The sequence below is a fragment of the Heloderma suspectum genome, chromosome 4 (genome assembly GCF_057233095.1).
Source record: "Heloderma suspectum isolate Gila_16-S chromosome 4, 16-S_ref, whole genome shotgun sequence".
Taxonomy (NCBI): domain Eukaryota; kingdom Metazoa; phylum Chordata; class Lepidosauria; order Squamata; family Helodermatidae; genus Heloderma; species Heloderma suspectum.
The window spans coordinates 187,500,019-187,788,376 of record NC_139461.1 but is presented as its reverse complement, the minus strand read 5'-3'; the positions used below and the strand labels follow the sequence as shown (position 1 = coordinate 187,788,376).

At 43.9% G+C, this 288,358-nt stretch overlaps 1 protein-coding gene and 1 long non-coding RNA gene across 7 annotated transcripts; both read right to left on the bottom strand.

Annotated features, from left to right (window-relative positions):
• Positions 1-78,823: 78,823 nt before the first annotated feature.
• NR5A2 (nuclear receptor subfamily 5 group A member 2) lies at positions 78,824-241,705 on the bottom strand. 6 transcript variants are annotated; one of them, XM_084851537.1, is made up of 7 exons: positions 241,452-241,705; positions 217,150-217,268; positions 215,107-215,248; positions 208,773-209,422; positions 134,907-135,026; positions 120,856-121,003; positions 78,824-84,669 (listed from the first exon to the last, which is right to left on the bottom strand). In XM_084851537.1, exons 1-7 carry the CDS (start codon positions 241,513-241,515, stop codon positions 84,422-84,424), a joined length of 1,491 nt encoding a protein of 496 aa, XP_084707663.1. In that variant the 5' UTR covers positions 241,516-241,705; the 3' UTR covers positions 78,824-84,421. The 6 variants fall into 6 exon arrangements, with proteins under 6 accessions (XP_084707663.1, XP_084707667.1, XP_084707662.1 ...); XM_084851541.1 differs by lacking the exon at positions 241,452-241,705 and adding an exon at positions 225,857-226,211; XM_084851536.1 differs by lacking the exon at positions 241,452-241,705 and adding an exon at positions 223,963-224,519.
• A 27,108-nt stretch (positions 241,706-268,813) lies between these two features.
• On the bottom strand, positions 268,814-278,625 carry LOC146347854 (uncharacterized). Its single transcript, XR_014789903.1, has 4 exons — positions 278,552-278,625; positions 275,314-275,495; positions 273,225-273,390; positions 268,814-272,087 (listed from the first exon to the last, which is right to left on the bottom strand). It is a non-coding gene; the product is annotated as an uncharacterized LOC146347854 (long non-coding RNA).
• Between the last annotated feature and the right edge of the window lie 9,733 nt (positions 278,626-288,358).

The following is a 288,358-nucleotide window of genomic DNA, read 5'->3' as shown; positions in this document are numbered from 1 at the left end:
CTGTCAGTATGGATTGTTCTGAGGCATTACCTGTACTTGAAAAAAGGGTGTCAATAACTCCATGATGTGTCACCACGGAAACTAAATAGTTAGACAATCAATCATTTCAGGAAAGTTCTGAATAGGAAAGACTGACCAGAGAAGGGGTCAGCAAAGGATTGTGATTTAGATGTCTGTGGGCCCATTTGCATGTAACAGCAGCTAATCATGGGGTTTAACCCACAAGTCACCCTTGGTGCCTCGTTTGCACGTCATGGAGAAATCCACGATTGGGCCGATTGGAAGTTGCATATTTAAAGAGACAGAGGCACCTGCTTGGCATGGGACCTGGCTGGCAAATCATGGTTTAATTAATCATGGTTTAATTAACCCATGATTTGCCACAGTTACATGCAAACTAGGTCTGTGTGTAAGGAGAAAACCTGAGAGAAGATGGCAATTCTGAGTCAGAGGGAAAGAGCTGAATTTTTGGACTGTGTAAGCTAAAGAACTGAGTTTTTAAACTCTAAGATAGCAGCATTTTGGGGGAGCTGGCTGTCTCCCTGGAGATCTTATGCGGGAGTCTGTTGGAGTATTTAGACTGTGTGTCCACCTATATATTCAACCTGCATATTTGTAAATAAACCAAATACCATATAGTGAAAATAAGTCTCCAGTGGCCTCCTTCCAAAAGGAAACCAAATCTGGGTAAGCACTGCTACATCCCGGAATTTCTCCCTGGAGAAGTGGAGTGCTCATAACACATGTTTAAACTGGTCAAATATATGCAATACAGACTAACTACATCTTCCTCTCTCCCTTGCTCTAGGAATAAATATGTATTTGTATATTTATTTAAAATATTATACACTACCGTAATATGGACAAGTAGCATAATCACGATGCAAGTAAGGCATGTGTCTCAAATGCCAGGCCTGCCTTTGTTAAGAATGGATGTAGTTGGTGCTCCAGTCTAAAGTGAGCAAGGGCAATGCCTGCTGCTACTGTTGCCTGAATATCCAGAACCAAAGTTGGGTCCACGACGACTTGCCAGACTATGATCCTGCGTTCTCAAGGGACAGCACAGCCGGAACCCCTTTTTCTAAACTGGCTGTTCTGCCATCCAAGAGCACCTCTGTCTAGTTTAAGTTTAAATGTTAGCCCTCATCCAGCCCATCACTTGAGGACTGTATGAGGCCTGGCATCAGCATCTAGCCTGCCACAGCTGGGTCTGATTGCCAGCAGGCCTTGTTTTTAAATTACAAAGGTTCTCAGATGCATTCTGGGGAAATGAAGGTGGCTGCAGCTGTGGCAGCCACTTTACCCAGGGCTTCTCTTCTCGACACTGGGCTGAATGCCACTGCTCATCCCTGCTGTGGTTCGCCACCTGGTAAGTGTGCCTGAGGGGGGCCAGCAGGGTGGTATGGAGTGGGTGGGTAGCAGGATACCTTACCCAGGGCTCCTTCGTACCAGCACTGGCCCTGTGTGTAAATGCTTTGCATGTTACCGCGGCTCTTTAATGTCCTGCATGTGAAGAACAGATCAGGAGGCACAGCAGCAATTGCTTCGTTTCTCACAGAAGGGACAGGCAAAGTCTTCGGGTTGCAAGGCCAGCACTAGTCAGCCAAAAAAGTGACATATGTCATCAGCAGCTCTTGACTAACTGCAGTAAGTGTGATCATTCTTAGCATGAGCACAGCATTGTTCAGATCACTTCACATGCGCCATCTTCAAGTCAGATGCACCAAGGTAGGTCATCATCACCTTAGTTGTTTCACGTCTAGACTATTGTAATAGTCTTCTAGCAGGCTTCTTCTTCCTCTTTCCTCACTCTGTCCTTTAATCCTGGCTCAGAACAATGCTGATAGGACTGTTCTGGACCTTCCCTGTTATGTTCGTATCACCTGTTATCGTAGCGCCTTGCTACTAGCTTCCATTGAAGGCCAGGGCCTTTTATAAGATTTTGGTCTTGGCCTTTAAGGCCCTAAGGTTGCATTACCCAGTCTATCTTTCCTCTCTTCTGTCCTGGTATGTTCCAGGTCAGGCCACTAGATCCATGGGCCAGGCTCTTCTGACCTGCTGTACTTCATGGATTGTGGTGTCTTGTTACTGCGCATTCTAGGACCTTGTTCCGCAGCTGTGGAACTCCCTTTCCCTACCATTACGGTTAACTGAGAGTTTGGAGGTGTTTAAGCAAGGTTTGAAAACTCATCTTTTTGAGTAGGAGGGGGAGTGGTTGGTTGTCTCTGAGGTAAAGTAGGTGGATGGCTTTTATCTGGGTTATTAAGACTATTGCTATAGTCTTGTATTTTGAATTAAGTTTTACTAGAATTATTGTAATTATACATTTTGAATTGTTGAGTTATTTCTTTTATGTACAGCACTTTGGAACAAAGCGCTATATTCATCATCGTCGTCAACATCATCATCCCTATTTTGGGGATTGAAGGCTGAGGCATAGCAGCTTGCCTAAAGTCAAGAGTCTGGCAGAGGTGATAATTTAACCAGGGGCTTCCTCGTTCACACAGCTCAGCCTCTGTGATGACACCAGTGGTGTAGTGTATCCAAGGCTCACAGGGTGGAAGACATTTTGATTAGCAGGGCTGGTGATGTCACATGCCACCTCTCTTAGGCTTCCCCAGTCCTTCTGAGCTTACCTGCAATCTTCACAGTAGTTGGTGGGAAAATGGATTTTCCCAGCACCAATATATTGTTGTGAGCTATCGCTGTTGTAATGCAAAGTATTTTGTGGTGGCTTGATCTTGAATGGGCAATTGAGACACATTAGTTTTACAAAAGACATATACAATACACACACACACACACAGAGGGAGAGAAAGAGAGAGAGATCAACATGGATGCCTGTCTTCCCACCCCCCTCTCCTTGGAGGTGTGGCTATGGGGATTGTCATGATAAGCTCTTGCACTTCAAAATTTACCCACTACACCACTGGATGACACTAGTGCTAATTTAGAATGGTAAAATACTGTATGAGTAAAAAAGCTCAGTGGTGATGTGTGAGCATTAAATGCAGTATGTCTGTTGCTTTTAAGAGAATTTAATTGACTTCCTACTGTGGTTAGCAAGGTTGGGAAGGAACTGTAATTGGGGGTCTCTATAGTAGCTCATTTCTGGATCTTGTCATGCCAGGAAAGTAGACTGATTTTATAGCATACAGAGTATTCCCAAGGGGAGCAAAACCTGAAGGAAAGGGTTCCAGATGACTGAGCATGGTCCATTTGGTTCACTTTGTGGGAATTACTGTGAACCGGTAACTGAAATCTGCTCTAATGAAAAAGCTTTAGGGGCAGATTTTGTGGCTACCAGAACAAAGGGAGCTGTAGAGAATAGAAGATGGAGTCAGAAAATCCAAAACAGCTTTCCTTAAGACAAGGTCCTCTTTTGAACTTGTCAAAATAAGCAACGTGTTTGCTTATTTTTCTGTTCTAATGCATTTCTGATGTGGATGTGTTTGTAAAATCATAGGGTAGGTAACTTAAAAATAATGGATTTTCTGGAGGGATACTCATCATAAGCCTGAGGGAAGAATATGGTATTGTTAAAGCCTGTGCTGTCATTGTATCAGTCAGAGAGAGCAAATGTTGTTAAGAGAATGAGTGCCGAGAAAGGAAATCCCCCATTAAAAGTCTTGCCTCAATGACAAACTTTCTGGGTGGCCCTAGGTAAGCCATTATCATTTAATCTCGGCCTACCATATGTAATTTTGGGAACTCTAGCCTATTGTTGCAAGGGTTATTGATATATATGTGAGGTATAGGGAGGGGGGGCCTTAAGGAGAAGTTCACTATAAACACATTATTTTCATGTCACCAAAGTTAGGGAGGTACCAGGAGCTTTTAAATGCATTATTGATATTTCAGTTCCTGGTTCTTCTGCTTTTACATCTTTGATGCAGGAGATGGTGAGGAGGAGTACAAATGGTCATGTATTCTCCACCTGAGAACTCCTCTATTAATAGAGTAAAAAGGAAACTGCAGAGCGGTTTTGTGCATCTTCCCAGGGCCCCAGAAAAGTGAAATGCTTCTCTCTAAATAAAGTGCTCCCTGCATTTTTCTCAGGCTGTTTGAATATAGAATCTGATCAAGGGAAAAATGGAATGTAATAGAAATCAGTTCTCATTGCTGCTTTATTCATTTAATAAAATGGAATGTTTGTGAATGGACTTCCATTGGAATGAACTATTTTCATGGCGAATGGGTGAGCATTTGAATAGACTGGAGTATGGAGAGATAGATAATGCTACTTGTAATGATGCCCGTGACAGATGATGGCACATGCCAAGTTTTAAATATATTTAGTGCTCTTGAAATGTGCTAGATTGCCTGCACCCGAAATTGCCTTATTTACCAAGCAGGAACAACACAACTGCAGCAGTGCCTGGTTTTTTCCACTGACTCGCTTGCTTTTGTTGAATAAGGCAGTGTGCAATGCACAAGTGAAAGTCAACTCATGTAACAGGAACATAGGAAGCTGCCTTGTATCGAGTCAGACTATTGGTCCATCTAGCTTGGTAGATTTGCCACCAGGTACCAACGCACCCCCTGACAATTTTCCTGGCTCCCACCAAAGTGATCTATGCATTCCATTTTGTAAAAAAAAAGCAGCTGGGATTCCTGTGAACTAGGTTATTGTTGGTGCTGTAAACTGTGGGTTCAAAGGAATAGTTTAGAGCATTAGGGCTCAGACCCAATCTCTGCTTTGTATGCAGTATTTGGGCAGGTTCCTTGTCCTTTGCCACGCCTCCCATGGCAGTCATTTTGTGGTGGTGCCCAGGACAGTTTCTCAAATTGCCAAATATGCCCACGGCCCCAAAAGGTTGTCTACTGCTGGTCTACACTGACTGGCAGTGGCTCTCCAGGGTTTTAGGGCTTGAACCTGGAACCTTTGCCATGCAAAGCATGTGGTCTACCACTGAGGTATAGCTCCCTCCCTGCATTCTAGGGAGCGTGATTCCACTTGGGAATAAAGTTCACTGAGCTCAGTGGTATTGACTTAGTTGAAAGTCAGGTGTTCACAAACTTGTGAGCTAAATGTAGGCCACCAGTCATCCCTAGCAGTCTTGAATGGGGCCAATGCCAGGCATGAGAGTGCTCTGGGCAAGGTGCCCCACCTCCTCAATGCCATCCTGGTACACCCCAAGTAAGCTTACCAGTTGACACTGGTGATAGCTCTCAGTCTGGCTTTGAGATGAGAAGCATTAGGTGAAGGGGCTGCAGTGGCCCCCACCATTTCCTCAGAATGCTTTTGGGCTGCGACATAGTGGAGCCCAGAGGCATGAAGATGGTAGCAACTGCAGCCTTGCTTAGAATCATAGAATCATAGGGTTGGAAGGGGCCTACAAGACCATCGAGTCCAACCCCCTGCTCAATGCCGGAAGCCTGATTGACAGGCAGTCTCCCATCCAAGTACTAATCAGGTCTGATCCTGCTTAGCTTCCGAGATCAGACAAGATCATGCGCATCCAGCCCTTTGCTCCATAGTGGTTCTCTACTCAGCACCAGGCTGAGAGCCCCCGCCCAGCCCCACTGCTGCCCTCTATTGAGCTGAGAACCATTCCCTTAATTTTATGGAGGGGATGCTGGCAACTGGTATAAGCTTTGGTGGATGTTCTGGGGCCCAAAGAACCTGACATTTTGCCCATCATTCTGGCTACTGATACCAGGCCTGGTCCTGAAGGAGCTTGATAATTTTTTTGCCACTTGCTTTGGAGGGGTTGTCAGGTATGTATTTGGCATGTATTTGGCTGGTAGGTAGCGTTCAGCTTGGTGGGTTATAAGTTGTGTGGGCCTACTCTGAGATTGATTTTGGATATGTATTTATTTCGGTAATGATGCTATTTCTTTTTCTTTCTTTCTTTTTTAGTAATCATGCTATTAACATCACATCAAGTTTGGCCCCCAGAAGTAGGGCAGAAAACCTGTAAATCCTTCTTACTATTTGATAGTATATGCACTGTATATCCAGGTGGAAAGTTATCTTAGAATTGTACATTACATTTCGGGGGGCATTATCTGGGCCTGTTGTAGACATTTGACAACTTAAGTAGGTCATGAAATACTCTTGCCTCCAAGATACTGAGAAAAAAAACACACACAAGGCAATGGAGTGAGTGGTAGAGGAAGGGACTGTATCCTCACCCCCCTGAAACTTTATTTTATTTTGAAATACAGTTAAAAAAAAGAAAAGGAATAATATGTAATAATATAACAAAATCACTAAAGAAATAAAGAAAGCCATTAATTATAATTCTTAGTCTATCAATGATATGGCTGTGGAACAGCTAGAGTAAAACAGTGTTAGCAGAAGCTCACTCTATAATGAAAGAATTAAAATACAAGTTATATAGCACATTATAAGCCGTGTGTGTGTGTCAGAAAAAAATATATGCAAAAGTACTTGGTTGGCATTTGATCAAAAGTGAAGGAATCTTCCTGTGAAGTACTTCTATGTAGAATTTGAAGGTCAAATCAGATATATTTTATATAGAGTCACATGTACCTGTATATATCCATAAAGAAGTATTCAACCTGGGGTCTAAAGGGGCTTTTAGAGAACATGTGGGTGAGATCTGTGTTTTATTCCTTTTCTGTAATGTTTCTTCCAGATACGGCGATATGTGAGTTGCACAGCAGTATGTCTTATGTAAAAACATGTGTTTGTATAATTGGTCCTTAAACTTTGTGCAGGTTAGTATATTGACAAATTCCGTAAAGTGATTACGTGTGTTTGTTAACAATGCATACTTTAAAATAAATCTAGGAAATGAGGGAGCAATTAACATGTTAAGTAAGAGTGTGGATATTATACTGTGTATATTTGTTTATTAGGGATCAAATTGAAATTAAAAATATATAAAATCTTCGGTTTGCAAATCTGTTTTTGTAGCCTTCTCTTGAGCAGCAGCTATTTACAGAAAGCCCTTCTGCCCATTCAGAGTCAAGGTAGCTTTATTTATGCTGCTATTACTTCACTAGAATCAATTGCTTGCTTCAGTTAAAGACTCTTGGTGTCAGTCATGCATGTTTTGGTTATTCTGCATTATGGTTTTTATAGTCTTACGAGTGTGTAGTGTAAAGAGGTGTTTTGCTGAATGCACAAAAGGGTCCCTTAGAAGTAAATCCCACTGAGGTCAATGGGGCTAACTCCCAGGTAAGTGTGTATAGGTTTGCAGACTCAAGCACTTAAATGCAGCCTTGCATTCTCCCTTTGGGCATGTGTGTTTGTTGCAGTCTTGCTACATCATGAGTTTTGTAGTCTTGCTACATAAACATGACCTCACCCCGACTCCCACACTATTGCAAGGATTAAAAAAACAAAAGTATTTTCACAATCAATGTGTCTGTAACAGGTTTGACCCCCCAAAATGTGGATTTCAAAACCACACAGCTGTTTTGGCACGCTATTCCATGTTAATAAAACGGCAGGTTTTGAGTCGGATTCTGCTTTTAAATGACTTCTGCAGCAACTCTTATTGGAACTACCAATTTGTTTCCTCATAGGACATTTGAAGTCCATCAGGTGCTAATGGTGTTCAGTCACTGCTGAGGCTGGCTGGCTGTGAACCAGTGAGCCAGAGGCAAACAGCTTTCATAGCCCATCACCAATCCGCATGAGCCACCCAGTCTCCTGCCGTTCACTCATCTTTCTGCTCTCTTAGCTCTCATAAGTTAATCTTTCTTCTCCTATGTCTAATGTGATAATTTTTCTTCTCCTACATATCTGCCTTTGACTTCCTTGACAGTAAGGCTGACAAACACCCTCAGCTGTTTTCTCTCCCTTCATTGCACAGAATACGGTTTAGTCAGGAATATTGTTTGAGGTAAAGTTGATATATAAAAAATAAAATGACAGTGGCCGGGAAACTCCTTTATATTAACCTTTTGCACCAGCGAGTAGTTCTCTGAGTGTTTCTAAACCACTTGTTCTAATAATGAGAAGGTTGCAGGCAAGCAGTATGACAAATATTGTAGCCATGGTACAGGCACAGGGAGGGGAATGCTTTGTAATGCTGGACAAACCGGACAAAAATAGGCTGAATCTTTCCAGTGGGTCTGTAGTAAAGAGTAAGCAATGCTTTTTCCATAGTACTATGATAAATCTGTTGGTTTTGCTCAGTCTTTTTTATGTTTCTGTTTTTTCTTTCTGTTACCTTGTGAAAGGGTAGAACAAAGTTTCTCAGACTTTGGATAGGTTAGGCAGGCTTTTTTTCTAGATTAAAATTGAAGACACACTTTTCAAAAATTATACCTGAAAAAAGTTTAGTGTATCTAATAGCAAGAGGTGCCACAAGTTTTACTTAATATTGGGGCAGGATTTTCTCAATGGGTCAGATAGCTCCTTGTCACTCCTCCGTACTCCAAGCAGGAACCGCTGGAGGGCAGCAATCGTGTTAAGTAAAAGGCTTAATTTTTCCTCTTTCCTCCACATTCCTTTCTCCTTGTGTGTCATATCGTTTTAGATTGTAAGCCTGCGGGCAGGGACTGTCTTGTTTCACTGATTATATGTAAGCCTCTCTGGGAGGCTTTTTGGCTGAAGAGTGGGATAAAAATACTATAAACAAACAAACAAACGTTATTCTGCAGCCTTCTACTGTTCTGGCTACTAGTGCTGTTCTTAGCTTGCTTTCTGACGACTCTTGCACATGCCTCCCCTCTGCAGGCATTCACTCCCAACAAGTGAATGATAGGGGGCAGGCCAGTGGGTGCAACCGCGTCCTTTCCCCCATGTGTGTTAAGTGGGTGTAGTAAATAGGGACGGCGGGAAAACACTGCATGCCCACCACCACCATGTTGCATGTCATCCCCTCCCTTCTCTTCCCTCCCCCTCCACGTGCTCTGTCAGGTACATCACACGTTGCCCCCTCCTCCCCTCCTAATGTATCCTCTGTCCGCCACCGTGTTCTGTCACTCCTGGCCTCATCACACATTGCTTCTATTCCCGTTGCCTTGTCTTCTGTCTGCCCCCATCAGCTGCCTTCTGGATCGTGTTGGCCAGAAAAAGCCTGTACAGGCAAACTCTTGGGACACCCCTCCCTCAATGCCTGGCTCTGAAGAAGGACCCTACTCATAGCCAGGCATTTGTACTTGGCCAGAGCTTTGAGGAGCTGCGTCGGCCACTTTTTCTGGTCAACATGGCTCTTCGGAGAACCCGCCTGTCCTCTGGATTGCCCCAAGGGCAAGTACAGGCGGTTGCTCCGGAGAGCCCCACTGGCTGCAGGGGCAGAGTGGGGGTGGTGTGGCTCTCTGGAGCATCCGCTGTGTGTTGCTAGCTGGGTGGCAGCTCCAGAGAGCCCCACTGGCCCGCTGCAGCAAATGCCATAGGGAGAGAGTGGCTAGCGGGGCTCTCTGGAGCACCTAGTGCTGTCCTGCCTCGCTTGAGTAGGAGGCTGCTGGGGGCCCTTTCAGGGAGGAGGAGGGGGTACATAATTCGTTGCTTCTGCTGCCTGAAGTGGGGGATTCACCCTGCCTCATGGAAGGGCTGGCCCTGGTAATGAATGCCCAAATGGAGCTACAGTCATTCTTTAAAGTCTGAAGATGGGACAATTTTACATCTGTCAAAACTCAAGACATGAAGCCTTCCTCCTAATTGAGGACCTGCACTCAAGCATACAGCAAAAAGGAACTGTACAAATATCCCCTGTTGTATTTTTCTTGTAATCAGGGTGCCTTGGACTGTGTGTGTACCAAATTTCCGGTGTTTAATGTGGGATAACGACTGTGGGAGGCATGACGTTCTAGTCAATTAGCTGATGCAAATCTGATATTCCATTTTTTTCTGTCTTCTCTGTTGCATTACATGATTTATCTCTTCAAGAACAGTTACCACTTATCTTTACAGTTTTTAATACTGCCCTGGAGAATAAACATTTTATTTCTGCAAACAATCTCCAGAAATAGATTTTTGTTGTTACTGAAAGCCGTTTGTTTTTAATAATACACATTGACTTTTAGTGCCTGATTCCTTATGGAATCATAAAACGCAAGCCAATCCCAGCATCTGACTTCCTCTCTTTGTCAACTTTTTACCAGATGTGCTGGGCTGTCTGTATGTAACTGAGCAGCTTCGGAAACAAAGTGCTAAGCACATAAAAATTGCCTTTCTAGTGCATTTTGTCCAGTACCCTGTGGCTATTTGGATGCTCTTGGAAGTTCACAAGAAGGATATGTAGCCATCCCCTACTACTTATCTCCAGCGTGTGGTAATTCAAGGTATACTGCTTTTGAACATGGAGTTTCCATTTTTGGCTATCACTTTATGCTCTTGTAGAACTGCATTGGAAATTCTGATCCAAAGTCATATTTAATTTGTAAAGAGACTAGAGGCAGATGTGCTCAATATCTGTCATCATTAGTACCAGGTAGAAGGAGGTGACAACCACAGGTAGGATCAGAATTCGAACTCGGATTACCCAGTTCGGCATTGCCATCCATCAGTAGTTGCATCAATTTGGAAGTTGTTTCCTTTGATGTTGCTGTGGTGGACATCTGCTAGTCAGTTTTTAAGAACACTGCCCTCCATACACTTTACTGTCCTCTCCCACTGTCCTGTCTGAGCCCCAGTACAGGAAGTGGAATAGCCGTGCTGTCCAACAGATAGGCTTGCTGTGTAACTTGTGTTGGGGAGAAGGCGGTGGCCTGTTTGTAGGACTTGTGTTCTCCTGTGCTGGAGAAGGGCAGTACCACCCAAGTACTTAGGGGAGAAAGGAATCAAGAAAACGTATTTCAGAAATGGTAGGGCATTGCTGGAGGGGAACTTTTGCCAAGTTTGGTCCTTTCCATTTGCATAAATGGCTGCATGAGTGCTTTGTGCTACAGTAGGACAAATTCAGACTCTAAAGAAAGTTTTTAAAATTAAAAATCTTAATAACAAGAGTACACCATCTGCCTTGGACAAAATTCTGTGCCTTTCGAGTTCAATACCGATAACCAATATAATCAGAGTAATATGCTCTGTGGTGCCAAAGTAATCCAAATACTGCTCCAAGAAAAGCTGGACTATGCAACTGGTATAAATTATGAAAATTAAGAAAATTAAGCTACTTTCCATAATTTTACTTTGCTTCTGAGTCAGTGGGAGGGGAATAGGCTTATATAGAGCACTGAAGTCCAATCCTTGATCACAGGAAATTTTATCCTTACCAGGCTTCTGAGATTTCACCAGGTATTGATCACCACTTTCAATGCTATATTTGCAGCATCAGGACTAGGAACGTGTTATTTAAAGAAAGCTGAGATAATCAGGATTATGCACCCAGTGCTGTTTTGCACGTTTCTGGTATGATTGTGAAATGGCAGAATGTACACAGCTTTGCCTATTCCTCTCTAAACTAAGGATGTTTCCAGATGCATGACTCCTAGTAATACCAGTCAAAAGACACTGCAGCTATTTCGTCTTTCCCGTTTAACAGATTTTCTGTGGAAAGCAAAAAGGTGGTGGGAAAATATGGGAGGGTTACACATGAAAAATGATGTCTGTATCCCTTGTAAAGTTCTATGAATGCAGGATAATTGCACAATTAAAGCCTTGTCTGGAAGCACCTGGAGGGAGCAATCCTATGGCCGCTAGTCAGCGGCTAGACGACCATAGGATATCTTGTTTTCGGGGAACCGACCTCAGAGCCTGCGCTCTGACCTTCCCCCCCTTCCATGCTGCCTCGCATGAGGAGCGCAGAACGGCCAAAACGGGGCGTTCCGGGGCAGGGAAGGTGGAAATGCTGATCCGACACATCCAATGTGTCGTCTGGCAGCCCCCTCCCCCACTCTGCCGTCCTGTGGCTAGACAGCCGAAATTGGCTGTCGAGCCATAAATGCAGGGCGGGAGAAGAGTGGAGGGAACGATCCCCTCCGTGCTTCTCCAGCCCTGCATTGGATACACGGTTGCCTCTGAGTTTGGAGGCGGCTGCCTATCTGCATGGGATTGTGCCCTAAATGTTTGTACAAGATTGTGTACATTTACTGCTGCTAAACTGTGGGGATTTTAAAAAATGAACACTGAAGTGTGGCACCATTATATTCTGTGATCCAGTGGGATTCCAGACTAATTTCTAATTCTGAGAAAATGTGTTGGCACTGATCAGTCTAAACAGTTGAATACATTTCAAGTTTGGGTTTGTTGCGCACAGGAAAAGAAAATTAATTTTACACGAATGTCTAATTATTTCCCATAGATTCAAAAATCCAGTTTCCTTTGCCGATTTGAGCTCAAAGGTGCTTCCAGACAGATGGCTCATAGGGCTTCCAATAAAAAATAAAAAATTGTGCAACTATTCTGTCTTTTTCTCCTAACTTAACAGATGTTTTGTGGAAAGAAAAAAGATGGAAGAAGTAGTGGGAAAACACAGGAGGGTTACAAGTGGAACACTTCATCAGCTGGACTCCCCATAAATACCTTGAATGAGGAAGGGTGATTGCATGATAAAAGCCTCATCTGGAAGAACCCCATAACTTGGTGAATAAATTCATCTCCCCAAAGTTCTTTCCAATGGCAGACAGTGGTGTATAGTGGAACGAAGGAAGGCAAAAGAGGACCATCATGGAAATATCCTGAAATGTGTTGGAAGAGTGCAGCTCATTTGTATGTTGCATGTATCTGCAATTACATATTAAATGTTGCACTCATGGTGTGACTACCATCACCAGCCCATAGTTTTCTGCCTGAATTAATAGGCTGCCACTTGGCTGGAGCCTAAAGGAAAGCCACTGGTTTCAAGAGATTTCCTGCAAGTGGTATGCTCCCATATGTTCCTCTCCATTCCTTTAGATGGTCAGGTGAGGCTCTGAATCCTGCTCTTCACCCAGGTGAGGTTCATGATAAAATGTGGTCAGGCATCCTTGGTGGTGTGGAACCACCTGGCTCCCCACTTAACATTATTCCAGCAGCTAGTAGAAACTTTTCTCTTTTTAAAGGCACGTACTTCTGGCTGCCAATATCATGGACAATGTTTTGTTTTCAACTATTTCTGTTTTAGGTTTTGTACAGACGGACTTGCACAGAAGAGTGGTTGTGGGCGTTCTGCTATAGCGCAAACTATGTGCTCTCCTCCCCCAAGTTTTGCACCACTACTGACACATGCACCCGATTCCAGATTGAAAGCTGATTGTCACTCTTCCAAAACAGGCTGCCCTTTTTTTGTACTTCAGGCACCTGCCTGATTCTCTGCTTAAAGATTTCTTAGGCAGGCATTCTGTTTCTTTCTTGAAAACTGTACCAGGAGTGGGTAAAGGTGGCTTTGAGACTAACAGGAGAGCACGCCAGTCAGCATTGTCCACAGCCCTGCTCTGAGAAGGGAGGAAGTGACTTCATGATTAACCCAAAAGCTGGCCAGTCTGCACTGTGCAAATTGGGCTTCTGCTCCAAGCCAGAATTAACAGGTTTCTCCTGAGCTTTGTACAGAACTTAATAATGTATGTGTCAGAAAATGCAGAGTGCAATTCCACAGCAGGCCTACTGCTGGCCCTACCGTTAGGCAGTATGAGACAGCCACCTCCGACAGCCATTGCTGGGGCAGCAGTGCCTCTCCTGGCTGTCCCCTTCCAGCCTCATGGCTGTTCACATCCTCCTGTTCTAGTGGCCCGACAGTGGCGATGCTTGCTCGCTCTCCTGGGCTGGCTGTCTGCCTCACACAGTAGCCTTTCCCCAATGTGGCACAGACAGCACTGTTAGGAAGGCCCCTGACTGAGGGAAAAGGCAGCCCTGGCTACGCACCTCAGCAGGCACATGCGGAGTCTACACCTGCAGTGGAGGACATGGTCCTGTTGCCAGTATTGGAGTAAGATTCAACCGCCAGTCTGGTTTGTTTCTGTACACGGGAGGTGGGGTGGGACGCCATCTTGTCCTTGGCCTCTGGCAGCCAAATGTATTGGGCTAGCCCACACCCTTAGTTTATGTGGCTTTTACATTGTTTTAGGGTTTTAATCAGTTTTAATTTGTGGTGTTATTTTATGCTGTTTTGTTGTATTTTTGTATGTTGCTTTGAATGCAATTTTGGCAGAAAATGTGGCCTATGTACGCTTGAAAAGAGTGAACAAATGATTACTAATCAGCCCAGACTGATTGATTATGGTCAGCTAGTATCAGAGAGGAACCGATGTGGTTTGGCACTGGGCAGTGGCCATGCCATCAGCATTGTGTAAGGCTTGTGTCCCACAATGCACCACCTTTGCATGGGCGTGGTGGATGTGAGGTCCCCTGTGCTAATAGATTGGTTTTGCTTGGTGTTTGTTACCATGTAGCCCATCAGTCTTTTAAACAGTGGAGGCCGGTGGGCCCTATTTCAGTGGGGCTGTGAATCTTCTCTGGGTTTCAGTCAGAAGCAGTCAGAACTCTAAAGGAGCTATCCAAAGTGCTAGGATTCAGCCCATTGGATAGCTCCTTTAGAGTTCTGACTGGTTCTGACTGAAACCCAGAGAAGATTCACAGCCCCACTGAAACAGGACCCACCAGCCTCCATTGCTTTTAAGCTGCTAGGTCTTTTATGGTACTTCACTTTCAGGAAGCAATTCTAGTCATTTAGTGAAGTGTGGTGAGCCCTCCATCACCAGCTGGCACTCACTGCTAGCTAGGAGCCCCAGCATTAGCAATCCTCAAAATATGTAATTATTAGATGGAAAGCTGGCATAATGTAGTGGCTACACATGTGAGCTGTGAGCCGGGAAGTTTCTGGTTTAGTTCTCGTGCCAATCACAAAATCACCACGTAGGCTTAGGCAATCTATTTCTAGCTGCAGTATTGGGCTAATACTACTGGTCTACCTTACAGGTCTGTTGTAAGGATTACTGGGATAATGTAGAAGAAGCAATCCAGTCACTTGAAATGTTAAATATATTAAGGTTAGGTAGCATTAGGCTTATTAAGGTAAGACAGCTGGTTCAAATCCTGAGATAACTTAAGCATACTTTGGGAATTGTCTTTTCACTTCCAAGTCTTTCTGAAATTATGTTCTTTAGAATCAAGAGGGCTAGAACCTTTTCCGTTTCCCTCCTTCTCTTCCCTTCCCAACTTTCCAGGAATCCCATTATGCCAGCTAACGCTATTGATGTTACAATAGTGGTCCCTTATGCTAGTGCAATGTCATTTAAATTAGTGCTTGTATCACTTGGGATGCTGCACCTGATGTTTAAAAGCTTCCTGTTCTGGTTTTTCAAAGGGTAGAAGGGAACTTCTAAAAAGCAGGAGTGGTATAGTGTAGGAGATAGCTGACATTGGTCAGGCAGTATGCACTTCCCCTCCATTTACCCTGCTATGCCCTTGTCTGTAATCCAGATTGACTGTACACCAGCCAGGCCTCAACAAGAATCAATGACTGGTGCCGCAGATTCTCCTAGTTTAATGCTACAGCATCAGGAAGCACAAAAGGCTGCAGTGTAGATTTGCACTGTATGCTTTCCATTCTGCGATAGAGGGGAAAGTCTGAATTCCTGAATATATGTGTTTGCGTGTGTGTGTGTGAGAGAGAGAGGGTTCCACCATTGACTTGGTGGACCCCCTGGGCAACTCCTTAAGGATCTCCGGCCTCCTTGAGAGTCCCATCTTCCTTCTTTTCCTTCCCCTTCCCAATAACATGGGGTTGAGGCTGTAGGCGTGGGGTGATTGACACACTAGACACAGGGTTTAACCACAACAGTTTCCTGGTAAATTAAAGCAAGCAAATCACAACTAAAGGTAATTATGCAATACAGCTGAGTGATAAAAAAAGGCATTAAGAGAAAATAAAAGTTGCAAAATGCAAGTTCCTTTATCCTACCTGTACTTAGACTTCTCTAGGTTGCTTCTTCCTGCTCCCTCTTCAAGCTCTGGTCTCTCCAACTCTGCTCTTATTGGGTCTCTCAGTCTCTTTATATACCCTCCTCCCTCAAAACTGAAAATACTGTTTCAAACCTGAAGAAATGAAACTTAGCTGGGGAAATGAAACTGAAACTTAACCAGGGAAATGAAACCACTCCTCTCAGGGATACCCCCTCCCAGCAAAAAAAACCTCCAAGCCTTTAGGCCTGACCTTCCTCCCCCCTCCTTTGCCTCTGTAGGCCTCAAACCTTCACAGCATGTTTACTTGGAAGTAAACTCATTGACTTCCATTGGGCTCACTTCCCAGTACATGTGTAGAAGCATGCGGCCTTAAAGTGATAAGGTTCCAGCAGCTGCTGCTGAATTCTATAGCTTCTGAATTGCAATGGCTTTCTGACATCTCTAACTCCTGCAACACTTTTTCCCTTTGTCTGCATTTTTCATTTCAGCTGCTGATGCGTCTCCTCTCCACCCTTTCATCCACAGTTTTGCTGAAAGCACTCTTGCTGCCATCAGAATTGCTGCTTCTATGGCCCAAACTGGATGCAAGTTACTGATGTAAAAATCCAAACTTTGCTCCTGCTTTGTTGGCATCCTTCTGAACAAATTGATGCCATCTTCTCGGACATTGTATGCATGCCCTTTGTTCTCCTTGCCTCCTGTGTTTTCATATGACTGCTTCTACTTTGATCACCCCACATACCTTTTTCCAATTGTTCACTAATATCGTTTCTGTCTCTGCCTTAACCCTTGATTCTTATTACTTTCACTTTTTAAGGCTTTGTAGAACTGATTGCTGCCCACTGTTGCTCTTGTTCCTAGTTCCTTGACATGCTGTTGCTCCTAGTTCCTTGACATGGTTCTCTCCCATTCTTTTCAGAATAACATTTCCTTTGTTTCTACCTCCTTCCTTTCTCTGGATGGGGGGGGGGAGAGCGGGGGTGTCGTCCTTCAGTTTTCTTCCAGCCCAACCTTTCTGCTTGCCTTGTGGGAGGCTAGATGGAAAGCTTTGAACAATCTTGTTCTAATATAGATGCCTTAATGGACCAACGAAGGAGATGTTCTGGTTGTGGATAGACTTGATAATTTAGCAATCAGAAGCATTGTATTTAAGACTTGCAGCCAGATACTGTAGATGAGAAGTGAAGGATGGTGCGGAGGCATGTAAATGAATAGTAATTTTACAGTTCAGAGTATTATAAACTCTGGCTGTTTAACTATTATCATTCTAGATTTATATAACATGATCAATTGGTACCAATTAGAATATGTAATGACCTTGCTGGAGGGGTTTACTGCTGGGGCCTAGGTTTCAGAATGCATTTTAGGTTCCTTTCCAAGGTTTAAAGGGCCTCACGTGCTTCTCTTGGAATTAATAGCATTTGTGTTTCTTCTTGCTCCCCATACTTTCCAGCTGTAATCATGTTATCTTTGCATGTACTAAAAATATTATTTCGCAACATTTGGCTGTAAGGACCTTTGTGATTTCCTGGAGGGTTCCACTCATTCATTTGCATAGAATATTAGATCATTTCTTTTTGCATTTCAATGTCTTTATTTTTAAACAGTTGTTACTATTACTTTGTGCTATGCTTATGAAAAGAAGAAAACCTGGTACTAGGGATGTCAGAGAATTCCGCCACGGATCTCGGTGAGGCCGAATGCCAGTGCATGCGGCCCCCCTGAAATCTGTGGCGGAACGGCCTGCCCCCCCGCCCCCCTGCGGATCCCCCCTGGGACGAGACTTAAATATTTACATAGGCTAAAACGGGGAATCAAAAAGGGACGCAAATAGCGCCCGCTACGCTATTTGCGTTCCCCTTTATTTTCGTCGTCATAGTCTACGTAAATATTTATGTAGATTAAGACGGCCAAAAAGAAGGAATGCAAATGGCGGTGGCCGTAGCCGCCACCATTTGCGTACGCGTTTGTTTTTTTTTAACCCAGCCATGATAGGCTACGTAAATCTTTACGTAGCCTATCACGTCTTTTTTGTTTTTTGTTTTAATGGCGAAAATAAAGGGGAACGCAAATAGTGTAGCGGGTGCTATTTGCATCCCTTTTTGATTTGCCATTTTAGCCTACGTAAAGGTTTACATAGGCTGAAACGGTGAATCAAAAAGGGACGCAAATAGCGCCCATTACGCTATTTGTGTTCCCCTTTATTTTCGCCGTCATAGTCTACGTACATATTTACGTAGATTAAGACAGCCAAAAAGAAGGAACGCAAATGGCGGCGGCCATAGCCGCCGCCATTTGCGTACGTGGGTTTTTGTTTTTTTTTTACTCAGAGCCCTCCGCGGCCGGAAATCCGGCTGCGGACGGCTCTGGCCTGGCTGGGCCTGGCTGGCTGCTCCGTGGAGCCGCTGTGGAGCACAGCCGGCCATCGAGGATTCCAGGGGGAGGAACAGAGCGCCTCCTCCCGTCGAGGATTCTGGGGGGAGGGACAGAACGCCTCCCTCCCCCATAAACATAATCCGCGGAAAGGTAAGTACATTTCGTACATCCCTAACTGGGACTGACTGAAAGACAGCAATGTCTGGATCCTGAACTGGTCTTTACGTTGAGAAAGACTGCCATTTTTCATTAGGTTTGCAGGATCTATTTTATTTGAAGGGCTGGTGGGAGAGATGTTTTTTGTTTTTACTAAAATGCTGATTTTTTACCAACCAGTTGTTCAGTCGTTCAGTCGTGTCCGACTCTTCGTGACCCCATGGACCATAGCACATCAGGCCTTCCTGTCCTGCGCTCTCTCCTGGAGTGTGCTCAAGTTCATATTCATTGCATCGGTGATGCTATCTAGCCATCTCATCCTCTGTCGTCCCCTTCTCCTTTTGCCTTCAGTCTTTCCCAGCATCAGGGTCTTTTCCAGAGAGTTTTCTCTTCGCATTAGGTGGCCAAAATATTGGAGCTTCAGCTTCAGTATCTGTCCTTCCAATGAGCACTCAGGGTTGATTTCCTTTAGGATGGACTGATTTGACCTCCTTGCAGTCCAGGGGACTCGTAAGAGTCTTCTCCAGCACCACAGTTCAAAAGCATCAATTCTTCGGCGCTCAGCCTTCCTTATAGTCCAGCTCTCACAGCCATACATTACTACTGGGAAAACCATAGCTTTGATTAGACGGACCTTTGTCGGCAAGGTGATGTCTCTGCTTCTTACTATGCTGTCTAGGTTTGCCATAGCTTTCCTCCCAAGGAGCAAGCGTCTTTTAATTTCATGGCTACAGTCACCATCTGCGGTGATCTTGGAGCCCAAGAAAGTAAAATCTGTCACTGCTTCCATTTCTTCCCCTTCTATATGCTAGGAAGTGATGGGGCCAGATGCCATGATCTTAGTTTTGTTAATGTTGAGTTTCAAACCAGCTTTTGCACTCTCCTCTTTCACCCTCAACAAGAGGCTCTTGAGATCCTCTTCGCTTTCTGCCATTAGGGTGGTATCGTCTGCATATCGGAGGTTGTTGATAATTCTCCCGGCAATCTTAATTCTGACCTGTGATTCATCCAACCCGGCGTTTCTTATGATGTACTCTGCATATAAGTTAAATAAGCAGGGTGACAATATGCAGCCTTGTCGTACTCCTTTCCCAATTTTGAACCACTCGGTTGTTCCATGTCTGGTTCTTACTGTTGCTTCTTGACCCCCGTACAGGTTTCTCAGGAGACAGGTAAGGTGGTCTGGTACTCCCACCACTTTAAGAATTTGCCACAGTTTGTTGTGATCCACACAAACAAAGGCTTTAGCGTAGTCAGTGAAGCAGAAATAGACGTTTTTCTGGAATTCTCTTGCTTTCTCCATGATCCAGCGAACGTTGGCGATTTGATCTCTAGTTCCTCTGCCTCTTCGAAACCCAGCTTGTACTTCCAGTAGTTCTCGATTCGCATACTGCTGAAGCCTAGCTTGTATGATTTTGAGCATCACCTTGCTGGCATGTGAAATGAGCGCAATTGTGCGGTAGTTTGAACACTCTTTGGCGTTGCCCTTCTTTGGAATTGGAATGTAAACTGACCTTTTCCAGTCTTGTGGCCACTGTTGAGTGTTCCAGATTTGTTGGCATATTGAGTGCAGCACTTGAACAGCATCATCTTTTAGGATTTTAAATAGCTCAGCTGGAATGCTGTCATCTCCGCTAGCTTTGTTGTTACTAATGCTTCCTAAGGCCCACTTGACTTCACTCTCGAGGATGTCCGGCTCAAGTTAAGTGACCGCACTATCATGGCTATCAGGGACATTAAGATCTTTCCCATATAGTTCTTCTGTGTACTCTTGCCACCTCTTCTTAATCTCATCTGCTTCTGTTAGGTCCCTGCCTTCTTTGTCCTTTATCATGCCCGTCTTTGCACAAAACGTTCCCTTGAGATCTCCGATTTTCTTGAAGAGATCTCTAGTCTTTCCCATTCTGTTGTTTTGTTCGATTTCTTTACATTGTTCATTTAAGAAGGCCTTCTTGTCTCTCCTTGCTATTCTCTGGAACTCTGCATTCAGTTGGATATATCGTCCCCTTTCTCCCTTGCTTTTCGCTTCCCTTCTTTCTTCAGCTACTTGTAAAGCCTCATCAGACAGCCACTTGGCTTTCTTGCATTTCTTTTTCTTTGGGATGGATGGAGTTGCTGCCTCCTGAACAATGTTACGGACCTCCATCCATAGTTCCTCAGGCACTCTGTCTATCAGGTCTAATCCCTGAAATCTATTCCTCACCTCCACTGTATATTCATAAGGGATATGATTTAGGTCATACCTGAATGGTTTAGTGGTTTTCCCGACGTTCTTCAATTTAAGCTGAAATTTTGCAACAAGAAGCTCATGATCTGAGCCACAGTCAGCTCCAGGTCTTGTTTTTACTGACTGTATAGAGCTTCTCCATCTTTGACTGCAAAGGACATAATCAATCTGATTTCGATATTGACCATCTGGTGATGTCCATGTGTAGAGCTGTCTCTTGTGCTGTTGGAAAAGAGTGTTTGCTATGATCAGCGTGTTCTCTTGGCAAAACTCTATTAGCTTTTGTCCTGCTTCATTTTGTACACCCAGGCCATGCCTGCCTGTTATCCCGGTGATTTCGTGATTTCCTACTTTAGCATTCCAATCCCCTATGATGAAGAGGACATCTTTTTTTGGTGTTAGTTCTAGAAGGTGTTGTAGGTCTTCATAGAACCGATCAACCTCAGCTTCTTCGGCATCAGTGGTTGGGGCATAGACTTGAATTACTGTGATGTTGAATGGTTTGCCTTGGATTCGTACTGAGATCATTCTATCGTTTTTAAGATTGTACCCCAGTACTGCTTTTCCCACCCTTTTGTTGACTATGAGTGTTACTCCATTTCTTCTAAGGGATTCTTGCCCACAGTAGTAGATATGATGGTCACCTGAATTAAATTCGCCCATGCCTGTCCATTTTAGTTCGCTGATTCCCAAGATGTCGATGTTCAATCTTGCCATCTCATGTTTGACCACCTCCAGCTTACCTTGATTCATTGATCTGACATTCCAGGTTTCTAAACAAGATTGTTCTTTACAGCATCGGATTTTCTTTTCACCACCAGACACATCCACAGCTGAGTGTCCTTTCGGCTTTGGCCCAGCCACTTCACTCTTTCTGGCACTACTTGGAAATACCCTCTGCTCTTCCCCAGTAGTATATTGGACACCTTCCGACTTGAGGGTCTCATCTTCTGGCTTCATATCTTTTAGCCTTGTGATACGTTCCATGGGGTTTTCTTGGTAAGAATACTGGAGTGGGTTGCCATTTCCTTCTCTAGTGGACCACAATTTGTCAGAACTCTCTGCCATGACCTGTCCATCTTGGGTGGCCCTGCACAGCATAGCTTATGGCTTCACTGAGTTACACAAGCCTCTTCGCCACAACAAGGCAGTGATTCATGATTACCAACCAGAGGCAGACACAAATGGTGGAGGTGGCTCAGCAGGTAGTCAATTATCTACTGCACCTAATAAACCAAATCCTGGGATATATAAAAAATCTACCTGTGAGTTACCCAGAGATCAGGGATTCTAAAACAACAGCTTAAAACTGGCCAGCAGAGTTGAACAAAGAAATGGTAAAAACCAACCAATTACTACTCCCATTTTACAGATGAAGAACACTGAGGCTGAGAAATAAGCAATTAGCACAAGGCCAGCTATGGCAGAGGGTCCCCCCCCCCCTGCAGTTTTGTGAACTCTTGGAGATCTACTGCAAATCACCTGGAGATCTACCAGCAGATCCCAGTCTACTTCTGTCTGTCCCTGGGCTAGAGTCCTAGGAAGAGGTTGGACAACCTCCTTACCCAGTTCCACTCCCCTATGCATGGTGGTGATCCTACCCCTTCCCTTCCCATGTACCCAGTTTGTCTGTTTGGCCTCCAACACTACAAGATGTCCAGGCATGGGCATAACATTTTTAAAGGTGTACATGCATAAAATCCAATGTGCACAGCAGACTCAGATAAAGTGGTCAATATCCCAGATAAAACTTAGGAATCAGCTGCATGATCTGGACCTATACACGTTGGATTTTATGCACAAATGCCTTTAAGATCATTATACCCACACATGTACCTCCAGTGATGATGGCGGCAGGACAGGTGTGTCAGGAGGGCAAGGGAGAGAGGTACCCCCTTGCTTCCCACCATATGCAGGTGAGTGGAACTAAATAAGGGGTAGGATCTGATCCAGCCCATAAACAGCATATACATGTTGGTGAGCGAGAAGCACACATACAGACAGAGGTGGTATGAGAAGATTTTACTGTGGCCAATTCACTTGGCAAAACAGGGAAGCTTTTCCCATTCAAAACCTGTTCAGCCAGGATCAGATGCTGTAAAAATGTCCAAAATACTGTGGTTGTTTAAAAAAGAAAAAAGACCTCTCTGTATATGATTTCAGTCACATTAAAAGGAAAGTATTACAAAATGGGTTACAGGTTATTTTCAGTGCCAGTAAGATTGAAATGAGTGTACCCTAGACTGGTTAATTGGTGTTGGGAATGTGGCAGGTGCTGAATTTCCTTTATTGTTATAGCTGAAGCTCTCTTGTGAACAGCAATAACTGTTCACACAGTTATTGCTAGTAGGTAAGTAAAAGGGTTTAATTCTTGGGGGGAATCAGTTTTGTTATTCAAGATTTTACTTATCATTGGATCAGCTACTATTTCACTTGGCTATATAAAATATATTTTGGATAAGGACCTCATGGAACTATTTGTATTCACTTTCAGTTGCTGTGATCTGCTTTGGAAAACAGTATCTTTGGCTGAAAAGCTGGATAAAAATTTAATAAATAACAAGTGAAATTGTTAACCACAGCAAGAATTAAAATGTAAAGTTGAAGTCCCCTGAGGCCTAGTCAATGCCATTGAAAGATGGATTTTAAGAGTATATTATGTCTTTGACATAGTTAAATTGACAAATATAAGTGAAACTTTGAGATGGAAAGAAGAAAGAGACTTCATAATTTCCCAATAAAAATGGCCTGTATTCAGTACAAATAGTCAGTGTGGTAGCAGCGTACCCCATCCTGGTGACCTCCAGATGTGTTGGGCTACCATCGTTATCACCAGCATGACCAATGGCCTACTAGTTTGGGATGATGGGAGTTTTAGTCTAACACATCTGGATGACATCAGTTCAGGAAAAGGGTGGATTAGAGTGTTGGGATTTAATTGGGAAACAGGCGCAAGGCCCCCTCTTGCAAGTTGCCATGAACCACTCCCTGAGTGCTTTTGAATAAGTCACTCTCAGCTCATAGGGCTGTTGGGAAGATTGTTGCTGTTCAGTCGTTCAGTCGTGTCCTACTCTTCGTGACCCCATGGACCATAGCACGCCAGGCCTTCCTGTCCTCCGCTGTCTCCCGGAGTTGGGAAGATAAGACTGCATAACTTCATGTAAACCGCCCTGAGCTTCTTGGAGGAAGGATGATATGCAACTCTAATATTCTGGTCAAACCTGATAATCTCTTGTAATTCCTATAAATTCTACATTAATTCTTAAAAAGAAAAAGAAAAAAGAGAAAAAAAATGAAAGAAATGATTACTTGTTGATGCAGTTCTGTTTGCCATTATACAGTGCTTCTAAAAGTGAATGGCAAAGCAAATACTCCATTTAGCAAGCTATTCACTTGAACACTTCCAAATATTTTCCTATCAAAAACATTTCTTCCTGAAACTTTGAAGCTGAGCAATATCTAAAGCGACTTAAGTAAGTGCATTAAATATTATAGATATTATAAGCGTATCCCATAATAAATGGGTTAGTCTTTAAGGTGCCTCAAGACTCTTGGTTGCTTTCGCTTTAAATATTGTTGATGTGTTATAAAGATAACTGATGATGTGATGACACTTTGGATAAGGAGACGATCCAGTTTAAAAGCTGAAGCTGTAAATATCTTTATCTTGGATATAAATGTACTTTTCTGCCTTCTTAGTCCCTTGTTTTATTCACTTTGAACCGTGATGGTTTTTATGTTGTTAAAGATCTTAATGAATGACATTATTCTTGCATTAATTTTATTATACATTTACAGGTTCCTGTGAAAAAGACATATTTGTGAAAAGATACTGGGCATTTGTGGTTTAAATAAATACATTTCTGATCTGGCACCAGTTTCTGGTTCAACTCTCTTTATAGAGATGGTGATGCACAATGGGGCAAATGTCCCAACTTCACATATATGGTTAATGGGTTCTGAACTGGCTGTGATAATTTAGCAAAGGTACTGTGGAAAGGTGAAAAGGTACTGGGGCTGTGGTGGATAGTTCAGTTAAAATATCAGCTCAGCACTGTGCAGTGGAAGAGAGAAAGGTAAATTCTATGATAGAGGTTGAAAATAAAATAGCTATATCATAATGGGTTGGATCCAAGATCTGCCTTCCATTGATGGAAGGGCTCTGCTCATGGAAGCTTCCTCTGCCTGATTTTGGGGGATTCCCTCTCCCCACACACACCATTCAGCAGAGTCCCTGACCCTCCATATAGCATTTTCAGAGGGCTGGAGAGGCTTTTCATAGCCTGTTCACTGTAAGGAATTTCCAAATTAAAAACACAGTGCAATCCTATACATGTCTACTGAGAAGTAAAGCTTATTATTGGGCAGATTAAAAATATAAAGAAAGAATATACACATACATACAGGGTTGTTGTTGTTTTTTTTGCTTCTTAAGACTGCAATTCTATACCCACTTACCCGGGTATAGGAACCCAGGTAAGTGTGTATATGATTGCATTTTTAAGAAACAAAAAGTAGTCATAAGGTCTAGAAACATGCTTTTTAAAAACATGAACCCTGAGATCTTCAGGATCCTGAAATCTCTGCCCATTGCTAATTTCTACACTTATCCAGGGCTGGCATGGTATATGCACTTAGTCAAGCCAATTAAGGAAGTCTTTGCAGCACAGCTCTTCATCAAATATTATCTCTGAAACATTAAATATGAGCAAATGCTTCTAATCTTTCTCATGGGTTGTAGAGAAGATATGTTTGCTTCAGGAATTAAAATGAATCTATTCCCAATTTGTGTGTGCGTGTGTGTGTATCAGGGATAGCACAAATATTGATTTCAACACGATATTGACCTTCCTTCTCCCCCCGCCCTCAGCTATCACTGTAATGATCCAAGTGGCATGGCTGGCAGACAAAATGATGTAAGCAATTCAGAGAATATGAAGAACAAACTTGGCAATTTTACTTAAAACAGAGAGAGTATTTTCAGTATGTGGGGAATTTGGCACATGAGAGGTTATGTATACTTTTGTAGTTGCTCCTTAGTAGGGGAACTCCCTCCCTCTAGGCCCATCACAGTCCAAGCATCTATGTTTCCAGAGGTTATGTAAAATTCCTAATTTGGGCCAGAATTCGGCAGGTATAGCAGGGTAATTTTTAATTCTGTATGTTCTATATATTGCAATTAATGTCCACATTCAATACACATGTTCACATGTGAATATTGACAATCCAAGCTGAATTGTGCAAGTCTCTGAAAACTCAGATACTCTGATGAATGCTGACTGTCACCTATATGTGAACATCAGCATTAACTTCCTAATGCCTAAAAACTGGGGAAATATATATCTTGTTTGGGGGGAGTCTCATGAAATTCAACAGAAATTATCATATTCATATGTGAATATTGACATTCTCCAAATTTTTGACATTAATATTATTATTATTAGACTTTTTGTCTTAAACTGTTGCTATCTGCCTTGAACTTTGGGAAGAAGTAGGATAGAAACTGGACATAAATTGTTAAAAAATAGCTTTGAAAATTGCGTCTTAAATGAAACAGTTTCCCAGCTGCCCAGGAATTCGTTTCAAAGAGTGTTTTGCTGAATTTACATACGTTGTATGTGTTTTTCACTGCTGATTTTTACTGCTGTGTTGCGCAACTGACATTCTACTTACTACTAAAAAGTGTTCCGTGTGGAGTTTTCTTTCTGAAATCCTTTGGTCTGACTCCTGTGAGTCTTCTTGAGTGTCATTCCAGCTCCAGTAAGTAATGCCGGTAGCACAGGTAGATGGATCTGACAGGGCTGAGAACTAACAGCGTGTCAGACGCTTTTCTCCAATGAAGGCTATAGATCAGGGCTAGGAATCTGCTGGAGCTGAAGAAGGTGACAAGGGAATAACATCCCTTTCTCTTCCATCGACAGGGGTAATAACTCCTGGCTCTCTAGGGACAGATTGTAAAAGCCAATAGCTAGGAGCTATGAAGCAGGGAGGGCAGAAGAATTGAAAATTAAAGAGGGAGTGAAAATTTGGTGTAAGGCTTTACTGAGAGGCTGGAATAAAACATCAAATGTCACTTGTTTAATTGCCTTATTGTTGATGTAGGGGGGGTCTTGAAATTTTAATTTTTACGACTTTAAACAGCCTAGTTAAAATGATTAAATAACACAAACTCTATTGTGGTAGGTAATATATATAGATTCATGTATTTTATATCTGTGCCTTGCTTTAATGTAGTCTCTTCTATTACTTGTTGAAATAGGAAAAAATGGATAACTAACCATTTTCAGAGTGATTGCAAATGTTAATGCAAGTTCATAAAACTGTAATTTCTGTGTCTGAGTGTACATTTGAGCAATGCTGCATAGCATATTCTGTGAATACAAAATATAGTGTGCCAAATGTATTTAAAATATAGTCCCATATTTATATTAGTAAAAGTATATATTAGTATATTTTACTTTGATTTCAAGGAAGCTAGATAGTTTTAAAACCATTAAACTTCAAGCCTTGAACATTTTTAATATTTAGAGTTAAATGTTAATATGCACTAATTTTATGTGTTTAAACTACAGCCTGAAGTGAGTTATTTAAATCATTTCAAAATTTTCTACACCAGTGTATGTAATCAAAATCTAGCTACCATACAGCCTCGAATCACTAATTTCTGAAGTAGTCCTATAGGTTTAAATAGGGTTAATCCAAAGCAGGTAGTTTGAGATTTTCAGTTTAACTCCTTTTAGGCACTCATTCTAATGCTGCAGTGCTGCAATTCTGAACTTATTAACCTGATGTTATGCACATCTCCAACAATGAAGGTAAGATTTTTACCATTAGATTTCCATCCTGGGTCTTGAGGTAGGTTTATTTTCAAAACAACTATAGAATAGTATCCCCAGCAAAGGAAACACTTTAAGCAAACTAAATATAAAGCTTTTTGGCTTTACCCTAGCCAGTAAGAGCCAGAAAAGTCTTTATTGTGTATGAGTATTAAAATGTACTGAAAGAATCTTAAATTCCACATGCAGGAGCTTACAGATTCAGACGGCAGCTCCCATTTCCTTCAGAACAATTACTCTAGAGTAAATGATTGCCACACATGTACAGAAAGGCAGAACAAAGCAATAATAATAGGTCTGGTGTTGCCAACACCGGGAGCTACAAAGTGGCTTTTAAGAAGTGATGTGCTCAAAGGTTATCTTTGTTATATGAGATGTACTTACTTAGTTTTTAAAGTGCGACTGGTGTTTAGTTAAATCTTTTACAGACTCAGTTCACTGAAGGTGACAGAAGTACTCACTTGAGCTCAATGAGAAGTAGACATGACAGTAAATTTTTCAGTCCCAGACAGGGGATCTTGTTATAGGAGTCAGTATGGGGGTCAGGGCAGAGTCTGTTGATGATTGAGGAAAAGAGAAGTAAATTCATTCTGCTCCAGGCACTTTGTCAAGTCGTGCCAGTAGCTTACCATTGAGAACTAGTCACCCGTTCGAGTCTTACAGCCCTAGAGGTCACTCATTTGATATAAATCATAGCACTGCATAGGCTCAGCAACCCATTGCCATTCGGGATGAAAATAAAAAAGAGGAATGCAGCCTCCTGAATGGAAATGACTGCGAACGTCCCACCACATGTTGCTGTTTAATGCAATATGCAGCTTGATATTGATCTCCAGAATCAAGTCATTAAAATGTGCAGGGTTTTTTTGTTTATTGGAATGAAGCAATTAAATGGTTCAGTTATGCCAGACCTTACCTTTTCTGATGAAAACTATTGATTTCTTGCCACAGCTTTATAAGCGACAATGTTTTTGATTACTCTTGACAAACCTCCTTGGAGTGTTAATTAAAATTGTACCAGATGAGCAGGTGTGGGAGATCATTAGATTGCCCGGATCACACACCACACTTCATATTCTGCAGCCTTGCATAATGAATAGGGCACAAGAGGGGAAAAACAATATCTTAATCAGCAGAATTAGCATCTTTCTTTTAAAAAAAGCCCCCACACCCCACAACCAACTAGGTGGCATTCAGTTTTACAGTACCGACATCTATCAGCTGTTGGGGAACTTCAGTGTCATTGAATACACGTCCTCTTTTATAATAGTAATTTCTTCCAAATGGCAAGTCTAGTCATTTTTATTTTTAAAATAATTTTAATTTTTAAAACATAAAATGTTACTGTATACCAGAAAGGCAAGAGACTGACATGAAAATAAACTTGGTTCAGATAAAGCCAAAAATCCAATAATCTTTTGAATGCAAAAATGCAATGCATTTCAACAGTTGAAATATTTTAACATGTATCTCATAGATTTTCTTCTGTTCTTCAGTTGCTTAACCACGTGTTTTGGTAACTATGTCAAGAAAGACATTGATTTGGATGGCTTTTGAACTCAAGTCAATTAAGGGGGTGCACCTTAATTCTCTTTAGATATTTTATCGTGTATATTTGTTACACTTGACTTTAAAAAAAAGTATTATTATAACTGCAGTCCTATGCTCATTTTATATATACATCCTTATCTTGTGCATGGATTCAGCAGGGCTTACTCACAGTAAGCTGTGCTGAACACATGCATAAGATCAGGCTTTATCACAAGGTAAAGTGAGTATCACAATACTCAATGTTGTTTTTTTAAATAGCATTTGGTGTTAAATGTCTAACACAATTTCATGGTTGGCATTAAAGCACCAGTGACAGTGGAAATTTGCTGTGATAGAGCTGTGATAGAGCTTCACACACATAGTCATGCACACAAGATTAACTGGGGAAGGAATTAGAGCACTATTGGGCATTTTGTCTGGGCATTATGGGAGCTGTAGTCCAAGACATCTGGAGTGCACCAGGTTGGGGGAGGCTGAATTAGAGGAAGTGAAAGAAAGTACAAAGCACTTGAGGTTGAGGAGAAATGTGTAGGTAGAACCTGCCTTGTAAGTAAATGGAAAGCTTCAGCTTCCATTAATTTGACTGGTGTACTCGAGTCAGCAGTAACTAAAATCCTGTGTGATGTGATGGCAGTGCAGCCTGTGCTCCATTTGAATAGACAATTTGGGACTTGGCTGCTTTAAAAAATTCTTTTTTGTCAGCACTAATTTACACTGTGAGCAGCCCAGATATGAAACAAAGAAGCATGAGATTTTGCACCTGAATATTAGTATGACTCTTCAGAGCAAATATAGGCAATTCTACCTTAAAATTGCAAGCAGAGAGGTGCATCCTACATTCTTTTACAATGCACAGTCCACATATATAGAAGGGGGTGGGGAGGTAGACTTTCATTTAGATAGGTAATTTAATTGGCCATTTCTTTGGACTTTTGTTAAAATGTGATAGAGATTTTAGTAGTTTAACAATTGCAGTGGTATGTTGTATTTTTATATATTACCGTATACTTGTTGAATGACTGAGCAATATGCATTTTCTCAGGATCTTAAATAACATAAATTAAGCACATGAATCCTTTGCTAAATTAATGAACAGAAGAAAGGAAGACAGACAGACAGACAGACAGACAAGAGGGGAAGGAAGTGAATATGTGCAGCAAGGGGAATTGTAATCCTAACATGGAAGATCTCATAAAATTGTTGAAGTATACTTGTTACGATTCCTTGACTACCTTAACAATTATTCTGTGGTGTAGTGGATATGATATTGGACTGGGGCCGAGGGGAACTGGGTTCAAAATCCTGTCCAGCCACAAAGTTCACTTGTGGTGGCTTTGGGCAAGTCACTGTCTAAGCCTAAAAGACATCACATAGTTGTGAAGAAAACATAGGATGGATCCATATATACCACCCTGACTTGAGGTCCTTGGAGGAAAGACAGGATACATATTAAAAAAAAGAAAGAACAATGAAGATCCAAGTGCTGGCAAACTTTAAAAGGAGGCTTGATGAATTGCTTCATCTGAAGCTTATTCAAAGGTATCTCTGTGGAAACATGTTTAGTTTAGAGGGCAAGTAAAGGGATGTTTCTTAGCTTACTTTATTAATCATGGTAGTTCATTACATGCCATTGGGAAAACTAGTGAGAGGAGAATAACTAAGTGCTTAGGGTGGCCATTTATGCACTGCCCCCAAAGAGGACATGCATCACCCCACCAAAGCCCACAAATTTGCATATGCTAATTTATGTCTGCAGATGCAAAGTTAGATATAATGACTGTAATTTAAATAGAAATATAATACATCTTACCCTAGTGGGGAAGACTGTGACAAGGTGACCTGGGTATCTGCAGATTGTGGTGTCCAGGTGCTAGTGGTTGATGGGAAAATTCAAGGTCCCTGTCTCCCTTTTTATAGTTCTTTATCTTTAAACTTGATTTGGACTGGAGGGCCTTCAAACACAGGACACCTTCAGATAGAAGACTGTCCTCTGATACCTCTTCAAACTGTCCTCTGTACATTGAGACGCATGGCCACACTAATTGTGGGTCCCTACTGATTGTCTTATGCCCTGCCAATTCCATTGCACAAGCAACTTAGTTCTTCCGGGGCAACCTGAAATGAACGGAAGCATTCATTTCTGGAAGAGGGTATGTCAGCAGAGCTTGCATTAGGGGACACTGCCAACCAGCTCTATAAGTGCCCAATTGGATTCTGCCCAAAGTATGCCCCTACATGCTTGCAACAGGATACTGACCCTGAAAGAGATAATTTGGCATAGATTGGCTCCAGAGGCTAAATAACAGATGGTATAGGACTATGCAGGACTTTAAGTTACTCAGGCCTAGTTCACTCATGTACATACACCCCTTGATTTCTCTGTTCTTGATGTGTATACATTTGAACCCTATTTATACCTTTGAAGTGTGCAGGCTGTATACACATGGGGAGGAGAAGCAGCATTCATGGGCACATATGAAGCTGTGAATACAGCCACAACTGCACATGTCTGTACAAATATGAGGTATTTTACGAACAATCGGGAAACCTGAAAAAGCAGAAGAGCCCCCTATGTGTGTACACCTCTTCACATGTGTGTGCTTAGGTTGCACCAAAAGCTTGTTACCATGATCCATTCCTGTGTGTTCAACTCAATGTCTGAAAAGGGCTTTGATGACTTGCAGTTGAAAGTGTGAACTAACTTCATTGAGAACTGTTGGATCTGAGATGATGTGGAAAAATGAATGTGCCATGATGGTGTAATATTTGTGGTGACCCAGTCAGGATTTTTATCTGTTGTTTATCTTACTATATGTATATTATGAGACAGTTTGGTTATTCACCATCCTTAAATGCTAAATAGAATGAAGGATGGCATATACATATTTTAAATCTATAATAATAAAATAGTTTGTGTGTCTGTCTGTCTGTCAGCACTGTAGTGCCAGGACCGTAAAACCTAGTCACCTAAAACTTGGAATGCATACTAAAGGGACACTAGGAGTGTGCACCTTAGGGCTATTTTGTTTTTCGAATGCGTTAATTATTTGTAATTAATTTAAATGTGTCCATGTGGTTGAAGACTGCAGTAACATGTTTAACCACTAGGGGCAGATTTCCTTCACTAGCACATAGCTTTGCAGTCCATGTTTAGAGTCAGGGTAGATAAGTAGGCCAAGGGACAGATTTATATACCTGCTGCGGGACACCCCACCCTCAGGGGGATGAAGTGGACTGACCCCCCCTCTCAGGGGCTATAGGGGTGCACCCTCTCAGGGGCTGTGCCTAAGGGTGCCAGTGGGCATGGTGTCACTCAGACAAGGTCACCCAATGTTTCTAACTTTGACAACTGTGTATGTTTGCCTGAAGGCTTCACTGTATCGAACTATGGGTTATTTCAACCCATATGTAGCTGGGTCCATTTGCTAGTAAAGAAATAAAACATGTGTGACCCAATCTCAGGAATTTTCAGAGCCAAAAATGAGCTGGTGAAGATTTTTGTAGAAGGGGAGGAGACTTCTCTAACATTCTACATTCTACCCTCTACTTCTCTAACATTCTTCGATAGGATTACTCCAGTTATACTTTCTCAGAAAGATGGGAATGATTGGCAGTTATTTTCAATTGCATTGTACAGTGCTGGCCCCAGCTTTTTGAAGGCCCTTGGTCAAGGTACCCTCAGTGGGTCCCTCCCTCAGTGAGTCTGCCTTCTCACCACCATTGCTGGCAGCTGCTATTGCTCCTCATCGTCTTTGTAATCATTGCTACCACTTGCTTGCTTGACAGGTAGAGAGCCAGTGAGCAGTGGCATCTTCTGCTTCTCCTTCTCACTCTGTTGTCTAGGCCAGAGCAAGAGGCAGGTGAACATAGTAGGCTGCAGTGGTGAGGAGGAGGAGGAGGAGCAACTGAGCTGTTGTCAGTGGGCCCCTGCTGGAGTGTGGGCCCTTGGCAGGTGCCCAGGCATGCCGATCCTTGATGCTGGGCCTGGCATTGTAAAGTGTGTGTGTGTGTGTGTGTAGCCTTGTACTCCTGAGCTGCTTGTAGGAAGGGCAAAATATAAAAGTAGTACATGCATAATATAATAATAGTTGTAACAGTAATTTCTTTCTGTTGAACTCTTTTTTTTGTGTGTGTGTAAAGAATCATGGAACACTACATCATTCTTAAACTCCTAGTACTTCTGTGAAGTAGATATGTATACAGTAACTGGAGGCTGCTGGGCCCAAACTGGCCCCACATATTTCAGCATATATATTTCAGCATATATTTCAGCACATATATGAGGTAAAACAGAGGTATAAAGAAAGTGATAGTTGCACTACCTTTGCAGGGATTGAAATTAAGGTGTCAGTCCACCGCTTCCTTACTTAAAGCGGCTTTCCTGAAAAACGAATTGTTGATCAGGGCTACTGGGGCTTGCATAAGGTACCGTGATACTGCTGTAAAAATTCCATGCAGCACATTGTTTCATGCAGATGGAACAGTGCACAACTTTTAAAATATTAATTTCCTCCTTTCTTTCAATATATTACTGCTTTATTTATTACTAAATTGTTCTTTTGTTGCCTTCTGACAGCTTGATTTGTTGGGCCGTTACATATCAAGTGAGCCAAAGTCTCTCAGAATGAGTGACTTTCTTTATTCTTTGATCCATACTGAAAATCATTCCCATCAGCTGATACTCTCCAAGTTACTTGGAAGAACTTTGGCACAGTTTGCCTAATCCTACAAACAGTAAAAGCTAAACTCTCCTTTGATTAAAAATAATAATAATAATAATAATAATAATAATGCCAGAAGACTTTGGCACAGAGCCATTAAGGATGCAGGCGACGCTGTAGCAGGCTGACAGAATATTTCACAAAACAGTAAATGTTCTCCTGAGGGTCCCTCAAATGGGCTGCGGCACTTTGCTTGTACTTAACATATATCAACTGTCACCCGACGGCAGTCAGCGTCGAACGGAGCACAATGGAACATCCAGATGGGCTAAACAAAGTGAACAAATGTTCAATGCTATTAAAAGCTGTTTACATCAACTTCCAGTATTTCATGTGGTGAAGGTTTATATTGTGTCACCTCTGAGCTGCTCAGCTCCATCCTCTGCCTACAGAATGCCTTTGTAAACTATTGTTGCTTATGTGTTAAAATAGTGGTATGAAAATGCTTTCACTGTACGTGCTATAGAACATTAGAACAGCAGGAAATGGGTCATTGTATGCTAATTGCTTACTCTCCAATATTTTCAACACTTCTCTTCAGGTTTCCACTTAACAGATCCCCTTTACAAACTTTGCTTCTGGGCCCACCATTCTCACAACATTCTCACAAGCAGCAGTGTGTGTATTGCTGAGGTGTTTTATCTGATGGCAAAGGTTCTCGAAGCTGGGCTGCCCAACTGAGGCATGATGTTAGGGAGGGCCTACAGCTGGGGGAAAAATAGTAGGAAAGCAAATAGTGCAAGAGCGAGGCCCAAAGAGCATTATGATAGTATGTTGTGTGTGTGTGTGTGTGTGTGTGTGTGTAAGGAGGTAGGACAATTTACAATCGCTGTTAGCATTTCCTAGTTTATCTTATTTATTTATTTATTTACAATATTTGTATACCATTCCATATCTAAAACAGATTTCAGAGCGGTGAACATAAAGGTAAAATAGTAAAAGAATAAAAAGATTAAAACACCATATTAAAATTATGTTTTTAAAAAACAGAATGCCAATACAAACCGTGGCTGGTCAGTTAAGGAATGCCTCCTGGAACAGTGCTGTTTTCAGGAGGTGCTGGAAACAACCCAGTGTTGGTGCCTGCCTGACCAGTAGGGGCAGGGAGTTCCAAAGAAAGGGAGCCACCACACTGAAGGCTCTTCTCCTGATGGACTCTAATCAGGCCATAGGTCCACGTGGAACCAACAGGAGCATTCCCTTTGATGATCTCAGTGACTGGGCAGGTTGGTAAGGGAGAAGTTGCTTTCTCAGGTATCCTGGTCCCAAGTTGTTTTGGGCTTTGTACACTAGTACTAAAACCTTAAACCTGGCCCACTAGCAAATCAGCAGCCAGTGCAGTTCTCTCAGCAAAGTAGAGATGTCAGAGAATTCCGCCACGGATTCCAGTGAGGCCGGATTCTTTAGAATCCGGCCCCCCAGAATCCGTGGCGGAATGGCCTCCCGCCTCCCCGCGAAATTCCCCTGCGATGGAACTTACCTGGGGTGGATGCGGCGGCTCCGGTGGCGGCGGCTGATCTCCTGGCTGGCTGCAGCGGGGCTGCTGTGGCCGCCATTTGCATCCTTGCAAGCAGCCGTGATAGGCTACGTAAGTATTCACATAGCCTATCACGGCAAAGAGCAGGGACGCAAATGGCGGCCGCTATGCCATTTGCGCCGCTGCCTTTACCGTTATAGGCTACATAAATAGTTACGTAGCCTATCACGGAAAAGAGCAGGGGCACAAATGGCGTAGCGGCCGCCATTTGCGTCCCTGCTCTTTGCCGTGATAGGCTACATAAATACTTACATAGCCTATCACGACTGCTTGCAAAGACGCAAATGGCGGCCGCTATGACAGCCGCCATTTGCGGCCGTAGCAGCCCAGTCACGGCCGGAACTCCGGCTACGGACGCCCTGGCCGACGGCTCTGTGGAGCTGCTGTGGAGCGAAGCTGGCCAGGGAGGATTCCGGGGGGAGGGATGGAGCGCCTCCCCCCCACCGCAGATGCCCCTGTGTGGAGCCAGGTAAGGGATTCGTACATCCCTACAGCAAAGGAGTTCCATTTTAATATGTATTAGGAACAACCTGTGGTTGTTGCCGTCTGTGGTAAGCAACCAGGGATATAGGTCAGAGGGTTTTCTGGGCTGTGATACGTTGTTAGGATCTGGGATGACTCCACCCACCCGGGCCGATCATTAGTCTTCCTGTGACATGGATAGAATACAAAGGTTTCCAAGTCAGGTTGGGATTTTGCCTTGGCAACAACAGGCAACAACAGGTTCTGCAGCTAGCTACCCAAAGTCCAGCACTAAGAATATGAACACTAGTACCTCAAGCACTCCTATAATTTATGTGGACAACTGTCTCTTGCTGTTCCTCTTGCTGCCCTTTCTCCTTGTGGAAGGGCCACACTAGAGCACAAGCTCTGATGCAGAAGGTCCCAGGTTCAACCCCTGGCATCTGCAGGTAAGACTGGGAAAGGCTTCTGTCTATAACCCTGGAGAGTCACTGCCAGTCATTGTGGACAATGCAGAGGAAGAAGGACCAGTGGTCTCACTCTTGGTATAAGGCAGCTTCCTATGTTCTTTCATTATAAGAGCCTTTTCCTTTAATTTTTTAAAATTCTGATTTTGTTTTTATCACCATTTACACCCGTTCACCAAATTTCTTTTAGCAGACCTGGCTACGTTATGATTCCAGAACACAGCTGCCTCATGTTTCCACCTCGGGTTCCCCTGCCCCCAGTCTGCTGCATCCAATTGAGTGCATGTGTGTACGGGCGCTATTTCACGAAGGACGCAATCCTATACTCGTTTAGACAGAAAAAACCCCTACAACTCCCAGCATTCACCGATTTTAATTTTGTGGCAGAACATGCATAGGATTGCACCCTAAGTTATTGAAGAAGACCAGGGTAGGAATGTGTTTGAGACAGTGTGAAGATTAAAAGAAGGACAGCAACTGGGCTGAAACCAAAATGAATGGAAATGGGACAGGAGTGCTTGTCTGGAGGCACCGTACGATGTGACTTTGTTTATTCTTGTCCATTAATAAATACAACAGATTCACTCTGAAGTAAGCAAGCTCTCTGTGCTTAGCCAGTTCTGCTTGCTGCCATTTGTTTTACATAAGGCCTGCACCTTCAAGGTGTCAGCATATCACACTCCTGCAAAGCCCCCGTATTCATGCTTGACAGAGGTCAAACTGTATGCCTTTAGATGAGCCCTTGGAGCCAGATTGTCAATCCAAATGCAAGCTGCTCCACTTCCTGTTTATGCCTGTGCCGAGTTACATATCCGGACTTGCTTGCCTTCAGCTGCAGGTTTTTCCGTACTCCCTAGGAGATCCCTTCCTTAAAATGGTTTCTTATCATTTAAACAAGCTGCTGGAATTTTGCTAATTCCTGTTTTACTTAACTCACGCTAAATGCTGTATTTGCTAAAGGGATATAACGTTACAAAAGGGCGATTTAAATCACATGTATTATGTATGATCAAAGAGGGCATTAAAGGTAGCATTTTGATTCCAACTTTACTACCTGTCAGAGAGATACTTCCTGTAAACAGACCTGAAGTTGCAGACAATTAAAATGTGGTCTTGTAACTGAAGATGAGTGGCTCAGCTAGGGCTGGATCTTGGGGCCAAAGTCCAGGCCCCCTAGCCCCAACCCCCATGGCCACCCAGAGAGCAGCAGGTCATGGGGTAGCAGAAGCAATGTTTTTCAGATGTTATATTATATAAGAAAACATATTTTAGTTGTTTTAGCTACCTGTGTTCTGGCATGGGTGGATTCTAAGGTTGGCACATCTCACCCTACTCAGCCAAGTCTATAAAAGAGACAGTCCTACTGCACTTTGTAAATATGTAGGTGGTAGCAGCAGGTTATTATGGAGAAGACTGAATTCAGTGGACCAGCTGAGTGACTTTCCCAATGACCTCTAGAGGGGGGCCTCTAGAGAATGACCTAGTTCACACTTAACAACAAACCATGGTTTAATTAAACATGGTTTGTTGAATTGTGTATTGTCATTATGTGTGAACCCAGAACTATGGTTTAACTATGGATTGTTAACCATGAACAACCCACGAAGAGGCTTGTTGTTGGGTTGTGAATTGTGGGTTGTTTAAACCATGGGTTGTCGTTACATGGTTTCTTGTTGAATTGTTCATAGGTTGTTTTGCCAGGCTACAGAAGCAGCAGGCAAAAGCAGTAAAAAGAACCAGCCTCTATACATGCCAGTACTGCAGTGCTGCAAAAGCATTTGGGATACAGAGAGGGAGTGAGCAAAAGAGGAGAGAAACAAACAACCCAGGGACTGAGAAAACAAACCATGGTTTGTTTGATGTCTGCCAGACAAACCCTAGGCAGGGCAACAAACCTAGGAGGGTTTAGCATTCTGTGCGAGCCAGTTCTCAACCACAGTATCTCTATAAAAATATTGGAACAACCACAAAAAGATGTTAAAAATTCACATTGTCATTAAGTATTATATGTAAGACCAAATAGTTACATAGCATATATTAAATATGAGCGGAATCTACCACTGAGCAGAGGTGTAACACTTGAAGCCCTGACCCTTTAGATAGAGTAAATAGCCTCTGGCAAAGGTACAAGAAGTGATTTTTAATAAATAATTCAGCTGCCTGCTGTGGAAATGCCAAATGAAGCATTGTATACGGAAGAGAATTGGTCAAAGTAGCTCAGTCAAACGTAGAGGGGTTGAGTTTTTCTTTTTTGTCCTCATGTCATCTGGACAGAACAATATCTTGACATGTCTTTGTTGACTGCAGAGAAACCCCTAATGACTCATCTGAAAAGACATAGTGTAGTTCCACCTTTGTAGCTAAGCAGGTCTGGAGATGGCTGGCATCTAGATGGGAGTCTGACACACACACACACACCCCTCCCCAAGTATGCTGCTCCATGCTCCTTGGAGGAAAAATAGAGTACAAAATGTACACATTTTAAACAGGAAGTGACCTTGGTTTAACTGAGAACATATGTGTAAAGTGTCATCTTGAAGAATCCGTGTTCGTTTTAACAGACATATTTAATGCCATGCTGGCTTGGTTTTGCATAACGATTTTGTGAAAATTTGCTCTGAAGTAGACTTGATGGTGGTGGTGGTGGGGACAAGCCCTCCTCGCCGAGGCTACTAGTCATCATGATGACCGTGTCTTGCCTTTGTTATCAGAGGCAGTATGTATACCAGCATGAACAGAGGCTGCTATTTCACTCATGTCCTGCTTATGGGCTTCCCATGGGTACCTGGGCGGGCACTGTGCGAACAGAATGCTGGACTAGATGGGCCTTTGGTCTGATCCAGCTATGTTCTTATGTCGTTTTTACATATCAAAGTTGGGTAGGTGACGGATTGTACTTGAACACTGAAGGGTGATGCAGTAAAAAGGCTCTGAACCCTCCCCCTTAACATCCCCTCAGATAATTAATTGCTCAGTCTAGGTACTTTTCTCTCCCAGCATCAGAGCAGCTGGAACAACCGACTGCATGGAGGTAAGATGTGCGTGTGTCAGGGGGAGTGTTTAGTTTCCTTCCCCCTTTTGCTCCTTTTAATAAAATGAGATATGCTCCATCCCACTTTATATGTGAATGGGACAGACATGTGAATGATGGGGGCTAACTATAGTTAATATGCAACTTGAGGAGTGACTGGCACATTCCTGTGTCATTTTGAGGATGGAACTATGTAAAGAAAAATTGGACTTCTGCTTGCATGATATTCCCACCATACAGGCAGGTGAAATGTACCTATAGGATGGTCATGAAAAGCAAGACCGTAGTTGTTTTTCTTTGGTCTGGTACTTTTACAGCATAACCCAGTGCATGCCACAAATACATTCCACCTAGTACAATGGAACTTACTCCCATGTAAGTGTATATAGGAGTGCTCAGTGCAGCCTTCGGTGTATTGTTGGAAACAGGCACTTTTAACCCCATTCAGATTGCTTCATGTGTGGGTGACAGAACATTCCATGTGGGAAGAAGCAAACTCTGCCCTGAATTGTGATTTCATACATCACCATGCAACCCATTAAATTGGTTGGAGAAATGGACTGATTCACTGAAAGGATTTTTAGGCCACCTGACAGGACAATGCCCTCTTTAGGTGGCTTACGAACGTAAGAACTAAAATCTCAATTCCAGTACTAGAACATATCTAGATATAGGGCATCTCTACACCAGCCTAAAATCCTGCCTTTAAAATGGGGCTTTCTGCTTCCGCTTTAAATGCAGGATCACAATGACTCCCTTTTTCACCCCCTTCCTTTCCCCCTCCCCCTCCCCTTCCCCCTCCTTCTCCCTGTATCTGAGTCTTCCATTATCTTTCCTTGATCTTGCTCCTCTTCTTGCTGCTTTAACTCTTTTGACGGAGGAAACAGAAGTGGAACACAATGAGGTAATATGATAGCTCATTATCTGCGATCTATTTAAAAGCGGAACAAAGGGCAGGAGACGCCCTGGAGGGATGCAGCATCACATGAAGAGCCCGCAAACTTCCGCAAAGGAGCAATGTCAATCGCAGGATAAAAGCTCCTTGTGAAGAAAGCCATAATCTTGAAATAATTTAGCTGACATATATTTCAGCTTAACTGTAAACATTTTAATGGTGGTTGTTTTTTGTTCAGATAAATGTTTGTTATTACCTCAGATTAATTAGTTATAATTGAGGATAAATGGTCACTTTTTAATATAACTTTTATAGTTATATAAAAAAGGTGCTTTCTGCTGGTGCATCATATTAGAATTTGTGCTTAGGGTAAACAGTTCAGACAACACTTTAATCGCAAATACAACACAGTCCAGGCTAAAAATACATTGCGTAACATATCCAGAGTAAATGTGTGAGTTGATTGATTGATTGATTGATTGATTACATTTATATCCCGCCTTTTTTCCTCCTCAAGGAATCCAAGGCAGCGTACATAATCCTCCTCCTCTCCATTTTATCCTCATAACAACCACCCTGTGAGGTAGGTTGGGCTGAGAGTCTGTGACTGGCCCAGAGTCACCCAGTGAGCTTCCATGGTTGAATGAGGACTAGAACCCAGATCTCCTGACTCCCAGTCCAACACTCTAGCCACTACATCACACTGGCCCCCACAGTTGGTGCTATGTTGAAGTCAATGGGCGTTCTATGTGATGTTCACAATCCAGAGCCCCTTTCTTATATGCACTGCTTCTTTAAAAGCAGAAGATTTTGTGTGTATCGTGGGAAATATGTGACTGCACGATGAAGATTCCATCATATTGAAGAGAACACAAGGGCTGTGTGTGCCCAGGACTCATGGGGCTGTTCTGATTGCGACCCTCATGTTTAGGATTGCACACTGGAAAGAATAATGATTGAACTTAATGACTGTAATGTTATCTTAAAAGATGCTCCTAATGAATATAGAGTAGCGTTCAAATATGAATGTGAGGGCTGTCCACTATTTAAATAATCTTTGATTGATCACCTGAGATTTAACTGATTAAAACATTATGTAGAAATTACATTTAAATAATTTTGCATATTGCCTAACCCTTAATATAGATGCCTTTCGAGATATTGGAAGCGAAGTGGCACAGCATACAATTTAATAGCCTTCACTGTGATCTTTTCGGTGCCAGGCGAAGACCTTTTTATTTTCCCAGGCTTTTTAGTTCTTCGGTTTTGTTTTTAAATGTTTATTATAGTGTTTTTAGATCTTTACACTGCTGCTGGCTTTTACTCTAGTTTTACTTTGGTTTTATTCTGTTTTAAACATGTAAAGGTTTTATATTACGTTTTCATCATGCTGTATTTTAGGGTTTTAATGTTTGTGAACTGCCCAGACAGCTTTGGCTATTGGGTTGTATAGACATGTAATAAATGAATAAAATAAATAATAAATTAATTAAAAAGTACTACCGAATGGATGGAAATGCTAGTTTTAATATTTTATTTCTCATTCCCTATTACAGCAACATACCTGAACCTTTAAAAACCCCAGACAACAAAATAAGTGTGATCTTAACTCACAGCCCCTATAGTTTAATATTTTCTCCACTACTTAATTAACTACAGCTTTAGTTGATTACTGTTCTCATTAATTTGCTTACATCGGGACACTATAATAAATGTGGGATTTCTTCATTGGTATTTTTTTTAATGATAAAACTATAACTTTTCTTGTGTGACTACAATTAAGGTTGAAATTTCTCCAAAACGGCACTTTGATTTATATCAAAAAGAGAAGATTAAAGTCTGAAGGATTTTATTAGTCCAACACCGGTATCCCACATATTGTAATTGACATATGGTATCTGCCAGAAACTAATATGTAATAAAAAGAGCAAGAGGATCTCAAGAGCCTCTTGTTGAGGGTGAAAGAGGAGAGTGCAAAAGCTGGTTTGAAACTCAACATTAACAAAACTAAGATCATGGCATCTGGCCCCATCACTTCCTGGCATATAGAAGGGGAAGAAATGGAAGCAGTGACAGATTTTACTTTCTTGGGCTCCAAGATCACCGCAGACGGTGGCTGTAGCCATGAAATTAAAAGACGCTTGCTCCTTGGGAGGAAAGCTATGGCCAACCTAGACAGCATAGTAAGAAGCAGAGACATCACCTTGCCGACAAAGGTCCGTCTAATCAAAGCTATGGTTTTCCCAGTAGTAATGTATGGCTGTGAGAGCTGGACTACAAGGAAGGCTGAGCGCCGAAGAATTGATGCTTTCGAACTGTGGTGCTGGAGAAGACTCTTACGAGTCCCCTGGACTGCAAGGAGGTCAAATCAGTCCATCCTAAAGGAAATCAACCCTGAGTGCTCATTGGAAGGACAGATACTGAAGGTGAAGCTCCAATATTTTGGCCACCTAATGCGAAGAGAAAACTCCCTGGAAAAGACCCTGATGCTGGGAAAGACTGAAGGCCAAAGGAGAAGGGGACGGCAGAGGATGAGATGGCTAGATAGCATCACGGATGCAATGAATATGAACTTGAGCACGCTCCGGGAGAGAGCGCAGGACAGGAAGGCCTGGCGTGCTATGGTCCATGGGGTCACGAAGAGTCGGACACGACTGAACGACTGAACAACAACAAGGTGGACAAGCAGAGATTGAAAAAGTAAAAAGCTTCATTCCGTTATCAGTTGTGACCACAATCTTCATTCCTATTATTTAGAAAAAGCCAAAAGAGAAAAGAACTTCATTCCATTATCAGTTGTGACTGCAAGCTACATATTTATTTATTTATTTGAGAGATTACTTATTATTACTTATTATTATGAAATTATTTTATATTTATTTATAATAGTTGCATACCGCTCCATATCTAAAACAGATTTTGGAGTGGTTAACATAAAAGATAAAATAATTAAAGAATAAAAAGATTAAAATGCCATATTAAAATTATGCTTAAAAAAAAACAGAATACCAATAAAAACTGTGGTTGGTCAGTTAAGGAATGCCTCCTGGAACAGTGCTGTTTTTAAGAGGTGCTGAGAACAACACAGTGTTTGACCTCCAGCAGCACAGAGGTCCTAAGGAAGGGTGCCGCCACACTGAAGGTGCTTCTCTTGATGGACTCCAATTGGGCCATAGGTTCATGTGGAACCAACAGGAGCATGCAATTTCATTTCTATACTGCCCAATAGCTGAAGCACTCTGGGCATTTCACAAAAATTACACACTGTAATGCAAGATAATAAAAACATAAAATCTCTAACACAGAAAACCAAAAAGAATTTAAATGGCTAACAGAGTTACAACAAAATTCTGGACCAGATAAAAACAGGGTATGTATTCCTGTTCAATTAAAACATATTCTCAGGGTGGGTTACAACACTGTCAGTAAAATGCAGTAACAATGAACAGTGTAAAATAACCTTCCCCAGCCTGGTGCCCTCCAGATGTGTTGGACTACAACTCCTAGCATTCCCCTACTTTTAACAATAGATAAAGGCAACATTAAAAACAATCAAGACCTTACAGTAGCAATTAAAAAATGGGGGGGGGAGGTGTTCACCTGGCACCCAAAAGATAAACACAACGTACAGGTCTAGTGTCAGCTCACAGCATTAATGGCCAGTTGCTGGTGTGTCAGTGCCTGAGCTGTGCCCGGCCTTCATTCCCTCCTTATGTTTTTTCCTCCAGTGTTCCAATCAGAACTGGACTGTGAAGAGCCACCATTTTAATTTCCCATCAGTCTGGGGGGCACTGTGGGAAATGAAAGTGGTCTATCCATTTGGAGCATGGTGGGAAATGAAACCTCTCCTATACCCAGCGATCCAATGATGTTTGGAGTTGTGCTGCATACTGCCACCACCAGGGGTGCCTGCCAAGGCTCATCCACATAAGTCTGATTGACTGCAACGGGCCTACTCTAAAGCCCTGTTCCGGTGTTCTAATCAGTAGGGCTGTGCAGGACCCCCCGATCCGACTTGGAAGCCGCTTTGTGGCTTCGGAGACTGGTCCGATTCTAGGGATGTCAGAGAATTCCGCCATGGGTCATGGTGAGGCCGAATGCCAGTGCATTTGGGCCCCCGAAATCCATGGCAGAACGAAGCCCTGCCCCCCCAACCCACGAAAGGCGTGCGAAACGGAGCACTTACCTGCTGCCGTCCGCGCTGACTTGTGAATGGTGGCCGCCCTGCGGCCGCCATTCACTTCCTCATCATAGCCATGATAGGCTACATAAGTATTTACGTAGCCTATCATGGCAAGCAAAAACCCCCACAGCGTACACAAATCGTGGCGGCTACGGCGGCGGCCATTTGCGTTCCCTATTTTTAGCCGTTTTAGCTTACGTAAATATTTATGTAGGCTATTACGGCAAAAAAAGGGGAACGCAAATAGCGTAGTGGGCGCTATTTGCATTCCTTTTTTTTTGCTGTAATTGCCTACGTAAATATTTACATAGGCTGAAATGGGGGGGGGGAAGGAACGCAAATGGCGCCCACTACGCTATTTGCGTTCCCCCTTTTTTTGCCGTAATAGCCTACGCAAATATTTACGTAGGCTAAAACGGCTAAAAATAGGGAACGCAAATGGCGGCCGCCATAGCCGCCACCATTTGCGTACACTGTTTGTTTGTTTTTTTGGCTTGCCGTGATAGGCTACGTAAATACTTATGTAGCCTATCACGGCAGCTTCGCAGGATGCAAATGGCGGCCGCAGCAGCCCGTCCGCGGCCGGAACTCCGGCTGCGGACGGCCCTGGCCGGCGGGTCTGCGGAGCCGCCGCAGAGCAGAGCCAGCCAGGGAGGATTCCAGGGGGAGGGACGGAGCACCTCCCCTCCACCGCGAATCACATCTGCGAAAAGGTAAGTGACTTTCGGACATCCCTACCCGATTCGGCTCGGGCAGATTCGGGGGCCCCCAACCCAACTCGGCCCTGAACCCGAAGTAGGATTCAGATGCTGAACCCCACTTCAGGTCCCCCTCGGTGCCCCCAGCAAACTCCCTTACCTTGCCACTGCCTCCGCCGCCTCCACCTCCTCCCCCACCGTCCTCGCTGCCACCTCCGCTGCCACCTCCATTGTCCTCACCGCCACCATCCTTGCTGCCTCCAGCACCACCGTCTGTTACTGTATACATATCTACGGAAGTACTAGGAGTTTAAGAATGATGCAGTGTTCCACTTTACAAAAAAAGAGTTTGACAGAAAGAAATTACTGTTACAACTATTATTATATTATGCATGTACTACTTTTATATTTTGCCCTTCCTACAAGCAGCTCAGGAGTACATGGCTATACACACACACACACACACACACACAAACACACACACTTTACAATGCCAGGGCCAGCATCAAGGATTGGCATGCCTGGGCACCTGCCAAGGGCCCATACTCCAGCACGGGCGGTGGAGGCGGTGAGGATGGCGGTGAGGATGGCGGTGGAGGCGGGGACAGAGATGATGTTGGCGGCGGAGGCAGCAGAGGAGATGGCAACCTGATGTGGCTGGGCTGGGGGTGCCAAAGCTCCAAAGCACACCAATTGCATTGGAGAGCCCCCAACCCACTCTGGGTCGCTTCATGCCCCATCCGCTTTGTCTCAGAAGGGGCTCAAAGTGACCCGAAACAGCCCACTTTGACTTGGGGTTTGGGCCTCGGGCCGAAGTGCTGCACAGCCCTACGAATCAGCATCTTGTTTGAACCCGCGAGGAGGGGAGTTTGCCAGCCCTTGCCCCCCCTGTTGTTGCACTGAAGGCATGCAGGGTGACTTTGTGAAGGGCTCTCCATGCAATCCTATCCAGCATTCTGGAACTTGTGGAGAACCCCCCTCCCCCATGGATAGAAGAGGCTTTCCTCCTCACAAAGTCGCCCTGCAGGCATTCAACATGCCGAGAGCAACAACGGAAGGGGCGGGGTTAGTTTGCTTCCCTCTTCACGTTTTTAAACAACATGCTGATTAGAACATCTGAATAGGGCTTAAGTATGGCTAAGTCTGGATCCAGCCCATTGACACTGGCAAAGCTGTGCTGTGGTGTGTCAAAGTGTTCATATGAAACATCACTCTACTTTTAAAAAATTGCCCTGTAATGGCTTCATTACCTCTGTCACCACTTCAGCAATTTGTCTGAATCCACCTGTATCTTCCTTTTATCACTTTGTATTCTGAAATATTTGTCTGTGCTATTATGCTGCAAAATAGAATTTCTGGTTTTAAAAAAGTTTGGGACTAGATATGATCTTAACAATTAGTGCTGATGATTCCACACACCCCTTTCATCTCCTGTCCATTTATTTCTGCTATAATGAGGATGTATGATGCCTCTCTAAAAGCAGCTAGAATGAAAACAAACACATCTACCAAGTTTGGCAAGCAAGCGAACAGAGACAGATTAATTTTGTTGTGAGCTTCAAAGGGTTCCTGAAAGAAGCTCTTTCACTGATGGTAAAGTGGCACACTATGCCTGTAGCATGGAAAGTCTGAGTTGCATTCTTAACTTAGTACAGTGTGGGAAAGTTGATGGACAATAGCAATAATGTTGGTTCCATTTCTAATTTCAGGATATTTCAAAGAAACAAATCCCAGTCATTAATTTGCAACACTCTAATTTTTGTGGATTAATTATGGTTAATTAATAATTCTATTATTATTAATAAATAATTTATTTATTTGGATTTATTTTTTGGATTGCGTTTTTTATGGTCTGATTTTTATGTATCTTTTCTCATTGCAGGTCTAGACAATCTAGTGACAGTCAAGACCAGTAGTGCAGTGGCAAATTCAGAAGTGCAGGGTTCCTTCCTGACAGTCACAGCCACGCCCCCTCACAGCCACGCCCCCTTCTAAGATTGTACAACCTTGTAAGATATACAACCTTCAACTGTGATCCAAAAACAGTGCAGCCGAGAGTAAGGCAGTGGTATTTCCGTTGGACATCTGAGAAAAAATGCAGGGGTGTTAAAATCTTTTTCACTCACTCACTCATACACATTTTAGGTTTGATGCTAAATATGATACTAAATATGATACCAAAATATGATACTCTATGGAAGCATCACCCTCAACTCAGCCCTCATGGACAGATCCCTTCTCATTTAAACAACCCATTTGCACACTCCCTTAGCGCCCCAACATTACCCATTAGCTTTCCCTAAGCTCCTTCATTATATCTCTTCCCTCCTCCAACTGAAATGTCCACACACCTAGCTAGATTGAAACACACATAGACACACACACACACACACACACACACACACCTTCTTTCTCCCCTCCCCCAACTGATTTTTTTCTGTTTCCCTTCCCTCCACCAGGGTTTGTTTGCCCAGGTACATGCCAACCTCGTACCAAAAATTATAGCTGATAGAGCAGGTTGCATTTGGATTCTGCTTACTGTAGAAATTAATGTTCAAGAATTAACAGTGCGATCCAATTTGTGTATTTCGAATTAAATTTACAGAGATCTTGGGAGGCTGCAATCCTAGGCACACTTAACTCGGAAAAGCCCAATTGGCAATTGAACATAGTGGGACTGACTTCTGAGTAAACATGCATAGGATTGTGTGATAAATCCTAAAAATTGGCACAAACCAACTCTTACAATGAATATTATTAATAATTCAGTAGCTGAATAAGACATCATCTTGCTTCTCATTTGCACCACCCATCTGCCCCCATCTTTTTCATGTTCATCAAAATGTGAAAGAAACTTTTCCATAAGATTTCTCCAGCCCCCGCCCCTCCCGTAAAGGACCAAAAGGCACCAGTCCTAAACACACTTAACTGAGGGAGCTGGTGTGTTGCTGTGGCCCTGTTCTCCTTTCCTGCCCTGGAATTGTGGGAGTGGGATAGGATGATGCTCTAGCCGGCTCTGGCTGGGGTACTGGGGTATAGTCTGGAGAACTGCGAAGAACAAGCTTAAGCATCAGGAGTTTTAAGGGTGATGCAGCAATGAGCCCCCCCGCCCAAACCAACCTCAGTTACGGGTATGTAAATCAGCTTTATGTGTGTTTTTAAATAAAAGGTACAAAACAATGGGAGCATATTTTCAAGAGGAGGACAAGGGCCTAGGCCATTCACATCTCCACACCCTTACTTCCTAAAGGCACATTATATGTAAGGGGTCCTTCACACGGAGCTTTTCTCCTGCGATTGAGATTGCTCCTTCAGGGAAGTTTGTGGGCTCTTTATATGATGCCGCCGTGATCATTCAAGCACGTCCTGCACTAAATGCCCTTTGTTCTGCTTTTAAATAGATCGCAGATAATGAGCTATCAAATGACCTCGTTGTCTTCCGCTTTAGTTTCCTCTGTGAAAAGAGTAAAAGCGGCAAGAAGAGGAGTGAGAGCAATGAAAGACATGGAAGACTTGGGTACGGGGAGATGGAGGGGGAAGGTGGTGGTGGGAAAGGAAACACATGAAAAAGGGAGTCATTGTGATCCTGCATTTAAAACGGAAGCAGAAAGCCCCGTTTTAAATGCAGGATTTTAGGCTGGTGTAGAGATGCCCTAAATGGTGAGGAAAAAGGAGAACCTAATGATGATGACGATGACGATGATGATGATAATAATAATAATAATAATAATAATAATAGCTAGTATAATCAAAGATTAAGTTTCAAATAGCTATATAACTTTAGATTACAAATTAAATTTAAATGTAGATGGTAAGCTTCTAGGAGCAGAGACCTGACTTTATTTTTGCTTATGATTCTCTGAAAAGTACCACATATCTTGTAAAAACCAAAGTCTGTGCATCTTCTGGAAGCAGCTGAAGACATGTTTTATTCAAACTGTTTTTGGTGACCAGAAACAGGGAAAGATAAAGTAGATTGGTTAGCATATTATTACCAGCCCTGAGCCTTTGGGATGAAGTAGACTATACATCCAACCAATTCATTAAATAAATAGTACATCAGATACGGACAGCAATGATGATGTATTTTTTTCTTCCTCAGATAAAATAGTAACCCAATCGTATGGATAGAATAACGCCTCATGGCCATGGGGTTTACTCTCAGGTATGGGGACTTACTCCCAAGTAAGCGCAAAGCAAATATATGGAGAAAATGAGTGTGTGTGTGTGTGTGTGTGTGTGAAGAGGGAGAACAAGAGAAACGCTGCTTTTCTTAACAAATGTATTTAAAGACCATCAGGACTAGCTGCTGCAAGCAAGCAGCAGCAGCGACTGCTGTAGGGCTCTTCCAGCCGCCTGCCCTGCCCCACAAGTAAACAATGGCGGCAGTGCCCCCCCCACGCTCGTGCTGCTGCCATGGACAGCAGCAGCAGCAGCAGGCCTGAATGGGTGGCCGGTAGGATGACGAGGGCGGCACTGGTTGCGCAGGCACAGAGCGGGAACAGGTGGAGAAGCTGAGAGCTGAGGAGGAGAATAGGGGGTGCTGAGAGGAGACTGCAGAGCTCCCTCAGGCTCCCTCTCTCGTCCCCTTTGCCTGGCTGGCTCTGCATGGTAGGCAGCCACCCACCACCCGCACTCCCTTCCTCTGCTCCCTCCTCCTCCCCCAGCAGACTGCGACCCAGCTGGGGGCTGGCCTCAGTAAAAATGCAGGAGCGAAGCCCCGGTGCAACCTGCCACCACTACACCCCGGTCAAGTCCACAGTTTTTAAAACTGTAGTTCTTAAGATAAGGTCTACTATGCTGTTTCAATTTGTTGGTCAATTTGCTATAGCTTTTGCTATATAACAATTTGCTATATAAAATTTGATAATGTTATCTATTTAGTTGTTCTCTGTCAGTTGTATTTTGTATATTAATTGCAGTGGTTAGTGGCTGATGCAAATATCTATATCATCTATCTATCTATCTATCTATCTATCTATCTATCTATCTATCTATCTATCTGACTATCATCTATCTTCTATCTATCTTTTTCAATTGCTTTGCTAAAATGTACTTCTTTAGAGACGCTGTGCAATTATATAAACCATATTGATACAGTTGTGTATGTATATAGTTGTGTATATCTGAAGTTGTTTCATTTTTAAATGAGCGACAAAGATGCTTAGCCATTAAGAAGATTCTATTTCCAACAGACTTCTTGAAGTTCAGTAAATTTTCCAAATAGCTGGAATATAATCTAAAATTATTCAAACAGACTTAAACTGCAATCCTGTACCTGCTTACCTGGTAATAAACCCCACTGAGCTCAATGGGACGTACTTCTAAGCACATATGTATATGATTGTGCCATTAGAAGAGGGATTTGTCCCAGGCATGCTGTTGTGATTTCCACTCCAGTTTATTATTTTATGTCATGACTTAGTGCTAAGTTCATAGGCATCACAAAACATGTAGCTACAAGCAGGGCCCTTCATCAGTTGTAACATCTTCCCTTCAGACTTTGGGATAAATAGACTTCTCCATTTACCACTGACACGTGTGTGAGGAACAGCCCATAACATGATTGAACTCCATTGATTTTTCATAAAAGTTTAATAAGACGATACAGGTCAAAAGCTTTGCAAAATTTGCAATAAATTTTGGCAGCTATCTGCACTAGATTTGCTGGGAAAGCTGACATCTGAGGAGCGAAAGTACTGGCTAAGAATATGAAAGGTGATGAGCACTGTGAAACTTTTGATTGGGTCTTTGCATTAAGTGCTGTTCCTCACCTCATCAAATTAAATCTTCATGTCCAGAGATTTCATTTGTTAGATAATATGTGCTCTTCACCAACAACATGCAATATAAAAGCACCTTTCTAAGGGGTTCATCATACAGGAGGAGAAATCTGCATCAATACCGGGGCTTTCTCCATCTGGTTTCATCACGGGATTAGCTCCTTTACACGTTTGTTTCTATCTCATTATATTCCATTCCTTACCTTTTCACAGGGTGGCTACTTCTCAGTGAAAAGCCATGACATGCATGGGGAGGGGGCATCATGAATTTTCCTCCCTGGTTCCTGCTCCTTTCCCTCTCCTTGCAGATTAGTGGTGGCTTGCTTGTGATTGACACACAATGTGGGTGGACAGCAACCTCCACTGAACTGCCCGAACCCCACCCCTGCAGGCACCAGCTTCCCAGTGAACTGCTGGAATGCTGGTTTGCTGGACGTTCTGTGCTGTGCAGTAAGCAGACGAAGTTGGAAGCAAAAGTTGATGCCTTGCATTTAGTCACAGCATGGTGGCAAGCTGGCATAGAATCATAGAATAGCAGGGTTGGAAGGGGCCTACAAGACCATCGAATTCAACACCCGGCTCAATGCAGGAATGCAAGTCAAAGCATCCCTGACAGATGGCTGTCCAGCCTCGTCTTGAATGCCTCCAGTGTGGGAGAGCCCACCACCTCCCTAGGTCATTGGTTCCATTGTCGCATTGCTCTAACAGTCAGGAAGTTTTTCCTGATGTTCAGCTGGAATCTGGCTTCCTGTAATGAGCCCATTATTCTGTGTCCTGCATTCTGGGATGATCGAGAAGAGGTCCTGGCCTTCCTCTCTGTGACAACCTTTCAAGTATTTGAAGAGCGCTATCCTATCTCCCCTCAGTCTTCTCTTCTCAAGGCTAAACATGCCCAGTTGTTTCAGTCTCTCTTCACAGGCCTTTGTTTCCAGTCCCCTGATCATCTTTGTTGTCCTCCTCTGAACCTTTTCCAGTTTGTCTGCATCCTTCTTAATACACTTCAATGTATTAAATTATCAAACAGGCTTATTCTTTTAAGTGTGCCTAAATACACCTTTGAAGTTGGAAATTCAACAGTCTTTGAACACTCTTAGGTGGGTGGGTGAGTTGGTAGGGAGGTGGCGGTTAACCTCAGAGAGTTTTCGTCTTCAGAGGACAGGGAAGAGTGTACAAGGGGTGGCGTTGCTTTGTATGTCAAAAAGGTCCTATTGTCAAACAAACTAGAAACCTCAAAAGAGGCAGACTTCTCCACATAAACACCATCAGTAACAATACCAGGTCTCAAAGGTAATTTGTCCTGGGGACTTGTTATCATCCTGACCAGAATGCTCAGGGTGATCTTGAGATGGAGAATGAAATCATGGAGGCATCTGATGGAGAAAGTGTTGTAGTAATGGGTGGTTTCAATTAGCATGGCGGCAAGCCAGCAAGTCAGTATACTAAGTCAGTATACTATATGCTCACCACCCCGAAGTCACTGCCATCGTCATCGTGACCATGCCTCCAACAACTGCCCACAGCCGCACACACAGAGCGGTTTCTCTGTGCTATGGGAGAAATACACGGGGTGGTCATGATGTCTGAAGACACTTTGGTACCCAAGAGAGGCAATTCCAAAGGTAAAGCATTATAAGATACTTAAGAATTGACCTTTGCTGTCTTTCATCAGGCCACCTGAGAGACCCCGTAGGGCCAGATTAGGACCCCAGGAGGGTCTGACTGGTCCCCAGGCCTGTGCTTCTGCATCCTTGCTTTCAATAGTACCCTAAAATTTGCTGCCTGAGTTGGGTTGGTTCATCCTGGCTAATCACAGGGCTGGTCCTGCTGCCCCCTAACAAATTTGCAACTAGCTTGAAGTACATCCAAAGTAAAGCACAGAAGAAAGCTGTACCCATTATGGCTGCCACCTGGCACCTGTTAAAAAAATGGCCCCTTCTGGAGGGTGATTCTCCATGATGACCTATTTGATTGTGTTTCATCTTGGGTCTAGCACACTTCATTCATGAGGTGGGCCTTCATGCGTCCCAGTGAGTCCAGCCCAACTTACTCATACATCCACTTGTATTTAACCTGAAAATGACTCAGATCTACTAAAGACTGTTGAATTAAGTGATGTTAACCTGCTCTGGAGTGCTGTGTTTACCCTTAGTATGAGGGGGCTATTGTCCTGGAATAGCCCAGCCAGAATCAAACAATGATGCTTGCATGAAATCTGTTTTGAATTGGAACTCTTTTGGATCAGTGGAATTTTCCGGACCATTTTTGAAGTAAAATGCATTGCAGTAATCCAAACAAGAGGCAAAGGATCAGGTAGCAACTGCACATCCATGGTATAAACTTAAGTTTGAAATTGGTTTAAACAGTCTCTTCTCAGAAGGCAGGCATGTGGGGCAGGGGGGATTATTTGTCAAGAGCCCAGACTCCTTAACAGAAGTCCAAAATACACAAGCCCCCTTCTCATGATGACCAGTGTAAAGTGCTGGGCCCACTCCTGAAGTCAAATAGCTTTCCCACCCCACCTCTGATGTCCATGCATTATGCATGGACACTGTAGGGGGAACGCTGATGAGGACAGGTTTCCCTGGGACCCAGAGCCCTGATGACATAGGGTTCCAAATCCCAAGGATTTCCCCTGCAGACATCCCTGCTTAATGTGTAGACTTTGGGAACAAGGCTAGGGAAAGCCACGTGACCATCGTTGGGCATGACCCCATTCCGCAGTCAACATTCAGTCAGTCTCTGCATATATCCATTACATCTGGGGTAGGCAACATGGTGCCCGTGGGCACCAAGGTGCCCCCATACACTTTCCTTGGTGCTCACCCAGACCACTCATCCCAATGTTTTTATTTTATTTTAATTTTTATATTTTCTTACTGGCATCTGGGTTTGCCACAAAGCAAAGTGGGAGCCTCTATCTACTGCCCTCTTAATTTCTCATGAATCCCTCTGGGCAGGTTACTTGTCGTTCTTTGTGACTAGCCATGCCCACCCATGGCGGCCATTTTATGGATGTGTCCAGGACACTTTCTCAAATTTCCAAATGTGGCCATGGGTTGAGAAGGTTGCCTACCCTTGCATTAAATGCAGGGGGGGGGCACTCAGGACCATGCCCGTTGTCCCTGCCTATGCTGACCCCACCCCCAGAGCTCTGTGCATTTGTTCTGAAAGGGGCATCCACACATACTGTACGCACATAGGTGCTCCACCCAATTTGGAACTGCAAGGCTGCAGTGTTCCGAATCACGTGGAACAGTTACACATGTACAGCTGCATGCACAGACCACAGATAGGTCCAAGTTTCAGACCTTTTGACTAACACAGAGAGGTCTAGGGATGGGGCCAGCAGAGTGCAGTGGCAATGGGTGTGCGGCCAGCAACTTCAGTCCCACTCCCACCTCCATGGATTTAATGTACACAGAGGAGCCTTCCCCAATCTGGTGCCCCCCAGATAGGTTGGACTACAATCCCATCATTCCAGCCAGCTCAGCCTGGCTGGGGATGATGGGCTCTGCAGTCCAACCCATATGGAGAGCACCAGGTTGGAGAAGATTCACCAAGGCTGAATCTACACATAGCAGTTATACCGTTATCATAACTATTGGTACACATGACACCAATGGGTACCAACAGTTTTGATAATGGTATGATAACGGTATAACTGCTATGTGTAGATTCAGCCCAAGGGTGAGCTTGATAATGGGTTCAATGTCTAATGTAAACTTATCCCAAGCACTATTTTCAGACTTAAATGGCTATCAATGGCTTTATGGCATAGCATTTTCTTTAGGACAGCTTGAGTGTGAATGCTATCTCTTACCCCTTGTTTTTTTCTTCCTGTCCTTTTAGTAATCCCTCCCCGCTTTCTTTCAAAGCATGTTGTTTATCTTCTAAAAATATCCGTGGAATGGATACAGTTAGCAGGGTTAAGGCTCGGGGCTTTCTCAAAGAGATTATTGTTTGCCAAGCACTCGCTTTAAGGTACACAGCATCAGAATTGGTCCCTAGCTGTTCTGACCAGCATATTATACTAACTTTCAGTTTCCTGAAAGATCTGCCAAACAAGCAGAGATAGGGATAGTAGGAACTTTTGGCTTGCTGATAACAGGGATACTGGAATGATGTCCCTTTCTGACTTCTACACAGAAAGCATGTCGGTCTTTGCAGAAACCAGCATGTCACAGAAACAACCCATAAACAAGCAGAGGATACAGCACCAGCAGGAAGGAAGGCCATGAGCAGACAAAAAGGAAACAATTTTGTGGGTAGATGTTGATGATGTTTTTGAGAGTCCGAACATGTTTTGCAAAAAGTGAAAAAAAGATATGGCCTTGAAAACAGCATGCTATCTCAAGTTTATAGAGGTAGTTTTATGTGGTGCCCTATTGTAAGTTTGCTCTCTGAGTACTGTGAATGGGTCTGTCATTATGGTTTTGCCTAATTATTGGTTAGACAGGTAATTATTGGTGCTTAACTATTAAGAGTCTGGGATTTTACATAAGAATTTTATGTTTTTTAGAAGTTGTGGACGGTGTCTTTAATGGGCAGTTTGCCTACGGGGGTAAAGTCTGAGATGAGGGCTTGGCACCCAAGGGGCTGGTAAGTTATTGGTTGGTTGAGGTCAACCCAACTTTTGGTCCAGCCCACCAGCCATGTACGGTGGCCCACAAGAGGCATGATAAGCCTCCTGTTTTCTAGATGTCTCATGACTTCAAAAAGAGAGGGGTTGGTAAGCACCTAGCAAACTCAGGCTGCAGCCTGGGAACTTGCTTTGGACCTTTAAAATGACTCCTCAGCTAGGAACCAAGCAGCAGTGGCTTCACCCAGTTGTTCTTTCCTTGACCCTTGTGTCCACCTCCAAGCCCATCTGCTGTGTGGCACACCTGGGGTCCTGCTCACTATAGCGGATGGGGATGGGGCAGAGCAGGTGGGGAGAACAAAAGGATCAAGGAAGAATGGATGGGCCAGGCTATGGCTGCTTTGTCTCTGGCTTTATAAATATTCGTAAATGTTAAAAAAAAATGAAAAATGTATTTATTCACTGATTTCCTGCTCTTCCATGCAAGGAGCCCAAGTGGCAAAACATGTACAGAGCAAGGGTAAAACTAAATGTGACATGGCAGCTTAAGCATTTAAGCCCATGCATCTTCCCCTCTGTAGCATATTGTTGTTGTTACTGTTTTGTTATTGTTATTATAATTATTTAGATGATGAAAATTTATAATATTTAAAACAACTCTAAGCGTTTATAGCAGCTTTATAGAGGAGTGTGGGGTTAGGCTGGGGCTGCAACATTGGAATAAAGAGTTGGATGCCCGCTACTCCCGACAGCACACAGCCCGGATCCAAATTGGCACCCTGTTGGGAGTTCCCAAACACAGAGTTCCCACCTCACATCTGCTTTGACCCTCAACTATCTGTGTTGTAACATTGCTTTGGCTGTTTTTTCTATATAGAGGAGTGACTCCTAGTTTTTACATCTATAAACAAGCAAACAAACAACCTGTAAGCAGGACACTGTACCTGGCAGGTAACCTGCATTCAATTTGCAGCGTCACAGGCCTGGACCAGTTAAAATTAACTGTTAAATGAATAAATTAATACTTCCAGCAAAATTGTGTTTTACTCTACCCTGTTCTGTCCCCACTCCTTTTGGTTTGTTTGTTTAGTCTTCCGTGGTTTTAATGTGTGTTTTTTGGCATTTCTCCCTGTAGATTTCTTTCCTTTCTTGCTCCGACTTGCTAATATATGCACACACACACACACACACACACACACACAATCCCAGGCTTCAGATAGGCTTGCATATAACACATCAGCTAACTTCCTATCCTTGTAACCATCAGGCTGTTGATTGCTCTGCCATTGAGAACAATGCAAGGAAGCATCTTGGAGAGGCCTACATAGCTCACATGGGTTGTCAAATGTGTTTGTATAATAAGAGAAACTGGCCAGTGATTTATTTAGAGAATCACTTTTACCTTCTTACCTGGTAAGCACTGATACTCAGTCCTACTGCTATACTCCACATGGAGGACCGAACAGGTCTAGGGGTGGTTCCTGATGAGGCTTTTCTTGTACAATCACAGTGCCTCATTCACAGAATTCTACCGGTGTGCGTATGTGTGGTGTCCAGATGTTGTCATCTACAATATGTGGCCCTCCTGTGTTTTCCCACCACTTCTTGTTTTTTTTTAACCAGAAAACATAAATTAAGGCAGAAAAAACGAGATAGCTGCACAATGTCTTTTGATCATTAGCAATAGGAGCCCTCTGTCTGGCGCCCTAAATCAGACTGATTTACACTAAACCTAACCAAAATTAATTCCGTAAGCTACGGAACTCGGAGCTGGGCTTCATTGCTGCCTATGGTACGCCTGACTTGGTTCTCCTGTGATTAATATTCCAATCACACACAGTTGGTTGTCTTGGCGAAAGCACATTCTCACTCCTCCAACTTTGAATCTAGTCATTTCCCAATCATCTGGGGTGAAGGACATCATCTTAGTTGACTGCATTGTCCTAACATGCTCATTTGTTCATAGAAGAGGCTTATGCATTGTTGTAACACATTCATTTTCACACTGAAATAGCTTATCACATCTCCTAAGCCACTTCGCTTAGGAAACAGCAAAGCAGTTTTAGGGAGTGGGAGAGACCATTGCAAGAATGGTGCAGAGAATGGGCACATAGTACAGCTCTTAGTGCTGAAGCTAACCTAGTCCTCTAAGAACTTTTCATAGGTGGCTATGAACTGTTTTCAAGAAGAGTGAGGTACAATATAGCATAATATAAAGAGAGAATGTATTTGTGAATATGTAGTTGGGACCTGGACTGAAGAAACGAACCTGACTTTAGAATAGCAATGCTTTAATATATGATGTAATCCCCATTGTAATACAGTGATAACTGTATTACTCCAAAGCACTTCCAAGCAAGCTGACTTATTTGAATATGGCAGGGACTTACGGTGTGGCTGTGTGAAAATAATTCTCTCTCATTATGCAGGTTTTTTTAAGATAGCCTCAGAGGGCACCAATGTCGGGAACACATTTCAGACACTGAAAAATGACATCAGTACATGTTATTGGTGTCAAGGTATTTTTCACAACTACTGTTGCTAAGAAGTCTTTAAGTTTAAGTGTTAGTTGTGAATGTTGCTATGTGGTACAGAAAGCAGAATAGAGCCATTTTGAAAATGGAATGAGCATTGTTATCAATGTAGACTTTTCATTGGATTTACAGACATGAGAAAAGCAAGACTCAGTTGAAACTACACTTGAGAAAACATCCTATTTGCAAGAATACAACTGGTTGCAAATATAGTGTAGAATCTGATTCCCAAAAGATATGCTTCTGGTACACTATCAGAACCATTTTGTAAGCAGCTGGTGATATCCTTGCTAGTTCGCTTAGTAAAGGTGAATTATTTTTTTTAAAAAATTGTTGTTGTAAAAGATGTACGAGGTCATTTACAGTGCAGTCCTATACATGTCCCATTGACTTCAATGGGGCTTATTCCCAGATAGGTGTATATAAGATTGCAGCCTAAAATAATGAAATCTTTTCCCCCCTGTGAACAACTGTTTTATTTATAAATGTTAAAAGAAGACACACCAAAATTTAAGTTGGAAAAAACCCATACAAAACTTATCTTGATCTTTCTAGATGTTGCTATGTATTTGAGTAATATGTTGTCAAACCTGCGGCATTCCTAAGATGTATTAAACTAATATTTCATAAGAATGCCACAGCCCTGATGATGTATTAATGTAATACATCGTTAAGGCACCATTGCTCTTATGACATATGGCTCAAAATATTCCCATATTATTCCCACTCCCTAGGGCATCTAGATTTGCTAGACCTGGGAAGGCAGAAAATGTTTCCGAGAGCAAAGGTGTTGAATGTTTGCAAAGGGGATATAGACACAAATACAATTAAACTAAATTTGGATGGAGGAACCAGTGGCATGCATGGCTTTAATGAAATAAAAATAAAAAGGGCTTGATCTAAGTTGTAAAATGCCTGCATGCAAAAATATGAACACCAATGAAAAATATTAACCTCCTTTATGTAAGACAGCTTTTTGATGCACTTCTTGTGTAATGTGCAAAGGACAACTGATATATCTTATCTACAGTAGATGAGTGAGGCCCTAAGGCTTCAGGAATTTGCACATCTCACACAGATTTCAATAAGGGTACCTTTGAATTTTCTCCTACATGTCTAATAGTAGCTTCGTGTGTGTGGAGGGATTTGAACTAGTAAATCAGAACATGGAAAAGCATTAACCCCTGTGCCCAGATCTGATTTGTCTCTCACTGTGAGTTGCTGTGGTTTTTGTAATGGTAAGAGATCGCAATCTTCTATCTCTTGTATCAGATATCTTTGTGTCCTCATTTTGTTTGGGAACTGTGCAAGAGCCTCTTCTCCTGGTACACAAGAAGTATAAACAGAATGCAGGGAGTCTCTTCCAAACTGCATCAGCAATCCAGTGTAAAAGTCTGAAGCCACTCTCAGTACCATGGAAATACATTGTACTTTCTTCTGGGTAATGAGCACTAGAGTTATTAGTATTGCTGCATTATTTGCAGTGTAGATGTAATAATCAGACAAGTCTAAATACACTGACATAGACAAGTCTAACTATCCAGTGACAGATGCCTTGGCTGCATCAAGACTGGACTACTGTAATGCACTCTGTGTGGGGCTGACTTTGAAGAGTCTTCGGAAGCGTCCGTTGGTCCTGAATGCAGCAGCTAGGATGCTAACTGAAAATGGCTGTGTGAGCATATTACAGCCATTTTAGAAAATCTGCACTGGTTACGAATATACCTGGGTACAATTCAAAGTGCCAGTAATTACCCATAAAGCCCTAAATAGTTTGGGCCCAGGGTATCTAAGGGACCACTCTAAGGTCTGATAGGCCCTTATCTGCATCTCAACATGGATGGATGCTAGGTTAGGGATATGTGAGAGGGCCCTTTCTGTAGTCACCCCTCCACCCACTTGTGGAACTGTCTTGCCTGGGAAATTTCTGTGGCTCCCCTCCTCACTTTTAAGCTTCCATTGCCATGTGAAGACTTTTTTTCAGATGGGCTTTGCATTCATTATGGTATTTTATGCTGACTCTGTTTAAGTTACATGCTATGCTGCTTCTGGGTTGATTTGTTTTTGCTTCTAATCATTGATTGTTTTTATTGCATTTTGAATGTTCTCAACTGCCGGAGTGCTACTTTGGTAAGTGGGAAGTTGGGATATAAAGAAATGAAATAGACTTCCAACTATGGATTGCTCTGAAATCTGTAGAGCTGTTGTGCATCTGGTGGTGATCTTCCTGAACCCGTGGCCTGGCTGCACATTTGATGTGTGCTGCTAATCCACGTACAGCAGGTGAATGGCATTGCCACTGTGGCAGTCTCTGTCATGTCTGTACTAGATCTGAAGCAATAACAGCCCAGGCTCCAGTCATTCCTGTGACATCTCTGCACACATTAGACTCATGAGAACGGAAAAGTGCATATGTGGCGCTCTGATTCTTCAAAGATGCCCTTTTTGCCCACTGTGTGCAAAAGTAAGATTATAACCTAGTTTTATAAATCAGTGTATATAATACCCAGCTAGTCATACCTAAGATACTTCCTTCTGGAATATTTAGAAATAAGGAAGAAGAAGAAGAAGAAAAATGTTTAGTTAGCTTTCTGACCACTAGAACCATGTCAGGTAGCTCTACCTTGAATGTGCGTTATTCCCTCAATTCCAAGGGTTTGGCTGCTATAGCTTTGTTTCTACTTAGCCTGAGAGACAGGTACAATCCTTTACTGACTTCTTTTAATCACCAAGAAAAACAAAAACTCTGCTGTTCAGAAAATGAAGAGGAAAAGAAAGATATGTCTTTGCTTTTCAGTTACTTAGATTTTCAGTTTTTCTTAAATATCCTACAAGGCACATCTTTACAGATAACAGAGCAGTTCAGAAAAGTCTTTCTGCCAATAACGTGTGTGTGTGTGTGTGTGTGTGATGGTTCCTGAGAGCCTTGTTTGGTTTTGACAGCAACTCGAGTAGGGTGGCGGTGTTACAAGTAGCTGTGATAGGTCACAGACAGCTTTGACAGCTTGGCACATTTAGTGACGAGAAGCAGTTCTCCAAGCGAACAGATGCTACTCCGCCATTCTCTTTGATCACTACATGGCTGCTTAAGAGGTACCGTTGCTGAAAGTGTGTCGTTTTCATTCCAGAGGCGGACTACTTCTGATATCAAGTGACTGCCACTGGGACTGAAACAGCGGTCTGCATTACATGGGAATGAGGAGACTCCTTAGGGCATCTGCTAGACATAATAAAAAGTTCCCTCTATCCAATGATCCAGTTTCTTTTCGGATGTTTCTGTTAAAAAGGGAGCAAAAAAGATCCTGTTTAGGAATGCATATAAGATCCCCTGAAGTTAAACAAACAAACAAATAAACATGCTGCTCTCAATATCATAGAATCATAGAATAGTAGGGTTGGAAGGGGCCTACAAGGCCATCAAGTCCAACCCCCTGCTCAGTGCAGGAATCCAAGTCAGAGCACCCCTGACAGATGGCTGTCTAGCCTCATCTTGAATGCCTCCAGTGTGGGAGAGCCCACCACCTCCCTAGGTCATTGGTTCCATTGTCGTATTGCTCTAACAGTCAGGACGTTTTTCCTGATGTTCAGTCGGAAACTGGCTTCCTGTAACTTAAGCTCATTATTCTGTGTCCTGCATCTTGGGATGATTGAGAAGAGATCCTGGCCTTTCTCTCTGTGACAACCTTTCAAGTACTTGAAGAGTGCTATCATATCTCCCTCAGTCTTCTCTTCTCAAGGCTAAACATGCCTTGGCATATCATCTCTCCCCATTTGACTGTGGAATTTATATTAAAGAAAAAGCAAATTATCCACATAAGAATAGCCTGGAATTCCTTTAGAATTTTATTTATTTATTTATTTGATCTGGTTTTCTCGACTGGGCAGGAGGATGGTGATCTGAAAGTGGAGGAATTAACATTTGTCCCTTTGTCATGGACAGATCACTTCCTGCTGAGGTTTAGATTCCTGGCGGCCTTTCCCCTCTGCAAGGGTGGGGGACCTATTAAAATGGTCCGCCCCCGGAGATTAATGGATTCCGATGGATTCCAGAGGGCTCTGGGGGATTTTCCTGCTGGTATGGCTGGTGCTCCTGTCGAAGCCCAGGTCGCTCTGTGGAATGCAGAGATGACTCGGGCGGTTGACACAATCGCGCCAAGCGCCCTCTCCCTCTGAGCAGAGCCTGGCCAGCTCCTTGGTATACACCTGAGCTGAGGGCAATGAAGCAAGAGGGGAGACGGCTAGAACGCAGGTGGAGGAAAACTCGTGCTGAGTCTGACCAAACACAGGTAAGAGCCCACTATCAAGCCTACTCTGTGGCGGTGAGGGTGGAAAAGAGACAGTTCTTTTCCACCAGCATTGCATCTTCTCAGTGTTGTCCAGCGGAGATGGTTCCGAGTGGTTCGCGGCCTGTTACATTCTGGGCCAGGGAGAGAGACAGTGGAACCCTTGGTAGCACGCTGTGACGAGTTTGCACGGCACTTTGAGGATAAAGTCGCTCAGATTCGTCATGAGTTGGACACCACCATTAATGCAGTTCCATTGGTAGAGGCGTTCAGAGCACCGTCTGGTCCAGTTTTATTGGATGAGTTTCAGTTACTGAGGATGCGGACAAGGTGCTTGGCCAAGTCCGATCGACCACTTGTGTGCTTGACCCTTGCCCTTCATGGCTTATTAAATCAAACAAGGAGGGGATGTCTGGCTGGGTCCAGGAGGTTGTAAATTCCTCCTTAAGAGAGGGAGTGGTGCCTGCCGCTTTAAAGGAGGCGGTAATTAGACCACTCCTGAAAAAGCCTAACCTGGACCCAGAGGATGTTAACAGTTATAGGCCAGTGGCCAACATCCCCTTCCTGGGCAAGGTGCTTGAGCAGGTGGTTGTAGGACAGCTCCAGGCACTGTTGAATGAAACGGATTATCTAGATCCATTTCAATCGGGATTCAGGCCTGGTTTTGGAACAGAAACTGCCTTGGTCGCCCTGTGGGATGACCTCTGCCGGGAGAGGGACAGGGGGAGTGTGACCCTGTTGATTCTCCTGGACCTCTCAGCGGCTTTCGATACCATCGACCATGGTATCCTTCTGGATAGGTTGTCTGGGTTAGGAGTTGGAGGCACTGCACTACAGTGGTTCCGCTCCTACTTGGATGGCCAATTCTGGGATTATTGCTCTGTGCCATGGCCATTATGCCATGGGGTTCCACAGGGTTCTATTTTATCCCCCATGCTGTTTAACATCTACATGAAACCGCTGGGGGAGGTTATCCAGAGGTGTGGGCTGAGGTGCCATCAATATGCAGATGACACCCAGCTCTACCTCTCTTTCTCATCAAAACCAGGTGAGGCAGTGGCTGTTCTGAATCAGTGCCTGGGCACGGTAATGGACTAGATGAGGGCCAATAAACTGAAACTCAATCCAGACAAGATGGAGGTACTGTTAGTGGGTGGTTCGTCTGCCCGGCTAGGTGATATTCAACCTGTTCTGGAGGGGGTTGCACTCCCCCTAAAGGATCAGGTTCATAGTTTGAGGGTGCACTTGGATCCAGAACTGTCACTTGAGGCACAGGTGAACTCAGTGGTATGGAGCACTTTTTATCAGCTTAGGCTGGTATACCAACTACGCCCTTATCTGGACAGAGATAGCCTAGCTACAGTGATCCATGCTCTGATAACTTCTCGTCTGGATTACTGCAATGTGTTATACGTGGGGCTGCCTTTGAAAACGGTCCAGAAACTTCAGCTGGTCCAAAATAGGGCAGCAAGATTGTTAACAGGGACTGGCCTGCAAGCTCATATTACGCCAGTACTTTTCCAGCTGCACTGGCTGCCAGTCCATTTCCGGGCCCGATTCAAAGTGCTGGTGTTAACATTCAAAGCCCTTAACGGCTTGGGGCCAGGTTACCTGAAGGATCGCCTCCTCCCATACGTGCCTGCCCAGACCTTAAGATCATCATCAGCGGCCCTTCTCCGTGAGCCCCTGCCAAAGGAAGTGAGGCGGGTGGCTACTAGGAGGAGGGCTTTTTCTGCTGTGGCACCCCGGCTCTGGAATGAGCTCCCTAGTGAGGTTCGCCTAGCACCTACATTGTATTCCTTTCGGCACCAGGTGAAGACCTTTTTATTTTCCCAGGCATTTTAGCATTTTAGCTTTCTAAATTTTTATCTTTGCTGTTTTAAATCTGTATTTTAAACTCCTGCACTGCTGCTAGGTTTTATTGTGGTTGTATTGTTATATTGTGGTTTTAATGTTCTATATATTTTAAATTGTTTTATTGTGTGTTGTTTGGTTTTAATTTTTGTGAACCGCCCAGAGAGCTTCGGCTATTGGGCGGTATAGAAATGAAATGAATGAATGAATGAATGAATAAATAAATAAAATTTATTTAACAATATTCGTGAATCACTTATATTGAAGAACATTTCAAGCAATGTAGAGAGGACAAGTTTTCCATCCCAGGAATGCCTGTAGGGGTGGCCACTTGTGAACTGCCAAAAAGAGGACAAAAGAGGGTATGGATTTGCATAAAATTTGCATATGCTAATATATATGTATAGATGCAAATTTAAAATTAATTATTTTAATTTAAATAGAAATAAATACATCTCATTGTTCCCCTTCATGGATCACTGCCTTGTTGTGGCGAAGGGGCTTGCGTAACTCAGTGAAGCCATAAGCTATGTCATGCAGGGCCACCCAAGACAGACAGGTCATGGTGGAGAGTTCTGACAAAATGTGGTCCACTGGAGAAGGAAATGGCAACCCACTCCAGTATTCTTGCCAAGAAAACCCCATGGAATGTATCACAAGGCTAAAAGATATGACGCTGAAAGGTGAGCCCCTCAGGTCGGAAGGTGTCCAATATACTACTGGGGAAGAACAGAGTGTATTTCCAAGTAGCGCCAGAAAGAGTGAAGCGGCTGGGCCAAAGCCGAAAGGATACTCAGCTGTGGATGTGTCTGGTGGTGAAAAGAAAGTGAAGGGCTGTCCAGTCCAAGTCTGGTGTAAGGATATCAAATAGAGGATACCTTCAAAATAGAGTGCAGTCCTCTGTCAGCCCTTCAAACAGAGGACTGCCCTCTGTAAAAGAGGACACATGCCACCCTTATGCTGAAACCCCAGAAGGGTTGGCACCTGCCTAATTTGTAGTGGTAGGGAGTTCCAGAGAGTGGGTGCTATGGTGCAAAAGGCCCTATTCTGAGCTGTGATGTACTGGATCTCAGAAAACTTGGGTACCACCAGGGCCCAAACAACTGAGCAGCAACTGAGCAGGCTGGTAAGGGATCCTTAAACTTGACCTGGCAGCATATATGCAGCCAGTGCAGTTCCATCAGCATAGGTGTAATATGCTGGTGATAACATGACACTCCGTGGTTGGGGGCATTTTCTCCAGGGCAGTTACCATCTGCTCCTTGAGTTACACTACAGGTAGAATGCTGGTATGCTCACCGGTATAATAACCAAAGGGCGAAACAATATCTGGCTCGTTAAGAGCTAGTTAAGGCCTGTCAGGTGGGTCTAGGGGAATTTCTGGTTATTTTTCTTTGAACAGCAGGGTCCCAGGCCATGTCAGAAGTCCCTATAATTTCTAAAAGTGGCTTGCAGTGTGGCTGAGGAGGACTTGCTGTTCAAGAAACTGCTGGCAAAAACCACAGCTGGTCCCAGAGATTGTCGAGGTGGGGCAGATGCCGGGACCCCAAAGCTGTTGGGGTGGTGGGGGCTCTGAGATTTGTGCAAGCTGGTCAAAACCTTCAAACAAAGCTATTGCATGGTCTTGGCATGGTGTGATTAAATGACAGCAGTGGTATTTTAGAGTGGAGAAGCTGCCCTTTAGGTGCATCATTGGGTGTTGGATAGTAATTGATATTTGCTCAAACTGAATTTGATATGTATTTATTTATATGTATTTAATTTATATCCTGCCTTTCCACCACAAAATGGTGCTCAAAATGTAGCTTGGCTTGCTTGCATGAGTTGTCTGGCAGAGAGCTCTTGGGTGCCACCAATGGTTTCTTACCCATACTAGTTCCTAAGCCTGCCCAAAATGCTAATGGAGGTGCACCCCAAAACTGGGCATTCCTAGAAGGGTTTTTTTAAAAAAACTTTTTAAAAAATTGAAACCCCCATGCCATGTTATAAACAGCTTTTAAAAGTCCCATCCATTTCAGTAGTGGTTGATATGCTGTATGGGGGCTGCTGCTGGTCAAGAAAACCAAGCCAAAAGACCACATGAGTGCATGGAACTGGTTGCATAGTTCTTTGGATCTCAGCCTTTATTTAAAAAGTGAAGAACAAGGGATTCTTATTTTTGAATGATAAAATAGAAGCACTATTTGTGGTGGATTTATTAATGTTGCTTCTGCTAAACTGATCTTGAAGGCTCTTCTTTCATAGATCAAACCCAACGTGAGAACTATTTCCTGGCCTAATCTTATAGATGTGATTGTCTTCTCAATATATAAAGGAAAAGTCATAGCCTTCCAGGCCAGATGCTGTCATCTTGACCAATGACCTTGTCTTTACTGTTGGGAAGATTAGTCTTCAACCTGATCTGATGCCTTCAAACTGTTGTTTTTCCTGTTTTGACCTTTTTTTGAAATGTGTTAACTTCTAGTTACACAGCCAGTTTCTCCTTTGTATTCTTGGGTCTATGTGTAGGAAGACAGGAATGCATGGTGGTATCTTCCACAGTAGCCTTGTCACTTTCCATACAGTCAATTTGGGATATGAAAGAAAAGAATGTTACAAAAAAGAAAGGATGTGTAATGAGAGCTTTGATGGGCAGTTGGAGGGAAAGGTGGAGAGGCAGGGGCCAGAGAGAACTCTCTCAAACATTCCCAGCTGCACTGAAATGTAACTGCATTGCGCAAACATACATCCATTACATTTGGTAATATTCCATGTTGTGATGGTCAGAAATGCTATGATGTGTGCTTCAAATGTTTTTTAAAAATTCAAGTTTTTTTCATTTATGGTTCCTTAATTTTAGAGTGCCAACAAAAATATTTGCAAGGATTCAAAATCTGGCAAAAATGTTCAGCTTTGTCATCTCTATTTTATATGTCAACATTTCAAATTCTTTATTTATTTATTACATTTCTATACCGCTTTTTCTGCCAAGGCACCCATGACAATTTACAATTTTTTTTAAAAAAATAAAGAAACAAACAAGCAAATGTTACCACAAGAAAACATAAACCCAAACAAACACCAGAAGACTGCTCTCTCAGGCTGATTCATGGTCCCCTCGGGAACCAATGGCAAAAGCTCCCGGCCGAGGTTTCTCCTCTTCTGAATTTTGAATATGAAAATCAAAATGTAAGTACTGTAGATTTGTTGATGTCTCTTTATTTATTTAATGATATTTTTCCATTGCTTACATTAAATACATTTCTAAGTGATGTACAAAAACATTGATTTTTGGCAAACATGAGTTGTGAAATCTCATAAGCTGCTAGCCGTCAAGTACTGCCGGAAATGAAATACCGTTGCATGTCAACTATCCAATACTAAACAGTAAACAGCAAATAATGTCAGATGCTAAATACCCATGTATGTCAAATGTCAGAATACCAATTTTGACATGTCAGCCATCAGTTGCTATCAAAACGTGCAGTGGCACATGAGCTCCATGCAGGGTTGGCGAGGGGACAGAGGACAGCATTGCGGTAGCTCTCCTAGAGGTGTTCACGTAGGACATCCTTCCTCAACCTGGTGCCCTCCAGGTGTGTTGGACTACAAAGGTCATGCTGGCTGGGGATGACGAGAGCTGTAGTCCAACACATCTAGAGGGCACCAGGTTGGGGAAGGCTGACCTAGGATATCCTGTAGCCTTGGGCCACTGCTGTATCAATAGACCCTTCAATATCAATGAAACCATTCACAGGATTCAGTAGAGGCACACGCATTTCTATGTTTTGCTAGATCAAGGCCTCGGCAAACTTGGATATGGTGACATTCTGTTTATAGTGAAGTAGGCGAAGACTTCCAAATTGTTTCCATACTTCGAAACAGATGAACTCTACAACTACAGCCCTGTCATAGCCAAAATCCACGTGCAGGAAAATTATTTGGGGATGGGGTGGGGTGGGGTGAGGAAAAGATTGTGCTACAAAAAAATTGACTGTGATACTTTAAGGGAAAAACTCCACTTTTGGACAATGTGGGAGAAAAAGATTTGTTCAGTGGTTTTAATGTAACATCAGCCCATATCCTTCCTAACTGTTTTCTGCAGCAAAGTCTGAATGGAATGATTTAACATGTTTAACCATTGCAATGTTTTATTCCTAAAATCTGTACATAATGCAGCAGCTCTTTGGGATACATAAATCAGGGGTGCAAAACCTCAGAGCTGGGGGCCAAATCTGGCTTGCCAGGGATCCCAATCTGGCCCTCTGGGGTTTCTCAAATGGCCACACCCCCTTCCCTGGCACCACCCCCTTTCTCCCAACCACTGTTTGTTTGGTGGTTTCCTGGCTTTTTGCAGTTTTCCCCCCCATTCTAAAAGGCTGACTTGCCTCTCCTAAGGCTTAGCTAGTGGCAGTAAGAGCCTTAAGCTAAAATATGCTGGTAGTTTGGCCATCCCTTTGCCTTTATTCCTGCCCTTTTTGCCTTTGACCCTGCCCACCACTGGAATGCAGCCCCCCAGAGCATCTCCCCTTGGGCTGAAAGAGGTTCAACATACCTGACATAAATGACCATTTATTCACTTGTTCGTACTTGATTTCTGATATATGTACAGGGCTCCTGTGTGCCCAAGGCATTCACCGTTTACTTCAGTGCAAGGAGAAGCTCAATACCTGCATTTACTCAGTTCAGATCTAATTCTCCCCCACCTCCCTTGCACATCCCCAACTCAATCAGTTCCTTCCTGTTTTGTGCAAACTAGAGTTTGGTTTTTACATTTACTATGATTTGGGTTTGCTCTCTTCCAAACCAAAATTGCAATCCACAATTTGCACTCATGATATGGAGGAGGGCAAGTGCAAACCATAGTTTGCTGGTTTGAATGTAATGACAAACTATTGTTTGCACTCTAGAGGAAGTAATTAATTTAATTGTCACATATAAGGGGAGTGGAGCATGTGAGCTTGGTGCTCATTCATATAACATCAAACCATGGCTTGGTGTTACGTGTACGTGGTAAAAAAGGTAAAGGTGTCCCCAACCAGTCATGTCCAACTCTAGGGTGCGGTGCTCATCCCCGTTTCTAAGCCGAAGAGCCAGCGCTGTCCGAAGACGCTTCCGTGGCCATGTGGCCGGCATGACTGAACACTGAGGTGCACGGAACGCTGTTACCTTTCCCGCCGAGGCGGTACCTATTTATCTACTTGCAATTTCTTGCTTTCGAACTGCTAGGTTGGCAGAATGTGTATGTGGTACTGCTTCCTAAATTCAAGTAGAAGAGGAAGCCTGTTCATTCAGAAGCAGTGTGTGTATATGTGTAGCTCCTAGATGAACAACTGGAGCTCAGGTGGAGAACCATTTTCCTATGAAGGGTTGGTGAACCATGGGAAAAGTCAGTTGGGGGCTGCAGCTGATGGAAGGATTTAGAGGCTGATGGGAGGACCCAGAAGCAAAAGTGGGTGGTTTAAACCAGTGCAGGATTGCACAGTCTCTGTGTGTGGCCTCCTCTCTCTCTCTCTCTCTCTCTCTCTCTCTCTCTCTCTCTCCCCCCGATTCCATATGAAATTAGGCTGAGGGCCACATGTGGCCCTTAGATTTCCCACCCCAGAATAAGAGAGTTTGGCCCTATTCTAGAAAACTGCAAACTCTACAGGCTTCAGTCCCTGGGATGAGATAAAATCTGAGCAAATTAATAAATAAATTAAATGTGACACTTTATGTTGTGAACCCTCCGAGATAAGGAGGCATCTCATTTTATGTCTGTTTGTTTTAAGAAATGCCTTGCCTTGAGCCTTGTGGACAGCATAAGTCTCTGCAGCTAAATAAATAAAATAAATTCACTGCTCATTATTTCCATGTAGAGCTGGAAGTTACATCAGCTGCTAAACAGAGTAAAGTTCTCCTGGTATTATATTTCTACCCTCTTGAATTTAATTTAGTATTCTCTGTTTTATTTTGATCATACCAGGAGACCCTGGAATAAATGAACTGGAGTATGGGTTTGCAGATTACTGTTATTTGATGTTCAACACACTAAAACATCTCTTGAGTCTATTACACTATTTGTACTCTCTTCTTTCCAAAGCAATGTTAGAGTTTGTTATATTATTACATCTGACATTGTGGATTGGTACCATCCCAGGACCATATGTTTCTAAACGTATGGTTAGTACTTGATTGACATGAGCTGTACCGGAAACGTCTATTTCTGCCCCGGCTTTGACTAAGCGTACTGTACTCCCATGATCATACTTTACATTTTGTAGGCAGTAGAATCTCAGCTTCCTTGAAGTGGCTTCAAGAACAAAATAACTTGAGAAGCTTATAGAAAATACTGTGTGCCACAAATAAAAAGTATTTTTTCCTCAAGCATTGTCCCCTCATCATGTATTGTTTATACATGGCATCTTCTGTGGCACACCAGTTGTGGAATGCTTTCCCTTATGAAGACTGAATAACTCCTCTCTGTTGGCCTTCAGGCAGTCACCAAGTGTAGGTCGGCAATATGTATAAATACTCCAGGTGAGGTTCAAGGGGGCCTTGGAAAAGCAGCTTCTGAGAGGCCTGTTCTACATCAATGGGCTGCCAGCTATGGGCTAACCGGTGGTGGTGATGGCAGGGTGGGATGGGGGAAAGAGTAGCATATAGTGATTTTTATTTCCCACAATTCCATGGAGCACCTCACATAAGATCACTCCGAGGCATTTTGGGAACTCAAAATGGTTGCTGCCATTGCTAGGTAAGCCTGTAGCTAGGGTAGGGTGGCCAGTTATAAACCACCATAAAAGAGGATAGTGATTTGCATAAAATTTGCATATGTTAATTTATGTGTGTAGATGCAAATTTAGAAGCAATTATTATAAATAAAAACACAGTACACCTCACCATAGTGTTAAAGACTGACCAGGTGATCTGTGTGTCTTGCTCAGTCTGCTGCCCAGGTGCTGTTGATGGTAACTTCAAGGCCCAGTTCTCTATTCTGATGGTTATCGTGGGCTTGGACTGGACAGCCCTTAAAGCAGAGGACTTCTTTAAAATAGAGGATAGCACTCTGGCAGCCCTTCCAATAGAGGACTATCCTCTGTAAAAGAAAACTCATGGTCACCCTAGAGCCCAGGCCCTGGGCAGATGTCAGTGCTTGAATCATGAGACTTCACTAGCTGCCTGAGGGTGACAGGTACTATGCTAGCCCTAACTTCAGGAAAGAGGCATCAATGAGCTCTTCAAGAAAATAGTCTTTATTAAAGGCTATTAATAACATACTGCCTGTGCCCGCTGAGGGCCAGCTAGGGATGTGTGAAACCCCCTTACCTGGCATCCGCGGGGGGGGGGGAAGCGATCCGTCCCTCCCCCCTGGAATCCTTGCTGGCTGGCTCCGCTTCATGGCAAGTCCGCAGAGCTGCTGGCTGGCTCCATTTACAGCTCCATTTACCTTAAACTAAGGCCTTTACGGCTGCAAATGGCGTTGTTAGAAAAAGGGGAAGTCTAGCGAGACAGTCACATAAGCATAATCAGAAATAAACATGTTGACACAGTCATGCTCTAATGAGTCAGCTAATGGCTCAGTCAGTTGACATGTCTTGTGGCTAACAGAAAATTGTAAAGGGGGGGTATAAAAGATTTGTGCATGCTTAGCTCGGGGTCCAGACTGCTCTGCACCCGTTTTGCAAAATGACTAATAAAATAGTGTTGGATCCACTGCTGCCTGCCTGGCATCCTTTCTTTCAACCAGAAGCAAGAACTTTTTATCGAACAATTTGGTGCCGTGACTCGGATCCTGCTTCGGGGCGCGTCCCCTTCACGCTGAGCCGAGGGGCCGCGGAGGAGGAGTGGCCACAGGTGGTTGTTTTACACTGCCTTCTCCTCACGTCGGCGGCAGCGAAGGCGCTTGGGGACCAACGCCAGAGGGAAAGGGAGACGTGATCACTCCTTTTAGGCACCGGCAGTGGATCAATAAAGCAGCTGGACGCAGCTCTGGGCTGGAGAGAAGAGGCCTTTGGGGTAAGTGAAACAGCTTACATTAGGGGATAAACGCGGGACGGTGGTGTGTTTGTGCTTGTGTGAGACGCCTACGGGCGAAGCAAGTGAGGAGCCCCGATCTGCATTTCCCTACCCCGGCAACGGGCTGGGTCAGAGGAGGGCGAAGTGCGAGAATTGTTGATTGAAATCCCACCGTCATGGGCGGGTCCCAATCCAGGCCTACAGGAGAGTCCCATATGCCCTTAGAGTGTTGTTTGCGCAACTGGTTAAATTTTAAGCAAGTTTATGGAACTAAGATGACAAAGGATTGCCTTGTCCTTCTTTGTGCCTGGGAATGGCCGGTATTAGAACCCAAATGGCCACCCGAGGGGTCTTTTGACCCAACCCTGGTATCTGTTGTGCATATAATAGTAACACAAAGGGGAAGTTGAGACCAGTTCTCCTATATCGATTCATGGGCGACCTGCGTACCCCTTGGTGGCAAGCCCGCTCTGTGGGTTGTCAAATGCATGTCTCTAGCCCTTCCCGTGGTGGTCAATAAGAAACCAACAAAGAAAGGGCCACCTAGGGTCGTGGCCATGGCACCGGAGGACCCACTGCTTCCTCCTCCCTATGGGACGGCCGTCACCAGACGACTGCGCCCATTACATGTACCACCATCTCCTGAGGAGCCCACTCGGCGGCCAAATGCCCCCGAGGAGGACACCTCTCACGAAGTGGTGCCAGAGGACCCCGTCCCTCTAGTTGAGTTCCAGGACACTTTGCAAGATCGTCTAGATTCCCTTGAAAAAGTTGGAAATACTAGAGGACACATGGGGACCCTCGTCACAGGAAAGGGCCCCCGAAAAGGGTGGGGAGACAAAAGGGGGGCCTAGCTACAATTTGCAAGAAGTCCTGACTTTAAAACAAGACAAAAACGAACCTCCTGCCGTGTTCCTCCAAAGGCTAAGGGAAGCCTTCGCCAAGTATACTGATATTGACTTGAATGACCCAAATAATTTAAAGATTCTCATGACTCAGTTCGTGGGAAATAGTTGCCAAGACATCAGAAAGAAGTTGCAGAAAGTTGAGAGAGGATTGGCGGCTGACCTAGGTGTTTTAGTAGAGGTAGCTCAGAAAGTTTATGAAAGATAAGAGGCAAGCAAAGCTCCTCGCTGTGGTTCTCAGACCCGACAAAGGAGGAGCTAAAAAGAGAAGAAAAGGAGGGAGGAAGGGGTCCTCCCTGAGAAGAGACCAGAGTGCCTTCTGTAAGAAAATTAGGCACTAGAAGCGTGACTATGAAGCATAAACAAGAAAGAGACTAAGACAGACCGGGTCCCAGCCCCGTCTTAGCCGTCTCTGAGGCAAGACGGGACCCCATAGTCAAAATTAAATTTGGGGGCCGCTCCTACAATGCCCTTGTAGATACAGGGGCCGCCCTGTCCATCCTCTCCCCTTAGCCAACCACCAATGGGAAGTGGGGGATCTACCACCATAATGGGGGTCGAGGGAAGGGCAACCCGAGTGCCCCTTTCTCGTCCCTTGCTCACCAAGGTTGGGAAAACACACCTAGAACACGTGTTTGTCTGTAACCCCTCCTGTCCGGTGGCATTGTTAAGAAGGGACTTATTGACTAAGCTCCAAATTGAGATTGCTTTTACTTCTGACGGAAGGATAGAAGTACGGCTCCTGATGCAAGCAGGGAGTCTATTGCAAAGGTCTCGAGCAAACTGGGCTCCGTCAGTCTGCGTGCCATCAGCCATTCCAGCTCTTCTGCTGACATTGGGGCCAACGACTTCCATGGCAACTACGCCTTTAAGGGCATTGGTGATGAAGACCTCTAGGGACCCTGCCCTGACACAACTCTGTGGGATGTAAAATCTCCTCCTGGGTGGATCTCCATGTGCCTCAACCCCAGCCAGCTGCCCACCCTCTTGTCTACATGGATGGGGAGATGGCGCGACCGCTGTATGAGGCGCTGCAAAAAGATAAATTAGATAAATGGAAATGGACTAAAGAAATGAATAAGTCTTTCCTCAGTCTCAAAGCTGCCCTTGTGTCGCCACCTGCCCTAGCCATACCAAATCCCAGTCTACCATTTAGACTCTATGTGCATGAGAATAAAGGCATAGCCTCGGGAGTAATTTGCCAGCAAAAGGGCCCCTCCTGGAGGCCGGTGGGATATTACTCCAAGGTCCTTGATGTCATGGCAAGAGGCTGGCTGAGTTGCTTAAGGGCAAATAAGGCCGCAAAGAGGGCAGCCAAGGAAGGAATCCAAGGGACATTTCTCGTCTTACCCAGAAGAGAGGAGCCCCCCACATACTCCCCTTCCAAGTTACAGGTGGTGCAAGAACACAGAGTAAGTCCCCGTGGTGACAGATGGATCCAGATGACAGATGGGAGGCTGCTCCTACCACAGACCCTGCAGGGAGCTATCTTAGAGCAAGTGCATCATTCTCTTGGACAACCAGGGCATCAGCCATGATTGACTATTGCAAGAGGCTGTTCGTCTCTCCTGGCCTAACTGTACGCGCCCATCAATTAGCAGCAACATGTGAGGTTTGCCAGAAAATTAATTCCCCCAGGGCACCCCCTCCACCAAGGGGAGGGCGACCATGGGCGTATTATCCCTTCCAGAGGGTGCAGATTGATTTTGCTGAAATGCCACCGTGTAGGGGTTACAGATATCTGCTTGTAATAGTGTGTCAAATGATGGGGTGGGTAGAAGCATTCCCATGCAGAAACTGTCAAGCAAAAACTGTAGTTGCTAAGTTGTTACAGGAGGTGGTGCCCCGGTTCTCCCTGCCTGAGGTTGTAGAGTCCGATCAGGGCTCACATTTCACCTCAGCTGTTACGCAAGGACTGGCACGAGCTCTGGGGGTAAAGTGGCACTTACATTGCCCCTGGAAACCCCAGGCGAGTGGACAGGTTAAAAGAACTAATTGGAGTTTCAAGGAGACCCTAACCAAGCTCCAGCAAGGGGTAAAGCTTACTTGGATTGAGGCTTTGCCAATAGCTCTAACAAAGCTTCAAAGAATGCCAAGAAAAGACATAAAGTTGTCCCCTTTTGAGCTAATGTTTAGATTCCCGCCCCAGGTACACTGCGGAAGGAGGGAAGAAGTCAAGTGGGAAATGGGGGATCAGATGTTGAGGGGCCAGTTGACTTCTCTATAGTCCGTTCTTTCACAGCTACGAGCTTACTCCGTCCCATTCCAGAGGTTGCCGCTAGATGCTCCCATCCATCTCTTCCAGCTGAGAGACAAAGTGTTGTTGAAAAAGTAGAATAAAGAAGCTCTAAAAGAAGGGTGAGAAGGGCCTACCTGGTGGGACCAATCCGCCATTCATGTGTGAAACTTGTAGGTTCTAGCAAATGGACACATTGCAGCCGGTTAAAGCCATTTAGATGACCCCTGCCTCCTCCTGTCACCCGGAAAGAACAGGAGGACACGGGCAACAGTCCTCTGCTCCCTGGCACACCCCCCCCCCGGAAGCTGCCAGGGACACAGGCGAAGAAGCCATCCAGGAGCCACAATCGCCTCTTGTTTATAAATCCCAGCAGTTAATTGAAACTGCCCTGTCAAAACAAATGCTTTTGCTTTACTGCACAAAGAAACTCCACTTTAAGACATGAGTAAAGACTTAAAGGAGGGAATTGTTAGAAAAAGGGGAAGTCTAGCGAGACAGTCACATAAGCATAATCAGAAATAAACATGTTGACATAGTCGTGCTCTAATGAGTCAGCTAACAGCTCAGTCAGTTGACATGTCTTGTGGCTAACAGAAAATTGTGAAGGGGGGGGGGTATAAAAGATTTGTGCATGCTTAGCTCGGGGTCCAGACTGCTCTGCACCCGTTTTGCAAAACGACTAATAAAATAGTGTTGGATCCACTGCTGCCTGCCTGGCATCCTTTCTTTCAACCAGAAGCAAGAACTTTTTATCTAACAGCGTCCCGGACACCATTTGTGGCCGCAGTCAATCCGCCCAGCCAGCGATACAGCAATGGCGGCCATATTGCTGGCACTCTGGAGCTGGTCGGCGGGGAGGATCTGGCCGGCAAGGATTTCTCCAGGAGGCGGAGGTAAGTCTTCCAATCCTCCACAGACTCTGGGGGGCCAGATTCTTTTGAATCCGGCCTCACTGGGGTCTGTGGAGGATTTCTCCCCCATCCCTAGGGCCAGCTCCCTTGAAACTTAGCTCCAGATTCCTCAAACCTCAAAGGGAGGTGCCCTTAAAGATATAGCTACACATCCTGTTATCCTAACAACATGCAGCAGAATGAGGTGCTAGAACAGACTAGTGGGGGATACCATTTCTGAATGCTCCCACACATAAAAACTCTCTGCAAGTGGAACACTAGCATAGGAGGGGGAGAAGTTCATTTCCAGGCCCGATTCAAAGTGCTGGTATTAACATTTAAAGCCCTTAACGGCTTGGGGCCAGGTGAAGGAGCGCCTCCCCCATACGTGCCTGCCTGGACCTTAAGATCATCCTCAGCAGCCCTTTTCCGTGATCCCCTGCCAAAGGAAGTGAGGTGGGTGGTTACTAGGAGGAGGGCTTTTTCTGCTGTGGCACCTCGGCTGTGGAAAGAGCTCCCTAGTGAGGTTCGCCTGGCACCTATACTGTATTCCTTTCGGTGCCAGGTGAAGACCTTTTTATTTTCCCAGGCATTTTAGCATTTTAGCTTACTAGACTTTTAGCTTTGCTGTTTTAAATCTGTATTTTAAATTCCTGCACTGCTGCTAGATTTTATTGTGGTTATTGTTATATTGTGGTTTTAATGTTCTGTATATTTTAAATTGTTTCATTGCGTGCTGTTTGGTTTTAATTTTTGTGAACCGCCCAGAGAGCTTCGGCTATTGGGCGGTATAGAAATGAAATGAAAGAAAGAAAGAAATAATAAAAGTTCTGGAACATGCCTTTCCCAGCTGTGCTAGTTTCCTGCTCACAGGGAATCAATTTTCAAACCTGCAGTCTGAAGTGGTACAATCCATTCCACCACCTTCAGACACTACCACATCATTCTGCCGCATGCATAAATTTGGCCTTAGGCCTTTGTATTCCATTTGGCTTTTGGGGATAGTTTCTGTTTTTCCTACACTGCTGTATTTAGTTCAGAGATGTGTGGGTCATTAAGGGGTTCACACCACACAAATCTTTCACAATCTTTGTGAAATCTTTGTGAAACAATCTTTGTTTCACAATCTTCAGGGGCTTCTGTTTCCGCATTCTAAGTGAGATAAGGATCAGCTTTTTACACACCCCCAAGGAGAGGCCCAAGCCCCAAAGGCAGGCAATTGTATTGCTCCATATCAGCAAACCCGTTCAGTTTCCATCTCCCATCCGGAGCAGGTCTTCTGTAAAGCTAATGAGGCTTAATTGCCCAGTCAAGAGTAAGCCACCCCAAAATACTTCACATTATAACAAGGAAAAATTAATTTTTGCTGGGAAAAACCTTTCCTCCCGATCCACCCCCAGCTATCATAAGGATTGCAACTCAACTCAGAAAGAGCAGAGAGGTGGCTATGGGGACTGTCATGATGAGTTCCTGCACCTCAGAATCTACCGCTATCCCACTGGGGGTAGGAGCTTTTAAACTAGGCTTGAACAAGCAAAATGTAGGCAACCTCCTATTTATGGAGGTTTCAACAGGTTTCTTCAGGTTTCAACAGCTGCCTTGTGTGCCATTTTTGTTAGAAAGGCAGGGTACAGATCAAATATATAAATAAGATAGGTTTTGCTGTTAAACAAGGGGACTATAAAGTACGTGCCAGCCTGCAATCCATGGCTGGTGGATGGCATTCAGCTTGATGGGTCAGGTCAAAACTGGTGGTGGGATGGGGCAGAAACACCCCAGGGCTGCTGCTTTGGTTGCCATCTCTATGGATGAGGTCTGAAATATTGTCTTCTCATCCAGCGTTCCCTAACTTGGTGCTTTGGACTACAACTCCCAGCATCCCTGGCCATTGGCCATGCTGGTTGGGGCTGATGGGAATTAAACTCCAAAACATCTGGAGGGCAGCCAGTTGGGGAAGGCTGTTCTAATCGATGCTTCTCCTTTTGAAACTGCTTTGTAGAGCCCGGCCATTGGTCCACTCAAGTTGTAATCCTTTGTACACTTACCTAGGAGTAAGCCCCATCGATCACATTGAACACTCCTAGGATTGCATTGTTAGCCCATATCACTTACTCTGGCCAGCAGCAGCAGGGTCTTTGAGCATCTCAGCGTTCCGTGCACCTCGGTGTTCAGTCATGCCGGCCACATGACCACGGAAGCGTCTTCGGACAGCGCTGGCTCTTCGGCTTAGAAACGGGGATGAGCACCGCACCCTAGAGTCGGACACGACTGGTTGGGGACACCTTTACCTTTTTTTTTTACACCACCCTACAATCCTGCATTTAAAACGGGGCTTTCTGCTTCCATTTTGAATGCAGGATCACGATGGACTACCTTTACACGGGCTTCCTTTCCCCCTGCTTCCCCCCCTTCTCTGGGTCTTCCATATGTTTCATTGATCTCACTCCTCTTCTTGCGGCTTTTCCTTTTTCACCGAGGGAACACAAGCGAAACACAAGCAGGGTCATTTGATACCTCATTATCTCCGATCTATTTAAAAAAGGAACAAAGGTCATTTAGTGCAGGAGACGCCCTGGAGGTTAACAGCGTCATCTGAAGGGCCCAGAAACGTCCGTGAGAGAGCAATCTCAATAGCAGGATATAGGCTCCCTGAGAAGAAGCCCTTTGTCAGCCCTGCTATCCTTTTAACTGAAGATGACTTGACTTGGGACCATCTGCATGAAAAGCTATTGGCGCTGCTCATAAGGAGTTTTACTATGTTAAATCTCATTGTAATTATATCGCCTGTATGTTTGGAACCAAGGACTTCACATTTCTCAATAGACAGACCTTTCTGCATCAGTGTTGTTTTCTGCTTCTGCTTGAAAAATTGTTTTTTTTTAAAAATTAACGTTCTCAACATTTATTTATTTTTACAATGAGGTTGTCATGAAAACAATTTTAAAATGATCAGAATGGCCATATCAATATTTATTGAAATACTGGAAATAAAAATCCATTGGTGTTGGAGAAAATTCCTGGCAAGAACTGACATGAGACAACATGAACTTCACAGATACAGTAAGAGAACTTTAACAGGTAACTAACTGCACATTCTAAAAGGGTTGCATGGATTCAAATGCCAGGCAGCTGCGGAACATATTTGTAATACAAATAGTCAGACACTACAGATTGTCTGGTTACAAACACTGAACAACTATAAGAAACCAGCCAAAGCCAAAACCTTTGTATTTTAGTGTGCTTTTACTAATATGTAATCAATAAAGCAATTGTAGGTAAATGTCTTGTTACAAAGTGGTTAACAATTAACGTTAGTTTTGCAAACTTGGGCAATCAGAGGGATTCCTGGAACCACCGATATTGGCTAATGTGTGTTCTAGTTTATTTGAAAATGTTTCCACTAATCGTTCTTTGCCTTTAACATCCTTCCGTTAATGATCTGGTTTTGTCTATAGATAATTGTGCTTTCTTAGTGGTTTTCAACTTTTAAGTGAAATTTTCCATGGTGTTTCAACAAAAAAGGGGCTTACAAAATATGGACATATGGCAGGGTAAAAATCCTCACTAGCCATGTGTATATGGGAATTAAATAATGTCATAGTTACCTCTAAATGCCACTGATGATGACTTGATTTTTCTATTTTTTTTTAAAAGCAAGATTCCCATTTGTCTAGAAAATGTAGGGTGAACTATTGTTGCCAAGGATTCCTAAGACAGAGCTGATGGTGTATGATGTAATACAAACATCTAAGACTTGCATGTGCTGGACATAGCTAAATTTGTTAACCCTACTACCTGCCCACTCTGGGCGCATACACAAATGTTAGAAACCAGGGCATGTTCTTCAGATGGACACCCTCTAGAATACTTATAAAAAGTGCCCTTCCCAACCCATAGTTGGGACACTGCTACCAATGCTGCTTTAGCTGCTATCATATTTAGCATTCTTAGGGTGACAGAGATAGCGATGGTTCTACCATTAGGTAGGGTGAGGCAGTAGATTTTCGGGTACCATGAAATGCCATCAAATTGTCAATTATTTTTTTCTTACGGGCTAGGATTCAAAGAGCTACTTTAGATGCATCCAAGAGTTTGGGCATGCCTACTGAAACTTTTGATTAAACAGTAGACCCTCAAACTCCTTTAGGCATGCCTTTCGGTTTTAAAAGAAGTGTGCCATGTGGGTTTGTGGAACTAGCTATTTTTACCATAATAGAGGCTGCCGTTTGGATTTTCTGCTGCAGGTTATGTTTCAGTGAGGCTCCTGAGAGTGGCTAGGATGGAATGTCCAATGCCGTCTATGTCGCAGAACAACAGGTGTATTGGTAGCTGCACCTCTTTGTGGCCAGGGAAATCTCTCTTTGTCAGAGAAAGGATTTCCCATTCTCCATCCCTCCCCTGTCACCCATGCATTGCCCTGATTCACATGTAAAAATAATACTAGACCAATTAACATGGTGATAAAATACTCTGTTCTGTACTAATACAAAAGAAATAAATGTTGTCTTTGGTATACGATGTCCACTGCTTAAAAAAAAGAGGATTATTCTGGTAAAAATGCACCTCTAGGTTCACATGAAACAAATGAAGGTGCAAATCACAAATTTTACATTAGATCTTAAATAAACTACATTTAGGATTATGAAGATTTTACAGACACTTAATCAAGCAAATGATTTTAAACTGTGAAGACCCTTGTATGTCCCTGAACTATGAACTATAACTTGAAGACATGCTGTAATAAACACATATATTTGGCTTCTTTATTCTGGCTATATTTTTTTTATATAAAGATGAAACCAAGGAACAATAAATTAGCATCATAATTGTCTACAATGAAAACTGTGATATACAATATAAATAAACTATTTAAAAGCCAGCAATCTTCAGGAAAACAAACAAACAAAAAAGCTAAGTGAGTAGAAGTTTTATACAGTTTCTACAAGTGATTGTGCAGCCAATAATCTAAAAATAACAAACAATTAAAAGTATAAATGAGATTCCCTTTTTGATTTTAGTGTCTCACGACATACAGTAATTAAGTACTGGTAAAACTAATTACCAATCAGAAAGCAACGTTAAGGAAATCACGGCTTTGCAACATCATCACAGCTCCCCTACCCCACCCCCCAGGACCTAACAAATGTAAACACGATAATCTTTTTTATTTTTATTTTCAAAAATGTAAAGTATTAATACTTTCCCGTCCTAAACCTATGTTGATCCACATTTGTACAGTTACCATTCAGAATTCTGAAATAAGGCAAAGCTTTCATCGCTGTGGCCCTACATTTTATAATACTGACGTCTTCATTTTGGATAGAGAGAAAATTATGTGTCCTTCTCCAATATTTGTTCTGCAGCAGACTTTGGTCTACATCGACACGGCAGTATCACTCTTCTGTCCTTGCATAAAACATTTTTGAATAATTGCTTTAAGATTTGTTTTCTGATTTCAAAGCTGTATTAAAATGGACTGTTCTTCAAGCTACCAACAATAATACTAGCCCACTGCTTGATTTCAAGAGCTTATACACCTTGAATATCTTTGTCTTGCATAGGTAAAAGCATTTAGTCTGTTGGGCTTTTAATTACCTACAACTTGATCCAGAGGTTAGTTAAAGCTGAAGTACTTGGATTCCTCTGTTGGAGGTGGTGGTGCCGGGGGTGGGGTGGGGGGGAAGAGAATTTTGTGATGAGGGGTGGAGTGGGGTGGGTTGCTACATCAGTGGAAGAGAATGTGTGATTGTATCATGCATTGCAGTCTCCCCTCTCACAGGTGTAGTCCCTGAGATATAGTCACTGAAGGCTGACAACATTTCAGAAATATTTTCCCTGGCTCAAGCCAGGGGTATGTGGCCAAGAGGTAGGAATGGGGAAAGATCCAATGGCATGCTATCGACACTGCGCTATTGGAAGCCAGCGCTTGAGCAATATCAGTAGGTCTTGCTAGCATGGCAATTTTTCTGGGAACCCTATTGCACTAGCAAGTGCTACTGACGTTGCACAAGCATTGGTTTCTGCCAGCACAACATCAGTTGTGCTAGTGGCAGTGCACTGCTGCATCCTTCCCCGGGGGAGAAATTGGCAGGTCAGGGCAGAGTAGGGATGTCGGAGAAAGTCACAATGGAACCAAATGAGTTCAGATTTTCACAAATCTGATCCATGGATTCTGCAGCAGACTGACCTTTCCCCCTGTTGGGTTGATTCTGCAGACTTACAGAACATTTTTCTAATTTTCCCGAATTCTGCGCAAAGGTCATTGTTGAAAAATACGCAAAATTAAAAAAACCCGGGCCAGAAATGCACATTTCCCCCATAGGCTAAAGCTAAGAATATGCATTTTGGGGGATTTGTGCATTTTTGCATGTGCACATTTGCGCAAATGTGAAGTTGCACAAATTCAGAAACAAAAAAAAAATCGGATTCTCTCAATGCACAGATGACGGAACAAAAGGTGCCCGACAATCCACAAAACACAGATGGGCCAGATTTTACACAATCTGTACATACCTAGAGGAGAGCAAACAAACAAACCACCCTAGGATTAGAGTGAGGGCATAAAGTGAGTGAGGGCATAAAGTAGTAAGTGAGGGCATAAAGTGAGTGAGGGCATAAAGTAGTGAGTGAGGGCATAAAGTAGTGAGTGAGGGCATAAAGAGAAGGGTGGGTAGTAGAGACAAGGTGAAATCCGGTTAATCATGGGTAGAGTCAGTGAAGTATTAGGCAGGAGCTTGCTAGTGGAGCTTGGTAACAACAATGTTTTGTCAGACCAGCTCTGAAGCCTTGTCTGGCACCAGCTCCCTGGCTCCTGGGGTCCCAAGGCCTTCGCAGAGCTCACTGGAATTGTCACCTACCCAGGGTCTACAAGCTGCCATTTTAAATTTCTCACAGTGCCACTCATGTAGTGTCACTCCAGGGCATAGTGTGAAATTTAAAATGGTGGCTGATGTCACCCATTGCTTCCAGGTAAGTCCATAGCCAGGGGTGCACCAATGTAGAGGGAACCCACCAGAGGGTAATTCGCTTATCAGACTGGTTACCTGCCAGGGTCTAATTTTATTCATTAGGACAGTTAATAGTGGCCAACAGGCAATTCTAAAGCAGGCCAGCACGACCTGCAACCCACAAAACCAAATGTAGCCCACCAACCATGCAATGTCGTTGACAAATCTTCTCCTGTTCTTTGCAGTCCCAGGCAAGCAGCAAAAAAAGGGCATTTATTGTGCTCTTGGTGCAATCCATGCCCGCTGGGCTGTGTTTGACTTGGTGGGTCTCAAGTTCTGCAGGTCTCCTCTTAAGCTATCTGCACAGCTGTTTCAGAAATGAACCCCACCTGATAGACTTGTCCTGCCCCTTATGCCAGTAAAGATACCCATGGGATGTGGAAGAGGTCATGAACTAGATGGCCAGTAGGGTATGACTGGAAGTCACTGAGCTGAGTTCCCTTCTTAAATCCAAGTAATTCAGTTTAATTCAGATCAAGAGTGGCAGATCAAGAGATGCTACTGCTTGAAATCTCTAAGAAGAAATACTGTTTTATTTTAGATGACGGCCAAGAGACTGAGTAGCATCCCCAAGCTTATTTAGCACTAAAAGCTTTGAGAAGCCATTCCAGTGAAGCTTGAGCCGATGCACTGGAAACATGATCCATCGGCGCTTGTTTGGAGCAGCTTCATTCTGACACTTGTAGCTGTTCCTCCTTCCACTGGTGGAAGAGGGATACTGCCTGGCTGAATGACATGAATACAATGACAAAAACAAACTTTGGAAACATATTAAGAATGTCACGCTAACCTTATGAACATAGATCCCGCCCCCCATTAACTTCTTGCAGGCCTTAGTCACAGACAGACCAAAAATCAGGCTTTATTTGTTTGTTTGTTTTGGTGCTGCTGCTGCTATGTGTATGCTTGTGTACTATGAAAGTGGCCTACCCCAGAGCTTTAATACAGATTGGTGCCCCACATCTTTTCCAAGGAGAAATAAGAATTCAGTCTGCGGGAGGATGACAAACAGTGACTGCAGTTTTGCATCCTTTAGAGGTGTTTTCAGTCCTGCTAACCAATGAAAGGGAGTAGTGCATACAGATCCCCTTGATCTGTTAGCTGAATAACACAGATAAAACGTGCTCCTAAATGTCTCCGTAGTGGCAATTGGCAAAGTTTTAACTTATGAGAATTGTTCCTTCATTTTGTTTCATTTGACATTGGCAATGGTATCCACATCCATTTGTAATCTCCTTTCATTCCAGTGATAAAGTCCTATACAAGTTCCTTTGGGGAGACTGTGTAGTGTTTGATTCACAGTTTGCAATACAAATACCCTGATACATCACTTATTTTCTATTAAGTATTTGATTATTATACCATTTTACATTTTAGTTTTGCAAAGTTCCTTTAAACCAAGTTCTTTTAATTAGTGTCGCTTGGAACAGTTCAGAGTATTTTTTTTTCTTTTTTCAAAAGCAGAAGCTGTGTAAAGGATATAATTTATGCTCTCTTTGCATGCAGCATTTCAATGAGGAGGTTATTACATGGCACATCCCCATTCAGGTGTTTGTAGTAGAGGTATTCTTCAGCCTGCATACTGATTGCCCTGATTTCTGGGAGTCGCAGGAGAAGCTGCCCGAATTTATCTGTCTGCTGTGGATAGTTGCACATTGTGTAGTCCAGCAAAGCAGTGTTCACTTGCTCTTGAACACCTTCCACCAGCTGGAAGTTCTCTAGGTTTTTGACATCTGAATAACAAGTAAAAAAAGAAGACATAATCACTATTTATTTTTTTAAAGATGCATTGTAATTCCTGTTTACTAAAATGTTGTTTCAATTAATGACTACATTTTCCTCTTGACAAAAGAATGCTTTACATGCTACTGAATATTCAGTTAAATCCCTTTGCCAAGTTTCTTGGGAAAATGATCACAGCGCAACTTTAGCGGAGTGTCTTGTTGAAATTCTGCATATACCTCAGATCAATTAGACACCAATGGATTTTGAGCAAGGTCAACTCCCCCCCCCCGCCCCCACATATCTTATGGAAGGAAAGGTTGAAGATTCCTAACATACAGAACTGTAATATATTGCCAGCAAATGAGTCCCTGGAGGAAGGCGTAACTTTAACCCGACATATTACACAATTCATATAATTCTGTATTAATTTTTCTGACCCAAGGTGAAATCTCTGTCCAGGGTAGGCTGTAGTTAATTCTAATAAAAAATGACAGGGTTCTTGTTTCTTTTTGACATTTACTAAATTATTCTGAAAGCCTTTGACTTGTCTACCCTTATGCTAATGAACCATCTGGTACACTCCAGTGACTGCCAAAATAACCTGCCTGACCCGAATCCCTCAAAAATGTATTTTTCAATTACTAAGGTTTTTTCTCTCTGCTCCCCCCCGCCCCTGGAATTGAAACCATTGTCCTTTAGGCAGATTGACAAGTATATTTTATATACTTTTATAATGGGTTTTAAATGTTGATTTATTACTTTTTCTGGCTATTGGATGGTACTGATGGTTTCTGGTTTCTGGAAGTAAAATAGTTTGCAAATATTTCCAAATATACTGTATTTATTCAGGTATTTCAGTGTCCACTGAATCCTGGGGCAAAAGCGACTGCTGGAAAGCCTCTTCTTAGGTCTCCCCTTGGACCAACTTACTGCTCAAGTAGCTGGCTTCTCAGGCTAGGATGTTCTGGAGCACCTAACTCCCTTAAGGGCAATTCAGGGTGTCCAAAGGTCTGATCACAGAAGGACTGAGAGGGAAATACTTGTCTAAAAAGTTTTATTCCACACTGAGTACAGCCCAGAACCTGTGACCTTATGTATGCTGGGAATATTGCAACCTCATCTGCAAGTTACAGGAAGGGGGCAGTGTTGCAGTTAGCTAGTTAATGCATGGGAATTTTGGGCATAGCTAGCCATAGGAGCTCTGTAGCCTATAATGTGGTTTCCTGCTCCTCCCCTTCCTTCCCCCCCCCCCCGAGCTTCCTCCATTGTTGGGAGCAGTTGTGTTTGTGCTCCCTCTCCCGGCGTTATAGAACAAAGAAGTGGACTGAACAAACTTTGTCTGAAACTCTATGCTGTACCTGCATTTTTATGCAATAATATTGTGAGTAAACCATTTCACCCTTTTCTTCACTAAATAAGGGTGTGGTCTCTCTCTCTCCCTCTCTCCCTCTCTCCCCCCCCTCTCTCTCCTTGTCTGTATGTGGGACTTGTAAACGTTCATTCTATTCTGCCTTTTGTTTTTCCTCTGCTAACTGCCTTTTTAACAGGAGACAGCAATACCAAATAATTTCAATCAATGTATAGGTGGATTCTCTCCCACACTTTCAGTCAGTGGTGCCGTCCATGGCCCCACTAAGCAGAATGAGCAGGAGGGCACCCAAAGGCAGCTGTGATGGCTTACCACATTTTGAAGTAAGCAAAGTAATAATCTAAAGAGCCCACCCAGTAAGACTGATAAGTCCAGAGTCTAAAGTAAGTGCACCACTGCTTTCAGTGCCTAACCCTCACACTCTGCTCTCAACTCAATGCTGCCCCCTTTTCTGTCTTTGGCAATGAAATTAAGGGTACATTCCATCCCACTGTAAGAGCGGCTGTGCTTGTTATTTTTGGGGAGTGGGGTGCAGGAGAGGATGGGTCATGCCCAAATATTTAAGTGAGTTTAATCAGATGATGGACTCCATAGTAGTGTACTTGAACCATCTAACTGGAAGCATTTTCATTGAGCTGCAATGCTAAATAACTGCTTAAAATGAGGGACTTCTAACCCTGGAATACATTTCTAGTAGTACTGAGAGCTAGTGAGTTCAGACAAGTGCCCAGCACTTGTGACAGGAAGGGTTTATATAACTGACAACAGCCAAACTTTTCCCCGCAGTCCCAAATATTTTTGACATGGCATCCACTTGCAACATCAGGTAAAATACTTGTGATGTTGTGCTACTTCCTCACACTGCTTCTTCCATGTCTATTTATTGGCAAAGACATTTCTCATTATTATTTTATTGTGCTAAACATTTGTGTAATCAAAAGTAAATGACTTTCATAGCGAATCCCCCACCCTCCATCTTGTGTTTTTGCACAGCGTAAGTTCCTTGGTAGCAATCAAAACGTGATGTGTGAGAAGATGGCATATATCTTAGACCAGTCTTAAGGTCTGCTCTGGAGGTGTTTGGTCTGGAGGCATTCTTCATTCATAAAGTATTGGGTGTCTTTGAGATCATGTTTCCAGACTTGAGGCAAATCCCATTAGTTCTACAGTCATTGATAATAAATGATGAGGCAAAACCAAATCAAGGAGAGAAAAATAAAAAGGTCCGCCACCCCTAGAGAGATGATTATGAAAGTTCAAATTCATGATGGAAAGTCAGTTGTGATGTCCAACACTCCTATTTCATATTGGAATTTATTCAAAATTTTGTCATGAAAATTTGTTTTTTTTAATAAAATGTCTTTGTAACAGTCTGCTGGTTTATAAAAACAACCAAGGTGGTGAGAGACAATTTGCTGGCAAGACTAACACTGAAGGGAAAATATTAAATAAATTATGCCTCTCAAAGCACTTCTCATGTCTCTTACACATACTTTAAGATTAGCGCAAAAATTATAATAAAGTGTGTCTTGTTAGATGTTGCTTTTGAATAATGATGTCTGTAATAGGTTATCCATTAAAATGCATATTAAGTGGTCGTTTTGATCTCCATTATATTGCAAGGAGGAAAGGGGAGGGACAAAGAAAACCTCCTTGTTCCTGATGCTTTAAAATATGTTTTAGTTGCACCTACAGCAGTAGAGACATTTGATTTATTTATAGAAAACTATTTACCTTCTGGGGAAAAAAAAAGTCTCAGTGAAAAACTAATGGCAAATGGTGGGGAAATACAAATGCATTGCCAGCAGAACTCTACTGATGCCATGAAATCAAATCTGTAACTTTAACAAGACAATCTTTGGAGCTTAAAGCACTTCAGCTCTTTTGTAGTATCCAGGTGCTTTATACATCTGAGTACAAAATCGAGAGCCCCTGTGCTTAAGCATAATCTAAGAAATCAGCATTTCCAAGTTCTGAAAGACTTGTACAATTAAAAAGGGTGGAAATGGCCTCCTTCTTCCTATACACCCTTTCAATCCTAACTACAAGGAAAAAAACATTTTGTGTTGCCTCAGTAAGTACCAATCTCTTATCTTTTCCACTTTATTCACTCAGGGACTAATTACCAACTTTTTATATGAAACAGTCTTACTCTGTGCTCACAGTGGGGCACATCTCTTTCCCCATCCTTACTGGAGAGTAAACCCTGAGGTCTTATAGAATATATTATATTTTTTTTACAAGCACTTGCAATAGCATTTCTGTCAGACACAGAATTTGTCTCCTCTATAGCTTACTTCTGAAGATAAAGACTAGTGTTTTTTTTTTAAATAGAGGTGCTAGTATTACCCGTGCAGTCACTCTAAAAGTCTGTCAGCATTCCCTTATAACCCTAATTTTCAATAGTTTATCGCTCCACCACAAAACAGAGATTTTAGCTCAAACTTTGCATACGAAATTCAGTTTGACGAGAGTACGTTTGCATATTTTTAAAAAATGGGTCTGGCCTTTAGAGGGGGAGAAATATGAAAATATTTAGGTTTCAGAGAGACCTCCTATCCTTCTCATATTTGAGACATGAAAACTGAAATTTGGTGCACGATTAATCTATAGAGAATGCATACTGGTTTGGGAATTTAAAAGAGAAAAATGAAAGGGAATGAGAGATTCAACTTTGAAAAGTGGTTACTGTGCAGGAGCTGTATAAGTACTTTTCAAAGAAAGTTAATTTATTTTCATTGCACAACATGGATGTTTGACTGGCTGCATTCCACAAACACATGGCCCTCAAAGCCCTTCACCCTCATCTATATTATGTAACAGCAAATGGACCCAGTTTTGCATGGGTGGGAATAGCCCCCAGGAAAGCCTTCAAGCAAATGTATGCAGCTGGACATATTGTGCCCACCCCATCTGAGTGAAGCCAAGCCCACTGGCACCTCTGGGATGGCCCCTGCCATGATGCACCCTATAGTCCCCTGAGAAAAGGATCTGTCCATCCCATTCCCCTAAGGGGGGGCTGGCTGCCACACAGGACGATGCAGGGGACAGGCATATAACTCTGGCCCTCAGCCTACTAATCTCGCCTAGCTTCAAACTGTATGGACAGCAAAGCTAAGTGCTGGTTAGGGAAGACTTCCCCTAGTGGCTGAAGATGTTACTGCAATTAATTAAAAATAATTAATGCATTTAAAAAATGAAATAACCCTGATATGCACACCGCTAGGGCCTCCTTAGTGAGCACACCAAGTTTCAGGAGTCTAGGTTTCACCATCTTGGTGCCATGGCATAGACAGACAGAAAGACAGACATCCCCTTTTATTATTATAGATTAGAATGTAGTTAAATGATGAAATGCCAGTGACGTATAACAAATGGACTTCTTACATGGTCAATATAGAGCATGTCCACACAGGAACCAGAAATGGAGGAGCCAGACAGTGAAAAAAGAAGGTACAATGCTGTGAGGTCTCTCCGATGTTGCTGCACTGGCTATTTATGCATTGCCCCAAAGAGGAAATGTAACACCAAAAGGCAGGGCAAAAGAGAATACAGTTTTGCATAAATTTTGTATATTCTAATTTATACGTATAGATGCAAATTTAGAAATAATTGTTATAATTTAAACACACTGCACAATAGTGTGGCAGACTGAGACCAGTTGACCTGTGTGACAGCTCAGTCTACAGTCCAGGGCCACATTCTTATGATTCTTTATCTTTAATCTGGACTTGGACTTCAGACAGAGGATACCGTCAAATAGAGGGCTATCCTCTGTAAAGTAGGACATATGGTCACTTTATATGTTGCTGTTGCTCCTCTGAGATTATCCCCACAGGCTTAGTTCACAGATGCATGTAAATCACTTGAACACTGTGGCATCAAGTAATAACATGACTATATATTTGAGCCATCACAGATAACACTTTACAGATAGAAGAGTTGTATTGCTACTCATCGTCTCAAACACATATTCAACTGCAAGATACCATGTGGATCAACCAATGATCTGCAACTGTTCCCAGTCTGTCACAAACACTTTTGGAAGTGCTAAGAAAACATCTCCCCTTTCTGGTCATTTTTCAGCCCTCCTTGGCCTCATCTACGTGGAGACATTTTCCAATGCGATTCCATTTAAAACAAATGTTCAAGAAATCGAATTCGCTCCTTCCGCAGCACACAGAGCCAGTAAAACAGTGTATACATTGACAAAAATCTGCTTTCACGGGGCAAACAGCACCTGAAATTGAATTAGTTCGGGGTTGGGTGGGCGGAGTCCCATGAGGAGAATGGAACGTCATCAACTGCGTAAGTGCAGTGCAGCGAATGAGCGGAGGCTTGCTCCCCACCCCTCCGTCTGCCCTGGTGCTCAGTGAAGTGCAGTTGAAGGCAATGAGTTACTTCCCAGTAGACATGTTTAGCCTACTCCTCTCCTCGTGTCCACCCTTTCATGATGGGAACTTTCCCTTCCACCAATCAGCACTGTTCCCCACAGCCCACACTGAAGTCAGCTGGGGTCACACAGGCTCCCAAACCGCACTGAAGCCGGTGCAGTGGGAAAATCCATTGCACAACAAGTTTCCCCAAAAGTGAGATTTATAGCATTAAAACATGTGCTTGCTGCAGAAAGGGGTGTGCGTCATGTGCCACGATTGTTGGGGAGCTGCCGTAGAGGTGGAGTAAATCCCCCATGTAAATGGGGCCCTTGTTACAGTGTTCACTTGGTCATTTAAATTGCCCTCACTCTCAATTGCTGTAACTGATATTATCAGATAACCAAATCTTATTGGGTAGGTAGCATTGTGACATCATCATATTTGCAGTATGATACCTGATTAGGTAAGACTGTCAGTGTGATTAATTCAGGAAAGCAGCAGTTGCGGGAAATATATATGCTGGACCTACAGCAGCGGAAGCAAAGGAAACAATGACTCTGAACAGAAATTTTAAATGATGAATATTTGTACAACCTAAGCATTGGCTGGGAGAAACGTTCTCCTTGACCAAATTGCTACTTTTGATCTGAAAATTAAAATCAGTGAACATTGGTGCAGGCCTACTTCATACTGAGAGTAAGTTATGAAATAAGGACAAAGCAAAAGTTATAACGTATCATTTCCTCTTTTTTCCTACTACATCCCAATAGTTCTAATGTGGCTTAGTAAATTCTGATGCACATACTTTCCCCCATGTGGATTGTACTGCCTGTATGCAGCTCATGATTCTGTAAAGAGTTGGGAATCACCATGGATTGCTTATACATAGCTTGTAAGAATCAGGTACATTGACTAAAAGCACCCAAGATCCAACATTCATCCCCATGTATGACTGTCTGTATTAAAGCAATCCATCTCCAAATCTAATTGCACTCTTTCAGCATCAACATGAAACTCTAAACAAAATACTTCCTAAGAAATGGTTTTGCATCTTGTAAAATGTGTTGTTTAGAGTTGCTGAGGATTTTGAAGAATGCTAATTACTGAAGTGAACAATGCAACTGTTGACCACTGGAGTTGATTATAGTCTACCAAACATGTTGTGTTCAGATTGAACAGTAAGAGCCACAAATAGCAGTTTGCATTGAAGGGTTATCTGCTGAAATAGTTCCCATGTGTGAGTAGATGTGAACCTTTTTTTGCCCAAATCAATTATCCATGCAACTTGCTTCCAAGCATTTCCATAAATGACCTGCCAACAAATGTAGCCCCATGTGATCATCTGCAAGCATGTTCTGTGGATGATCTACTCAGATTGTTTTTTTTCCACATATAAATAACTAAAAATAACCTATGGATGCAAAAAGGCTGTGTCAGAAGTGGACGTGTATGCTAGTCCTCACATGATTGGCTTTACCACTTCCATGTTTGGCTCTCATTATTCAGTAATTGCCCAAGGTAATAAAAGGTAATGATCCTTGATAACTCATCATGTGATTTCTGCTTGTGTCACACAATACTATTATCTGGTAGTGATGTAATGTCTATACTGGCCTTTAAGAGACCCAAGGTCAAGCCTCTTGATAAAACATGCTCCATTGTTTCTAGCCCACCAGGATTCCAGGCAGGATTCCTGTCCTCCTTCCTTGATAGGGTAAGGCCTTCCCTCAAAAGAACTTCTGTAACAGAAACATTCTTCCTAGGTCTAGAAATCTCCTAAAGAATAAGGACTGTGTGTCTCCACAGGATCCCTCATTCCCTTTTCCTTGACAAGAAATAAGCTTCCTATGCCTTTGTGTCTCCAAATAAGGTCATTCAACCTCATGCCGGTTTCTCCCTATGTTGTGTTACTGTTTGTTCATCTACACAAATTCCCATCTTCTCTAGTGGTTGGACACTGTCAACCAGTTCTCAACATCCTGAGAAAGGAGAAAGTAAAGCTAGATGGATAACAATAAGATTTCACAGAAGATGTGGGATGGAAAGCCATATGGATGGAAATGGGATGGGATATAAGAGGAGATCATGGACTTTTTCAAAAGCAAGGGCCAAGGAAAAAGATGCAAGGAAATGACAATACTAGGAAGTACCCAAGTTGGTGCAAGAGACCTCTTGCAGTACACTGATCGCGTAAGCTGACATGATGGGTTTTCTGGGGAAACCTCTCATGCCAGCTTACGTTATTTGCATACTGCTACAGGTCACTTATGCTAGCATACATCAATAATGCAAGAGGAAGAGCAGTGTTGGATAATACCCCCTGATTGCACACTGCCCTGAAATCCTGATAGGATAAAGTGCAGTATACATGCTTAAATAAATAAATAAATAAGCAAGCAAGCAACTTCAGCCAACCAACAACTGGCGAGCAGTCAGGATTTTCTGTGAAAGAAAAGGTGGCATTACTTGAGTGAACCTCCCCTTAAAGGCAGCCTAAAAAGAATTTTAAGTAAGTACAAATAAAATAATTTTGTTCTTTAAAAACAAAACACACAAATCCACAAGTGGACAAGCTGGGCCAAGTACATTACTCGTACTTCAAACTTTTGTCACTGGCCTAAGACCAAATATAGCAGAGTAATTTTCTGTCACTGTCTCTTTACTGTGGACATAAAATATTTTAAAGTTCATTGGAGTGTCAAATAATGGATACATTGTTTTGGAAGTCTGGCTATTTTAAAGTGCATTACAACAACCAGTGTGTTTCATTCATGCAGAAATAATAGGTTAGGCTCAATGATGGTTTCTTTTAAATGCAGGATAAAGATACTTACATAGTACTAGAATGCTGGAATTATTGGTGTGAATCCCATTTCAGCTTCTAACTATTAAGGATCTCTAGAACTACAATTTGTTACAGACCAGTTCACAACTCAAATAAAAGCACATTTTACAACATTTTATGGCATCAGGCTGCCAGGTGTATTATTTAAAATTATGTTTCTCTTCTACTTTTTTAAAGGCATGTAAAATGGTACCTTCTTACACAAGAGATCAGCTATGCCTTCTTTCTTTTGCTAGATTGGAAATCCTTTGAACCAGCAACAATGCCTTTTGACAAACAGAGATGAGTGTCTGGGGCTCTCTCCTGTAACAAATCGCTACAGATTTCATCCCAGAACTCATTTTCAGTTCCAGAGCTCAGCATATTGAAAGTGGGAAGAAATGATAAAGATGAGTCTGCATATGCAGAATTCCTTTCTTTCACCATTGAGGGAGCTGGTTTCCCTCAGTCAACACAATAAATGGAGCTGCTCTTAGGGATGTCGGAGAATTTCTCCACGAATCTCCGGGAGGCCGAATGCCAACGCATTCGGCCCCCCGAAAGTGGTGGAGAAACGGTCTGCCCCCCCACCCCCCCGGAATGGGACTTACCTTTGCCGAATGTCCCTGGCGCTGGCGGCTCCCGGTGGTGGTTTGGTGGCGGTGCGGCGGCAGTGGCGGCCGGTCTTCCGACTGGCTGCTGCCGCCGCCATTTCCAAGTAAAAAAAAAAAAACAACACAAGCAAACGTGATAGGCTACGTAAAGATTTACGTAGCCTATCACGGCTAGATTTTCAAAAAACACCATGATAGGCTATGTAAATCCTTACATAGCCTATCACGGCTGACTTTGGGGGGAAAAACACGTACGCAAATGGCGTCGCCCATAGCGCCGCCATTTGCATTCCTTATTTGGGCACGTGTAGTCTACATAAACATTTACGTAGACTACGGCGAAAATAAGGGCAACGCAAATAGCGTTGCCCTTATTTTCGCTGTAGTCTACGTAAATGTTTACGTAGACTACACGTGCCCAAATAAGGAACGCAAATGGCGGCGCCCATGGGCGCCGCCATTTGTGTATGCGCTTCCCCCCCCCCAAAGTCAGCCGTGATAGGCTATGTAAGGATTTACGTAGCCTATCATGGCTGACTGCAGGGACGCAAACGGCAGCGGCTACGGCCGCCACCATTTGTGTCCCGGCTGGCCAGGAGGATAGCGGCAGGAGGGACGGGGCACCTCCCCCCCGGCCAGAATTTCGGCGGGGAGGGATGGGGCGCCTCCCCCACACCCAGAATTTTGGGGGGAGGGACGGAGCGCCTCCCCCCCACTGCGAAGCAAGCTGCAGGATGAGGTAAGGGACTTTTGTCCATCCCTTCTCTTTGTGCATTATAGAGAACTGGTTCCTCCTCTGAAGGGGATGTGGAAATAACTCCTTATAGGTAATGATGGGCAAACCTACCCCAAGTGAATTCATTCTTTACTCGGAAAGTAACAAATTCTTCCATGTGAGCTTGGACAAGAGTTCTTCAGAACTCTAACAGAACTCCTGACTGTTAGAACAATACGACAATGGAACCAATTCCCTAGGGAGGCAGTGGGCTCTCCCACACTGGAGGCATTCAAGATGAAGCTGGACAGCCATCTGTCAGGGATGCTTTGACTTAGATTCCTGCATGGAACAGGGGGCTGGACTCGATAGTCTTATAGGCCCCTTCCAACCCTACTATTCTATGATTCTTGACTATGAACTCTTGTTCTGTGTATACGAGCTTTTGTGCATGCTCAATATCAAGGTACATCTTTGGAGCTATTTGGAATTGCGTAGGGTGACATGATGTCATATGCCACCACATTATTATGCCCCCTTTCTGACTGTTTGCCTGTGGCCTGCCTTTGTGATGATGTCATGTGGTGTTTTGCTTTCGAACTGTGGTGCTGGAGAAGACTCTTACGAGTCCCCTGGACTGCAAGGAGGTCAAATCAGTCAATCCTAAAGGAAATCAACCCTGAGTGCTCACAGATACTGAAGCTGAAGCTCAAATATTTTGGCCACCTAATGCAAAGAGAAAACTCTCTGGAAAAGACCCTGATGCTGGGAAAGACTGAAGGCAAAAGGAGAAGGGGATGGCAGAGGATGAGATGGCTAGATAGCATCACTGATGCAATGAATATGGACTTGAGCACGCTCTGGGAGAGAACGCAGGACAGGAAGGCCTGGCATGCTATGGTCCATGGGGTCACGAAGAGTCGGACATGACTGAACGACTGAACAACAACAACATGTGGTGTTTACTCGTCATCGCCAATTGCTGGTATGAGGATGGGCCCCATGGAGTCATCCTCGTTCTGGAGTAAAAAGCAGCTAAGGAGACTGCTTCAAGTATGTTGGGGGGAGGGTCTAGGTGGTGGTACGACTGAAAATTTGGGGAGGGATATCTGTGTACTACTTTACTGTGCATGCTCCAAAGCTCCCATTCAATTCCAAACTTCATAGTGAATTCATAATACATTGATCCAGGCTCACTACAAAGGTGAGCATTATGAATGATCAAGTTTGGACCAACAAGTGTCTAATTACAAAATTCAGCAGCATCACTATGTCTAGGTGGGGATTTTTGTATGTTCATTAGAACTCTTGCCAACAGCATAGAACCACAGAAGTGAATCAATAAGAGTTTTACCTGCTTTCCCCATTTAAACACCTTATTTCAGATGGAAACTTAAGTCTTGGCTGTATTTTTTAAATTAAAGGTCTAATGAAGAACCCATAGCAGCTTCTCCAAAGTGTAAGGAGAAGGTCATTTCTTTTCTTGCTGAAGAATATATCTATACACATTTTTAAACCACAGTTAAAACACAGGCATGCAATTCGTATTGAAACCCCATGAGTCAGGCTATGTACATTTATAACATTAATCTATATTTACCAAATGGAGAAAACCTCAGAACATTTAAAAAAGATCTTTTTCTAGGGGAAAAAAATCTGTCATCACTTTACAAAATATTTATACTTTAGTCTCAAATTTTCATTTCACTTTCATTCAAGAACTTCTGTGGGTTTTTTTCCTGAAGTTTTCTTATGTTATTAGAATAAGATATGTGTATAGTTTGTTCAGGTGGCAAGTCCAGACTATGAATAAACCAGTGTTATCATATGAAAGAGAATTAAGCAGGCAGATCCAAGTGGGGATATATTAAGCCAAATTTTAAGCTCCAGTTGTTGGATTTAGCTGGTGCTGGATGTCTGGCTTGCCTCAGGATAAATTCAGCTAATCGAATGAGGAAAACAGCCTCAGGTATGATGAAAATTACAAGAGATCTCAGTCGAACACTTCTTGTTATAAATATTAGCTCAAAGGCATTCTTCTGGTCTCCGGAATGAGGATGATATTTGCATGTAATTATGGCATTTCAAGCTTTTATGAGCTTGGTTAAAAATGTTAGCTTAGCTAATTATTTCATGGAAGTTGTCTGGGGATTCCACAATACAAGTTTGTAATGTTGCAAACAGTACAAACATTGTAATGTTTGGACCTTACCAAACAATACAGCATGAGGCCCTATATGAGAAGGATTGCTAAACTGCAGGTTTTGAGAGAAACTTATAATAGGCACATACGCATTTGGAAATTAGCAGAAGCACATTTTTCTGCTGTGGAGTAAACTCTGCATTCCCACCTTGCATTCGCTCCTGAGATGGACCCATGAACAGAAACTGGATCAAAGGCTGACTGCTTTGCTCCTTCACCTAACTTTAGGTGAGCTGTTCACTTTGTCTTTCTCTTGAAGCAATTTAGTTATTTATCTGCTTAATCATTTGTTATTTTTTCAAGGTTTACCACCACTCCCCATTTAAAAAACTGCTCGCAGAAGGTGGAGGAGGTGGCTTCGTGACTGACATGTTTGGCTGGGCTTTATTTTTAAAAGGTTTTAAATGACCTTTTATACTTTAAAACTGCTGAGAGCAGTGGGGGAAAGTGGCTTTGTGACTAATACATGGGCTAGCCGGTTAGTGCCGTGCAAGTGCACCTTGCAAGGAAAATGAGAAGTAATGCCAGGTAAACAGCTGGGCTGAATCTACACACAGCAGTTATACCGTTATCATAACTACTGGTGCGCATGACACCAAACGGGCACCAACAGTTATGATAACGGTAGAATTGCTATGTGTAGATTCAGCCCAGGTTTCCCTTGTGTTTGATCAGTGGAGGATAGTTGTATGTGCACCCAAAATATGGTGAGTGTGTTTTCACAGTGGGTTCATTGCTTGAACTATAATGCATTGATATACATCCATAGTTTGCACTAGGGGTGAGCAATGGCAGGAGATCTGGGGACCATTTTGCCACCCCCCCCGAACTTGCCTACAGGTGCTGTGTGGGTGCCACACAGCCCACAGGGTGTTCTTCCCCAAAGCAACCCCTCCTGGTGGTTTGCTACAGAAATGCAACAGCCTTTTAGCACCCCTTAGTGCTAGAAGCGCATTTCCCCCCAAAACAGTTTCCTGTTGCCGTTGCATTTTCCAGTTTGGCGGGGGGGGGGGCACATGCGGCTCTTGTTTCGTGTGTGGCCCACCCCGGTTTACACACAATAAAGTTACCTGTGGTGATCTTGCATCTAGAACTGTCATGACTGAGCTGGGCTGCTTGGATGAAGCTGCTTGAAAGGTGGCTGTTTGACTGCAGCGGTTCAAGACGAAGTGAAATGCCCGCCATGTTGGTATATACTACGGCAGACAAAAATAGTTTGCTGCCACTGTGGTATGCTCTCTAAATCAATAAGCCATATGGAAGCACTCCTTTTGTGGCCAAGGGATGCTGAGCCATCAATAGCGTGAGCTAGCAGCTTTTCACCCTGCCAATCGCCATTATAGGCATTGGAAGAAAGAGTCTCAATAACGTCTCTTTGCCTGAGCATGCATTACGCCAAGAATGATCAGACTTCAAGGACATTTATATGCTTCCTTTTCCTTGAAGCAGCCCTATTAAGATCACAAGTCAAAAGAAAGGAAATATCATTCAGGTACTGTCTAGCATTTAGTTTCTGACCAAACAACAACAAGGGGACAAAAACTACATTGTTGATGCCTGATTTCACAAGGATGCTATTAATGCCAGGGAAACATTAATAATTTTGAGGTGTAGTGGCTGGGATCCAGGGTGTCGGAACCTAGGGTATATAAATTAAAAATGTATCTACTCACTGTGGGGAATACATTCCTTGTGTCTGAAGGACACAATCCATAATGTGGACTTGTTTTGTGCACTCCAGAGCATGTTGCAAGTTACAGCAGGAACACTGACCACAGAAACCTGTCACTTTAAGACCAGTAGTTGGTTAAAATGGAATTACCTGGCATCGGCACAGCAGTGGGGTATAGTATGAACTCAGGTGCCCTGGAGAACTATGTTTCCCAGTCTAGCACTGAGAATGGTGCTTTTTGCATGAGGGAGGACTCATACGTCCAGAGAGACCTTGGTGCTGCTGTTACTGCAGTACCACTGCAGCTGGTGGAAAAGGACCTGTGGGGCAGGCAGGGGATAGCTGGTAGTGGCAGTGGAAGGGGGCAAATCCCCAAATGAACTAGGTCCAAATTTGGAAGGGTCTGCGTTCAGCTTGTATTGGGGTGAGGCTATTTGAACAGGGGCAGTTTGTATTCTGAATCGACCCAGTTAAAAATGTGCCGCATCACTTTAAGACCAGTTAGCCCAGTGACTCATTATTGCTTTCAGCCAAACCACTCTAATGTAGACTCATAAAACTTCAAATATGAGACTTCCTTATCTAGTTTCTGTGCCTTTTAATGGTTCATAGTAGACTCTAGGTCAAACATAGAGCATAAATCCTACCTCTTTAGGATTTTCAAGCAGTGTCTAGTATGTATGTTTGTTTGTATGTATGTCTTTACAATATTTGTATACCACTCCATATCTAAAACAGATTTCGGAGTGGTGAACACATAAAATGGTAAAAGAATAAAAATATTAAAACACCATATTAAAACTATGCTTTAAAAAAAAAAAAACAGAATGCCAAAAGAAACCGTGACTGGTCAGTTAAGGAATGCCTCCTGGAACAGTGCTGTTTTCAGAAGGTGCTGGAAACAACACAGTATTGGTGCCTGCCTGACCTCCAGGGGCAGGGAGTTCCAAAGAAAGGGGGCTACCACACTGAAGACTCTTCTTCTGATGGACTCTAATTGGGTCCTAAGTCCAAGTGGAACCATCAGGAGCAAGCCCTCTGATGACCTCAGTGACTGGGCAGGTTGGTAAGGGAGAAGGCGTTCTCTCAGGTGTCCTTTTTTGCATCTCAGGTTTTCCAAGAGTGAATTTTTATGACTTTTTAAAACTGGGAAATGTGACCATCTGATGAACATTCTCTCTGTAATTAATGGAAATCCATTTTTCTCAATGGGTCACCATGTGATAAAATTTAGATACCAACAGCTGAAAGTCAACATTAATTTCTAATGACTGAGCTTCACATTGTTATATCTCAGTTTTATGAATGAGTAGCCACAGGGGAATTAGTGTGACGTATCTCCATAACTCAGCCCCTTAAATAAAGACCTTGATCCAAAGGAGTAGTCTTCTGAACATTTGTGATTAGCAAGAGAAGTGGTCTTGGTCTCCCCAACTGCTATTAAGTCTTTATGGGTGAGACAGAACTGTTGCATACTTACCCCCAAAAGGTAGGACTGGACCGCTAAATATGAAATATGGCTCAAAGCATAGCATCGGACATCGTCCACGAATCATTATAGAAACAGAGTGTTTGTTGCCATTCATGGCCTGGCAATTTGGTATGAAAAACAGATGGATATAAAAAACATCTAAAATAGCTTCAGCACTCTAGCACAAAGGACTATTTCAAGGCATCCCATCGCTGATATTGACCCCACCCCCCTGACTTGAATTGACTTCAGCAATTTATAACAAACCCTTGAATCTTTTTTTCCTGCCCTGATCATTGTTGCTTATTTAAGTGCAACACACACAGGTTATTGCATCATTCATGTTAGGCCAAAGGGTATTTTTGAAATACGGTGAACATTACACAATTAAAATGCACAAGTCAGGCAAGGTGAGTGCACCAGAGTACACGCAAGCGTGTTATTTGGGTTGTTCATTTTTTCCTTTAGCTTTTGTTGTTTTTTGTTAAATTCAGACCTCATCATAGGAAAGACAGATCCGCCTCGTTACCTGCCTTGGAGAAGAATTGCTAGCTAGGATACCTGACTTGAAGTCCTGGTTGTGCCCAAAATCTGAGATACTTGATGTTTCAAATTCAGACATCCTTCATTTAGACCAAAATAACAGACATTTATTGTGTACCTTGCAGTCAGTGACTATTTAACAGCGGAGAGACTCTTACAGCATGGTCCTCTTTTACTTTATGTGCTCAGTAATGAAAGTCCACTATTGATTTTTCTGTAGCTGCTTGTAACTATTATAGTTGATACATCAATAGAAAAGGAAAGCACAATGTTTCATAGGAGGCAGAAAATCAGAGAATACACCATGCCGGGACAGTAAATCATGCCATAATCTCTGGAATTGATAGATGGTTACTGCTAACTTGAAACCCATGGCTTTTTCTGAAAAGACTGGCCTATAATCGCCCAATATGTCCTAACAGACTGAGTGCCCGTAATAGCGCTAAAGGACACAACACAATGTTTCATTGTTTTTGTTTTTTTTAAGGTTACCAAAAGCTGGTCTGTTTTATACAGGAAGGATTAATTATTTCATCCTTCCGAGGTTGGTATGAGCACCCAGCTTGATGGGGGAAAGGTAGTCACGACTGGGGAAGGCAATGGCAAACCACCCCGCTATAGTCTGCCATGAAAACGCCAGTGTAAGCGGTGTCCCTCTATGGGTAAGTAATGAGCTGGTGCTTGCACAGGAGGAACCTTTTAGTTATTTGCTATTACTGTATACCTTATAGTCTGAAAGGGAGAAACAGAGAAATGGGTTGGAATGCAGGTAGGAATTCAATAGGGCTTAAATAAATTAATTCAAAGAAACCAATCAATGCATTAATTCAGGAATGGTCCTACCATTGGAGTGAGTGAGGCAGCTGCCTTAGGCAGCAGATTTAGGGTGTCACGAAAAGGCAGCAAACTGTTATTTAATTTGTTAATATTGGATTTTTACTGCCAGAGAAGGGGAGAGGTATTGTGGGATTTTCTCCTGCATGTGTCAAAGTAACCTGGTTGGCTTTGGGTGCGATCTACCTTGATTTGGGGGCACCATCTGCTATCCACCTCAGGCAGCAAAATATCTTGGGTCAGCCCTGAATTAATTGCTAATTAAATTCATGGATTTTAATTCAGATTTGGAGAAATAACTCCAAATCAATGACTCGGGGCTTAGTTCTGCTAGTTTAGAGGTTCTGGGAGGGGAGGATTACACTTCCCTCTGGTTCCCCCCCCCCAAATTCATTCCTCTGTGGTGGTGGTGGTGGGGTTAAAAAGAAAAAAACAAAAGCATCCATTGGAGTCAATGGAGGATTTTTTACTCCTCCATGGATGGGGGTGGAATTTGGGGGGAAAATGGGTGGGGGAGGTTTAATTTTTCTCTCCTGGAACATGCTTGTTCCAGTCTGAACTGGGACTGCATGTAGTTAAACTGGTGTAAATAAAACTATCAGGATTAGCTACATGCTACGAGATTAGCATAACACGTAGTTTGGCCCTTTCAGGAAGTGTTTTAGAGTGTTCAAAGTGCTTCACGTTCATTCTCCTGAACTTCGTACAAAAACCTTGACAGGTCAGTATTTTTACCCCCATATTGCAGATGACAGCGGCATGCAAGTTGAACTAGTGAGCTTCAGGTTAACATTTCAGTTACTCAAGACTATGCAACACGAAATAAATACACTTCATACTCAGTGTATTCAGGGCCTGAGTTAGATAGGTCATCTGGTTTTCTGGCAAACAATAGCCCATAGTACAGACTGCGTATGGGTCATTATTGAATCATGGGTTGTTGTTATGTGCAAACCCTGTACTGTGGTTTAACTATGGGTTGTTAACCATGAACAACTCAGAGTTCACAACCCAACAGCAAATCATGGGTTCTCTTCCTGGGTTGTTTGTAGTTAACAACCCATAGTTTTAAACCACAGTGCAGGATTCGCACATAATGACCACCCATGATTCAATGACAACCCATAGTCTAGGTTGTTGTTATGTGCGAACCAGGGCCCTGTTTCCATGACAACAGAAGGAGAAGGGAGGAGTGACTCCCTCGCATTTTTGTAGGAGCTGCTTTTGGTCCAGGCAGGGCTCCATGAGGGTCAACATCGCACCATTCTAAGAGGCTTCACATAACTTACTTCTGGGTAGGGTGGTGGTGCGGAGGTTGGATTGAACGTCATCTAAGTGTCAGGGGCTGCTCAACCAATAAGAGAGGCTTCTCCCACTCCAGGCTCCGTAAGGAAGGTGTGAAGTAGTTACTCCCCCTTGTAAGCATTTGTAAGACAAGCCTTCCAACGAGCCCCAAGCCTCATTGAACACAATGGATGTTACTTCTGAGCAGACACAGATATGCTTGTCCTGGGAAAGGGGAGGGAGGAGAACACAGGGATGGGAAACCAGCCCCATTTCTAACCAAACAGATACTGTGCAGGATCTTTATAAGGAAGCTGTGAATTAGTTACTTCCTAAGGAGAATTGGTGCCTCGAGAACGTGCTTTACAGCCTTTAGGGGCTTTGTGCTTTAAACTGTGCCATTTCAATTGTGGGGGATCTCTGTAAGTACTGAAGTGGGCATTCAGAGGGCAAGCCTCACTCAGCCCAATGGGAGTTACTTCTGAGCAGACACTAATTGGCTTGTGCAGGGACAGGAAACACACAGGAAACACCCCTTGATGGTGAAAGGCGCACCCCTGGACAGGGCTAGCATACCCGAGGTCAATGTGCGGGTTGGGGCACACAGCAACTATACCAGGGAGAACCCAACTTGAGGGAAAGAATGGGACTTCAAGCAGTCTCAGGAAATCCATTCCCCCTGCCCCAATAAGCTCCGGGGTGGCTGCTGGATGGCCATGATGTCATGTATCCCTAACAACCTCCACACGTAGCCAGTTCGGAGTAAATCACTCGTGGAAACAGGCCCCAGGGCCATGCCTCTGTGCTCCCCTTCCCACCAACAGAGCTCTGCCCTTTTATGCTGACATTTTATTCTTTAGCTATTAGAATGCTATTGACATCAGAGGACCACAGTACAATGCCACAGCAACTCAGCCAACCACTATGAAAATTCTAGCCCAGGTTGGGATTAGGCAGGTGGAGAATACCTTCTGGAAAAGAACTGCTTCCATAGTATGGAACTTTAAGGCATGTACCAAAGCTATAAGAATGTTAGATCTGTTTGTTCTGTTCTCATACATCATGTTTAACAAGAAGATGCAAACTCACACAGTGGTTAAGATTCTATGATCAGCAATATCCCTGGTTCAAATCCCGGTTCAGATACGAGTGCACAGGATGGTCTTAGGCCAGTTACCATTTCTCAGGCTGTCTGTAAAGTGGGTCGCATTATACTGGCATAACAACAACAACAACAACAACGAAGAGTCTTGTGGCACCTTAAAGGCTTAAACCTTAAACAAATTTATTATGGCATAAGCTTCTGTGGGCACTGTTCACTTATCAGATTGTCCACAAAAGCTTATGGCGTAACATTGCTACCCTTCTGGAAAATAATAATAATAATAATAATAATAATAATAATAATACCACCCAATTAGCATTCCATAGGTCAGTGATAAAGCTATGGTTTTCCCAGTAGTAATGTATGGCTGTGAGAGCTGGACTATAAGGAAGGCCGAGCGCCGAAGAATTGATGCTTTCAAACTGTGGTGCTGGAGAAGACTCTTACGAGTCCCCTGGACTGCAAGGAGGTCAAATCAGTCAATCCTAAAGGAAATCAACCCTGAGTGCTCATTGGAAGGACAGATACTGAAGCTGAAGCTCAAATATTTTGGCCACCTAATGCGAAGAGAAAACTCTCTGGAAAAGACCCTGATGCTGGGAAAGACTGAAGGCAAAAGGAGAAGGGGACGGCAGAGGATGAGATGGCTAGATAGCATCACCGATGCAATGAATATGAACTTGAGCACACTCTGGGAGAGAGCGCAGGACAGGAAGGCCTGGCGTGCTATGGTCCATGGGGTCACGAAGAGTCGGACACAACTGAATGACTGAACAACAACAAGGTCAGTGATTATGGAGTACTTGGATTTAAATCAGTTGGGGAATGAGTTATACAACTAATCAGATATATGATCACATGATGATACCAAAATTTTTTTTTAAATGGACTTTTCTGTGAATGTCATAACATGTGTGGATCATTCATTCATTCATTCATTCATTCATTCATTGCCTCTTTAAACTGCCCAGTAACCCAAGTTCCCTGGGTGGTGTACAATACATTAAAAACATAATCCCTCCAACGCCCCCCATAAATAATTGAGTAAAAACACCACATAATAAAACCAAGATGAAGCCAGCAGCAAGGACTAAAAACACTAAACCACACATAAACCAAAGTAAAACAGGCAGCAAAATAAAAATACTATAATCTAAAAGCGCTAAGACAGTTCTTAAAATGCCTGGGAGAATAGAAAATTCTTCACCTTTTGCCCCAAACACCACAATGTAGGCACCAGGTGAACTTCTCTGGGGAGGGCGGTCCACAGATAAGGAGCCACCACTGAAAAGGCCCTCTCTTTTGTAGTCACCCACTTTGCCTCATTTGGCAGGGACACCTGGAGAAGGGCTTCAGAACTAGAGTTCTGGGTAGGTAAATATGCGAGGAGAGGTTCCTTCAGGAAACCTGGCCTCGAGCTGTTTAGGGCTTTTAAAATCACCACTCTGAATTGGGCCTATAAACAAACTAGCAGCTAGTGCATATGGCAAAGTTCTGGCATAATATGATCACATCTGCAGTCTAGTCACCCTATTTTGGACTAACTGATGTTCCGGGACCGTTTTCAAAGGCAGGTCCACATATAAGGCAAACAGGAGGTTACCAGAGCATGAATAACTGTTGCAAGGCAGCGTAGCATATATCAGCTTAAGCTCCAGGCTTAAGGTAGTGTTTATCAGCTTAAGCTGATAAAAGGTGCTCTGAGCCCCCAAGGCCACAGGTGCCTCTACAGACAATGCTGGATCTAAGAGCACCCCCAAACTATGAACCTAGTTCTTGGGGGGGGGATCGGCAGCAGTGCAAGCCCCTCCAAAGCACTTAATAGGACAGACAAGCCACACACAAGAAGTTTCTCCATCTTGTCTGGACTGAGTTTATTGGTCCTCATCCAGTCCCAAGTAGTGGGACTGGTTTGGAATATCAACTGCCTCACCAGTATTAGATGATAAAGAGAGGCATCATAGCTTACCCAAGTCTTGGCTCATCTCTCAAGAGCCCCATGATTAAGTTGTGATCTTAACACATGACACTGGGACGTTTCCAAGACCAAAACTGTCAGTGGGTCATGACTTCACACTACCAGTACTGTTACTACCTGCTTTAAATCAGACTTTGCTGGTTGTGGATTATAGTCCCAGTGACTCAGTTCTTCAGCTACAACTAGAATCCAGGTGCCCCAACTTGAGCTCTCATAATGAACGAAATCAGTATTCACATGCCTAACCTGGCAGTGATGAAATATCAGGGCCAGCTCAAGACATTTTGCTGCCTGAGGTGAAAGACAAGATGGCACCCACCACCCCATTCTATGTACAGATTCAACTAGCAGTTGAATCTTACTTCACTAATGGTGATAGAACGGTGTCCTTCACTGGACCTAGCTTAGGGAGTACACAGCAGGCCTCGTGGAACACAGCTCTGTCCTTCAACTTGCCATTCCCCCCTTGACCCTCCAGCACCTGCTGCCTTAAGTGGCTGCCTTATTCTGCCTAAGGGCAGGGATAGCCCTGTGAGACAGAAGGCCTTTTTACATATCCAAGCAGTGCCTGCCCAAGCTCTCCCGCTGCCTGAGTCAGGAGAGCACGTGTTGCCACCACCCACCACTGCCACTGCTGTGTCCATCTCCCCCTCCCCCACTGCTGCAGCATCCATTTGCCATCTGCCCACCTCATTCGTCTCCCCCTCTCACCACGTGTCTCTTCCTGCCAGCATGCTCACTGCATCTCCCTCCCTGCCTCCTGCCCTGCCCCAGCCCAACTCAGATCACACACCCCTTTAGCGCTGTGTCTCCCACCCTATAGCTGCTGCTCCATGAAAAGCTAGGAAAGCAGGCAGTGTGGGTCTTCCAAGACCCAGCCAGGCACAAATGCCTGGCTCAGGAGATCCTTCCTCAGAGCCAGGTATTTTGGGAGGGGGTGTCCCTGGAGATCAACTGTACAATTATCTGATTTGACGGCAGTTTTCCCCCTTCCTGTCCATCAACATTCAAATAACTAATCTGTACCAGCTGGTTCAAATGCAGTTTACAGTTTTCATATTGGACATGTTGCAGCACCCAGACAATGACCACACTGTAAGAGGTAGATGGCATAAACACCAGGTTCAATTATGAACAGTTTGTTTGTTTTTCATCCTAGGAACTGTCTGTGAAAAATGAAGGGCATTGTACCAAAGAGCAAGCAAGCAATTAATAAGAGCAATTATAATAAAAACCCTCAGGATAAATATTTTGTCAGAAGTGATTGTTTGAAAAAAAAGATATACTTAACTAATGGCACTACTGTCTATTCCTGTTAGCTGCCACCCTGTAATAAATGTTATTCACTTTTCCCTTATTATAAATACATATTGATTGGGTTTAAACTCTGAACTTCAGAATGAGTTATATCTGGTCATTGCTAAACTGCTTTGCTCACTAGAAAACAAAAAAACTTACCCAACACCTATTATACCACTTTAATTAAGACAAGCACCAGCTTTATGTACAATTATTTGCTTCTGCCAACTCTCTGTGGTGTAAATATTGAGCAACCGCCTCCCTTGAATGCTAATCAATCCTTTCTGAATTCCAAGCATTTCCATAAATTTCAGGAAACATATATTTGCTGGCATCACCCTTCAATACATATGTTACTCAGAAATAAGGACTGAGATATGTGCTTCTGTTTGGCTGCTTCCACTTGGCCAGTGTGTGATAGGTATTTTTCCAGATTAGAATATTATGTTGAGAAAATTAAAACACTGTCCACATTCTAACAGTAATGGAAACTTGTCTATATGAGTCCAGTAGGTAAAATCTAGCTAATACACAGGCAACAGTATGAGGCTATCTACACTTACGCTTTACTCAGTTTCCAAAGAGTTTCCGCTGCCCTCAGTTCACATGACGCTTCCCCGGTGTCACATAACATAATCCCAGATTCCCAATGATGTGTTCCACCTTCCCGCTTCGGTGACCGTATATCGGCATGGGTTACTCATATCCCTGTCCTTATATGGGACAGTTTGTATTTCCCCGCACAGCTGTCAATGCGTGAGCGACTGCTGTCGAGGGCTCTCCCACTAGGGATATTGTTAAACCCCCTCCTTCTGTCCTCCATAGGGGTATTAGGATTGAATTTAATCCCGTCTGGGTTTTCTGGTTTACCCTTCCATTGGCAAATCCCTGGGGTTGGGTTTGCCTGTGCCTAGGTCTTTTCAAGGAGGGAGGGAAATCTCACTGAAGGCAAATTGCCTTTAAGGTTTCTTTCTGATTTGGAGGCAATGGAGAACGCCTTTCTCACCCAAGCGCGAGTGCCTTATCTAAAGCAATTACTTAAAAAAACTTTTAAAAATGGCCCTGCAAAGCTCTGCATGGTGACTGTATTCAGGGAGGGGGAAAAGGCACTTTAAATAGCCCCCCCCATCCATTGAAGTGGTGAGCAAAAGGGAGAAGAAGCAGGCAAAGGTTAAGGATGACAATCCTCCTCTCATAGATAAAAACTACACTGAAGTATTGACGGGGATGCGGGATCTTAAGACTGCTACTCCAAGCAGATGCACAGTGCACTCCTATGCAAGTCTACACAGAAGCAAGCCCCAATGAATTCAATGGCACTTAGTCCCAGGAATGTAAATGGATCAGGTGTATTTATGAAGCCACACATTTCATGATCTACAAGTCAGTTCAGCCAAACTCCCTCTTTTAATGTTGGTTGGCACCCTGTTGCAGTTAGAACTGACAGTGGATTCTAAACACTTTGAGGACTGGAGCAGTGAAGCACAAGGTTTCCTGAGAAAGACAAGACTTCCCTGTGCCCTTACCAAAAAATAAAAAGATAGCCTTACAGCCAATGTGTTTACTCAGACATAAGCATTGCTGTGTTCAGTGGGAACTCAGAGAAGCATTGGGGATAGTTAACTAATTTACAGCTCAAGTCTGTGCATGTCTACTCAAAAGTAAATCCTACTGATTTCAATGACAGTTACTCTCAGGTAAGTGTGTATAAGATTGAAGGCAAGAATGCTATCAATGGGCACTTCCCTCCATGCAGGAAACATTTCCCTACAGGCAACCTCTCAGGAAACTCTGCTATACCCATGAGAGGAACTGGAGTCCTTTTATGGAATTCCAGGAAGTTTAGCAACACAGAAGTAATTACAGCAGATCTGGATTTAAATTGAAAAAAAAGAACACCCATACCACTCACTATGTTACCGGTAAGCATAATACTGCACACACCCACACCCACACACCCATATTAAATTTATAAGGAAGTCGCTGCTTCCGTAAATAACATTTTAAACGCCGAGGAAATCACAGACCAATCCAGATTTATTAGAGTCCGTTTCGGATTTCTCCAGCATCCCTAGTTCTTTCTGGAGATATAGCCTGGCCAGTCCATTGCTCTTCCTTGAACTGCCCTCTTTTACCACATTAACACTATTGAAAGTGTGGGGCGAGCTAATGCTTTCCAGGCCAGGCAGTATGAGAACGTGGAAATTGAGTGGGTGTAAATTAGGACATTATAATCTGATTGTTTTGAAAGCTTCTGCTGCCTTCGTTGTGCTTACATGCAAGGTGTAGATTCCTCCTAGTGAGGAATATATTACAAAGACTTCCAATGGCTATCTCTCTCACACACAGAAACCCTCCAGAGATACTGAGGCAGCTTAAACAAGAGACATAAGATGTTTAAGGCAAACCAATTCACGCATTCCGAACAAACTGTCCTCAGACCTATGTGGTTGGACTCTCTGAGCAGCCATCAAAAGTTGTTAAGGGCAGTACAATCCGCTCTGTAGCCCCGGCCAATTGCATACAAAGCAAAATTACAGCCAAACTGCGGGTCCCTGCCCATGTGAAACATCCAAGGAACTGCGAGGGAAAGTAAAAGATGAGGGAAATTTCACAGGATCATTCTATTCATCCCGAGACTGTTAAAGAATTTCATCTAGAATTTGAGGCAAATGGGGAGGGTCCTGTGTATGCAGAATTTCTGAGGGGTGCCTGAAGAATTTAGAAAAGACCAGTAAGTGTTCTCAAGGAGGTTTTGAACATCCCTACCTCCAGACTGAACTTGTGCATCTGTTAGTATGTATGAGAGGAAAACTGTCTCCTTACAAGCAGTGCAAAAAAAAAAAGAGAGAGTCAGATATAGGTGATTTGACCCCTTCCTTATCCTAGTATATGGCCCCAGGAGCAGTCAGTGGCAAGTGCATGGCAAGCAGGACGGTGCTGCCTGTTCTCCAGAACTGGAACTACTGATCTTTGGCCACTTGGCAAGAAGTGGAGTTTCAAGTGTAGGCAAGGTTTGAAAAGCTCTCATTTGGACTGACCACGTTGCTCAACTGTAACAATGGAGGGTTGCTTACATGTCTTCTAAGCATATAAAATGTTGAACTTCCCACCTATTAACCCCAATGCAGGTTTATCTCCTGGTTGCCCTAATTCACTATTGGCCCTCCAGACCTTGCATGGTGTTGTTAGTTAAATACACAAAATGGCAGTCAACGTAAGTTTTATATTTCTGGCTTCTAGTGAGGGAACTTGTCTGAAAGCTAATTTTGACCCTTTGGGGGCTCTGAAGCTGCTACAAGAGTCCTTTGTGGAGCTCTGTAGCAGCTGCCATTTTGTTTTTATTTTTCATTTTTTTTTATCCCCTCCTCATTTTTGGCATCTGCCAGTGGGCAGGAGGCAGCCTTTGGGTGTGTGTGTCCAAGGGGGTGATAATGGACCTCCCAAAGTTGCCCACTCTGATGTACAGGATTTCACTGGATGCTTGCAGACAGATCCAAACACTATTCACCTTTTCTGCTAACCACACATTCGAAATCTGCCATGGCATAGAGAATGAGATCATTCTGTCCTCATGTTAATCAGGCTAAAAGTGTTCCCCCAGCATCACTCCTCTCCTATCATGTTATGGGAGAATATTTCATTTCATTTGGATGGAAAACACCAAAGTTACAGGCAGAAGACGACTATCTGAGTAGCCCATTAAAATTAGCAGAAAACCCGAAATGAATAAGAAACGAGAAGAAATGAAGTGGTTACGAATAAAAATGAAATGGATGAAATGGACAAATGAAATGCCTTTTCCCACAAGCAGCAGGAACAATAAATTATGTAAGATATGCAAATTTGATTCATTTGCATAATTTAACAGGTGGCAAAATTCAGCATTCATTGGCACTCAGTTTGGGCTACTAAAGTTCAGGATTTTAAATGTTTTAGTTAGCACAGAGCCTACACAGTTGTTGCAAAAGGTGGCATTGTAGCCGGCATGCAGACCAAGGTGTTCTTTGCTTTCAGTAAGAGCCCAATGTTTGCCATACATAATGATTAAATGTTTACCATTTCTACAAGTCCCAGTTGTCTCTTGTTAAGTGAGACGTGGGATCAATAGTTGCTCTGCAATTATTTGCTCATTGATAAAGCCTTCATTTCTTAAATGAAGTACATTTATCTGTGGTCTTGACAGTGATAAGAGAGCAGTACCCCTCAGTCGCTGCCTATTCTAGCATTAAGCTCAGCAGACAGACAGACAAGTGGCTGGACATGGGTCAAATGATGTCTAACTTTCTTCCTATTGGCATTTCACTTTACAAACTGTTCAGTTGGAAGCTCTGACCAATCATCCTTGCTGAGTTTGAGTAATGAAAGCTAGCAGGACAAATGGAAAATTTTGGTAAAGGGAAAACGATGTCTGGATTGCTGTTGATATGGCTGGGACTGCTAGAAACAGGGCACAGTACACAGGGGAAGAGGTCGGGGCAGGCACACCTGAAAAAAGAAGGCTAAAGAAAACAACTCCTGTCCTGTTCTTATGTATGTGTGTGTGTGTGTTAGCTAATGTAACTTGTTTCAAAGAATACAATTATGGTTTATAGTTCTGACTGGACTGAATGTAGGACAGCCACTTCAAGAGGAAACACATCACCAAAATAGAGGATGAAAGAGGACACACATTTGCATAATATTTACATATGCTAATTTAGAAGTATAGAAGCAAATTTAGAAATAAATACAATAATTTGAACAGAAATACAATACATATCACCAGATGAAGAAGACTGGCCAGATGACCTGTGTGACTGCTTAGTCTGCTGTCCAGGTGCTAACTGTCGATGGGCAACTTCAAGGCGCCTCCTCTCCTGGCTTCTTATAGTTCTTTATCTTTATCTTTAAACCAGACATGGACTGGACAGCCCTTCAGACAGAGAATGCCTTCAAATAGAGGACTGTCCTCTGTAAAGTAGGACACGTGGCTACCCTAGCTGGATGGGTGTGTCTCTTTCCCAGTTCCAGCGGTAGAGTTCCAGAATGTGAATTAATTTTAGGCAGCAATTCTAAGAATGTTTTCACAATGTCCAACCTGGGGAGTTAAGTTTGAGTAAACATGTTTAGGGTTGGAGGAACAATGCTCAACCCCCCCCCCATTTTTTGGCTAACTTACAGCACAATCCTATTGATGTCTACTCAGAAGTAAGCCTCGCTGAATTCAGTGTGACTTACTCCCAGGTCAGTGTGGATAGGATTGCAGCCTTAGCTAGCTTTCCTCAAAATTACTTGTTGTTTTATTCCCCAAGAACTGCAAATTTGGCTTCCGGTAAAATTGAGTGGTAACTTAGGAGGGTGTGCAATTCACACACTCCTAAGGCTGGCTAACACATCCAAAGGTTAGCCATTCCAAGAATTCACTAACCTTTATGAGGCTCATTTAATATTTCTCAGCATTCCTCAGATGTTCTACCTGAACAGAAAATTGCAAATTTGTTTTGAATTTTACTTTAGGGAAAACTATGTGGCAACTCCAAAGTTATTGAGTAAATATTAGTAAGAAATGAAATATTTTAACCAGGGGGAGGGGGGTTCAAATGATAATTTCTACATTTTTAAAATATCTTATTTTACAACAGCTATTACCATGTGAAATTAGAGTATCTACAATTTGAAACTTTAGACTGAAAAAGTTAGTTATTAACTATGTCTCCTCCTCCTCCTTGCTGTCTGAGAAACTGAATGTTTAAAGTGTTTACTTCTTGGGTTTGAGAATTGATCATCCTTGCATTAATGACTGCACAACTGAGTTGAATTTCTCAGGAAAAACATGTGTTTGCAGTAGGGATGGTGGAGAATTTCTCCACGAATCTCGGGGAGGCCGAATGCTAATGCATTCGGCCCCCTGAAATTGGCGGTGAAATTCTCTGCCCCCGCCCCCCCCGGGATGGGACTTACCTCCCTCGAATGTCCCTCTCGGCAGCGGGTCCCGGCGGCAGTTCGGCGGCGGTTCGGCGGGGGCGGTGGCCAGTCTTCCGACTGGCTGCCGCCGCCACCATTACAAAGTGAATTTAAAAAAAAACACAACACACCCGTCTTAGGCTACGTAACGATTTACGTAGCCTATCATGGCTAGATTTCCAAAGTCAGCCGTGATAGGCTATGTAAATCGTTATGTAGCCTATCATGGGTGACTTTGAAAAAAAAAAAGCGCGTACGCAAATGGCGGCGCCCATGGGCGCCGCCATTTGCTTTCCTTATTTGGGCCCAGGTAGTCTACGTAAAGTTTTACATAGACTACGGCGAAAATAACGGCAACGCAAATAGCGTTTTGCCCTTATTTTCGCCGTAGTCTACGTAAATATTTGTGTAGACTGCCCGGGCCCAAATAAGGAACGCAAATGGCGGCGCCCATGGGCGCCGACATTTGCGTACGCGCTTTTTTTTTTTCAAAGTCACCCGTGATAGGCTACGTAACGATTTATGTAGCCTATCATGGCTGACTTTGGAAATCTAGCCGTGATAGGCTATGTAAATCGTTACGTAGCTTATCAAGGGTGTGTGTGTGTTTTTTTAAAATTCACTTTTTTATTTCGTGGCCGGGGAGACGGGGCGCTTCTCCCCGGCCTGAATTTCAGCCAGGCGAGGCGGGGCGCCTCCCCCCCCAGCCTGAACTTCGGGGGGAGAACCGAAGTGCCTCCCCCGCACCGCGAAGCAAGCTGCGGGACCAGGTAAGTGACTTTCGTACATCCCTAGTTTGCAGTAAGTGAGAATCTTGTTGACATTTTGAATTTGTGTGAAATTAATCCAAAAGGCACAATGCCAAAAGTTCACTGTGAACTCTTTTGATTCCACGCCCCACCCACCCCCAACACCTGGTCAGGTGGTGTTGACAATGGATGAAAAAAATGGATGGAAATACATCTTCTTTGGAATTAATTGTGACTGCCTCAGATTTTAACAAGATAGGGCCTTCCCAGTGGTGGTGCCAAAGCAGTGGAATGCCTTCAAAGAGAAGTTCATTTGGCCCCCTCATGGTTAAGATTCAGGCATTAAGCTAAGGTTATTCTGTTTCAGGGAGACTTTGACCTAATTGAACAATTGCGTGTTGTTTTGTGCTCTCCCCCACCCCCTGTTTCTGACTGTTTGTTGTAGTTTTAGTATTTGTAGTTTTACTATTGATTATTTATTGCTTCCTGATGATTATTGTTTGATCTTGTTAGTACTTATTTTCTATTATTGTTAACTTCCTTATGGACCACTATGAGTGGAAAGGTGGGATATAAATGTCTGAGATCAATACATGTATTGAAGAAGAGAAATAGGTCCCTAAGGCTGAGATTTTCTCTCTATTCTTCATTTGAAACAAAGCCTCCCCTCCTTGCCAGACAGCCTAAAATATCAGGGCAGGGAGCAGCAGACATCCTAAATGAATGCAAAGTACTTGAAGTGGCTGATGAAAGTGATCAAATGTAAAAACTGTTTAAAGTAAACGTGAGCATTTTTCAAATGCAATTCAGATATTCAGCTAATTTAAAATACTACTGAAGGGCGAAGGATCGCTTTAAATATTTCATCACAGAGCAGGCTACATGGCTCCTTAGACGTTTTGGTTGCACTGCCTAATGTGTGAGAAAATATCTTACATACAAAACTAAGGTAAGAGATGTCTTGCTGTCCATCCAGTTAATTTATGGGAAAAGATTAATTCCTGCTAGGGCAGCTTTTCCTTTCCTATCTGGGAAGAGACAATCTCAAATGTAGAACCAGAGCACCTTAAGGCTAGCTCATGCCTAATTTTGTCCTAAGGTGGTGGTGGTGTTTTTTTAAAAAGAATTTATGCCTGCATACGTTTGGTGAGAACAACAGATTTTAACAAAACTATCTATATCGTATTATGTTTAAGCTATGTATGGATTCAATATTAAGATGCATAACAGAGTCACACAGACTTATTTCAGGACTTATACAAAGCTCTGGGTTGGATCCAAACTTGCACAAACAGCTCCTTCTATTTGAGGAAAGGACAGAGATTTAGTAGAGGCTCCTTCTGGAGGAAAGGAGGGAGAAGGTAATTTCAGTTTATTGCCCCTTCAGGCCTCAGCACCACCTACTATGTGGTTCCGGAGGGTCTCCCAACACTCTGGAGAAGATTTTGGCAGGCACAGGGGGAAAGAGGATCTGGCAAAAATCACTTCCACTCATCCTCCAGTGGGAGCATCCTGTGAGTAGGACTCCGCTCATGGGGAGTCTGGATTCAACCCCTGTGTACATTTGCAGGGGAAAGCATGGGCTCCTTCCACACAATCCATAAACACCAACAAGACCCCATATAGGCAAGTAACTAATGTAGTGTTGATATCAGTTTATGGAAATACATCTTCTTTGGAATTAATTGTGACTGTCTCGGGGTAAAAAAAGATTTTTTTTTAAAAAAATAGGATTTAAATTGGATGTATTTTTTTTTTTAAAAACCTTTCAACTATATATTTTTTTCTTTTTAAAATAACATGGTTGAAAATGAAATCTGAACTAACTAAATGCAAACATATGATATCTTAAAATTAAATTTATGAGCATCTTATGAGCTTGTGACCATCTTATAAAATATGCTTTTAAGCTGCTTTCCTATGTAAAGAAGGAACTGTAGGGAAAACATCTTCATCAATCATAATGCAGCACAATAGTTCACGTACTTACATTATGGCTTGGTACTGGGAGCCAGGGACTGGCATGTCACCACAGGTGTCATCCACTGATCCATCTGGGTGACCTTTTATTTATTTATTTATTATTAAATTTATTAATCACCCATCTGGCTGGTCACCCAGCCGCTCTGGGCGATGTACAACATACCATAAAACAATTTAAAACAATAAAATTCTACCATAAATTTTTTTTTAAAATACCCTAACCCACCCCAAATGCCTGCCTGAACAACCACGTTTTTAATGCACGACGGAAGCTCATTAAAGAGGGGGCATGATGGAGTTCCCTAGGGAGGGAGTTCCACAGAGTGGGGGCCACCACAGAAAAGGCCCTCTCTCTCATCCCCACCAGTCTAGCTGTCCTGGCTGATAGACTTTTACTCCTTTTTTATGCCTAGTAACTACCTGATCTCTGCAAAGGAGTCAGAGTCAGTACTATTAATTATAAAACAGTTTGTTTCTGTGGTTACAGTAACCAATTAGTAGGCACTTTTACTTAGGAAGTATCTAAATAATACATTGATTTTTGGGGGGGCCTTAAATCAGTGATTTAAATTGGTCTTTTTTTCTTGGTGAGTTAAATGGCCTTGATTTAAATCAACCCACCCTGGTTAGTGATATGAACACACACATATTTTGAGCATTTGAAGCAAAACCACTGAGTTCCAATATGTGAGAAAGGATGAAGGAGCAAACGCTGGCAGTTAAGAAGGTCATTTGTATTTCAGGCATGATATGATGACAAGTAAAGCCTAAGGAAACCCTCTGAGGGAAGCCTCCTCAAAGCAGAAGTAAAGTATGTTGCACAGGGCACTTGCCTGGTACCCCATTCCACTGGTCTGGCCATACAAGAAATAGTATAATATGCCAATAGGGTGCAACTAGTTTGCTTATTTAATGTACATATAATAACAATTTGCACTCATGTGGTGGCTTCCATGGCATATGACCCTTCAGCTCTGCATATTGTGTACATTTCCATCTTAGGGAACCATTCCTGGCCAAGATATGACAAGTACTTTCTTAGTCTTTAAACCAAATGAAGTGACAAAAAGACTTGGTACTGGTAACCCCAACAACATAATTCTAAAGAACCATGTTTAGGTGCCAGAACCCAAATAATGGCTTGTGCCACTTCCACTAAAGTAGCATCCTGTTCCCTGGCTAGCAGTTGTGCAAAGCAGTTGTGCCTTCCCTAAGCTGCTATCCTCCAGATGTTTTGGACTTCAACTTCCATCAACCCCGGCCAGAATGGTCAATGGTCAGGAATGCCTGGAGTTGCAATCCAAAACATCTGGATGGCACCAGGTTGGGGAAGGCTGTTGTATACCCTGGCAAAGCTCTGTTCTGAGGACTTATCACTAGGAAAGCCCAAGATGGTGTCATATTGGCTTTCTTTGCATCATAGCACTCTTTAATCCTGTACATGAGACTTAGCTACCTGGCATTCAACAGGTTCCAGCTCTCTGACAGCCTGATTCACACTGCAATAAATTGCCTGTGAAACTTAGTGTGGCTTCAAATGGCTGCCCCTGGGATCTCCTGATCTGACTGAGGATTCCACAGAATTAAGGGCCTTGCCCTTTGCAGTGTAAATATTTACATTGGTCGAAGGCACATGCTAAGTGTTTGGGTCCTGGTCCTGAAAACCACAGGAAAGCAGAATGCTTTACATGCATTGCTGCAGCCATGAAATAACTAGACGGAGATCCCTATGGGATACCCTCTTGCTGGATGATATTCCACTTTCCTCCCCAGCAAGTTTCTATTCTTCCTGTGACCAGCAGTTTCCACTTGTAGATTATATTTACAAGACTGGAGAGCTAAATTCTAGGCAATAGCTGTTCTTTGCCTCTTACTTTTGTGGTGACCCAACTTGCAACAAAATCTGGAGGATCCTGTGTATTTTGCCCCAGTAGTGAATTTGGGAAAGACCGAATTAAGGGAACTCTTTGTCATTGAGCCTGGATGGTTGAGATGCACGTTTATTACCATCTTGCTTTACAGCAATATCAAAGTCCATCTCATGCTATTCATTCTACTGTGACCATTTATTTTTAATTTCCAGCCCAAAAGTTGACAACTGAAAAATACAATAAAAACGAATGTTCCTGATAGTTAATATACTATGTGATATACGTCCAATTGATTCCCTTCCTTCCTTCCTTCCTTCCTTCCTTCCTTCCTTCCTCTTACACTTAATTTTTTGTAAACGCCTCTATGGAAAAGACAATATTTAGCACTGTTCTATTTTACCTTGCTGACTATCACTGTATAATAGTATCAGTGAGCAAAAGCTGATTTAAGTAATCTTCCGTAAGCCAAAAGAGTTGTCATAAACATCTCTTATCTTTGATACAATAAAAATCCTTCTTCCTAATATTTTTTTTTATTCATGGGAAGTATCTTTCCTATTCTTTACTTCTTATGTCACAACCTCTCTTCTTTAGAAAAGACAGTATCCGTAAGAGTATTTTCAGGAAAAATATCCCTATTTATTCAAATGTTTACACTGTGCAATATCAGGCAAATCTACTCAGATGTCATTCCCATTATGTTCAATGGGACATATTCAGTGTGGTGTGGTGTAGTGACTAGAGTGTTGGACTGGGAGTCGGGAAATCCGGGTTCTAGTCCCCACTCAGCCATGGAAGCTCTGGGTGACTTTGGGCCAGTCACAGAGTCTCAGCCTCACAGGGTTGTTGTTGTGAGGATAAAATGGAGAGGAGGTTGATTATGTATGCTGCCTTGGGTTCCTTAAGGAGGATATAAATGTAATTAATAAAATAAATAAATGAATAAATAAATAAATAAATTTCCCAGTTAAGTGTGCCTAATATTGCAGCCTTAGCCTTGAATGCAGTGGAACTTACTTCTGAGGAGACATGTATAGGATTGTGCTGTCAGTCTACAATCCTACACCCTTACCTGGGAGTAAGTCCTATTGAATTCAATGGAGCTTATTTCTGGGTAGCTATGTATAGGATTGTGTTGTTAGAGTACCTTTCATTATTGGTTTAAAAAGTATTAACTATAATAATTCTTTTATTATTATTATTATATAATGATGATGGATTTGCTGCAATGTCAACAAGGCCTTTAAAAATATAATCCCTCTCCATGTTGTTTTTTTAAATACACCAATATTTCCACCTGGTATTTTTCCTGTGAAAAAAGCTGTCTAGACTAAAGCAGATGATGATTTTTTAAAACAACTGAATTAATCCTATGTTTCCTAGGAGAGCATTCCAAGGGGCATAGGATACTCTCCCCTTTCTGGGCGGAGAGGGAGGTCCACTCAATGAGATGGAGATATGCTGCAGAGGTCCTCCTCTGACTGGCGACACAAGGCTCCATCGCTGTGGCTGCCCTACCAGTACTGCTCCGCAGGCAGTAAGAGCAAAATGTCATTCTGGGTGTGAGTCAGGGGCAGATTGGAAGAAGCTCTGGATCTGCTGGAACCCAGAAGGGCTGAGGCATGGGGATCAGAACCCAGATCTCCCAAGTCCCAGTCCAACACCCCAACCACTACACAACACTGCCTCTCCCATTCTCAACCATGGTTCTTCCGCCATGAATGCCCTCCCTCCCCAACCTCCATAGCATTGCTCTGTTAAGAGATTAGAATTCAGTAACAAAGATATTGTAAAGAAAGACTGAGTTTTTAATCTATGAAAAAGTTTCTATGGTATTTGCTTAAAATAGTTGTCTTACCTTATTTATCTCATTTATTTATTAAATTTATTAATCGCCCATCTGGCTGGTCACCCAGCCACTCTGGGCGATGTACAGAGTGTATAATAGAACAGTCTAAAATAGTAAAATTAAACATTAAAACAACATTTTCTAAAAATACTCTAACCCACCCTAAATGCCTGTCTGAACAACCACGTTTTTAATGCGCAGCGGAAGCTCATTAAAGAGGGGGCATGGTGGAGCTCACTAGGGAGGGAGTTCCACAGAGTGGGGGTCACCACAGAGAAGGCCCTCTCCCTCGTCCCCACCAGTCTAGCTGTCCTGACTGATGGGACAGAAAGAAGGCCATCCAAGGCTGATCTTGTTAAGCGGCCTGTCTGGTGTTGCTGGAGGCGCTCCTTAAGATAGGCTTATCTAGGCTGCTTAGGCTGCTTTTTTATTTATCTTGGTGTAAATTTGCATTTTATTATATTATTTTAATTTTGGAAACCATGTCGTTGATACATCTTTTATTCAAGGGCTGGATAGAAATCTATATATCCCCCTCCAAAACCTGCCCAGTTCTCCCAGCATTCCATCAAATTCTAGCATGCCCAGAAACAGAACCAAAAGGAAAAGCTATGCATAGTTCTATATAATAAATGGCATACATTTCCTGCATTGGATTCCTGCATTGAGCAGGGGGTTGGACTTGATGGCCTTGTAGGCCCCTTCCAACCCTACTATTCTATGATTCTATACATGGGAAGCAGTTGATAGGCAAAACCTGTTCACTCTAGATACTGTTGCTACTCCACTATTCTTCCCACTTGCTCTCAACATGTGCTGATAACAACATGTGAGGAACCTTAGGTCTGGTCCATCCATGCAAGCAGAATGGGGTGATTCAAAGCTGAGGCAGTGGAAATTGAATCGATTACACTACTCCAGACTGTGGGGTGGTGATGGTCACATTTTTGATGCTCGACTACATTAAACAGACAAACAACCCCTCCCTGTAAATACAACATCAGCTAAGCAGGTAAATGAATGGGCTAGAAACTCTCTCCCTGATTTGCTCAGTTTCTATTTGCAGGGCGTTTTGTTTTGTTTTTAATGTGCGGAAGCATTAAAAATGTTTTTTTGCTCCTGTGTTCTGAAGTGGTACACTTCAGCAGTGTCACCTCTTTCCCACCTCACTCTGCTGCATGTGTAAACCCAGGCAAAGTGTAGTTCAGAAATTGTTCTCTGAGGATATGAGACTCATAACATGTACTTGAAAGGGTTATAGTGAGACCCTCCTTTTTAAGGGAAGGCAATGGAGGCTATTTCCTCATACATGAGGGGCCCACATCGCTATTGACAAATGATACACCACCACAGAGGAAAAAGGTGGCCTTGACACATTCACCCCCAGGCCTCTCTGAGTCTTGAAAAGAGCCTGCTCGCAGTGGGGTTTTGTGAGTGGGAAATAACAAAACAGGATGATACAGCTAATCATGCCCATCTAAGTAATGATTAAATAATAAGAATTCTTACCTAAACTGAATAGCACCAAAAATTTGAGACACACAAACTCTCGTAGATCAAACTGCAGAGATCGTAGTTTTGCTACTAGCTCCTGTGCGTGGCTCATAAGATTGTTGAGTGTTGCTCCTGCTTGAGATGCTATGACTGAGTAATCCACCTGAAAAATAGTATAATATTTCTGTTGGGTCATCATAGCTAGGTTCATCATCATCATCATCTCCTCACACTTTGGTAAATGCAGTCATTTAGTACTCTTGGGTCTAATAGCAGCTTTGAGGGTGAGAGAAGCCACTTTCATAGAGACTATGGCAGTAGGGAAGCAGAGATTGTCTTTTTAAAAAATTCGTCTTACATGCAGCGATCTCGATCCTGAAGTGTCCTTGTCATAGCTGTTCTTAAGGAAAAAATAAGCTAGACCCATTAAATGCAATACACATTTAACATTGTATCTAGCCTAACTTATCTGACAGGGTTCTTGTGAGGTTAAAATGGGCCGACACCATGTACGTCCCTCTCAGCTTATGAGGCAGGATGCAGTACAAACGTGGCTTCCATAACTATGCACATATAGATATAAAATAACACTCTTGCTCTTGCTGTTTTATCTGCTTCTTGTATTCTGTCAAGGTAAGATGTTGCATTGTTTTGTTGTGTGTTTCTATGTCGCCATGAACCATTCTGGAATAATTTCCTCCATGTCTGATGTTCAGGCATGAGTGCAGTTGTTTATGTAGCCAAAACAGCACCATCCACACACAAGAGGAAGACATCAGCAGGCTTAGGGGGAATCCCAAGGTTTGCAGAAGCATAGCAAATAGTTAAGAAAATAAATTCTAAAAGGGTGGTGGTGGTACATTTTTGCGTACTTTTCTGAAGGGGAAAAGAAAATCCGATTTGGTCAATGAGTGGATGATGGAACGAAAGATGCCTGACAAAAGATCCACATAGAATGGGTTAAAGAAAATTGTTCATCCCTACCCAAGACTACCTAGTGATTGCGTGGCTGAGACAAGATTTGCACCTGGATCATAGTTCATACTCTTAGAGCCATTTTTTTTACATTACATAGCAAACCCAAGTTTTCCACCAGGCATAAACTCAACAGGGAGCTGCAGCCAATTCTGGCTCTCTGGTGGGTGTATCTATAAGTAAACAACCTGTATCTGTGGAAATCACCATTTTACAGCCCTATCCCAGGACAGTAACTAGCTTGTTACAGAAAAGTTTGATTGCTGTGAAGACATCTCATTCACAGCTGAATTCCATCTCTGTGATTTGTTGGGAAAGTGTAGAGGGAAGGGGTGGGGGCAGTGGAAATCCCTTGGTGAGGTAACCAATTGTAGTTTCTGTAAGGCAGAAAAGATGATCTTCACTTCGTAAGAATAAGTTAAGATGTTCAGATGAATCTCATGAATATCAGTCTGCCTGTACTGTTGCGATGATAATATAATGGGAAACCCCCAAAGGTAGATCCTCCCACCCTCTGCTACTGGAGCACTCTTAGGCAACTAGCTCCTCTTTCAGATGCATTTAATATTTGCAGAACCAGCAAATTTGTCTGGGAGGCAAGTCTTCATCTGCCACTCACCCAGAGCCAACTGTATTAAATTTTTATATTTATTGACATTTCATTACCATAATTGACTGCACTTGGTTCCCTAGTAGAAGGCACAGGGATGCCTCCTAAGCAGGAGAATTGGTCCCTTGAGTCAGATTTGCAATTAAAAACAAGGCAGAATGGATTTTTTTATTGTGTAAATATGATGAGTTGAATTTTCAGCTTTAACTAGAGAATACAGAACACCGGGAAAACCTTTTTCACGAGTGAGCAAAATTATGAGAGAGTGGAAAGACGACCCCCAAAGGTGTCAATCAGTTTATATAAACTCAACTGTGCATGAAAACGTCCCAGTTAATGTCTCTTCTAAGGGAGGGGGAGCGTTCTTATTAAAGTGAATATTAGTCTATGGGCTACTTGTCTATGAAAAAAGGCAGGCTTTTGAGCTAATATATATAGCTCAAAATGTAGGATTTAAAGCCATAGGGGAAAAATGGGAGCTGTGTTTTGATTCTGAACTTGACCTACACAGAAGGATATTATCCAGATATTTAAGAATCTTGCCTGAAACTCTGGAGCAGCCTTCCCCAACTTGGAGCCATCCAGATGTGTTGGATTACAACTCCCATGGAGCATGGCCACAGGCTGGGAAGGATGGAGGTTGTAGTAACCTCCCTCCTTCCCAGCCAGTAGTGACCAGCACAGCCAGTAGTAACACAACTGGAGGGCACCACGTTGGGGGAGGCTGCCCTGGAGAGATGCTGCCAGTAAGTGTCAACAATACTGGACTAGATGGACCAATGGTCTGGCTCAGTATAAGGCAGCTTCCTGTGTACCTATTCATGTAGTGTAAAGTGGCTACGTTAACTACATGAATAGGAACACAGGAAGCTGTCTTAGATGAATTCAGCTGTATATCGGGGGGAAAAACCTTAGACATTAATAAATTCAAGGATTATTAGAGAAGAACATTAAAAATATCAAATCATGATGCCAGGAAAATTTCAGGCTTTCTATGATAATTCATAACATTTTCATTAATATTCATGCACACTAATAAGGTCCAAACAAGAAATTTTGCTGTTCTGAATGGAACGTACTTATCAGTAGGTATGCTGCCAAAACTTGAAATTAGGTAGTTTGTTAGTGGAATCTGTTACATTTGTAATGACCATATGTGTAACGTGTACTGAGTGTGGTAGATGAACTTTAGTGTAATAAACTTTAGTATTTTTGTTATTTAAACTGACATTGATTATGAGTTGATACTTATGTTCTCCACCTGCATGACTAAGCAGGTAAACTCCTCCATTTCTGCGCAGGTCCTGAATTTGGATAATTTAAACCTTTACTTTCTGAAAGAAATATAAACATCCCATTTGCAGTACTCATGCTCACAGAATGATGTCACTTTAAACCTTTAGTTACTGTTTTCCAAACCATTAAGTATAAAAGTTAGGATATGAAATCCTTCAACAAACTAATCATGTTTACAGAAACTGCCACATAGATTGGTAGCCACCCCTTGTTCAACATTTCTTTTCTTTCTTTCTTTCTTTCTTTCTTTCTTTCTTTCTTTTTCTTTCTCACTCATGGCTTGGTTTCATTTATGTATCCTGATTATTTATGTATAAGGTACTGATGCATGATGTCATGACACATAGCATGATGCCACACTACAGTTCCCAAGATGCACTTTCCCAAGATGCGCTTCCTTGAGCAACAATTCATATATACACAACAAGTAAACAAATAAAGTGAATAAGATCTTCAATGGTTTGGAGAAATCTTCCCCAGCCTGGTGGCCTCCCATTTTTCCCAGCCAGCAGGACCATTGGTTGGGATGGGAATGATAGGAGTTGCAGTCCAACACAACCGGAGGGCATCAGGATGGGGAAGGCTGGGCTGGAGATTACAGAAAAAGGCTTGGCTTCTTCTAGGGATACCCCTGTGATGCTATGTAAGTAGCACTTGATGCTTTTCACACTGGAGAGAGACAGTAGTTTGTTTCAGAGAGTATGGAAGTGGTATATAGCCATCACAGTATTGATGGCTACGTTAAGGCCCATCAGTAAAAAAAGGGTTCCACTATCTTAAATGCTGATGGGTGGGGGTGTTGTTCTAACCTATGGATGTATGGATTTTATTAAATCTGTTCCATCTATGTTTTGCACATTGTCAGGCATCTTTCATTTCATCATCCACTCACTGACAGGTTCAGTATTTTAATCAGAATTTCATTCTACTTGCTCTAATTCACATTCATGCTAATGCACACTTGCGCTAATGCACATTGGTTAATACAAATTAGTGCTAATGTGAATTAGCACAAGTAGAACGAAATTCTAGTTAAAAAAATCCAATTTTATTTGCTTTCATTTCTGAGAATGGTTAAAGTTAATGAACCATGGAATTAATTAGAACTTTGTCTCTGTTGTTGATGATGTTGTATGCTCTAAGATAAGTACATATTTGTGTATATTTCTCTATTTTTCATTGTGCTTTAGTCTTCTTAATGTATGTTACATATTTTGTTTTAAATAAGATGGCGTCAGCTGAAAGTGCTGTCTCAATGCTTTGACCAGGATCTGGGCTTGATTCTAGTGCAGATTCACAAGTCATGGTATTGCATTGGCAGAAAACCAGCAGTGCCTGATCATGGGTGCCAAGAAGAGAGTGCAGGTGAAGTAACGTTGGATCCTTATGCAACCTTCTTCCTTCTAGCAGTGATTTCAATTAAAACTATTATACTGACTGTAAAACTAATTTAGTATGCCACCAATACAAATTTGCACTGACTGTAAAACTAATTTAGTATGTCACCAATACAAATTTGCAGCATTAACTATGAGTACTTTATGCAGATTATTTAAATGATTGCAAATTACATTTTATCTATAATAATAATTCTTTTAATATTTTTTTCCCCCCCAGCAAGTACTTTTGGGGAGGGGAAGTGAGCACTTTCATATGTAAAGAGTGGAAATGGGTTCATCTTAGACAGAGACAGCAGGCATAGTGAAATCAGTTTTCATTAAATTAATTAAAATTGTGATGACTTGTACAGTATAAGATGCCTGTCATTTTAACATGATATGCCAATAATAGAAGATAATGAATTAAGTTGCCAGCAGACCTTTCCCTCAGGATGATGTTATAGAGGTTGCTAATTAGTTCTAAGATGCAAATAGTAAAACTGATAACTCTTCAAAGTGCTATAAAACATCTTATGCATTTATAGAGCAATGGTGCATCACCAAGAAGAAGAAGAAACTGAGCTGCAATTTCCTGGTGCTTGAGGCTTCTTCTGTAGACAGTCACCCTCTATACGGTTAAATGGAGGGTGATGCCAAAAAGGGAAGGCTCTTGTATGCGCATGCATTCCTAGCTAGATGCGCCCAGGGTTCCTGGCTCTCACCCCCACCTTATCCCTCCTCCCAAATAGATGTGCTATGAGCAGTGAGCTGAGTGAAGCTAGTCATGCACAATAGCCCACTGCTGCATGCATATACCATCAGTATAACCAGCAACTAAACCAGGAGTGAGCAACCGCCAAATCCAGCTCTCCTGGGGTCCCGATCTGCCCCTCTGGGGTTCCGCAAATGTCCCACCCTTTTCCCCTGGTCCCCTTTCCCACCTTTGGCCTCAGCCACCACTGGAATGTGCCCCCTGAGAGCATCTCCAAAATGGAATATGGCCTTTGGGCTGAAAGAGGTTTCCCACCCCAGATAGACAGATATGCTTCAGTAGATATGCTGATAGATAGATATGCTATATGCTATATGCTTCATAGATAGCTATGCTATAGATAGATAGATATGCTGATAGAAAGATATGCTTCAGTCCATCTGTAGTTGTGGCAAGTAGCTGTGCATGATGACTGGTAGCCTTAGATGGGGATGCACATTCCAAAGAAGCACCGAACTAGGGCCATGGGGCCCAGATAAGCACCGTGTTGCAGATGAGGATATGCACCCAGATACCTGCTGCACATGCATTGGCTATGCATGGAAAAGGCTGCTTTCATGTGTAGTCTCACAGGCTAGGTCAAGGCAGTTGGCTTCAGAGCATCATACTAGAGCTGTCAATCGATCAACATTCCTTTTGCTGACCAATATCTGCCTTCCAATTGAAGATGAACTATTTTCATTGAATTTAAATAAAGGAAAGCCATCTCTGACATTCTCTTTTCTACGCCCTATTAAAGTAATGTGTCAGAACTGAAATAGCTTTAAAAAACAACAGCAGAAGTGTTTCTTTAACTCACAACCCTACTGTCAGGGATGAGTCCAAGCCCCGTGAGATGTCTGACAGCTCCGATTCTGAATCAGAGTCAGAACAGCTAGATCAAAGCCAGAGGAGGAACTTTCCCCAGAGCCCCAAGGTGTCGGGAGAGATTCCTCCCAAAGCCATGACAAAGGGATGGCCCAGGCTGAGTCACTGCTTCCTCCCTCCATGGTCAGAACTCAAGTTTCTGGGGAGGAGGAGGAAGAAGGGCATGACTTGAGAGATGCTAGGGAGTGTCGCAAGACAAAGTGGGAAAAGTTGGGGATAGGGCTCAGATGCTCTGCCAAGATAGCCACTCTTAGAAGAACAATGTAGGAGGGAGCCACCCTAAGGGAGGAGCATCACTGCAAGGCAAGTTTAGCTGTGAGGTTCATGGGCAACCTCACTACCCTGCAGGTCATCTTCTCTACTTGAAAATCACAGAGTAGTCGTTCAAAGCTTGGGGCAGTCTGAGAGCTTTCTTGAATGTGCATTTGTAAAAATGCTAGTCTTTAGCAAAATGAAGTCATAATGGCCTAAAACGTTGATTCTCTGTAGCGTTGATCATGAAGTGGGAGGATGATCTATTTGTGCCACCTACTGAATAAAATTTATTCTCATCTATTAATGCTGTCTCCTCCCACTGGTGAAATCAAGTTCCAGTTGATATTGCAGTCTTGTGCAAGTGCAGACCTACCAAGACAAACACAGCTCACCAGCCATGTTTGGTGGCCCACCTGGGACTCACTAAACCTCAGCAGTTTTTGCTGACTGTGAAAGCAGGGGATGTTAAGTCCCTGGTTGGCCACAATACATGGCTGGTGGGTTGTGTTAGGCATAGTGGGTTACGTCATGCAAGCCTGATCTGCTATCTCAACAGATTCACACTTGCAGACCTAAATGATGCCTATTACAGTCCTTGCCAGGTGCTAGGGCCAGATTTAGGGACAGGCAACCCAGGCGACGACCGCCTGTGGAGCCAGGCTTGGGAGGGCGTCCGTCACGGTTATCTGCTCAGCTATCGACTCAACAGCTGAAACAAATAGTATAAGCAGTTTGTCTTCACTTGTAAAGCTGTTAACAACGACCTGCGTGGCCAGCATCACATCAGCACTCATTTGTGTGTGTGTTTAAATTTGTGGCGAAGTGTACAACACGCGTGCCTGTTCGACAAATGCTGTGCGTGTGAGTGACAGTGATCAGATCCATGTGCAGCCATCGTCGTATATGGCAGAGATAAAGCATACATACAAATAGTGCATCAGTGTCTACAAATCCAATCATCTTCATCATATTAATATAATAATTATTAATAATATTATATTCTAAAATTGAACAAATGGAGGGCACGGAAGCTGCCCTTTGCTTTGGTGTCATCTGTTCTAGGGCCAGCCCTGCCAGGTGCTGCACAAATGAGGAACTTGGCTCCGAATGTGATTTTCAGCATCCGTATGAAAATATTGTTTCAGCAATAACGAAGTTCAGTCATGCTAGAAAAACAAAGCTGTGCCCCTTTAACATGGAGCAAGTGAGACCTATCCTCTTACAACTGAATCAACAAACTTAACATGCGGTGCGCACTTGGCTCTAGGGTGATTTATGGCCAGATCCCAAACTTGCTCCTCCAGCAAATAGGAAGGGGCATAGAGACTGCTGCAATCTTGTGAGCTGTCACTGCCTGAAGGCGAGAATGAAGGGGAAATGTGTTAGTTCGGGGTGCCATTATGCTTGGAATTTGGGCCAAACTGCAACCCAGTTAAAATGAAAACAGAATTCTGTGTGGCCTGCTTAAGGTGCTTCTGCCTCCGCTTAGGGATTTGACTGAGGAGGAGGTTGGAGCCAATACTTTGAGCTACTAGGGTTGGAAGTGGGGGCTGCCTAAACCAGCCTTGGTTGCTGAACAGATAGTCACCTGAGCCTGGGTTCAAGCTGCTAACATCAGCAGGGGAGACAATCTGCTTAGCAGCTGTGCAGTTGCGCAGTGTTGGCTGTGGCATCCTGCTGTTCCACCTCCCAGCACTTAACGGTAGTGGCAGGAGTTCCCCTGCCCACGCTGCTGCCGTGCCACTTGCAGTTTCTCCTAGCAAACCTCTTCACTAACCACCAGTGTCCACAGTGCTGTATCCTTGGCTATCAAGAGCAAATCCACATTGAAGGTTCTTTCAGCCCCTTTGGAAGAGACGTGTACAGTGTGATCCTGTAAATGCCTACTCAGAAATAAGACCCATTAAGCAGTGGAGGTTCCAGATTTTTGAGGGTCCCCTCAGCCTCAGTGAGCCCCCCCCCCCCAGGGAATCTAGCTTCTCATTGCCATTGTCACCACCTGCTTTTACTCCCTTCCTCTTTCTCATCATTGCTACCACTTGCTTGCTTGACAGGCAGAGAGCCAGTGAAGAAGCAGGCAGTGGCTTCAACTGCCTCTCTTTCTCAGCATCACTATTATCTGGGCCAGAGCAAGAGGCCGGTGAACAAGCAGGTTGCAATGGCAAAGAAGAGGAGCAACTCCAGGGAGATCTTGTCAGTGGGCCCCTGCTGGGGTGTGGGCCCTTGGCAGGTGCCCTACAATGCCTGGTCTTATTATGTCAGCCCTGCCATTAAATTCAATCACTCCAATGTAAGTGCCTCAGGCTGGAGTTGGTGAATCTGCCAAGGGAAGGAATTGCACACCTGCAATTCAGTTACAGTGAATTCAGGTTAGGGCAGCAAAGACCTTATGCTGTGTTGTTTTTGTTACTGGACTTTTTGTTAAATTAACAAAATTTAACTTTGTACACCTTCCAGAGTATTTGCATATAGGCTGGTTATATATTGAACAAACGAACGAACGAATGAAGAAGCATCCTAGAAGATGCTCTGGCCTCCAGCACTCAGAGGGATGGCCTTCTGAGACTGGCTTCCTCACAGTGGCTCTTCCTCTGAAACTGGCTTCCTAGATGAGCATGGAAGTGGGCAACAGCTCCAGAAAAAGCTCCATCTGCAAAAAGGAGGTAAATTAGGCTATGGATTGGAGGCAGCAAGGAGGATGCATGTGGCCTGTGGTTTGTGCAGCTCTGTGATACACACTAACCTGAGTGTAATTCCCATTGAACTTTGTGGGATTTACTCCTGAGTAGATATGTACAGACTGCATTGTACATGTCTACTCAGATGGAGCAAACAAAAAGTCCCTATTTTTAAGCTGATCAGGACCAGATCTACACCTCGTGTCATATCAATATGATCCCATCATGGTGACGCTATATCCCTCTTGCAATTTATACCTCATGGCACACACATTGACATCTGTTGCATTATTTTGGATAATGTGGAATAAAAAGCAGGAAATAATGCTAGAAAAGCAGTATACAGAATATGCAATGTGCCCCAAATTATCAGTGCATTTCAATACTGCTAAAAAGCACTAGTTAGATCTAGCCCTGGTTCAGAGAACAGGTGTACAATAGAGGGCATTTCAAAAGGTGCTGGTTTTCTTTGCTGTGCATGACAAGCAAATTCCATGGCAACATTCCACATTCTTTAGCAGGCCTGCACAACTTGTAACTTATTAAGCTGGATGCAACCCACTAGTCATGTATAACCATGAAGTTCAGTCAATGACATTGTTTAAAAAAATAAGGAATGTCCCCTGTCCCCTTTTTTAACCATGTAAGGTTGGCCCAAGATATTTTGCTGCCTGAGATTAAGGACAAGATGGCGGCTCCCTCCCCTTCAGTGTACAGAAGCAGACCAGGTTGGCAGCAGAATTCCTTCTTCAGTACTGGCAGGGGGACAGCATCCTCTACCCTACCAAGGGCAGCAGGCTTGCCTAGGGGGTCCAGGACAGGCTGCATGGCTCTGTCCTCCAATACCTTGCCATTGTACACCTATTTGGCATTTGGGGTGGGTTAGGGTATTTAAAAAAAAAAAATTATGGTAGAATTTTATTGTTTTAAATTGTTTTATGGTGTGTTGTACATCGCCCAGAGTGGCTGGGTGACCAGCCAGATGGGCGATTAATAAATTTAATAAATGAAATGATTGCTCCTTGCCCCCAAAACTGCTGCCTGAGACAGCCACCTCCCTCTGCCTGATGGTAGGGCTGGCCCTGTGGGAGCAGCTATATCCTTCAGTCAGGCATGACCGTGTGGGCTTGGGCACAAGCTCTAGCAGCAGAGTTTTGACACTAAGTCAACAGTGAAATTGGGAGAGATGTCCAATCAGCTCCTTGTAGACAGAACTGCCAGGGTGTGTGTGTGAATTCCATCCTCTGTGCCTGGAAGGTGGTGGATACATGACAGATAGGTTGTTATGCAGAAGCTAAGCTATTATGTCAGGTACTTTGGATTTTTAAAGAGACGGGCACTTTATTCTCAGGTTCCTGCACAGCCTATTCTACATTCCCCAGGATTTGGCTGGGGAAAGGATGGGAAGTGACAAGCTAGCCTCGAGGGGTGTGCGTCGTGGTGGTGATGGGGAATGAAATGGGCTGGGATCTCCGAGAGGCAGAACAATAAGAAATGAATGTTCCACTTGGCATCTACTGCCCCTCCCCCTTTTCATCGGCATCTCGAGTAGTAGGGGTAAGATAACAGAAGACAGTCATGTGCGCTATCATTATGCTTCACAACCTTGAGGAAATGTAAGTTTCTTTTAAAGTGTGTGGAATAAGCTGTGTGAAAACTGGTATACAACAGCGGGGGGTGGGGGGGGGAAGGAGCTATCACAGTATTGATACTGGTGTGTTTCCAAACCCAGTTTAAAGTGCTGGTTTTGACCTTTAAAGCCTTAAATGGTTTGGGACCAAGTTACTTGAAAGACCACCTTCACCCATATCACCCTGCCCACACTTTAAGATCAGAAAGAGAGGCCCTTCTCATTAGCCCACACATGAGAGCAGTTAGCCCACACATGAGACCACACATGAGAGGGCCTTCTCTGCAGTGGCCCCAAACCTCTGGAACAAGTTACCATTGAAAGTTTGCCATGATCTGTCATTGCAGGCTTTTAATAAGGCCTTGAAAACATATTATTTTACTGTAGCCTTCTATTGACATGACTGCTGTTGTTGCTGTTAATGCCGCTGTTGTTGTTGCTGGTTTTATTGTTTTTTTTTTTACTGTTATTTTATATTACTGCTATTTTATTGTGTTTATGTTTGTATCTCTTTTAATATTTTAACTGTTTTTATGTATCAGAACTGCCTTGGGAGGGCTTCTGCTCTGAAAGGCAATCAAATGTTTTAAATAAACAAACAAACAAACAAACATTGTACTTTTGACAAAGAACACTTCATTCCTGGTGCTTTTATGATGTTTGGGTGCAAAATGTACTTTATAAAACTGATCACTGCTGATGGGCAGCATTTAGTGCAAGAAAAATAGGAGTGATGTGAGTAATGGAAAACTTGGTTTGAAAGAACTGCTGAAGGATCAGAATTCTTTATGTATGTATTGATACCAGAATTTGCTTATTTCCTCTTCCTTTCCCCCACCCCCTTTCCCTTTGTATGTATTACATTGTAGGGGCCACCACTGAGGGCCTTCTCAGTGGTGGCCCCCCATCTGTGGAATGAGACCCCTGATGAGGTCTGCCTGGCACCAACATTGTCATCTTTTCAGTGCCAGGTTAACACCTATCTCTTTTCCCAGGCATTTGGCAGCACATTATGAGTTTTAATCGGTCCTGGATGTGTCTTTAGTTATGACTGACTGTTCAAAGTTGTTTTTAGTTATTTGTTGTTTGTGTATATTGTCTATGTGCTTTTATCTAAATGGCCTTTGAACTTTTTGTATTGTATTTTAATGTTTTAACTTCTGTAAACCACCCAGAGAGCTTCAGCTATGGGGCGGTATAGAAATGTAATAAAATAAATAAATAAGTTCAAGGAAGAGTTTGATGACCAATAATGAACAAGAAATCTGCAGAGCATTCAAAGTTACAGTGGTGAATGCCATCAGAAACATGCATGAAGTTGGGGATGGAACTAGCCTGACTGGGGGGTGGGTAGCAAGGCAGGGTCCAAAATGGAGCCAGTCCAAGTGAGACATGATTTTGATTTAGCCTGAGACTAAAGTAACATTTCCAGAGGCATCTCCTGATTTGTAGTCAGTGTGCTTGATCCTGTTATTGTCTAAATGTGATTAAATGCTCTGTTTTGTCTTTGCAACCCATGTTCATTTATTTAAAGGCTATCCAGGTGGCTTGTAGAGTTCATAAATTACTTGGCGTGGAGCCGCATGGAATAGTTCTTAGCTTTTGGAAAATGTGTCCCAGGTTTGATGCATTTCCTAGGAGCATAATGCAGTGCAGTACTCACTGAAATCAGTGGGACTTAAAACTGCTTCACTTTGAATGATGCTCATGGTTAATGCAGATCCGATCAAAGGGTTTATTCACCTACCCCACATATAACGTACGACTTTCTGCCTGATGCACAGCACATACAACTATCCTTCTAAGCACAAAGGAATGATCTACATGGTTTAAATTAGGGCTAAGGCTCCCTATGCAAATTCTGAATAGCAATTGAATAATGTAGATTGCAGTCCAAACAAGCAACTGTTTCCTCATATGTGTATAAATTGAGGCAGTTTAGGTTTCAGCTACTTAAATGCCAGTGGACCATCATTTGGTTTCACTTTGAATCAGAAATAAAATGCACAAAATGCATTCTGCCTTCCCATGACACTGTACATTCTTTTCCACTGGAGCTGAAATATGTCTTCAAAGGGTTTTGATTTAATTTGCCTTGTCGCTCTCATTTACTTTGCCTGGCTCTTGGAAATTATAAATGAACATGGCCACGATGCATGGGGACGTTCTCCGGCATCGACCTGTCAAAGTGATGGTAAGCTGTGCAAGATCTCTGGAGTGCTCTTGTGCAGGGTACAGTCATTTTATTAGGGCTTGTGTGGGAGACCATCCCGGCAGCATGTGGCATGTATGTTTGACTTCTAAAGCTATTTCAGATGCCTTAATTTGTCCTGCCCGTCCTCTCCTTCGTTTACATTCAGTGTCAGCCCAAGCCGCTAACTTTGTCCTGTATCTCAGGCACGGGGTATTGCAGTACAGTGTAATCAGGTGGTGTTCACTCTGGGCAGTATCCAGTGTGACATTACCACTAACATAAATTACGTTGAGCTACCAGGCATGATTTGTAGCACACTGCCCATAGCACTTGCTGGCATGATGGGTTTCCCTGGAAAACCTGTAGCGCCAGCAAGCATTATTGGCACGCACTAGAGGTCATTTTTCACTATCACAACTTAATTTAAGTTAGCGGTAGTGTTGCATTGGATACTGCCCTCTGAATGCACAAATTAAATTAAATCAATAAAAATTCTGTGCTAAGACATGAATTCTGCTACCTACATAAATTGCGTACATTGAACGCAAACTATGCTTACTATACATAATTTTGGATACCATGGGGAAGAGTGAAAAAGCTGCCCGTAGCACTGACAGCCTTGCCCAGACAACTGGAAATTCTGCTCAGTCCCACTTCTAGTTTCTGAGATTTGTCTCAGCACTGACTATATACTTTCAGGCATGTCTTCACAGCCTTAAGGTCTAGAAACTTGAGTCTAAGGATGCTGATTTCTGTACTCAGTTATAAATCCTATGCTTGCAGAGTGATTACACAAAGTCTTGACTAAAATATAATCAATCCCAGCTTAAATGCCGCATGTTATGAAATAAAACAATGTTTTGAAAGGCTGTCTAGCAATATTTAGTTCCCCAAATGTCAGTCTTCATTGCTTTGAGTGTTTTTTTTTCTTTCCTCCTAGGATGTCATACTGTCTGGTTCGAGTTCTACTATGCTAACTCTCTCCACAAACAAAGAAGTACACATTATCTAAAGGTCGGACTCACTTATAATTTATTTGAAATAAATCTCCAGGATTAGAGGCAGCCAAAGAAAATGACAAATTGTTGCGTACCCCTTTTTCTTTGCATTATTTTTTGCTGGATTGTCATTATACGACAGATATCACACTTCTGGCCTACCGTATCTCATTTACAGTGGTATATGAGCACATTTTAAAAAGTGCTTATGTTTATATTTGCTTTAATGTGTAGCTATCGTCATTGGACCATGATCCCCATGTCATTTTAGTTGTGCTGTATTGTAGCCAATACCTCAGTTCAGTGGAAAATGCTTTCAGTGTAACAGAGAAGTGCTTCTGACCTATTTAAAGCCCTATTGTTTGGAAAGAGGGTTAATAACAAAATCAATATGTTTAGCCTGCAGACTCACTTGTTGCCCAGTGACTAGAAGGATGGAGCCTTCTTTCCCATGTACCACTTGCCGATAAATATGATCTAGAATTAAGAGTTCACTCCAGCAGTTTTGAAGTAGCTTCATTTGGTCATCAACCTGTGGACAAAGAAATATAGCAAAAATTATCATGCTACTTTGGTGATATTATTGTTCTTCTTAGTAACTTTTGAATTTGCTAACAACAGAATTCTTTGGTACCCTTTGAACATTACAGAAGCACATTTGGAGTTGCTTTCCCATTGGTCCATCTCGTGCCACTGCTGTAATAGCCTGCATGGGAGCACTTGTGTGTCCTTTCCATAGAATCACTGGCCAGCTAGAACTGAGTGCCCATGTGGTTGTAGATCTTTAAATGTTAAAGCGACACAACACTACTGTAATGTTTAAAGCAGGGGTCCCCAATGTGGCACCCGCTGGTGCCATGGGGTGCCCGCAGGAACCTCCAACAGCTCTCACAGAGCTCCCCACTCCCTGCCCCCTTCAAAAAAAAATTTCAAATAATAACTTTGGGAAATGTTATGGCAGTCTTCTTTCTCTCCCTTTTTAGTCCTGTCAAGTCTTTAGTCTAGTCTTTTTAGTCTTGTCAAGTCTTTAGTCAAGTAGCCTTGCACTTTCTCTCCCCTGTACCCCTTTGCCTTGCTATTTCCCCCTCCTTCCCAGGCTCTAGCTTTGGTATTTCTCTTCCCACCTCTTTACCTTGCTGTTTTTCCTCCCTGCCAGCCTCTAGCCTCACTATTTCTCTCCACCCACCACCCACCTCTTTAGCTCGCTTCCTACGGCAGCCATTATGTGACTAGCCACATCATTCATGGGAGCCATTTTGGGGTGGTGCCCACAGCAGTTTCTTCAATTCTCAAATGTGCTCACAGGTACAAAAAGGTGTGTGTGTGTGTGGGGGGGGGGGTGGTTTAAAGGTTAGAAAATTGAGAGGGAAGGCGCTTTATGCACAAAACATCAAACAGGAAAAAATCCAAAGTGTCTCTGAGTATGGAGTGTAATAATAATTTATTATGCAGATCTCTAAAATACTTGTGGACTATAAACATATTTATTATGCATATCTCTAAAATGCTCAGCGCGTTTCGAGGCTAAGTTCCTTCCTCCATTCCACCTTCCCCTCCGGTTTTCCATCTCCCCCTCAACAGTTTGTTACTATTCCGTTGTCACTGAGCATGCTCAGTCCTCAATGCACTGTCCCCCCCCCCCGAGTTTTTTCCCCCTCTGATTGTTTTTGTATTTTTGCAAACCTCAGGTTTCCCCGAGTCTTCTGATATTTCCCTCTTGTTGCCATTTTGACTACATAAACAATGACACTAACACCATGTTGGAAGTAGAGGGAACTTAACATTTTTTTTTTAGAAAGTAGATTTTCTTCCTTTCCCAAAAGTAATCCAAGGCAGCTAACAACCTTTACAATAAAAGCAACAAAAAACATTGAAATTCAACTACAAAACTAGACAGTATAAAACAGTGAGATAAAGCGTACGCTACAAAATAGCAGCAAAAGACAGCACAACACCAACATAAACTACCACCTTATATGAGCAGCATAAAACCATATCAATAAAAACTACCAGCAGTCAGTACAAACTACCAGCTTGTATGTCACAAGCCAAAGGCCCTTCTGAAAAGAAAGGCGTTTGCTAGGCATTGAAATGTCAAAAGGGAGAGGACAAGATGAACTTCCCTGCGGGTATCGGTCATTTCCTAATGCCAAGCAAATACCTCTTGTATGCATACTAAATGTAAACAAACCGTGTTAACGAAGTATTAGTTCTAGAAAATGGAAGGACACACCTGAACAAGCAGCTTTTTGTCAATAGTTAGCATAATTTGTCTTTCAGTGGAATATTTCTTTAATGGCTAGAATAAAGCAATTTATAATTCTGCTTTGTGAATCTGTTACTTTAAGATTTGTTTAATCGCCAGTAGCGAATACCCCTGTGGCACCTTAAAGAAGGCTCACACATTCCTTCCGGCATTAGCTTTTCTAGGCTACAGATGCCTCAAACATGGTTTTACTGATGTCAGTGGCACCGTAACACTGAACTGATTTTCAGATTAAGATTTTGGCTCACAATGACATTTGGCTGTAATTCATCAGGGGCACTATTTCAGATTTCAGAGGGGTTGGGGCAAGATTCACAGCAAAGTTCAAAGGCCTGCCGTTGAATATGTTCACAGTTAATTGAGAAAAAACCCTGTATTTTATGAACAATTGTGGTCGTTACTTTTTATGTCTGATAATAACCAGGGACAAAGGTGCTCTGGAGGAGTAATGTTGATAAAGTTGGTTGCACTGGGATGCTTTTGGTGGCTTGGGCTGAAACAGTCTTATTTTTTCTTGCACCTCCGCCTGCATATATTGCAAAAATCTAACCAAGTGTACCTTGGTAGGATTCTGTCTGCATACACAGAAGCATGGATATTTAAACCTTGACACTGCCTTTAAATTGCAAGCCTTAAAGCAGGGATGGGAAACCCACAGTCTGCAGGCCTCATTCGGCCCTCAGAGATTCCCCATCCAGCCTGTGAAGTCCCTTTGGAGAAACCTCTAGGCCCTGCCCCCTGGAGGAATTCTTGCTGTTATCTCTGCTCACTGACTGGACATAGCAGGGATTCAGTTCTGTTTGCTGCCCATCACCACAGTTGCGCAAAGCTGGCAACTCAGCTCCTCCATGTGTTGTCCATGTCCTTTTTGCCAAGCAGGGAGAGGCATGGAGAAAAGTAAAATGGGTGGGGGCAGGACTAGATTTTGTCAAGCAGAGGCTGGGACTTTGCAGGTCCAGGCCCTGCTACCTCACATCAAAAAAGGTTTGACACTTTTGACTTAAAGTAACTTCCCTTTGACTTTTGCCCAAGACTGCAAAATGGCAGCCACATCTCTAACTCCCCTTTCCCCTTTATAAAGTCTAGTAGAACCTACTCCTATTATGACATCACAATATTCTCTATATCCCCATTACTGAGAGCCAGTGTGGTGTAGTGGTAAGAGTGTTGGACTGGGAGCTGGGAGATCCGGGTTCTAGTCCCCACTCAGCCATGGAAGCTCACTGGGTGACTTTGGGCCAGTCACACACTCTCAGCCCAACCTACCTCACAGGGTTGTTGTTGTGAGGATAAAATGGAGAGGAGGGGGATAATGTAAGCCGCCTTGGGTTCCTTGCAAGAGGAAAAAAGGCGGGATATAAATGCAATAATAATAATAATAAATAAATTACCACTCTACAAATTTGGTTGCTGCTAGTGTGGTGGCGAGAAACAAATGCAGATTGCCACAACACCACAACAATGCAAGGTAAGTTGTTCTAGGCTTACAGAAATGGGATGGAGAGATAAACACATGGCTGCATTTTTGATGACAGTTGTCTTTTTAGAGTAACATCTCATTTGGACCAATTATGAGCCAAAAGAACAACTGTGAAAATCTATGCAAACTTATTAGCCTAGCTGTTCAGTGATCCACTTGATTTTTTTGCAAAATCTACTATGGTGTGCAAAACAGACAATTTATTTTGAGTACCCTCCAAAATTAGTTACAAGTCACAGGCCCTTTTGACAATATAGCTGGGTGAAAGAAAGAGGAGTGGAACATAGGAGATGGATATATTATTAAGCCAAAGTGAAGCTTGTGTTATCACAGGAACAACCTTGCTCTGTTCCCATGCCGCATGTAACCATGATAATTCATTTTTGCTTAGATCACGGAACAAGGTTGAGCCTATATTAAAAAGCTCCTCTTGACTCTGCCCCATCTGTATTTATCTCCTGTGCCAATTCTAACAAAGCCACCTGTTATCTGGAAAAGAAGACTGCAGTCATGTCTTGTCAAAAAAGCGTGAGTCCCAAATCCTCTGCATCTTTTCCATAAATGTGTCAGATTGGTTTCAGTTATAATACTAATTCAGTTTTGTTCCTCAGCACTGTCTTACTAGAAGGTCGAAGAGAAATTAGAACTGTGTTTAAGACAGATAGCTGGTAGATTAGAAATAAGTAGAGTTGTCCCACCTCTGTTCCAAAGAACATCTGGGAACAATATTAGTTATTTCATTCTTTTTCAAGTCCTGGTAATCAGTATTGCCAGGATGATTACTGGAAATCATGTGACTATAAGTTATTAGGCTGTAAATGTATTAAATAAATGCACACCGGGAGAGAGCTGGTACTTCCTTCCAGCTGCAGCCCTGCCTGCCTCATTCCTCTTGAGAGGATCTTCTGGGGTTCATAGATGGCTTTGCAGTGTACGCAGAGGGCTGTGGAATGAATATGTCTTGAAAACACTGCACATAGCCCTTTGTATCATCATCATCATTATTATTATTATTTTATGAATTACCTTTCTGTGAAACGACATTCAAAGGGAAATAAAGGTCAAAGGTGAGCACATGTAAGAATATAACTAATAAAATACAGTTGAAACAATTCTAAAATGACACACTGGAGAAGCCTAAAACTAGCAGCAGCACAATCAAGGTCAAGAAATCCTCAGCCAATACCTAGGGATGGCCCTTGGCATTGTCCTGCTGGTGGAAGCTATGCAGGGATGTTGTTGGGCAGGAACTTCCAGAGAATAGGGGGTCACCTGCTTTGTAACATGCTTCAACTAATTGAAGCAACTCATATGATCTACTGCCCTGAATATTGCATACCATTGTATGAAGCGTGTATAGATGTAAAGCCGTACACCAACCTGGTGCCCAGCTCCAGATGTATGTATGTATTTATTATATGTATATCCCCTTATTTTTCCTCAAAGGACCCCAGGGTGGCTTACATAATCCTCCTCCTCTCCATTTTATCCTCACAACAACCCTGTGAGGTAGGTTAGGCTGACAGTCAGTGATTGGCCCATAGTCACCCAGTGAGCTTCATGGCCAAGTGGGGTCTTGAACCTGGATCTGTCAAGTCCCAGTCCAACAGTCTAACCACAACACTACACTGCTGGTAAATGGACTACAACTCCCAGCATTCCTGAGCATTGGCCATGCTGGCTGGGGCTGATGGGAGTTGATGTCCAGAACATCTGGCGGGCCAGGTTGTGCAGTCAACAACAAATGCATTCAAAAGATCCAACCGGTAGATGCAAAAATGTTCAAAGAAAACACTTTCAGCAAATGTCTGACTCAACCACAGGCAGTGACTTTGAAAACCCCACATTCCCTTTGCATTGGGGGGGCTTTTTGAAGGTTCTGAGAGTCACCGGCATGCTACTTAAGCTTACCTGCCCCTCCCAAGTCGGTATCAACTCAATAGCAAGCCAGTGCTGTGCAAACAGCGTGAAACAGCAATGTCAGAATGAACAGTCATTACTACGGTCCTGCTGTTGTAGATAAGGCTCATAAATGTAGCAAAACAGGACTGCAGCCAACAATTCACAAAACATTTAGCGCAACTGCTTGGGGCTGATTGCTGGTGTGGAGACTCTATGTATGGCATGGAGGATCTCAATAGTGAAGGGCAGTACGCATCCAGCACAGCTGCGCCATGGAGTGGCTACCACACAGATATTAGAATATAACAAGCTGCCGTATAATGAAGCTGTAACTCCTGGCGCAGCGATCATTTGTCTGAGATTCCACAGTAAAGAAAAAACAAACACTTGGATGCAGCAATGCTCAAGGAAAATGCTTTCAGCAAACATCTGTTTCAGCCACAGGAAGTAACTTTGAAAACAAAAAAAATCACTTTGTATTAGGAGGTGTTTTTTTTTAAGGGTTTGAAAAACATCAACATGCTATCAAAACTCACCTGCCCCTCTCGAGTTGGTCTGTACAAATTAGTACAAGCTTGGGGAGTGTTTATCTAAGGATTTATCTGGGAATTGGATATATGTAACTTGATTTCACTTGCATCTGATGAAGTAGATCAGCTTCCCCCAAGCTGGCACCCTCCAGATGTGTTGTACTACTACTCCCATCACCCTCAGCCAGCACAGTACTGGCTGTGGCTGATGGGAGTTTTAGTCCACATGTGGAAGGTGCCAGCTTGGGGAAGGCTGATGTAGACTCTAGTCCATCAAAGGCTTATGCCATAATACATTTGTTCATCTTTCAGGTGCCATAAGGCTCTTTGTTGCTTTTGCTGCAACAGACTAACACAGCTACCCCTTTAGAACGTGACTTTTCTAGATGATTATCAGATGCTTGGACTTGGTTCATACATTTCTGCCTATCACTTAGACCATTCTACCCCTGATGACTGACAGCTAAATGTGTGAAATGACACCACTGAACATTGGGTGTTTTACCTATGCTGTTAAATCTCCAATGGCCCATCCACACCTCCACACCATCATTTGATGCTGCAGTCAAACAAGTGTGCATTGCATGTGTGAACTAGTCCTTGATGACTGGCAGATGAATATGTGACCTGACTTCACTGAAATATGTGAGTTTCTTCTGTGGCATTCCACCTGTAATGGTCAATTCACAAGTGATGTCATCACTTGAGGTAGCAGTCTTGTAATGATGCAGGAGCCAGATGAATGTGTGAAGAATCCTATGGAGGTATGTACATAGGAGTAAATTCCACTGAACACAGTGGGACTTATTTCCAATCAGTTATGCGTGGGATCAGGTCTTCATTAGAATGGGTGAGGGCTCAAAGTGGATACTGGGATGGGGCTATACATGCTGGCCTCACCCCCTACATTTCTGGGTGCCGGGCTCCTGCCCTCCTCAGTTCAGACCTTGCCGTGTTGAATCAGCAAGGTCTGAAAGGGAGCTCTACTTGAATGTGAGTAAAACTCGCAGTGTGATCAGGAACCCTGATCAGGCAGGGTCTGCGATCATAGAGAGTTCTGCTTGCATTCAAGTGAATGTGAGTAGAACTCCCTTTCAGACCTCCCTGGTTCGACATGGCAAGGTCTGGGCTGGCGGGGGGGGGGGGGGGCGGGCTGGTGCACCCAGAGACATAGGTGGTGGGTCCCAGAACCCTCAGATGTTCTCTTTGAGCTCTCAGATGTTTTCTTTGAGCCTTCAGATGTTCTCTTGAATGCCTGAACAGGGCTTAAGTCTACCCGTTAATGGGCAACAACCCTGATGCCCAGGCCTGTTGCTGCTCAGTCATTAGATCTACCAGAAATCTAGACCTGTTCTCTGACATAAACATTATGCAGGTATATACTGTGTCCACCCCCCTGCCCCCCGCCCCTGAAAAAAGTCCTGCAGATGCCCATGCTTCCATCAGTGTAAAGATATGCACTGGTTAGGGTAGAGGAAGAAAAGATAGCATTCTTTTAAATATCTAGATATTTGGAGTATATCTGTGAGTTAAAAAGAATGTGAAAGTCCAAGGCAGAATAAAGGTCTGGGGATCTGACTAGGCTCAAGTCAGGTAAAAAAAGCCTCTGTTGCAAGTGAGCATTCCAATGTGGGTCTGCAGACTATTTAATAGTTAACTGATAAGGGGCTTCCTTATGCAATGTAGGGCGAGATTGTCACCATTTCCATTCCCCTAACACTCTCAGCCTACATTGTGCTCATTATTATCTTTGAATCTATCACTCATTTCTCTTTAAAAGCCTGTCGCAACTCATGCACTCTCAGAGCATTTCTACAACAGACTAAAACCCCACAACTTTACCGGGGCTTTCTGCTTCCATTTTTAAATGTAGGATTATGATGGTCTCCCTTTACACGCACTTCCCTTCCCTCTACGCCCCCCCCTGCGTAACTGCGTGTTCTATATGTTTCATTATACAGCCACTAGATGGCACTGTGGTCTAGCTCCTCTTATTGTGAGACTTCCCCTTTTCACGAGGGAACTCAGCGCATTGTAATTCGATAGCTCATTATCTCCAATCTTTAAAAAAAATGGGATAAAGGTCATTTAGCGCGGGAGACTCCCTGGAGGTTGACGCCGTCATGTAAAGGAACTGCAAGCTTCCATGAGTAACCAATCTCAATTGCAAGATAAAAGCCCCTTATGGAGAAGCCTGAAAAAGGTGGAAGATGTTTATTGCAGCCAGGACTGGCCTTACCATAAGGCAAGCTTAGGTGGCTACCTTGGGCAGCTCCAAGTAGGTGGGCTTCTCTTCTTGTGCAGCTTGGTATATGTGTTCCTGCTGTCCCCCCTGCCCCCCCAAAAGGGAGGCATAAGAAAGGCAGTGGGCTTGCTGGAGGATATATAAGGGAGAAGTCAGCAACAGACATTGGAAGGGGAATAGGAGATGTACTCTGGGCTAGAGGCTGCATGTGGTACATGGATGAATGAATGAGCATCAGTGGCAGGGCATCAGGGCTTTGCGGTAATGGTTTACCCACTCTTTGACAGTCTACCAGGCAAAATGGATGAGTAAAAGGAGCTCAGCATATTTTCCTAGCTCCCTAAAAGGCTAAGGCCAACAGGCTGCCACCAAAAAATGGAGGTTTCTCTAACTGACATGACACAACATTTGAAGGTTTTGTGATCTACATAACACAAAAATCCCCCCCTTACACACACACACACACACACACACACACACACTCCATACTGGCTGCTTCTTGTTCCATTTGTACCTAAACATATAAACATTACACTGACTTTCCTCTTCTACAATCAGATATTTTCTGGTTCTTTCAAAATGACCTTGGGTACATGAATCTACTCCTCCGCAACACCCATTTTTGTTTTTTGAGGGGGGAGGGTTAAGCATTGCCCAGCCCCACCTACCTCCAGATGTCACAGAGAGCCAGAGTCACCTGCTGCTGCAGACATCACATGATGAACATGCACACATGAACTAGTCTTTGTTATTGTCAGGGTGGAAACTGAGCTGATGGAACCCCAGAGAAGTTCTGATTCTGAGGAGGATCAGCAATCCATGGGAGAGGAGCCAGCTCATCCCTCACAGGCACAGCAGCTGGCAGAGATTCCTCCTGATGGCATTCCTGAGATAGCTGGTGACTCTGGCAGTGAGCAAGTGCGGGACGGGGCCTTCCTGGATGCTCGATGCAGACGCAAAGAGCGACGAGCGATGGAGGGCGCGGAAAGGAGGCGTAGCGCCCGTTTGGCGCGCAAGCAACGGTCACCTCCTGTGGACCCAAGGGAAAGAGGGAGGATCTCTCCCTAGCCCATACGTTCAGGGTCTTCAAGTGACTCTCCTTCAAAAGAGGATCAACTGCCTACTCGGCGCATAGGCCACTCTGCTGTTCCTTGCTTAGTCGCTGGTGATTAGCATCTGAAAGAGTCATTAAGTTGTAAAAGGATTAAAGCCTTGAAAAGAATCCTTTTGTCTGTGTCTTGAGTTGGCTATTGGACTAGACTGAAAGAGGCCGCCAGGGCGCTCCTGACAGTTATATAGATGAGAGCCGGTTGCTTTTATGGTCAGGCACATGGCCTACAATCAGTAACATTTAGATCAGGGGTTCAGAGCAGTGTTTTTTGGGGGGGGGAATTGCCTCCCACATGCCCTTCACAGGAAGAAGGGTGTGGCCAGACCCACTGTCATCTCCCTGCTCCCCAGCCATTTTGCCTTTCTCCTTGCTGGGAAAGGCACGGAGGTCTGGGCCTCTCTCCACATGGAGAAAGGAACTCGGCTGGTGCTGGGATGAGTTCCTGGCTTGGGGCAGTATGCACTGCCCAAGCCATTCAGCAGGCACTGGAAAGAGCGGCTGCTTCTCCGGGCACTGGCTGAGTCCCTAGCTGGATGTGGTGGACATCACATCAGGCTGGCATTGGAAAGAACAGCTGCTCCTTCTGGCACTAGCCAAGTCCTTCTGTGGCGTGCAGCATGCAAAAAAACTTGGATGGCACCAGGAAGAGTAGCAGCTCCTCCCAGTGCCAGTTGAGTCCCCCCTGCCTGCATTCCCACTGTTAGCTCTGAGATCAGATCGGAGATGACAGCAGGGATTCCTCCAGGGGGTGGGGCTTTGAGGTCAAGTCCTGAATCCTGGAGGAACCCAAGGAGGCTCTGTGGGCCTGATGCAGAACCACCATGGTTCCCCATCTCTGTTTTAGACTAGTGCTGTGCTGAAAATTTTGATTCTTCAATTTTTGGTAGAGTGTGTGTGTGTGTGCAAAATGAAAACTCTGGCGAAAGAGGCTGGGAGAGGTGAGAATTTTGGAGAATTTTCTCCTTGGGGAGGGGGACAGGGTTTCCACATACCTTTTTAAGGGTAGGCAATTCTTGAGGGGTCTTCTTTCTATTTTTTTTATTTAAAAAAAAAACAGCCCCTGCACTTGCAGGGGCCCAGGACTCTTCTCCTGCCTGGCAGTTCTTTCTGAATTCCCAGGAGACCATGTGACTGCATCCTCTCCAATAGGCATTCAGGAAGAACTCCTGGCTGGAGAAGAGTCCTGGGCTCCTGTAAGTGCACAGGGGTGTTTTCTTTCTTTTTCTTTTTCTTTTTTTTAAAAAAATTAAAATATAAAGATGACCTCTCAAGAATCATCTACACTTAAAAATGTATGTGGAAACCCTGTCCCCTCCCCAAGGAGAAACTTCTCTGAAATTCTCCCCTGCCCTGTGAAAGAGGAAGAAAAAACAATGTCTCTTTCGCAGGGAGATAAAAATTCCCGAAAAAAGGGGGCAGGATTCAGCACAGCACTAATTTAGACTCAGGCTGGCAAATAGTCATGTGCCTTGTGGTAAGTCAGAATGGCTTCCCAGGGACCAGGCTGGGAAGGTTTGTATGAGTTGGCTCCTTGTTCTTTTAAGTCATAAATGAGTAACACAAATGTGTGGGCAGGTGGGGGCTAATAAGACAATTATGTGGAGTAGTAACTTTTGTGGCCTTCTGTGACAAATGGCAGTCTGCACTTTCAATGCTGTGTGGTAAGACAGGCTGAAAGACACCCGTTGTTGTCGTCCATTTTAGGGGCACTCACTGCCATCACACATGATTATTAAGTCTAATCCAGAACAAGTGGGAGGTTCAAAAGTTTACACTTATGGATAAGCAGAGGCCCCTTTCCCAGAGCGTCCTTTGATCTCTGTGAAACATGCATGCACCTGAGTGAGACCAGCATTAGGTTAGGCAAAAGAACTAAAATCAATTCCAGTTCCCAGCTGAGTATATTTATTCAAAAGCCAAGTCGAGAAAAGTCTCGAAATGATCCGTTGCTTTTAAAATAGAAATGAAACATATAATTAACTAACTGAAACTGACTTATCATGAACCTGAGCCCTAAGAATAACTCACCAATGCAGTTTGCAGATGTATGTGGGTGGGTGGGTGGGGTACGGCACCATGGCAGAGTCCAGACTGGCTCTTTACCAGCTGCTTGAAGACAAAGCACATTTTCACAAAGGTATTTCTAAGGAGGGCAGGAACTTCCACAGAGAGGTTGGAAATTCAAACTGACCTATCAATAGCCTGAAGGACTTGATCAGGCATGTTTCCTGGTTAGGGAAGTGTTGTAGTGAAGGGGGGAAAGATTGGGTTTGTCACATCTTATTTGCAATGTCAGGCAGTCATGATCTGAACTTCACCTTGTAGTTGGCTTTTACATGAAATCCTCATGGATGCAGCGCTGTGTACAAACTAGTCGTGGGAATAAACTGCTGTTATTTTACAAATAGAAGATCGATCCCCAGACTGCACCCCGGCAGCACCAAGGACACAGAATCTGGCTTTTCAGAATGTGTTCCCAGGGAAGTCTATTGGAGTACGCCAGAGACTTCAGAAAACATAGTATCAAGTCTCTGTTGTCACTGAAACCATAAGCTAGCTATCAGTTGTGGGTAAAAGTAAGTCTTATCTCAGAAATGCTGATCACTCTTCTGAAAAACACTTTGTTGTGGCATTATAGATGAGGGAGGTTAGTGCCATACAAAAGTCATATTGTTGGAGAATCTATCCTTCCCACAGCCCAGAGCCTGTCAATCATTGTAAACTTCTGTTTCTTCTGAAGAAGAATGCTGTCGCTGACAATCAGTATGAGGAAGAAAAATGTGCAAGTTTTGCTGAAATGCATTTTGATTTCTGGTCCAAACCACATTTTATTCCCCCCCCCCAAACAACAACCACACTAATAATGACAACAGCAATAATAAAAATGTATTGCAGAACATATTGAAATATTCAACAACCTATTTCCATGTTTCGTTTTTAAGATATAATTTGAGAATGGGATGTGGAGCATCATGATCCTGTTATAGGTTTTCAAGGCCTTCAGATTTGTGGAGCACAGCAACAGATAAGTACATGGGCTTGGATCCAACAGAACAATAGCAGAAGTGGAAGGTGCTTCCACTTATGCAACTGAGGGGAGGAATGCCAGATAGGCTGGGAAAGCCCCATTCTGAGAGCAGAACCCTACTTGTGATGCTTAGGATCCAAACCATTTGTTAGGATTATGGCCGCAGTTCCTGTGTCAGTCACCAAAATTGCCCAGCCATTAGGTGCCAGCGGCTGAATTGCATGTTGTAGCTGGGTCTGAAGGGTATCAACCTGCAGTCACAATTTAAGAGAGCTGGTAGAGAGGAGGAAGAACAAACATGGCACACAAAACTGCTGCCTCTTATCCCTTTTTCTCACTCCCCCACTATTCATCACCATCACCATCATCCATGTACAGCAAGCAAAGTGTTTCATATACATTATCTTTGTTGCGAGATGAACCCTGTAAGGTAGGATTGTATTATGATCTCCACACTGCAGATGGGATGATGAAGCTGGGGAGAAATAGTTTGCTTTAGGACACCTGTGGGGTATATGGCAGAGAAATTATTTGAGCCAGGGACTTCCTAAGAACATAAGAAGAGCCATGCTGGATCAGACCACGGGTCCATCTAGTCCAGCATTCTGTTCACACAGTGGCCAACCAGCTGTCGACTAGGGAAACACAAGCAGGAGATGAGTGCAAGAGCACCCTCCAGCCCATGCTCTCCAGCAACTGGTGTACATAGGCATGCTGCCTCCAACACTGGAGGTAGTACATAACCATCAGGATCAGTAGCCTTCGATAGCCTTCTCCTCCAGGAATTTAACCCTCTTTTAAAATTGGGCATCCAAATTGGTGGCCCTCACTATGTCTTCTAGCCAATTCCATAGTTTTACTATGTGCTGTGTGAAGAATTACTTCCTTTTATCTGTCCTGAATCTCCCACCAATCAGCTTCATCTCCCACCAATCAACTGATTTGTTCCTGCTCCACTACACTTCACCAGCAGGAGTATGCAACCTGGTGCCTTCCAAATGTTTTCAACTAAAACTCCCATAATCTCCTGACCATTGACCATGCTGGCTGTGGCTGATGGGAGCTGCAGTCCAAAACATCTGGAGGGCACTACGTTGCCTGCCCCTTCCCTTGCAAATGGAGTTTTCCATGAAAATCTGAAGCATGTAAACATGCCTGAAAAACTGAAACTTAACAGATCTAGAGGTTTCTTTCTTTCGGGGAATTGTCAGATTATCTCAAAAGTAGCTACAGATCTATTATTCCAGCAGACTGGTCATTTTCTTACACGCTGGTGAAGCAAGCCAAGAATGCAAAAGACAAGAAACATATAAGAACTTTCTGCCTGGAACGGGAGCACCATTGCCAAATGGTTAACAGGGACATCAGCCTAGTCACATTATGGGCAGAGCAATCCTGTGTGGGGCCCATGAGGAGGACCAAGGCAGATCTGCTGCCTCAGCCCTGCCAGCTTGCTCTGGCCAGGGCAGTAGGTGGGGTAGGCCATTGCCAGCAATGGGTGTGTGTGTGTTTGTGTGTGTGTGTAAATTAGCCACACCAGCTCTGATGGGCCTGAATCCAGTAGATCCCAAGATGGCTCCTGCTCACCCTGCTGGCTGTACACCCCATTTCGGGGCTTTTTACCTGCTACTGCTGTTGAGATAAACGCTACCAGCAGCTTTCTCCCTCCCTGGAAAGGTTTCTGCAGAGGCCCGTAAATAGGCACCAATGTGCCACCCTCTCTTATCAACATCGACGGGCAGTAGAATTGCCCTCTTAGGGCGCAACCCTATGCATGTGTGGCAGAAAAAAAGTCCTACAGCTCCCAGCATTCCCTAGACAGCCATGCTGGCTGGGAAATGCTGGGAGTTGTAGGACTTTTTTTCTGTCTTAACATGCACAGTATTGCAGCCTTAGAAGTCTTTATTTCAACAGAATTTACTTCTTAGTAAGTTCACTTAGCAGCGCAAAAAGCGTGTCTATCTAGACTAGGACAATGGATTTTCTTTGACAGGAAGTGAATAGAGCTAAAATTTGGGATTCACAATTATGATTTGAATGAGAAAACTCAGTACTCAGAGGGCTTCGGCTATTGGGCGGGATAGAAATGAAATAAACAAAATAAAAATAAATAAAATAAAATACTGATATTTCAGAACTGGATTTTTTAATTTAAAAAATCAGATCATTTTCTGCATAGAAATTGAGTTTCATATCATGCTACGTAGATGAGGGTATATGTCAGTGCTTAAATATTCAGGGTAAAATACAGTTTTCAATACAAAAAATGGGAAGGAATCAAATTTCATTATTTTAAAAAGATGTGTTGCTGTGTTTTAAGATCCTTGTCCTGATGCTGGCTTTTCCTTTGGTGTTTTTTTTTTTTTTACTCTAGTTTTATTTTGCTTTAAACTTTTAAATGTATTTATATGATGTTTTCTTCCATTACACTACTGTGTTTGATGGTTTTAAGAGCTTCAGCTATTGGGCAGCATAAAAATGTAATAAATATATCCAAATTATATATTATGTAATTATTATTATTTATATAATAAATAAATATATCCAATGGCAATGGCAGCGAGGAATAGCTGCCACCACAAGTACTCGTTTACCAGTTTTTCCCTCTGGGTGAGAGTGGCTTGTCTAAAGATGTAGAATTTCCAGAAATTTTGAGGCCATGGAAAAAACCCATTTTTTTCTGGGGTGGGTGGGAAAAACTGGAAATTTGGGGAAAATAAACAAATTAAGCAATACTTATATTTTCAATGCTCTTTACAGATCTAAAGCCACTTCGTTGCTTTAAGACAGCCCTCCCCAATCTGGTGCCCTCCAGATATTTTGGACTTTAGCTCCCATCAGCCTCAGACAGCACGGCCAATGGTCAGGAATACTGGGCATTGTATTCCAAAATATCTGGAGGATACCAGGCTAGGGAGGGCTGCTTTAGGAACATAAAGCAGCCTTTCTCTTCCTAAAGTTATTTTATGCATAACTTGGTTTGCTCATAAAATTATCATTATATTTAAAAACGTTAAAAAGTAAACTCAGGTAGTAAATTCGTAATTATCTATACTTTTACATTTAATGCACCAAACATGTACCAAACATTTACTGTCAAGAATGCACAATGGAGGCTACACTCACATGTTGGGAAATGGAGCATAAATGTCTATCAGTAAAATATACTTTAGATCAATAATTTCAGCAAGGAATGAAATAAATAACTATGCTGGGAATCTTATAGAGAGGATTTAAAAAACACAACCTGATTCCCCCCCCATGGCTTCATTATTTCCAGACATTTTACATCTCTAGTCTTTCTATAAAAGTGTTTGTATCACATAGTTTTTAGAAATCATTTTAGGGGGGAGTAAAGGCTGGGTAACAATATATAAACACTTTGCCTTAAATTCTAAAAGAAAATATTTCATAAGCCAAAGCTGTTCAATTCTTCAGGAAAAAACACAAATGGTCCTCAGGGAAAAAACGAGGAAAGAACGGGTTTTTCCCCAAAGTTATTCCAAGCCATCACATTTCTAGGCTTGTCTTAGCAGCTATTGTTGCTTGCTTGGGTTAGTGGGCAAGGAAATAGCATTAAGGGCAAGCAGCAGCTCCTGGCTGCCCTCTGCTATCTCTGGCGAACAAGGAAAGGAAGGCGGAAACACTCTCTGCTGACACAGGAAAGGAAGATGGCCCAGTCCTTTCAGGGTTTGCCCAGTGTCACTGCCCAGAGGGGTTGGGAAGGCAGCAATGCTGCTGCTGTTCTGGGCAAGTCACAGGACAGCTGCTTGACAATACCAAATCTTGATGGTGGCCCTGAATGATGGACCAAGGACAGGTATCAGCCAACAGGGGCTTACCCTGGAAAATAGGCACCGTTGGAGTATATGCAACTTTGTATGTCCTTAAAAACCTTACAAAAGTGGGTTGAGTAAGTAAAGGACATAATGGTGAAGGACCCAAAGCCAAACCAAGAGAGGTACGGGAGATCCATGAAATCTCCAGTGGATTTTAAAGCACCAATAGCTCTCTGCAGAGCTGGGTGGAATTAACCTTTTCTTCTGCATTGATTTCTTGATTACAATTTTCCCCCTGAAGTTGCTATTTTCCTTGCAGGACAAAACAGACAGGCATCATAAGGTACTTGTATATTTTTGCCCTGTTAGGCACAGAGCAGCTTCAGAAGGGAAAAAGGTCCAGGGTGGGTGGTGGTGGGGGGGGGAGGGTTAACTCTCTCATAGGCTCATGGTTATTAACATGGAGATTTTATTCATGCTGTTCATGGGTTCACCTGTGTCTAGTTTGGCAGGCAAGTTGGTCCACTAAAAGTCTGTTTGGCCCACTAGAAGCAAGGCAAGGTTTTGCAGATCCTTTTATAGGTACGTAGGCAAGTAATTCCAAATCAGTAGCTGGAACCCCCAATGAATCATGGGAGGCCTTGTTGGTGAAGTACTTCTTCCATAGTTAAAACTATGGAATTCGTTATCACAGGATGTAGTGATGGCCACCAATTTGGATGGCTTTAAAAGGGGGGTTAGACAAATTCCTGGAGGAAAAGGCTATCAGTGGCTACTAGTCTTGATGACTATGTGCTACCTCCAGTACCAGAGGCAGTGAGCCTATGTACAACAGTTGCTGGGGAATGTGGGTGGGAGGGTGCTGTTGCGCTCATGCCCTGCTTGTGGACTCCTGGTCAACAGCTGGTTGGCCACTGTGTGAACAGAATGCTGGACTAGATGGACCCTTGGTCTGATCCAGCATGGCTCTTCTCATGGTGCTATCACCAGACATCCAGAAACAGAGCAGGTATTTCAAAGGCCTGAAGCAGTATAAAAGCAATGGAGGACTGAATCGTGATATATGGATCTTGAACAAATGTGCTAAACCAACATATAGTTACAAAAAGGTTAGGATTCCAGTAGAGTAGCACTGTCTTCTAAGACAGCTTCTCTCTCTCCCCCAACCCCCCACCCGCCACTATGCTAATATTGAACAGGGTTTCAGAACACCCGAAGAGTAGACACACATAAGTTCTCAGGTTCTCAGCATTTCACAAAAACCTACAGATGGTTTCTAAGTGGGGAAAAAATAACAAGGTCATATTTGTATTTGGTTGTAAGGCATCAAATGTAGTTCCTGGCATTTTCAAATTAGCTTTTGTGGGACTTGAATTATTGTTTTTTCACTTTGTTTTTGCTTTGCGTACTAGATCACATGTAGGTTATTCGTGTTTGACACTCAGCATTATTTCTGATGAATTATAAATGTAATTTCCAGGGTTTCTCTTTATTCTCCCCCCGCCCCTGTTAAAAAGGCAAGGTTTTTTTAATTTTAAATTCCTGCTGAAAACTCTAACGATAACACAGGTATCAAAGTGATGACAACTGTGTTTCTGAAGAAATGCTCTGCAAGCATTCTCCTAAGAGACCTTGATCCTGAATGCTCTTACTCTTTTGTGTTATTCTTACCTAGCTCAGTAATTCCACTTGGGTCACATGGCCACCCCAAACCTAAATACTTTATGTGAAAGTAAGTTTCATTAAAATCAATAAGGCTAAGAGCTTGGCTATACAAACAAGAGAGTCATATGGTGTGTAGCTCTTGCTGGACTGTTATCACTTCAGAATGAAGGCTTGGACTTGAATCTGTTGCCCCCCACCCCACAAAAAACAAAATAAAACCCTCTTGCATGAAGAAAAGTAGCATCTCAAGGAGAAGAGGTTGAACCTTGCCTCCTCCTGACTTGCTAGTTTTCCATGTGCAAAGAATTCATTGTAGTCACATAGTGCCAGGAGGGGTACACGGAGTTAACAAATTCTGCTGTTTGTGTAGTTTGGCTCTTAAGTCTGTATTATGGGCTGGATCAAGACCTGGTTATGCTTTGAGCAGGTCCACTGAAATCAATAGGACTTAAGTAAGTCATCATGGCACTTACATCATGGCACTGGTGGTGCTCTAAACATGATTATGCCTGGATCCAACCCAATATGTTTAGGACGCAGGCTGTCGAATCAATTGAGCTGGAATATCTGAATTCAGGCTGGGCTGGCCCTATGAGTTTTACCCAGATAAATTTGGCTCAAATTAGGATCCTGGCTTGCCTTTATGCTGTCATTCATGCATAATTTATATAGCACTTTACAATATTTACGTTATCAGTCCTCAAAAGAGCCTGACAGGTAGATTGCTATCATGCCTGTTTTACAGACAAACAACTGAGGCTGAGACAGGTGGTGATTTGACCAAGGCTGCCCAATTAGTTCATAAATGAACAGAATGTTCTCAGATTTATGGACTATGTGGCCATGTTTGCATCACTAGACTGATTTTTTAAGGCTAAAATCTGATTCCAGAAACAGACTTTTTCAGTGCAGCAGTCAAAATATCCCACTGCCATTTAAGTACACATAACTGTGGCTTTTGCTTGTCAAATGCAAACAACAGAATTAGCTTAATTCTTGTTTTGCTCTGAATTATTGTGAAGTTTGTTGATTACATACGAAACCAGGATTGGGTCTAGTGCAGTTCTTTTACACCCCTGGCATTTTTATGGTCTATACCACGGGTGGGCAGAAGGTAGATCGCCAAATGTTTTGGACCTCAATTCTCAGCATGGGAGCTGAGGTCCAAAACATATGGAGATCTACTTTCTACCCACCAAATCTGCTGCTCTGCCTGCTCCAAAAGCCATACCCTAAGCAGCCATAGCGGAACACACCTAATTTCCACAAGATGTGAGTCGAGGGACTGGCAGGGAATGTGAAACTGAGAAGCAATGTAAGAAATGATATCATATTATTTAATTTTTAACAGAGTCCAAGTCTCTGCTGCAAAAACTGTGAGGGTCGGCTGTTTAATTTTTGTTTAATTTTGTTTAATTTTTAAACTCTGTTTAATTTTTGATCACACATTGATCAAAATACACATTCATTCACAAATATGCCAGACATAATGCTTCATATACAATGTATTGATTATAATTAAGCAAATAAATGGTACACTTTTGATCCTAGTGCTTAGTTACGGGAATCTGCCTGTAGTAAATATTTAATTAAATAGCAATGAAAAGTTGTTTTCTACAATGTGAATAACATTCTAAAATGCCACCTAGGACTCTCTCCTTACCCTTGTTTCTTCAGGTATAAACATATAGACATCCACTCCGAAGAAAAACCGTGTGACTCCTGCCCCTGATTCTGAAGTTCTACCCTACCTATATCCAGGATTGTGTATGGTGCACGCTCTCTCACACACACACACTAAAAGTCTGCACCCAGGCAATCCAAATTCCATTCTGAGAAATCTGAATTCTGCAACTTATTTAAATTATGCAGCTTTGGAATATTTTGTGCATAAACTGATTCTGAAATCATACTATTTTGTATGATTCATGCTGATTTTGCTAGCCATAAGGTAGTGCAATGGGATATGCGAGCCCTGAAGTTCCACTCGTAACCCTCCAGGGTGCTTCCAGGTGGAGGGATCCTAGTACTAACCATCAAAAGGCATGGTGGAGCTATTCTGTCTTCAAGGATTTTTTTCTTCTGGTAAGAGACAAGATGAAAGAAGTTGTGGGAAAGCATAGGAGGGCTACAAATGGAAGACAGCAATGTTTAGACCCCCCCCCCCCAAACCTGGTATAAAATTCCACAAATGAGGCATTGCAGAATAAAAGCCTTTTTCGAAGGCACCTCAGATATCCGATTCAGCAACTTCTCGGGCTTCTGATATTTCAGTCCGTACGCTTTCACACATACCATCATAATCATAAGGGCTAGAAACATGTTTTGTTTTTTTTTTTGTTTTTTTTTTAAGAAAGCTGAGCATCTCAGGAAGCTTAATTCTATACCCAAGACCACATTCCTTGCTTTATTTCCCTGTGGAAATGCAGCATGCACACACAGACCTGCAATTTTCTCTTGGAAATAGAAGTATATATGATATGCATGCACATGTCCCATGTTAGATTGTCTGGTGCTCCACTTCCCCACAGCCTAACAGACTGCTCTTTCAGTTCTCAAAGCAGGGGATTACCCTGCTCTGAACAGACAAGTGCTGCATTTTAATTTGTATTTATTTTAAAGTTTTTACCCCCCTTTAACCCTTGGTTCAAAGAGGTTTACAATATTTATATTAAAATGATCTAGATTAGGGAATCAGAAAAATGAATCCAAATATCCCTAATTAAATGGTTTCTAAATAGCAACAACAAGAATAATAGAATGGAAACATCAGTACACAAATGATAGCAAGGCAGCATCAGCAGTACAGCCGCAGGGATAGGACAAATCATCTTCAATATTTTCCCCTTGGTAATCAACACACCATAGGAACCTGGAATGTAAGAACTATGAGCCAGGGCAAATTGGATGTGGTTAGTGGGGAGATGTCAAGATTAAATATAAACATTTTGGGTGTCAATGAACTGAAATGGACTGGAATGGGCCACTTCACATCAGATGACCACCAGATCTACTACTGTGGACAAGAGGACCACAGAAGAAATGGAGTAGCCTTCATAATTAATAATAAAGTGGCTAAAGCAGTACTTGGATACAATCCAAAAAATGACAGAATGATCTCAGTTTGAATTCCGTGTAAGCCATTTAACATCACAGTGATCCAAATATATGCCCCAACCACAGAAGCTGAAGAAGCAGAAGAAGATCAGTTCTATGAAGATCTGCAGCACCTACTAGATAATACGCCAAAAAGAGATGTTATTTTCATTACAGGAGACTGGAATGTTAAGGTGGGTAGTCAAACGACACCTGGAATTACAGGCAAGCATGGTCTGGGAGAACCAAATGAAGTGGGACAAAAAATAGAATTTTGCCAAGACAACTCACTGTGCATAACAAACACTCTCTTCCAACAACCTAAGAGATGACTTTATACATGGACTTCACCAGATGGTCGACACCGAAATCAGATTGACTTCATCCTTTGTAGCCAAAGGTGGCGGACATCTATGCAGTTGGTAAAAACAAGACCTGGAGCTGATTGTAGTTCAGATCATGAACTTCTTATTGCACAATTTAGAATCAGACTAAAGAGAATAGGGAAGACCCACAGATCAATTAGATATGAGCTCACTAATATTCCTCATGAATATTCAGTGGAGGTGAAGAATAGATTTAAGGGACTACATTTAGTAGATAGGGTCCCGGAAGAACTATGGACAGAAGTTTGCAACATTGTTCAGGAGGTGACAACAAAAAACATCCCAAAGAAAAAGAAAACCAAGAAGGCAAGATGGCTGTCTGCTGAGACGCTGGAAGTAGCCCAAGAAAGAAGGAAAGCAAAAGGCAACAGCGATAGGGGGAGATATGCCCAATTAAATGCAAAATTCCAGAGGTTAGCCAGAAGAGATAAGGAATTATTTTTAAACAAGCAATGCGCGGAAGCGGAAGAAGATAATAGAATAGGAAGGACAAGAGACCTCTTCCAGAAAATTAGAAACATCGGAGGTAAACTCCAGGCAAAAATGGGTATGATCAAAAACAAAGATGGCAAGGACCTAACAGAAGCAGAAGAGATCAAGAAAAGGTGGCAAGAATATACGGAAGATCTGTATAGGAAGGATAATAATATCGGGGATAGATTTGACGGTGTGGTCAGTGAGCTAGAGCCAGACATCCTGAAGAGTGAGGTTGAATGGGCCTTAAGAAGCATTGCTAATAACAAAGCAGCAGGAGACGACGGTATCCCTGCTGAACTGTTTAAAATCTTGCAAGATGATGCTGTCAAGGTGATGCATGCCATATGTCAGCAAATTTGGAAAACACAAGAATGGCCACCAGATTGGAAAAAATCAACTTATATCCCCATACCAAAAAAGGGAAGCACCAAAGAATGTTCAAACTATCAAACAGTGGCACTTATTTCACATGCCAGTAAGGCAGTGCTCAAGATCTTGCAAGGTAGACTCCAGCAATTCATGGAATGAGAATTGCCAGATGTACAAGCTGAGTTTAGAAAAGGCAGAGGAACTAGAGACCAAATTGCCAATATCTGCTGGATAATGGAGAAAGCCAGGGAGTTTCAGAAAAACATCTATTTCTGTTTTATTGACTATTCTAAAGCCTTTGACTATGTGGATCATAACAAATTGTGGCAAGTACTTAGTGGTATGGGGATACCAAGTCATCTTGTGTGCCTCTTGAGGAATCTGTATAATGACCAAGTAGCAATGGTAAGAACAGATCACGGAACAACGGACTGGTTTAAGATTGGGAAAGGAGTACGGCAGGGTTGTATACTCTCACCCTACCTATTCAACCTGTACGCAGAACACATCATGTGACGTGCTGGGCTTGATGAAGCTTGCTGAAAGAAACATTAACAATCTCAGATATGCAGATGATACCACTTGATGGCTGAAAGCGAGGAGGAGCTGAAGAACCTTATGATGAAGGTGAAAGAAGAAAGTGCACAAGCTGGGTTGCTGTTAAACCTCAAAAAAAACCAAGGTTATGGCAACTAGCTTGATTGATAACTGGCAAATAGAGGGAGAAAACATGGAGGCAGTGACAGACTTTGTCTTTCTAGGCGCAAAGATTACTGCAGACACTGACTGCAGCCAGGAAATCAGAAGATGTTTACTTCTTGGGAGGAGAGCAATAACAAATCTTGATAAAATAGTGAAGAGCAGAGACATCACACTGACAACAAAGGTCCGCATAGTTCAAGCAATAGTATTCCCCGTAGTAACCTATGGCTGTGAGAGCTGGACCATAAGGAAGGCTGAGCGAAGGAAGATAGATGCTTTTGAACTGTGGTGCTGGAGGAAAATTCTGAGAGTGCCTTGGACTGCAAGAAGATCAAACCAGTCCATCCTCCAGGAAATAAAGCCAGACTGCTCACTTGAGGGAATATTAAAGGCAAAACTGAAGTAGTTTGGCCACATAATGAGAAGACAGGACACCCTGATGCTAGGGAAAGTGGAAGGCAAAAGGAAGAGGGGCCGACCAAGGGCAAGATGGATGGATGATATTCTGGAGGTGACGGACTTGACCTTGGGGGAGCTGGGGGTGGTGACGGCCAACAGGAAGCTCTGGCGTGGGCTGGTCCATGAAGTCATGAAGAGTCGGAAGCGACTGACCAAATAAACAACAAAAAACTGCTTGTATTACTTCTTGTGGAAGAAAACATCCTCACTAAGGGCTCACTTACAATGATTAACTGTATTATGCACCCCTCCCTTTTTTTGGCTACACAGCATGATCTAGTTGCTACTATTTCCCCTTTTAAAATAACAACAGTACAATCCTATGCATATTTACTCAGAAATAATCTCTAGTGTATTTAATATGGCTTCCTTCCATAAGATTCTGCATTACAGTGCAATCCTATACATGTCTAATCAGTAGTTCTATACATGTCTAATAACTGGGTTCAATGGGGCTTAGTCCAACTACATATAGGATTGCAGCCTTAGTAGGCTACAGGTGTACTCCCACACTAGACACACGGCCTACAGAAAAGAAAGAAAGAAAGAAAGAAAGAAAGAGTTCACAAAAGTCAAGGAGTGTTGCCAGCCTTACTGCCATTCACCAAGTTTTATTTTGTTTTGTTGTTCATATTTTTTAAAAATGACATGAGCACTGCTGCTGAGAGGTATATCAGCCTCCACCACCATTTAGTTCTAAATTACAAAAAAGTTTGTGCTGCACAACTGTGCCACACAGAAACAACTGTGCTACACATCTTCAGTAATGTCATGGACACTAGCCAAGAGGTACCCTGGCATTTGTACAACCTCAGTACATACTGAGAACAATAGGTGTGCCACCTGGAAAATTATTACATTTTCCCAGTGACAACATAATGTCACAATGACAGCAGCATGACAGCATTAAATGAAAACGTAATTTCCCCACAACTGATGTGCTAGTTGGTGGGGGCGGGGCGGGGTGGATATGTTGTGATGTTTGGGTCCACAATACTAAATAAAGAGCACACATTTTGCACAATGAATAATTAATTTGGAAAGACTGTTAGATATGCATTGTTTGTTTTCTAAATTTACAATGAGAACATAAGGGAAACTTTACATGTGATTTATTGAAACCTATTCCCACTTGAAAAATAGCTGCAAGGAACAATGAAATAATTGCATTTGATACACTGTCAAATATGGGAAGAGCACTGCATAATGTGTGTAATGACAAAACACAAGTGACCAGGGTATGTCAATAGAGATTTTAATCAAAAAGCATTTGTAGTCTATTATCTATTGTGTAATTAGTGGGATGACATACTCAGAAGAAATTCACCACTGGTGTTTTAAAATTCTCTGTCTTGCTCACCTGTAACCTGTTCTCAGACACAGATCAGTATAAACTGTGTGGATCATCCTTCCCCAACCTGGTGCCTTTCATATGTGTTGTACTACAACTCCTTTCATTCCCATGGCCATTGGTGAGTGGGGAAACAAGCCAGGAAGCTGCAATTAACCATAGCTTCCTGTTATGTGAGAACTGGGAAACTACTATGTGATGTGAGAACTGGGAAACTATGGTTAATGGCTTCCAAATAAACCAGGATATAAAACCATGGTTTAAAGTTGGCTTCCAAATCCTGGCTTACTTGGAAGTCATTAACCATAGTTTTTGCTTCACAACTAATGGGAAGCTATGGTTAAGAGCAGCTTTGTGGCTTGTTTCCCCAGTCATGCGAAGGGTGTGGAGGACAGGAAAGCAGCATCAAAGGGGTATACTAAGCCAGGATTTGAGCATCTGAACACAGCCAATGTCACAGAACCCCTGGTACACTGTGGCATAGTACTTTCTGGGGTCTGAAGTGGTACAGTCTAGCAGCAGATCGACTCACGTGATGCTGCTGCTCATGCAGTCCGGCCAGCAATGGCTGATGGGATGGCACTGCTATAGCCAACAGCTGGTACTGCTGAGTGGAAATCTAGTAGTATGGCTTCCCCCTCCCTGACTGGGGCCTATCCTGCATCAGAGCCAGAGAGTGGAAAGACCTCAGGCTTGGGGGCCAAATTTGGCCCTCTGGTCCCCCCGAAAAGGCCTCACCCTCTTCCCCTGGTTCTAGGCATGTATGGCTTGTGTAAAATGCATTCCATCTGCGTTTTGTAGGTTGTCAGGTGCCTTTCGTTCCACCATCTGCTCATTGACAGAATCGGATTGTTTTTTAATTTCTGAATTTGCATAGATTCACATTTGCGCAAACTCGCACTTGTGCAAAGTTCCCCAAAATGAACATTTTCATGCTTTAGCCTATGGGGGAAATGCATATTTCTGACCATTATTATTATTATTATTATTTGCATTTTTGTATTACTACATCTGTGCAAAATTCCACGCAATCTGCCCGACTGGCGAAAAGCTGGCCTGCTGCAGAATCCATGGGTTGGATTCATAAACATCTGAACTCATTTGATTCCATTGCGGATTTCTCCAACATCCCTACCTGGCCACACCCCATTCCCCAACCACCAATTATTTAATGTTTTCTTGGCTTTTGTGCAGTTTTTTCTGCCATTCTAAAAGGTTGAAATGCCTCCCCTAAGGCTTAGTTTGTGGCAGTAACAGCTTGAAGTTAAAATATGCTGGAAAGTTTGGGGTTTTTGCCCCGCCCTTTTGCCTTTGGCCCCGCCCACCACTAGAATGTGGCCTCTGAGATCTTCTCAGAAATGGCCCTTAGGCTGAAAGAGGTTCTGCACTCCTGAGTTAAAGCATACCTGCCTAATTCATTGCTCATGTGAGTTGGAGGGCTACAGAACACAATTCTTTTCTTCTGCAAAGAACACTCACATATATCCTGGGGAATTCACTCACCAGAAGTTTAGGGATGGATGAATCTGTCCATTCCATTCAGTTTATCATTTTTCCTGCATTAAGTTTGTTCCGATCTGCATCGCTTAGCAAATTGGTTTTTTGAGAGTCTGCACAAAAATGCATATCTACTTTCATGTACTTTTTATCACAATGTCAAATCTTTTGATGTGGAGCGGCATATAAATATCGTATTATATGATATATATGAAATAAATCAAAACATACATATTTTGTATACGCTTTTCGAAATGCACACATTTTACACGCTTTGTAAATATGCACATTTGGGGGCAACTATTATTGCCTATACAACTCAGCTTTGTGTACACATTCCCTGAATATATGCCTTTTTGTGTGCACCTTTTCCTATTTTGTGCTAATTGCCCCCTTATGTAGTTTTGCAAACTGCATCATTGCATTCTGGTCTGTGTGTAAGTTCATGACATGTGAATTTGGTAAGTTTGCCTTAAAATGCAAACCCAAGGAATTTCTCATCCTTACCTAGTGAAGACAGCCTGTTTCAATTGCTGCATGAAGAATACAGCCTACATTTGTATGGAATCAGTAATGCTAATGAAAACTATATGCAATTTACTTTGACCACATACAAGTGATATACACAGCTTAACTTTGGCTCATTGGCTTTCGATATGTTTCCTCTGTGGGTCTCAGGAATGGCAAAGTTGCCCACAACTCTTGCAGAACTAATAAAAAATTGATTTTGAAATATTGGATGCTTTGTTTGTGGTGAACAATAAGCCAATTTCAGGGTTCTTATATTGCAACACTTTTATACATAGGACATTCAGTGCAATAGTAAACGCTTCTCCCATTCTTGCCCCAAACAGAATCCTCAGGGTCAGAAATCTATCAATCATTTTTCACACTTGAGCTTATCAATCCACAAAGGGGAAGTGCCAATGAGCTATTAGATCGATATGGTGAAGTATGGAGATTGATCCTATCCCAGAGCAACTGCATTAACACACGGGTAAGAGCGTGACCTCTGCCCTGCAGTGCAAATTATCTGCAGGACTGCAAACCACATGTCTGAATTAAGACTTCAGTTCACTGCTTTTAATAGATCTGCTTTACTGTTGAGGAGTACATGTAAAGATAAAAGAGGACCAATGGAAATACACGTGTGGTTTCCCATGGTCAGCCTTAAAATCGTCAGGTAGTACTGGATGTCTGCTTTTACCCATGGTGTAAAATGGTAGTGTGTGTTGGCAAGAATTTCAGGCCCTGCTCTTATGTTACTAACGCAGCACCTTTGCTACTCTCCTGTGGCACTCCAGTTAGAAAAAATCAATTCAGTTAGAAAAATTACATCTTGAATGATATAACTGAAAAAACTCCTGCTAAGTTCCATATGGCCATAACTGTGATGTCAGAGAATGGGCACTTCTCTTCCGACTCCACTGGGTTCACACAAGGAAGCTATGAGCACCCATAGAAGCCTAGCAGTCCACATCCTTGGAGAATCACGCTCATTTGTACATAGGTTTATCATTGACTAACTTATAATGGGACCTGATCTAAAAATCAATTGGAATTGGATACCAATAACCAGAAGATCAGCTTTCCCTTGAGCTCAGTCCAGGAGAGAAGGTTGTACATATGCTTAAATGGTGGTAAGTTCACTTCAATAGCATACTCACAACTAAAGCCATGCATATATGTTCTTGCACATTAAATAAATGCAGCATTGAATAATGTATTAGCAATGTCTCCTACAAATATTGCCATCTTCTAAAAGAGTAAGTGAAAGACTGAACATCTGTTTTTTGCATGGGTTGGGCAACATGTGGCCCATCGGTTATATGCAGCCTCCTGACTATTTTTGTGCCCCCCTCCGCTCCAGCCAAATTTGCTGCTGCAGCAAAAAAGCAGTGACTTTGCAAGGTGCGCGGGGAGCGTGTGTCTTGTTTTCAAGCAGAATTGCGCCCTTCTCTTTGTAAACAAGGCATGTGCTTACAGCATCCCTTGCTTCCTCGCAAGGTTGCTGCTTTTCCTTTTGCCACTGCAGTGATGTCAGCTGCGGTTCCATGGTGGTTGCGGCAGGTGTGGGTTGCAGCCTCCAGGGGTCCAGAGGCAATGCAGGTCCCCAACCCCTGGATGTTGCCCACTCCTGGTTTTTAATGGGCAGTTTGGGGGCTATTCAGCAAAATCTTGAGTCACAACCCATCTGATGTTAAGCACTTTTAAGTCTCCAATAGAAATGAATGTGTCAGGCACATTCATTGAAGGGCTTGAAGACAAGGACAATCTGTATTCAACATGAATGGGCCTACCAGTTGCTTAGACCAGTAGGAAAGTCTGCCCTAGATGGTTTTATAAGGGGTAGGGGACATCACTTATTGACTTAAGGCACACTCCTATGCGATTTTAGACAGAAAAAAGGCATACAACTCCCAGCATGCCCCAGCCAGCATGCCCCAGCCCCATGGCTGGCTGGAACATGCTGGGAGTTGTAGGCCTTTTTCTGTCTAAACATGCATAGGATTGCGCCCTTATTGTTACAACAAGGCTTCTTTGGCTGTTGTGGCTGGTCTTCCTCCATTGGTCAGAACTGCTAGTGGCTGAATCCCCATGATATTCCTATAATCTTCAAGCCACTGGTTCAAGACCCATTATGGACTTGTGCTGACGTAACAGCTTAATTTTGGCTGGATCATGTTGATATTTTGTTGTTTGGGAAACTTAACTTTTCATATTTTACTCCCCTCCATCCCCACCAGTTTCTCCCCTACATTCCAAATCTCTAAAGAATATACCTCTTGTGTATAAAACACAGTTTTTAATACTCTATTTTTATTATACCAAAATGTCTTTATCCTTCAGAGTATAATTGAATCAATGAATTAGAGGAAGGTTACTAAAAAAGGATTAATGCATTTTTAATGACATGGAATGATATAACTTCTGTTATTCACTAAGAATAATGGCAGATCTATCAGGTTTGTACAGATAAGAGCTTGGTGAGTTTATCTGAAAGCCTAGATAATGGCTCTCATTTAGCTGTAACTGACAAAAAAGAAAAGAAAAGCCGTAGACATCCCATTTAGCTTTACAATTCATTGTTTATTTATATGATCTCCCTTCCACCTTATGACCAGTTCACATGCCTAAGTGAAGAAATGAAAATTTGTTTAATAAATATACATTATTTATTCCCCTTAATAATACGCATTTTAAGACACCACTCACGCAGAATCAAGATATAAACACTGAAATGCCCAGACAACACCAGAGGGATTTGGATCGGAACTCCTGGATTATTACACAAGAGGACGTTGTGCAGTAATAATGAAAAATATTTCAATTTGTGCACGATGTTGATCCCTCATTGTCTTTCCCTAGTCTACACAATATATCTTTCTACCATATCACTGACTAATACAGACCTAGGTGAACGGAAGAGCAGAGTCTCATTACGATGACCATAACTAAGCATGTATATAGCACTTCGCAGCATTTGAATAGCTTCTCATATAGGATCTCAATAATCCTCACAACCACCCCTCTAAATTAAGCCAGTATTATGTGCTGTGTTGAAAATTTCTCCCACTTTTTTTTACCATTCTCATTTGATAGAAGAGAAATTGCTTTCGAAAAGAAGTTCAGTGGTGAAGAAATTTCAGAGAAATTCTCATGGGTTGGGTTGGGTTTCTTGGGCTTCCCTTACTTAGAAGCTGGCCAAGGAGTGAGCACAAGTGTCCTGTTTTGCACTGTACACTCTTCTCTCTGGCAGCCTGTAGCCTCCTCAGCTTCCTACACTTCAATTAAAGTCCAGTTTAATGCACCATGAGGTGATCCCTCCCATAGGGCTTTTTCAGATCAGGATGTGCGGGGAGCCTGGGAGGCTAGCTGTGATTAGGTAAGCTCAAAAACACCACAAACATAAATCATAAAACATCCTGAATGAGGCGGAACAATGGAAGCCCCTTTCATGGGGGGGAGAAAACTTTCAGGAAATTGGAGGACAGATTTTGGCAGAGCACAAGCTCCACTTCATCCCTGGAGCTAGACACAACACTCCTCCCACCTCCCACCTGCATTGTGGTGGATGCAGACTGGGGGCCAGCCGGCCAAGACAGTTGACGCCGTTGCGGCATGAAAACCCCCAAAACCCTTACCAAAAAAGAAAGTAGCTGTGCTACAAGCCCTGCCATTGGGGAGCCCGAGCTAGGAGAAACTATGGAGAATTTCTCCTCCCCCTGGAGAAATTGGGTGACATTGTCTCCCAAATATCTCTGCCCACAAGTCAGGTGGAGAATTTCAAGAGGCCACTTGCACATAGCTCTAATTATTACCCATATATAAGCTCTAATTATTACCCATATATATTGCAGGAACAGGAAGGAGTGGTGGTGGTGGTGGGAGACTGAGAGATTGGCATAGTTTCTGGTAGCAAGAGCTTTTAAGATAAATTACGATAGTATTCTTGGGATTTTGGGGCCTGACCCTTTTGCCTTGGCCTCCAAGGTTCTCCGGAATGGGTTTTGGCCCTCAGGCTGAAAGAGGTTCACTACCCTTGATCTAGATAAACCAGACAGAATTCTAGCAGGTGAATCTTGTACTAGTTGAAGCTTCTGAACCATTTTCAAGGGGAGTCCCATGCAAAATGCATTACTTTAACCCAAAAGGGATGTTATCAGAGCATGGGTCACCATGGCTAGGCTATCCTCATCCAGGAAAGGCCACAGGTGACAAAACAACCAAAGCAGGTAAAGGGCCTCTGAGGCACAGAGGCCACCTGGGCCCCTAGGGACAATACTGGATCGTGAAGCATCCCCAAACTGTGCATCTGCTCCTTCAGGAAGCCAGGGTCCAGTCCAGAGGGCCACATGGTAAACATCAGGCACACCATGGGGCTTCCAAGCCTCCTTCTTCTGGAAGCAATTCCCTATGTTGCTACACAAGCTGCGGCTAAAATGCAGAGGAACGTTTCCTCCACTGCAGCAAAAAGAGAGGCTGCCAGAAACAAAAGGGAGAAGCCCCAGAAGGATGCGCAGAGTTGCAAACCAGATTTTCTGGGCTCAAGTACAACATCTCTAATTAGACTGCTTAAACCTTTTCTCATTAGGAAATGTTTTATGAACATCCCTCTCCCGAGATATGTCTTTCTTTTTTAAATTATTATCACTCTCTTCTATTTTCAATAGGATTTTATACATTTTGGTAACAACCAAATGTTAGTACTTTTTCAAAACTGGATTCAGACTGGGCTGCGGCAACTGGCAGGGGCGGGAGGGAGCTGACCCGTTCAGAGATTTTTCACCCCTAAATGTTCAGCTTTCTTTTCTGTTTTAAAAGTAAGCCTCTAACCCTTTTACATGTTGAGATGTAAACTTATTGGCAGTATGCTAGCCAATTGCTCACAAAGACGTAATAAAGTGAAGGTTGCAGTCCTGTACCCACTTGCCTGGGAGCTTAATGGGACTTACTTCTGAGTAGACAAGTGTAGGACTGTGCGTAAATACAGGCTATCAGTATAAAACAAAGAAGTCTTGTTTTGTGAACCACTTCCACAACTTGGCCTCATCAGGCAGAAGAGTGGGAGAAGCTGTGAATGGTGCTGCTGTTCCCACTTGACCCTGACAGGAGGGATGGCTGCCCCCTCCAGCGGGTGCTCTTGAGAGCCCTGCCAGCTGCTCTCCTGCTGTGGCATTTGCTGTAGCAAGAGAGCACCCATCGGGGCTCCCTGGGGCAGCCGCCTACTCTCCTGGAATATACCCCCACTCACCCCAAATCTGGCCTGTTGTGAAAGGCCAGGTCTGATGAGCTATTGTGAAACTTTGGCCAGTTCTCGTGAGACTTTGGGTGAGGAGTAGGCTGACCATATTTCCTTGAGACAAAAACGGGATATTGATATGACAAAAACAGGATGGGCTTATGTTATATTCCACTGTAATAAAAAAAAAAATAGCTAACAGCCTGTTGAACCGAAATATGAGTCTGAAAAGTCCAAATCAAACTGAATGTAGGGCAGAAAGAATCTCTATGGGCGGAATGATGGTAGAAATAACAGTAAGACTCACCCTCCTGGCTCCCACACGCTGAATGGGGCTTAGCGACCACCTCTTGAATTCCGGTTCCCTGCCACTGTGGACAAGCAAGGGGGCAGCGTCTGATCGTCGCTAGCTCAAGAAGCCTGGCCCTGACTGGATAAAGTAAATGGAACTTCCTCTTTCATCACACTAGTAGTTTTACTGCACACATTGATTAGCATAGAGCCTTATGATAAACGCGTTCAGTTTTTTTTACAAAAAATTAAAAACGGGACAAAATTGACATTTATATTAAAATGACGGGACGGACGGGAAATATGAAAAAAACACACGGTACTGTCCCGTTTAAAACGGTACGTATGGTCAGCCTAGTGAGGAGGGATATGTGCTGGGAGGACAGGAGGTTGCTCTGGAGCCAGGAAGGAAGGCAGCAAGCAGGTGGCAGCTTTTGCTTTGGGCAGCAAGATAGTCTGGGCCGAGCATGGGGCTAGAGAGCTTCAACTATTGAGCAGTATAGAAATGCAATGCAACGCAACGCAACGCAATCAATTCTGGCTGCTTTGCCAGATTTACAACCACTGCTTAGACCTGCTCACCACAGAAACATTCTGGCTACCATATAGAACTCTTTCAAAATCATTCAGTTCATCTTTCAGAAGAATTTTTTGTTCAAAAAACTAAAGCAGCATGCCTAAGGTTTAGGCAATAACCAGTGGGATGTTTAATTCACCCCACTTTCACCAACACGCACCTCTGCTCCCCCCCGCTCATTCCGCCATACCACTGCAATTTCAAAAGAGGTTTGCTATGCGACATTTTGGGTGGCTGTTTGAGGACCAAACTAGATGTGCAGGACAATCAGATGTATTTTTGTCCCATTCTCATATGGAGTGGGGGTGCATGGGAGGGTCTGCTTCTCACCTTACCTCGCTTTAAGCAGTTTTCTCTCAGCCCAACTCTGATACTGGAAGTGAGCCAGGCGCAGGCAAGGGAAAAGCTGCATCAAGCAGCAGAGGGATGCATAAGAAATGTGTTTCAATACATTTTGGACAGGATTTTCTCAGTTCGCACCTCCCACACCAAACACGGACTTGAACTTAATCTATGGTTGAAGTCCGTACATTTCTGAGCATGCAGTCTGATTCACAGACCAAAAAAGAGATGCATTTGACAACATGTACTGTATACATTTGGAAAATGTGCATAAAAACACATACTTTTGAAAATTGTGCACAAGAATGCTTTAATCAATGGGAGAAGAATGGGTATATTTCAAAGATGTGCACAAGCAATGCGTACATTTGGAAAAAGATGTCCAAATATACGAGCAAATTGTCATGCAAAAAGAAAAAAGAAAATATTGCAATCTGATGCGGACATGGGATGCAGTGAGCTTTGTGATGGAATTCTGAGAACGTTGATGAACTAGACCACAGTAAGGTTACAGTGGAGATGGGGGCTTGGGTGTCGTTCCAAACCCCCACATGCTCCTTTTTATGTGTGAAGTAGACCTCAGCACCCTGCTTTATATGTGAACAAGCTACCATGAGCTCAAGCTACACACACACATCTGATTTTGCCTTGAGAAACTGAAGTCCAGTGCATTGGACGCCCAACCCTCAACCCACCGTACCCTTACTGCAGTCTGTAGGGAAATGCGTACAAGCAAAACTCATGCTTGCTGAAGTTCTCAGAATTCCATCTCAAAGCTCATTGCAGCCCATGTCCATATCAGACTGCAACTAGTTGTGTACTTCTTTGGATCTAGCCCTAAATCTGCAGTGATGGATCTATGATGTGACCATTCCCCATGCTGGAGCTCTTTTGATAATACACTTCTATGATACATTCTTTAAAAATGCAGAATTGGTTGTCAACTATTAGCAAGTGTCTTGGAAGGCGGAGGGGGGATGTACTGGAAAGCCATCAACCAATTAAGCAAGCCCAACTTGACTGAAGACTGACTGGATTGATCAATTATTCAGATGAACATTTCATACCTTAAGATGGGAATTCATTTTCCCAGAAGTAAAGGGCCCAAATAACAACCCCACCCCCAATTCTGTGTATGTGAAAGTGGATAGAGATAACTGAACTAAGGAGCTCAGTAACAGCTACCTCCTCCTGCTTGCTCGAAAATGCCACGGCCCTGTCTCAGGACAGGGTGGATCCATGTGCAGAAGCAGTTTTCTGCACATAGATGCTCCTTCTCCATACCACTACCACATGCACAGGAACACATAGGACGGTCAGGTGTGCTCTTTTACAGAGGACTGTCCCCTAACTGAAGGGCTGCCAAAGGGCTGTCTTCTGTTTGAAGGCATCCTCCAGTTGAAGAGCTGTCCTGTCCAATTCTGGTTCATTAAACATAATGAACCATAAGAGCTGTTGCCCCTCCCCAGTTAGCACCTGAGCAGCAGGTTGAGCAAGCAAGCACACAGCACACCTGGTCACAGTTTTCCACAGTACAGTGAGATGTATTGTATTTCTATTTATATTAAGAAAATGATTTCTAAATTTGCATCTATACATATAAATTAGCATATGCAAATTTTATGCAAATTGGTATCCTCTTTGGGCCCCTTTTTTTGGTGACATGTTTCCTCTTTTTGGGGGTGAGGGTGGGAATGATTCAGAAGTGGCTACCCTAAAGAACAGGCCTGCAGACCCCATCAGCCATGAATTGTATCCTACAAGGAGCTTGATACCCCACCCCCCTGAAGCTACAAAAACAGGGAGGCATTTCAATAGCCAATAAACAGCAGGTGAGCTGCGCTCAGCTGGGTGGGTCACAAGTAGATTTTGGGGTTTGAAATTGCATCTTTCCAGCCCGTGAGCAAAGCATAACCACTGACAAGGAGGACCACAAGACTGTTAACTAAAACCAGTGGAGGGTGGTGGCTCCAATTTTGGCTTTGGGGGGATTGGGTTCAGCACCTTGGATAGCTCCTTTAGAGTTCTGACTGGTTCTGGCTGAAATGGAGAGCAGATTCACAGCCCCACTGAAATCGGAGCCACCAGCCTCCACTGACTGAAACCTATTAAAATGTTTTATTGCTACACAGTGCAGAATATTGAATGGCACAGCAATTCAGTGGGAATGAAAGTGGTTTGCAGAGGTACAAATCTGAATCCTACAGCTCAGGGCGGGAGACTGCTGGAGTGGGAGATATGGGGCAGGATCTGCTGCATAAAGCAGTGTACATTATGCAGACAGTTTCTACCAACCTGTTCTAGAGATTCAAGAGGACAATAAAAGGCTGACTACATGCTACTGTGCACTCTTTCCTCCATTTTGGGTACAGACACCCTCCTTCTGATCATCTGTTCAGAGGAAGAGCAGGGGATAAGTTCAAATGTGTAGGGAAAAACTGCACACACATAAGGCCTGTTGTGATGCGGAGCCCTTTTCCTATTCCAGCTCTGGAGGGGGTGGGCAGGACTAACAGGTGTGATCACACTCCCTTCTCCACACATTTGCTTTCCAAGGAGATTATGCATGAGAAGAGGACTACTGTTTTTGAACTAGATTCCCATTTGCTGTTGATAGCTCTGTGGATCCTGCACACACATATACACAAGTACATAAGAGGCACATACTTTGGGGAAACAGATAAATGCATTTCTTTGTCATTAAAAAAAACTGCTTGGAAAGAGATGCATTATTAAGCCAACATTTGCAGGCTGAAAAAACAGGCTCTTCAACGGACGTCAGCAACGGGGAGATCAGAAATAGATGGGGCCAGACACCTGCTGACAAACAGTGACAAATTCCATTGACACAACAGTGACCCCCAGTTTGTCAAGATTTAATTAAGGGTATAATTAAGTCAGTGGAACAGAACACTAATGAGTGGTGTTTTTTTTAATATGGGTAATTACACCTAAGAATACAAAGTAAGACAGGGCTCTAAATATATCATTAAAATGAACACTATAGAATGACAAGCAGAGCGTAAAGCGTGCCTTTTTGGCGGAGGAAAGCCAGCTTGTAAAGGCTCGCCTTTGACAAAGCATTTGCCGTTTAAGACACCCAGTTTCATAGCTCCTTTCCGAATTCAAAATCCATTCAGTTTCCCTGGGAATTTTGCCAGAGAAAGTCTGGATCACGTCAGGCCAAACTTGTTTCCAGCTATAATGCCAATTGTCATTACATAAACAAAATCCCCAGTGGTGTTTAAAGAAGAAAAGAAAAAAAAGATGTGTATATGTCTCAGTAAGGCTGCAATCTTATATGCATGTGCCTGGGAGCAAGCCCCATTGAACTCAATGGGATTTACTTCTGACTTGACATGCATAGGGTTGCACTGTAAGTGTCACAAATTTGGTGAATGTTGACATTAACAGGTAATTGTCAAGATTCTAAGAAGCTCAGTGGTAAAAGTAGAAAATGTTGACATGCACCAGTAAATGTCAAAGGCAACTGAGTATCTTCAGTAAGGGTAGACCTAGACATTTCAAAAGATGCATGGCTGCCACCCAAAACAGCAGCCCACATTTCTCTGTTCCTCCCCATCCCTCTCCTGGTAGTGACGAGGCTATAAAAACAGGTAACGTGTGAATGTGATGTGATGTCTTGGATCATGGTTTCAAGTTTTCCCACTTCCACAAACAGCTGCCAATGAAGTGAAGTGGAAACAGGGAAACTCTAGTGCAGTGATGCTACTGCACTTTCATACTAAACTTACATTTTTACTTATGTAAAAGTAGCATTACAATGAGTGAGAAGGAGCAGACTCAGGGCTGATGTTTTTGTGGCAGCCATATATCATTTGTAACATTCAGTTCAATCATTAAAATCCTCCACGTTTCTGTTATTTACCAAAAAAGGACATTTGCCATGCTTGGGATGGAAATGTGAAAAACAACACTGATGATTCAAACATTTTGGACATTTCCCAGGGGCCTGCCTGCTTCAATTTTTTTTTCTTTTTTAATAGCCACAAGTTTATGGGTATGGGAGGGAGTGTGTCTCTTTTCCTCAACTTCAGCATAGAAACACTGATCAGCCTGCAGCAAGCATGACTATCACAAGAAGTGTAAACTGGGATTTGAACCTGGGATTTCCCCATTCAAATTCAACACTCCAACCACTGCACCACACTGCACCTATGAGAGCTTATGGGATGTGGTTATGTTCAGTGGGGGGCAGGGGAGGTATGGTAGTTGGGCATTCAAAAGTTGTGACACATCAAGATTTATGGTGAAGCTGGGGTTTATTATTAAGTCAAGGCAGATTTCATAACATATCCAAGATGTGATAAGCTGTGAACTCATCTCAGGCCTGATTCACATCTTATCTGCATGATATAAGACACACTTCACTGTAGTCCTGTATGATACCATTTTGGTAACATTTGTAGCGATGAACCATGAGGCTGGCCAAGTGAGGCAGATCTTTCCACTCCAACATTACTTCTCACTCTGCCTTCTGGCCCCGTTTTGTGGCAGAAACTGCTTTGGATGCCCTAGTGGACAATCTACACTGAGAGAGTGGCAGGGAGTATCCGTACCTATGGATTCTCTTGGACCTTCCTACACCTTTCAATATAACTAGCAATGGCATCCTTTTGGACCACCGATCTGGGATGGGAGTTGGAGGCACACTTTGTCAGTGGTTCTGCTCCTACCTGGAGGGTAGATTCCAGAGGCAGATGCTGGGGGCTAGACTTAGGCACCATGGTATTTATGCTATGGTGTTCCTGAAGGTTCTATCTAGGCTTCTTCCCCCATGCTGTTGAACATCTACATGAAACTCTGGGAGAAGTCTTCTGGGGCTTGCGGGGTGGGTGTCATCAATATGCCAACGACACCCACTCTATCTCTGCTTTATGATGCTGCTGTGAATATCATGAACTGGTGCTTGAGGTCAGTAATGGGCTGCATGATGGTGAATAAATGCAAACCAGACAAAATGGGGGTGCTGTTAGATTAATATCTTACCAACCCAATAGCATGGCGAGCATTCATCCTACTCTGGATGGCAATTTATTTTGCCTTAAGGAGCAAGTGGGGCACTTCGGAGTGCTCTTAGATCCATCATGGCTACTGGTGGCTTCAGTAGTTTGTAGCGCCTTTTACCAACATTAGTTGGTGCTTCAGCTACATCCCATTTTGGGGAGAGACGAGCCCTATTCAGGCATTCTAAATATAAGCAAAATAAACATGTGAGGAGTGGGCTGAGCATGCCAGCTCCACCCTCTTATATAGCTGTTTTTATCGTCTTCCGTGTGTAAAGGGTGATTTTATGAAGGGGAAAACCTCTTCGGTCTGTGGAGGCTCTCCCTGTGATTTGGAACCCTGGAAAATCAGGATTCACAGGGAGAGCCTCCATGGCTAGAAGAGGCTCTGTCCTTCAGAAAGTCAGCCACCACGGGTGGAGGGCGATGGAAATAGGTGAGGAAAGGACAAGGATAGCACACATATCCCCTGCATTTTGCCCACATTTAAAATGCCTGAATAGGGCTACTGCCTAATAATCACAGATTACTGTAATGTGCTGTACTTAGGGCTGCCTTTGAAAATGTCCAGAAGCTTCATCTGATGCAGAACATGGTGGCCAGCTGATTAACTAGGGTTATCTAACTAGCCTGGATGTCTCTCCAGTGGACTTCCTTCTCCCATATGAACCTGTCTTCCATTTAAGATCTTCCTCAGAGCCTTGTCTCTAGGTGCCCCTATATTTGGAAGTTAGGTGGCTGGCTACCAGAGAGGGTGCTTTTCAGTAGTGATGCCCACATTATGGGATTCCCTTCTCAGACATGTCCCCTGGCACCGTCATTATCTTTTAGGTGGCAGGCAAAGTCCATCATGTTCTCATGGATGTGAAGTCCCAGCTCTTTGTCTGGTTTTTATTGGGTTATGATTACTTTTTTATCTGCTGCTTCTTATCGCCATTTTATTGTAGTTTGTCTTATTTTACTACGTGGTGCGTGTTTGTGTTTTTAGTATAGTGCATGTTTTTTTGTTTTTTTAAAATGTTTCCATTGTAAGCCACCTTAAGGTTATTTGGGAGTAAAAAATATCTGAAAGAAAACAAGCCAGCAAGCAAATGAACAAACAAAGGCACCGGAGGTGGGGTGGGGTGGGTGGGGGGTGTACTCAGGGTTCCTTACACATTCTGCCCATTTGTCGTTCTGTTGAAATCAGACCCACCAGTCCATCATAAGTTGCAGTCTTTTTCACCTGATGCCTTGGAATGATGGGAATCTTCATTCAGTTGAGTGCTTGGTCAAAGAGCAGTACGGGGTCAATGAAAAATTAATTGAAAGCAACCTATAAGGCTTCCTATGTGGGAAGACCATTCCCTTACCTCCCCTCTGTTAGGGAGGATGTCTGTGATATAAACAACTCCTTTGTATTTTCTACAATGGATGAGGATGATATAAATGACTTTTTTTTATAGTACTGAGAGACCAGCCCTTCTGCAGAGTTTATATTACCCACTCCCAGCTGGTAACTTATACTTCATGACAGCCTTTTATCTGTTAGCAAAGCAACAAGTAAAAAAGCAGATCCTCCCAATCTCTAATGCCCTCCGTTCAGTTCTCTCTGTAGAATTTCGGATGCTAAATCTTCCTGTTTAACAAGCCCTTGGATTTCCTTGCCGCTGCGGCCGCTGTTGGCTCTAAAGATGTCTCTCAAGTCTTTAGCCTGCTTGTCTAACGTAAAACTCAGCAGAATTCCACAGGAATGGAGAATCATTTGTTTTTACAACTGTATATTATCTACCGAGAGGGAGAGGGGAGAGGAAAAAGCAAGATATAATAACCCTGCTCCTCTTGCAATCCAGGTGTGTTTTTCCAGTGATTGTCGCAGAAACAGGAGTGGACTCAAAAAAGATACGTAAAATTGTATGTAGCAATATATCTCTTTGAAGTTTATTGCAGTTTCAGCTTCATCTTATCTCAAGCTTTAATATCTCTTAACAACCAGCCTAGAACAAAGCAAACACAAATCTGTCCAGAGAACACAAAGGGCATCTCCCCATGGGACATTACTGCACTGCTGGTTAGGTGCTTCAGCACCTAAGTGGCAAAACCACAAATGATCCAGCATTTCACAGATGAATATAGGGATGCTCTTGGCATCTGAACCAAGGTGGGTCAGTAAACTGAGCATTCTGGTTCAGAACAAGGGTGGGTAATTTGTGGTCCTCCAGATACTGGACTACAACTCCAGTCATTCATCACCACTGGCTATGCTGGCTAGGGTTGATGGGAATTGCAGTCCAACTGCATCTGGAGGGCCACACATTGCCCACTCCCAGTTTTAAAAAGTTGAGCAGTTTATCTCACAGTGGGTCTGATTATATTAATTACAGAAGACATGCAATATTTACCGTCTCAACAAGATGTTATGGGGAGATGAAAGGGAAGCTACGCACTGGGATTTTTTATTCATCGGAGCCTGGATGGTGTGGATGAGGCCTTATAAAGGATTTGCCCCAAGTCTCATCTTCAAATCTTGTGATGGGCCGAAATGTTAACCCTCATGGGCTTTCCAGCCCACCTAGTCATCATGATAACCATGACATTTGGCCCTTGTGAGGTCAGCCTCCACAGAGGTCGCCTAATAATTTACCTCTTCCAGCTGCCACAACCTGCCCCTCTTTCTGATGAGTGTTGCTGCGGTTTGGTGGAAGGAGGGGCTCCCTTGGCTTCTGAACCAAGGTGTATTAAGAAATTCCCCACTGAGGTTCAATTTATGGTAAAAAGATGTTGAATAGTTTATCTCACAGTGGATCAGATCGAATTCACTATAGAACAGCCGCAACCCAAACACATTGTGCAATGTTTACTCCAGGGGTGGACAACTTTGGGAGGTTCATTTTTGCTCCTGTCTCCCCTGTCCCCCGGCCAAGGTTGAACCTCTCCCTCCACAGCACCAAAAAATAATAATTAAAAAAGTAAAAATTTCTAAATGGCATCTGAAGTGGCACCGGAGTGCCAAAAGCATCAAACTTAGCTTGTTTTGGTGTGGAGCACTAAAAGGGCCAGTGTGGTGTAGTGGTGAAAGTGTTGGACTGGGAGCTGGGAGATCTGGGTTCTAGTCCCCACTCAGCCATGGAAGCTCACTGGGTAACTTTGGGCCAGCCACACACTCTCAGCCCAACCTACCTCACAGGGTTGTTGTTGTGAGGACAAAATGGAGAGGAGGAGGATAATGTAAGCTGCCTTGGGTTCCTTGCAAGAGGAAAAAAGGCGGGATATAAATGCAATAAATAAAATAAATATAAGGGTCAAAAAGGCTTCAAAATGGCCACTCCGGATGCCATTTTGTTAATATATACATGTATATGTAATATATATTTACAGTTGGGGGGGGGGACAGCAGGAACTGCAGCAGGGGCTGCACTTTGTCCACCCCGGTTTACTGTCTGGACAAGATGATATGGGGGTGGAACGAAAGGCGAGCAATGCACTGGGATTTTATATTCATCCACATGCACTAACATGCATTTATACTAGAGTCAAGATGCATCTACCTCCCACTCAGAGGTTTAACTTCTAGGTTTAACTTCTAGAGACCAAGTGAAGGACTCTGAAGCCTGAAGCATGGCAACTCAAGCAATTCAAAGCCCCCTGATTTTTCAAATACACCTTTCCTAAATCTCCAGAAGATAAAACACAGACAATTATTTATCATGGACAGATACCAGAAATAGGGATAGGGAGAATTTCATTTGATCTGCATTTTTAAGTGAACCAACCTAATTCATACTTTCTGGAATGCTATGCAGATTGGAACACAGTTATTCTTCAGATTATGCACTTCTCCAAATTTTACAGTCCTGGTCATAGCTCAAATAATTGCACAATGCATATATTAGGAAAAATTGTATACAAAAATGAGTACATTGTGAAATGGACTGGCGCATGCAAAAATGTGTATACTTATGCAATGTTGTGTACAAAAATGGGGAAAACTGCATATGAAAATAAATGCACATTTTCATGCTGGAAAAAAATAAAAACATCACAGACTGATGTGAAAATTGGACAGAACAGACTTATGATTGAATACATGCAAAATTGACCAAAAAAACCTGATTCATCCATCCCTAACCAGAAAATAAAAGCTGCCTTTGGTATATCAGGTCAGTTGAAGAATACAGAGCAGGAAAGAAGTACCAGCTAAAAGAAATGAGAATTGTGCGGAGAGATTTTGGACTCACTACTCCATGTGAGCCCTGAGAACAGCCCCAGCCCCAATTGCTGTTTGAACTAGCTGGGATCAGTAAGATTGGTATTTGTGAGAGAGACCCATACATGGCACTGCTAAAAGAACAATACTGGGTGAAGATAGTGTGTGCTGGTTCAGTGCTGATGTCACAGGCAGGCATGGTGGGGCATCAAGGGCCCACACCCCAGCAGAGGCCCCTTGACAAAAGGCTCCTGGAGTTGCTCCTTCTCTTCATCTGCCTTTTTCACCTTCCTCTCAGGCAATGGTGGTGGTGAGAAGGAGGGGCAGTAGATGCCACTGCTTACTTGCTCACTGGCTCTCTGCCTGTCATGTAAGCAAGTGGTACCAGTGGTCAGAAAGGGGATGAGGAGCAGTAGCAACTGGTGACAATGGTGGTGAAACAGTAGACACAGTGAGGGAGGGAACCCACTGAGGGTATCTCGCCTAAGGGCCCTCAAAACCTGGAGCCAGCCCTGATCCGGTTGGTGGAGAATGCAAGTCCCTGAGAGTCTAGGTGAATTAGTTGTGAGGGGCGGGGGAGGAGTGAAGCATCTGAAGCTCCACAGAAGAATGAAACTTTACAGATGCCCCACAAGCATTGCACCATGTTGTGAAACATAAGCAAAACAGAGGGGCCATCCCACTGAGGAGTTTACAACCTAAATTTCAACAGTGGGGGAAGACAATTAAAGATGGGAAGGAAGAATGAAAGGCCACAAACTGAGAGAGGCGGCAAAAAGATGAGACAAAGCTAGCAAGGGCTGGTTACCTGTTTCCAAAATTGGGCCACCGGAGTGCTGTCTGTGAGATGCCATCAGCACCAATACACCTGAGTTACAGAAATGCACATGTTTTGGCTCCAACATGACTACCATGGTCCTCTAATAATTTAGCTAACATTTGTCATTGTGTGTGTGGGATGGATGGATCTGCCAATCTCCGCCTTGCTAAGTTTGTAAGTTCTTTGAGGTCATGCTTGTTCTGTCCTATTTTTGCATGAGCTAGTAATTAAAATATAAAACCTGTGTGGAAATCTGTATTTTTTTGGTTCATATTTCCTGTAATATATGCATTTTGTGTGCATTTTGAAATGTATGCATTTTCCCAAGTGCTTTATGTTGCTGAAATGCTGCAACATGTTCACACCTTTCTCAAATATATGCATTTCTGTGCACTCTCCCCTAATGTGCACATTTTTATGTGCTCTTCTCCTAGATGAACTGCATTGGAAAGCTTGCAAAAGTGTAGACTTTGGAAAGCAACCCTGTCTTGGCTTGATGAAATGCTAGGTAGGTGCAAATTGGATAAATCCATTAAAAACCCTCTGAACTGAGCAAATTTCTCACTCATCCCTAGTGTGTAGTATAGATTAGTCAAGTCTTTGGATGGTATTCCCATACCATAAGGCCTTATCGTATCTGGATCTCATCTACCAGCTTGTAGGTGTGTCTTTTTCTTCTGTTCTGAACATTTATCTGAAGTACTAACATTTCCTAAACTACATTATTTGCAATGCAAGAAACAAAACAGAAAGTTTGCAAGAGCCAACCTGATTGGTTAGTTCTTCAGGCCAAGGGACGTAACAAAATTAACAGCAGAAAGACTGATTCTGTAATCTATTGGAATTGACAAACATCAGAACAGCAGCAGCGGAAACTCATCAATCCACATAGTAGACTGGAAATGGGACTTCTTGTAGGAAAACGTACCAGTGGAAGTTTTTGTGCCCTTATTGCCCTTTGTGCCTTCATTGCACAAAGCAATGACTGTCTACAGAGGCCCTTCTAATAACTGACTGAGATAAAATGGCTTTATTTGGCATAAGTCAGGGGATTCTAGACCGTAAAGAAGAAATGAAGTTTGTCTATTTGGGCAATGTTGACAGTTCTTGTTTAAGTTTTGACTAATTCACATTAAATCCAGCCAAAAGATGATGGACAGTCAACGTATAGCCATGCCCAGCAGTAACTTAGTTCTTATGTAAGTAACTATAGCCTGTGGCCTTTGCACTCAAAACATTTTTCCTGTCAGTAAGGGGAGCAGGAGTAGGTCTTAGCAGCTGAAGGACTTACCAGTAAACAACATACCCTGTTAACAGCTTGTTCTTGAATGTGTCAAACATAATACTGATGATCTAGTACAGGAGTAAGCAACCTGATGCCCTCCAGATGTTTTGGACCTCAACCCCCACAATCTTTGATGCCATGATTACTGTGGCTGATGGGAATTGTAGTCCAAAACATCTGGAGGCACCAGGTTGCCTGCCCCTGATAACAGCAAAAGAAGAGCCATGCTGGATCTGACCAAGGGTCCATCTAGTTCCGCTTTCTGTTCACACAGTGGCCAACCAGCTGCCCGCAGGAAACCCACAAGCACGACATGAGTGCAACATCACCCTCCTGTCCATGTTCCTTGGCAAATCTAGTGATTTAGTAACACACTATAGAACACTGATGCATCATGACCCACAACTGGCAGGTGTAAACTATGACCATTTTTTGGAGGGCAAAAAAGTGTTCAGACTGTACACAGACTCTGTAGTAGGATGGGGGAGAAACACTGAATCAACCAGAACATCCATAAAATGGATTCAGTAATTCAGGGGGAAATGTTGTCACAAAATGGCTCCTCTCCCAAATTCATTTCTCCAAATCATTTCACTGGTTCTTCAGTACATTTACTTGGGAGTAAGCCCCCACGGAACTAATTGAACTTCTGATTAGACATGCATTGAACTGCACTGTTAATCTTTGATCTCTCCCCCACCCTACCCCACCCAAACCTTTGAGTCTGCTTTCAGATAAAGCATCCCTGGGTTGTTGTTTTTTTCTTTGCAAGACATTCTTAAAAATGAGAAAGAAATCAAAACATAAAACATGTTTTTCCTAACACTTCAGGTTTTAAAATAGGATTGCATGGAACAGGGTACTGTGAATTAATATTTTTAACAAGCCTGCTTCAGTCAGTACCCTTTGTTTGGAAGCGTATTTAACACTGCAGCTTTTGAATAAAGTGAGCTGCTGAAGTGATGTAAAAGACTGTGTTTTTCTGTAGCTATTAATCTGCTGTCCAATATCATGGGGGCCCGCAGGAAGTGGCAAGCAAAACAGCCATATTTTATGGTGGGAGCCATTTTCAAAATTAAAAAAAACACCTCAGGACAGGGCTTTCTGGGGAAAACAAAAGGGCAGCTGTCCCAATTATTTTCCCTCCAAAAGAATTTCACCCACTAAATATAGCTGAAGCAAAACTGCTGATTTCGAGGCGGGTATCGTGGACCTTGTCAATTTGGTATAGCCCTAAGTTGTAGGCCCTGTTTGTTTGTGAACTCTTTCAGAAGTTATGCAGAAGATGCGTAGAAATGGTGCGAGCACAGCTGGTATGATCCCTGCTCCCTCCTCTACGTGTACACAATTACAATATGTGCACATGTGAGGAGAAATACGGAAAGAAATTGAGGCAAAAGAGTGACCAAGATGAAAGGAAGAGGAGGGGAAAGAAGAGAGAGAAAGATATAGTAAAGGTAAAATTGGCAGGAATCCAAAGTCTGGCATCTGAACTGCCATGCATACGCTGAGGCTTTTGAAGGAACCCTTCTCACCACAGCTTGTTGTACCCCTGGAAAAGCCAATTTTGAGTGCCAGCAGAGCCTTCAGAGATGCGGTACCAGTAGCTTTTAGAGGAAATTGGCACAGACCATGTATGCACATAGAGGTGATTTAGATGTGTTCATGGAGCAATTTGGATCCCAGCCAATATATAAGTTTTTTTTTTTTTAAATGAAGTGCATGTCTAAATTTCAGGTTGGGATTAGATGGCTCCTGGGTCTGAAAAGGTTAAAGACTTTTGCTATATAGACCACTGTAAGCACATGTATACTTCTTTGTTTTTATTGCATCTGACAACTACAGAGTTAGGCATTTGCACAAATGTAAAACAAATGTAAAACAGCATAGACTCCACGTGACACTTTCCAAAAAGATAATTTTGTTAAAATCAAAATATAGTTCTTTGACTTGTGATCCACAAACCATTTATGCCTGAGTGCTTAGATTTTAGCTAATTTATGGCTCAGTCCTAGACCTTAAAGCAGCAAATAAATGTATAAATTGGAATGAAACATGGCATTATGTTGGCATTGCAACAGTGCTGCAATGGCTTGCAGCCAGATGCATAGGCACAAATTATGAGCATCATCAAGGCATCACAGAACTGCAGATTTTGTCCAGACTCAACGTTGTCCCACTTTCAATAGGGGACACACTGGTAATTCAGAAATAATCCCCTGGGTTAAGGCACTATGTGGGCAGCATGGGATACCAGCTATGGTAGACAAGAAGCAGACATCTCTCCCTAACCTCATATTACTTCACATACAGATGTGCAAACATTTGATTCATGCAATTCTCTCCCAAAAGGATGGCAAGTAGACTGAGTGTCTATGTCAGAGGTAGGCAACCTGGCACATTCCAGATATTTTGGACAACAGCACCTATAAATCCTGACATTGGCCATGCTGGCTGGGGCTGGCGGAATTGTAGTGCCAAACATCTGGAGGGCACCTTGTTGCCTACCCCTGGTATGTGGTTGGATAGGCAATCATATGTGAACTCAGGTGTGTGCTGGTGAGAAGAAGGGACTTGATCCTCTGCTACACAAAGAATGGAGCTGGCCTAGGAGACATATGAATGGGGGCCCTGGGCTAACGTCATGTCTTGGATTATAGGCCTACATTGGCTCTGCTATTGTCTACATCTGTCATACTGTACCCTCATCCATCTGGGTGTAGGATCAGATGTGCATCTGATTCCCAAAGAAATCCCCATACAGTTGTAGGAGATGGAAGAGATCATCTAATCTATCACTGCTCTTCATAGGGACCCTAAAACAAGCTTTCCAGACATAAAGCATTGTCAGCCAGAGGAAGGAAGTTCCCACAACAACTCTTAGTATTGCATTTTATTGCAGAATTGTTTTTATATGTTGAACCAGAGCCTTCCTTCCTGCTAGTTTTACCTGCCACAGGTATAATACTGACCCAGAGAGAAGGAGCCTGTGTGGTAAAGATGAGTGTAACAAAGAGGAGGTGAACCAGATAGCCTGCAAAAACAAGAGTAGCAAAATGACTCAAGAGTTCCTGGTTCAAAGATCAGGTCAGGTATAAACTCACTGGTTGTCTTTCAACAAGGTTGTTCCCCTCAGCCCTATTTCCATGAGGATGATCTAAGCAGCCTGCCAAAGAACATTCAGAGGTGCCTCGTACCGAATCAGACCGTTGTTCCGTCCAGCCCAATATTATCTATTCCAAATATTGGGTTTCAGGGTGGGTCTTTCCCAGCGTTGCTACCTATGATCCTTTGAACTGCAGATGCCAGGACTGAACCTGGGCCCGTCTGCATGCAAAGCATGTGTTCTAGCACTCAACTGTGCTGTCTCCCCAACTTTGAAAGAGTGTGGTAAAGATTACTGAATTGATACACGTAAAGTGATTTGAGCACTGTACAAAGGTTAAGTATTTCTACTATTGCCTTCGTGCCAGGTTTTTAAAAGATTTTTATGACTGTAAACCAGCCCGACAGCATTTGCCAGTTGAGCAGTATACAAGTGTAATAAATAAATTAAACAAATAATAAAATGCAATCTCAAAAGGAACTATAGGAAAATCCCATTTGGGGGACGATAGAAACTGATCAAACAAGGTGCAAATAATTTGTTATCATTTTCCCCAGTGGGTTTACCTATATGAGCTTTGAATCACATTTCCCTGATAGGTGATTTCCTCCCCCCACCCCACCCGTCCCTAGCACAACCATTATTTAATCATCCAGTTCAACAAAAATTCATAAATATAGCTTTCCTCCCTGTAGAAAAATCTTTTGAATGAAAAAATAATGAAGAGAGATGTTGTGGAGAGACGTATCTTAATACTACAGTGTGGGCAAAGGAGACTGTGGGTCTCATTTGTGGGGCTAGGGAGCTCCAGTGAAAATGATGAGATATATTTCTAAGTATATACATCCAGGATTGAGGTTTTAATCTCTCTCTCTCTCTCTCTCTCTCTCTCTCTCTCAGACACACACTAAAATAAATTGTAGGGCTTTTAAGAATAAACATGCCTCCTACACATTAGAGTGAAAAACAGTGAAAAACATCAACTTGTACAACACCAATAATATTTCTCTAATTTGTAGGAGGCTTATTTATTCTTAAAAGCCCTAAAACTTTATTTTGTCATGTGCATCTTTATGCAGGCAAAGGTCACTATAAAGCCTTTTATTAAAAGATTCCTCCCCGCCCCAGCACATAGACACACACACAATTGATTCCTAACATTGTTTCTGTTTTCCTTTTGCAAGGCCGCCCCTTATCAAGTTATGTATGAATGAACAGAAGTGCCTTTCATCCTGCTCTCCCTCCTCCCAAGCTTGCCTTAGCGGTTCAAAAGGAATGACTAAAATAGCAGCGACAAAAATCCACCCCGCAGCCTGCCAGAAGACCCGCACACGTCCCATTCTTAAAGGCATGTGAAAGGTTGGACTGCTCAGCAAAATTTTTATGTACGGGAGCAGGCCCAAGGAAAACTCACACGCCATAACCAATTGTGGACAGAGGATCATCTATCAGCAGACAAATGCAGGATCTCCAGAATGTCTCTCCTCAAATGAAATAATATATCTTTGAAAGCCAATGCCTGTTTTAGGCCTGAGGCCCATATATCAAGCCTGAGAGGCTTGTGGATACGCTCCAGGGCCATTAACCTTCCACCTGTTTCCCCTTGTCCTTCAGGATGAGACCCTGCCCTTGATTTTACTCCCTTCCCTTGTTCATCTTCCGACAGAGTGCAAATGTAAAGCAGAGGGGCCCGCGAAATAATTCAAAGGCAATGGACCAGGGACATGGTTACAAATCTCTGCCACTGGCACTGTGACTTATGCAGGCAGTTTGTCACACATGAGCCAGGTGACCTCTATGACATAACAGAGAAAAATATCACCAGAGATCAAAAGAGGAAGCTCGGAGCGCTATGGCTAACATGGGGGGTTATAAAGCAATATTAAACACGACCTGAACATTTCCCTTTTCCAAAGTCTCCCCCCACCCCCGACCAAGCCAGGAAGGCTTTTCCTAGCTGTAGAATTTGTTAATTTCACAAGATGGGGAGTGGCCACATGGGGGAATGGCTCCTCTGCAACCCTGTATTTGTTAAGTACATATAAATAGTGATCTGGCTGGTAACTTCTTTCAACTCTTCCCACCCACCCCCACCTCTTTTCAGTCTCATATCGTGCAACTTTTCGCAGCTGAAAATCATGTCTACTTGTTAACACACTTGTATTCTCACACCCAAGATCACTGCCCAAGGCACACACACCCCTCAACACGCTCACCACATTGCTGAAGGCTCTTCTTCATCTGCTGTACATTGTATTCATTTCCGCTGCAACAACCTGTCCTGCAAAGCTGTGTGGATGATGAACGGACTGTTACAGTCTTCTAGAACATTTAATCTGACAATGATTTGTTAATCTGATTTGACTGTGGTTCTATCTAGGGATGTCAGATTTTGTTAAATCCCTTCCATCTGTGTTTTTCAATTGTCAGGCATCTTTCATTCCATCATCTGCTCATTGATGGAATCAGATTTTTTTGTATGAGAATTTAGTTTGTTTGCAAATGCACACTTCCGCTAATGCATTAGCGCAAGTGTGCATTTGCAAACGAATGAAATTGGGCAAATCCATCCATGCCAAAGTAAACAAAAATTGTCCTCAAGTCTGCAGAAGCAGCATGTCTTGGAAAAAGCCAGTCCGCTGCAGAATCCACAGGTCAGTTTCATAGAAATCTGAACTCATTTGAATCCATTGCGGATTTCTCCAACATTCCTACTTCTAGCACAGCTGCAAATACATTCAAGCAATGTTGACTATACTGGATCATATTTGGGACAGAAGGGAAGAAGTGCACTGGTATTTGCGGTCCATGTACCATACACAATCACATGACTGTTCACTAGATTAGGGATGTCTGGATTTTGTGAAATCCATCCCATGTATGTTTGCGGAACAGGACAGGCTTTTTGCAGGTTGCAAAAACAATACAGTAAATCTGCTTTAAAATGTAGAAGAAAAGAACTAATGAGAGCAAATTGATTTGTAGATATGCAATGCACAGGGTTATTTGATTTGTCATCCCCATGCTGACAATTCTTCTGCACTTGTCATTTCCTACACATGGTTGTTTATGTGTTCTTCAGATGATATCATGACCCCCCAGTTTTGCTTCTGTTTTTATACAACACTTTCAGCAAGTTTTTGTAGAGCGGGGAATATGTGGTATTCTTTGTGAAAGTGAAAGAAAATGCTGTTTGTACTTGTGTATTTGTGCTATTCTGCTATACCACAGGGCCACCTAGGGGTTATGTAGTGGAAAAGCAGGAAAGGAAATGTTCTTTGTGTAGTGCTCGGATCTCAATGCTGCAACAAAACCAAAAGTAGATACAGCAGATTAACAGCCTTGTGTAGAAAATGCAACCTTTTCTCCAAAGGTTAGTGGACATGAAGATCTTATCCCATTTTAACCTCTGAAGCTTGTGAGGTAGAGGTTAGGCCAATAGTTAGTGACTTGCCCAAGGCCAGTCAATGAGCCTTATGGCTCAGTGGGGATTTGATCTATGATCTATATTCACACATCACTTTAAGCTACACATTCTGGCTTAATAAACCATGATGTGAATGAGCCAAGTGTTGGTGCATAAAGCCCACTCCCTTCTCAAGAGTAGATAAATAAGCCAAGAATGGATAGTTTTACATAATATCTAAACCAAGGATTATGGTTAAGTATGCCCAAACAAACCAAGATTCGTAGGCCAAACACAAACCCTGGTTTAAAGCTGATTTATAATCCTGGCTTGCTTGGATGCACTGAACCATAATCCTGTGTTCAGACATCATGCAAAGGTATCCCTTCCTGGCTGTTTACCCACTCTCATGAAAGGAAAAGAGAAGTGGTAGCAAATGAACTGCATGTACCAGCACGCTACTCATTCATGTCATGTTTATTAAACCAGAATTTTGTAGGGATGGCGGAGAATTCCGCCACGTATTTCAGTGAGGCCGAATTAGGGATGGGGGAGAATTTCTCCCTGAAACTTCGGGGGGCCGAGTGCCAACGTATTCGGCCCCCCGAAGTAGTTTCGGAGAGAAATTCTCCGCACCCCCCCGCACTCCCCCCGGGATGGGACTTACCTTTCCCGAATGTCCCTCCCGGCGGCGGGTTCCGGCGGCGGTTCGGCAGGTCTTTGTCAGGGGCGGGAGCGGCAGCCGGTCTTTTGACCGGCTGCCGCCGCCGCCGCCATTCCAAGAAAAGTAAAAAAAAAAACACGCCCCCGTGATAGGCTACGTGACGATTAACGTAGCCTATCATGGCTAGATTTGCAAAGTCAGCCGTAATAGGCTACGTAAATCGTCACGTAGCCTATCACGGGTGACTTAAAAAAAAAAAAAGCGCGTACGGCTAATGGCGGTCCCCATAGGGAGCCGCCATTCGTGTTTCTTATTTGGTCGCTGTAGTCTACGTAAAGATTACGTAGACTACGGCGAAAATAAGGGCAACGCTATTTGCGTTGCCCTTATTTTCGCCGTAGGCTATGTAAAGATTTACATAGACTACATAAATCGTCATAAATCGTCATGTAGCCTATCATGGGGGCGTTTTTTTTTTTAACTTTTTATTTCGTGGCTGGGCGAAGCGAGGTGCCTCCTCCCCGGCCTGAATTTCGGCCGGGCAAGGCGAGGCGCCTCCTCCCTGGCCTGAATTTCGGCCGGGCAAGGTGGGAAGCCTCCCCCCCCAGCCTGAATTTTGGCCAAGTGAGGAGAGAAGCCTCCCCCCCCGGCCTGAACTTCGGGGGGAGCAACGAAGCGCCTTCCCCCCACCGCGAAGCAAGCTGCGAGACCAGGTAAGTGACTTTCGTGCACCCCTAGGCCGAATGCACTGGCATTCGGCGCCCTGAAACCCGTGGTGGAATGGCCTCCCACCCGCCACCACCCCGCGGAATCCCCCTGGGACGAAGCTTAACTGGGGCGGATGTTCCAGCGGCGGCGGCTCTGGCGGCGGCTGGTCTCTTGGCCAGCTGCTGCGGCCACAACTGGCGGCTGTTGTAGTGGCTGCCATTTGCATCCTGCCAGGCTGCCGTGATAGGTTATGTAAGTATTTATGTAGCCTATCACAGCAAAGAGCAGGGGTGCAAACGGCGGCCGCTATGCCGTTTGCGCCGCTGCTCTTTCCATGATAGGCTACGTAAGTATTTACGTAGCCTATCATGGTAAAGGCAGCCACGCAAATGGCCATTTATGTAAATACTTATGTAGCCTATCACGGCATTAAATACTTATGTAGCCTATCATGGCAGCCTGGCAGGATGCAAATGGCGGCCGCTACGACGGCTGCTATTTGCGGCCGCAGCAGCTTGGCCACGGCCGGAACTCCAGCTGCGGACAGTCCTGGTCAATGGCTCTGCAGAGCTGCCGCAGAGCGGAGCCGGCCAGGGAGGATTCCAGAGGGAGGGATGGAGCGCCTCCCCCCCACACGGATCCCCCACTGCAGAGCCAGGTAAGGGATTCGTACATCCCTAGAATTTTGTGCTTAAAGTGACACGTGAACATAGCCATCCTATCCATTAGACATTACTCACCCCTTTTCCAAGTCAGCATGTAATAATTTAATATTAAGGGCACAATCCTATTCAGATAGGCGTCCGCCTCTGAACTCGGAGGCTACCGCCTATCCAATGCAGGACAGGAGAAGCACGGAGAGTATCGTTCCCTCCACACTCCTCCTGCCCTGCATTTTCTAGCCGCGGGAGGGCTGAGCGGGGGAGAAGGCTGCTGTACGGCACATTGGATGTGTTGTACAGGCATTTCCACCCGCCCTGCCCCGGAATGCCTCCTGGAACACCCCTTTTTGGCTACTCCATGCTCCTCTTGTGAGAGCGGAGGACAGGACTGTTCTGTGCTGCTTCTGAGACAGTGCAGAAGAGGGGGGAGGTTGGTTTCTGGAAAACAAGATATCTTATGGCTGTCTAGCCGCTGTCTAGCAGCTATAGGATTGCTCCCTCCATACATTTAATAATGAAAACGATGTTACCAGATATTCATAATTATATAATTGCATGAGTAACAGTGAAAGGAAGAAAGGATTTATCTTGGTGAATGATTGGATTGTCCATAACTGACCAGGTTAGATGAAAACCATATTTGGTCCCACAGGTAAAACACACACACACACACACACACACACACACACACAGAGTTAATAAACTAAAAACAGCACTAATTGTTTTTCAACTTTAGAATAAGTGTTCTCATTATGAAATATTAACATATTCTGAAACAGTTTGAGGACTACACTCTCCAAAACTAACTTTTTAACTTACAAAATATGGTGGGACTAAATATCTAATTCATAAAAACATACGAATAAATAAATGAAACTCATGATTCGGGGCTGGACCATAACATTCCCAAAGGGTGCTAATCGGTTTTTGTGTTTTTGCAGACAACCAAAATAGTTGTGCTATAGAGAAACGTAATATGCAATACAACCCTGATTTACAAACTTACGGTGTATAAAAACTATAGCCTTCACCCCCAGGAAATGGTCAGTTGGAAATGAACAAATCTTAATCAGAATGAATTTCTACTCTCAATTCATCAGTTCAAGTTGTACAGTACATATGAGTCATATGACACTTCCCAGCTGTTTTATACATTCAGGAGTTCTCTGTTGGGTGTAGATGAAAGAACAAGGCCAAATACAATTCACCTTCACCCCTGCAGTGACTTAATGGCTTGTCTGGTATGGACATTTAATTTCTCCTTTTTCATAAATTATTATCTGCCTTTACAATCCAGTGCATGATGATGATGAAGATGAAGTGTAAATTTGAAATGTTACAGTTGCAACTTCATTCTGAATTACGCAAGGCACATAAGAAAGCAAGGGCCAAACCAGAGGAGAGGCTAGGGGTCCTTTATCATATTGCTTCTCTCTCTCTCTCTCTCTTTTTAAAGAACTAGACATCCCCCTGCCCCTCCTATGTAAAATGGGATTATGATACTGGGGAAAACATTTTAATCCTTTCCTCCCCTGCCATTTTGCTAATGCAAATTATCCAAAGCTGCTATTTGCCCTATTAGGGGAAACATATATATGAAGTTTTCCCTAATAGTGCAAATAGCAGCTGTGGAGCAGGTCATATTTACATCAGGAAGTTGTCATTGGGAAAACAGATTGAAGAATGCTCCCCTAGCATCATGGTCCTGATCCAAATTGCCCCCCCCCCGCTTCTTTAAACACACACATTAAGAATGTAATCCTATGCATGTTTAGACAGAAAAACTCCTACAACTCTCAGCATGTCCCAGTCAGGATGAATTGTAGGACTTTTTTCTGCCTGCATAGGATTGAGCCTTAAGAGAGGGGAGATTTGACTGCAGATCACCCACATCTTGTCTACTTTGGCCTTGAAACACTTCAGCGTAAAAGCAGATTTACCTATTATTATTTATTGCTTATTTTGAAACCCTATTTTGCAGTCACCGTGGCTCCCAAAGTGGCCTGCAATAATTAAAATTGCATGGCCAACAAAAAAGGCCCATTAAAAATACAACAAACAATTAAAAGGTAAACTAGATCTAAAAACTGGCAGACAACAAAACGGGAACATCTTTGGCAGTGCCAATCTAGTCAATAAAAAAAACTTCCAATGTGAAGTGTTTTCATATCACTATTTGAAAAGCTGGAAGTAAGCTGATGGAAGAGATCTCACAGGTGGGAGCCCCACAGGGAAAGTACTTCAGTGGAAAAGGCCCTGGTTCTGGTATCCACTTAGTGAAACTTATAACAGAGGAACTTGTAACATGGCTTCTGTCAATGGTACCAAGGCATGAGGGGGATGTTGAGGAGTTCATGAGAGGATGTATGGGAACAACAACAACAACTAAGGCACAATCCTGCCAAAGTGAAACACTTCTAAGTGCCATTGATTTCAACAAGAGAGTTAACTACTTGCTTAAATCTCTCCAGTTGAAATCAGTGGGGCTTCATGTGGCTGAATGCCCATTCTTATTCTTGTGTATCCTAAAGGTCACTTTGGTAGATATCCAAATGTTCTTAGGGACTCATTAGTAACTCCAAACTTGTGGTGATTGCAGGCCAACCTAGGTTTGAAGGCTAAAAATCCAGCAATCTTCACAGGATCAGAACACATCTGCCATGAGGTGAATGAAAATGAACCTCTGATAGACAATATATGCAATTGTGTGGATGCATCCTTAAGATGAAATTCATATGTTAGAGCACTTTGATTTGAAGCTCTTGAGGAGATGCTGGCCTTAAAGCCATGTCCTGGCTGGCTATGTTTATTCAATCGTATGGGGGAAGTATTCTACGTGAACCGAGTAGTCTTTCACGCTCTATAATAACAGTCGGTTTTCAACATCTGAATGCCAGCATAAGATAATAAAGATATAGGTTCTAGGCCCATCTCTTAAGGCCTGCAGGCCTCCATCTCTTTCCCCCTCCTGAGTAACCCAGTTACAGGTTAGAGATAGGGAAGGGAGGGAAAGAACAGATCTGCTTGCTGTGCTGTGCTGTGCTCTAGGGAGATCCAGTCAGAGACTAGACTGCAGACAGATCGCTTCTGTAAATATTGATATTCACTCATGGACATTTGTCTAATAATTGTCTTTATCAGAGTTCAGGTAACCTATTTTCTTCCTGCCACCCTATTTCTTTCCAGTCATGTGCAGGGTTCTAAACCATTCAGCCAAATACACTTAGATGCCCCCTTCAGGCTACATGGGGGAGGGTCTGGAGTGGAGTCAGCACATGTAGGATGTTTGGGGCAGGACTTGCATGCATGCCCCCTCCTCCTCCTCCTCCTCCCCTGTTTAAGCCCCACCCTCATGTCTGCTCAATGCTTGAATAGGCTTATGACTCATGTGGATTATAAAAAATACTAAAAGGGAAAGAAGAGTGAGTCAAATAGTGTCAAATAGTGATTCCAAAGAAGAAGTGATGGGGTGGGGCGGAGGTGCGCACAATAAGTCCTAGCTCGCTTAATATTGTGAGCAGGCTCGGCTTTAGAAACTGTAGAATGCTGTTGTTAACAAGCTACGTTTGAAGACGGTTGGAGTTCACTTGTTAGCAACACCATGGTGAAGTTTTTAGAGTCTCAGAAGTCCAGCTCATTAACTACAGCACACCTATGACAGCCCAATGCAGCCTTGGGAGGAGTTATGCATTGTGGAGGAATACAATACATTTTGGTTCATTTTGGGATTGTATCTGTTTATGAATAATGTACGTGTTGCCTTTCAGCCCCCAAAGGACCCCCAAGGCAACTTAAATGTAAAAACGTTAACTTTCAAACAATTTTCTGATCACTTTTGTATATAGTCTTTTGTCATTATGTTAAGTGCTCTGTGACATCATTGAGAGGGTCCCCCCTCATTTCTGGGAATATGACATCACTCTTGAAAATAGGGTGGGCAGGTGTCCTCTTTTACAGTGGACAGTCCTCTATTTGGAAGGCGCCCTCTGTTTGAAGGGCTGTCCAGTCCAAGTCTGGTTTAAAGATAAAGAACCATCAGAAGGAAGAGCTGGGCCTTGGAGTTGCCCCTCAACAGCTCCTGGACATAGGGATGGACGGAACACTTACCTTCCATTCTGTTCCGTTTCCGTGGGGGGGGGAAGCGCTCCGTCCCTCCCCCCAGAATCCTCAATGGGGGGGGAGGCAATCTGGTCCCCCCCCCCGAATCCTGCCTAGCTGGCTCCGCTCCGCGGCCAAGCCGCGGAGCCACCGGCCACCTCTGGCCGCCCACAGCCGGACATCCGGCCGCTGGGCAGCCCTGCAGGGATGCAAATGGCAGCTGTCGTAGCCGCTGCCATTTGCGTCCCTGTATTTAGCCGTGATAGGCTACGTAAATATTTACGTAGCCTATCACGGCAGGGGGAAAAACCCCAGCGTACACAAATGGTGGTAGCCGCCGCCATTTGCGTACACTGGGTTTTTTCCCCCTGCCGTGTTAGGCTACGTAAATACTTACGTAGCCTATCACGGCCTCCGCAGGGACACAAATGGCGTCTCTGTGTTAGCTGTGATAGGATATGTTAGTTAGGGATGGCAGAAAATTTCTCCCCGAAACTTCGGGGGGCCGAGCGCCAACGTGTTCGGCCCCCCGAACAAGTTTCGGGGAGAAATTCTCCGCACCCCCCCACCCCCCACACACCCCCCCCGGGACAGGACTTACCTTCGCCGAATGTCCCTCCCGGCAGTGGGTCCGGCCGGCGGTTCGGCGGGTGTTCGTCCGGGGCGGGAGCGGCAGCCGGTCTTTCGACCGGCTGCCGCCGCCGCCATTCCAATCAAAGAAAAAGAAAAAAAATGCCCCCGTGATAGGCTACATGATGATTAACTAGGGATGGCGGAGAATTTCTCCCCGAAACTTCGGGGGGCTGAGCGCCAACGTGTTCGGCCCCCCGAACAAGTTTCGGGGAGAAATCCTCCGAACCTCCCCCGCCCCCCGCACCCCCCTGGGACGGGACTTACCTTCGCCGAATGTCCCTCCCGGCGGCGGGTCCGGCCGGCGGTTCGGCAGCTGTTCATGCGGGGCGGGAGCGGCAGCCGGTCTTTCGACCGGCTGCCGCTGCCGCCATTCCAACAAAAGAAAAAAACAAACAAACGCCCCCGTGATAGGCTACGTGACGATTAACAAAAAAAAGAAAAAAGCGCGTACGGATAATGGCGGCCCCCATAGGGAGCCGCCATTCCCGTTCCTTATTTGGTCGCTGTAGTCTACATAAATATTTAGGTAGACTACGGCGAAAATAAGGGCAACCCTATTTGCGTTGCCCTTATTTTCGCCGTAATCTACGTAAAGATTTACGTAGACTACAGCGACCAAATAAGGAACGCGAATGGCGGCTCCCTATGGGGGCCGCCATTTGCGTACGAGCTTTTTTCTTTTTTTTTAAAAGTCACCCGTGATAGGCTACGTGATGATTAACGTAGCCTATCACGGCTGACTTTGCAGATCTAGCCGTGATAGGCTACGTTAATCGTCATGTAGCCTATCACGGGGGCGTTTTTTTTTTAAAAAAAAACTTTTGAGTTCGCGGCCGGGCGAGGCGAGGCGCCTCCTCCCTGGCCTGAATTTCGGCCGGGCGAGGCGGGAAGCCTCCCCCCCCCGGCCTCAACTTCGCGGGGAGAGCAGTGAAGCGCCTCCCCCCCACCGCGAACAAGCTTCGAGGACAGGTAAGTGACTTTCGTCCACCCCTAACGTTAGTATGTACGTAGCCTGTCATGGCTATGAAGAGGAGGAAGTGAATGGCGGCCGCAGGACGGCCGCCATTTGCAAAGCAGCGCGGATGGGAGCAGGTACGTGCTCTGTTTCGCGCGACTTTTGTGGGTTGGGGGCGGCGGGGACTTTGTCCCGTGCACCTTTCGTGGGTTGGGGGAGGCGGGGGCTTCGTTCTGCAATGGCTTTGGGGGGCCAAATGCACTGGCATTTGGCCTCACCGAGATCCGTCACGGAATTCTCTGACATCCCTACCTGGACAGCAGGCTGAGCAAGGAATGCTGGTCACCTGGTCACAGTCTTACATGCTATGGTGAGATGTACCAGATTTCGGTTTAAATGATATTTATTTCTAAATTTACATCTGTACATATAATTTAGCATATGCAGATCAGATCATCTTTTGTTCCGTTTTTATTGGTACATGCATGTCTTCTTTTTTGGTGGTTCACAAGTGGCCACGCTAGATGTTGTAGGATTTTTAAACAAGCGAGCAGGTTTGCCTACTTGACTAGGCAGGCCTCTCAAAGATGCTGTAATCTGTGCAGTGATAAGATATTCTCTAAGAAATGCTTTAGGTAAAGTTATGGACTGTTTCTGTTAAAGTCACTTGAGGCCCCATGCCAGGGTATTAAAACTTTTTTGGCCCAGGGGCTGAATTCCAATTTGGGAAGAGTCTTAGGGGTGTGTTCCAGCAGTGGGCAGGGCTAACAGTGCAGGGCGGGGCCAAGGACAAAGAAAGCAAGGTGGGCAGGGCATCGGTTCTCATGCCTGCAAAGCATAGCTCAGTTCTCTGTGAGTGTACTTAGGAGTAAGCATGCCTGCAAAATGGACACCTCCAGTCTTTGCTGGGTATTTAAAGGTTAACTGGCTAAAAAGCAAAAGAAGCTCGTGGGCCAATGGGAGTGCATCTGGCCCATGGGCTGAATGTTCCCCTCCCTGTGCTCTAGCATAGCTTTCCCCACTGTGGGTCCCTCCAGATGGTTTGTCTTACAACTCCCATCAGCACTGGCCAGCATGGCCGATGGTCAGGGATGATGGGAATTGTAGTCCAAGTCATCTGGAGGGAGCAAAGGGTTAAAGGCCTCTACTCCCATAGCAGGGTCCAAATCCAAATCACGGGCCTCTGTGCTTACTGCTAGCCACTTCTTCAAAGCAATGTGTTGCTTGACCCTTAGATGTGATGCTGGCAGTCCTGTGGGTCATCAAAACCCTGACAAAGCAGGGGGATAAGAGGGAGATTTAAAGCCCAGCATGGGCAGGTGGTGGTAGTAGGCCAGAAGCTCAACCTTATTCCTGCTTACTTCTCCCTTTAGCTATTTGGGGGGTTGGGGTTGGGTACCATAAATAGAAGTAACCCCATGCCAGGAAAAAGCACAGGCAGGGAAAAGGGTTTAGTCCACTCAGCCATCAATGCTGCACTTTTCATCACCTTCAGTCCCTAATTTTGTTGGCTTGTGCCTTGTCACATCTAGTTTTAGCTTAAACTAAAGCCCTAATCAGGCATTCTGTGCCCGAATAGAGCAAACATGTGAGGAGAAGGAGCGCTCCAGTCCTGCCCCCAATTATTATTATTATTATTATTATTATTATTATTATTATTATCATCATTATCATTATTATCTTTATACACACCTTTTTTCCTCTCGCAAGGAACCCAAGGTGGCTCACATGGTCCTCCCCCTTTCCATATTATCCCCACAACAACTCTGTGAGGTAGGTTAGGCTGAGAGTCCGTGACTGGCCCAAAGTCACCTAGTAAGCTGCATGTCCAAGTGGGGACTAGAACTCTGGCCATTGTCACATTGTATTCATGAAGGGGATGGTCTGAAGAGGAGAGCCTCCTGCATTTGTGGAGGCTGTCCACATGAGCCAGAACACGCACGCCTGAATAGGGCTTAAGACAGCGCACTAAGACAGCGCAGCATCCCTCTCCCCCTGCTAATAATCTTAGATGCCTGAAATCATGTTGTGGTTTTCCTCTATAAATCACATTTTTAGGTTTTGCCCCAGAATCTCTTGCACCTACAAAGATTCTGTCTACTTGACAGCAAGATATAATTGATACAATAGAAATGAGAGAGAAATGATGTGACTGCAAAGCTACCTGAGTTATATAATAAAGATATGCACAGACCTAGAGCAGGTTTTTCTCCTATTTGGGTGGCTCAAGAGAAACCCCTGCCCACGTACAAATAAAGAAAAGTGATGAGTGCTACCTTGAGTTTGGTTCCATCTTGAACTCTCAGTAGCTTACTCTGGAGTATAGTATTTAATATTGCACCAGAGCTGGTCTTCTGAGAATGACGTTCATACTTGGTCAGCCAGTGCCGTCTCTGCAATTGTGGCAATCATATTATGCCAAATAACTGGTGATACTACAGGAGTGTCATGGACATATTTTCCACTGCAAATATTTAGGACTGGGTTGCCAGACAGAGTTAAAGTAAAATGAAGCTTAGCTATTTTGCCCATAACTTGAAAAAATGTTGGCGATTGAGGTTCATTGCAGACATGACAGTGGCTCCTTCCAAACCATGGCCTGCAAATGGTCAGAACCCCATACTGGGGGATGATGGTTCTTCCAAGTGCCTCCTCCCATCTCTAGAGAAAGTTCCCCTCTCTCTCTACCCTAGACAGCAATAAGCATGGTTTAAAGTGACATCCACACCAGTGCTAACCATGGCTCTCTTGTAAACTGGAATTTGCAGCTATGGTTTAAGTCAGCATTCCTGTGCTGGAGTACAACTTCCATCACCCCAGCTAGCATGTGCTGGATGGGGATGGTGGGTGTTGTACTTCATCACATTTGGAGGGCCCCAGGTTCAAGAAGCCTGGTTTAAGTGGATTTTCAAATGATTATTATGAGATAAGTTGCTTAGTGTTAACCATGGTTTGCGGCAGTCCACATATAACTATAAACCATAGTTAATGCTGAAAAGGGGAGGGGGGAATGTGTTCCGGAGAAAGGAAAGGGGGAGGCATGTGCATTCCCCCAAATGCCGATCCTGATTTGCAAACCATGGTTTGAGGGAATCTGACCTTATATCTACAGCAGACCACAGTCACACACTCTGAAGTGTATCTCTTCAGAGGCATGTTCTACATTATCTAGGTTATGTGTTTATTTATTCTAGTCTTACCACAAATGAAAATAAAAAGTGAAGTAGGGAAATTGGCTGTCTAAAGGAAATCGTTTAATGAAACCACCGTTTACTGTTAGTCTCAATATGCCTTGAGATTATGTCCAACATTATAAAGGTTTCTGGAAACCCAATGAACCCTTGAAGAGGAATGATGTGGCAGTTTAAATACAAACATACACACATGCATACACTGAAGATCAGTTTCTTCTGAGTTCTGACAAAAAGCATTTCAAACATCCTATACTAAACACTACTAAAAAGTAATGTTAATTATGTGGCTTAGGCTATAATCCTAGACACACTTACCTAGGAGTAAGTCTCACTGTACTTAATTGGACTTACTTCTGAGTAGACAGGTATAGGATTTCACTGTAAAGGTGTCTGGCTTAGGGCACCTTAAGACATCGAATAAACATTACTGAAACAGAAACAGGTTTTTTTAAAGGAAATTGATCAAACTATTATTTTCAAGGCTTTAAAACCATTTTACACAACCTGAACTTTGTAATTATAGCTAAATGTTTCTTAAGCTTGATGTTTATTCCTGAGACATGACAACTTTGGAGATCCCAAAATTAATGGGCACAACAGATGTTCCTGTTTTATATACTGATCAGCAACTGATTTCAGCTGAAGTATTTGATTTAAGCTACTTTTTTTTCTCCAATTAAACACTTTTGCTGAACTGACTTATGGATGAGCAGAATATCCCATAACAATTCAACAATGGGAAATTACAGCAAAATTCTGCAAGTGAAATGAGAATCATATTTTATTATGAATCTTATTTTTCAAAATTGTGCTAATAGATATGGAAATAGGTGTCTAATTTCTTGTAGCTTTCTGCTAAATATACTGGTGTGTGTGTGTGTGTGTGTGTATATCTTTAAATGCTCATTAACAAACTCTCTCTCTCTCTCTCTCAACTTTAAAAGCTTATTAGCAAACTCTATTTCTTTCTCCAATTATATAATGAAGCCAGGAACAAGGTTAGTTATTTTACCCTGACAAAACATTTTGATGGAAATCACATAAAAAACAGCAACAGAAATGACAATGATGTATCTTAGCCATTGGGGAATAAATTAGAACAGTTCTTCTTTTAAATGGGCATGACTCTATAGTAAGATCGTCCACTGTTGTCTTAGACAAACTTAACGTGATCTAGCCACAGTTAACAATTTTAAAATCCAGTTGATTTAAGTTCACGCTCAAATCTCTCCAACTGAAATCAATTAGACTGAAACATGCTTAACTTTGGATGGATTGTGTTATTTCATAATAATTCTGATAACAGAGGGAATCCTAGGTAAACATATGGGTGAATCTGACAAAACAAATGCTTAATTCTAATCAAATCTAAATGACCAAAAGTCCACTCCTGTGTAATTAAGTTCTCATAAAGAGAGCTTTGCATCTAGCAAAAGATATAAAAAACCTGTGCCCCCGCCATCACATTTTTTCCCTATCCACAAACAATTACTGTTGGGAAAAGTGCCATGTAATATTGACAGTGACAACAAATTGTATAGCTTGGTGAACATCTGTTTCCGACTCCCTCACTGATGCTGCAGGTTGACTACTTAGGAGAGAGTTTGTCTTCACAAGCTGTCCAGCCACAAAGGAACTGGAAATTGCTGGTACGGAATGGACAGGCATTATTATTGGAACACAGGAAAACTTTATTGCCCTGCTGGGATCTTCTGTATCTTTTTGAAAGATTGGGGTTATGTTAGCACACATTTACCCATTGGAATATTGTTTCTAATGGAAGAGAGAGAAAAAAGTGCTTCTTGTTCAATGTGCCCTCGAATACATACAAGCTTGGATACAAAAGTATGTAGCAAAAAAAAATTTTTTTTGTATTAGGATGCCATGAATTATAGTGACAAAAATGGCAAGAGAAGCTGTTCCTTAATTCTAAGTGTTTGGGGGCAGGCAGCAATTGATCAGTAGGGATGGGAAGGCACTCAGCATATGCTCAGAGGCATCTGTATCGTATGTTATTATGCCATATCTATTTCCTTAAAGAAGATGCTAAATGGGAGGAGGTGGTGGCTAAAAGGTGCACGCAACCAAACCCAACAATGCTTGAAAGAGATTCTTCTGCCATTTTACACCACTGACTCTGAATGCTCAAAAAATGCAACATAAATACGACGTATGACTATAAATACCATGAGATGACCCATGCAAGCAGCGGACCAAACTGACAGCAGCCAGCAACCGAATGAAGATAGATGTTTCCATCCCATCCAGTGACACGCCAGTAGGCTGATATTTCCTCTGTTTAGCAAACAGGCCTGTTAAGGAATTTCCTTGGCAAACGGACAACATGGAAACATCCTTCATCCCCCATAGAACTCATGAGCCAGCTAAAACCATTTCCTATGCTATGGCAACAATATCTGCGTAAGGTTAAACAAGACATTTTATACCATCCCTTACTCAGGCCACCGTATCTATTTCTGGACGTCTTCTTTTGTTCAACCTTTGCTAATAATAGTGACCTAGCTTAGGTGGTATTTATAGTCTTTAAAGACTTGTTGCCTGACTTTTCAGAACCCTTTATTCATGTATATTTCCTGTGTTTATTGTTACCTTTACGCTTTTTAAAATCATCATTAAATGTACTCGATCCAAGATTTTTATTTAGCAACACATTTTCAAAGAAACCTTTGCTCCACCAAATGAGCAAGCCAGAGTTGGTCAGCAGCAAATCACTCTGCGCCTGTGCGTGCTAACTCAGAAGTACAAGCCGCACTGAGTTCAGTGGGACTTGCTCCTGGACCGATATGTGTAGGATTGCGGCCTTTGTGTCAATGAAGAAAGCTTTTAGTTTCTTTCCAGTTGCTAAGAGCAACGTTGAAACACAGTACAGTAAACACAAGTTTTGCTAAAAGCCTATCAGTCCATCTGGCCAAAGATTTCTTTTCACGCTAAATCTACTCACTCAACCTGTCTTTTCCTTTGACACAAATGGTACAATTTGCTAAAATATTCTGCTTGATTTTTTGGTAACGGCACAGCTCCTAAGGGCTGACACTATGGCAAGAAAAAGGGAATAAGGCTGGGCAGAGCAATGGAACGGCATCATGAAGAGGAATATGAGGTGATTACAGATAACCGTATACCACAACAGCAACCAGGTCTGGTTAGGCAAGTTGAGGCAGCCTACCTCATGTGGCGGATCTGTGGATATCATTAAAGAGCAGCAAGTTGCCAATTATTTTGTTTGCTAAGATACATTTAGCACCATAGAATACCATTTGGAGGCACCATAATACCTCGCACTATTTCTGGAGGAGTCTTACCACATTGTACATCTAGCTACTTCTCAAGCTGGTGATCTATAGCAGGGGTGGACAACTTATTGCTGTCTAGATGTTTTGGCCTACAGCTCCCATGATCCCTCACCATTGGCTATGCTGGCTAGGGCTGATGAGAGTTGTAGGCCCAAACATCTGGAGGGTCACAAGTTGCTCACCCTGATCTATAAATTTCTGCTAAGAGGTGGGAGGCATTTCACCACTCCTTTTCATCCCTCCAGATTTCTTATTGGGTGGGGATGCGTGCTAAGTCTCATCATTTGGCAGAACATTACAGGCTAGTGGCAGATCAAAACGATGACCTGCGCACCTGTAATAAGTAAATTGCCAATCTGTGTTCGCTCAAGTGTCTGTGTTCATGACATTTATTAATGTTGTTCATGTGGGGCAGAAAAGAGAGAAGAGCCAATTTTAAGCTGGTAAACATAAATTCTAGCCCAGCGGGCCTATCTTTTGAACAAGTCCACAGTAAGAGCTAGTGCTTTATTGCATGTGATGCAACATATGCAGCCTCTTCCGGTCATGCCTTGATGTGATTTTGCCTCTGGTTGGGAGAGTCAGGGGGCAGGCAGCAATGCAGTATGGGAAAGGCAAGCAAGCAGAACAGGCCTGTCTCTCAGCTGTAATCAAGTCCATGCCTCATGTTTCTATGTGGCTATCCCACAAACCACTGCTAACTCTACCACTTATATCACAGCTTGCCCACTCATGTTCTAGCCAATGTGTTGGTTTTATAGTCTGATGACTCCTTGGAGTGGAAACCTATCTTTTTGACTTATACTGTAGTGCCATGTATATCGATTTCTCATCTGTTTAAAACATTCGCTAGCCACTTTTCAGTCATGGCTTCCAGATAAAACAGAAAAATACAATAAAACCATACAAATCAAACAAATTACATCAGGCAGTAAAAATCCACCATAAAAAACAACATAAAAAAAAACCACAGTTGAAAGCCCGGGGAAATAAAAAAAGGTTTCATGCAGCACCATAATCACTGCATTCATAACAATAATGATAAATCTATATCTATCTACTTATAATTGTCACTTCTCGACATTCCCTTCTTTTGTCAGTTCTAGTATGCATAAGAAACAGGTTTCAAGGCAGGATTGTGCAGATAAAGGCTCAATCCCGCAGGAGGTTTTTTGGATTAAAGGTGTGATCCTATGCATGTTTAGACATAAAAGATGTCCTATAACTCCCAGCATTCCTCAGACAGCCATGCTGTCTGGGAGAATGCTGGGAGCCGTAGGACTTATGCCCTAAGCCTCTTTGAAATGAACAAGAGCTGTAAAAGAGTGCAGCTCCTATTCATTTGAATGGATTGTGCAGAAAAGAGTTGCCTTCTGACTTCTCACCCTACATTTATTATACCTGGAACAAGTCTCTTCTCAGCATATAAAATGAGGAAAGATGACAAACATAGTGGAAGCTAGAGCCTGTCGCTAACTATTCTTTCATTGCTTGTACTAAATAAATTGCACTCTTTGACTTCCTGAACAAAATGGATACATATCATATGTTCAAACATATGAAAATACCCGAGTTACATATTTGCTGTAATATGCAATAGGAAATCTGTATTACCTTGTGCACCTAAGTCCCACTGCAATCGAGAGAATTTAAACACTTTACCCTCCTTGCTTTTCAATCAAACTTTTGAAACCAAACTTTCGCGGGATTGTTGTATACAGTCGCAGCGTAATAGCGAAGTCATTCTCCAAGTGTGGCTCTATGTAGCCAAAACAGAAGCTTCTCACAGAAGAAGGAGGTATCCGTGTGCTTGGGGGAATCCCAGTGTGTGCAGGAGTACCACGAAAACCTTACGGTGAAAAAACCTAAGGTGGAACAACCCCACCCCCCAATCAGGACTGAGCATGCTCAGTGGCCATGGAATGCTGACAGACAGGGGAGAGGGAGATGGGAAACAAGGGAGGGGAATGGAATGGAGCATCCTGGAAAGGGGAGTGGGTAGTTGGCACCCTGGGCAGGAGCACTCCATACTGCAACATTTTGTTGCGGTAGTCCACTGGTTTCATTTAATTCAGGTGTGGGAAACTTGTGGCCCTCCAGATGCTATGGCCAGGGCTGGTGGGAGTTGTAGGCCAAATCATCTGGCGGGCAACAAGTTGCCCACTCCTGATTTAATTTATTATATCCACCTTTCCTCTATGGAGCTCAAAGCAAAATACACAGGATTCACGGGTGGTCTTCCATCCAAGTACAGACCAGACCAGACCTGATTAGCTTCAGCAAGAATGCAGTATCTTATACCTCTAGCCTTGGGAATCTCCTTAAATCTGTAACCCTCCATGCTGCTCCTTCATTTTCTCTCTCCTCTTAGCCTCTAATCTGGCTGTGGTAATGAAGGTCTAATATTGATATGGTATGGGAAAAGCTAAATGCCGTTTTTTTCTTGAAGTGCCTTTTTTTAAGCAGTCCCAATTAAACAGAAATGTTAAGAGCTATGGGAAATTCCAGGCAGTTCCAGGACTGTCAACTTCTTTCCCTTAACAATTGAGGAGCCATCGAAGCAAAGAGGTTTCCCTGAGTAGCGGTTGGACATTCAGGAAGAAACAGTGTGGCATCATGCAGGACTGACGTCAAGGTTGGGCACGGTTGAGCATCTGCAGAGGGCCCATATTCCAGTAGGGGGCCACTAACAAGAGCCCCCTGCAGTTGTTATTCCTCCCCACCATTGGAACCTGCTTGTTCACCTGCCTCTCGCTCTGGCCCAGACAATGTAGCTGGTGAGAAGGAGGAGCAGGAGATGCCACTGCCTACTTGCTCACTGGCTCTCCGCCTGGAAGCAATGGAGGAGCAATAGCAGCTGGTGACAACCAGTGATGTAGTGGAGGCAGGGCTCGCAGGGATGCAGCCCTGGCACTTTTTCATTAGCAGGGACTCTGATGTCATCTGCCACCCCCCTCAGAATTGCCTGTCCCCTCTGAGCTTAGCTGCGATCCTCACTGTAGCTGTGGGGGAAATGAATTTTCCAAGCAACAATATATTGTTCCATGTTGGAATGCAAAGTATTTGGGATGACTTGGTCTGGAATGGGCAATTAAGACCTATTCGCTTTACCAAAGTTGTGCTCCTGGTGGAGATGAAAACTCCTAGAACTGGTTTGTTGATACGGATCGACACAGCTGCCTGAAATTTTTGGACTGCCCTTGGAGACTGTCACAATGTGCTCTTGCATTCCCAAATTAACCAATACACACCTCCCTCCCTCCCTCCCTCCCTCCCTCCCTCTGTGTGTGTAGTTCAATCCAGCTGGGTGTGTGGATGTTTCTGTTGCGGGAGGGGAGAGATATAATGAAGGAGCTTAGGGAAGGCTAATGGGTAATGTTGGGGTGCTAAGGGAGTGTGCAAGGGCTGTTTAAATGAGAAGGGAACGGTCCATGAGGGATGAGTTGAGAGGGTGAAGCTTCCACAGAGTATCATATTTTGAAAACCTAAAATGTTTGTGAGTGAGTGAGTGGTTGAAAAAGATTAATACCCCTGCATTTTTTCTCCGACGTCCGATTGAAATACCACTGCCTTACTCGCGGCTGCACTGTTTTTGGATCCCAGTTGAAGGCTGTACATCTTACAAGGTTGAATAATCTTAGAAGGGGGCATAGCTGTGAGGCAGCATGGCTGTGACTGTCACAAAGGGACCCTGCACTTCTAAATTTGCCACTATACTACTGGTGACAACTGCAGTTGCAACAGCAATTGCAATAGCAATTGTTTTCAAGAATAATTACCAGAGGTTTGTTTGTTTGTTTTTGCTGCCAGTGTACTGCTGAATTTCAGTGGCAAATTCAGCATCACAGCAGTGGCCGGCAGCGGTGTGCACCCTGGACGTTGCCCACCCTGTGGTAGACTGAAGTAGTAGCATTCTGGATTGTGCCACCTAAAGTTGTAAATGGAAGGAGCACATTTATCTAATGTTCCTTCACGTAAAGAACAAAACAAACCTTCCTCCACATAGCAAACTAACACAACAGAGGAAAAGATATAGATGTCCTCCCCAATGTGCTAATTTACTACTTGCTGGGAACCTTTTATGTTGTGTGTGGGGGGGTGGGGGGAGAGAAGAGATTAAAAATATGACCTTGCACCTGCAGTCTGAAGTGATCGGGTCCAGAATGATGTGAGTGTACCTGGACAGAGATAGTCTGGCCTCAGCAATCCATGCTGTGGTAACTTGCTGGTTAGACTACTGTAATGTGCTTGTGTGGGGCTGCCTTTGAAGACGGTTCAGAAACTTTAGAATGCGGTGGCTAGATTATTAAGTAGGAATAGACATTAGAGCCCACTGGCTCCCAGTTTGTTTCTGGGGTCAATTCAAAGCAGAGGTGGACAGATCAGTTTCTTTCCAGTCTTTTGTCAGTTTGTGTGTTCAATCATAATTCTGGTCCACCTCATTTCTGCAGCAGTCTACATTTTTTTTTAAATAAAATGTATGAACATTTGCATTTCAATCTAACACATTTCCCCAAATATGCAGTTTTCTCTGCATTACCCCTAAAATATGCATTTTGTAAGCCTTTCCCACTAAAATACATGTTTTTGTACTGACAACTGCACTGCAAAATTCAGAGACGTGTGCAATCTGAAGGGTAACTGCATTCTGATCTACCTATTAGTTCGGGAAGTGTGAATTAGGTTGGTTTTGCTTGAAAATGTGGATGAAATGAAATCCTCTAGCATCCCTAATTCAAAATGCTGTTTTGATCTTCAAAGCCCTTTGTAGCATAGGGCAAGAAAGAGTGCCTAACTCTTTCTGTGTGCATGTACATTAGGATCTTCAGCAGAGGGCATTCTGTGGGTGCCCTGCTGTCTAAAATGACATGGATGGCTCCCAAGGAAAGGGCTTTCTCCATGGTGGCACCCCAGTTGTGAATTGCTTTCAATGAAAGTTCCCCAGAGAATCTGCCTGGAGCCTGCTTTGTTGTCCTTTCAGTGCCAGGCAAAGAGCTTCCTATTCTGCCAGGCCTTTTAGACATCATCTTAGTCCTATTAATTGTTTTAATCTGGCTTTTTAGATCTTGCTGCCTTTGTGTGTTCATTTTGATTGTTCAGATTTACATATTTATTATAGCCCTCCATAAAAATTCCCAAGGCAGGTTAGATAAGAATATATTCACTCACACACACACACTTCTTATGTAAGCTGCCTTGGGAATTTTTATGGAGGGATGGAATAAAAATATCTGTAACAAATACAATCAGAATTCAGAACTGGGAATGCTGTGACCATTAGGGAAAGCAGGAAATCTTGGCAATAATCCTCTTGGCAATGAGCAACAAGGTACTAAATTTGCTACAAAAATGAAGCCATCCGCCAATACCTGCCACATAATTCTGCTGCCCACTCCCTCCCCCAATACCCTTGAAATATGATAGAGTCAACAACACACAGTAACATTTTGGAATGGAAGATTTTTAGAATCAAAAGAGTTCCAAAGGGTCACCTGTTCTAGTCCTTTGCCCTAGACCAGGTTGTGCTATACAAACAAATGTGACATCTGGCAGATACTTTTCAAACTTTCATTGAAAGCCTCTGGGAAAGGACATCCCACATCTTTTCCTGAGACCAGGGATGTATGGATTGTGTGAAATCCATTCCATCTGTGTTTTATGGATTGTCAGGCACCTTTCGTTCCATTATCTGCCCATCAATGGAATCAGATTTTTTTTGTTTCTGAATTTGTGTGAATTCGCACATGCGAAAATGTACAAATTACCCCCAAATGCACATTTTCACACTTTAACCTTTGGGGAAAATGCACATTTTGGCTGGGTTTTTAAAAAAAAAATATTTTTTTTTCTAAAATTATTTAGTTAAAAAACAGTCTGCAAGCCCGCAGAATCCGCCTGACAGGGGGAAAGCTGGCCCACTGTGGAATCTGTGGGTCGGATTAATAAAAATAAAAGCAGCCTTCCTCAACCTGGTTCCCTGCCGGATGTTCCTGACTACAACTCCCATCCAACCTAGCCAGCATGGCCAATGGTCAGGGTTGATGGGAGTTGTAGTCAAAAACATCAGGGGGCACCAGGTTGGAGAAGGCTGGTTTAAACCCATTGTTCCTTGTCTTATCTTCAGTTCCTGCCCATCTGTTAGAACCCTCTTCGGAGATGCATCTCTCAGTGCCACCACCAAAATGGTGTGATGGGTGCCTACTAGGGAAAGAGCCTTCTCTGTAGTGGCCCCCGTCTATGGAATGCCCTTCCCAGGTAGACCCACCTGGCACCTTCATTATATAGATGCCAGGCTAAGACTGCCCTCTTTCAGCAGGAATTTAAGCTTTAATTTGCCATCTTTGTTATCAGTTTTACTGCTGGCTTTTTAATATTTGTAATGATTTTCATATCTAAATTTGTTGATATTTTCACTGGCTGTATTATTGTATTGGTTGTTATTTTCCTGTTGTTTGGGTTTTTTTATGACTGTAAACTGCCACAAGGGCATTCGTCACTTATGTAATATATAGATCTAATGAGTAAATAAAGAATGGCAAAACTGGCATTTCCCCATCTTTTTTCTTCAAAGCTGCCATCATCCCATCCCACATTATTCCTTTCCACAGGCTAGAAATACCCAGTTCCTTCAGGTCGTCCTCATATGATTTTGCATCAACCTGACCAAATAACAACAAAAGATACAGCTTTGCTGGCCTCTTTATTAGCTTGCCAATTGTTTTTTTGCTGGGCTCTGGGCAGGAATGGGTTTATTGCATTTTTGAGAGCTCAGAGAGCGCAACATGACGTTATCCTCAGTTAGCACACCTCTTGCTATTCTGCTATCTATAAATTGCTTTCTTTGGAGTATCTAGCTGCCTGGGAATCCCTTGGAATCTAAGCCAATGATCCACTAACCAGAAGAATGACCCTTATTTCATAACACTGCAGATCCGCAACCCCGTAATCATTTTGGGAACCTATGCAACATGTTTAGATACCCTATTCTGCACCATAGCCTGACATTCTTGGGTCAAATGTCCCTTCCATACCAGTTGCATCCGGCCTTAAGAATGGCTGATGCCAGCTCAAGTGATTAACTTATACTCTCAGTCCTTTCTCTCAATGAGCTCGGCTGTCTGGGAGCAAACTGGCTGCTGCTCATACCTCACGTCAAATACCAGGATCCGTCAATACTTTTGTCTTAGACCTGCTGCTGCCAAGCTACCTTATGATCTGGCCTTTTCCTATTTCTAATGCTCACTACCCCTCTTCCCCCCCCTTCATACCTCTGCTATTCTGAAGGACAGGCAAATGAGCAACAGGTCTGCAAAGGGAGAGCAGGGCCAGCCTCAAGGGTAGGCATGGCTGGGCACCAGCCGAGGGCCCACACCCCAGCAGGGGCCCACTGACAAGCGCTCCCTGGACTTGCTCCTCCCCTTCACCATTGTAACCTGCTTGTTCACCTCCTTCTCACTCTGGCCCAGACAACAATGGTGGTGAAAGAAGGAGCAGCAGCAAATGCCACTGCCTACTTGCTCACTGGTCTCTGCCCATCAAACAAGCAAGTGGTAGCAATGAGGATGAGAAAGCAAGAGCAGCTGGAGACAACTGCTGTGAGAACATAGACTCACTGAGGCAGGGGGCCCACTGAGGGTGTCTTGCCCAAGGCCCTCCATAAACTGGAGCTGGTATGGAGGGAGAGCATCTTCTACCTACTGCAGCAAACATTCTGCCCTACTCCCGCCAATGCTGCCCTAGACAACTATCTGCAACCACCGTAGCAAGGTCAACCTTGGAAGGAACACTCCACAGGGTTGACTATTCAAGGGCAGGCCCTACAGCAACCCAGAATCTCCTACTTGACCTGCAACTCTACAGAATAGAGGTCCGCCTGTCTATTACTGTGAACTAGTGAGGAGGTGACAAGTCGCAAATAGTTTGAAATGTCACTTTCATGGCAGTCAAGAGATATTTGACCACAGAATGGCTAGTGAATCTATGCCATGCTTGGAGATGGATGCATCTGTCAGTTTTGCTTCCTCCCACATTCCAGTTCTTTAAATCTCACTTTTTTTCATCTTAAATATGAAGAAATGTGTGCATTTGGGTACATTCTGATTAAAGAATGCACTGAAATGAAATTCTCATCCATCTGAACTGGCCAAATGCAATAGGTCCAGCTGTTCCCAGAATGGAGGGGGCCATGATGTACCTGCCTGCCATGGAGCTGTTAAAGAGGAGGAGGGTGTCAGAAAAAAAGTTGTGGCAACAGGGTTGAGAGAATCAGCAAGGCTCGTGTTTCACTGAGTTCTCAGAGTTCCACCTCGAAGCCCGGTCCACCTTGCTCCCATGCCAGACTGCGAGCTATTCTCTCTCTCTCTCTTTAACGTGGGTGCACATTTTTTAAAAACTGCATACTTCCCTCCCTTTTGCTCAAGGATGAAATTGTGTACAAAATGTGCATTTTTAAAGTGTGCATTTTTCTAAAGTACGCACTTTGCGAATGTGATCGCAAGCTCAGGAATTTCGCCAGCTTTGCCCACAAAATGTGTTCGAGGGTATGAATAAAGCAAATTCTTATGTTAAACCAAGGGAAACAGAATTTTCATACATCCCTGGAGGTAACTCTAATTCAACACTAACACAGTTGAGTACACGGGGATTCAAATCCAGATTTTTATGAGCACTCAAAGCCCTGGGCATTGATGGACGAATCTGTCCATTTCAGTTTCTCCCACAGTCAATTTTTTTTTTTTTTAAACTCAAGTTATTTCTGTCCTATGGAGAAATTGGTCAACTTTGGTAAATTTTTATGAAAAAAGTGAACTGCAATGAAATTCTCAGCTGCCCCTAGCCATTCTGGACAAAACAGTAAACCATATTTTTCCGACTCCAGAACCTTATTTCAGCATCACGTCATATAAAAGGACGACATGACATACCTTAAGTTCTCGGAAGAAGATGCTGCTCCGGGCCCACTCGACAATCGAGAACAGGGTTTGGTCAGCCATTTTACACATAAGCCCAAAGGTGTTGAGCTTTTCATGTTTGCTCCTGTTGGCTTGCTCTTGCTGCAAGTAGGCCATGATCTTAGCCTGGACCTGCGGCTCATCTGGCTCACACTTCAAGAGTTCCAGTATCAGATGAGGAATACTTGCTGGTGAGCTTGTCTGATGGTAACCATCCATATAAGAGTAGCCCATTATCGACTCGGGGGAGCTAGTGTAGGGATCAGGGTACTCGGACTTGATCGCGCGGTTTGGAAAGTGACCGTAGGCCTGGTAACCTTGTAGGCTGCCATGGGGTGGCATTGTCATGCTAATTGGAGAGGTGACAAAGGGGCTTCGGTCATAGTCTGTGGGAGGCAAGGCGGTATGGTTCAGAGGTAGGCCCTTGGAGGCAGAATGGATGTTCTGGATGGCAGAGGATATTGTTAGGTCGGTGGGCATCGCTTGAATCACCTGAGTCATGGCTTCCAACTTGAGTCCATTTGCTCGGATGAGAGCTTTCTTCTGCTGCTTCAGTGCCCTGTCCCTCTTGTACATTGGTCCAAACTTGTTTCGACCCCCACGCATTCGGTCTGCTCTCACAGCTGTTGAAAGTGGAGGTGGGGGGGGGGGAAGATAGGCATTAAAACTGTGGAGGTCATGCAAATGACAGCATTTACTTGAATTTAGGGTCATTTATAGACTATAACCTACTTGGTGCAGGTACTTTCCTGACGGAAGAAGTTCACAGTCTGGGGGTGCTCATTGATCCATCTTTGTCATTGGAGGCTGTGAAGGTTTGCGGGCCGGCCTACAGAGGCAAGGCAAAAGGCCAGACCTAGAAGCCTCAATTTTTTTGTTGGGAGGGGGTATCTCTGAGAGAAGTAGTTTCATTTCCCTAGTTAAGTTTCAGTTTTATTTCCCCAGTTAAGTTTTATTTCTTCAGAATTGAAGCAGTATTTTTGGTTTTGGGGGAGGAGGGTATAAAAAGAGAAAGTATGAAAGACCAGAGCAGGAAAAGCAGAGTTGGGGAGACCAGACCCTGAAGAGGGAGCAGGAAGAAGTAGCCTGGAGAAGTCTAAGTACAGATGGGTAAAGGAACTTGCGTTTTGCAACTTTTATTTTCTCTTAATGCCTTTTGTATCACTCAGCTCTATTGTGTAAATATGTTTAGTTGTGATTTGCTTGCTTTAATTTACCAGTAAACTGTTGTGGTTAAAACCCAAGTCCCTGAAGTGCTAATCACCCCATGTCTGCAGCCTAAACCTCACGTTATTGGGAAGGGGAAGTCTGAAAGAAGGAAAGTGAGACTCTTAAGGAGGCAAGAAATCCTTAAGGAGTTGCTCAGGGGGTCCAGGTCATAAGGTGAACCTTGACAGAGGCACAGATTGCCTCTGTGGTACAGAGCATCTTCTACCAGAGACAGCCTGGCCTCAGTGATCCATGCCCTGGTAACCTATAGTACTGTCATAGGTTATACATGGGCTGCCTTTGAAGCCAGTTCAGAAACTGCAATTAGTTCCTAATTCAGCAGCAAGGATATTAAGTGGAACCCAGGTGTTATGATCACATCACGCTTGAGCTTTGCTAGTGGCTCCCAGCTTGTTTCCAGGCTCAGTTCAAAGTGCAGGTTTGACCTATGAAGTCCTTCATGGCTTTTAACCAGGAGACCTGAAGGACCAGTTGTGCCTGCCCATAAGATCTTCAAAAGAGGCCCTTCCTGGAGTCCCTCCCTCTGAGATGCGGCAGGCAGCTGCAGGGGAAAGGACCTACTCAGTGGTGGCACCTGACTGTGGGATACTTTCCCCAGAGAGGCTTGCCTGGCACCTTCTGTGATGCTGTTTCAGTGCCAGGAAAAGTCCTTTCTATTTTCCCAGGCCTTTTAGTTGTTTGCACATTGTTTTTAATTCCACTGGCTGCCTTTAGATTGCTCCTTTATATTGTCGTGTTTTAATGTTCTTTCATCTTTATTTTATTTTAATTTGTTTTATTGTCATTTTGGTAGACCTCCCCGGAAACTTACAAAGGGCATGATATAAATAAAAATTGTGTGTGTGTGTGTGTGTGTGCGCGCGCGTGCGCATGCGTGTGTGTGTGTGTGTGTGAGAGAGAGAGAGAATTATTGATATAGTTTGGTCAAAATATGTTCTTTATTCCAAAGGGGTGGGGGCAGGGAAAGCCAAAGGCCATGATCCGATCAAAGTTCAATACTTTAAAGTCCCCATTAATTCCAGCAGAAGAGAGCTAAGCACATGAAATATTTCCACCAAGACCAATGGGACTCAAAAGTGCACAAAGTCATTCCCAATTGATGTGCTTCGTCCACTGAGGGGATGCTATTTAGAAGCAATTACTAAATTCTAACAACCTATGCTGTTCGAAAATATGGAGTTAATAGATTTTCAGGGGTGGGGGTGGGAAGAAGAAATAATAGCCATTACTAATAGTATTAGCTCCCTCTTGTTTCATTTCAGCCATAACCATTTCAAGAACCCTTTGGTTTTCTCACCTTCTGGAGAGGTTTCCCCAGAAAGGTTATACATATATCGAGGGAGCCAGGTGTCACCTGCACCAAAGATGCACGGATCCTGCAACTGCTGATGCCATCCAAATTAGGATGGGGAAGAAATCAAGGAAACCCACCCCGACAGCTGCCTTGGGGAACAGAATGGTTGGTCTCTGTTACAGCAGCATGTCGCCAGAGCATATTTTTGAAAGCAGCAGTGAGAAGACCTCCCCAAGCTTGTCCTTCCTGCTGGCAATTAGAAAGCGAGGAGGGCCTTTGACAGCTTGGTGACATGCTGGGATAGCTGGGGGTGACGTTCCTAAGCTTTTATCTTAAGGATTAGCGTGCCATTAAAAATGTATTAGAAGGCCTAGGTACACAGAGGGCCATACATTATCATAAAGATGTGTTAACAATTAATGATTCCAGCCTAAACTGTAATTTATGAACTAGATTTTAAGACCATGTATCACAATCAAGCAAACATGCATATAAATGTCACGGGCATTTACGATTATGACAGCATGTGTTTTTTCCCATTCTGCTGATAACAAAAGGGAAGTTGGGTTATGAGACAACAGCAGAGGAGCAATTAGGGTTGGGTTGGTGTGGTTCTGACCATCCTTTCTTTAAAAAACAACAACTGTGTCTTATTTTGGGCCGCTAAAAGTCTACATGCATGGTTTGGAAGGTCAAGTAGCAGTTATATATGCCATCCTTTTCTGAACTGTGACAATGCAACTCTGCCATTTGACACTGTTCCTCTGTTTATGATTGCAGCACTTTTGTGAAATCCAGTGCACTGATCTTGTGAGTCAATGAGACTGCGTTGTGTTAATGAGATGGTGTATGTATTTTCAGGGATACCAGAGTTGACTTACATGTTAGAACAGTGTGAATTGAATTCTTTCCTTGATGATTATCTTCACATGGGAATCGAAAGGCAGATAAGTAAAATCATGATTCAGTGGGGAACTGGCATCCAAGGTCTATATGCAATTTTTGTGTGTGAACACCATGGCTTTTGAGGATCCCTCTCTAACCTCAGCCCTTTGAAGCGTCCCAGAACAACAATTTTGAAACTTGGCGTGCCCAGAGCAGGCTTCAATATAGGGTGAGGAGTTGCATCTGAAAGGGAAAATGGGATGTTCCCCCTTGTACACCCAGGAGTGCTTTGTGTACTGCTGCCGTCGGATTACAGCCGTTCTTTCCAACACTGTTCTAAAATAATTTGTGCTGTCCAAAGAATTCCCAAGGGTCACTGCTATTGAAACAGATACATTGCCACACCCTTGCATTACATTTTTATGTGGTCTTCCTTAGATTAAAAACAAAACAACAACAATAATAAACTAGCCAGCTACTAAATATAGTAGCTGTTTTGAGGACAGAAGTAGACGTTATGAAGGCATCCCCCTGTAATGCCAATACCAGGGGTGGAGAGCATTTTAATGGAGAAGTTGCAGAGAGATACTCAGCCCCTGCCATATGATTCTCTCTTGCAAATCTTATAGATAACACACACTCATTCACTCACTCACTCCCGGTGGTGCTCTGAAACAGAAAGTGAGTCTGCCTGGGGGGAAATGTCCTAGTGGGGTTTATTTGCAGAAGAGGATGGTAAGGCATGGGAGGACTTAAGCATCATTTCATCTGGCCCCGAAATTACCCCTGTATTCATGTTATCTTGGGAAATGCAGAATTCTGAAACATGCATTTGACAAGATCAGTTCTATTTCCACCCTGATCTAGAATGTAGAGCACAGTGTACACTGCTGTCGTTCAACAGAACAAAATTTGTTTCAATATGGACTTAAGTGCCCATAAACAGAAGTATGCTGGAATAAGTGCTTTGTGGACTGCAGTCGGTACACACTAAGTTGTGACATATTGTAGATCCATATGTAAGAAAAGAAGTCTGTCTACTGATGGAAAAAAATTAGTTGAATTGCCGTTAGCTGAGTTAGATGAATCGACCCATCAATTACAATTCAATAAATAGACATATTATGAAAACACCAATATTGGCGTCTTTCTGAGGTATCAAAGAAAGTGCAGAATAGCTTAGGAATTAAATAAAGAAAAGTGACCTTCTCGTTGTGAGAAGGGCAAATATTTGACATTCATTCTAGAACCAACATAGCCTCAAAAATAAACCAGTGTGTTCTGAACAATTGGGCACACAAATTAAAATTGGTCCCCACCAATTAATCAACTCAAACTTTAGGTTATTAATCTGTTGACTAAGTTATTAAAATGCAGTAATTGTGCCTAATTCACTTGTAAACTCTTGCAAAACTTAAAATCATATACAGTGGAATTCGAGGCATATTTGCTCAGAAGTAAGTCTCATTGATTTCAGTGGGGCTTTCTCGCTAGTAAATTTGTTTATGATTGTATGGTTAAAACACCAGTGAACAGAAACACTGACTGAAATGCATTATATACATTCAAAATTACCCTTGAGATCTGTCACAAAATTACACACATCATTCCTGTAAAACTAACAATGCCTGTGCACTAATTGAGAGAGAATGGAGTGGGTTGTTATGCCCAGTGTTCTACAAAATATGGTAAGCATGGGGCCACATTAATATGCCCATTGTTAAACATGCTACTGAATGTGTTTGAGGCCAACCTCTACCTTACAAAGCATTGTCAAAACTTTGTGATGACAAGATCCATTGTGACTCTTGTTTAAAAAAAGAAAAAAAATCAAAATGTCCTGGCATTTCTGTTTTGAGCTAACGTTTTGAGATTTCCAGACATTTGAGTGGTAATTTACTATCAGTAAATGAATGCAACATGGTGAAGTTCTTATCCTCCATTGGTGACTGACACAAAATGGCCATTGGCTATATGTACTCAAAACTTCAATGCTGAAGTTTCAGTGTAAACTTAGAAGTTAGATAGGGAAAGGGGGAGGTCTTTCTTAACAATAGTTTTAAATCCTGCAAGCTCCATGGCCTATGAGAATATACTAGGGTTGTATCATTTAGTAAAATCTGAAATTCCATTTCAGAATGTTTTATTTCTCATATATTTCATGAGTTCTGTTGGAACAACCAAACAAAACTGGGGTCCCTTTCTATCAAATGTTAGCCAGTGATTTAGTCAATTATTATCCCAGTTGCACAATTCCTCCATTCAGGAGATTCCATAGATAACTAAGAATGGCCAATTATGCATGAGAAAAATACCCAAGATGCTAGACCTCTAATGCTGTTTCGTATTTCACACTCTCACAAACAGAATGGTTACTGCAGAAACAGTTATCAAGCTCCCCCTCAATAATGTATTATATCTACTCTTGATTTAATTATGTTTGCTTAAAAGCATCAATTCTATTGGTCTGAGTGTTTAGGGTGAACTCAAATGCTCTACATTCTTTTAGTATGCTGTAACTGTAGAGTTTTACTTGAGATCCGTAACTTCTGTAATATACATTTAAAGTAGCCTCCAAACACAACAGCAGTAAATGTAACGAGGGAGTCTTTTTATACAAAAGACTGACTAAGGAACCATGAGCATCAACAGTTTTGACCAGCCACACAGGCCATAATCTTGGAATAAAGCCCCAATGGCAGCAATTTTCATCATGATCCTATACATGTCAACTCAGAAGCAAGTCCAGTTGAATCCAATGGGCTTACTCCCAGGTGACTGGGTATAGGGTTGCAGCCTTAACTAACTTAAGGTACACCTAATACTTTACATATAATATACAAGATTGTTTTCATATTGTGTGTTATATAAATATGCAGGAACAACTCCATGCCTTACCTTCCAACTTCATTCCAACACTTAGACATTTTTGAAACCGACAGTAAGGGCAACGCTTCCTTTGAGTTTTGTCAATCTGGCAGCTTTGATTTTCTATGCATGTGTACCTTTTGTTGTTCTGGACTGTTCGCTTAAAGAATCCCTACAAAACAGATACAAAACGTTCACCCATTTTGCATGGATGGATCATTCCAGGAGATTCTTTCACATTCTGAAAACCTTCGCCAAACCCACTTCTCTACATTCATAATGCCAACCGAGCACTTACGAAGCGCAGGCTCGATTCCAGATTTCTCCATCCAGTCCCCCAGAGGAAAACCACTAGGCCACAGACAGAAGTTTTCTGAGGCTAGTCTGCACTGGTATTGATTTACATCAGAGCTTGGCGAGACTTCCTTATTGCATCCCTAGCAATCATCTACAAACAGCCGTTTGCCAAGATAGTCTATCACATATTATATAGAATATTTAATTCATCCTATAGTATGAATTTAAAGTATTTTCATTTTTTCAGTTTTGAGGGATTGGATGCAGAATTTTGAAAAAGAAATTTTATGAGGTGCAGGAGAAATGTCATGCGTATTACATTTTGGGATTAACCCTTTATTCCTCATCTGAAAGAAAGCGTAATTACTTGTAAGTACATTTTTCCTACCCACACTTGTTACCTTGGCTGCCCCTCTCCTTGCTGGTTTGTTTCTCTTGTCCTTATCTTCCACCTCGCCTTCTGTAACCTCCTCTTCCCCTGTTGTCTGCATTTAGATTGCAAGGTCTTTGGGGCTGAGACATTTTTGTTGCTTCTGCTGCTGCCTATGTTAATTTGAAAGGGCCACTGATTTGTACACTGATTTGATTTTGGTGGGGCTATGTAAACCACTACTACACCTACTAATGATGACTTTGAAAATCACATGCTGTACCAGAGCTCAGATATCCTGATTCTCATGTATCTTTATGGTACAGATGGAAACAATACATAATAGACACTGAAATGGCAACCCTACACGCACTTGAGGAGTAAAGTTGCTATCCTACATATACATAATAGGCTGGGAGTAAGCCCTGTTGAACTCTGTGGAGCTTACTTCTTTGTAGACATGTATAAGATTGTGTTGTATGTCACCAAATTGAGTGGGATTTTCTTCTGATTAAACAATCAGAAGCTGATTATTGTAGACAAGCTGCTATTGTAGACAAGCTGCTATTGTAGAAAGATTTTTATATAGTCCTAAAATTGTGTATGCTTCACCCAACAAAGTGCTTTAAATTAAATTGCTGTGGTGCAGACAATGGTACCAAACAGCCTTTGTTTGCAAACATTTAATTTTCAGACCACTAGAAGATTTCATTCTGAAAATATGATTCTTTTAAGAATCTCCAATTTTTTTACACTTCAAATCAAAAGACACAGCTGGCTTTGCTAGCTGGTCACATAGGACTGGCTTCTAATTTGAGGCCCAGGGTGCATATGCACAAAAATGAAATGCAGGTGCAAAAATATTCTTCACTGTAATGTATGATGTTTAAAAATCATTTAATTGATGTCTACTTGATCACCTTCCAAATAAATACTGACATACAATAGTGTGTGTGTGTGTGTATAAGCATAAAAAGAATTACAAGAGAAATTTACATTTGCATCCTGAAAGATGAAAAGCCTGAAACAGTTGCCTTCAATACTGTAGCCCTGAAATTTATCAGAAACAAGGTACAGGAACAATAATACTCAATGTATATAAATCAACTAAAATCAATATTGAGGACAGCTGGGAACGAAAGCCCCTCTACAACTACATCACTTCACGACAACCAAATATTTAAAGGCAGTAAATATAGCTACCCTATCCAGAACACCCGGGTGAATTTTCTTTCCGTTGGCTTAAAAAGAGACATTTCCTTTCTTTACAAAACTCCTGCCTTCCAAGAAGAAAGTTTACATACATTCACAACATTCTATCCCAATCAAAACAGTCAGAAATATATCAAGCATATTTCTCGGTACAGTTTTCAAACCCCCTTCCCATAAAATAAATTGTACAAAACCTTGCAGCTTTCACAGGTAAGTAGTCCATAGTGATACCCAGAGACTTTATCTCCACATACTGGACACAATTCTTCAAGGTCTTCATCATATGAGTAATTCACCATTTTAAACTGAGACACTGGAAAAAAAAATAGGGGGAAAAATAACACCCCATGAGAATGTATGCAAAGGTGCCATCACCTCAAACTTTGATACATTACTTCTGAGCTAGAGAAACAATTCTTGGACATGCACAGCTCGTGTTTACCATCCCCTTTAAACACTCAAAGTGGGCAGGTATTATTTCTAATCAACAGCAACACCCAATAGATTTTAATTGGTGACCTAGAAGGTCCCTTTCCAGATTTAATTTGGGAGAGTAAAGTCTGCCAAATCCACCCACCACTGTCAGCCCTCTTAAAAGTACCTTTCAGTTTCTAATCCAATAACCTCATTTCCTAAAGCATTCGCCTGCTAGCTTCTACCTATACATGTTTACTCACAAACAAGCCCCACTAGGTTCAAGACACCATGCTTCACACTAAACGTGGGTAGGGCTTTAGCCTTAGATTTGCTCGGCTTATCAGTCGACTTAGGAGAATTTCCCCAATTTATTTGTAAAAGACAAACAGCATTTTTTTAAAAAATGTAAATTTCATTTGAAAATTTTAAAAGCAGATCTCTTTAAATGGTAACTTTTGTCTCAGTTTCGAAAGTTCTGCGTTATAACAGCCACCTTTTAAATATTCACCTAACCACCATTTCAAACTTACAGAGCAAGCACCGTTAAGTCGAAAATCAGTGTCTTAATCAGTACTTTAAATTTGTTTTCAAAGTAGTTCTAAATCTTAACATCCCCCCAAATGTTTCTCTAAAGAACTCCGTTCTTCTGACCAAACGCTCCTCCTTTATGCCTAAGTCGGTCAGAGTCAAGTGAACGACTCAGAATTGGGCAATGATCCGATCCTGCTGCTCGGCGTTGAATGTTTCTTCCAAACTCTTTCAGACGCTGGCAACTAAAGCAAGGATTAAAGCTCTACGACAGACATGGGTGTGTGTGTGTGTGTTTGTGTTTAAAAGGGGGGGGGGTTCTTCTTTCTCGGTGGCAAAGAGAAGCCTTTAAGGAAATGCTTTGCGCTCTGATCGTAAGAATTAAAACCAAGGAGAAAATCCCAGCAGATTTAGGGCGAGAGTCTCATCAAGTCCCAGTTTCCTGAAGGGGGAGGGAATCGGTGTCCCACCGGCTCAGGAAAAAAAAAAAAAAAAAAAGATGCCTGAAACATAAACAGGAAGATCTGCCGGTTTGAGATCTCATCGGCCCCCCTCCCCCGGTCCCGCCCTTCAAACGCTCCCAGGCTACCTAAGGCTAAAAAGCAGCTGATCTCCTGAAGGGAAACTCTTGTCAAGCCTCTGAGAGCACAGGCAGAGAAATGCCACCCGGGCCCGGGCGGTGCGAGGCTGCAGCGACTGGGACGCCGCGAAGGTGGGTGGGGAGGTGGGGGAGCTCCCCCACCCCCTCCCAAAGAGCCCAGTCAGCAGGTCGCCTAAAAGACGTGACGTCTTTCTCCCCATTCACACAAGCTCGACGTTGCCTCCCACCTCTTTGCTCCAGATCCACCATCTTATACGTGAAGAAGCGACCGACCAAGAGAATTGGGATGATTATTACCCCAGGAAGGGTGTTTTAAGAAATGATAGAAATTATTGTATGGATGCGGGAAGGGGGTGTGAGCGTGTGGTGGGGCGGGGGAGTGGAGAAAGGTGACCGAAGCAGTGGCGGATTAAACCCCAGGTCCAAAGAGGGCTGTGCGTTTTGTTGTGCTGTTGTCGGCCAAGCCAAACCGAGGGATCGTTCAAGGCATTTCGGGGAACTTTGCAGGACATTCACCAGAACTTCGATTCCGAAGTGGGGCTGGCGGAAAACAAAACCAAACAACAAACGTCCCCCTGCGGAGGGTGGCGGGTGTGAAGGGTTCAGCAGAGGCTTTCGGAAAAGGTTGCTGGCCAGCCAGAAGCCTGGGCCGGGGAGGAAGCTGTGGAAAGCGTTTCTCCCGCACTCTTCTGCTGAGAACCAGAAAGTGGGAAGTGAAACTGACAAGGCAGGGCGCCACGGGGTTTGCTTCAGAAGGGGGTCCGTGCGGTGAAGAGGCCTGAACGCCGGGGCCACTGGCTCAGACAGGGAGCTGCTTTATCCCGAGGCTGACCAGGGGTCCATCTAGCCCAGTACTGTCGACACTGACTGGCAGCGCCGCGGCCTCTCCAAGATCTCAGACCTGGGATCTCTCCCCCTCTCCCCAGCCCTACCTGGAGATGCACTGTCACAAATCGAACCTGGGGCCCTCCTGCATCTGCACGGGGAGAACGTGTTGTGCACCCCTGAGCTACGGCCCTGCTGTCTCTCGCGCACATAGATGGACTGACACAGAACAAAAAGCTTCAGAGGGGAGCCTCAAATCGTTCCATATCCCAAATCATTGCCGATTACCAGAAAGATGCAAAAGGAAGATGCCCTAAAATAAACGACCGTCCAGTTTTGCTTCGGAATCTTTCTAAATAAGTGTTGGGAAACAACTCTCTCTTTCTCTCACACACACACCCCAACACATAGTTGGGGTGTGACACCCCTAAGTCACATAGGCCAGCTTTGCAGTTGAGTTTCTGCTAATGCTGATTCAGAATCTGAAACTATTTAGGCTGCACTCGTAGACACACTAAGCACTTACTTCTGGGTAGGCATGCGTACAAATGGCTGCGCTGTCATTAAACGAAAACTTATTCTGCGACACCCCACCCCACCCCACCCCGCTATTTCCCAGTCTAAGGAGAAGCCACAAAAGGAAAAATGCCTTAGGAGTCTGCTTTCTAACTCCAAAACTTTCTCCCTTCGCCCTTTCTGCACACACCCACCACCAACTTATACTTCAGACTTTGGCTGTTGCAGGTAGGAAGGGAACATCCGCGTGGGCATTATTACAAATTAAAAAATATACAGGGGAACTAATGGGTCACGAGAGATCTGTTTGGCTCTGCTTCGACCTGTCCTGCGGGGCAGATCTGGGCCGAGGCGCCCTCATGTGTGCCTCAGGACGTAACCTTGAGCCGGTGGACACCTCCTTTTCGGAGGCAACTTTCAGTTAGGGGTTTCCCTCTTCCTCCAACCCTTCAGTTTCCAACTTGTGCTTCCGGTGGGACTCTCGGCTGAGGAGAAGAAGAAGAAGAAACCTCTCCCCCCCCCCATTCCTCCCACCAACCTCGACTTTTTGTACGATCCACGTCCCAGTTAAGCCGAAATAAACGGAACGCTGTTGGCAATTCCGGCAGTCAAGTTTTAAGGGGGAAAACCCCCTTTTGATTCCCCTGAAGTCTCTGCGTTAGCGCAATTGTGTTTGCGACGGTGAGCGAGAGTGATCGCCTTTGGCATCTCGATCCAGAGACATATTTTGCTGCCTGAGGCACAGCAGGAAATGTATCCCCCCCTTCACAAAAAAAGAAGCAAAACAAAAACTCAGGGTGCACGGTACCCAAGGCCAGCTAAGTTATTTTGACTGCTGAGGCAGAAAATCCCACCAGTGCCTCTCTCTGTGGAGTAAAAATACAACAATCATAAATTAAATCACTAATAATTCGCTGCCCTTTTCAGGACGCCCCAAATCAGCCGCCCTCCGTAGGGGCCGCCCGATTCCAAACACGAAGGCTGGGAGAGGAGTTCCCGCGGCTTGGACGCGCCGAGGAGATTTCCCCCGAGTCATTCAATGACTCGGTGAAGTCATTCCAGCTAACGTGATGTGTTTAGGAGCAGCACGCCTGTGTCCATGGGACTTGATAAACACGCCACTGTAAACACGTTGGCTCAGAGGCGCTGATTTGGAAGGAACTGACTTCCAAGTTAAATAAACGCGAGTGAAGATCGCAGCCCACGAAAAACCTACAGCTCCTTAGAGCGCGCGAAGTTGGAAGGCGATCCCCTTGGAAGGAATCGACGGAGGCCTCGGTCCTGGACCAACACACTTACTAGAGAGTAAGCCCCACTGAAATCAGTTGGGACTGACTGCTCCTAAGCAGATATGTCTTGGATCGTGGCAATCCTCCCAAGCGACTCCCACTGAGTTCAATGGGTCTTGCTCCCTAGTAAGCGTGCTTGACGAGTGCAGGCCAAAACGCCCTATGACTCCCACATCTGAACTGGTCGGACATCCACAAGAAGGAAGATTCCAGGGAGGTTACTAAAGTGCATCCCAAACTGGCCCTCTTGACTGCTTTGCCAAGATCGATCATTAGATTTCAGCAGGGAAGAAAACTCATACGCGATTGAAGCACCCAGCAGGCGCTTGGAAAAAGGGCTATGCAAAACGGGACACGGCTGCCCCAGTTCCCCAGAGACCCCTTTCCCTCCACTTCGCCCTCCCTCTCTTGATGAAGACGCTCGGGAAAGATCAGCTGCAACGCCTCCCTCCCCCGGCATTAAACAAACTGGTTCCTCCCCAGCAGTTTCTCCGAAGCGAACTTTCCTGCCCCCTTGATCCCCGATTTTCTCTCCCCTCCTTGTGCCCAGCAGCTGGAAGGACGCCCCCCCCCCCGTAGTATCTAATGTTAGTCCTGCGTAGATTAGACCCATTGAAATGAATAGGGCTTAACTGAGAATACCATGGGCTACACAGCCCAGCGGCTGCTCTACCGGTATTTTCTTTCCCGCAAAGTTTTCCAGAGCCGATCGAGCGTTTCCAGAAACTTTTCGGTAGCCTTCCGGCCTCAAAAAAGCGCCCAGCGCTCGGGGGTTCGTGGGGCGGACTTCCTTGGGGGCTCCTGCCGGTCTGTATCAGGAATACAATCGGTTGCAGCCAGGGCCCGTTTAAATGACACCCCGCGCTCGGTGCCCCCGGGGTTGGAAGGTGTGCCACGTGTGTGTCGCGGAAAGAAACCTGGCTTGAGCCCAGCAGCGCGATGGATGGACCGGGGGGGGCAGAGGGGGGGCAGAGAAAGCATTTGGGGAACAAGAGACTCCCCAGGATCGGCTGCCTGCTGAGGGAGTTTGCTAAGAGGAAAGGACCTCAGGCACCCGGCCACAGCAAGGACTCAGCCCCTCAGCCCCTCTCCGATCACTGGGATCTATGCGCCGGGATGAGAAGACGGGCAGGCTCGAATCAATTCGATCCCCTTTGGCCACCTTGAAGTCTCTGGTGGTCAGCCGCAAGTTTAGCCGCACGGACTCTCTAGGACAACGGCGCGAGCAGCGAGGAGGAGAATCGGAAGCGCCCCTCTCCTCCTGTTCATCTCCTCCGATCCTGGCTCGGGGAGCGGCTGGGGGGTCTCCCGCAGTCCCGTGGAAGGAGCTTCCAGCCCCGCGCCTCCCTCCAGCTCTCTAACGGGCTGCCTCTCGGAATCTTTTCCCTGGAAAGGCTGGGCGTCCCCGGCTGCCTGCTTCTGATTCTGTCATCGTGCGAGATTAGCACGAGCCACCCTCTGTCCCGGAAAAGGGGTGTGTGTGTGTGTGTGTGTGTGAGAGAGAGAGAGAGAGAGAGCGAGCGAGCGAGCGAGCGAGCCTGAAACCTTCCCGTTGGTTCCTAGTTTCACAAGGTTGATTCCTCGCCTCCCCAACTCTGAGTAGATCATCTCCCTAAACAGAAGAAACGATCACCCACGTGTATATATTTTTGCTTTCTCTTTGCAAAGCCTCAGACTTCTCCAGTTTAGTTCGCCTGCCAAAGGACCTCACAGCTCGCTGTTGTTGTCCAATGAAGGCATTAGGAGATTTCCGGGTAGAAGCCTACACATTTCCCCGTCTCTCTTTCCTCCAACCTCCCCCTTTCCTCACATAAATCGTACTAAAACAAAAAAAACAACCCGGGAGATCTGTTTTTGGGGGCCAACTTCAGTGGTTGTTTGGATTAAATTAAAAAAGAAGAAGCTTTTGGAGTTGCCCCCCATTGGGAAAGCTGATCCTTCATTCATTCTGAGAGAGAGAGAGAGAGAGACAGAGAGACACACAGAGAGAAAACTTCTGTGTCACATTGTGCCTGCTGAAGATTTCCGTGTTACTCGAAAGCTGGTATCCTCTTAATCACAATTAAAGTTGATCCCATTTCTTTCCATTTTTTAACGCCTCAATCCTAAACACGCTGACTTGCAAGTCAGTCTCCCTGAATGCTCTGCAACTTCTAAGTTATCTGTGGCTGCTCTCCAGAACCAACAAATCCAACCGTTCAGGGCGCATTTCACCCTCTGTTGCAAGAAATCAAACACGCACCATCAGATCCCCAGTTCTCATGACTTCACACCGCGTGGGGCTCCCTCCCCTCGGCGAAAAGTGCTCACGCGCTGTCAGGGGCGAACTTCCTCCGAAGTGCGCCTCCGGGAGCAGCCCGACCCGAGATGGGTTTTCCTGGAAGTCAGTCCAACCTGAACTTCTCCGGCGTTTACCCCCGCGTGAAAGTGCGCCGCGCGGAGCGCGATGGCGCCTTCCACCCTGGCAAACCCAGGGTGCATGGGCTTACAGGATCCGAAGCGGCAGAAGGATCCGAAGCGGGCTTACTCCGGAGTAAATCCCACATGGGACGATCCCTACTCTGAGCATCGCGGCCTGAAGCTTAGTGATAATGATAGTAATTTTTCGGGAGCCTCAGGCTGTGATCCTTGGAGAGGAGTCCCCACGCGCCTCCGACGCCTGGCCCGAGGGCGCTTTCGACACGGCCAAGCTCGGGAGCCTGGCAGTTGCCGGAGGGGGGGAGACCGCGGGGAGCCCTCCCGGCGCGCAGCGGGAGAAGCGGCTCGCTTGCGCCCGGCGGCGCTCGCCCGCCTTCCGGCCGGCACCCGCTGGCCCCGCCGGCTCTCCTCACCTTGCATGTTTCCCGGCATCTGCCCCCGCTCCCCATTCGATCGGGCGAGTCCCAGGGCTTCCGTCTCCACTTTGGGCAGCATGACAAGGCGGCCGCGAGCCGAGCTGGGCCGGGCGGCGCCCCGTGGCGGTCCGGCGGCACCTGGACGCGGGTAGGGGAAGCGGCGGCGGCGAGGAGGAGCGAGGCGGCTGCTGCTGCTGCGGGGAGGGCGCGATCTGCAGCTGCCGCCACCGCCCCCCTCACCCCTCCTCCTCGTTCGCTGCCGGACGCCGCGGGTGGCTTGGCAACCTCGGGGTGGAGCCTCCTCGCACGCCGAGCGCCCCGATCCCCCGATGGGAAGGGAGCGCCCGCTCTGCCTCTCGCGCACCTCGCTTCAAGGGATCCGCGGGGGGGGGGGAGCGGAGGGGGTGGGGGGCGACCTGCCCGAGCCACCCTCGCCCTGCTGCCCCGGTGCAGCGAGAGAGGGGCGAACTTCCGAGTCTCCCTACTCCGGAGTCACTCTGATTCTGAGCAGATGCCCAACTCCACTTGTGTGGACGAAGAAAGAGGCGCTTCCCAGCTAAGGGAAAAGGAGGGGGGGGGTTAGGGCCAGCGTGTGAATGTGAGCGTTTGTGTGTAAAAAGGGGGGGGGGAGGAAACGGGGGGGGGCGACACTACCTGTGCAGCCAATGAGGAAGCAGCCCGATCCGTCCTCCCAGCCCACCTCCGCCTCTTTTGCATCCTCCTCCACGCCCCCTCCCCACGGTAAGGTTCTCAAAGCAGACTGACCCATTCATTCTGTTTCCTAGTTAAAAGGGGGAAAATGCACGGCTCGTAAGGTCTGGCTGCGGCATATTGGGTCAATGTGGTTCTGGCTTCCTTCGCTCTTTCGAAAGAAAGACGTGTTAAGCAGCCCGCCCCACCCCGCCCGCAAGGCAGCAACCCCGTCCGTTTCCCTTCTTCTTCTTCCCCGGGGGTTGTTAGAGCAGGGAACTGTCGGTTCATCTTTGACCCCGGGGTCTGGGGTGCCGGGTCGTCTCAGTCACTTCCCGCGGCATCGGCGAGCTGGGAGTCAGCTCTCCGCCGAGTACGGCGGGACGTCCTTCCAAGCGAACGTTGCACGGGGTCGGGCTGCGCGCCCTGCAGTCAGTCTTACGCGCGCCCGCTCGTCTGGAAGGAGATGCGTTTGAGGCAACCCGGGCTTAGTTCTGAGCAAACGCGCGGACCCTCCGGCTGCACGGCGCCTCCGAGGGAAGCGCTGGGGCCAACTGCCGCTCACCTCCAAGAAGTGCTGGCCGCGTGTGGAGCAGAAAGAGACAGAGGCGGCGTGAATGGATAGCTCCTAGAGTATATGTCGTGGTTGTTTTTCACCCCGGGGCAAATTGCCACCAAACCCCCAGGCTAAAGGCCCCGTAGCTTTTAGCTATAGGTCGACAATTCTGTAGGAAGCTCTGAGGAAGTGCGTGCGTGTGTCACTGTGAAACTCAACTTTTTCTAACCATACCGCCCTCCCCTCCCCGTGTCTCTTATGGGCTGCAGCGTTTTTGCACTTAACTGTCCGCTGTCCCCTGAGGTGGCCAAATCACCTTGGGTGGGGAAAAAGAGGTTTTCACGCCCTCCCCTAGCCCAGGCTCTCTGCGTCTCCAGGAACCCCAGACAACGGAGATCGGAGCAGATCGGTCCGTGTGAATTCCACGAATTACTACCGCCTCGAACTTCCTGCGTCCAGACGGGCCTCTCCAACCCCCCCCCCCCGCGAGTATAGAGCTCGATCCCTCCGAAGTGAAGCGCGTTGACTTCCCATTTATTCCAGTGGGAGAAATGGAAGCACGTGGCCGCTGCTAAGGCGTCCCTTGAACTCCACGGGACATTAAAAACGTGCTTAATTTTGGATGGATCGTGCCCCGCAGCTTACCGAAACCACCCGAGCGAGCTTCTAAGAAGAAGGCCGGCGGGTCAGCCAGCCAGCCAGCCAGCCCAGGACAACTTTTGGGTCTTCTGCGTGCTTCTGAACTTTCCCAAGTCGCTGAAATGGACGCCACGGTTTGCAGCCCGCATTCTATCGCGGCGTCTGCCGGGTTCGCTGTATTTTCATTTGGGGAGCAGAAATCCCCCACTCTCGGCTCAAGTTTCGCGGGATGCCGGGTCCCGATCAGCTTGTACTAGGGCCGGCGTTTGATGGCTGTCATGGTTATTTCCCCCACGATATTAATCAAGACTTTGCTGCCGTTCCTGTTAGAAACACCACCACCAGAAAACTGATCCCCCCCGCCCCCGGGGGAACGATACCAGGTTTTTTATACTTAGAAAAAGACCTTCGTTGCGCCCAAATTGGACGCAAAGCAACTTCCAGTGCTGCTGGGACGGATGTTTTTCTTTTCCTTTGTAAAACACACGCGCGCGCGCGCCCACCCCCCCCTCTCTCTAGGACCTCAGACCTAGAAATGATTTATGTAAAAGTTCGACTGGTTGTAGGAAACGAACGCACTTCTAATGAGCAGGAGCTCAAGCGGTGGTGAAGGCGGCCGGGCTGTCATTGAAGAACTACTGCGGTCACTCCTACTGGCTCTGAAGTTTTCTCAAGAAGTCCTAAAGGAGAAGATGGAACGTCCCGTTCCTCGGCCCTTCGCGCGGAAGCCCCTCTTGTTTTCAGCGGAACCAACGGCATCGTCCTCCTTTCTCCCCCCAGGAGAAACCTTCCTCCCCAGGGGGTATCCCTGCTTCAGTCCCCGCAAACGCGCTGTCGCTCTGGCTGCCACACCGTCTGTCCCAGGGCATCAGTCACAGTAGTAGCCGCGGTAGTAGTAAAAGTACAACGTATATTGTAATGCTGATCCGGTTTTGGCCACATACACACACACACACACACACACACACACATATATATATATATAATATCTCCAAGGGGTTTTTCTTCAAGAAGGCTCTTTTGTTCTTTGGCCATTTCAGCATGGAGAAGCATGGATCTGTTTTTGACCTGCTCTACTCCCACTCCCCATCAAGCAGCGGACTACATCTAAAAACCAGGGTGCAACAAAAGAGCGACCCCAGGGAGAAACAGGTCATGCTTCTCCTCTTGGTTCTGAGGCTGTGGATCCACAAACTGGTTAAGACCTCTGCATTTTACTCAGCTCCATTCCTCCCTCCCACCCAATCCATGACTTATAATGTGATTTACATCCAAGCCACTTCCTTGGGATATTATTATTATTATTATTTACATTTATATCTCGCTTTTCCCTCCAAGGAGCCCAAGGCGGCCTATATGATCCTCCTTCTTTCCATGTTATCCTCACAACAACCCTGTAAAGTAGGTTAGGCAGAAAGTCATTGGCCCAAAGTTGCCCAGTGAACATGGCTGAGTGGGAACTTGAACCCTGGCCTCCCCAGTTCCAGTCCAACACTCTAACTACTACCACCACACGCGTCTTGAAATCCTACCAGGATTTCACGGGCTGTTGATCACTTCATGTTCCAAGGAGGAGGAAGGCCTGGACTATGATAGTGACTCCTGGAGACCCTTAAACATTGGATTCATGTGTGTACAAAACATCTCCAGGAACTCAGCCCTAGATCTTCTTGGGCCTCTGGCCACCTCCTTCCTCTCTCTCATCACGAAGGGGCTGAGGTTTCAGTCTGTTGGGCTGGTAAAGTTCACCCCACCAGAAAGAGGGAGGAAAATGTTGTTGCTGCGACACAGCAATAGGAGGCGTCACTTTATTCCTGTTGGCAGGATCAGAAGTCATGGAGGCTGTTTGAGTATCACCACGTAATTGGTCCAGCCTGGCTGGAGAGACTAATTGGTCCAGCCAGGCTAGACCAATTAGAACAGACGTCAGCATCCCCATCATCGCATCATTCTGGGCGGGGACCGGTGGGCAGGCAAGGCATGTACAATATAATGTCTTTCTGTTTAGGGTCATACAGTAGAGCTCTCTCTCTCTCTCTCTCTCTCTCTCTCATCTATCAACTACAGTCTAGTCACAGAGATATTAAACTATGAAAAAAAGGTGAAAAAAGTAATACCGTAGAGTTGATTGAAGCTGTATCCATTTGATGCCTGTTACCCACCGTGACTCAAGAACTCAGGGCAAAGGAGAGTCTGTTTGTCTAAATGCCTGGCGTATCCACTTGTTGTAAGATGCTTTCAGACCATAGACAGGCAGTGTTCCCACCCGCCCCCTCCGGCCTCAGCACACACCTCAACCTCTTCGCAGGAGAAGGACGACGAATTTACTACTAACTCTGTGCCCAGCGCTAACAGAGAATTCGGCGCTGCGGGGAGTCGTCCGAGAACAATCGTGTCCCGGCTTAGTGGGAATAAGCTCCACGAAGGCTGCAATCCAATACACGCACTTACCTGGGAGTAAGTCCTATGGAACTCCGTGGGACTTTCTTCCCAGTAGACGGTATGGACCACAAATCCTATCAGCCCCAGCACACTGTAAACGTAGTGGGACTTGCTTCCGAGAGTCAAAAGCTGAGGCCGCCACCTTGGACGCACCTGCAAGGGAACAAGCTTACTTCTGAGGAGACGCATGTAGAGGGTTGCGGTGTACCTAAATTGATCCGGCATAGCCGGACAGGAGGGAGGGGGGCGCTGAGGAAAAGCGCCGATTTGCTCGGCTCCGTTTTCTCCGGAGTAGCAATTTAGGGCAAAGCCATTCTCAGCGGACTCCCGGGACTGCCTGTAATTTAACCGAGAGCTTTTAACGTCTCCGATCGCCTGGAGCAGCAACTTTAATTACTCTGCCTTCAAACCAGTGGAGGCTGGTGGCTCCGATTTCGGTGGGGCTAGATTTCCATTCTGGGTTTCAGTCAGAACCCGCCAGAACTCTAAAGGAGATATCCAAGGTACTGAACCCCCTCTCTCAAATAGGCTCAGCACCTTGGATCGCTCTTCTAGAGTTCTGGCTAGTTTAATCTGAAACCCAGAGTGCATTCACAGCCCCACCGAAATCGGAGCCACCAGCCTCCACTGCTTCAAATCCACTTTATCCCCATTCTTTCAACGCCAAGTTCTCCAAACTTCTCTCTGTAATGTGGCGACTATCTCTCCTCCTCAGTCGCACTTGGTTGAAGCTTTTGATTGGAGCTTATAACTATATATACATATAAAATGATGGCACGGGATGGTTTCAGAAGCCTTCCTTAGGAGGAGAAAGCAGAGATCCGCCCTCCTTCCTTCCTTCTAGACAGAAGTCCGCTTTTTTTGTTTTAAAGTCGCCGAGCGGATGAAAGAAAACTAATGCAAGCCATAAGGAGCTCTCTGGGTCTTGTCTGCGTTTCCTGTGCTGAGGGTTTTCAAAGTGTTGCTCCGATCTGAAGCCACAAAGCTTGGGTTAGCCAGGCAGTGTGACACCGCGGTTATATTCCCAGCTAGGAGTGGGACGATCCAGGTTCAAATCCCCAGGCAGCGATGAAGCTCATTGGTCACTGTCTTTCAGCCTATCCTACCTCGTAGGGTTGTTGTGAGGATAAAAGTGGGTGGGGGAAGAGATCATATCTACTGCGCCTTGAGGAAGAAAGGCGGGATGCGGTTTCATTCTATGCAGCAAGATTCAGCCAAAGCATTTTCCAGTCCCGGGCCCCTGCCAGTCCTAAATTCCCTCTGTCTGGCGTTTAGTTAGTATGGGCTCGTCTTTCCTCCCCTCCCTTTTGAAATTTAGGGCACAACCCTCCCAGAGTAAAGCGGCGGTGCAGCGCGTTCCCAAGCAGTGGGGTGGCTAGTGGCTCCGATTTCCGTGGGGCTGTGAATCCATTCTGGGTTTCAGTCAGAACCAGTCAGAATCTATTTTGGGGATATGGTTCAGTACCTTGGATAGGTCCTTGGGACTTCTGGCTGGTTCTGATTGAAGCCCAGAATGGATTCACAGCCCCACCGAAATCGGAGCCACCAGCCTCCACTGGTCCTAAGGCTGTAATCCTACATCCATGTACTTGGGAGTAAGTTCTATTGACCTCAGTGGGGCTCACTTCCGAGTAGACATGCATAGGATTGTGCTGTCATTCAATCTATTTACTCAGCAATGCCCTACTGAATGAAATGGGACAGGATTCCGATCTGAACTACGTGTTTCCATCTTTCTCATCAGGGGGAAAAAAAAAAAACCATACTAAAATGTTACTTCAGAATGTTCAACTTCGGCTGAATGGCACCCAGCTAAGGTTGCAATCCTATGCATCCTTAAGTGGGAATAGGACACACTGAACACGAGACTCACTTCTGAATAAATAAACACACGGGAGATTGCGCTAAACGGTTGTAAGCTTTTTGGGAGAGGGAAGTTTGCTGATATCCCTCTCTAAAGCGACTTGCCTGGATCGGGCCCAGGATTTCAGGCCAGCACATAATGGTTCCTTCCTTCTAATTTTTTCTATGGTGGTCTTGCATCCTCCTCCAAAGGTGTGCGTGTGGTGTGTGTGTGTGTGTGTTCCCCTTTCTTATCACTCTTTCGTGGCAGCAGATTGCATTACCAAAGAGGGTACGCCAAGTGGAGAAAAATCAACCTCTCAATCTTAAATGTGTTTACTTGGAAGGAAGTCACATGGGTTTCATGGTAACTTACTTCGAAATAAGCAATCCTCCACATGTCAACTCAGAAGGAAGCACCATTGAGTTTAATGGGACTTTCTCCCACGTAATCATGTACAGGACTGCAGCCTTAGAATTACAGCATGCCGGTGTGTTCCAGTGGGTAGCGACTTAGAGATTTTCCAAATCTTTCCTCTGCCACGGACTCACTAGATAGCCCTGGGCATGTCACTTATCTATCAGCTTCAATTGCCCTGTGTGGATATCAGTGACTTGTCTTAAAAAGGCTGTGAGAAGCAGCAAAATTAGAAACACAAACCACCGTGGAAATTAGAAAGTGTCAACTAATATATATTTGGGTGTGATTCTAATAAAATGAGCAGCTGGATCCTATGCATGTTTTCTCTGAAATTACTCAGTTCAGTGGGACTTTCATCAAGGGATATAAGTTTAAAAGATTGTAGCCTAACACCCCCCCCCCCAGTAGAATAACTGGGGCACATATTACACCTCGATTCTCTAAACCTCCTTACTTGGAAACAAAAGGTTGGATCCAGACGTAGTAGTCCTTAGGGTAGACCCATTTAAATCACTAAGATGTAAGTTAGACCTGACTGACGTAACTCCTATTGATGTCAATTGGTCTACTACTACCAATTCTAGTAGTACTACTACTACTTCTACTTCTATTAATACTACTACTACTACTACTACTACTACTAGATGGATCCAGACATACGTATGACTTAAGTCTGGATCCATCTCGAATTGTCTTGAAATCATTACCAGGAATTCTTTCCAGCATAAGATACTGTGCGCGCGTGTGTGTTCTCAAAGGGAAACCGCGTTTTATTAAGCCAAGGCGATTTTCGTGAAAGTCTTTTAAGGGAACAGGGAAGACTTTTGCATTGCTGGGACAGATTCCGTCGGTCGCCCTCTTTGCCTCTGACGAACCTCCTCCACGAAGCTGGAAAGACCATACTTTCCATCTCCGTCCGCACACGAGGGGAAAAAGTCAGCGGAGGCTGGTGGCTCCGATGCCAGTGGGGCTGCGCATCCGCTCTGGGTTTCAGTCACAACCATCCAGAACTCTAAAGCAGCTATCCAAGGTGCCGACCTGTTTTGGGAATAGGGGCCAGCACCTTGGATAGCTCCTTTAGAGTTTTGACTGGTTCAGACTGAGCCCAGAGCGGATTCACAGCCTCAGCCTTCCCTGGAAAAAAAGTGCCTTTGGCTTTGGTCAAGCGTGGGGTGGAGAGCCGCGTCTCTCAACTGCCTCGTCCAGAGTCCACCAGGCGCTCCTTTCATAAACAGCGCGCTCGGGAGCCGCTTGGGAACCGGCTTGTGTCAACTCTGCCAAGCGCGATCCGGGCCGAAGGGAACGGACAAGCTCCGAACTTCTTCCTCTCTGCTCTGGAGAGATCCCGCCCCACAGCAGCCCCCCAAACTCTCTAGCACACTGGAGTTCCTCTTGCCCTATAGGCGGTCCTCAGTCCTACGTCCGGATCAGTCCAAGGACTGCTCGCGTCTCCCCGAACAGGTCTCTGCAAAGCCCGCCTTGCTCTTCCAGAAGGAAAAGCGGGGCGCTTGGAAGCGAACTCGCGCTGGCGCCGCGCTCGTCAACACCGGCGCCGTGTGAAATTGACGAGGCGCGTCTAGAGCTTCGCAACAACAAACCCCTGAGCAATTCTCCAAAGGGGCGCCTGTTCTTTGGATTGCGCAAGGGGACTCGTCGACCCGAGAGATGTTGCAATGGCGACTCCACCTCCTGCTGGCTGCTGTGTCAGTTCCTCCCCCGATCGCTCTCAATACTTTTATCTCTCAGTACAAACGCAATCAGAGCATTTCAAAACTGCGTCCCTTGAAAATTCCACCCCGCCATGGCCCGGCGTGTTGGGCGCGGAAAGGTATTCATCACCTCGATCTCCAAGGCTTGGGCCCAAACCTGAGGGCACTGCAGTAAGTCCCATTGACAGCCCCGGACATTTTGCTCTCGGAATAATAAAAAGCGCCCCCCCCCCCCACACACACCCCTGGCTTACTCCCAGGGCTCCAGTGTAAGGCTACATATTTATGGAAACTTACCTGGGAGTAAACCCCATTGAACACAGGGGGATAATGATCTGACAAGACAATATGCCTTGCAGCTTCTTTTTACTCTATCCCTCCTCCAATTCATTACTAAACTGCAGGTAAGGCTGCAATCCTATGCACACTTATTTGGGAGTAAGTCCCATTGAAAAAGCACTTCCATCCCCAGGGCTGGGCTCTTTGATTTCACTGGGATTGATTGCCAAGTAAGGACACCAAGCCAGCAAAAGTTAGTTGTGACTAACAGTGAAATCTTATGCCTGTTTACTCAGAAGTCCCATTGATTTCAGTGGGCGTCATCCCATGAAAGTGTGCGCAGGACTGCAGCCAGAGTCCGTTGAAATCTATGTGATTTACAGAACAATCCTACACAGCTTTACTCAGAAGTAAGTCCAGGTAAGTAAGTGTGCCTAGGACCGCAACCTAGTTGGAGGAGCATTTTAAATACTTTTACAAGCCATAAAGATATACACACCTTCCAAAGAATTTGCATGAGAACATTTGGCACAACTACTTGAGACTGACTTGTTCATTGATTTCTGTAAGACATCTAGTTCTAATCCTAAACATGGTGAGAAGAAGTAAGTCCTATTGATATTTCCAAGACTTCAACATTATTCATGATTACCTTAGTTTAGTTGGATCAGGGTCAATATGCTCAGAAACCAGGTGTTCAAGCCATTTCTTTTTATAACCTGCCAGATTTGGGGAGTTAGCGTGATGGTTGGGGTCTTGGGGAGTTAGTGTAAACCAAACAAAAATAACACTGTGCTCCAAATTATTCAGAGCGTTTTTCATATATTATAACTCAGTATTCCATGCAACAATGCGGTAAGGTAGGTTAGCATTATAATCAGAAGAACATAAGAAGAATATAAGAAGAGCCATGCTGGATCAGACCAAAGGTCCATCCAGTCCAGCATTCTGTTCACCCAGTGGCCAGTCAGCTGTTGACCAGGAACCCACAAGCAGGACATGAACATAACAGCACCCCCCCCCCCATGTTCCCCAGCAACTGGTATACATAGGCTCACTGCCGCCGGTACTGGAGGTAGCACATAATAGCCATCAAGACCAGTAGCCATTGATAGCCTTTTCCTCCAGGTATTTGCCCAATTCCCTTCCATCCAAATTGGTGGTCATCATTACATCCTGTGGTAGCGAATTCCATAGTTTATGCGCTGTATGAAGAAATCCTTCCTTTTATCTGTCCTGAATCTCCCACCAATCAGCTTTATAGGATGTTCCCTTTGGGTTCTAGTATTTTGAGAGAGAAAAATGTCTCTCTCTCCACATTCACCACCCCATGCATAATTTTGTGCACTTCTATCATGTTTCCCCTTACCTTCCTTTTTTCCAAGCTAAACAATCACAGCTGTTGTAGCCTTCCCTCATAGGGGAGATGCTCCAGCCCCTTGATCATTTTAGTTGCCCTTCTCTGAACTTTTTCCAGTCTCTATATTGCAGGCAAAGGAGCTGGGGCTTAGAGAGAATGGCTTATGCCATATAGCTGGGGTGTTGAACCTCAGGCCTGGGGGCCAAATCCAGCCCTCCAGAGTTCCACAGAGGGCCCTGCCTCCTTTCCCTGGCTCCACCGCCTTTCCCATACCCACTGATTGTTTGGCGGTTTCCTGGCTTTTGTGCAGTATTATTTTTCTCATTCTAAAAGACTGAAAATCTTCTCTTAAGGCTTTGCTACTGGCACTAAGTGCCTTAAGCTAAATATGCTGACATTTGGGGCCCATTCTGTTGCTTTTGGCCCCACTCCTTTTGCCATCAGCCCTGCCCACCACTGGAATGCCCCCCCCCCAGTTTATCTGAAATTGAATTCAACTCTTGGGATGGAAAGAGGGTTAACACCCTGGCCATATAGGGAGTTCATGGCATAGGCAAGGTCTGAACCAGGGACTTTGTTATTATAGTTAATTATTATTTGATCATCAGTCTGTATTAGTCTACACTGCTGGCCTACAACCCATCCACCATCACCTTTGGCTGTGCCGACCATGAGCATGTGGCTTCTGATTTAATGCCCATCATCACTTGTGGCTCTTGGGGGCATGAAGATTGCCCAGGGTTGGACTTCATAGACTGAAAGTGCAATCCTATGCATGTTTAGACGGAAAAACAGCATTCTCCCAGCATTCCCTGGCCAGCCATGCTGTAAAAGAGAGCTGTACAAGAGCGCAGCAGCAGACTTATGCAGCTCCTATCCATTTGAATGGATTGTGCCCATCACAATTGTGCACATCACAATAAGGTCAGAGCTGCCTTCTGACTTAACACCCTACATTTATTATACCTGGAACAAGTCTGGCTGGGGAATGCTGGCTGGGGAATGCTGGGAGTTGAAGGACTTTTTCTGTCTAAACATGCATAGGATTGTGGCCTCAGATAAGCTAAAGAGCCATCTTGAACCCTTTGCGGGAGAAAGGCAATATATCAATTTGAAAACAAACAAATAAATGAAGGCAGATCCCTGCTTGAAGGACCTTACAATTAAATTCCCTGCTCCAACACTAGCTCTCATCAAGTCCCCTTTGATAAGGCCAGTGCAAATGAACCCATTTGGCAGAGCTACTAGAACCAGCCAATGCTTCAGGCGGCCGTGGCATTAGTTGGACGGCAATAAATGTTATACAAGCTGCGGAATTTCACAGGTGAAATAGAAGTGACGAGTGGCTTGTTTTCACTTTCCGCCTAGCCTAGGCCAGTTTTTCAAGTTAGTGCCCTGGTTCATCCCCTTAGTCAAACATACTAAACTCAAACTCCTAAAACTTTATATTTTCAGGGAGTCTGTGATTTTTATAAGAGGTGAGGGGGGGGGGGAAATAAAGCTCAGAAAGTGATTTTATATAGGATACTTTAAAAATAGCTTCAGAACTTCAGATGATAACAGGGGATTTCAGGCTGCATCTGAGGTCACCATTAGGAGTTTGAAGCGAAACCAAGAGAGGAAGCAGACGAGGAGGCAAGAAATTATCCCCCAAAATTCATTTAGTTTTCATTTTTAGATCCATTAGCAGGGCCGGCATTGAGGGTTGGCATTGCTGGGCATATGTTGAGGTATACACCCCATTAAGGGGTCCACTGCCACTTCCCAGAACCTTCTGGCCCGTTGACCCACCTATTTGCTGTTGCCACCTGACCGTTCACCTACCCTCTCTGAGCAAGTGTGCAGTGAGAGGAACAAGGGGAAGAAGCAGTTGCTTCCGCATACCTTCTTCTCTCTCTTTGGGAGGTGGTGCTGGTTAGGCCCAGAAGAAGACACAAAGGAATAGGTGGTGGCATTAGGGACAAGCTGATAGGTAGAGTGAGTACAGCAGATGCTTGGCCGGGGATGGGGGTGGGTGGGAGGCAGGAGTGATGGTGAGGTACTGGAGAGCCGTATGTCTGGGTACTATATATCCTGCTCTGTCCTGTCCCCCCTAAGCTACCGTGCTGCCCTTAGGTGCAGTGGAGGACACTGCCAGTACAGACATAAGATTCAACTGCTGGGCTTGTTTGTTTTGGTATGTGGAACGGGAGGGGTACCATCTTGTCCTTCACCTCAGGCATTAAAATGTCTTGAGAAGGCCTGGGGTCTGCCCATTCATGGAGAGGGGCCACTGAGAAGATTTTGCTGAAGCCCCCCCCCCATACCTGGGAAAGTGGCACAGTCTATTAGGGAGCAATCCTATCTGGGTTGACGGTCGCCTCCGAGCCCGGGGGCAACTGCCTATCCAGTGCAGGGCAGGGGGCTGGTGAGGAGTGGATCTCCTCCTTGCTCCCCCCACCCAGCTTTTGTGGCTAGACAGCTGATTTCAGCTGTCTAGCAGCGGGACCTTGGAGCGCGGGAAGTGGTGGCTGGATGACACATGGGATGTGTTGTACCGGCATTTCCAACTTGCCCGCCCTGGCATGCCCCCAGGAACACTCCATTTTTGCTGCTCCATGTTCCTTTTCCGAGTACGGAGTGTGGGGCCGTTCCACACTGCCTACGAGGCGGCACGGAAGGGGGTGGAGGTCGGTTCTCAGGAAACTGACCTCAGAGCGCGGGCTCTGAGGTCGGTTCCCAGAAACTGACATATCCTACGGCCATCTAGCCGCTGACTAGCGGCCATAGGATTGCACCCTTAGTCTCTGGCCTAGCTCCAGTTTCCAAACCTCATCGTGATGGAAGCAGGGATGGAAGGATCTGCCAATTGCATCTTCTCTCAGTTCTTCATTAGTCCAATCTTAAGTTCAGTTGGTCCTAAACTTTGAGAATTTTGTTTTTTAATTCATGTGAAAATTCATAAGCATGTGAATTCTCCTAATACCTGCATTTTTTTAAAAAAAGCATTTGGCCTAATAAACAATTTTTTCAAGCAATTTTGAGTTTGTGAAAATGAGGTAACTGCACATTAAATGCAAGCTGAACAAATTTGTCCCCCATCTCTAGGTGGCAGTGGGAACTGGAGCAGGTTCACCTTGCTCCTCAGTAAAAAAAGAAAGAAAAAAGGTCCAGGTTTTTCAAGTTAGTGCTCTGGTACTTCAGAGCTGCCCTTTCTTCACACAGAATTTTATTGTTCCCAAACGTGTATCCAACTGTGCTGCTTTGAGATCTGTGTTGCCCAACAGTGCCACAATGAACAAAGAAACAAAATCTATAGAGTTGGTGAGACCTGTCTTGGCTCATCCCCTGCATCAAGACAAGCTCCTCCATATTCCAATGTTTCTAAGAGGCCAGCTCCAAGCAAACGGCACCCTCACCCATCAAGGTACATAAGACTGAAGGATAGTCAAGTTATTTTGGCATTTGAGGGAGAAAACCACACAACCACTCCCCCGCCCGCCGGCACTAGAGCTACAACAACAATAAATTAAATCAGTAATAATTTGCTGCTCTTTCCTGACACCCCAGATCAGCTGCCTGAGGCGGCTGTCTCACTTTGCCTAACAATAGGGCTGGCCCTGCCAGAGGACAAAAAAATGTGCTTAGTAAAGCCACCTCTGATTGGCTAAGTAAACAAGCTGAAACAGAGAATCTGATAGGGCTCAGATTGTTTATTAAAAATCTTATCAGATGCCTTCCAACCAAGTGAAAACTCCAATGGGTCTGAAGATATGTTGGGCTCAGGCTGTTAGGTATTTTTTGTAGAGATTAATCCTGGGGTGAATTAGTTTTATTAACCAATTACTTTGAGTTTCGATGTTGTTGTCCCCCTGCTTGTGAATAACACTTTCAGAACAGACAAAAGGAAGTGCTTTTTTGCACACAAAACACGTAAATAAATATGGAATTCACTGCCATGAGATGTGGGACTTTAAAACCCTTTAACAAGAATTAGAGGAATTAATGGAAGCTATATGATCAGCATTTCTACTACGCAGCGTGAGGCAACCATCTCAGGTGGCATATTGTGAGGTGGCAGCAACAGCCCCCCCACCCCCCGCCAGTCCTTCTGAGCCTCCAAGGCTCTTCCCCTCTGTTGGAAAACAGAGTTGTGTGTGCCACCAAGTCCGCCTTGCAACCCATAAACTAGCCTGCTGCCCTCAAGTGTGATGGAGGACATTGTGCTGTTGCCAGTGCTGAAGTAAAATTCAACAAAAGTAGTTCACTACTTTTGTATGTGGAGGAGTGTTTGTGTGTGTATGCCATCTTGTCCTTTGATCTTTAGCCATGAGGATAGGTCTGTCATTGGTTGCTAGCTATGATCGTTCAATGGATCCTCCATATGCAGCAGCAGTAGTATACATTTGAACACCAGATGCCAGGGGCCAAAGAACAGGGGGGAGCATTTATGCCCTGCTTGCAACCTTCCCAGAGGCCTTTGGAGGTCACCCCTGGAAACATCACGCTGAGCTAGATGGACCCCTGGTCTGACTGAGCTGGGCTCTTCGTATGTTCTTACATCATCTAGGGCTCTGCCACAGACTCACAGTTCAGCACACGTTTGTTCAATCCATATTGAGGATGACTTGTAGTATGGTATCCTTCCCTAACCTAGTGCCTTACAGATGTTTTTGGATGTCAGCTCCCAGCATGATAGACCATTAGCTATGCTGGCTGGGGTGATGGGAGTTTTTAGGTAAATGTTGTCTCTGTGTGTATGCAGTCTGTTTTTATGTCAGTGCTTTTTTGTAGGCACATAGGAAGCTGCCTTATACTGAGTCAGACCATTGGCGCATCTAGCCCAGTACTGTCGACACTGACTGGCAGCAGCTGTCCAGGGTTTCAGGCAGGATTCTTTCCTTACCCTACCTGGAGAAGCCGGGGATCGAACCTGGGACCTCCTGCCTGCAAAACGTACTCTATCACACTGAGTGATGTCCTTTGCATTATGAGCTTTAATGGTTTTTATTTATTGTGAATTGATTGCCCAGAGAGCTTCGGCTATGGGGCGGTCTAGGAATATAATAAATGAAATGAAGTCCAAAACATCTGGAGGGCACCAGGTTGAGAAAGGCTGGAGTAGGGCATTCATAACAGATTGGCAATTATTTGTGCAGCACATAACATCTTGTTGGCACTAAATAAATGTTACGTAGTGGCAGCAGTACTAGTAAAAGGAGCAGTAGCCTCAGGAGGTAGGTCTAGCTTTACTTCTAATTATAGGCACAAATCTGACCTAAAAACTACATCACTTCCACACCTTTGCTTTAGATTGCCCAGTGCGTTACTATGGCCAATGTTAGAAAAGCTTTTATCTAAGATCCTCGAACTGAAAGAGGTCGAACACTCCTGCTCTATAACATATAAAACCATACTCTGTTGCAGTGTGTTTTATGGCTTTGGGGTAATTTTGTGGGTCTGTGTATGTGACCGCACAAAACTTCATGTAGCTTGAGCCTAAGCATGTTTACTCAGAAGTAAGCCCTCTTGAACTTTGTTCAGATTTACTTCTGAACAAACACGTGTAGGATCAGGATACACATCTCTATCAAGAAGAACTGCACTCCTTGCAAGTTTTATCAGCTTATCTCCAATACTGATATGCTATTGGTGATAAAGTTATAGTGGCTGGGGGTGGGGTGGGGGGAGGACATTTTTTTGTGTGTAAAAACTCTATGGATGAGTACAGGAGAAGGCTAAATAATTGCAGCTTTGCCATTTTCATAGAGATTGACCAGATAACTTGAAATGAAAGTGAAAATGGTCACAGGAAGAAAATTTGAGACAGGAGTTTTAAAAGGGTAGCTATTTAAAAACATGGTGGATCACGCCTTACACGGAAGCACAAAGGAGCACTTTGTCACTGTAACCACCCCCTCTCCCACAGTTAAGATATGCTCTGGACACTTTCTTTTAATTTTAAGAATGGGTATTTTTCATAGCTGACTGAAAATGGTATATTTCTTAATTTGTTGGGATGTCTATGTGTTATATTGAACTAGCACACACATATCTTGATTTTTCTTGTGTGAGAAACAGTTTTTTTTAAATGTCTATAACAGAGTGATCCTATGCATGTTTACTCAGAAGTAAATCCCACTGTGTTCAATAGAGCTTCCTCTCAGATTAGTATGCACAGAGCTGCAGCACAAGATGGTATCAGCATGAAATTGCTTTGCAGTGAGATAGAATATAACAGTGCAATCCTATGCAGGTTAACTTGGAAGTAAAAGTTCAGTGGTAGTTCCCCTAGTAGTAAAGATGTTTAGGATCGCAACCTTAATCTGTTAAAATAAACTGAAAAAGTAAACATCTGAAGGCATGTCTGATGCTCCCATATTCGTTCTGTTATATGCCTTCTTCCATAATTTCACATACAGGACAAAATTCTCAGGAGTTTTGCCATTGACTTCAATAGGACAGGAAGTTTACCAGAGGCTCAAAAGCATTGCAAGAGAAATCATATTTTAAAAAATGCAACCAATATCCATAACACAGTAAGCCATCAGTGCAAGTGAGCCTTATTTCACCAGAGTAAAAAAGGTGCATTTATGGATGTGAAAATCTGTGTCTATCCAACTTTCCAAAATTGACCAGAAGTTTCTAGAAGTTTCAGCTTGGTTAAACTGATGGGTGGGGTGGGTGGGGTGTTAAACAAAGGACCCAAAGTAGCAAAACTGTAAGTAATAGGACAAAATAATTCACTGAAGCAGAAGGCTTAAATAAAAGATTAATGTGTATTACAAAATATGAGACTAAAATACTACTACATTTTTTTCATTTCCACATAATGTTTTATCAGCTGAAAGAGTTACTTTTTATTATTAGTATCTGAATAAATGTGTATTTGACTTTGTGCTTTTAAAGATCAGATCACAAAAACTTAAGAGACCTTTTGGATTTTGTCAATTACAGTTTTCCAAAGGTCCATTTGAATTTCAGTTTATTCCTATACCACTATGCAGTTATTTATTGCTGCACAGTACAAATGCCAGCTTAGTAAACAAATCATAAACAAATGCAATACTATCCAACACAGTGTATAATTTTCTCGGTGTTTTTTTTTTCTTCTTTAGATCATTATTACACAGTACTTTTGATGAGCATAATTCAGCCTCAGTGAAACATGTTGAAGTCCTGTTTGTTTAAGTGAGAGGTATTTAAGCCTGTGTTTAACTTCCTCATCGAAAATAAGTAAGACTTCAAAATGCTTAACTTGGGCTGCATCATAACCTTAATAAATATATTACATTTCATGGAAAATCTGCTTGTTCAGTCATCAACATCTTTGCCTTGCACTTTTAAATATATATGGTGGATTCACATACTTCTGAAGCATAGCTTTATGCTTAGAAATCTTTTGGATTTTGTCAACTACAGTTTTCCAAAGGTCCATCAGAGTTTCCATCTGCTAATTGTGAAGTGATTGTATATAATAATTGTTTCCCCAATATGAACACCTGATAAGGCTCCTATTTAATTCTGTTGGACAGGTTGATCAAAAACATCAGAAAAGCTCTTACTTACCACTTGGAAGAAGTCCATGTTTTATAGGTTCCTGTGTGTTGCCGGTATCCAAACCAGAAGACATAATTAGGTGCAAATATATAGTGCCCTTGGGTCACAAGTATACAGCATTGAGCACAGCAAAAGGTGAGGCTTGTAAACTTATCTGGCCTTGGGACACAGGCTACAGTAACCTTCAGTGAAAGTCAGGGAGTAGTCCATCAATGGCGCGCGCGCGCGCGCGCACACACACACACACACAAATCCAATAATTCAGAAAGTAACAGGCCTGTCTTTCGATGGACTCTGTACTTTTTCCAGCATTAGTGACCCTCTGTAAACCAGCCATCCCATTTCATGATGGTTTCTAATCAGAAGAATCAGGAGCTGGGATAGGCTCGGCCTGGTCACATGATCCTGAACAGGTTGATAAGAAGACCCTGCTATAAAGTGACAGCAAAAAAGAGATAAGAATTCTTGGCAGATAACGATGGAGAAATGATTAACTCTGGGGCTGGGGAGGTGCTATGAAGCAGAGAGAGGAAAGCTGTAAACTTGTGCGGGTCAAAAGATCGTACTGAATGGATAACCTCCGCCCCCACCCCATCCCAATGTAAAGTGTAACACCTATAAACTCATGTTTGTGCCCTGGCCTCTTGATGTCATCATCTCTTTACAAAGTGGACAACAACCGTGAGCTCTTTGGGCTTCTGTAAATACCTCTGGAAAGCAGAACAAGCAAACATTCATCCCTTGACTGAGGCCCGCCAATGTATTTATTGCTCCACATCCCATCGCAATACTGTGGGGCAAGCCCACGGTGATTTTCTGTCTGACACAAACATTTTATTGTACCTATTCATTAGACAGGAGACCAACCCCAGCTTGTTTGTTCGATAGTCACCAGTTAGAAGTGTAAACTATTTTTCTTCAATAGCTTAAGTCCTTTATTGCATGGTTAAATATGATTTTCCTGGGAAAATAATAGCTCACTCACAGTTTGGGTGGCTTTTTATCCCTTTAACCTGACTAGGATGAAGAAAGTTTCTCATCAAACGTTCACAATCATCTTACTAAGAGGATCCACCAACATAATGTTGTTATTTATTTATTTATTTATTTATTTATTATTGTATTTATATCCCGCCTTTTTTCCTCTTGCAAGGAACCCAAGGCGGCTTACATTATCCTCCTCCTCTCTGTTGTATCCTCACAACAACCCTGTGAGGTAGGTTGGGCTGAGAGTCTGTGACTGGCCCAGAGTCACCCAGTGAGCTTCCATGGCCAAGTGGGGACTAGAACCCGGATCTCCCGGCTCCCAGTCTGTCACTCTCACCACTGCACTACACTGGCTCGACATGTATCTATTAAAAAACATTACATTCCTTTCTGCATTCTCAAGTGGGACAGTCCAAATTTTACCGCCTTACTTTACCCTCCCTTCTCCATGTGCTGTGGTCGCATTCTAGATTGGGGGCTGCACTTTTAGGTTAAAAAAAAAAAAAGACCCCAAACAGAGGGAGCTACTTGCTAATTGCTACCTGTTTAAAGTAATGCATAGTTTGTTTGACCCTCACTCTGCGTGATGTGGAGAATAGTGCTTCGTTTTGTGAAAGACATTCCAGCTGCATTAGTGTAGGATGATGTCCATTGCATCCATACCATTACACCTGAAGGGGAAAACATGACATAAATGACACTTTTGCTACATTTTAATGTCACGGTCAGCAATTTTGCAATATGTTAGTGCTGCGGTTGCATAGTGATAAGTCACAGCTGTCTCCTGGCTGAAGTGCCAAGTTGGCAGCAGTGGATATTGGCAGAACATTGCAGCACCAGGGACACAAGTAGATATCACTTCCAGGCCAAGGATCCTACGGCTGCAGCCCTATACACACTTACCTGGGAGGAAGCCCCATTGGACTCAATAGGACTTCTGCTTTTGAAACCTTCCCTCTATAAATATCTCCCCGCATCTAGTAAATGTAGACATAAAGATTAAGTGTAGCCCCTTTGGAAATGTGCTCACATTTACTAGGAGGAAGGAGATCTGTATTTGGGGGAGCGTTTGGAAATCTGGCCCTCTACCTCTGGGGTCTCAGACACCGCAGTCGCCTCTCGCGGTGCCCACCGGGCTCCCTGCCCTTCCTGATCTTTATTTGATTTCTTAAGAGTTTTCAGAATTACACTTTTTTAAAAAAAAAACTGGGAGGCTGGCATGCTGAAAAGCAAAATGCCACCCTCCGCACCATCTTTATTTGGATGAAAAAGAGTGGTTTTGTGTTTTGGAGCTCAGACTCCACCTTTGTCTGGTCCTTAGGTTCTTGGGCAAGTTATTTTTCTTTTAGCCTCACCAGTTTGCTTTCTTGGAAATGAGTGTTTTATGACCAGCCATGGCCACTGTGGCAGCCATTTTATGAATGGGCAACCAACCCCCATGGCAGCCATTTGTGAGAGTGCCCATGACACTCTCTCAAAATTCTAAATGTGCTCACTGCATCAAAAAGGTTGGGAACCCCTGGTCTACCTGACTCTGAAGCAGTTTAGTGGTACAGCCTCCATGTAGTGCCTCATTCTGAATAATATGTAGTACGGATCTTAATCTGAGTGGAATAGTTGGTTCTCAGGGCCTATTCTCCTTTCTATGTAGAAACATTTTCTTTCACTACAATTTGCCATAGTTGTTGTTGTTGTTGTTCAGTCGTGTCCGACTCTTCGTGACCCCATGGACCATAAAAATTATTGACATGTCTTAATTTGCCATAGTAAGACATGTCAATAGTTTTTATGTTTTCTACCTGTGCGGAACCCTTTCCACACTGGATCATCTGTGACAGAACCCCTACACATTGCAGAGGATTCTGAGGCATTTTCTAGGGTGGCGCATGACTAGGCCTATTGGGCCTTGCTGTTGGCCTGCTTGAATGGAAATTGTGATCCAGAAGACACCCAATGCTCTTCTGCCACTGCATGTTTGCAGGGGAAGATTCATAATTGTGGGCTAGCTGTCTTTCAGGACAGTTTGTCTGCCATCACCAATCTTCTCACTGAAGAACCCCATGCAACCTTCTGAGTAACCCTTGGGATCTCAGAAATACAGTTTTGAAAGCCATTGGGCAAGTGAGCAGAAGTTTAAGTTGTTGAACACAACAGTTTGTACAGTGACTTAGGGCAGTGGGGCTTACACAACTCTAACAGAATGGTTGCTAGTTCTGCAAGACTATGGTCCAGTGACCTAACAAATGGAGAGACTGAATGCAAAGGGCAACATGGTTGCCTCCCATTCCATCATGGCCCTTCTCTGGGACTAGTCACAGTCAGCTAGGAGGCATCACATCATACAGCCCTCCCACAGTGTCTACCCATTTCCCCTTCTTCCCATGCGGGAGACCCCCTCCCTGGATCATTTCAGGAAACAGCCACTGAGGTACCCCTCTTCCATGAACGTCCTCAGTTAAGGAGAACACCCCCATGGCCTATGCTTCTGTACTAATGTCCCCAGAAATGTAGGAACATAGGAAGCTGCCTTATAATGAATCAGCCCATCAGCCCATCTAGCTCAATATTGACTTGAGTCTTTTTCCAGCCCTACCAGGAGATGCCAGGGATTAAACCTGAGGCCTTCTGCTTGGCCACTGAGCTGGGACCCCCCCTATGCCATACCTCTCAGGGAATGGCATCTGCTCCAGGCATCCCACCGTTTCTGCCATCCAAGTCTCAGAGGCAGCAGGAAATATACCTTGCTGAAATGCTCCCCTCAGAAGGAAGGTGCTGCCTCTTTAACTGAGGACTGGACTCCTCTAAGGAAGCAAGACTTGGAGCACACACCTCCCTTAGGAGTACTTCAGCTCTAGGGTTCAGGCCCATGCTGAAGCAACAGTCCAGGTTACTCCTTCTGTGGTGTAGGTCAGGGGTGTTGAAACTTTTTCCAGCCCAAGAGCCCAATTCCAGTTTGGAGATGCTCTCAGGGGCCATATTCCAATGGTGGGTGGGCTAAAGGAAAAGGGGTGGGGCTAAAGGCAGCCCCCCAGTATATTTTAGCTTAAAGCTTTTACCACCAGTAACAAAGCCTTAGGAGAAAGGTTGAAACCTTTTAGAATTGGGAAAAAAAAAACCGCACAAAAGCTGGGAAACCACCAAATGACAGGTGGCTGGGGAAAAGGGGGTGGAGTCAGGGAATGGGGGTGTGGCCATCTGGGGAACCCCGCAGGGCTGGATTGGCCCCCCAGGCCTGATGTTCTGCACCTGTGGTGTAGGTGTTGTTGGTTAGTATGGGGAAACTGCTCCTTGACTGGGCAATCCAACCTATGGGGTTTCTTATGTTTTTCTAGCAAATAGGGATGTACGGATTCCCCACTGTCCATTCCAGTGGGGAATCTGCGGGGGGGGGGAGGCGATCCATTCCACCCCCTCGGAATCCTCGTGGAGCGGCTCCACTCCGCGAGGATTCAGCAGAGCCGAGGGCCGCCCCGTTCCGCCGTCCACATGCCTCGGATTCCCCCATTTTTTTCCTGGCTCCCCGAACTTACGTAAATAATTCCGTAAGTACCGCCGAAAAATCCTTTTTGCGTGCCTGCCATCGGTCTCCGTAAGCCTCAGTTCATAGGGAAATGTCACTTCCGGTCACCTGACTTCACTGGACCTGTCGTGACCACATCTCACCTGACCTCACCGGGCCTGACCTCACCTCACCTGACCTCAACTCCACAGACAATAAACAGAAAAGATGGAGGATTTCCATGGACTTCGCGACTCAGCCCCAGCGAAAGAAAGCCTTGGGTCACAGGGAAAATGCCTATATCATAAAAAGGGTAAAGCTGTTCGCGTTCTTCTTCCATTTCCGATTTACAGATTTCTTTTCCTGATTATTTTAGTAAAATCTGCTGTTTGGCGGACAAAAAAAAAAGGGTCCACGTGACTCCAGTCCGAGTCGACTGGGCCACCCTGTCCCGAGGAGGATTCCGCGGACCAGATTTGTCAGAATTCGATCCCATTTGAAATTTATGTGGAATTCTCTGACACTAGCAAATGCTTCTATTTCAGGGTCTAAGGAATTCCCTGCCGCTATAACTCACAGTACTACAAGCTGACCTTTTCCCACTCAAGTAGTCACTTCAGATACAGGTGGGATTGCCAGATGGGGGTGCTTCCAGATGAGGCTTTTATTGCACCATCGCTCTGTCACATTTATGGAATTTAATGGTGTGGGGGCAGGGGTCCAGACGTTGTCATCTTCCACTTCTCACCCTCCCATGTTTTCCCACCACTTCTCCCATCTTTTTTTCTTACCACAGAGAATCCATTAAAGGGTGAAAAATAGCTCGAAATTGCCTTATAATGGGTAGTGCTCTAGGAGCCCTCCTTCGGGAAGCCCTCAGTGGCTGGAGATGAATGGCTTTCTTCCTAACCCTGTGACCCATGGAGACCATTGTGGGAACCTTGCAAGCTGTCCAGTTTGCAGGTCTGGATTTAGGCTGTTGGTGTGGAGATATCCCAAGAGATTGGGATCCTTATGTTACATAAAAGAACAGGCATTTTGAAATGTAAGAGAGGTTTGGATATGCCTGAGGACCGCCTCCCCAAAGGTTGCTTGAGAAAACAAAGGAAGAAGGGAGGCTGGGCCAAGTCACATCAAGAACCAAGAATGGTTAGTCTCTAAAAATCTTCTGCCTGGTGTTCTCCCTATTCCTGGAGGCAAAACTAAGCTGAAAGTACAGTTGCCTATATTTTTCTCTGACTAACACACACATACACACACACACACACACTTACACACACTTTCTCACACTCCTTATATATGCTGTATAACTTTTAAAAAATTATTATTTCATTAGGTATTGTGCTCTTACTTACGCTGTTTTACTGCAGATGTTCCAAAAGCATATCGGGGATAGATTAAGAATAATAATTAGTGAATTTATTTGTTCCTTTAGTGATCTTTTTATATTATGTATGTTTTTGTTGTTGTTGCCTTTTTTTTTTTAAAGAACTTTATTTGAAAATAAAATGTCATGGTTAAAAGAATAGAAAACAACAACAACGACAACAACAATAATTTGGGAGATTGGACTGGAGAATAATCAGGACTTAGAGCATTTCAAATTTGTTATTGTTTTCCTCAGTGGCACTGTCTGTTTTAAAAAACGGATCACGAAGAGCCCAAAATCTACAAACTCTTACTTTGGCTTCATTGATAATCACATTTGCAGAATTAAATTTTCAAACCATGTCTACAGCATTCTTGGATGGAGGATACAGGCAGGCTTAAGAAAGCTACAGCTCTGAACATACGGTCTGGGAGAAGTAGAGGATATCTTGCATTATTTATTGTTCTGTCCCTTTATATCAAGGGAGAAGTTATTGGGGCAGATGTGGGCATCTTTGTAGGGTAAAAGTATCTATGTGAAGATTTACTGTTTGCTATCAGATTGTGACCCTTAATGTTACATATAAAACAGCTTTGTTTGCTAAGGCAGTGAAACGTATCCATGAATTCACTCTGAATGTTAACTTGACTTGTGTTTTGTATTCTCTCTGACATTACATGTTGTTTTAAGTTACGTTGTTTGTGATGGCTATCAGTCATATACAATACAATGTTTGACTTTGATATCCCAAGAGAAAAGGTCCCACCCTTTCCCAGGCTGCTTTCTGCATGTCCTGTAGTGTGCTAAAGCATCACACCTGGAATGGATGAAGCTGTCATGGAGAAGTGTCCTTACTGTTCGCAACGGAGCGTGAGCTACAGATTGTTCCACAACTGCTCTGTATATACATCAGTGGTGGGCAGACTTCAGACTTGTAGGATCAACTTTGTTTTTATGAGGACCCCAAGGACAATCAAGCAGAATCAGGGGCAAAGTGGGTCAAGGGTGTGGATATACCCTGAGAATTTAGGAACAGAGTGCCTCTGGACACATGTTCAGTTGGGGCATTTGTTTTCAGCACCAGAACTGAGCACACAGACCTTTCATTGAAAAGTCCACTGCTATTTTTCCCTCACCCCCAGCCCTAAACTTCTCAATTTCAGTGGTTCAGGGAGCAATCCTATGCCTGATTAGACAGCAAAAAAAAAGTCCTACAGCATGGCTGGCTGGGGAATACCAGGAGCTGTAGGACTTTTTTTTTTTGCTGTCTAAACAGGCATACGATTGTGCCCTTAACTGACATCACAATCCTATACAGACTTGCCTGAAAGCAAGCCTCATTGAACACAGTGGGACTTACTTCTGAGTAAACATGTATAGGATTGCACTGTTGGGGCTGGCAGAGAAGATGACCTTTAGTTGTTATAGTTCTTACTGCTACAGTTAAAAATATTGTGAATCAGGAAACCTTGGTGGTTGTCTGCAAATCACCCGGGGATCTACCAGTATCTACCTTCTGCCTGCCCCAGCTGTATTTATTTATTTATTTTATTTATTGCATTTATACCCCGCCTTTCTCCCTCTCGCAAGGAACTCAAGGCGGCTTACATTATCCTCCTCCTCACCGTTGTATCCTCACAACAACAACCCTGTGAGGTAGGTTGGGCTGAGAGTCTGTGACTGGCCCGAAGTCACCCAGTGAGCTTCCATGGCCAAGTGGGGACTAGAACCCGGATCTCCCGGCTCCCAGTCCGTCACTCTCACCACTACACTACACTGGCTCTCAGTGTACAGTATTCTCTGATAGACCTGGTACCCGACTAGCGTTCAGAGATGGGCTACTTGGCTAGGTAGACCACTAGTCTGGCCTAGTATTGCTGTGAGGCCTTTCTATTCATAAAGTCAGGACTTATCTGATAGTTATAAGAGTATTGGTGGCACTTGGTGGTGAACAGCTTAATGCCCAGGATCCGTAGATGGGGAACTGACACTTTGCTTGGACAAAGGTTGCTCATACAAGCCGTAATAAGCACTCATGTCCTTAACTTCTAAAGACTTCCCCAGTGACTGCCCCCCTTTTAACTACTCACTGGCCTAACTTATTGGCATGCTGAGAAAAATGGTATTAATGAGGTACATTAGCTACACTGACGCTTATCTGGAAGGCTCATTTGCTAGAAATGATAGCTTTCCAGATCACACGGTGAGAAAATGCCAGGTTTCTGTTGTCATTAAAGAGGCAGAGGGTGGGAAAGAATGTGTATTTGCAGAACAAGCAGCAGGTGCTTAGCCAGTGCTGGTCTACAAAGCTAGCAAAATACAGATAATTCTCAGTCAATAATAAAACAGAGATCTTCCCACAAAGGTAGAATGGAACAGCAGGCCTTAAAGTCACCAATCTTCATCCTTACGTCTTCTAAAATGCTGTTGCTGCTGCTGGTGGTGGTGGTGGGAGAACATGTGCCTCTTCATAAGAACGTAAGAAGAGCCCTGCTGGATCAGACCAAGGGTCCATCCAGTCCAGCATTCTGTTCACACAGTGGCCAGCCAGCTGTCAACCAGGAACCCACAAGCAGGACACAACTGCAACAGCACCCTCCTACCCATGTTCCCCAGCAACCAGTGTACATAGGCATACCACCTCTGGTAATGGAGGTAGCACATAGCCATCAGGTCTAGTAGCCAGTGATGACAGCCTTCTCCTGCAGGAATTTATCTGACCCCTTTTTAAAGCCATCCGAATTGGCAGCCATCACTATATGTTGTGGCTCTGAATTCCATAGTTTAGTGGCAGTATTTAGTGAAGAAGTACTTCATTTTATCTGCCCTGAATCTCTCACCAATCAGCTTCATAGGATGACCCCAGGTTCTAGTATTTTTTGAGAGAGGGAGAAAAATGTCTCCCTATTCACATTCTCCACACCATGCAGAATATTGTACACCTCTATCATGTCTCCCCTTACTTTCCTTTTTCCAAGCTAAACAATCCTTCCCTTATAGGGGAGATGTTCCAGCCCCTTGATCATTTTAGTTGCCCTTTTCTGCATTTTTTCCAGCTCTACAATGTCCCTTTTTTAGGTGTGGTGACCAGAACCGTACACAGTATTCTAAGTGTGGTCGCACCATAGATTTGTATAAAGGCAGTATGATATTGGCAGTTTGAGTCTCCATTCCTTTTCTAATTATGCCTAACATGGAGTTTGCCTTTTTTTTACAATGGCCGCACGCTGCGTTGACATTTTCATTGCACTGTCCAGTCTACCACAACCCCAAGATTTCTTTCTTGGCTGGTCACCGCTAGCTCAGATCCCATCAGCTTATACTTGAAGTTGGGATTTTCATTTTTTGTCCCAATGTGTATCACTTTACACTTGCTTACATTGAACATCATTTGCCATTTGATTTGGATGCCCATTCTTCCAGTTTGGAGAGATCCTTTTGGAGCTCTTCACAATCCCCCCTTTTAAAAACCAGCCTAAAGAATTTGGTGTTGTTGGCAAACTTAGCCACTTCACTGCTCACTCCTAACTGAGATAATTTCTGAACAGGTTGAAAAGCCTTGGTCCCTATACAGATCCCTGTGGGACCCCACTATTTCCATCCCTCTATTGGGAGAATTTACCATTTATTCCTACTTTCTGCTTTTTGTTCTTTAACCAGTTACTGATCTATAAGAGGACCTCTCCCCTTATTCCATGCCTGCTAAGTTTGCTCAGGTGAGGGACTTTGGTGAGGGACTTTGTCAAAAGTCTTTTGGAAGTCCAAGTAAACAATGTCTACTGGATCACCCCATCTACACGTTTATTGCCACTCTCAAAGAACTCTAAATGGTTAGTAAGACAGGGCTTACCTTTTCGGAAGCTGTGTTGATTCTTTTTTAGCAGGGCTTGACCTTCTATATGCTTACTAATTTTATCTTTAATAATGCTTTCAACCAAATTACCCAGAATAGACATTAAGCTAATTAGACTGTAATTTCAAATGTTCTATGAAATGAACTCCAGCTCCCATCAGCTCCAGCCAACATGGCCAGTGGTCAAGGATAATCATGGATTCTGGCTGAGGGATGCCGGGATTTGTAGTCCAACACAGGAAAACATAGGTTTCTTCAGATGTTTTTGAACTCCAACTCTCATCAGCTCCAGCCAATGTTGGCCAGTGGTTGGCCAGTGATCAAGGATGATCATGGATTCTGGCTGGGGGATGCTGGGATTTGTAGTCTAACACATCTGGGGGCACCAGGTTGGGCAAGGTTGTTGTAGCCCAACAACTTCTGGAGGTTCCCCACTCCTGTTGTAAAAACTGAAATTTAACACCTTAGGTCACTAGGTGTTGCTATTATATGCAGTAAGTATAACAGTTAGAAAAAGCCAATCGAAGCAGAAACCCTATGCTCACTTCTCTGGGAGTAAGCTCATTGAGTTCAATGGCACTTATTTCTGAGTTGATTGTGTTGAAATTGACAAATTGCTAGTAGGACCTGTTCCACCTGTGTGGATGGCTGCTTGATAGTGAACCCTGATTGGAATCGACCCTGTGAGGTTGGCCACTTGTATGCAATGGCTTGCCACAAAGCTTCAGTAATTTCAAGCACAACATTGTAAACTCCACCCCCAAGGATTGAAAAAATTGAAACGTCCCTAGTCTGGTGTCCACCAGATAAGTTTGGCTGTTGGACTCCAATTCCCACCATGATGGGAGCGATAGTCCAACACACCTGGAGGGTGGCAGGTTGGGGAAGACTGTGCCAGAATAAAAGACAAACTGGGGTGGACTACAGGGCAGGAGGAATGCAGGAAACTGGGTGGTGAAAAGTGGTAGGTTCAAGAAGAAGAGATTTCAGAGCCGCAAACATTTAGGAGGTAGCACAAGCCATCCCCTCCCTCCTGGAGGTGCTCATAACCTGGAACTTATGCCCTTTTGATTTATGAACGTCTTATTTGGAATTGTGAGACCAGCACCTGGCATGAGAGAACATCAATCATACACAGTGCTACTGTGGCCAGCTAAAGGGTGGAAAGCCCTCAAGGTATCCCATCAATTTGCAGCATCTCTGTTACAGACAGCTGTATTTTTTAGTAGGAGCAGAGAGAACTCCAGGCACTATTCACAATGGAAAGTGGAAAGGCAGGGTATAAATAAAATTAGGGTGCAATCCTATGCATGTTTAGATAGAGAAAATTCCTACAGTTCCCAGTATGCCTCAGCTAGTCATGTTGGCAGGGGGATGATGGGATTTGTAGGACTTTTAGGATTGCACCCTAAAGGACTTTGCACATGTACAATAATACAAATTGTCTGCTTTCTGTATTCCATTGAGGTTGTTTAGGACCACATTTCTGAAAGTGACTGATGTTTGCCCAGTTTAAATTCCCACTTACTCTCATGTAAGTGTCCACACCAGTAGTTTCCAAACATGTTCATGAAACCTTGGGGCCTTTTAGGAGGTTATCAGGGTACCTTGATGAGAAGATCAGTTGTGGCTGGCTGGGGCATGCTGGGAGTTGTAGGTCTTTTTTCTTTCTAAACATGCATAGGATTGCACCCTTAAGCTCTTACTACCTGTACTCCTTAGGAGAGGCATTTCAACCTTTTAGAATGGGGAAAAAACACATGTAAATGCTGGGAAACCACCAAATGATTAGTGATCAGGGGAAAGGTGGAAGGGAAAGTGAAAGTGGCATGGCCATCTGGGGCATCTCAGAGGGCCAGATTTGCCCAGGAGGCCTGAGGTTCAACACCACTGATGAGAAGCAACAGTAAGACCTGTCCAGTGCTTGTTGTCAACCACAGTCCTCTTCAATGCACAGGGGTGGCAGACAAGTTGATGTGGAAAGAGTGGCCTGAGGGTAGAAAGTTTGAAACGTGGTGCTTGAAAGTAAATCCTAAGTCAGGAATGAATCCAGTGCCTTTAAGGTTTAGGAACAGGATATCGGAAGGATTGCTTTAATGAGCTTCTGCCACGCATTAAAAGCGTTGTTCAGGCAGACATTTGGGGTGGGTTAGGGTAATTTTAGAAATGTGATGTTTTTAATGTTGAATTTTATTGTTTGAACTGTTTTTATTGTTGTAATTGCCCAGAGTGGCTGGGTGACCGGCCAGATGGGCGATTAATAAATTTAATAAACAAACAAATAAATAAATAAATAAATTGCCTCTTCCCTTATGATCCTGTTCACTTACTGAAGTCATCCACAGAGGCTCTTTTGGGAATTCCTCTGACATCTGAGGGACACTTGGCTGGGGTCTGGGAGATGGCATTCTTCATAGCTGTGCCCAGGCGTTGAAACTTCCTCCTAAAGAAAGCCTGCCCCATCAACCCTTCTTTAGTGGCCTTTTGTTATATAAGAAAGACCTTCCTTTTTAAGGAAGGCTTTTGGACCATGAGCAGTTTTAACTGTACTGCTATTTTTATGGATTTTAATTCTGCTCATATTTTCCCTCCTGTTTATCAAAGTTGAAAGCTACTGGACTACCATTCAAGCTCACCTTGTTGCATTTAGGTCTGATTGAATTAATGGGACAAGTTAGTCATAACTTGAAGTCCTCTTGATTTCAGTGGGAGCTAAGGCTCTTTCTGGGCAGTGGTGGGAATTGAATCCAGCTTGGGCATAGATGGAGAAGGCAGATGGGTAAGTGGGTTGTTTCTTCTTCTTCTTCTTCTTCTTCTTCTTCTTCTTCTTCTTCTTCTTCTCCTCCTCCTCCTCCTCCTCCTCCTCCTCCTCCTCCTCCCCCCCTCTGTCCACTCACTTGTCCACCTTCTCCCAGAGAAGGTGGTGGTGATAGTGGAGGAGGAGCATCAGCAGCTGTCACTGACCGTCACTTGCCTGCCTATCCTTGGTACTGTCAGAAGGGTCAGTGCATTCATTTGAGTGATATCATCCTAATGGCTTCTTTTAACATCTTCCCCTCTACTGAAGAGAGTTTATGCAATTACACCTAGGCCTCTTTTGAGTGTAATCAATAGCTGTTTGTTTAATGAAGCCAGTGTACAAGCTCTGTCTTGTATGAGCTTTTAGCACTGCACTAATGAGTGTTTCCAGTGGGAATTTGTTTTGTTTTCATTCTTGAAATTCTCCCTATTTGGTGGTGTTATCTGACATTCCAATTTTAACACTGTGAGGCAGATTTTTTCCCACCTCCTGAGACTCAATGTGAAGGGAAAAGGCTATGCTTCCATTCGTTAAAATAGGTTAATTGGTTATGACTGTATTAGATGGAAAATGATAGAAAAGAATGAAATAATGTTTTCTTTCATTAAGGGTTCAACTCTGTCCATTGGTATACAACATAAACATAAAGTAGAACCTAGGAGAGAGCTATGGCCTGCTTCTCCCTTCTGCTTCCTTGAATTCCTGGTCCTACACTATTGGATGAACTGCTGTGATGGCACAGAATGTTCAAAAACATTCTTACTGGTGAGTGGGAAAGGTTGGTCATAGTATGCTCAAAAACTGGTACATCTGCTGTGAAGGAAGTTGGAAGGTCACATACAGGATTTAGAGACAGGAAGGACTGCATACTTCAACAAGAGGCAGAGTTGCCACGTAGGAGGGCAAGAGATGTGAAAAACTGGAACTCATAACCTGGGATACAGTTAAAGGTAGTTGTGGCTAAGTCCAACTGAAAACAATGAAAAAATTGCAGTCCTAATCACACTTACATGGAAGTAAGTCCAATTTAACATAGTGAGACTTACTTCTGAGTAAACATGCAGTGGATTACACAGCATGTTGCAATTTTAGATCCATGGGATATGCCGCCTAATCCTATGCATATTTACCTCAAAGAAAGTCCCATGCTATTCAATAGGCCTTACACACAGGTAAAAATGCATAGAACTGCAGATACGCAGCCCAATTTATTATTTTGATTTGTTTTATTTGATTTATACTGCACCTTTCCACCAAAAAATGGTGCTCAAGGCAGCTAACAGTAATAAAACCAAGATTAAAATAAATGCAGTTAAAACAATAATAAAAACAAATAGATTAAAAACACAATTAAAAACACAACAGTAAAATAAATAAAAACAGTACCCAACCCAACAGAACCCACTTCAGCAACAGACCAGCTTCCATGCCAAAGGCCTGCTTGAATGCAAATGTCTTTGCCTGCTGGTGAAAGGTCAGCAAAGAGGGGGACAACCTAGCCTTCGGCAGGGAGTTCCAAAACCTGGGAGCAACCACCGAGAAGGCCCACTCTCATGCCCCCAGCAAAAGTTTCCTCTGATGGTGGTGAGGCCAAGAGAAGGACCAACCTCCTCCAAAGATCTTAAAAGATCTGGGCAGCCTCATATGGGAGAATGTGGTCTTTCAGATAGCTTGGTCCCAAGTTATATAGGGCTTTATAGGTCATAACCAGCTTCTGAGTAAACATGCATTGGTATTGCATATTGCAATTTAAGGCAGCTACCTCAGTCTACATAATGGTAGGGCCGCCCCTGCTGCAAGGATATGAACACATCCCTGTGCTGGTTCAGGGCCAGGAACTTAGAGATGCTTCTGTAGCACTGACAGAGTGAGTGTGCTGGATGTTAAGTTAGGGCACTTGAGGAAATACTGGAGTCCACATGCCGTGGGCCAATGGTGATGTTTTTTGAGGATCAACTATACATCCAAACACGGTGGCATGCCTAGATTTCCATGGAAGCATGCAATTTTTTGAGCTATGCTTAAGTCTTTTCCTGGTTTTGTGTCTTTTTTTTTTTTTAGATATTCCTTGTTGTTGTTGTTGTTCAGTCGTGTCCGACTCTTCGTGACCCCATGGACCATAGCACGCCAGGCCTTCCTGTCCTGCGCTCTCTCCCGGAGCGTGCTCAAGTTCATATTCATTGCATCCGTGATGCTATCTAGCCATCTCATCCTCTGCCGTCCCCTTCTCCTTTTGCCTTCAGTCTTTCCCAGCATCAGGGTCTTTTCCAGGGAGTTTTCTCTTCGCATTAGGTGGCCAAAATATTGGAGCTTCAGCTTCATTATCTGTCCTTCCAAAGAGCAGTCAGGGTTGATTTCCTTTAGGATGGACTGATTTGACCTCCTTGCAGTCCAGGAGACTCATAAGAGTCTTCTCCAGCACCACAGTTCGAAAGCATCAATTCTTCGGCGCTCAGCCTTCCTTATAGTCCAGCTCTCACAGCCATACATTACTACTGGGAAAACCATAGCTTTGATTAGACGGACCTTTGTCGGCAAGGTGATGTCTCTGCTTCTTACTATGCTGTCTAGGTTTGCCATAGCTTTCCTCCCAAGGAGCAAGCGTCTTTTAATTTCATGGCTACAGTCACCGTCTGCAGTGATCTTGGAGCCCAAGAAAGTAAAATCTGTCACTGCTTCCATTTCTTCCCCTTCTATATGCCAGGAAGTGATGGGGCCAGATGCCATGATCTTAGTTTTTTTAATGTTGAGTTTCAAACCAGCTTTTGCACTCTCCTCTTTCACCCTCAACAAGAGGCTCTTGAGATCCTCTTCGCTTTCTGCCATTAGGGTGGTATCGTCTGCATATCGGAGGTTGTTGATAATTCTCCCGGCAATCTTAATTCCGATCTCTGATTCATCCAACCCGGCATTTCTCATGATGTACTCTGCATATAAGTTAAATAAGCAGGGTGACAATATGCAGCCTTGTCGTACTCCTTTCCCAATTTTGAACCAATCGGTTGTTCCATGTCTGGTTCTTACTGTTGCTTCTTGTCCCTCGTACAGGTTTCTCAGGAGACAGGTAAGGTGGTCTGGTACTCCCATCACTTTAAGAATTTGCCACAGTTTGTTGTGATCCACACGATCAAAGGCTTTAGCGTAGTCAATGAAGCAGAAATAGACGTTTTTCTGGAATTCTCTTGCTTTCTCCATGATGCAGCGAATGTTGGCGATTTGATCTCTAGTTCCTCTGCCTCTTCGAAACCCAGCTTGTACTTCCGTTAGATTGGTGGTGTTTAGATATTCCTAAACACCACCAAAGATTTTACCTTACCCTTCTCATTTAGAAATCTAGATAAATTTTAAAAAATAGATAAATAGAAGGTATTTACCCCTTGGGGACCAAGATGCTAACACCTCTGTGTCCCCAATGCTAACACCTCTGTGTCCCCATATGTCAGATAACATAATCATAAGAACATAAGAAGAGCTGTGATGGATCAGACCACAGGTCCATCCAGTCCAGCATTCTGTTTGCACAGTGTCCAACCAGCTGTGACCAGGAACCCACAAGCAGGACATGAGTGCAACAGCACCTTCCCACCCATGTTCCCCAGCAACTGGTGTACATAGGCTCACTGCCTCTGGTACTGGAGGTAGCACACAGCCATCAGGACTAGTAGCCATTGATAGCTTTTTCCTCCACAAATTTGTCCAGCCTCTTTTAAAGCCATCCAAATCCCATCATTAATGCATGAATTTCAAATACAGACAGCTACATCCAAAAGGCGATATTAAACCAGGGGTGTTGAAACTCTTTCAGCCTGAGGGTCAAATCCTATTTCAGAGAAACTCTTGGGGGCCGCATTCCAGTGGTGTGCGGGGCCAAAAGCAAAAGGGGTGGGGCCAAAATACCAGCATATTTTACCTTCAAGCTCCTCCTGCCAGTAACTAAGCCTTAGGAAAGGCATCTCAACCAACCGGTAGTCAGGGAAAGGTGGGGCCAGGAGAAGGGGGTATGCCCATCTGGGGAACCCCAGTAGTCTGGATTGGGACCCCAGGTGGGCCAGTTTTTGCCCTCAGGCCTGAGGTTCTGCATCCCTGTAGGAAACGATGCCTGGAAGCACACATATCTTCTAAGTGTGTAGGGGACGTAGTCTGAACACACCTTCTCTGCCCTGATTGCAAATGCCTCAGAATGCAGCCACACTGTGTGCTTCAGACCACAGCTGCAATATTTTGGAAGAGATATACTTGCCTTCATCCTAAATGGGTCCTGCTGCAGTTATTGCAGTTTACGGAAAGGGAAGAAAGATGTAGGCATCACCCTTAAACAATAGGACCCTAAGTGATTGGAGGATGAATGAGGTGTTCTCTGCTCTATCTTGTTTGACTTGATTGCCAACCATGTTGAAAGTGGCTGCTACGTGATGGTACTTTGTACTTTGCCTTAAGCCTCCATTGGTTTGACACCATTGTCTCGATAAGCTGTTTAGGGTACTTTGAGTTGCTCCGATGGCATAACACAGTCCTCAAGTCACTAAAACACACAAACTGCTTATTGTTCTTATAGGCTGCTGGAACACTGTCACGGAGAGAGTCCAATTTACAGCTTTCCAGATATTGGATCAGACACATAAACAGTACCAAGACCCCTGCTGACCAGTAGAGGCTGGTTATGGGCATGCTCCTGTGGCTTTCTATTGGGCAATGATGACCTACTCTGAGTTTCCACCCTTCTTAATTTGCATTTGATGATAAAAAAACCTGGCGCTTTAAGATGTGAGTTAAAGCTATATCATGTTGGTTCAAGCTCTACAAAGCCAGGAAATTGGAAGCTAAGTCTGATGCCTTAACAGATGTGTCCCATAATCAGTAATGGTGTTGTGCAATGTCACAAATTGTGCTTGCTTACAACTTCCCGTCCATGCACCCACACCTTTCTTTGGTCTTTCAGGCCCAAATCCAGATGGGGAGGATGGAGCACCTGGGAGCAGCCAAGATGCCCCCAGTGGTCCTGTATTGCCTTATGAAGCATCTGAGCCTTACTGCATTGCTAGAGGAATCTGCCTGTGAGTTGACCCATGCCTGTTTGTTGTAGGGATGTCAGAGAAATCTGTTTTGGGTTGAAGCTTGAATGAACTTCCCTTAGTTTGCCCCCCCCCCAGGCTTCAGTCCATTTTCTGCAAAGAAGCCCGACTCCATCTCCATCAGGTTGGGCCAGTTTGTGGATTCTATGTATTTTTATCTGTGCAAATAGAGATTTGTGCAAACTTTGACCGGAATTTGCATAATTTGTGCAAATTTTGACTTCAATTTGTGCAAATTATGCAAATTGTGGCCAAAGTTTGTGCACAAATCTCTATTTGCACAAATAAAAAATACAGCAAAGGTTCCCAGCAACCCATGGGAAAGCTCATGGCTCGGTCCACAAATGCAAGCTCAGTTGGGCAGGCGGTGGAAGTCCATTGAGCCTTGAAAGGGCCAGATTTACAAGACAGACATCCCTAGTTTGTTGCTTGTAAAAAAGCACAATTCCTGACAATGCACAACATCAGTAGGCCCATGCACTACATAGTGGTGTAGTGGAGCCAGGACTCATGGGATCAAAGTGCAGGGACATTTTGATTAGCAGGGATGATGATATCATCTGCCCCTCCCCACAAGCTTCCCTGTTCCCTCTGAGCTTAGCTGCAATACTCACAGTAGCTGGGGAGGGAGGAGGGACTGTCATAGCAGCAATATATTGTTGTGAGCTATCCCTATTGTAATGCAAAGTATTTTGGGGTAGCTGGGTCTTGAATGGGTAATTAAGACCCATTAGCTTTACAAAAGACCTACAGATGGGCACAGATGTCCACATATAGGCCTGGGCAGGCATGCACACACAAAGAGAGATGGATCAATACAGCTGCCTGCATTTTTCTCTCTCCTTGGGCACATGGCTATAGACAAAATTACTTGAAGGACCACCTTCACCTATATCAGCCTGCCCACAGCAACAGAGGCCCACCTTACTTGCCCACCTTTGAGGGCAGTTAGTACACAAGGGAGGCCTTTTCCACAGTGGCCCCACACCTCTGGAAAGGGTTGTCATTGGGGGTCTCTGAAGACCCATCTTTGCAGGCCTTTAGGAAGGCCCTGAAGACCTGGCCTTCCCCTGATCACGTTTTTTTTTTAAAAATGTTTTCGACTGTTGCTTTTATGGAATTTGTGCTCTTTTATTACTGAATTGGCCTATTTCATTGTTGTAAGATGCCTTGAGAGGGCTCCTAGGGTGGCCTAGAAATATTTTAGACAGACAGACAGACAGACAGACATGATGAGTGCCTGGACTTGAAAATTTACAACTCCTCTCTGTCTCTGTCTCTCACACACACAGCCATTCCATGGCCCCAGCAGCTTCCCAGAAAAGATTACAGGGTTGCCAACTTGGGACCAGACAGATGCTTGCAAACCAGAGGATCACAAAATACGGCATGCAAATATCATAGGCTTTTGTGTAACACTGGACACTGACAGCTGTGACTGGTGGAGCTACCAACGTTGGATTCCAAAAATACTGTCACCTTGGGGAAAGCTGGGGTCCAGTGCCCGGGCAGGCAATGCTAGGGTAGAACATAACACTGGTTTCTAGGAACATGGGTTTACTGGTCAGACCAGTAAATGTCTGGCTATTTGGCAGTCCTAAGCAGAAGACAGGAAGGCCCAACTGCCTTCCACTCCATTGCAGAGACACTTGGACTTTATCAGGATGGCTCCTAGATTATCCAAGCAATCCCTTTGACCATCCCCTTTGTACATGTCTGTCTCACAGAAATGTTGGTGGGTGAGGCCCTTTTAAAAGTCATGTATGCCCCACAATACTTAGCCCAAATGGCTTTCTCTCTGCCCTAAACTCTTGGAGCTAATACGTACATGGTGGCTGCACTGGTAGGGCTACAGACCTGGGTGTGGCCTGACTGCACAACCAATCCAAGCAGCCATATTTTTCAGGGGGCCAATGGAGAAGCATACAGAGTGGTGTCCCAGCACCCTCTCAGAAATTGCAAAGGATTCAGGAGCACAACTCTGCTTGGAGGAACACCATGTCTTGGCTCAGCTTTGCTTCGGACTATACTTTAGGACTGGAAAGAAGAGGCTGAATGTGGCAGATCCATTTCTAGGCATTTCCTTCACTTTCCCTGGAACAGACGTACTAATAAAGGCAGTGGAAATAATGATGGCAGGAAGAGCTATTTCTGCCCAGAGTCATCCTGACCGCTAGCTTCCCACATATGGTCTTCCTCATTCTCTCCCCATTTCTGGATGGCCTGTAGCTCCATGGAGCTGGGGCAGGATTTCTTGCCTTTGGATTGCACATTTTGCCCGCTGTTCTCATTGCTGGTTAAAGTGTTGTTGTTTTTTGAAGCAAGATATTAGCATGACAAAATGTTTAACGCAGATATGGGGCTGAGCTCATTTGATCTCACTGTGGAGGAACCATCTTGCAGCCGGGTTTCCTGGACACCTGCACTACAATGAAGACTGTTTCATCATGTCAGCCAGTGTGAATGAAATGTATAAAGCTTTCAATGGGGGATTTACCATGTAGAATAGCAAAGGTTTTCCCCCAACAGATGCTCACTGTTGTGTTTTGTAAGGGAAACCAATGGTGTCAGATTATGCATTTGGACCCTGCTCAGCCCAGATCCTCAAAGTCTTCAGTTTTTAGCCTGTAGGAAGAAGGGAAGGAAGGGAAGGGGAGGAGGGATAGAAAAACTCCAGCCTCTATCCCTCCTCCTGCAGCCATGGCTAGTGTCAGTGCCTAACATGCTTGGGCAGTTGCTGAGGGTCCAGTGACTGGGAGGGCCCACGACTGGACTGGTCTGCTCCTCCTCCTCCTCCTCCTCCTCCTCCTCCTCAGTTTCCAAAGAAAACGCCTTTGGAAGAAGCAAGAGAGAGGGAATCCTCCAAAAGAATCTCCAAAAGTTTTTCCCTTGTAAAGATCAAGTGTCGAAAGATGTTGGAAATTAAATTGGTACAACTGTTTCTTTTTTGACTTAGACTTCACCCATGACCCTATAAGCATTTTCACAATGGCTTCTTCCCCCTCCCCCCTCCTCCCCCTGCATCTGCACTTCAAATGTAATACCTACACAGGCTAGAACAGAGGTGCCAAACCTCAGTTCCACAGTTCAAATATGGCCAACCTGTGGTCCCGATAGTGCCCTATGGTTTTCCCAAGATAGCCATGCCCTGATCCCCTGCCCACCCTTTCCCACAGCTGCTGATCGTTTGGTGGTTTCCCAGCTTTTCCCCATTCTAAAAAGCTGAAATGCCACTCCTAAGGCTTCGTTTCTGGCAGTTAACAGGTCTAAGCTGAAATATGTTAGTTGCTTCGGCCCCACCCATTCTGCTTTTGCCCCACCCACCATTGGAATATGGCCCCTGACAGCTTCTCAAAAACTGAATCCAGTACTCTCAGGCTGAAAGAGGTTCAGCACTCCTGTTGTTGTTGTTCAGTCATTCAGTCGTGTCCGACTCTTCGTGACCCCATGGTAGGGATGTACAAAAGTCACATACCTTTGACGAAATTTGCTTCGCGGTGGGGGGGAGGATCTCTGTCCCTCCCCCTGAAATTCTGGCCGGGAGGGAGGCGCCCCGTCCCTCCCCCCCGAAATTCTGGCTGGGAGGGAGGCGCCCCGTCCCTCCCCCCCGAAATTCTGGCTGGGGGAGAGGTGCCCCGTCCCTCCCGCCGCAAATCCCGGTCGGCCGGGAACGCAAATGGTGGAGGCCGTAGCCGCCGCCGTTTGCATCCCTGCAGTCAGCCGTGATAGGCTACATAAATGTTTACGTAGCCTATCACGGCTGAGTTAAAACAAAAAACCAAAAACCGCGCGTATGCAAATGGCGGCGCCCATGGGCACCGCCATTTGCATTCCTTATTTTGGCACGTGTAGTCTACGTAAACATTTATGTAGACTATGGTGAAAATAAGGGGAACGCAAATATGCTATTTGCGTTCCTCTTCTTTTCGCCATAGTCTACGTAAATGTTTACGAAGACTACACATGCCAAAATAAGGAATGCAAATGGCGGCGCCCATGGGCGCCGCCATTTGCATACATGCTTTTTTTTTTTTTTAAGTCAGCCATGATAGGCTACATAAACATTTACGTAGCCTATCACGGCTGACTGCAGGGACGCAAATGGCGGCAGCTACAGACGCCATCATTTGCATCCTGGCAGGACTAGAGGATTCACGGCCAGAGGGATGGGGCGCCTCCCCCCGGCCAGAATTTTGGCAGGGAGGGACGGGGCGCCTCCCCCCCGACCAGAATTTCGGGGGGAGGGACAGAGCGCCTCCCCCCCCACCGCGAAGCAAGCTTCGGGATCAGGTAAGTGACTTTCGTCCATCCCTAGACTGCACTATCATGGCTATCAGGGACATTCAGATCTTCCTGTATAGTTCTTCTGTGTATTCTTTCCACCTCTTCCTAATCTCATCTGCTTCTGTTAGGTCCCTGCCTTCTTTGTCCTTTGTCATGCCCGTCTTTGCACAAAACATTCCCTTGAGATCTCCGATTTTCTTGGAGAGATCTCTAGTCTTCCTCATTCTATTGTTTTCTTCGATTTCTTTGCATTGTTCATTTAAGAAGGCCTTCTTATCTCTCCTTGCTATTCTCTGGAACTCTGCATTCAGTTGGGTATGTCTTGCCCTTTTTCCCTTGCTTTTCGCTTCCCTTCTTTTCTCAGCTACTTGTAAAGCCTCATCAGACAGCCACTTGGCTTTCTTGCATTTCTTTTTCTTTGGGATGGATGGAGTTGCTGCCTCCTGAACAATGTTACGGACCTCCGTCCATAGTTCCTCAGGCACTCTGTCTATCAGGTCTAATCCCTGAAATCTATTCCTCACCTCCACTGTATATTCATAAGGCATATGATTGAGGCCATACCTGAATGGTTTAGTGGTTTTCCCTACGTTCTTCAATTTAAGCCGAAATTTTGCAAGAAGCAGCTCATGATCTGAGCCACAGTCAGCTCCAGGTCTTGTTTTGACTGACTGTATAGAGCTTCTCCATCTTTGGCTGCAAAGGACATAACCAATCTGATTTCGATGTTGACCACCTGGTGATGTCCATGTGTAGAGTCGCATCTTGTGCTGTTGGAAAAGAGTGTTTGCTATGATCAGCGTGTTCTCTTGGCAAAACTAGGGATGGCGGAGAATTTCTCCCCAAATCTTCGGGGGGCCGAGCGCCAACGCATTCGGCCCCCTGAAATCGGCGGTGAAATTCTCCGCCCCGCCCCCCCCGGGATGGGACTTACCTTTGGCGAATGTCCCTCCCGGCGGCGGGTCCCGGCGGCGGTTCGTCGGCCTTTCGTCGGGGGCGGCAGCCGGTCTTCTGACCGGCTGCCACCGCCGCCATTACAAAGTGTAAAAAGAAAACAAAAAACCCCGTGATAGGCTACGTAACGATTAATGTAGCCTATCACGGCTGACTTTGGAAATCTAGCCGTGATAGGCTACGTTAATCGTTACGTAGCCTATCACGGGGTGTTTTTTGTGTGTTTTTTTTACACTTTGTTTCGCAGCCGGGGAGGCAGGAAGCCTCGCCCCCCGGCCTGAATTTCGGCCGGGCGAGGCGGGACGGCTCCCCCCCTCGCCTGAACTTCGGGGGGAGAAGCGAAGCACCTCCCCCCCACCGCGAAGCACCCCTGTGAAAAGGTAAGTGACTTTCGTACATCCCTAGGCAAAACTCTATTAGCCTTTGTCCTGCTTCATTTTGTACACTAAGGCCATGCTTGCATGTTATCCTGGTGATTTCTTCCTGCTTTAGCATTCCAATCCCCTATGATGAGGAGGACATCTTTTTTTGGTGTTAGTTCTAGAAGGTGTTGTAGGTCTTCATAGAACAGATCAACCTCAGCTTCTTCAGCATCAGTGGTTGGGGCATAGACTTGAATTACTGTGATATTGAATGGTTTGCCTTGGATTCGTACTGAGATCATTCTATCATTTTTGAGATTGTACCCCAGTACTGCTTTTCCCACCCCTTTGTTGACTATGAGTGCTACTCAATTTCTTCTGAGGGATTCTTGCCCACAGTAGTAGATATAATGGTCACCTGAATTAAATTCGCCCATGCCTGTCCATTTTAGTTTGCTGATTCCCAAGATGTCAATGTTCAATCTTGCCATCTCATGTTTGACCACCTCCAGCTTACCTTGATTCATTGACCTTACCTTCCAGGTTTCTAAACAATATTGTTCTTTACAGCATCGGACTTTCTTTTCACCACCAGACACATCCACAGCTGAGTGTCCTTTCGGCTTTGGCCCAGCTGCTTCACTCTTTCTGGCGCTACTTGGAAATTCCCTCTGCTCTTCCCGAGTAGTATATTGGACACATTCTGACCTGAGGGGCTCATCTTCCGGCATCATATCTTTTAGCCTTGTGAATGTGATACGTTCCATGGGGTTTTCTTGGCAAGAATACTGGAGTGGGTTGCCATTTCCTTCTCCAGTGGACCACATTTTGTCAGAACTCTCTGCCATGACCTGTCCGTCTTGGGTGGCCCTGCATGGCATAGCTTATGGCTTCATTGAGTTACGCAAGCCCCTTCACCACAACAAGGCAGTGATCCATGAAGGGGCAGCTCTCCTGAGCTATGCCCAAAAAGCTGGAAAGGGAGATGTGAGGTCATAATCCTCAGACAATGCTTCACATTTGAGACATTAGGGACAACTGATTTTGGAGGGATCAAAACTTTGATCAAGGATAAGGTGTTCAACAAAGACTGCAACCAGGGTATGGAAAATCTTAATCTTGTGAACACCAGTTTTTTGTGTGTGTGTGTGGTATAGGCACATAAAATAAATCATCCTCTGCAGCAGTATTTACATGACCTTACATTTCCTTAATTAAGGAAGACTTTTACCAAGCTGCGCTTTCAAACTATGCCTACTGCTCATTTGGGAGGAAGGTTCTTTAGTGTTCCATGGGGCCAATATTTCTGCATCTGTGGGTGGTGGTGGGTGGAAGATATCTGTCATTATTTGCTGTACTGCCCATTGTATAGGGCACCTAGAGAGTGATTTTTATCATGCTTTTTTTTTTCTGGTCCTGAGATGTCAGATTTTGAGAACATTTCTATGCTTTTGACTGTTCATGACAAATATGTTATGTACCAAGTTTCATTATTTGCAATAGCTGCTTTTAAATTAGACAGAATTATTTATAATTTAATGTATACAAGTGATGGACTCTGAGCTAGAATACTGTTGTAAACCTGTGGGCTTAGACAGGAGATGGTTAATGGGCCAGAAGGACTGCTTCCGGTCCTTGTTATTCAAGCTTCCTTGCCAGGACACATCTGTTAGGTGAACTATAGGTGATATATATATGTTAGTCAATTGTTTCTCAATAGAGGATCATTTTGGGAATGTTTTGAAAAAGAAAACCCGATCAGAGAAGGGGGTGGACTTCCCTCTCCCAGTAAAGGAAGAGGTAATCCAGGTGTCTCCATGTGAAAAGAGAGCAGTTTTGAATCCAAGGATGGGAGAAAATTGACTTCTGGATGTGTGAGAATTTCAGGGTGCTGGCTTGGAGATCTGATGTGGGAACAGGGGACTTTGCTGGAGCGCTTGAGCTGTTCCTCCACTATATTCAATCTGCATATTTGTAAATAAACACAGATATTTCAAAAAACAACAATTAAGCCCCAGCGATGACCTTCCAGACAAATGGGAGTCTCTACCTCAAACCTTGTGAGGTAGAACAGGTACCCTTTGTCTATATTCCAGAGGTAGAGTCCTACTGTTCCATTTTTAAATAACCCTTAAATCCTGGATATGTGAGAATCTAGGTTTATACACTTATGGAGAAAATAGGCTCCTTTCCAGAATTTCTTTTTAAAAAAACACATAGGCCAAGAAGACCAACCTTCAGACTAGGCAAAAAAGAACTACATCAACCCCAGTTTCTGGTTGAATATATTTATTAAAGAACCAAGCAGAGAGACATTCAGAAATGGTCAGTGGCTTTTAAAGTAAAATGAAATATGGAAGGAACTAACTTAAACTTAGGGAACAGGGTGGCCACTTGTGAATTGCCCCAAAAGAGGACAGGCGTCACCAGAAAAAGAGGGCAAAAGGTGATGCTGATTTGCGTCAGATTTTCATATGCTAATTTATATGAATAGATGCAAATTTAGAAATAATTATTATCATTTCAATAGCAATCCAGTACTTCTCACCATAGTGTAGAAGACAGTGACCAGCTGAGCTGTGTGCCATCCATGCTGAGTTTGCTATCCAGGTGCAAAGTCATGGCCCAGCTCTGTCTTCTAATGGTTCTTTATGTTTAAGCTGGACTTGGACTGGGCATCCCTTCAAACAGAGGATGCCTTCAAAATGGAGGACAGTCCTTGGGCAGTCCTTCAAACAGAGGACTGTCCTGTGTAAAACAGGACATCTGGCCACCCCAGAACCTAAACTCCTATGAATAACTCACCAAAGCAGCTTGCAGGGGTGGTGGTGGTGGTGGGGAGGATAAGGCCACCTGGGACTCCACGGTGTGGTTAGCCTTGGCTTGACTCTTCGCCAAGCCCTCGAAGTCAGACAAAAACAGGTTTTCCAAACAAACATTTCTATGGGGACTGGGCAGCTCCCAGTGAGGGAAATTTTAACTGACCAAGGGCCTGGGAGGACCTGACAGTGCAGCTTCCAGGCGATTCCTGCATGTACCTATTTAACATAAGGCTGTTAAGGCAGAGGAAAAGTCAAGAGTAAGCCAGGGATACGTAGTAATGCAGATTTTATGTCCTAGAATTGCCTGGTTAGGTCTGTGCAAGTCTGGCCTTGTTCTTTGTTCAGAGACATTTCTAGGAGGTAGGTGGGTGGTGGGTGGGTTTGTCATACATGGGAGGAGGGGAGATGTGGAGCTTAGGTTTAGTCCCCCCATCCCACCCGAATCTGGGAATGTTGCTCTTCATGCTGACCAAGATGATCATCAGGCTTGTTCAAGCAAACATATACATATGCTGCATTGTAGGCAGTCCAAGGCTGAGCATGGAAATCTCCGATTCAGGACCATTGTCTCTATGGGTTTGACTGTATGCTATATTTTCTTCCTTCTGTCTGTGTAATCTCTCTATCTCGAATATTTCTGCATAAGATAAGGTCTCTCCTAGGCATTGGGTTGCATCTAGACTTAGTCCTACTTAGAATAAACCCATTAAAATCAATAGGACTTAGGTTAATGAGGATTACCTTATTGCCCATTGATTTCAATGGGTCTATTCTAAGTATGACGTCTGGTTCCAAGCCAGTATGTACATTCAGCTTTGGAACCATTACACTGCATAGAATGTGGGATTTCCATCTTAACTGGGGCTGAACTAGAGGGGTGTGTGTCAAACCTCCTTCCCTCAAATACTCTGCACAAATTACATCCCCCTTCCCTCTTTGCAAGATGTTTAGTGGAAAAGACCCAGATTCCCAGTCTGTCCCTTAGAGATTGGATTTATGCAGGATTCATCATTTATTTGGAACTTTGCATTGTAAAATGTGCACTTTGCTGAATCCAACCCCATTTTAAAATGTGTATGCATCTGTATAGGGGAAAATTTCCAATGTTAATTTTTTGGAGCCACGTTATTATTATTATTTTATTTATTTTCACATGCAAGAGACTCTAGAGGACAGCGTGAGTGCTGTCTGTAAGAGTTATCTTTTTGATGAAGCAGACCCTTTATTTGTATCTTTGCATTTGATGGGCATGTTTTAATAAGGTCTTGAACTGCTTGCTATGTCTTTATGTACCTTCCCTTTCAGCGGTTGTAACAATTGTGCCGCTCGCCTCCTATTAATGGCATGACAAATACAAAGTTTAACCATTAACTTGTAAAAGACATTTAATGAATTCAGGTAGGACTGTGGGTTCATCATGGAAAAGGTGAGGCAAAATCCAATGCTAACAATTTATTTTAAAAACTTGAAAAGATAGAGGTTATTTGTGAAGCATTCGTGGATCTTCACTTTTAAACAAACAGCATCATATGTATCTGTGATATGAAAATTATGTGTGCAGCTGATATATCGGTATATTAATAGGTATAAATAATATATAAATATGTAAACAGTATGGAAAGCACCATAGGGATAAATAATGCAAATAGTCAGCAAATCATATGTATGATATTTCACTGCATTTAAAATAAATGTTATTTTTGCCTATCTGGTCGATATTGTTCATGTGCAATGTCAGCCTCATTTTTCTCATAAGGGTCCTATGTTGGTATATATGATTTACCAAAAAAAAAGTTTAGGAATGCCATTTTTTCAAACCAGCTCGTGATTACAAGAACCGGAGGTTCATTTATTTATTTTTATTGACTTGATTTGTCCCCCATCTGTCGTCCAAAAATGGTACTCAAGGTGGCTTACAGTCACTAATAAAACTTGATAAAACAATAATAAGCAAATACATTAAAACACAAGTAAAAACAAGTAAAAACAATAAAAACAGCATCCAGCTCAACAGATCCGCTTATGTCCCCAAAGTCCACCTGACTAAAGCGATCTTTAGTGTACTTAGCTTAGGGATTTACGAAATTCACTTACCTTTCTGCAGATTCTGTTTGTGGTGGTGGGGGAGGAGCTCCGTCCCTCCCCCTGGAATCCTCGACGGGGGGGAGGCGATCCGGTCCTCCCCCCCGGAATCCTCAACGGCCGGCTCTGCTCCACGGCGGCTCCGCGGAGCAGCTGGCCAGGCCAGGGCCATCCACAGCCGGATTTCCGGCTGCAGACTGGCTGGTGCGGACGCAAATGGTGGCCGCCATAGTGGCCGCCATTTGTGTCCAGCCAGGGAACTGTGATTCTTTACATAGCCTATCACGTCTGGGTAAAAAACAACAACAACACATACGCAAATGGCGGCTACAGCGGCCGCCATTTGAGTTCTTTTTTCGCCGTTTTAGTCTACGTAAATATTTACGTAGACTATTACGGCGAAAAAAAGGGGAACACAAATAGCGTAGTGGGCGCTATTTGCATTCCTTCTTTATTCGCCGTTTTAGCCTACGTAAATATTTACGTAGACTAAAATGGCGAAAAATAAGGAACACAAATGGCGGCCGCCATAGCCGCCACCATTTGCATATGCCGTGTTTTTTTCTTTTTTTACCTAGATGTGATGGGCTACTTAAGTCTGTACATAGCCTATCACGTCTGGGTAAAAGAAAAGAAAAGACCAGACTGCAAATGGCGGCTGTGGCAGCCGGTCGAAAGACCAGCCGCCGCTGCCGCTGCCGCTGAAGCCGCCGCTGGAGCTGCTGCTGGAGCCGCCACCATCTAGAACATCTGCCCCAGGTAAGTCTCATCCCGGGGGGGATCCGCGGGGTGGCGGGGGGTGGCAGGCCGTTCCGCCACGGATTTCGGGGGCCGAATGCCAGTGCATTCAGCCTCACTGAAATCCGTGCCAGAATTCTCCGCCATCCCTAACTTAGCCTCCCTCAGCAGAGTTGTAAACAATGGTGTCATTCTATTAGCATAAAGCTTCTACCACTTGCAGAAACCCTGTTTCTTTCCTTGAGCAAGTGTCAAATCTAACACTTTGATTCCGCTTGTGCAAGCTGTTGTGCAGTGTGTAGCCCAAGGCATTGTGTGAGCTGTTGCACCATGTATTTCGCAAGCCGTTGCACTGGCCTTGTACAGGCATTGCACAAGCTGTTCTGCAAATCTGTGTTGCTGTCACTTGTGCAACATCTAACACGATGATGTTATCTAACACCTCTAACACTATCACATCTAACACGATGCCTGTGAAAATTACAAGAGTTGGTGTTGTTCCACTGGCTGTTACACGACCGCTATCAGAACTAGCACAAGTGGTGCGAGCAACACCTGGTCTAATGAAATCATAATGAGTTATGCAACACCTTGTGTAACAGCTTGCACAACAGCTTGCACAAGCAGAATCAAAACACTGGAAATGACACTTGCACAAGGATCTAGAAAAGAAGCAGCAGTGACTGGGGTGGGGAATAGATAGAACTGCTAAAGTTGCCAGCCACCAGCAGAAACAATACCACCAAACACAGGATTGAAGAAAGGTGAATATTTACAAAATCTCAGGTGCTGTGTGTGTGTGTGTGTGTGTGTGTGAGAAACCTCCATCCCACTGGAATAGCTAGTTTCAACCTGAAAATAGAAATGGCAAATATCTGCTAAAACTCTATAGATTTACAGATCCATGCATCAGAAAATGTAGGTTATAAAGCATGAGAAATAAAATTAAAGGAAAAAATATTTATTTATACACCACCTTTCTACCCCCAAAATAGCGATCAAGTTGGCTAACAAGAATAAAAGAAAAGTGAAATATATTTACTCTTTCTTATATAAAACAAGTAAACACAGTTAACAATGGAATTGTTCCAAGGTTATGACAAAAGAGATATCTCAGTTAACACATTACAAATGCAAGAAAGGTTACAAATGCAAGAAAGCCACTGAACGCATATTTGAAAGGCCAATTGGTTATCTTTTGTTTTTCATAGAAAAAAGGATCAATACACTTTAAAATACAAAATGAACCAAAAAAAAAAAAAGTTCATGGGAGGATTTAAACACCCCCCCCCCCCATGAGAAGAGGAACTACATCATTTTGTTACATGTTTATTTTATTTGCCTGCCTTGGTTTTTATCAAAGCTGTGCACTCACTCATTAAAGGTTTCTAGTTGATAAACATCTGTCATGTAATTGATATATCAACTGATCAATTAAATGTAGCTAATTTGCTTATTAGCAAGACTTCAATGAAATGCCTTTTTTAGGTCAGTGAAAGTTTTTTTAATCAATTATAGAATCAGTTGATGAATGTCCATTCAATTCAACTTACATGCAGTCCTAATCCTAAGTATGGCTGGCCAGGAAAAAAAGTCCCATTGAAGGTCAGAGAATCAGTGGATGTGACTGATCTTGTCTGGTCTGGTCTGTCTGACCTCCATGGGGCTTACTTCCTAGTAAGTGTGCTCACATTGCAACCTAAAGCTAGTAGCCCTTGGTGCCAAACCAGATATAATTGTGCCCCCAAAATATGTGCACTGCTCAAGAACGCAACTGGACATCTTGCAACTGAAGTCTTGCATCTCCACACAGGGCGTTCATCCTGCAATTGAGATTGGTTACTCACAGAAGTTTGCACGTCCTTTATGTGACATCATCAACCTCCAAGGCATCTCTGGTGCTAAATGACCTTTATCCCATTTTTTAAAAGATCAGAGAAATTGAGTTATCAAATTACAGCGTGTTGCGTTTCCTCATGAAAAGGAGGAGTCACGCAATAAGAGGAGCGAGATCACAGCGCCATCTACTAGCTGTATAATGAAACATATAGAACATGCAGATAAAGGGGGAAGGGCAGTGGGGGGAAAGAGAGGCATGTGTAAGGGAGCCCGTTGCGATCCTGCATTTAAAACAGAAGCAGAAAGCCCCAGTAAAGTTGTGGGATTTTAGCCTGATGTAGAAATGCTCTACATTGCAATGTTGATGGAAATGCTCAGTACTGTGAATGAGGACCGTATAAGGCATTTCATGTCATATCCACAAGAATATGTGTATGCACATCCAAGTGGTTCACATCTACACCCAATCTGAGTCCAGTCCTGATCCAGGGAGAACCAATGTGGTGTAGTGGTTTGAGTGCTAGACTAGGCCTCAGGAGATCCAGGTTCTAGTCCCCATTTGGCCATGAAGCTCACTGTGTGACTTTGGGCCAGTCATGGACTCTCAGCCCAACCTACCTCACAGGGTTGTTGTGAGGATAAAATGAAGAGGAGGAGGATCATGTAAGCCACCTTGGGTTCCTTTCAAGAGGAAAAAAGGTGGGATATAAATGTAATAATAAATAGATAAATAATAATAATAATAAATCCTTGTGATGAAGCAGCCTCTGCATGTCTATCTTACTTTATGGACAAAGGCAAGAGACTTTCTTATTTTCACTCCTCACCTCCCACCTTATCTCTCGCCTTGCTTCACTCCACCCATTTAACACTCTAAAAACAATTATATTCCAAATGAGATCAGGATGTAGTGATCTCACCCAATCCATTAACTTTTGTCCTAGCAGCTGCATTGGCAAGAGTGCAAAGGAAAGTTTGTGTTTCCCAAGATAGTGCTAAAGTTATGTTATTATTATTATTATTTTTAAAATTGTGGACATAATGGGTACATTTTCACTTGTCTTGAGTGACCGAAGAACATTATAGAAGAGTTTCCAAGATGTCAGCCAAAGAGTCATTACCTTTATTGATTTCGGGTAGTGGCCATTGAAATCCCATCAGATTGTTCATGACATCAGGGACTCCATATTGATCCAAACTTTTTTCACTCAATTTATCTGTGTGACATTTGTCCGACTGGGACCTCTTTCTCCAGTTTTGCCTGAGGAAGAGTGGTCTTCTACGTAGCTGAAAGGAGATGAAGTATTTCCATTTTAATATATTTAGCTGTTCTCTTCCTCTCTTCCTTTGGACACTTCCTAGTTATTATTATTACATTTGGATCCCACTGTCACTTGAGGGAGCTCAGGGCACCATACATGAGGTTCCCCCAATTGTACCTCACCACAATCCTTTCAGATAGGCTAGGTTAGGTTAAGGGAATGACTGCCCTAAGATCACCCAGGGAACTTGTTTTCTGACAGAACATGAGAGCCATGCTGGATCAAACCAGGTGTCCATCTGATCCAGTATTTTGTTCACACAGTGGCCAATCAGCCACATATGGGAAACCCACAAGTAGGGCATGAGTGCAATAGCACCCTCCTGGTTGTGTTTTCCAGCCACTGGTGTACATAGGCATATTGCCTCTGATGCTGGAGTTAGCATATTGGCATCAGGACACTGATAGCCTTCTCCATGAATGTGTCTAATCCCCTTTTAAAGCAATCCAGATTGGTGGCCATCACTATACTTTGTGGTAGCAAATTCCATTAACTATGTGTGATGTGAAAAAGTACTTCCTCTTAGTGATCCTGACTGAATCTCCCACCATTCCTCTTCATGGGATGACCCTGGTGTCTAGTCATTTATGAGAAAGGCAGAAAAATGTCTTCCTATCCACTTTCTCCACATCCGGCCTTCCTCAACCTGGTGGCCTCCAAAAGTGTTCAACTGCAACTTCCATCATTCCCAGCCATCTAGGCCATCTGGAGGGTGCCATGCTGTTACCCAAGTTCAACACTCTGTCACTGACATCGTACTGAGAGCCAGGAGTTACCATGGCAGAGCCAATGAAACTATCCAACCTGAAATTGAGCATGAGGTCAACCCAATGATTGACTGGCAATGGAAACCTTCTTCAAATCTCAAAGCATACACGGATGTATTTGTGTGAGTGGATGTGTGTGTGTGGATGTGAGTTGAGGGGGCAGGACAAAGGGATTCCCATGCCCTATTCCCATGCCTTCACTGATAGTGTATGTTTGTGCAAAAGTACCAGGCCAGGTTTACAGTTTTGGGATGTGTTTATAAAACCCTACATAACTCGGGATCAGGATACTTAAGAGATCACTGGATCCCCTACTGGCTTGCTCAGTTGCTGCACTCATTAGGAGACACTGTCCTGATGTTATCCAAGATTTCGGAAGTCTGGTCCATCATGGCTCAAAATAGGAACTTTAGTATCATAGCACCCACTCTCTGGAACTCCTTACCACTACAAATTAAGCAGGCAACAACCCTTTCATGTTTTTGGTGCCTACTGAAAAAACAGTTCTTTTGTAACAGGCATTCAAGCAGGAAGGTAATCTTGTCCTCTGTATGAAGTCTTGGCTTTCTTTTTGGTACATCCCATAGAAGTTTCTTTAATGTAAGCGATTCGTAAATATGGTTCAATAAATATATACATAAAGTGAATGCATATCAGGGACATGCAGGGCTGGCATCAAGGGCAGCACCTGTGAGGTCCACATCACAACTGGGAGCCCACTGCCGGTCCTTGGAGCCTCCTGGCTTTACTCTTGCTGCCCCATCTACACGAGCCTTTTACTTTGGTGAGGCTGCGAGTTGAGGTCCCTTGGGATAGATGATGTAGTTGCCACTTCGCAGCCATTCATAGTTTTCTCCAGGAAAATGTGGATTTCCAAGTAGGCGTTTTGCTGCAATGTTTTTCTTTTCCTGCGGGTTTCCAGTGGTTGCGAGCCATCTGTCCCTTCCCCAAACTGTCTTCGCATTTTGCGGTGGGCATGTTGTAGGCATGTGTAGTGCTTGAGTCACTCTGTGACACCCCTTTACTCCCGCCCGTCCCTTCACAGCTGCGCAGTTACAGAGGCACAGAGAGGCATTTTCATTTATTTACTCACACTTTCACACATTTTTGCAGCTTCGTACCTTTGCAATGGTTGTTTTGGACTCAGTGCTCAAGGGGACTTGGGGGAGGATCACTCCAGCCACCATTTTGGAATGATGGGTAGGCACGTACCACTCACATGAACCATCATGAGAGTCTCAGGCTGGGGAACTGACAAAGAGATGGCATGGAAATGAAGGGACAGAGAACACCCACTTTTTACCTAAAGAGGGATGGAAAGACACAACAGAAGCTATAAAATACAAAACAGACACTGCAGTGTTACACCTCCATGCTCACAGGACTGCACAGCTGCGCATTCAAGTATAATGGCAAAAAAAGGGCACGGTGGAGTCTGTTAGGGGAGCATGCAGTAAATCACAAGTGTATACCACCAGAAGCTAATTTGAAGCTGCAATGCTGTGCAGTTGCGATGGGGTGGGGGTGAAAGTGGTGCCATGTAGATGGGGCCCAGGTGAATGGAGCAATGACAGGATTGAGGAAAAGGAGTCGTAACTTCCTCGGTTTTCTCTCCCTGGAGGGTTGGGCATATTGGGCCCATACTGGAGAGGGAAAGCAAGTGGGTAGGTAGCAGCAATAGCAGTGAAGAGGAGGAGATGAGGGAGGGGGAGCCTCTGAGAGTGTCTAAACTTTGAGGGGTGGGGAGCCTCAGTCCTTGGGGCTAAATCTGGGCTCCTGGGGTCCCAGTATGGTAATAGACTGAATGATGGCCAATTAACTTAAACTCAATCCAGAAAAGGTGGAGGTACTGTTGGTGGGTGGTTCATATTTCCAGGGTGTAGTGATGGCCACCAATTCGGATGGCTTTAAGAGGGGGTTAGTTAAATACCTGGAGGATAAGGCTATCAATGTCTACTAGTCCTGATGGCTATGTGCTACCTCCCTTATCAGAGGTGGTATGCCTACACAACCAATTGCTGGGGAACGTGGGCGGGAGGGTGCTGTTGCGCTCATGCCCTGCTTGTGGGTTCCCAGTTGACAGCTGGTTGGCCACTATGTGAACAGAATGCTGGACTAGATGGACCCTTGGTCTGAACAAGCAGGGCTCTTCTTATGTTCTTATGGTAGTAGTGTTCAGCCTGTTCTGGAAGGGGTTACACTCCCCCTAAAGCAGTGGTGGCAGAAACCTCAGGCCTGGGGCCAAATCTGGCCCTCTGGGATTCCCCAGATGCCCACCCCCTTTCCCCTGGCTCCACCCTTTTCCCCTGGGCCACTGATCATTTGGTGGTTTCCTGGCTTTTGTGCAGTTTTTCCCCATTCTAAAAGGCTGAAATGCCTCCCCTAAGGCTTAGCTAGTGGCAGTAAGAGCTTTAAGCTGCAATATGCTGGGTTTGTTTGTACTTTGGGCTTTGGCCCCACCCACCACTGGAATGTGGCCCACGAGAGCTTCTATGAAATGGAATTTGGCCCTTGGTTTGGAAGAGGTTCCCTACCCTGCACCCAGTGGTAGATCCATGTTTATGTAGACATCTGGGCATGTATGCATGCACATGCTATGGAAGAAGCAGATATAGGCCCATCCTCCTGGAACCTCCCAGCCACTGCAAAATATTGTGAACTGCCACAATGTCATGGCATGTGAAAACAAGAGCGACCAAGAGCGATCACACATTTTCTGTTGTAATCTTATCGCACGTTCAAACAATAGCAGAACTTTTGTTGTATTGACATCATTTTTTAGCATCTTTGTATCTACCTTTTGTGTTAAAAAGCTGTTTGGGGAGATCCAGAGGGAGATTTTTCTTTCTTTTTTGGCCTTACCGCAGAGTTGTAAACCTTATCTGGGCAAATAACATAAAAACTGGCTAATGATCACCGATCTTATTTTCTTTTCTTGCAAGGGATGGGCTTTGTGGGGGAGGGAAAAAAAGAGTTATTTCTTTCTTTCAACAGTCCTGAAAGCATCTTAGAGAAAACAGACTTCACTGAGAATCAATAAAGATAAGCCGCTCTTAAGAAGGCATGCCACTCCTAGGTGGGTAATTCTTATGAACCATGTAAAGCATCTATATACTTAGATCTGACATGCCTCACCCTTGCAGAACTCCAATGAAAATGACTAGAAACCTCTGCAGATTCAGCAGGGAGGGGAACAGGTTGTGGCTGTCTTGAAGTGGAGCATTGTCAGCTGGAGGTAGCTGCATGTGTATGTGTGTAGTGCGCATACAAGACTGCAGCTGGGAAGGTATTTAAATTCCATAGAATCATTCTGATGAAACGACGCTAATATATGTTAAAAGCAATGAGCACTATTGAAGCGGTAGTAGTATCGGAGGGAAAGAGGCACACAAAGGAACAAAAGGCACAAAGAGAACAAGACATGATGCTCACTGTGCATTGAGAGAATCAGCGCTATGACTACACTTCTTGTGTTAACTCAGGAAAAAATCATTTCTTCTTGATTTGGATTAAACTGTAGCCCTATTAAGAATATGTTACAATGACCATTTGGATGGAGGTAGGGGTACCTGTGGGATCGTGCGCTCTCCCTGCTTCCAAGCGCCACATGTTCAGCTTGCTGTCAGCATAGAACAGGAGTGTACGACCTCACGCCTGGGGGCCAAATCCAGCCCTCTGGGATTCGTCAGATGGCCCCTGTTCCCTTCCTATGGCCCCATCCCATTTCCATCAACCAGCAATCATTTGGTGGTTTCTCAGCTTTTGTGCAGTATTTTACTCATTCTAAAAGACTGAAATTAGAGCTGTGCACAAAGGGCCTCTCAAAATTTTCCAGCGTATTTGTGGGCAGAGAAATGGGGGGGGGGGAGAGATTTCACCAAATTTCTCTTAGGGGAGGAGAAATTCTCCAACAGTTTCTCACAGATAGGGTTCACTATTGGCAGGGGTTGTAGCACAGCGTCTTTCTTTTTTCCTAAGGGTTTTGTGTTATTGTGCTGCTTCTGTACATGGCAACAGCATCAACTGTGTTGAGGCTTCCACTTTTCTGAGGCAGAATTTTGAATTTCTTTTGGTGGTATTTTTGAGCTTCCCTAATCACTGCTAGGGGTGTCCGAGAATTCCACCATGGACTCCAATGAGGCCAAATTCCAGGGAATTCGTCCTCTGGAGTCTGTGGCGGAACGATTAGGGATGTCAGAGAATTCCGCGATGGATCTTGGTAAGGCCGAATGCCAGTGCATTCGGCCCCCCGAAAACCATCGCGGAACAAAGCCCCCACCCCCCAACCCATGAAAGGCGCACGGGACAAAGTGCCTGGCGCCTCCACCCCATGAAAGACACGTGAAACGGAGCACTTACATGCTCCCGTCCGGGCTGCTGTGCGAATGGTGGCTGTCCTGCGGCCGCCATTCGCTTCCTCCTTCTTCAGCCGTGATAGGCTACATAAATACTTACGTAGCCTATCACGGCTAATGCAGGGATGCCATTTGCGTCCCTGCGGAGGCTGTGATAGGCTACGTAAGTATTTACGTAGCCTATCATGGTGGGGGGGGGAAACCCCAGCATATGCAAATGGCGGTAGCGGATGCCATTTGCATCTGGATCACTTCCTGTTTCTGCTCAGCAGCAATAGGGACAGCAATGGTGGCCATATTGCTTGGGGAATGGAGCCAACTGGTAGCTCCGTGGACTCACCGCAGAGCGGAGCTGGCCAGCGAGGATTCCGGGGGGGAGGAACGGATTGCCTCCCCCCCCCGCGGACCCCCCCACGGACTCAAGGTAAGGGCATTCATACATCCCTAATCACTGCAAAGTGGCTGAGGGTGCTGTGTGTGTTTTCTCTCACTATGACACATCTTTCCATTGTTCTGCACCCTCCTAGGCCACCTGCACTTTCTGAACTGAAAAAGCCCCATGGGAGGAATTGCCTCATGCTGTCTCCCTCATGATGGCTTTAACTAAAGTGTGGGAAGCCAAGGAGGCTACAGGCTGCCACAGAGATGACTGTACAATGACAGACAGGACACTCATGCACACTTCTCAGCCACCTTCTCAGTAAGGTAAGCCCAAGAACCCCAAACCCAACACATGACAATTTCTCTGAAATTTCTCCTCTTTTGAATTTCGTTTTGAAAGCAATTTCTTTTCTATCAAATTGAATGGGAATGGTAAAAAAAAATGTGGGAGAAATTTTCAGCACAGCACTAGATGAAATCCCTCTCCTAAGGTTTAGTTACTAGCAGGATATGCTGATATTTATGGTGTTTGGGGCCCACCCCTTTTAGCTTTGGCCCTGCCCACCACTGGAATGTGGCCCCTGAGAGCTTCTCCAAAATAAAATTTGGCCCTCAGGCTGAAAGTGGTTCTGCACCCCTAGGCATAGATCCTATGTCCATACAACTGTATGCACATTTCCCCAGTGACTGAAGTTGGATGAAAAAGGAAGTGGGATGGTTTTGAAGGATTTGATTGGTTTTGAAGCAAAAGGGGGGGGAGGAAGTGGGATAGTTAGGCCAGACTCAATTATGTCCTCCTGACAAAAAATGGGATGGTTACAGGCCTGCCTGAAAAGAAGTGGGATGACATTTTACCCCATTTTGAGCACCGCATGGGCAATATGATGACATTAGACTGATCATGTGTGGAGGGTAATAGTGGGCACAACACATGCAATTCTGCTCCATGTTCCCCATGTCTTACTTCTTAATAGGCTCGGTTCTGTGCTTTTTTGCACATGCCCACTCAACTGCTTTTAGTACTACGATGATGACGACGACGACTACTACTACTATTTTATTACATTTCTATACCGCCCAATAGCTAAAGCTCTCTGGGCAGTTTACAAACATTAAATACAGTATACTGAGATTAAAGGCCATTTACATAAAAAAACACACAAACAGACAATATACACAATAGAACATATATCTAAAACAACTTCAAACAAGCAATATCAAGCAAACAACCATAACCATAAGACAATCCAGGATCGATTAAAACTTATCATATGCTGCTTCCAACTGCCTGGGAGAAGAGAAAGGTCTTAACCTGGTGCCAAAAAGAAAACAATGTTGGTGCCAGGCGGGCCTCATTGGGGAGATCATTCCATATTTGTAGCTATCATCCATAAAGCTAAGGACAGAACCACATGTTGTTATAAGAAACATGGGGCTGCTACTGCAAATAGCAGTCTTGTGTTGAGTTTCTGAATGGACAGTTTAGTACATGTCCTAATGTCAGTATGCTGACATCCCTGACTGCCCTGCTGCTCCATCAGCCAATGATGTGGACTGGGAGTGGGGAAACACATGGTTTAATGACATTTTGGATTCCTGCATTGAGCAGGGGGTTGGACTCGATGGTCTTGTAGGCCACTTCCAACCCTACTATTCTATGATTCTATGATCAGGACACAAGGTAAACTGTGGTGTACAGTGGTGGAAGAGGGGGAACTTGATGCAGGATTGCCATTTTGGTCAACACCCCAAGCTCCTTATAACATGTAGATCTGCCCTTATATTTAGCAGTTACAGAGTGCTTTATTCTGGTCATCTTTACAATGACCTTGTCATGTAGTTCCAGGGCCAGTTCCAGCATCAAGCATCCTTGGGTAGATGCTACGGGCCCGACATCCTGGGAGGCCTGTCAGGTCGCTAGTACCACTTGAGTTGGGCCTTCCTGGTCACACGTTTCCTGCGCTGAATTTATGGAAACGGAGCAGCAGTTGGTTAGGAAGTTGCCATTTTGACATTCCCACAATGCTTCACAATGCTTCTCAGGGCATTATGGGAATGTCAGTATGGTGGGTAGCTTACTTGGAGGTGCTGTTGCCTGCTGGATGGGGTGGAGCCCACAATGGTGGAGGGGAGTCCACTGGATGGCACTTTGCTGAAAGGACCACCCTCTAAGGATAGGGCAGAAATTCATTCTAATTGAACCACGCACTTTTTTTTTTGGAAAATACTTTTTATTCTATTTTTTATCTTTATAAATGAAATAAACAATACAAACAACCTAATCAATAACTACAATTTCCCAACAATATAGTATTCTTAAGAGGACACAGCAATAATGAAAGAGAAAAAGAAAAAAAAAGAAAACTGAAGAAGGAGAAGGAAGAAAAAAAAACATGAAAAAAATAAAAAAAGTTATTTAAAAGGATTAAATTTAAACTCCATTACACAGAAACTTCAAATCCAATTCTACTTAAAAATTATACCTATAACACTGGCAATAATACAATTCAATATAGCATAAATATTCAACCTTACATTTCAATATCATATCATCAGTCTTATAGCAAGGAAGCAGGCCTTAGGGCTGTACGAAAGTCACTTACCTTTCGCGGATTATATTGATGGGGGGGAGGCGTTCCATTCCTCCCCCCCGGAATCCTCCGTGGCTGGCTGTGCTCTGCGGCAGCTCCGTGGAGCAGCCGGCCAGGCCCAGCCAGGCCAGAGCCGTCTGCAGCCAGATTTCCGGCCGTGGAGGGCTCGGGGGAAAACAAACAAACAAACCGCGTACGCAAATGGCAGTGGCTACGGCCGCCGCCATTTGCGTTCCTTAGTTTGGGCCATCTTAGTCTACGTAAATATTTACGTAGACTAAGACGGCCCAAACTAAGGAACGCAAATGGTGGCGGCCGTAGCTGCCGCCATTTGCGTACACTTTTTTTTTTTTTTTTTACAGAGACGTGATAGGCTATGTAAGTTTTTACGTAGCCTAAAATGTCTGGGTAAAAAAAAAAAAAAAAAAAGTGTACGCAAATGGCAGCAGCCATAGCCGCCATTTGCGTATGCCTTTTTTTTTTTAACCCAGATGTTTTAGGCTACGTAAAAACTTACGTAGCCTATCACGTCTCTGTAAAAAAAACAACACTGCAAATGGCAGCGGTGGCAGTCGGTCGGAAGATCAGCTGCCACTGCCGAAGCTGCCGCTGGAGCCGCCACCGGAGCTGCCGCCGCCCGGAAGATCCGCCCCAGGTAAGTCTCGTCCCAGGGGGGATCAGCGGGGGGGTGGCGGGGGGGTGGCAGGCCATTCCGCAACAGATTTCGGGGGGCCAAATGCACTGGCATTCAGCCTCTCCATGATCCGTGGCAGAATTCTCTGCCATCCCCAGGCCTACAATTCATTTCCAGTAACCATATATTGCCCTTCAGCTAACATATAATAGTAAAACTTAACAATTTAACCAGCCAAAAATCTTACTAACCAATAAGGAAAGTAACAATAATAAAAAGGAAGAAAATTTAGAAGGATAAAAAATAATAATAACAAATCACTAATAAATTTTATAATGTTATATAATAATAAAGCTTAAAATCAACCTCACAACAATCACTAATATATTTTGTACTAGATATATAAATGAGTGTGCACATTTCTATACACGCTCAGACAGTAAATTTAAGTACAGTATATCATATCCATTTTAAAAAGAAAAAATTTAAATAAAAGGGGGAAAGAGTAAAAAAAATGTGAGAAGAAAAAAAAAATCTCTGGCCTAGCTTGACTCTTCCAGACTAAACATAGCCAGTTAGCAAACCATGTTTGTAGATTCCAGTTCATGGTGCTGGAACAGAAATCTCACGTGATTTTCCATTTAGCCATGCCTCCGCCATTTCATGATTTAGAAACTTCTTCATCTGAGCTTCAGAAAAAATGCAAAATGTAGCAGGATATATTTTAAGGGATATTGTAAGTTCTTTTGTTTTGTCATATTTTTCGCCTTGGTAAATTGCCTTCTTTTATCAGCAAGTTCTTTTAGGGATGTACGAAAGTCACTTACCTTGCCCGAAATTTGATTCGCGGTGGGGGGGAGGTGCCCCGTCCCTCCCCGCCAAAATTCTGGCTGGGGGGGAGGCGCCCCGTCCCTCCCCCCCAAAATTCTGGCTGGGGGGAAGGCGCCCCATCCCTCTCGCCTTGAATCCTGGCTGGCCGGGAACACAAATGGCGGCGGCCATAGCCGCCGCCGTTTGCGTCCCTGCAATCAACCGTGATAGGCTACGTAAATGTTTACATAGCCTATCACGGCTGAGTAAAAACAAAACAAAACAAAACCGCTCATACGCAAATGGCAGCATCCATGGGTGCCGCCATATGCGTTCCTTATTTTGGCACATGTAGTCTACGTAAACATTTACGTAGACTACGGTGAAAATAAGGGGAACGCCAATAGCGTAGCGTCTACGCTATTTGCGTTCCCCTTATTTTCGCCGTAGTCTACGTAAATGTTTACGTAGACTACACATGCCAAAATAAGGAATGCAAATGGCGGCACCCATGGGTGCCGCCATTTGCGTACGCACTTTTTTTTTTTACTCAGCCGTGATAGGCTACGTAAACATTTACGTAGCCTATCACGGTATTTTTTAAAAATCTAGCCGTGATAGGCTACGTAAATGTTTACGTAGCCTATCACTTTTTTTTTTTTTAACTGGAAATGGTGGCGGCGGCAGCCGGTCGGAAGACCAGCTGCCGCAGCTGCCACCACCGAACCGCTGCCGAACTGCCGCTGGAGCCGCCGCCACCAGGGACATTCGCAAAAGGTAAGTCCCATCCCGGGGGTGGCGGGGGGGAGTGGCAGACCGTTTCGCCACCGATTTCGGGGGGCCGAATGCGCTGGCATTCGGCCTCCCCGAGATTTGTGGCGAAATTCTCTGACATCCCTAGGTGTAATCCAGAAATAGCATAACTTTATCTTGTTTCCAAAAAAGGTTTCCACCCCCTCTTGCCAAATGCAGGATATAATTTTTTGTGGAGATACTTGCAAATGGGACTATAATCGTATAACCAGTCCCTTTGGCATTTGACACATGGAATGCCTGCTCAATATCAAATGAATAATCAGATGGCACAGGGAGTATCTCATGCAGGAACTTATCTACAAAAGTAGACAAATTTACATCAGTAGGTAAATCTTTAATACCAATGATACGTACATTTGTCCTGCATGCAAAAGCCTCCAGTTGAGAAATTCTAACAGAAAAATTGTTGAGAAAAGCTTGTGATGTAGTCTCATTCCCTGCCACCTGATCTTGCAACTTGTTGAGCTTCGCCTCCATTTTTTGCCAAGAAGTGTTGATTAAATTCACAGCCCCTTGCAGGGCGGTGATGGAGTTTTGGATTGTATCCAACCTCTTAGCCTGTTCAGCAAATTGCAAGGACAAAGTTTTTACCAGAGCAAGTAACTCCTCTGTATTTTCGCTTCTCAGAGCCTTTGCCGAGGGAGATGTGGGAGAAGGGATATGCAGAGATCCTTTTTTTCACCTTGGTGTAGTTATCCTTCTCTTGAAACAGATCTTGCAGGTCCTCAAATATTATTGATATTTCTTAATCCATTCCTCAAATATTGTTGGTGTTTCTTAATCCATAAACTACAATGGAGCATGTCAGCCCTAATTTCTCCTAATTAGATACGAGGTTCAAGACAGCTTTGAGTGATGATTAAGCTCTGGCAGACTAGCCCTGGAGTCTAGCCCCCTGCTACTACGCAGAGAGAGCTAGTCTTCCAAAATTTCATCCATAGCTGCTCCTGCCTCCCCTTTTCATTTCAGGGGAGAGATGAAAAGGTTTTTCAACCTTTTAAAAAGCTGTTTGAGATAGCATCCTGTGGAGGGTCCGTGGAATGCTGCAAGGGCGACATTGGCTCTGACTGGAAGTCTGAACCACATACTTTTGAACCACTATGAGAACTGAAACTCACATATCCTCTTAAATTTGCACTTTTCCAAATTTTGCAGCTTGAATCAACTGAATTTAAGATTGAAAAAATGAGAAACAGAGAAAAACCAAAATTGACAGATTGTCCATCCCTTAAGTCAGCCTTTGGTAGTCAGCCTTTGGTAGATCAGTGTTATTAATTGACCTCACATTGCAGATGGAAACCGAAGCTCAAAGGGAGTCGTGGCTTCCCTAAGCCTACCCAGGGCATTCACTGCTGTGGCGAGATTTAAGCTAGGGACTTCCCAGGTCATAATCTTACCCACTGTGATTCTCCAGCTCACTAATAATCAATTTTATGTATCAAAAGCTGATAGCCTGTTCAACCTTAGTTATTCCTCAGCAGTGGCTTCTCTAAAGTGAGACATCCAAAGAATTCTAGAAAGATTTCCTGAATTTTATTTGGATGTGCACAGATGGCCATATAGTGAAGTCATATTTTTAGAGGAACAGTGTGGCATTGGTGTACCATAACATGTTCTTAATGGTGATGGTTTCCCTATTCCTGGTCTTAACGTACTTGGTAGCCTAATGAGGAATTAACCGGATGAATAAACAAAGGAGTGTAAAGAAAGCCTATACATCATTGTTATTTAGGTATACCTATATACTTAGGTATATAGTCTGTTATTCTAATCTTTAAGTACTACAAGACCCTTCATTGTTTTTTGTGTATAGCCTGTTAATGGCTTATGGTCTTCCCACCCCCTTCATGTGAGGCAGAAGTGGGTTGATGCTGCTGCTATATCCTTTCTGCTCTAAGCCAAGCATGAAGAGGGTGTGAGAAGAGCTGGAGCAGTATCCAGTGGGGCCCTTTCACCTCCACTAGTTCTGTTGCACTTGCAGGACCCACTGCTTCCACAGTGGGGCTTTTGTGCTTCTAAAAATAACCCCAGAAATGAACAAAAATGCTAGTTTCCCAATCAATAAAGGTCAGTGGAGCTCCTTTCTGCAAGCACCACTGACTGGACCTGTTCCAAAAATGAGCATTTCCACTCATTTTGAGTCATGGCCAAGCTGCCCCCATGTTTTCTGCCTGTATTTTAGGCACAATTACTCCAGGTAGATGGAACCCACAGGAACTAATTTCCTGGGGTTGGTTGCCACCCCATAAAAGCTCAGGTAGGAAAGAGTCGTTCTCTAGCCACCTGAAATTGATTGTGGCTAAATAATTAGATTCCTAGATTGCATCCCCTAAATGAGGAATTTAATACCACTCTGACTGCTGTCATGAGGCCATGGATGGATGACTGTTCTTAAAATGCTGACCTTAATTTTAATATTATAAGTGACACTTTCATTTAGTAATTCTGGCATGCAAAATTGTTTCTTAAATGTCTTAGCTGTTGCTTCCTCTTTCAGCAATGTCCTAAAATGTGTACATAATCTCAACACTTCAGATTAACATGGGAAATATTTGCATCATTTCATACTTTGTGCATCGTTTTCTGCATGCATTATGTTGTGCATTACACTGTGCATCATTTCAGGCTGGAAGTGAACAAAGTTCTTATGAGAGCATTGTGTTTTGGGCAATTGCTGACAATTTGTTATTGTTTTTTTCACATAGGAAGAAAGTAATAAATCTATCACTCAGAAAGAAAATCAGGCTGTGACCTAAAGGAAGAAGCAAATTATGGCTTTAGGTAAAAAGAGTGACTTATCTATGGGGATCATTTATCACGATAACAAAATTGCTGGTGCTCTCTGAGCAGACTACAAGGAAAGGCTGCAGTAAGCAAAATCAAGAGAAGCTAGCATCCAAATATTTTACTGATCAATGTTCTCAGTTTTTGCAAGCTACCACCATCTGCCATAGATTAGATTATAAGCTTTAGAATAAATACAATTGCCCACTGATCCCTCAAACAATATTTAAATCCTTTTTTAAAAGATGCTGGTAAAGATACTAATGCATAATATTCAAGTTGATATCTGCCTCAAGCCATCTACGGGTGATATACTCTGTGCATGCATTGCTAGCTAGAGGAAGAACTGCATGCGCAAATGGAGGCTGGGCACATTGTCCTCTCGGGCTGTATGCTTACAGTGCTTTTTTTTAAAAAAAGAGAGTGAAAATCCCAGCAATTGGCTCTTTGAGAGGGGGAGCAAGAGACTGGCTCCAGTTCTCTTCGTTTCACATTTCCTACCAAACAGCTGATCAGTAGGATTTCACCTTTTCTTTGAAGGGCTCCATAACTGTGCTCTGTTGGATTGAACCCAAAATACAGAAAAATGAACTTGGCTATGATGATGATGATTAGTGGGAGTAGTAGTAGTAGAATTATGCAGCATGGTCCTTTACATAGGCAAAAAAATAACATTGGCATAAAGAGAAACAGACAGAGAGAAGAAAAGATAATCAACAAAGTGCTGATTCCAGATCCAGATTACATAGATTACTAGCCAAGTCCTTGTCAATATGAGAGGCTGTATTTATTTCTCCTGTAACAGTCAAGGGGAGTCACTGGCTTTCTGTCTGTATCTGTACTGTAATGGATGATATAGATAAGGGGCGGGGATATCAATTCCACCCTGAAACCCCATACATGTCCTGGAGCTCCACCAGCTGATATGGCTGAGGTTGCCATTTTAATTATTCCCCAAGATTGTCAAAAGCCCCAAGAACTGTTCTGAATTAAGTTGTTAAGGGAGCAATCCTATGTCCACTAAATGCCATCTTGGGGGACACAGGATATTTCAGTTTCCTGGTCTGAGATCAGAGACAGGGCTCCGAGCTCGGAACAAGGAAACCGCACTCCCCTTCCCCTCCCTGCCGCCTCGCAGCCAGCATGGAGAGAACTGTGATGGCTGCTGTTATGAGCTCACAAACATGACTTCATAGGGGGTGAAAGGGGGCATTCCTGGGGGAGGGGCGGAGAGCAGGGTGGCAGCCATACAACAAATCCTATGGCTGCCCCAGCCTCTGTCTCTCCTCCTCCCTGAAGCCTCCGCTAGATGGGAGAAAATGCCCTTCTAGCTTAAATGCAGAGCAGGAGGCATGATGAGACTCTCACTCTGCCCAAGATACTTGTAAGCCTCCAAGGTCAGAGGCTTATGAGCACCCAGGGCAGAGCCTGTGGGATTGTGCCCTAAAAGACCTAAGAACAGTCCCGGATTGAATTCATTTCGAAAAACAATAATCAAGACTTAGATTAATTTTAATGATTTCATGAACTCCATAGTCCTTAGGAGCCTTGGTGTTGATATCTAATAAACGTTTAAGTCCTTCAGCCCATCTTTGACATGATAGACAATTCAGAAATAAAGAAGACAGAGGCTGCTGAGTGGCAGAGAAGCCACGATTTAGTAAACATGGAACAACTGCCAAGCCACTGTTGCAACCTCATTGTTTAATTTATTAAGATTGGACCCAAGAAAGCATAACTAACTTTATTTGGGTTAATTCTATTGGTTAGATTAGCAAAATCAGTCTTTGAAATC

What these genes read in the sequence shown, in the direction of transcription:
- NR5A2 (XM_084851536.1), bottom strand. Translation starts at nt 224,044, where the DNA reads ATGCTGCCCAAAGTGGAGACGGAAGCCCTGGGACTCGCCCGATCGAAT. An exon ending in TTCTAGTCACTGGGCAACAA is followed by an intron (nt 121,004 to 134,906) that starts GTGAGTCTGCAG and finishes ACTATTTTTCAG; the next exon opens with GTGGATTACTCAGTCATAGC. An exon ending in TTTGGTGCTATTCAGTTTAG is followed by an intron (nt 84,670 to 120,855) that starts GTAAGAATTCTT and finishes CTTGTTATTCAG; the next exon opens with ATGTCAAAAACCTAGAGAAC.